Source organism: Nyctereutes procyonoides, unplaced genomic scaffold (assembly GCF_905146905.1).
Source record: "Nyctereutes procyonoides isolate TBG_1078 unplaced genomic scaffold, NYPRO_anot_genome, whole genome shotgun sequence".
Classification (NCBI taxonomy): Eukaryota; Metazoa; Chordata; class Mammalia; order Carnivora; family Canidae; genus Nyctereutes; species Nyctereutes procyonoides.
In genome coordinates, this window is record NW_026575120.1 from 13,545,824 (window position 1) to 13,834,181 (window position 288,358).

The 288,358-nt window shown below is 46.4% G+C and overlaps 1 protein-coding gene and 1 long non-coding RNA gene across 3 annotated transcripts in view; one reads left to right on the forward strand and one right to left on the reverse strand.

The window, feature by feature from the left end:
- Positions 1 to 76,148: 76,148 nt before the first annotated feature.
- Positions 76,149 to 207,663, reverse strand: LOC129515641 (uncharacterized). Of its 2 annotated transcripts, none has more exons than XR_008665616.1 (3): positions 207,340 to 207,663; positions 198,418 to 198,627; positions 76,149 to 76,300 (listed from the first exon to the last, which is right to left on the reverse strand). It is a non-coding gene; the product is annotated as an uncharacterized LOC129515641 (long non-coding RNA). The 2 variants fall into 2 exon arrangements; XR_008665617.1 differs by lacking the exon at positions 76,149 to 76,300 and adding an exon at positions 188,190 to 188,442.
- Positions 207,664 to 285,184: 77,521 nt separating this feature from the next.
- The window catches only part of ZNF703 (zinc finger protein 703), a 4,500-nt gene continuing 1,326 nt past the window's right edge, over positions 285,185 to 288,358 (forward strand). The window contains exons 1-2 of the mRNA XM_055335558.1: positions 285,185 to 285,763; positions 286,774 to 288,358. The exon at positions 286,774 to 288,358 is cut by the window's right edge and continues 1,326 nt beyond it. Coding sequence (XP_055191533.1) covers positions 285,512 to 285,763; positions 286,774 to 288,312 — 1,791 coding nt within the window. The 5' untranslated portion in view covers positions 285,185 to 285,511 and the 3' untranslated portion in view covers positions 288,313 to 288,358. The remainder of the gene's footprint in view (positions 285,764 to 286,773) is intronic.

Genomic DNA, 288,358 nt, shown 5'->3' on the forward strand with positions numbered 1-288,358 from the left:
TTGATTGCCTGGTACAAAAAGGTTGCAAGTCCAGTTCAAGGTGTGTTGCAGGTAAATCTGCCATCCAGTCACTCTGCTGGGGTGGAGGGAGGGAGAAGATCCTTCCATCCGTCTGTTTATGTTTGTATTTATCTGGTTTTTGTTTTTGTTTTGCTGTATTTATCTGTTTTCTTAGAGGATCCTTAACCCTCTTTACCTGGGAGATTCTCTGCTTTATTTCCAGTGACAATCTACACCACAAAGGCAGGAATGCCAAGCCTCCATTCATAACTATTTCCTCACTGGGCCTAGCTGAAGTCCTCAATTCAAAGGCAACCTAGGGAAGGCTGATAGAATGAGGTGAGATCTCCCGCGGAGCCTACTGCCATAGCTCTCTTATTTTGTGGACTTTCTCTTTCTGGGTTCCAACCAAGTGGTATTAAATGTCAAAAAAAAAAATCATGCTCTTGTGAGTGATATCAAATACAATCAATAAACCTGAAGAAGGGAGCCCAAGGCATTCACAAGACACTTTTAAGATTTAATTGTTCCACAGAATTTTAAGCAAGTAGCAGAAAGGAACTAAATTGCATGAAACCAAATATTTTGCTCTAGGCTTCTAATTCATCTCACTTGCTGGTTCCCAGGGGCGAGAGCCAGCACCGCACAGACAGGGATTCTACTTCCTGCAAGCTAAAGAACCTCCCTGTGTCTTTGAAATAGGGCAGTTCATCAAAGTCCTCTTTACATGAAAATGCTTGGGTTCAAGGACATACCATGCTGAGAAGGGCTGCAAAATAAACGCAGGGCATGACTTCTTGCTTCTTTCTCCAAAAGGGCAAGCCCTGATAGAGAAGATCCTGAGATAGATCCTGAGATAGAGAAGATCCTGAGACCCCAGACTCAGTGCTGCGTGAAGGGGCCAGCAGACACCCAGAAGCAGCCTCAAGGGCTCCTGGGAGATGCAGACCAGAGTCCTGGGAGCTACAGGGTCTAGAAACCTCAGAATGTTTCATGGCTTCTTGAAGGCCAAGGGAACCTGTTAATGAGTCCTATATGTTGGAATAGAAGGCATCCCTCCATTTCCTGGGGAAAGCCTGCCATGAACACTCCACAGACACCGAGGCCAAGCATGGCCTCGAGCCCCTCCTGTCCTATCATAATGCAATGATTCTTTTTCTGTTCACACCCGACACTGGGTCAGAAAAGAAGAGGATACTACAGCAAAAGCAGCATGGGGGCTGAGTTCCATACTCATTGCTTTTGGAAATGTGTCACTGCAAATGTGTGGGGTTTAGGCCAGAGCACTGGGAATGGGAGAGAGTACTGGGAAGGAAGCTGGAGACCTGAGAAGAGGAGGCAGTTGAGTTTGGTAGAATTTGCAGAGGCTGTAGGTTTGGGTAGACCCTTAAGTCCAACCTTGAGAAAGTTATTTATACTTTCAAAACCTTAGTTTATCTGAAAGCAGAGATAACAAGGGTTTCTACAGGGTAGTGTCATGCGATGATTACTGAAAGAGCATGTGTAAAGTAGCTTGGGCTGTCCCTGGCACTGACTAGGTGCTCAATAAATAATAGATATTACTTTAATCATAATAATTAATAATTACAGGCTGGAACACCATAGCATATGGAGGGAGGCCATCTGGGCCTGGGTTCAGTGGCCTTGACTGCATTAAAGGGAAGCGAGGGTCCATGGGCCTGCCAAAAGGCAGCTCCAAGACTGATGAGCCTCCAGCTCCCCACGCAACTCTTTCCAACCAGGCCTTTGCTGTGTCCAAACTCGGTCCTGGCACCTCTCCAGAGGCTCAATTCAAGAGCCCATTATAGCAATAATATAGCTCCTATTATCCACCAGCACTTAGATAAGGAAGAAAAATGGGCCTGTGGGTCTGAACCTAAGCATATTTCAAAAAATCCCTGCCACTGGGTGCCCGAGATCCTGCCATAAAAACAAACATACCGATTTCTGACCAATGCACCAAACATATGGCAATTTCATGACATCAACGTGGCCGTGGACTGCCCACAGAGTGGTGGCCCAGCCCGGTGCCTTAGAGTCCACAGGCGGCCAGGCTCCACACCCCAACACCCTGTGTGGCCTTGGGTGGAACGGGGGCTTTGTCACGGAGTAAGAGGTGTTGGCAGAGCCTCAGGAGAGTGCTCAGCACAAGGCAAGTGCTCAAAGAAGTGATAACTCCGCCAACTTTGTTACCCATTATTCTTGCTGTCTCACTTGGAGAATGTTGAAGTATAAGCAAGTCTGTACAAATAAACCAAACGTGCCACTCCCGAGAAAGAAAAAGTAGAACATCAAAGCGGAGCGAGTGACCAGAAGGCCCAGGTGTCCCTCTGACTCCTTGCCCAAGGAGGGGAGCCTGGCAAGTTTGGTGTCATTGCCCAGATAAGTACTTTGCCGTGTGTGCCTCTGTGTAGCACGTTTCCATACACTGAGGATTTATTATGGTGTGAAAGGCCAGGAGGGCCTAGAGAGGGTCTGAAGTTTATAAGAACCTGGCCAAGCACTCTTACACACTCACACACACACACCCAACAATTTGATAAGTGCTGCTAGGACAGGATTTCAGAGTTCTCATGGAGAGATAATCTGCCCCGGAGTCCATGCTCACCCCCATCCCACCTCACTGTCCCTGCACCAAGGATCCCGGTGACAAAGCTCTTGGTACCCCGGGACGAGGGCCGTGAGTGCAGACAGGGTCCCCGGTGCTGCCCAGCCCAGCCGCACACAGGGGACGGCCACTCCCACACTCGGGCCATCTACTAGGGGTTGTAGGAGATACAAAGGTGGGGAAGACGAGGTCCCTGCTCTTGGGTGGTCCACGGCCGAGGCCCCTTGAATAGCGAAGAGGGAGGACAGCAGGTGAAAGCAGCCCCAGGGGCCAAGCCCCGGAAAGTTCGTCTGCTCTGCTCAGTGCCTGGTGGTAGTAACACTAATGGATTAGAGTAGATGTTGAAGCATATTTTCAATTATCCAGGAGGCTCACTTGTACTGGGCCTGCGTTTCTTACACATCTGGGGAGTGTAACTGTGCTTGGCTAGTTTAACACGGAGTGTCACAGGGAGCCCGGTGGACACAGGGCCCCCGCACGGCCGCCCGTTAGGCTGCTGCCCACAGCTGCCCCCCGCCGGCCCTCCGCACGTCCTGAGCGCGCCGCTTGGCCTGTGCCCACCTCCCCTGCACCCTGGCCCCCACGTGCCACCGGCAATTTTCCAGATCGCTGAGGAGCTGATGACTTGTTTGTGTCACACGGCTGGGGCTTTCAGCTCCTAGTTTCACTTAGTCTTGATGGTCCGGGACAGCTAGGAAGGAAAAGGAGAGCACAGCTTGTGGGGGCCCTCTCAGCACTGCCCTCCCTTGGGATCTCAAGGTGAATCAGTGAATGACTCTGAAGCTGGCCCTGGCGGGGCGGCCTCTCTTCATTCCTTTGAGGATGAGAGAGTGAGAGCCCGAGGCTGTGATTGTTGTCTCAGCTGTGGGGAGAAAAGAGGAGAGCCCTGCCAGCACCTGGATACACTGGCCTTGCCATTCCAGAGCAGCCTGCATGGGTCACTAGGGACCTGCCCCTCTTTCCCACCTACATGTTATTCCAGCCATAAATCCAAGTGACAAGCTTGAACTTTCCTCAATTGACATGTTTACAAGGGAAGTCCACATTTGACAGGAAAATTAAGCCTATCAATCACTTAACGAGCTCGTTAATGAATGGTTCTCTGATCTCCTCTGGTAGCTGGGTTTATTGATTAAGGAGGGGGTGGCCCCGGCCCCCAGCCCTTCCCCCCTGTGCCATCACCCAGCTCCCCACCCACTCCTCCTTCTGCCAGATGTTGCTGCCCTCTGACCTCTCCCACCACTCCCAGCCCCCTCTTCTCCCTGCAGCTCGGCAGAGGGTTCTGGTTCAGGGTTTATCGGGAGGTCAGACCCCCTCCTGGCTCTGTTCTCTGACAGAACAAAGGGAACAGATGCAGGCTTGGCCTCCGAGCACCCACTCGGCATATGGAAGCTATCTCCTCTGTCCCAATAATCACCCAGGAGTTCGCTTGTTCAATGGCTTTGGTTTTTATTGCACAGAAACCAACCTATTCCCCAACATAAAACACTTTAACGGTGTCTCCCTCCGGGGTTTCTGGGAGAGGTCCTGTCAGGTATAAAATGTGCAGAACCCCTCTGACAGCCCTCAGGAGCATGGCCTCCACAATTAGAAAGGGGGACAGGGCAGGGAGGAGGAAGGAATGCAGGATGGAAGGGGCTGGCTTGCTGGTGGCAAAAGGAGTCGGAGACAGGGTCCGTGGCGTCTGGAGGATTGTGAAGAACTTTCTGGAGCTTGTGGCCCTGGTGTTAAGGACAGGTGGAGAAGCTAGGATCAGTTAGAAACACCAATCTACACCTATTCCCAACACACAGGAGGGTGAGGCCTAGAGTCCAAGTCAGGCAGCCAACATTTGTTGAATGACTATTTGACCTAAGAATAAGTGGTAACATAGACCAAGAAGGCCTGGAACCGAGTGTATGCTCAATTCACATAAATAATATAGTTCTGCTCATGGAGATACCACCAGGATGAAGGGAGTAACCTCTGACCTATGACCTGAACACTGGCTAAAATAGATGGATCTTAAGCCTAACAAAACCCCTAAGCTCCTGTCTCAAGGGTAAGAAACAGGGGGACCTTCCTGGGCTTCCTCTGGGAGCTTTCTCTGGGCCCCCTGGAAGAGGTAGCAGAGCCCTGAGCCATCTGAGAGGCTGTGTTAGCTTCCTAGCACCACAGTAACAAAGGACCACAAACTGTGTGACTTCAAACAATGGAAATGCATTCTCTCAGTCCTGGAGGCTAGAAGTCCAAAACAGAGGGCTCCCTCTGAGGGCTGTAGGGATTTTTTTTTCTTGTTTTTATGGCTCCTGGTGGCTCCCAGCGAGCTTGGCATTCTGCCAAAGCTTTCTGCCTTCACCTTCACATGGGCACCTTCCCTGTGTGCCTGTGTCCTGTCTTCTTCCTGTAAGAATACCAGTCATTGAACTGATGGGCCCCCGCTAATCCAGGATGGCCTCATCTGAGGTCATCACCTACAAAGACCTTATTTCCAAATCAGGTCATATTCTGGCATTCCAGGTTTTCAGGGGAACACTATTCTGCCTAGAAGAAAGAAAGAAAGAAAGAAAGAAAGAAAGAAAGAAAGAAAGAAAGAAAGAAAGAAAAGAAAGAAGAAAGAAAGAAAAAAAGAAAGAAAGAAAGAAAGAAAGAAAGAAAGAAAGAAAAGAAAGAAAGAAAGAAAGAAAGAAAGAAAAAGAGGTTGAACACTAATCAATCCAGAATAAAGAGGGTCAAAGAGCTGGGGAGAGAATGGGTGAACCACTTGCCAATCTCCTGTGAGCTGGGGAAATGTTGAAGCCTGGAGCCTTTCCAGAGGGCAAGAGGAAAGACGGAGGTGTGCCGGACGCGGTGGGGGAGACGGGAGAAGAATTGTATTAAGGTAAATTGCAAATACTAAAAAATATGAAGATGGCAATTGAAGTGGTTAAAATGTGCTCTGGGTAATTCCAAACAAATTTTAAAGCCATTTTCAGACCATAAAATCCTCTGGTCTAAATCACCAGCTCCCAGGCAGGTCCCGGTGCTCAGGCTGCAGAACCTCCCCCAGATGGAGGCTGGCAGGTTTGGGAGTCTCCAGCTAATCTGGCAAACGAGTGATGATCCTTTCTGGTGATTGGAGAGGGGCCTCTCTCGATTTCTCTAGACACCTGCTCTATTTCCAGACTGATTTGCTGGTGCTTTCTCCGGGGCTCATTCCCTGAAGGGTGGCTCTGTCACAAGCAACATAAAAACAAGCCTCACTGATGACATGTCCAGCTTGACTTCGTTAGCCCAAATCCTCTTCTGTGGGTCTGTACTTTCCAATCTCCTTCCAGTCAAGACAGCAAAGACCTCTGTGTAAACTCGTTCTAAGTATAGTGGGGCCGGCATTGTGGATCCCCTCCGATATGCCAGCGTTAAACTCCGAGATCATGGCACGTTGCAAAACTCATGGACTTCATGCTTTTAAGAGCCACTTCAAACAGCATCTTTTTGTGTGTGTGCTGGAGGGTATGAGGAGGTGGGTAGGGGTGGGGCAGGCTCTTACTGGAGCTTGAGGAGAAATGTACACTCTATCTGACTATAAGCTAGTCTTGATCAAGAAATTCACCGTTTAACAAGTTCCCATATAATGAAAAGAGTTCTTAGAGGTGAAGAGAAAAAGCACAGTTTTTATATCAGACATATCTGGCTTTTTTACACCTGTCTCTGCCTGCCACTACATAAACTTGGGCTTCTCTTTTGCATTTCTGAGCCTTCGTGTCCTCAGCAGTAAAGCAAAAACTATGGTAAATAGTGTGAGTAAGGCCCTGGTCATAGTAGGCCCTCCATGAACAGAAATTCCTTCTTTCCCTGTGGCTACTTGTGTTGGGTACTGTATTTCCTATCTGCAAATTGTTTGTAATTTTTGGCAGGATGAGGGGATGCAGTGCGGGAAGGTGAGAGAGTTGATGACCATCCAAAGAATAGTTTACCAAGGTCTAGAGACTCTCCCATGGTTAAACAATAGATTTCCAAGAACCATCATCCATAAACTGAGTTTGTGTGGACTGAACGATACTCAACAATCTTGTCATCCAAGGGAGCCTTCTGCTGCACCATTTCTCAAAGAGAAGTAGGCAGCAGTTCCTGTATCTTCGAGGTAAACCCTTCTTTTCATGTACCAGAGGATGCTCACCACCTGAGGAAAGTTCAACAGTGATAAATGAGTTGGCTCTGCTCAGAAATTTCCTCCAGGAATCCTCCTGCCCTAGCTCTGAGCTAAACAGAAGCTTGAAAGGGCAGCTGCTCAAGCAGTGTTGCATTGCCACACTGAGAATGATCCATCCGTGTTCATGCGCACGACACCTGCTGCTGTCCAGGTCGCACCCACCCTCCCCTGGACATCCAAGGTGACGTCCTCCCTGACCTCAAGCTTCCAGTGATTCCCACACCTCTCCATCTTCAACCTAACACCACAGCTCCACCTTCAACATGCTCTCCTTAAGCTCAGCTCTTATTATGACCATCCGGACTCAAAAAGAAACAAAAATAAAAAACCCAATAATGCCCCATACTTGCAGAAGGCATCTGAACTCCTTAGGGGACAATGAAGACTCTCCACCATGTGTCCACAGATAACTGTCCAGCTCTGTCTCCCGTCCCCGCCCCCCCAACCACGCATCCACACTGCCCTATCTCCATCATTTTCCCCTTACTGCTGTCTCTGCCTGCAAAGAGAGAACCCTTCCCTGCACCACCACGGGATCATAGCCTCCTTTTCTGCAGGCGTCCTGTGTCCTGGACAGAGGTGATCTCCCTTCTTCTGGATTCCCTCAGGCTCTTTTATGCTTCTTCTGGGTCGCCCATCACCATTAGTTACTCACACATGTGTCTTTCTCTAGTCTTTAATCTCCTGAAAGCCAAGACCCAAGTTAGATTCATTTCTGTTCTCTTCTCATGCCCAGCACAGTGCTTTACAGCCAATAGGTGCTCAATAAATACAGGTTGGGTGGGTGGGAGAAGTGAATGCAGATTAAAATGAAGGTGTTATGGGCTGGGTCCCAGCAAGGAGGTCTGGGTACCACAGCTGGCTGCGGGGAGATGAAGCATGTGTGAGTCTGTGTACCATGGCAGTGCCTGGTTGGGGGGGGGGGGCGGGGCAGGCAGGTGAACAGGAGTCTTGGTCCCTTGAGGCCCAAGAGGCTTCAAAACCAAGAAAGGACCACAGAGGCAGGTAGGAGAAGGCACAGTCCCAAAGCGAGCAGTAGAGCAGAAGATGCCCTGCCCAGTGCCAAGAAGGGAGTCAAACTCAGGAGCAGGAAATCATTTTGGGAGCTGAAGGGCTAAGAAAATGAGCCAGCATTTGATTCACCCCAGATACATTGGTCTGTACAGACCAGTGTCTGGGAAAGCCGGGCCAGGGTGGAGCCCCCCCAGGCCCAGGGCCCAATCACGGGCTTCCCAGAGACGGGAAGTCCCTGAGCCGGTGGGTTCGCCTGCCTGCCTCCACCTCTCCCTCATTCCCCAAATCTCTTCTGTTTCTAGGCAACTGAGCTCCAGCCTGGTCCTTTTGCAAAAAGTCTAATACACCGCGGTGCTGGGCTGGGTGCATCCGCTTCGCCAGCACCTTCCCGCGCAACTGCAATGGAAAGCGCCCCCGACGCCCAGGAGACTTCTCCCGGGCTGCGGAATCTCGGGGACTCGGGCCCGGTGCTGGGGACACCATCTCTCACTTCTTTTCTCTTCTGCTTGAGCCCTTCTTTTTTCCTCCCCACCCTTTCCCCCCTTTCACCAAACAGATGTAACTATTTATTCCTTATGTCCTAGCTTTCCTGTAATTTCATAAAGTGCAAATTTGCTGTCCTGCTCCCAAATGCCGAGTCGGTGGTTTGTCATAACAGTCATCAGTAACTGTCGCTTTCTGCCGCGGGCTTAATTAACCCACTCTCTCATTAGCATGTCCGTGCACTTGTAAGGAATGAAAGCCTGATTATTTTCTACAACAGTCGCAGCCAATTACTGCATCCAAATGGAACCACATTAATCAAATCTTTAGTACGGTGGCAAATTCAGAGATATCAGATTGCAAAAGACTGCAAAACTAATATGTCACTGTCAGCGGGGCTGCGCAGGCATTTAGCGAATTGCATTAAATAGATGGCTTCGCTGAAGCCGCATGAATTTAATATGTGATGGGATCTGGAAGCTATTAGTGTGACATGGCAAAGTAGTGGGAGCTTTGGCAGCTCTGGACTTTATCCATGAACTCAGGAAACTAATATGAAAACTTCTGTGTGTGCGCACTGGAGCTTCAGTGCACGCATGCGCTTCCCAGAGTGTGTGCAACCGCCAAGAAGTCTTGTGGGTTGCGTTGCGGGGTAGCAACCGTTGTTTTATCTGCACCCATTCACATTTAAACACAAACCCAGGGACTGCTACAGCAAACTCGGCCCTGGTGAGGTGCTTTCGGCTGGAGGGGTAGAGACCACAGGCTGCTGCGTCCAGGGGCCAGAGCGCGGGCTGGACGCCAGAACTCCTCCCTCTGTGCTCTGTGCTGCTAGTACAGGGCCTTCTGACCCTGACACACCACTGACCAGGTCTCAGTTTGTCAATCTGCAAAGCCGAAGAAAGGTCATTAAGTATTCAGTACAGAGCTGCTGCCTGAAGGCAATATTATTCTCAGGAAGCAGGAACTTTCTCAAGTGCAACTTTCTGGGTCCCTTCATTCCCACCCTACCCCCCACCCCTACTCCCCCGGCAGCTCAGTCCCTCCCCAGACTTGCTGGCCACAGAACTAATTGAAGTGTTTGCTCACCAGCATAATGACACAAACTGCTGGGGAAACTTTTTCTGCTCTGATGTCTAACTGCAGAGATTGGGACATGCCAAGAGACAGAGTATACCTCCTCCCCAATAAAACTGGAAATAGCAAACTAAGGTCAGCCTTTTAAAAGGTCCTGCCCTAAACACACAGCATAGCACAGGGGTGTCTTTGTACAGCTATTGAACTTGGTGGAGTTCATCCGGACGGTGACTCTGCTGCAAAAATAAATTAGCTTATTTAGCAAGTAACCCTGAACACTGGAAAGGTTACATCCACCTCAAAGAGCTGAGTCCCTCCTAAGGACCGTGAAGTCGTAGGACCAAACCCATGGCTGTGAAGTGCCCGTGGACTTCCTAGGTGGCAGGGCTCCCGCTGCCCAGGTCAGAGGATACAGGCAAATCCCACACCAGACTCAGCACGGGCCCAACTTTATAGTGTATTTGTGCATCTTATTAGTATTTATAATTACATACAATACAGTATAAGAGGTGGATTCACCTACTTTATCTCCAAGAGGGTTTGGACACATCAGTTGTTGCTTTTAATGGGAGGGAGGAGAGGTGGGGGTGTGTAGAATGAGATTGGTTGTGTACTTGCACGTATGTGTATGTGCGCATGTGTGTATGCATGTGTGTATGTGCATGTGCGTGTGCAAGCATGTGTGTGCATGTGTGTGCACATGTGTGTGCATGTGTGTGTGTACACATGTGTGTAGACAAAGTTCAAGAGGAGTAAAACCAAAGAATTGAGTAGCGCACTGGAGGGGAGGATTCAGGAGTAGCAAAGAATGACTTCGGCCTCCTGAGTTTGCCAGCTCTGGAGGGCAGGGGGAAGACCACGATTCCTGGGGGGCGGGGGGGACTTTTGGGTACAATGTTGGCCCCGGATGAATAGTGTGACCAGGAAGTTCCCCTGGCCACTCTTGCGACAGCCTGCCCTGAGGAAGGCTCTGGGGCCTCTGAAGACCATGAAGAACACTATGGGAAGGTGATGCCCCGGCCACGGCGCAAACAGAAAGCCCCCAATTTCATCAGCTCCTTTCTACTCCCCTGCACCGGGAAGCCCATGCCTCTGGGGCCCAGTGAGGCAGGATTCATGTGGAGGGTGGGAGGAAGAGGAAGGAAGAAGACACAGGGAGCCCAGGGCCGCGTGCCTGCCTCACAGGCAGCCAGGGAGAAAATGACAGCAGAGACAGATGGGCCCCGGCAGCTAGGGCCTGCTCTTACACAAACTGCCTTCATCAGCAACTCGCTGCTACCACCAGTTCATCTTCTTGGGAAGGTACATTTGTACATTTCCTCTCCCAGTAACCTAATCTACCATCTTCTTTATGCATCCGTGCTCTGAGGTTTTCTAGGGGATGGCACCGGGGGTGGTGGACTCACCAGGAACCAATCTACCCAGCTAGGAACTACAACTGAATTTAAATATGGGGAGGATTCATTGCATTAGAGCGAGCCAAAGAACATCAGCCAATCCTTCTTCCCCATCCCCCACCTGTTAAAAAAAAAAAAAAAGACGGGCCATGCAAAGTATTGAAGAGATTGAACATTACACGTAGATGGATGTGTAGATGAATAGGGAGAGCCTACTATTAGCAATAATATGTAATCAATTAGATGTCGTTTTTCTACAACTGCATTCTTTTATAAGAGAACTTACCAAATTCATTTTAGTAGTAGCATGAATAGTAGTAGCATAAACCTGAGAGGTTGTGGGGTGAAAGCCCTCCCTCTCTGGACACCCTACCCCCAACACACAGCACACACACACACACATTCCTCTTAAGTGGATTTGGAAGGAGTCTGATCCTCTTCACTCATGTTTTTAAAAGATTTTTAAAAACTATTTGGTGATAATATTGTCTAATAACGAAAACCTCTCTTCCTGTTCCCAGCCTAGGAAGACAGATTTTTGAGCGTGACTGAGACAGGCATATTGGCAAAAACATGAACACAACGCACATGCATACAAACACAGACCTCAACACTCCCACTCGCCGCCCACCCACCCTCACGGGTCCCATGTGCCCAAACAGAAACAAAAAGAGACAAACATTCTGACATCATGGAGAAGCCGAGGGTGTGTTTCCTACAGAGTTAACTGCCGTTTGCTGAATGGTTCCAACCTAGGAATTCTCTAGCCACCTAAAATGATGGAATGTCTCTTGGGGCAGATGTACAATTTCTGTAGCTCTCTCCTAACACAGGCAAAATAAGAGCGGGTAGGGATGAAGGATGGGATGGGAAGGGCAGGGTGACGGCAGCTCACCCCATCTCTTGTGGCCCACCTTCCCCTGCAAAATGCCTCCACCCTGGGCCCCATCCACTCAGAATCCCTTTGTCTGCTAACCGCCAATGCTGCTGGAGGGTTTAAGGGGTAATGTGTACAGGGCCTGACTCTAGCAAGGCCTATGCTGACGATATTTGAATGCAAAGGAGCGATCTTAATAACCTTAATAGGACTTTAAGCCACGTCAAAGGTCTTTGGGGGGAGATACTGGGAGGAGATATAGTAGATTGTTTTTTTGGCTCTGATTCCGCATCCTTTTACTGTCCCAGTGGTCTTGGCCCAGGAATTGTGCGGGGCCCTCCCCCTTTTTCCCAACCTCCTGGCTTCGGTTCGGCCACATGATTCACTTTGCCCAATAAACCTCAAGCATTTCTACTTACACTCTTGCACTTTGGGCATTGCCCTGTAAGGAACACATCCCGGCCAGTCCGCTGGTCCCCTGAGGAAGAGGAGAGACACGTGGAGCGGAGCCAAGGAGGCCCGCGAAAGTCCAGCTCAGATCCACCCAACCCCAGTGAACTCCAGCTGACCTGCAGAGTCCTGAGAATAAATGATTATTACTTTAAGCCACTGACTTTTGGGCAGTTGTTATGCAATGTTTTGGTGTCATTGACTAACTGTTACTAGAGCCTTCTGGTATGTCTCAAAACATTCCCCAAAGGTGGAGTTCTCTTTCCTACAAATGGGATCAGCCTGAAAAAGCCTACCTCCTGGGTGGAGTCCTGCCAGGAGGAGAGACAAAGGCAGCATACAGGCCCTGGGCATCCAGAGAAAGGGGGATCTGGGGCAGGGAGAAGGTAACAAAAGGCAATCTTCCCTTTCTTATTTTCTGCTACAACCATCTGCCCCCTGACCTCCATGTAGCCATTGATGTGCATGGCTCTTGAATACACCGAAGGGGGCCAAGGGATGGGGGGGATCTTTCCCACACCAGGTTAGCTGCACCCCTGAGTCTATACCAAGGGCCTAGATCTTTCCTCACTGGGTCCTGTGGCATCAGACCACACGTGCCTGTCTGCCAGCACTGTCCACCTTGGAGCAAAGGCAACAGTGTGGCCCAGAAGAAAGAGAATCTCCAGTTACAAAATCAAACTGACCTGAGGTCAATCCCCCCCCCCAGCCCTCCCTTGGTTGGTGAGGGAGTGGGGAGTTGCAGAAGGAAATTCGAGCTCCCATCCTTATGAAAGGCATAGATTGGGTTTCCTATGGAGGTAACAGAATGGGGACAGCAGGCCCCTGTGGCACTCCTTCCACCTGTGGCCCATGAATTACAGGTCATGCAGGAGAGGAGGAGTCATGCAGGTAAGTTTCCTGGGCTGCTTGCCTGAGCAGCAGAGCAGCCCTCCCCATGTCCCAGCAAGCCAGCCCCATTCTGCAGGATCAGGACTTTTAAGGGTGCATCTGGGCTCCTAGGCTCTTCCCTCCACACTTTGGGCCCAGTGCACTCAAACCAGCAGGAGAGGAACAAGTCTTTACCAGGAACACCAGAGGCCAAGAGGGTTTGACTTCTCTGCTCTTTTAATTTAAGCAAAGAAGAATGAAGGGTGAGTGTGGGGTGTGGGGGTTGATAATGAGACAGCAACCCCACTACTCTGGAAACCAGACTTCAGTTCATACTGAATTCTAGAGCAAATGCCAACCATTGGGCTAAGCCAGAGAGGGGAAGAAGAAAGGAAGAGCCCTGGGAGCACTTCAGAGGGACTCCGCCCCCCCCCCCCAAATTCCAAGTTTTGCTTTTTCTTTGAGCTATCTCCAGACCTGGATACTTCAGCAACTGGGGCTCCTTGTTTGACGGCAGGGAGGTGCTACTCCTCCCCCAGAAACTACTTATGACTTTCAGAGATGACATCTTTCCAGTCTCAATTCAAAAAAGGTAGAAGAAAAGCCTGAAAATGAGAATGAGGCACTTAATGAGAAGACAAAGTGTTTGATACGAAAGGGAGATATTGTAAATCAATCTAAAGATTGTCCAGATAATATTATCTAGAGTCATGAGCACAGCAGTCAGAATGCTCCTGTTGAGCAAACACTTGGAGGCAAACAGTCAGCATTCCCAAACATCATCCAAAATCTCTCTTCAAAATGAATATTACATGATATTTTAACTAACTAGAAAACTTGAAACATAAAAAAAAATGAAAGAAGAAAAAAGAAAATTCATTTTCAATCCATCTTCATGGAAAGCGTCATCTTCAATAGAATATGACTTTTGCTCCAGATTGTAACCATTTTCAGAGGACTTATTGTTTTCCAAAATGTAGGTGATTATTTAAATGCTTAATAAGAGATACATCTTGTGTTTTGATTTGCACTCTAGGTTTCCTAAGAAGTACATAATAAAATTTCATAAACCAAACCAAGCAACTATGACCCACAGGTCAACCCAGCCCCTTGTGAATTGTGCAACCTGTAAGCTAAAATAGTTTTTATATTTTTTATGGTTGGAAAAATCAAAAGAAGAAGAACTGGGGTGCCTGGGTGGCTCAGCGGTCTGGCACCTGCCTTCGGCTCGGGTTGTGATCCCAGGATCCAGGATCTAGTCCCGCATCAGGTTCTCTGCAAGGAGCCTGCTTCTCCCTCTGCCTATGTCTCTGCCTCTCTCTCTCTCTCTCTCAGTCTGTGTCTCTCATGAATAAATAAATAAATCTTTAAAAAAAAAAGAAGAATATTTCATGACATGAGAAAAATTATGTGAAATTCACATTCCAGTGTCCACAAATTAGGGTTTATTGGAACACAGCCATGCTGATTCATTTAGGTACTGTCTATGGCTGCTTTTGCACCAGTGTGTAAAACTGACTACTTGTGACAGAGACTATACATCCTGCAAAGCCCCAAATATTTGCTACCTGGCTGTTTACAGAATTTTTGCTGACCCTTCCTCTAAACACTCTATAGGAGTTGCCTCCTTCATGGGAGTAGATGAATAGTCCTTCTCTAAGGTGAACAACCCTAATTCACTTTGGCTCTTCAGTTTTTTTAAAACAAGTTACTCCTGCATACTGGCATACCTTGTTTTATTGTCCTTTGTTTTATTGTGCTTCACAGACATTGGATTTCTTACAGATGAAAGGATTGTGGCAACCCTGCTACAAGCAAGTTTATGGGTGCCACTTTCCCAACAGTGTTTGTTCACTCTATGTCTTTGATAATTCTCACAATGTTGCAAACCTTTTCATTGTTATTATATTTGTTATGGTGAGCTGGGATCAGCGATTACAACTCGCTGAAAGTTCAGATGGTGGTTAGCATTTTTGAGCAATAAAGTATTTTTAATTAAGGTGTGTACATTGTTTTCTTCGATGTAATGCTGTTGCACACCTAATAGACTACAGGGCAGTGTGAACATAGCTTTTATATGCAGCAGGAAACTAAAAAATTCATCCAACTTGCTTTATTGCAATATTCACATCATTGTGGTGGTCTGCAACCAAACTCACAGTCCCTCTGAGGTGTGTCCATATATAATTCATCTTCCACCCACAGTAAATGCAGAGTTTGCCTCCACCCTATTGGGAAAGAGGCTAGAGAGGGAAGAGGGCACAAAATCCCCTGTGTCTAAAATATACCATCTTAGCAGTAAAGATCGGCCTTGCATTCCAAGCACAGATTGGAAAGGGGGCTCCTGGGTGCTCATAAGGAAAGCAGTTGTTCAGTGAAATCCACTGCCAGTGCTTAGCCTCCTTAAGTGGCAGGACAAGGAACAGCATCTGCTGAGGTTCTTCCTTGGAAATTCAGCATGGTAGAGCAGAAAGGACATTAGCTTTGAGGTCAGGTACGTCCAGTTTAAATGCCACCTTAATCAGTTACTGGCTGTTTGATAAGAAGTTACTTAATCTTCCTGAGCCTCAGTTTTCCCATCTGTAACATGAAGGTTATACCTGTCTCACAGAACTGTCATTGCTGATGATATCATGAGATGATGTACACGAATGAAGCACCCAGCTCAGCAAATGTGCCATAGTGGTCTCACTGTCTTAGGTGGATATAAGAAGTTGCTTAAGAGTACAAAGATGCTCTGCTATTTTAGTTGTGTGACCTTGGGCAAGTCCCCCCACCTGTGTGTGTTCCAGTCTTTTTCTTGGTAAAATGGTAAAAGACCTACTCTCTTGGTTCATTGTGAGGATTCAGTGAAGGGCTTAGAATAGTGTTGGACTCAGGGAGAGTGTTCAGCAAATGTCAGTTGTAATTGTGACCTTCCCCTGGGGATACTAGATGATGCTTCAACAAGGTGTTTTGCTCTGGTTAGCAGGAACACACTGGCCAGGAATGGTGACTTTCAGCCCTCCCCAGGTACATCAAAACAAACTCTTCCTTGTCCAAAGGGACACTGCCAAGCCTGGCCACCAACCCTCGCGGTCTTCTTCAGGTCAGATGACATTTACAAGTCTCTTCTGGAGCTAGTGCTTGTACCAATAGGCAGAACCCAACAGACCTTTCCATTATCTTTGCACGTTGGACCCTGGGATTTGAAGAATAAGATCTAGACAACAGAGCAGCTAGAGATTTACTGGTTCTTCGACTCACCTCCTGCTTACCTGTGACCTTACCTGGCAGCAAATTACAGACTATTTATTGTGGTCACGAAGCTATCAAGAGCAGTTTGACTTTGCCATACACTAGTCACTCCCCTGAACCTTTGCTTGTGCTGTGCCCTCCACCAGAAACATCATTCCTCCCACGTCTACAACTGAGACAAATACTACTCATCATTCTATCCTCAGCTCAGATGATACCCTTGGGAGTCTTCCCCTTTCCTCTATATGGCGTCTCCCCATCTTGTGCAGAACTGTGCTCAGATTTTGATCAGTAGTGGTTTTCACACTACATTATAGTTAAGGAGTTTGTGTCTATGTCTTCTCTGTTCACTGTGTCTTGAGGGCAGGATCAATCTGTTCCTTCTTATCATCTTCAGCACCTGCCACCAGGCTTGGTACACAGTGATGATGCACCCAGTGTCTGATGCCTAAGTAAATAAATGAACGAACAAAACATACATTAGCAACTGGGAAGAAGAGGGAGATAATTTTTTTTTTTAATTCAGTGTGGCTCAGCATCCCTTGAGAGCCACAACAGGGACCAGTGTGGTTTTAAGATGTTTCCTTGAAACCTCACTCTCTCCAAATGGGGGTGTTGGCTGTTAGGGCTTCTCCTCAGGTCCTTGCTCTTGGCTGCCCAAGTCACCGGGTGCTAATGCACTTCCAGCTTAGACCTGGAGTGTTCCCGCATAATCTGTTAATGTAAATGATCTGTCATCTTGACCAGCAAGGTTAAAGCAAGGTACCTCTTAAAAGAAGAATATGAAGAGCCGCTGAGCAGCATGGAGAGTTCAAGTACAACTGTTTTATAGGAAAGGTCAAGTTCACCTTGTGTCGGGCACTTAGGCTAACAGTTACCGATTAAAGGAGACAATACCATAAATTTTGCAGGCTTTTTAACTCCTGGCTTACTCCCTGCTCTCCAAACCCCTTGCCTGGAAAGTCTCTCTCCTAGGCTTCTGAGAACGTGGACCCCCTCACGATGTCTTCTTTTGCCACAGAGCCCACACAGAGCTCAGTGTTTTTTTTTTTTTTTGTTTTTGTTTTTGCCCACTGCTTCCCTAGTTAGGTTCATTTCCAGAAATCAGCTTGTATCCACTTGATACCATTTTTTTTTTTTTAATACAGTTCCTATTTCAAAGGTAACAACAACAAAAAAAGTGACAGGGCTGCAGTCTGCAGCTGGACCAGAAGGGGGAGGCTGAAGGAAGTGGATTTCTGCAAGGCAAGCCTATAAAAAAAAGTACTTTATGGGGTGGTGGGAGGGTGAGGGGAGTGGGGGTGCTTAGAAATGCGGAGAGGAAGAGAAGGAGGGGTAGCGAAATCAAAATAATAATAATAAAATAATAATTGCAGCCATCATTTTAGTGTGCTCGATGCTTTACATATGTGGGCGCATTTAATCCTCCCGACAACCCCAGGAGGTAGATATTAATATCCCCATTTTTCAGATGAGGAAATCAAAATGCCAAAAAAGAAACCCTTCAAACTTTCAATTTGTACACTAATTTTAAGGCAGTTGGATTGCCGGGCTATAACCACGTCATTTCGTAAGTAAATACTGGCGGTTTGATTTTCCCCCCCTTTTTTTAATTTTTAATGTTCACCATTCCAGGCCCCAGGTCAGTAACTGAATATGTGGGAAGTCTTTTAAAATACCAATGAAAACGTTTGAAATAGCACAGCTGAAAACCACTACTTTTCACACTGGGCTTCATTCAGAGTTCAAGGTTGTACATTTTTCTCCCACACAAATTCAACAGAACAAGAAACCACAAGAATTGAGTGTTTTCCAAGTCTAAATAGGGGAATATGAACTTCAGGAAAAAGCATGAGGAGAAATTTATTTGAAAGCACTTCTCTGAAAAACATTGCCCCTCCGTTTCCTGGCTTCAAGGCCCTGACTCTGTCTAGATGGTTAACAGATACCAAATCACCAGTAGCGCTCAATAAATATTCGGCAGTACACATATTGTGGTCAGTTTCCTGATGGGTCTAATACTTGTTAGAGTTTTCCAGATGAATCACCTCTGTCTTATCCAGCGTCCATACCAGGACCAGCGCCACACCTGCCCTCTCTGTGAACTCCACCGAGATCGCCCACCAGGTTAAACTTTCTCAAAATGTACTAAACGGCAGTCATTTTTCTGTCCAATGCATCTCTGCGACCAGACTGCATTTGCCCTCAAAGTGTGTCCTATAGAGATTTCCACAGAGTAAGGATTTAGTGACTGTTGCTGAAGGAATAAATAAATGAACTTCAGCAGACTGTATATCTGTACATTGAGGTTTTCTTTTAGCATCAGGGCTTGGGATTTGGGAACAGGAAATCTGGTGTGGGAGGGGCTTTGGTGGTTTTTTTTTTTTTTTTTTAATCTTCTTATTCCCCTGTTCTATTTCAATTGAATTTGTCAAGAGGCTTGGGGTTTTATTTTCCCAACATGAATCACTGATGATCTAACAAATTAATTACCCATCCATCCTGCCCTACTGAGTGAGGTCATGGGAGAATGGATGGGTTCAGCTGACCTCTTCTGGACAGTAGTGTCACAGGCCCCATTTAAGAACTTGAGTTCAATGCCAAAATTGCCAGTTTAGGTTAGAATCAGACTTAAATGTATCTTATTATACACAGAGGCACACAAATGCAATATGTCATCTTTAATGGTTCAGAACAAAGCCTAAAAAAATAGTGTCCTAGCACAGATGAATTTTATAACCTTTGATATATGGCTTTCATTATTAACAATAATTTCTGTAACTGCATCCAAATTCGGGAAGACACCCGATGAATATTAATTTTATTTTTGATTTATTTTCTGCGCCCGGTGGCTCCCTCTAGGGCAGACCTGCATTCCCAGCGTCCCTTTTGCCCTGAGATCTTACATCCTCCAGAGTGAAATCCTCGTGGTCGTGGGGACAGCCTGGTTCCAGGAACACAGCACTTCGGGTTTTGCCTTTCTGCTGGAAACGGAGGGCTTTTTTTTTCCCCTTCCCACTGCATTTTCTTACCTCTTTATATTTTACAAAGATTTCCCCCTCATCCACCCTTTGTCATTATATTAAAATCTCATTGCAAGACAACTCTCCTCACCTAAGTCATCAACAAAGCCCAATTATTTCTAATGCATGCAGAAGGGGGAAAAAGTGCCAAACAATAAAAAGGCATGCAGTAACCTAAGCCTTTTTCACAGTCAGGCTTCAAGTTCACATGTGAATTTATGCCAGTTTTGACATTAGCCGAAAAAATTAACAGTTCTCAAAAATGAAACTCTCACAAAAGGGGTTTTGTGTTTCAAGCAGAATAAATTATAGTGTGATGTTATTAAAACACTTAGTTGTTAAGTTGCCAAGAAAATCCAGTATATTCACACAGACTCGAGGACCTGTCTCCATGCAAAGTAATTAAATTAGATTTATGGGCTGCATTACATCAGTGTTTGATAGTTCATTTTTCCTTTCTTCATATTTTGCCCTGCTTTATTAGAGCATGTGACAGATGGTAAAAATAGTGTGAAGTTTCTTGGCCCCGTGCTAAATCCCCTTTCGGTAGTATATCTCTCTTCTGTCAGTTCTCCCCAGCGATGATAAATTAACCTCTCTCTTTGTATCCCAAGTGTGGCAGTAAAGCTCTCTTTGACACAGCACTATCACTTTATCTTAATCTGTGCTGTTTCGAGGAGAGAGGGAGATGATGCAATCGCCACCATGAGTTTAAAGAGAAGATTTATTGTGTCAGAAAAAGGGAGGATGATTAATATAATATGCATCATTATATTTTTCATTTTGTCTCATTTGTCGCCTTCTCCTCAGCCAAGGCAGCGAGTTCGCCAGGGTGGGCCGGGCTCTGGACAGCCCTTCCCTGGGGCTGGTTTGTGGGCGAGCCCGGGGAGCGGCAGGTGGAGGGTGGCCCGTCCTCCTGCTGGCTCCCCAGCCTCCGCCAGGCCTCCTTGAAGGGGGCCAGGGCTTCCTCTCTGGGCCCTTCACTGGCTTTCTGCCTCTGCCCCGAGGGAGGCAGAGGCACCTGGGGCTCCCTCGTGGGAAGGGAGTGTATGATTTGCGGTAGATCAAATCATCAGAGTGTGTCCTGAGACTAAACAGGAGTTGAGGTGACCCAGCCCCTAGGAGACACTGCTGGCGGGACCAGAAGAGGCAGTGCCATATTTACATGTGTTTCTGCAGAAAGGGACATAATATTATTATTCCCCTTACTTACAACAAAGCTATAGTCTCCTTAAGCTACTCCTTGGCTACGAATTGCTTTTATCTGGAAACTGGCTTTGTGCATTCAGCTCCCTAAGCATTTACTAGTGTGGCCACAAGACAGACACAATGTCGGACTCCGGATGGATGCAAAGGTGTGCAGAGGGCCTATCCTGCCCTCAGGAAGCTCACGTTCTAGCCAATGGGCAGCCAGCGGCCAAATGCAATGCAGGGTCACCTCCCTCCCAGGTCCTCCCTGCACAGAGGGTGCCCAGGGGAGAGGCCCTGGCTCCCACTGAAGGAAAGTCCCAAGATCAAGGGAAGTGGATTCATGGCACAGAAGACGAGCATAATTCGACTATAAAGGGAAAGTACCACCTAGAGTTGAAAGGAATCCTAGTACTTCTCCCCAAAAGTGAATAATCTTTTTTATGAAGTGAGTGATCACAATTCCATTTCTCTGCTTTAAAAAAATCTGGATTTTTCAATATGTGCTGGAAGCAAAGTAACCCTCTAGAATCCCAGCCAACTGAAATATTTTCACCTGGTTTTCCTCAAAGGCTCTGAAAGAACCACATGACTGGAGGCCTGTCTTTGCTAATCTTACCTAGCGAATCAGCACTTTCCCTCTCTAGGGCAGCCCTCCCCACCCCTCACCCCAGCAGGGGCACCAGCAGCCATGTTTTCACTTGCACCGTGTGACACGCACCACCCCCATCATAATCGATTGGACCAGACCTAGACCGGTTGGGTTCTCTCTCTTCCAGGGGTTTGGAATTTGGGCAGAATAACAGCCAGAGGGCTGCAAAGGGAAGGAGAGAGGCCAAGTTACTGGAGGCAGCTATCATCGGCCATAAGAACCATAAACCCATACGCCAGAGCAGATACATTTGCAGAGAGGCACAGATGAGAGACTCAGTAGAAGCCTCCTGGGTCCTGATTATGATTTTCTATGAGCCTCTTGGGTCCTTGAGTCCCAGGAGACTCCCTTGTATCCTTAAAATAAATACTCCTTTTCTTTTTTTTTTTTTTAAATGTAATACTTTATTTTTTTTTAATTTTTATTTATTTATGATAGTCACACACACACACACACACACACACACACAGAGAGGCAGAGACACAGGCAGAGGGAGAAGCAGGCTCCATGCACCGGGAGCCCGACGCGGGATTCGATCCCAGGTCTCCAGGATCACGCCCTGGGCCAAAGGCAGGCGCTAAACCGCTGCGCCACCCAGGGATCCCCAAATACTCCTTTTCTTTCCTTTCTTTCTTTTTTCCTTTATTTACAAGGTGTTGGAGCACCATGTGGGGAGTTGAACAAAAGAATGACAGAAGCAAAGCTCTCTGTTGATATGAAAATAAACAAGTGGGGACTCATGCAATTAAATCATTTTGATTTTAGAATGAACTCCCCAACAGGTTAAAGCTAAAATGAGATGGGATGCCTTGCAAAGCCATGAGCTCCCCATTATTCAAACAAAAGCTGAATTTCAAGTCCATGTGAAGGAAGTCTTGCCTTCATTAAAAGATAAGACACTTGGGGTATTTGTCTAATGTACTAAAAGAGGGGAAATGCCAAAGTTAGTCAACAGAAGGACAAAGAAAATATAAAGAAAGAAAATGCGTTATCCAAATGAGCCTCTTTCTTTTCTTTCTTTTTAACATATTTAAACATTTTATTTTCCCTTAGAACAGATGAATGGCCATTAATTCACCACTCAATTAGTGTGGGGCACAAGACCTCCAGGAGTGAGGATCCACTGACTGAAATTAAGCATGGATCTCTTTCTTAAGGAGAAAAAAATGTAAGGAAAGACATGGAAAAAAAAAGTTAGGAACTGTGGAGGAGAAGTAAAAAGGTAAGAAGCCATCAGAAGATACTTTAATATGTACAAGTTCCAAGTGTGGTGAGCTGGACTCAATCTCATGTCCCGTGAGACTCCCTTGTACCCTTAAAAAGATAATAATAAATTCCCTTTTTTTCCCTTAAGCTAGACCAGATTGTTTTCTATTCCTTGTACCTAAGAGTCCTGAAACACCTATATTTCCCACCACTCCCTCCCCTGGTGCTTCTGGTCCAGTCGGGCTGGCTTCTTTCACCATCCTATAACTGCCTTGCTTGTGTTTGCATTCTCCAATTGGCTCAGGTTGATTCTTTCACCAGAAATGCCCTCCTTTCCCCCTGACCGATCCTACCCGTACCTCGGACACACCATCCATCATGAAAATAACTCCAACCTCATGGATGATCAGCCCCTTGGGTTTCTCCTTATAGTCTCTGCCACAAAATGTTAGCAATTAATTTGATTTTGTAATGTGTGCTATGTGAATTTTGTCTCCCAAAGAGACTGGGAGCTCCTTGAAGGCAGCAACATGTCTTCAAAGTCTTAATTGTATCTGTTGCAGTGCCAGTGCCTGGCTCCCCAGCTGAACTGACTCTCTGGCCAGGCTGGGGACAGGAGGCTGAAGAATGGGAAGGCTTCATTTAGATGGAGCTCCCCCATCTCTTCTCTCGTCCTCCCCCCCAGCTCTGAAGATCCTCTTCTCCATCATCTCAAACAGGGCTTGTAACCTCACTTTCAGCAGGATCAGGAGTAAAATTCTTGCCAGGGGACATGGAAAAGGTGACGCCATTTACAGGAGAACCGACATCGTTGTCAGAAAAAGTAGGGTTAGCCTGCAGAGATATGGGGTGATGTGCATAAACCCAAACTTTGGATGAACTAAGCATCATTTCAACTTAATTTTGGAAATCTAAATATATGGAATGCATTAGCTGATTTTATTTTTGGCAGCAGACTTAACCATTCTAATCATGTTTTGCTCCAGCGAATTTTAAAATTAGTTTGCATTTCCTAAGCACACATCAGCTGGGTGAGGGCTGAGGGAGGGGGGAGGAAGGAGAGGGGAGAGAGGGATGCTAGGATTAAAACTTTCCTAGCAGATGCTTCATTAAGTGGATAATCCACATGCAGATCCATGAAGCTGATTAGACTTGAGTTCTTGGTCAAGGAGAATCTGGTTACTCCCCTGCAAATAGGTACCTGACCACCTGCCCAAGATAATTAAAAAGTACCAAGGTAAAGAAGGAGAGGAAGGGCAATTTACTGCCTGTGTACCTTCTGGAAAAAGGGGAAATGGCAAAAACAAAATTTCATTCATTCATTTTTTTAATTTCATTTTTTAAAAGATTTTATTTATTTATTTATTTATTTGAGAGAGAGAGAAAATATGGGGGAAGGGCAGAGGGAGAAGCAGACATCCCATTGAGCAGGGAGCCTGACCCAGGGGCTCCATCCCAAGACCCCAGCGTCATGACCTGCGCCAAAGGCAGATACTTAACTGACTGAGCTACCTGGGTGCCTCCCCAAAACAAAATTTCTGGGTGATGATAAACTTTCTCTCCTTATTTGTAAGGTTGAATAATCTATTATTGTCTGCTAACATGGTACTGATTTTGAATGACAGAAAAATCCATGTTTCTTTCGAGGGTTCAGTGTGCTTTTTGCAAGCGTGGTTTCTTTAGTCACAGTCAGATCTGAGAGGTGGGGGTGGGCCCAGATTCCTATTTCTGAGGTGGCTGACATGTGTCAGAAGTCTTTTCCAAAATCTGCCCTCATCTTCGAGTATATTATGGTAACAGTCACTGCCATGTGTGGGACTGCTGCTGTGTGCTAGGAAATGTATGTATGATATCTGACATCTTCACTACAAACCTGCAGCTTTGCCTGCAGCTTTGCCTGAACAACCATTTACAGATGAGGAAACTGAGTCACGGAGTGGTTATGTTAACTTGGGTGTAGTCACACAGCCAGAAAGTAGTCAAGCCTGTCCCCTACATTCTCCAGCCCCCTGCTAGGCAGAGAGGAGATGGAGGAGTTCCAAAGGTGGCACGCAAACCAGTGCTTGGGACTTCTGTGCTCCACGTCACCTAAGGGACGATCCTTAATGGCCAGCTGTGCCTCGATGAGCTGCTTTGGCCTGGAGACTGAACCCCCGGCACTGCTCACTAGCCAGTGTAGAGGGGAAAAAGAAAACGTGTGAGCTAACACATCTGGCCTTCATCTTCAGTAGATTCTGTGGTCCCTGTGGGCTAATTGTAGGGAGACGTTGTTAGAAGGTTGAGGAAAGATCGTCAAAGAGTAGCCTGGTTAGAGTTAGGGCAGAAAACGCCAGCAAAATTTGTAGGATTGAGCCAACATTAACCTGAGGACTGTTTAAAAGAGAAAAGTTTAGTAGTGTAGCAGTCAGGGTCTTCGAGAAACAGAGCCAATAGGAGATACGTGTCTGCGCATGTTTATATATAATATATATGTGCATATACATATATGAAATAAAGAGGTATATTTTAAGGAACTGGCTCACATAACCATGGAGATTAGCAAGTCCGAAATCTGTAAGGCAGACTAGAAGGCTGGAAATTCAGATATGAGTTAACTGCTGCTGTCTTGAAGCAGAACTTCTCAGGGAAAACTCAGTTTGGGATCTTAAGGCCTTCAACTGATTGGATGTGGCCCGCCCACCTCATCAACAGTATGCTCCTTTACATAGGTCAAACTGTAGAAGCTAACCACATCTTTAAAATACCTCCACAGCAACACCTAGATTAGTGCTGGACTAAATTACTGGGTACTCTCATCAAGTGGATGCAGACAACCCTCACAGTAGGATTACTCTAACACAACTCTTCTCACTCTTTTGTGTTCTCTCCCAATAATTATATATATATATATATATATATATATATATATTTTACATGGTTGTAAAAAACTGTATTACAAGAATTTACTAGTTTTATTATATATATAAGACATGTTCATTATGGAAAATTTGTATACATAAAAATTTGCCATTCTAATTTCTTATGTAATTTGTAAACTCTTTTTCATATTTATAAGGCTGTCTCCTTCATGGGGCTATGGGTACCATAAGAACGGGAGACCATGTCCCATTGTCTTTTTATGCCTATCATTAATTATGGCACATACTAAGTGCTCAATATATATTGGTCAGAAGAATGGGCTTTGTTGCATAAAGCCCACACTTACTATTTGTACTAGCTACATAATAATCGAAATAATGTACTTAGCTTATCACCCATTATTAAACATTTAGATTGTTTTCAAGTGTTTTTCTTTTCCTACGATAAGTTTTATGATCTTCTTTGGACACATACATTTTTCTTTCATTTGAATAATACAAAAAAGCTTGTTTATACATGTTTTCCTTTAGAGTACTGTGTCCATAAACTATCACGCTGATTAGTCAAACTACTGATTAATTTAAAGGGAAGTATGGGTCAAAGTGATTATTTGAAAGACTCATTGAGACTAGAACAATAGCCATCTAATAAAAGCTGGTGATTGTGAAGCTCCCTACAAAACTGTCCCAGATAACATCGAGCTTGGTTAAGTATGGCAGGTTTTTGTCTGTTATCTCTCTGTCCTACAACTGCCCGCTACGATAATGGGGTTGGAAGTCTCCAAACTACTTTTTCCAGCTTCCTCTGGCACTTGGCTTCCTGTTAGGTTTTGTCAAACTGGCAGGAAAATCAAGATCTGAGAGGAGAGGAATCATCATTGTTTCTCTCTCTTTTTCCTCCCCTCTCCCTATGTCTCAGTCTACTCATTCCCTGCCTTCCTCTGACGGTGTTTCTTACATTATCCAATCTTCTGAGACTGATCCACCCAATGACCCACCTTAGGATCTGGAAACCCCATCCACACCCTGTCGTCCTCCAGCCTTAGATTATCTCTGAATTACTTTAATCTCTCACACTCTCTCTTTCACTCTACGATTTTCCAAATTCTTTGTAATCTATACCCTGTATTAAGTATCCTCTTTTTGAAATACCTAGGTTGGCTTCTGTTTGCCTCATGAGACTCTGAGGAATACAGTAAAGATAATTCTTTATGAGTAACTGCTGATTTGCCCACTTTGGTCTCCAAAATCTTGACTTTAAGGGCCAATCCAGGTACACTCTTCCCAAATGTCTCCATGTACTATATTAGTCAAGTTTCTTATTGTCTGTATTTTATGATGTTTTCTTTTTTTTTTAAGATTCTACTTTAAGATTCTACTTATTTATTTTTGAGAGAAAGAAGGAGAGGGCACACACAGATACTCATGAGCAGGGGGCGGGGTAGGAGGCAGAGGGAGAGGGACAAGCAGACTCCACCCTGAGCACAGAGCCCAATGTGAGGCTCAATCCCATGACCCTGAGATCATGACCTGAGCCAAAATCAAGTGTCAGATGCTTAACCAACTGAGCCACGCAGGTGCCCCTGTTTTATAATGTTTTCACATCTTAAAAAGCTTGCTGGCCAGAGAGAGCCTGCCTCCTCCCCCAGGACCAGCCCTTAGAGCTGGCAAAGGGCTCACCCAGAGCACATCTGTCACATCAAACCAGCCACGCCTTCTTTAACTCAATCCTCTCCTGCTCTAATGCACCCCAGTGCCACGTACCAGGCAACTAGGGACCATCCCTATGACCAAAACCCACCAGGTATTCAAGCTAGCCCAGCCTGCACTGTACGCTCTGTGCTGCCTTGCCTTTCCTACAGAAACCCCAATAGGCTCTGATTCAGGCTGCCTTTCACCTCTTTCTTCTGCCGGCTGACCCAACCTGCCGTTTCTCCTGTGCCCGTGTGGCATGTGGTGACCCCTCTCTGGGACCTGTGTCTTTCCTGCAAGCCTCATGCCCATTTCCTCCTGTAGCCCCATTGATTCTCCCATGCCACAGCCAACACCTCCATTCTTGGAATGGAAACCACATTTCCTAAACTCTACTCCTCACATCACTTGTGTCCAGGAGGATTTTGACAGGTGCTCATTAAAGAAAGATTTCAGGGGCACCTGAGTGGCTGAGTCAGTTAAGCATCTGCCTTCAGCTCAGGTCATGATCTCGGGGTCCTTGGATCATGTCCCGTGTTCAGCAAGGAGTTTGCTTCTTCCTCTCTCTCTGCCCCTCCCCCAATTCATGCTCACACTCTCTCAAATAAATAAATGAAATCTTAAAAAAAAGGTTTCAGAATCAAATGAATTTGGGAGATGCTGAGTCTAATACATTTCAATAAATCTCCCTACTATATATTGATATACTAGTGTGTTTTGAATCTCTATGAGTGTTTCCTAATTTTTTAACCAGCCTTTATCCACACGTTGTCTAGTTGTATGCATGTATAATCTACTTGAAAATATCTTAAGTTATATACATATATCTTCAGTGTCATATATACATATACATCTGAATGATACTTATCTGCATACGTACATAGACATCTTAGAAAGCTTGCTGGCTGGAGAGAAACTGTCCCTCACAGGGCTGGCCTTCTCTTAGAAATAGCAATGGAATCTCCCAGAGCACAACCCTTATATACAAATCGACCAATCCTGAGCAACAACCGATCCTTCTATCACTGTCATTTCAAAGACTTCCTGCTTTCCAAGCCTCCTTCTGGTTTGCTCCATGTATGGATATATAGAAATGCTTATCTACAGTAATTCTTTAAAAAGTTGTTTTGGGGGATGCCTGGGTGGCTCAGCAGTTGAGCACTTGCCTTCAGCCCACGGTGTGAACGTGAGGTCCTGGGATCGAGTCCTGCATCGGGCTCCCTGCATAGGGCCTGCTTCTCTCTCTGCCTATTTCTGCATCTCTCTGTGTGTGTCTCTCATGAATAAATAAATCTTTTTTAAAAATTTAAAAATAAAAAATAAAATAAATAAAAAGTTTTTTGTGTATCTTCATGAAGATGTGGAAAGGTTGTTGTAAAGACTGGAACTAACGCTTTGCGGTGAAAATCAAACAGAACACAGAGTACCAAACATATTGACACCTAACTGACTATCAAGATGACAGCATTATCAGATTTTGGTTCCTCTTCTTTCCCTAAAGATGATGCTTCACCATTGAAGGGCCAAGTTTCTGCTCCTGTCCCCTTGCTTTCGGCAAAACTGCCAAACCTCTTCTTTGAAAGCCCTTATTACAAATCTCAGACCTGACTTATCCCCTGCAAGAAGGGCAGGCTTTAAGTATGAAACAGTCACCATTCCTATTATTTTTCTTTCTTCCCTCAGGAGGTGAGAAAGGGGTTCATTGTAAATCTACAAGCATTCCCCCATAAAAGGAATTTCATGGAAAACCAAGGACAGAAGAACATGAGCTTGGCAAGGCCTCACAGAACCCCCCCCCCCTATCTATCTCACCCTACTCACACCAGGTCTGCATCTTAAGGAGGTTGCTTCACTGCCCTCCCTCCAGTGCTGGGCTCTAACTTTGGCATGCCCATGATTTCCGGTGGCCATCAGCCTCAGTCTGGTCCAACTTCACCTGCCATCCCTGGCTGCCCAGTCTCTGGGCGTTTCCATCCCTGGAATTCTGTGGGGGTTTCACATCCCCTTGTGCTTTGTGAGACCCAGATTGTGAGCTGGGTGATAATCAAACTCTTCCTCAAACCTGAAGTCTGACTTTTTCTCCTGAGCAACAGTATTTCGCACACCGGGTTATGGAAGGAGGGTTTGAAAGCCCTTTTTGGCCGAAGAGATTTTTTTTTTCCTACCTTCCCAACTGAAGTTTGCTTGAAGCCCAAACTTAAAATGGCTCCTCACTGGCATAACCAGCTCCACACTGCCTGCTCCAGGCCCTACCTCACTTCTCCACAGCTGGTGCTCTCCCTTGGCCCTGCCCACCCAGCCAGTCTTCCTTCTATTCTACTCCTACATCTACATAGGCTGCTCCCTGGGCCAGCAATTCTCACCCTCTCTTTTTGGCTGGTTATCCCAACTCATGCTTGAGACCTCAAAGCCTCTGTCCCTTCTCTGGGGTTGCTCTCTCTGCTCTCCCTGCTGAGGTAAACCAGCTCCCCACCCCCACCACAGGCACTGGTGACATCACATTCCATTTTAGATTTGTTGGAATGGTTAGTTTACAAATGACTTTCTCCCTCCTATTCTCTTTTGCTCATCACTGTATCCCCAGCCCCCAGCACCTGGTGTTCTCTTAATGAAAATCTGGCTGCATCCATTCTGTCTTCAGCAATTGTACTATTCATTTCTAAGTGTCCTAATTGGTCTTTTGTAAAAAAAAAAAAAAATTGTCCTTGTTTCATAATTTCCTGTTCTTGTTTCATGGATATAATGTCCTCTTTTATCTCCTGAAGATTATTAAATATAATTATTTTAAAAGCCTGGGCTCAGGGGATCCCTGGGTGGCTCAGCGGTTTAGTGCCTGGCTTTGGCCCAGGGCGTGATCCTGGAGCCCCGGGATCGAGTCCCACGTCAGACTCCCAGCATGGAGCCTGCTTCTCCTTCCATCTGTATCTCTGCCCCCCTCTCTCTCTCTTTCTATGTCTATCATGAATAAATAAATAAAATATTAAAAAAAAAAATAAAAGCCTGGACTCAGTCAGTTGAATGTCTGACTCTTCATTTCATCCCAGGTCATGAGCTCAGGGTCATGAGATCAAGCCCCATGTTGGGCTCTGTGCTGAGCATGGAGTCTCTCTCTCTCTCTCTCTCTCTCTCTCTCTCTCTCTCCCTCTGCCCCTCCCCCACTTGAGCTCTCTTGCTGTCTCTAAAAAAATTAAAAATCAATAAAATCAATAAATACAAGCCTGTGCTGCTGGCTCTATTGCTTGTTTCCTTTTGTGTAGAAACTTGTTTTATCATCTCTTGTTCATTTTGAAGGCTTTCCTCAAATGTTTCATAGTTTTTCACTGAGCGGCGGTCTTCTGTGGCAGAAGTTGCTCACAAGTAGCCGGAGTGACCGTACCCCTCTGCAGTCTTTAATCACTTCCTGCTTAGGATTCTACAACATTTCCCTCTCACCTATCTTACCTCAGTTTCTCTTCAGAAGAACTCTAGGTGGTAGAAAGAACATGTATTAATGTTATCTACATTTTAGAACTTAATAACATAAAATAAAATAATATTCTCAGAAATCATCTTTTCCAAAATCAAGTAGTTAATGAACTATCAGGTCCAAACTCAGAGCAGACCACCCAGTTGCATATTCCATGTTCTTCACACCACACTACTGCTTCCTTTCATGTGGATCTACTCAGCAGTCAGCATGTTGGTCAGGGTTTCCAGCTGCAAGGGACAGAAACCTGGTCCAAACTAACATACCAAAGAGACAATTTCAACAACCCAAGTAAGGTAGCACATGACCACAACAATGGCTGGACCCAGGGACCACAGAGCTTTCAGGATTCTTTCTCTATCTTGTGCCTCTGCTCCACTGGGTGTTGGCTTCATTCTCTCCTTTTGCAGATTCTTTTCTCCACATGGGAAGGTGCATGGCCTCCAGGGTCCCAGATACGCATCCCAGCAGCCCTGCGGCCCCAATCCAGAGGAAAAAGAGAATTTCTCTTTTCCAGCTTCAGTTTTTAAAATTCTCAAGAAGGGCTCTAGTTGGTCCAGTTTGTGTCACATGCTCACGCCCTGAACCAATCACTGTAGTTATGGAGATAGGATATTATCATTGGCCTGATCTAAGTTAGGGACCCACTCCTATAGCTGGAGGGCAGGGTCTAATTGTCAGCTGATCACTAAAATCACATGAGTGGCTCTTCAAAAGGAGAGTGATATTTCCCCCTTGTTATGTGGCTCACCTAATAGGGTTTGCATTGACTGGCTGTCCAGTAAGTTTTGCACACATAGGAAAAATGATTAACAAATGGGTCCAGAGACATAACTATATATTATGAAAACCAGTCACACTTCAGCCCAGTGTAGTGGACAGAAGCTGAACTTGGGTTTCAGACTCCAGGTTCAAATCCCAATGCTGTTGTTCAAGAACTGTGTGACCTTAGACAATAAGTTTAACAAGGATACTTGAGTATTTGTTATTCTCTTGAGCAATCTATTTAACTTAGCAGATAATAAGCCCTCAACAGTTACAAATATACCTCTCCTAACATCTGTACTATCTATTGCGTTCCTCACTGTCCAGGAAGCAATGATTTCTAGCCAGGATTTTGCAGCATTCCCAGAAATATCTTTGCCGTTTCAAAATTTGCCATGAAAGTCTCAAAAATGTTTTAATAGAAGTTGCTTTTGGTGCTTTCACTTAAAAACATTATATTTGTTTCTACTTTGTAGGTAAAGGAAGGCATGGACCCAAATAATCAGAATTAAAAAAAACAAAAGGGGTTGTTGTGGGTTGAACTGTGTTGCTCTCAAAATTCATATGCTAAAGTCCTAATTGCCAGTACCTCAGATGATGACTGTTGCTGGAGATAGGGCCTTTAAAGAAGTAAAATTAAATAAATATGATCATATCGGTAGGCCCTAATCCAATACAACTGGTGTCATATTAGTGCCTGGTGTTCTTATAAGAAGAGGAAGAAATATCAGGGGTGTGCCAATGGGCAAGAGGGAAAACCACGTGGAATGGCAGAAGAAGATAGTTATCTACAAGCCAAGGAGAGAGGCCTCAGAGGAAACCAATCCTGTCAACAGGATTGGTCTTGATCCTATTGATCTTAGACCTCTAGCTTCCAGAATGATGAGAAAATAAATTTTTGTTGTTTAAGCCCCCATCTGTGGTAGTCAGCCTAAATAAACGAATATGGGGATATGGGGGTGTCACAACTCTTAAAAATGTGGGAGTCACTGTCTTTGATCAAGAAGTCCATTTCTATGCAAATTCTGTCATGTAGAGATCAGACCCTACTCTCTTTCCCCCCAAATTTATTTCAACCCCATTAGTTACAGGAAAAAATTACAATAGCAGATTACGTAAGCTGTAATTGGCTATTTCCATTAACCAACAAATCGTTTCTAAACATTTCTTTCTACCATCTTATCCTAGCCTCATCTTCCCACACCCACTGGAGCCATCTCTTCCTATGCCGTTCCCTACAATGCCACGTGCAAGGGATTGCCCTTCATGGACCAGACATGAGTTGCTTTGTTAAACCAGCCTGGGCATTGCTGTGCCAGTGGGAGCACATTCTCTTGTTCAGAAAAATGTAAATAATTATATTTAAGGACAGCTCCCTTTCTTCTGTTTGCAGATAACATTCTCCAAGAACTTGGTCATGTAAAAAGAATTTATTTGGGTTTTCTTATAGGTTAGATGAGCAGAATCAACAGCTCCGCCAAGGACATAAATGAAGCCTGGAGTAGGGGCAGAGCAGATTTTTTTCCTTCTCAGAGCCTACTTTTATTAGGACAGAACTCAGAAGCTGGAGCATCTCTTTTCAAATCTGTAAAACGAGATCATATTTACTGTAAACAGTTGTTATAAGGACTAAATAAATATGGAGGGGGCCTATCAAACACAAGTGTTCAATACCAACTAGTTCACTGCCCATTTGTTTCTTCATCTGAGGAAAAGAGAGCGAGAGAATGAAAGAAGGAGAAAAAGGAAGGGAGGGAGGGAGGGAGGGAGGGAGGGAGGGAGGGAGGGAGGGAGGTGGAAAGAAATCAGAAAGAAAGATTTGAAAAAAACAATACACTCTGCACCATACAGAGTTAGGATCCAATAGCATCATATGTGTACAGACTGTATATACCATCCACAGGGAAGGTGTAATGGGGATCATTTTTACTTATTTGACAAATAGATGACACTTAGAACATAGGGCTTCCCACATGCCAGTCTATATGTTAAGTACTTTATAAATATTCACTTCTTTACTTTCCACAACAACCCTGAGGTAAGTTCTTTTCCTTAGGGCCCTTTTCACAGGTGGGGAATCAGGCACAGAGAGCTCAAGTATTTGCCCAGGTCCACAGGGCCAGCAAAAGGCAAAGCTGTGTGGAAACCCAGGGAGCCAGGCTCGCAGAGTCTGTGCTCCTCCCCAAATTCCGTGCTGCCCTTGACCATGTGGCTGATAGCCCTGAGGACCCAGAGTCTCTTCAGTTCCCAGCATTTTCTCCCTCCACCTCCACCAGCACCAGTGAAGGGACTACTTGATCCAGTTACTGGAGTCCCAGTAGGAGGTTTGGAAAGGAAGGTTCCTTCTTCGAAGAAGACCTCCTCCTCACCCCTACCCTCTCTTCCAGGCACCAAAGAGCAATCTGCAAGGAGAACGCTCTGCCCCCTACCCGGAGGTGGGCTACTGGGACCCCATAGCCAGATGGGCTGCCCAGGGGATGGGGGGGTACACCAAGAGGGGGACAGGGGGGTGCCAGCCTGCCAGTCGTGCCTCTTCTCTTCTCAGCCAGAGCTCGGCTTTGACAGATTGAGGCCCACCAACACACGAACTAGAACTGAAAAAGTGTATTTGTCACAAGCAGGAAGACCTTTGCTTCTCACTGCCGCCCAATACGGTAGCCCCAGGATTCTGCAGGTTACCCTCCTCCGTGGAGACTCGATCACCGCCCCACACACGGAGGGCTCTGGGGCTGCAAGAAGAGGAGCTAATTTGAAAAGAGGACCTGGGAGGCACAGGTGAAAATGGACGGGGAGACAGAACTGGGTTTCTCTCATTCATTTATTCACTCCATCTACAAAGAATTATTGAGTCTCTACTCTGTGCCAGGCCCTCATCCAACACGGCAGTTAATGGAGCACAGGCCTGGGGTACCTGGGTGGCTCCAGGGGTTAAGCCTGGGACTCTGGATTTCTGCTCCGGTCATGGTCTCAGGGTCCTGAGATCAAGCCCCAGGTGGGGCACAGCGCTCAATGGAGGGTCGGCTCGAGGATTTCCCCCCTCTGCCCCTACCCCTGCTCACTGTCTCTGTCTCTCTCTCAAATAAGCAAATAAACCTTAAAAAAAAAAAACACTGTCCTTGCCTTCTTGAAGTTTAAACTCTTAAATAAGGGAATTTCAGAGAGTCGTTAAGTACCATGAAGAAAATGAAGCAGAGCATTGAGACAGTAACAAGAAAGGTGCTAGGTGCTTCTATACTGAGGGCAGTGGCTAGCAAGGCCTGGGGAAGAGCATGCCAGGCAAGGGGAAGTGCAAGTACAAATGCCCCAAAGTGGAAGGGCCAGGTGTGGCCAACTAGATATTGGGAAGAGTTAGGAGAAGCACTGTGCTCAGCCTATAACCCTAGGTCAGTGAAGGAGGGGAAAGTCATAGGCCACAAGAGCAAACCTCCACTTACAAAAGCCATCAAAGGCCTTTTGGTGGGAAGAGGCTTGCCAATTAGTACATTTTTTTTCTTTTTCAAGTCACTTATTTATAATTTTCTTATAATGTTATTATAATTTCTTACAATCCATATTTATTAAAAGTAATCAGGAGAACAAACAGGAGACAAGAAAATCATTTGCCAGTTGGTAAATTATTGATACTGAAAAATAAGAGGAGCACCTGGGTGGCTCCGTTGGTTGAGCTGCCGACTCTTGGTTTCGGCTCAGGTCATAGTCTCACCTGTGGTGAGATGGACCACCCCCCCTCGGAGGTGGGGGGATCCGCGCTCAGCGGGGCATCTGCTGAAAGATTCTCTCCCTCTGCCCCTTTCCCCACTCATGTGTGGGCACTGTCTCTCTCTAAAATAAATAAATAAATCTTTTCTAAAAAAAAGAAAGAAAGAAGAAAACACTAAAATACAGAGATCCAAATTAGAAAGCAAATGACCTCGAGTTACCTTATCAGATCACTTCACTTCTTTGAGTCTTCTTTTCCTCATCAGTAAAGTGGAAAAACAATACTTACTTTTTAAATATATATTATGTCTTTTATGAAGGTATAATTAACATACAACTTCATGTTAATTTCAGGTGTGTACAACACAGTGATTTGACATTTGTGTACATTGTGAAGTGCTCACAAGGAGTCTGCTTACCAGCTGTCACCATATAAAGTTCTATAATATTATTGACTCTCTCTCAAAAAAACAAATAAACTCTAAGTTTTCCCCATGCAGTATTCCCCGTGCTGTCCATCACATCCCCAACACTTATTCAATTTTTTTGACTTATTCATTTGATTACTGGAAGTTTGTACCTCTTAATCCCTTCACCCATTTCACCCCCTCCAACTCCCTTCTCCTTTTGCAACCACCCATCTGTTCTCTGTGTCTATGAGTCTTAGTTTTGTTTTGGTTTGTTTGTTTTGGTTTTTTTTTTAGGTTCCATATATGAATGAAATCATGCAGTATTTGTCATTCTCTGTCTCACTTATTTCACTTAGTATAACACTCACAAGTTATATCTATATTGTCACAAATGGCAAGATTTCATTCATTTTTATGGTTAAATAATATTCCAGTGGGGTGTGTGTATGTGTGTGTGTATGCCACATCTTCTTTACCCCTTCGTTTATCAATGGACACTAAGGTTGTTTCCATATCTTGGCTACTGTAAATAATACTGCAGTGAACATAAGGGTACATAAGTCTTTTGCAATTAGTCTTTCCTTTTCTTCAGGTAGATACCAGTTGCTCATATCATATGGCAGATTTATTTTTAATTTTTTTACATGACCTACTTTTGATTTTTTGAGGAACCTCCCAACTATTTTCTTTCCATAGTAGCTATACCAGCTTACATTCCCCAATAGTGCACAAGGGTTCCCTTTTCTCCACACCCTCGCCAACACTTGTTATCTCTTGTCTTTTTTGATAATAGCCATTCTGACAGGTGTAAAGTGACATCTCATTGTGGTTTTGATCCGCATTGCCCTGATGATGAGTGATGAGCATCTTTTCATCTGCCTGTTGGCCATCTGGATGTCTTCTTTAGAAAAATGTCTGTTCAGGTCCACTGCCCCTTTCTTAAATCATATTATTTGAAGGTCTTGTTGGGGTTTTTTGTTCTTGTTGTTGTTGTTACTCACCCGTATGAGTTCTTGGTAGACTTTAGATATTAGCTCCTTATCAGATATATGACTTGCAAATATCTTCTCTCATTCAGTAAGTTTCCTTTTCATTTGTTGATGGTTTCCTTCACTGTGCAGAAGCTTTTTGGTTTGATATAATCCCACTTGTTTATTTTTTGTTTTGTTTCCCTTTCCCTTGGAGTCAGATCTCTAAAAAATATCACTATGACTGATGTCAATAGGACATGCCTATGTTTTCTTCTAGGAGTTTTATGGGTTCAGGTCACACATTTAGGTCTTTTATCCATTTTGAGTTTATTCTTGTGTGTGGTGTAAGAAAGTGGTCCACTTTCATTTTTTGTATGCAGCTGTCCATTATTCCCAACCATTTGTTAAAGAGACTTTTTTTCCCATTGGGTATTCTTGCCTCCTTAAAGATGACACTTCCTTTAAGGGTTTTGGGGAGAATTAAATGTGGCAGTGTGCATAAAAGTACCAGCATGTTGTTTGGCACATTGGATGTTCAAAAACTGAGAGCTACAAGATATACTACATACCTGTGAGAATGGCCAAGATTCAAAAAGCTGACAACACCAAATGCTGAAGCAAGAGGATCCCTCATCCATTGCGGGGCGGGGGGGAATGCAAAATGTTATGGCCTCTTTGGAAAAGAGTTTGGTGGTTTCTTACAAAACCAAACATACTCTTACCGTGTGATCCACCAATCACATACCTTGATATTCCCAAAGGAGTTGAAACAGTTTCCACATAAAAACCCACACACAGGAGCACTTGGGTGGCTCAGTGGTTGAGTGATCCCAGGGTCCTGGGATCGAGCCCCACATCAGGTTCCCCGCAGGGAGCCTGCTGCTCCCTCTGCCTATGTCTCTGCCTTTCTCTCTGTGTCTCTCAAGAATAAATATATAAAATCTTAAAAAAAAAAACTTACACAGATATTTATACCAGTTTTATCTCTAAAACCTGGAAGCAGCCAAGTTGTTCTTCAGTAGGTGAGGGATAAAAAAACAGTGGTATACCCAAACAATGGAATACTATTCAGTATGAAAAGAAATGAGCTACAAGCCATGAAAAAACATGGAGGAACTTTAAATGCATATTACTAAGTGAAAGAAGCCAATCTCAAAAGGTTATACACTATATGATTCCAACCATGTGACATTCTGGAAATGGCAAAACTATGGAGACAGTAAAAAAAAAAAAAATCAGTGGTCACCAGAGTTGGAGAGAGAATTTTTAGGGCAGTGAAAATACTCTGTGTGATACTATGATAATTGAAACGTATCTTTATACATTTGTCTAAATGCACAGACTGTGCAACCCCACGAGTGAACTCTAATGCGAATCTTTGTGTGATGATGTGCCAAAGCAGGTTCATCAGTTGTAACAAATGTACCATGCTGTGGGGATTGTTGATGATGGGGAAAGCTATGCATATGTAGGGGAACGGGGCATCTGAAAAATATTGGTGCCTTCCTCTCAGCTTGGCTATGAACCTAACACTGCTTTTAAAAAATAAAAGTCTGAAAAGAAAAAAAAAACAAGAAAACAAAACACTGGTGCTAGCAGTATTTCTAACCTGGACATTACAGAACCTTGGGCAAGTTACTTAAGGAAAAGTGACACCTATTATTTATTATCTACATGGGACTGGCCCTGCTCTGAGCGCTGTTCATGAGTTATGTCTGCGTCCCCATTTGTGCAGCAAGGGGGCAGGATCAGGTGATAGATATCCAAGACCCAGCTTGGGCGTCTGCCATTAAGAGGGGCTGTGCTCAGATCGCCAAGCCAGGGGAGACTCAGAACAAGGAAGCCTCAGGGAGGGCCTGAGCTGGGGGCCCTACAAGAACTTCCCAGAAACCCACAGGGCCCTTCAGAATCTCCCAGAAATTCCTGAAGTCCAGCCCTGTGTCAGTGCAATAGCCACATTTTCAGCTGGGACCTGCCTTATCCAATAATATGGTGCTCCAGGAATTTACTTTCCCATTTTCCTGAGCAAAGTTTCTACTTCACACCCTCACCTTCTACCCAGAATGCCCCACCTGATTCCCTGATCGAACTACCACTTCTTGTCCTCAGAATTTACATCAGCCACCTTGGCACTGTGTCTGATCTCTGCATTGTGACTGGATGGCAAAGACCAGGGGGATTGGTGCCATGAGTGCTCCCTACTCCCTGCACAGTCACCCCCATTCTACACCCATGGACTTTTACATCAGCGATGTAAAAGACAGTTTACAACCTGAGAGCTGAGGATGGAAGAGGTCTTACTTGGCTCCAGGTTCCACATAGTTCCAACCTCTTGATATAAAAAAATGAGTCTTGGGCGCCTGAGTGGCTCAGTTGGTTAAGCATCTGACTCTTGATTTTGGCGCAGGTCATGATCTCAGGATGGTGGAATCAAGTCCAGGGTCGGGTTCCATGCTCAGCTTGGAGTCTGCTGGAGATTCTCATTCTCCCTCTCCGCCTTCCCCTGCTTGTGCATGCTCCCTCTGAATGAATGAATGAATGAATGAATGAATGAATGAATAAAATCTTTTTCTTTTTTAAATGAGTCTTTCATGGACTTCCTACATGTATGGAATATAGGAAGACCGTGCCATGGCTGGGAAATGGTACTATTGTTGATCTGAGTATTCAGAGCACTTGGGACTATCATTTAAGTTCTTATAAAGTCATTTCTCTGATTTTCCTGTGGGTTTGTGGGCATGTGCTAATTTCCAGGCCTTCCTCCAGACAAGAAGCTTTCCTCATATTTACAACGGTAGTTGTGGGAGTGGCCATGGTTATTTTCTGAGCACCTAGAATGTCTCAAAACCCTCCACATATATAATTCTCACTTGCATCATTAATATTGAAGATTCACAACACTCCCAATCTCCAGATGAATAACTTGAGACTGAGAAGTGAAATATCCTGTCCAAGGTCATGTGGCTAATAATCGTCGGGACAAAAACTAGAATCCAGGCCTGTCTGGTTCCAAAATCCAAATTCTTTCTGCTGTCCTATACTCTCTCTCATAGTGAAATGAACAGTCCTGGGGTGCCTAGGTGGCTCCGTCGGTTAAGCACCTGCCTTCGGCTCAGGTCATGATCCCAGGGTCCTGGGATAGAGCCCCATATCCGGCTCCCCGCTCAATGGGGAGTCTGCTTCTACCACTCCCTCTGCCACTCCCCCTGCTTGTGCTCTCAAGCGCTTTGCTCTTTCTGATAAATAAAGAAAATCTTTTAAAAGAGAAAAGAAATCTTAAAAAAGAAAGAAATGGACAGACCTCACAGCTCTACCAAACGGAGGCAGACCCACTCCCAAAGTGCCCAGAGAGGCGACCAACCACAAAGGCAGAGCCAGGAGAAGCGGGCAGGGGCTCAGCTGGGCCTGTTGGGAGGGCTTTCGCTGAGTCCCTCCGGGGAACACACCTCAGGTCCAGAGGTGCCCTCTGCACTTAGAAACAGAGGACACCTTTACCTTCCTCCCCTAGCAAAATATTTCCTTGTCTGTGGGAAATGGGATCAATACAGCCCAAGTCCAGTTACCCTTCAGGCAGACTTGGCCTTTGCCAGCTCAAGGCGAGGCTCTGCTGGGGGCCCTTGCTTCTTTCTCACCAGGGAACCCTGCCTTCCTGCCTTCCTCCTCCTCGGGTCCCCTTCCCTATCTTCCCACTGAAAATCTCCTGGTTTCATTTCCACTGGAAATCTGGGGAGGACAGGAGGGAAATCCCTTCCTCGTTCTGCCCTCCCCACACCCAGGAAAAGCGATTTTTCTCCTCAGCCCCGGGGCTCCTCTCCTGCTGCTCAGTGCTTCCCCAGCCTTCACAAAAAGAGGCTGCGGGTGAAGGTTTTTCCATTTAATTTCATTTTTCATCATTTTTACCCTTTTTGGATGGTTCGCATCTGAGAGTCTCGGTGGATTAACTGGCCAATCAGATTTCATTATGAGTCCAAGTAGTTCTTATCATTAAACCTGTAATTTATTTCTTCTGTGTTTCATAAAATGTGAAATATTACCATTCTCCAGGAGCTTGAAGAGAGCAGAGATGCTCCATTAAGTCCAACACTGCTCCTCCATAAGAGACCGTAATTATATGCGGATTTTTTTCTAGCAGCTAAGTTACTACTTGCAGATGCTAACAAAAGAAATAAGCTTTTAATCCAAACATAATTAATATGAATTACCTCCCCAGTACACCCTGGCTTTGCACCATTAAACTTAATTTTTGTTTTGCATGATAATTGTGTTATCATTACCGTTTATAGGAGAACTCAGGGACCCTCACTTTGTTTTCAGTCAAGACCAAAGGGACTGGAAATGACTTCCCTCCCCTCTGCCAGCCCAAAGCCCGTTGGCCAGCCTCCCTGACCTGGCCCTTGCGGCCCCTGCGGCCCAAGGAGCCCCGGGGGCCAGGCGCCACCTCGGTGGCCACAGACCTCTCTCCACCAGTAGGGGGAAATGGATTCTTCCTCCCAGGGTGGCGGTTTAGCCAGGGCTGCTGCTGGATCATCAGCGTCACCATCCCCATCACCATCGCCATCATCATTATTATCATAATTGTTATTATTGTTCCATACTGTAACGAGCACTGTGCAATTTCTTTGCAGCATGCTCCAGCTACCCTGCTACTGGTTAGCTCTCCTAACTATCTGGGGAGTCCAGACTCTGAATTATTCAAGCAAAGCCCCAGAACATCTTAGATGGAGCACCAAAGCTCTGGGTTTTATTCAAGTTTCTGTTCAAGACTCTGCGTGAGGCCGCTTTCCTGTTTCTCGCCCCTGTGTGCCTCATTCATCTGCTTTCTCTCCCATTCTACTTTATATGAAAGACTCTTTCTTTCTTTCTTTTTAAAATAAATCTGAGAAGGGAACCAAATACCTTTGGAGCTTGGCACTACGTTTATATATTGGCATTCTTTCATTGATCAAAGCTTTATTGCATGGGTTACTGTGGTCTACTACAGACTAGATGCTGTGAGGCACTTTACATATATATATATATATATATATATATATATATATATATATAATGTCTCCCCATGACTCCTATCATCAAGGAATTTACATCTAGTTGAGGGAGGAACACAGATGCCCAAATGTTCAAAAAAGGAGAGGAATTAAATACCAACCCAAAACGACAACACCAAGGATGAGAAATGGAGTGCCTGCTGGTGTGAGCATGGTGGAAGAACAGAGGCAGACGTGGTCAGGGAAGATAGTGTGGGGACAAGAGCTTGGGCTGGACTTGAAGGGTGTGTAGAGGTGACATCAAGAGCAGATGTGGGTGGAGAAGCAGGAGCACGGGCAGGGAGGAAGGAGGAACACAGGCATGGTCTAGGACAGTAAGGGACTCAAACAAGCTATGGCTAAGTAGCACGGGAGAGGAGCAGTGGGAAATAGGAAAGGTCGTTTGTCAGAATACAGAGACTCCTGAACACCAGGCCAGGGACAGGGAAACATGGAATAACTGTAAATGGGAAGTGGTTGGGGGCAGTTAGATGGGAAGGATTTCTTTAACTGGCCAGTGTAGAAGCACCTGCAGCGAGTTAGACAGGGAAAGGCAGAGGCCATTGAACCATCACAGCAGTGAGTGGAGTTGAGGGGCTTCAATCAGATGGGACAGAAGGAATTGAAAGGAAGGATACCGCAAAGAGAATCCACGGAACTTGGTAAGGAAAAGGAGTGAGAGAGTAGCAGACGGGATACACGGTAATTCACATTACTTCATAGACATGATCACTCTGGATCTACCTCAGAGTTACTCAAAACATAGCTCATGGTGCTGGGCACAGGGCAAGCACTCGTGACTATTAGCTTTTGTTACTATTATTGGAATTAGTATTTTGTCCCAATTCATCCTCTTAGTGTCACTGTGGGATACTAAGGATAGCTCTGTTACGCATTCTCCATAGCTGTGGGCAAGGAAAGCCACTGAGGAACTAAGGAAAGACTGATGTGTAATTTTTTTTAAATGACCAAAGCAACAATAATTGGTTTTCAGACTCTTTCCTCAACAATATTGTTTTTAAAAATCAGGGTGACAATAACAAGCAACATCCAGGCCAGACTCTGAGATGATGACTCCTGTCTTCAAGGAATGGGCGAGATTCCTCACATGTTTTCAGGTGCAGAAGCCATGCCACCAAATGGTACCCTCTGATATCAACACACTTTCTTTTCTCTAGGGTGGTGGAGTGTGGAGTTGACATCCTCATTGTTCTTCAAGCACACGGCATTGTAAGGGGCTGGAGGATGTTGTTGATGTCATTTTACCATGATATTGGCACCATTTTTCTTGTCAATCTGGCCACCAACAATTTGTACAATGCATTCCTCACAGAGAAATTTTGCTCCAGGAAAGACCCTTCTATGAAAGCAAGACTCATCATCAATGGCCCAGGAACTGTAAATAGGAAATACAGTTTTAAGTGAATACAAAGGTTAATTTGACACACTGGGTACCTGGTCCAAAACAGACTCAGTAAAGTTAAGTGGTAATCAGTGCAACATTTTAAATCTATTAGAAGGGGGAGGGAGTGATACCATTAAATAAATAGGTAAGAATTTTTAAAAAGTGGAAATGGTAGGAAAGAATAAAATCTAACCAGAAGAGACCAGCAGATGTGGAGTGCATAACAAGGCAAGTGTGAATCAGCAGACAAGTCTAATGCTTTGTGGAGTTCTGGGATCGGGCCTGCTGCATGGTACAGATGTGCTGAGAACAGTAAGCATGAACATAGGATGAGTCAATATTTGATAGAACAACCCAGGTCCAGCTAGCAACCATCCCATGAGAATCTGGAGTCGACACCAACTGGCTTTTCATCCCTTTGGAGCTGAGCAGCTGAAGGGAAATGGTCAAAAGACAGGGGTTTCAAGGGGAAGAGAGTAGGGCCTTGAATTCTGGAATCCAGAGTGGAAAGTGTAGGATGAAGCAGGTAAGTGGCACTGAGCTAATTTCACAATAGGTCCAAGCCAATGAGAGGCTCTTTCTGGCAGACATGGTACCCAGTCTGTCCTCCCCATTCTTCCGAGGGAGAAAGAGCAAGGAATGGCTTTGATTAACTCCATCCAAGACTCCCAAGCTCATATTCATCTCCTTGGGATGCCTGGCTTTTAAACCTGTGTAGAATGGGTTTCTTTCTCCTGTTTCCTTATCTAACCTCCCTCAGTCTCTCCCATCCAGGATGTCACTGGACTGTAGATGGCAGCTTATATCAGCCACACTCCTCAGGTACCTGATGGCCAAGATACCTTCTTCACGTGGCCACACCTCCCCCACCTTCACATAGAGGAGGATATAACCAGAGGAAGTGAAGAGCCTGTGTGATTCCAGCTTCTACACCCAATGGGGTAGGGTAGGGCCATTCCTCAAGCAGGAATGGTTTCATGTCTAAGATAAATCAGCAGCTGTGAAATCCTGTCCATCAAAACCATGTCTTCACTGGTCTCTTGGCAGGAGGCAGCTCTAGGCATTGAGGAAGAGTCTGGTCTCTGGAGACAGAAGGCTTGGAACCGCAGGCAAGTTACCTAACCTGTCTGTGGCTTAGTTTACTTATTTTTAAAATGGGGAGAATAGTAGTACCTACCTGTGGGGTCACCATGAAGATTAAGTAAATAATATGTATAAAATGCTCTGCATCAAGCATGGCACACCTTCAACTACTAGAGAGATGTCCACCAGTTGTTTAAAGATTGTTTCTTTTTCACTGTGATGAACTAGGTCGATCTCAAATCCGAAATTCACACCCTGGAATTGTCATCATGCTATCATAAATACCAGCCATAGGACTCTTTATTTATCAAATATCCTATCCTACTGGCTTATATGGACATTTTATTCATTAGGCAGAAAACACAAATGCTCAATCTGCAGTTAAAAACTGTAGGAAGACACAATCTTACTTAGAGAGAGGTCTTTATAAAAAATTTTAATAGAATAATATATGCACATTAAAGAATTTTTGGCAAATGCACACACAAAAAAAGATTTTTAAAAAATTATTTTCCCATTCACTGCTACCCATGGTCCCTACTTGCATTTTATCCCTTTTTTCTTCCAGTCCTTCCTCTGTATTCCAATGGACATTTTAATGCAACTATAACCATTCAGTGTGTCATCATGTCCCAAAACCCCATTCTGCAGAACTCTCATACTTGGGGATGATAGTAGATGTTGGTTGGATAAAGGCCTATGGAGTGAATTAAGTCCAGAAGCAATAGATTAAACCACAGAACCTTTTAGAACCTTCATTGTTGATGGGCATTGATAAGTCCCAAGTAGAGTATCTGATACTGAGCATTCCCCAAATACATTTGACTCAGGAGTAGGATTCCAAAAGAGTAGTGGAAAACCACTACTCTACAATTTTATACCCTGCTTGTCATAAGCATTTCCACATTTTTCATAAATGTTCTTCACATCTTTTTAAAGCACTGCATAATAATCTACTAAGAAGATATGCCATAGATTACTTAACCATTTTGCTAAAGTGAGACATTTAGATTAATTTCAAATTAATTTTCAATTTTGCTAATATAAATAAAACTGGGGGTGTTTTTTTTATTTCTTCTTTTTTTTTATTTTTTTGCATCACAGGTTTGAAAAAAAAAAAAAAAACAAGAATGTGTTTAGGATTAATTTCTTAGGACAGATTCCCAGAAGGAGAATTACTGGGTCAGAGGGTATTTCATGTTTTAAGTTCATGGTACACAGTGCCAATTTGTTTTTCAACAGGTCTGTATCCATTTTCACTACCCAGCACAGTGTAATAGTGCCCATACACCTCACCCAGAGCCAGGCGATTGGTCAAAGGCTAAAAAAAGTGGGGCTGCTGATGGTTACTTTCATCAGCCTTCATTAGCACCCCCTCTGGTGACAACTTTTGCAGCTGTCAGATCTGGTGCCAGCCCCTCTACCCTTTCCCCTGCTTCTCTCTCTCCCAGCTCCTCAAACACAGGCTCCCTGAGTGCCTCCAGTCTGTGCAGATTCTGAGCTCATTGCAGAAGAAAGACCACACCAATAGCCCCACCCCTAACACTAGGGAGGCTCAAAAAAGGTTCTGGTCCCAGTAGGGTGCTGGTAAATATTTAACACAAGCTCTCCAGGGGAGAAAAGGCCCTAATTGGTGGCATTTGCCACTCTGCAGGATTGACACTCTCCCGGTGGCTGATTTCAAGCTAACAACCTATAAACCTAATGTCACTGGGCTTGAACTCAGACCAGGTGTACATCAGAGGTTCCTGTGAGTTGGTACAGCAGGCTCTAGACCCCACTGCCCAGCTACAGCTGCTAGCCCCCTGAACTTCCTTCTTCTCTCCTCCCTACATGGTCCCCCACCCCGTCTGCATTCCCCTCCATGTGCAAGCACACTCAGGATCCACCCGATCCCCTGGTGCTCGCACAGCTCCTGAGCTGCAATCCTATCTACACACATCCCAGCTAGAGTTCAACTCGATTCACTACACATGTCTATGGGGTTCAGCTGCCAAGCGCCCTAGCCCATACATACCTACACTCTGTGCAACCACTCGGGCTGACAGGACTGTGCAGCTGTCCCCTACCCCATCACTCTGCTCTGGCCAAGCAGTCTTGGCCTATCTTGCCTCACACACATCCCCTGCTGGTTCCTCGCCTCTCACTCTACTTCTATATTAACCATACTCCTGACCCTCTTTGCCTCATTTTCTACCCAGGATTTACGCCATGGATCTGGTGGCAAATTCAGTTTCTACCTTCATAAACACTTAGATGATACTTATAAATCCTTTTCTTTGGCTGTTGCAGAAACTCTATTCACCAACCCCTCTCCCTCTGCCCCTTGAACACTTACACACCCACTGAGGATTAAACAGTCCCTCCACCTGATGAGGAGGCCCTGGTATTTTTCCAACCCTCCACTCCCAGGACCAGGTGCCATCCACTGTGTCCTCCACTCGGTACGGTCAGGGATGCTTAACTTCCAGGCTTGAGGCCATCAGACTTCCAAACTAAACTCTTAATTGGAACATCTTGCTCTGTGCCCCATCCATCTGACTAGAAAACCCATAACTGTCCAGCCCAAAATAACCACTGGAAATCACTGAGTCGCTTTGAGAAACCCCGGGTGCTGCCCAAGCCATGCCATCAGAGACGAGTGGACCCTGCCGTTCCTAATGTCATGAGTCCCAGTGAGAAAGCACTCTCCCCACCACTGCATGCATTGTCCTAAATAAGGCTTCCCTGGCCCTACTGCTTGCTTTCACTCCCATGGTGCATTCAGACAACCTCATAGTTCTCATGTGTCAGCCTCAGCCAGGATGAGTAGGCTGAGATTGCAAAGGAAGAAGGAAAAAGTGAAAAACATAAAAGGACAAAGAAAAGGAAAAAAGAAAAAATAATAATATGGAAAGGAACAGTAGGGTACCAAGGGTAACAGAACAAATTATATTCTCCAACATTCCACTGGGATTTCCAGACCCTAGAAAACATAAATAATGGCTTCTACATAAAAACAAAACAAAACAAAATGGATGAATTACTTTTAAGATCCTAAACAGGATCCAGATTCCAACTATGTGTGTTGTCACCCCATCCAAACATGTGTATGAAATAGTTAACAGTAATATTCCTGAGTTGAAGCAGGGAGGGTGCTTAACAGTGTTACAAGGAAGCATATGGATTCCCATATTTTTTACCAAAGGCAATCTATTCTGAGCTCGGACTCAATCTGGAAGTTACTCTTCCCCCAAAATGAGTCAAGCTCAAACCCCTTCACCCTATCACAGTGCAGGGCACTGTGCTGAATACAGGAGCAGCAGGCAGGAGGAGGCAGCGAGAAGCAGAAAGCTAAGATCATTCAAATAGAAATCCCATATAAAGTAGCTAGTAGTTGGCATTTGGTTGATTATATTGGAGAATAGGCTGGTAGGGATCCTTGACTTCAGTGAGCCTGGAGGTTCCTCTATGGAGGAATCACATAGAGACAGATGATTTTCTGGGGTTAGTAATGAGGACCTTGATAGAAGAAACACAATATCCCAACCCAAACCACTAGGGCAATAGGCATAACCCAAGAAACGGGAGTCGGGGGAACAGTACAATCTAAAAGAGGGAAAATTGAGAGTAAATCATAGTAAAAACTATCTCCTCCTCCCTGCCCCCAGCCACGCATGGTTTGGTTAATTCCTTAATGAGGATAGATTGTAATTAATATCAGAACTACACAGTATAATTATTGCATATAATTATGCTTGAGTTAACTGTAGAGTAAAATCATATATAGCTCAATTCTATAGTGCGAGTTTCCAATTAATCTTTTTGCGGGTGGGGAGGATGCTTCATAGGTCCTTCGATAAAGAACATCTCCAGGAATATACATATGTCGGGTGGATCTTTGGATATTACATTCGAGACTGTGATGCTCAGAATTGCCAGAGCCAGCAGCTGCATCTCCTCCAGATTTCTGCCTTAATTAGACGTATTCCTACCTGATAGGCCAGCCCAGAAAAAGGGACAGCTACTAGCTGATCTGGAACCTGCCTCAAAATTAAGGTTACCTCTTGGTCATCAGGTTGCTCTGGCCTCATGTGGGCTATGTGGGCTGTTTCTGTGGGTCCCTGGCCCCTCACCTGCAGAGGCCACATATCCTAAATGTGTGCCTCTCTCATCCCACTTTCCCCCCCACACCCTCTGGGACCCGAAAGCTCTTTCCACTCCCTTCCTGGTTCTCAAAGTGCAATCCATGGATTCCTGATGGTATAAAGTTCAACCAAGGAAGAACAGCATGCATGGTTAATGAAACCTCGACCTCTCCATGATACAGTCTGTTGGGGGAAGTAGTGTATGGGGAAGAGGGGAGGCTAAATGGGGGAGGATGGAGAGGGAGAGGGAGAGAGAGGTCTGGTCAGTGGTCTCCAGATGAACCCCAGAGGATTTGGGGCTGGTTGGGGGGAGGGGCAGTTAAATTGCCTGGGCCATTCCTCTTCCTCTCACTTCCCACCAGCAATGAGGAGCTGTTTCTGGCCACAAAACCTCTGCCACTGTCTTCAGATAGCTTCTCATCCCCCCCCCCCCCCCCAGGCACTGTTTTCATACCCAGCACCACTCTCTCTCTTCAACTCCCTCCAGACCCCCCTCACAACCCTATTCCCCAGAGTGGCTGAGAGGCTCCTTTCCAGGGGCATAGGCATCATCTCGGGCAAAAAGACTTCTTTAGAATTAAATCAATTAATTAATTTGGAAAACACTTCTAACCCTCCTTTTTCAGCTCAGTTTCCCTGGACACACTGTGCCTTTGCTCTCCAAAATCCTTCACTCCTCCCCAACGCTCAAGCCTCTCCATCAGTTGACCTTCTGGCCACCAGATCCCTCCTTCCCCTCCCAGCCTTCCTGCCAGCGCAGGGTCTGGGGTGGCTGAAGTTCCTGGGCCCAGGCTGTCTGCTGCTCCATGGCCACTAAACAGCAAGCCCCTGACCCGGTCCCTTCCAGCTTCATCACCCTCTAGAACAGGCTCAAGTCGAAACCCCTAACCTCCTTCAGGAACCAGCCCCGGCAAGCAGCACCCCCACCTCAGGAGGGGTGAAGAAGGCAGAGCCCTGCTCCCTGGCCGGTGCACATCCAGGGCTTCCCTTGGCCCTTCCAGCAGCCTGGAGTTCCACCCGCAGGAACCTGCCAGACACCAGGGACAGACAGAACCACCCCTTTCTGCCCCCACCCCCAGCCTCCTGTCCCCTCAGCCAGCTCGCGAAGGCCACCCCGTAGACAGAATGACACTAAAAACACCAATTCTCCCCACACACACACACTCCACCCCCTCCTGCCCACTGATAATAATGGGCCGAGACACTTTTATTATCATTATTAATTAGCACTTTCAAGCAATGGAATTAAATCAATATGGTGGACTGAAACTAATTTTAACAAGCCATTGAGATCAATCATTGGGACTTTTATCTACATAAATGCCACTAAACTCAGCTCGTTAGTGTAACATTAGCTGGAAAGAAAAAGAAGCGAGACTGGCGGGGTTTTAATTAGGAAGACATAAACCGAGCCACAATTTTTCTTCTTTGATTTGCTTTTAATCTCGTCTGCAAAGCTCTTCTGGTGCTGCCCGGCCTGATTTTCAGTCCCAGGCCACTTGGGCAGGAAGGGGAGGGACGATGGAGTGAGGAAAAGCAAAGGGCAAGCGGCGGCGAGGAGCACAGAGATGGGGGCCCTCCCCAAGACAGACCCAGTTATCACCCTATAGCCCCTAAATCTGAAATCTCAGACTCCCATTGTCAGAGCTGACCACTGTTCCCTTTTTGTTCACCATTGGTTAACATTTATTCATTTCTGTGCAGCATGAAAATTATTTATGTCCATTGATTCATTCGGTGAACAATAGATGAACACTTAATACATGCCAGGCACCCTCCTCACTGCCCTGAGAGAAGGAAATAAAAGGAACCAGATGTGGTGCTCCTCCCCCCAAGGAGGCCACATCTGGTCTTCTGTTTCTCTCAGATTGATGGTCCCCGGGGAGCAAGGACTACCACTTCTTTAGCTGCATGCCCCCACCCCATCTAGCCCTGTGCTCTGCACTATGAAAGCCCACTCAGTGTTGGGGTGAGCGATCAAGAACCCCTCTTCTCTGCCCTCACATCTCCCCTCTCTGTGCCCAGGCCCTCGAGCCTGTCACATCCCACCTTCCCCATTGCATGGGTGCGTAGCCCCTTTCTGAACTCTGCACCTCTGCTCTTGTTGTCATTCGCTCTAATAACATGCTTCCAGGCTCGTTCCCTGAAAGTGTGGCTTCTTATATTTCAAGCCCCGGGTTTCAGTTTGCCATGTGAACAGCACCTACACTAGGGCTGTCAGGACTCCCCCAGCTACCCAGTTCTCGCTCCATGACCATCATTGCCCTGGATTACTGTTCTCTTTCAAATGGGTCCTGCCCCCTGTGCTACTAAACTATAAGCTCCTTGTAGGTAGGGCCTGGACCCCAGCAACCTTTCCTTCCCCTACAGTTCGCACAATGCTTGGCAGGAGCTGGCGCTCAGTGCAGAATGTAAGCAAGCATGGAGTCATCTGCATTGACCAAGATCAGGATGAAAGCCCACATCAGCCTTCTTCAACCCACAGCCTCTCCCAGTGAACACATCTAGTATTTTCTCCCATTGCTCCCCAACACAACGCTTCCACTCCAGATGGGCTTTGCACATCCCATTGTCCACATTCTTGCTCACTCTACTTGCTCTTTTCCTGTGAATCTTGTCCTCCTGCTCACCTTTCCAGGCCAGTGTCAAGCCCCACCTACCACCACCACCACCACCACCCCACCCCATGACCACTGCTCCACGCAGCCTTTCCTGATCACAGGAGACTCCCTGCTCTCTGCTTGTTGAGCCTCCCATGTGGACCTTATCACCAATGACCTTCCACTAATAGATATACCTTGCACCCTGGCTTTCCTTCAGGGCATGGAATAGAAATCTTTCCATGTGGCACTATTTCTAGGGAGCAAATCACTCCTCAGTGCAGCAGAGTGTCTGGCTGGTGTCAAATCCCAACTCTTTCACCTACTACATATGTGGATTCAGGTAAGCTCCTTAATCTTTCTATATCTTAGCTTCCTCACCTGTAGAATGGGAACCAAATAGTATAGACCTGAGTTTCTTATAAAACTTAAATTCAGTAAATCGTACAAAGCACTGAGCATTGTACCTGACATGTAGTAGGTCATCAGTATGTTTGTTATTAGTGCTGTCATTGCTATAATTATTATTATTAGTAGCAATTTGTTGTGCTCTGATTTCATCCCTACCCAGCAACCTGTTGATTATATCATTATAATTTGGCTTCCCTATAAGAAAAGCCTCACTGATCGGTTGGCTGACATGAGAATTAGTCTGTGTATTAGATATGTTGCTCTTTGCAAATTAATGAGTTTACCTCCTAAATGTTATCTATCAATCTTTTATGAGTCAGGCTAGATTAGTCCAGGTTAGTCCTGAATATACTAGCAATCAAATTTCTGAGGCTCGCCTGCCTTTGGCCCAGGGCGCGATCCTGGAGACCCGGGATCAAATCCCACGTCGGGCTCCCAGTGCATGGAGCCTGCTTCTCCCTCTGCCTGTGTCTCTGCCTCTCTCTCTCTCTCTCTCTCTCTGTGACTATCAAATAAATTTAAAAAAAATTTAAAAAAAAATTTCTGAGGCTGAGGTCCTGCATCTTAGCAATCATACCATGGAACCACCAACTTGAAGCTCTGTCTGTGCAGCCAGCAAGGCTTCATGGGCCATATCATATTTTAGGCTCATTTTACTTCTTTCAGCAAGCTGCTTAAAATCTCCAAGCTTAAGTTTTTATCTGTAAAAGAGGGACAATGTAGTAGAACCAGCATCACATGGGTGACCATGAGGACTGGATGCAGTAATGAATGAAAAGACCTAGACCACAGCCTTGCATTGTAGCTGTTACCTCTAAGAGCAGTTAATCATTATTTTACCTTGCCATACTTGCTCATTCTTGCACCAGTTTGAACAATATTTTATATTTACAAAACCCTTTCATTCGCATTATCAACTTCTCGCTGATGACCAGTCCCACCTACCAGAGAAGGAAAGTGGGAAGGAGCAAAGCCACTCTCTCAAGGTCACACAGTTTGCAAACTCCAAAGATGGGGCTCAAAACCCAGGTCTTCCTCATGTTGTATCCTTTCTCTGTAAAATATCTGCTCTTCTGATAAATATCAAGCAAACAAGTAAGAACTCTAGTGTTTGTTTAATTAAACTTTAAAACTATTTTTGAAATATTTTGGCAGCATTCTAGTGTCCCTTCCATGTCCTGCCCGTGTGCCCTTCACTAGTCATACTAATAAAATGCCCTGGTGTTCAATGGAATAGACTAATAAGATGCCCTGGATCAGAACACTAACCCACTTGCTCTGTGGTGATTGTCAAATATGGGCCAAGAAGCTGAGAGCTGATCAAATTTTCTACATCCCTTAGGCTTTTTCACAGGGCACCTTGCCATCTCCACGCATCTCCTAGGTTGTATTAGGACAGGCTTCAGACACAACAAAGGCCTCCCTTCACGCTGATGGCTTACTGTGTGTTCTCATGTGGTGTGACAAGTTCTCAAGTCACAGAAGCTTGGAAAAAAACAAGTTTACTTGAGAGTCACAAATGTGGTTGCTGTTACGCTGTCTAGCTAAAACTAGAGTTTCCTCTCTGGGGCTCCCCACATTCAGATTCCCCCAAACACAGCTAGTGGATGGCTATAGGCCTTGAGGGTGAGCCCCTGAAACAGTTGGACTGTGTTGCCTCCCAGTGCTCTGGTGAGCTCTCCGTATGCTTAGGTCCCTGGGTGGCCCCGTCATTGTCCCACTTTCAACTCACTGCTATATTTTGACTTCAAAACTGGACATTTCAATTGCCCTTATGACTTCTTCTTGAACTGAATTCATCACCATCCCCTCTCCTCACCGTCTCTCTGCCCCTACCAAAAATTTCTTAACTTCCTCACGTCTAACAATGATCCCACCGTTCTCGGGGTCTCCCAGACTCAAGACCCTGTGGGTATTCTTAAAATTCTTTCACTCTAATTCTCCAAATTCAAAGAGTACTGAGTATGGGTGTAGACTAGGCACTAGGTGGGAACTTTACTCGTGGCTCTTCTCACTTCAGGTTTGAAATCTACAGGAGTTCCCAAATTTGTCTCCCTAACAATGGAGTTCTTCCTAGTCAATCCTTCTAGATTAGAGACACCAAACCTCTTCCATGAAGGGCATGATAATAAATATGTTAGGCTTCACAGGCCATACTATCTGTACTCCACTTGGCTGTTGTACTGTAAGAGTGGCCATCAACAAATATGAATGAATGGGAGTAGCTGTGTTCTAATAACACTTTATTTTTTTTAAAAGATTTTATTTATTTATTCATGAAAGACACAGAGAGAGAGAGAGACAGAGAGAGACAGAGACAGAGAGAGACACAGGCAGAGGGAGAAGGAGGCTACATGCAGGGAGCCCGACATGGGACTCGATTCTGGGTCTCCAGAATCCTGGGCCAAAGGTGGCACTAAACCACTGAGCCACCCAGGCTGCCCCTAATAACACTTTATTTACAAAACAGTACCAGGCTAGATTTGGCCTATGGGCTGTGATTCGCCAATCTTTGTCTTATATTATTGTTGTATTAATCTTTCTTAAACACTTAGGTCTCAGTATTGGGCAAAAGTATAAGTAGGTCTAGAAATAAAACTACAGTTCTAGTCTTCTGTAACAGCCACTGTCAATGGCCTGCCTCATATTTCCTTAGCCCACCTGTGAGTACCTGCAGCCTCAGATGACAAATCCCAGGAACACTGATAGCTTCCCACATGAGTTCACCTCTCTCTGCTTCATGGCCCAAGGGTGTTCTGTAGGGTGAGCTTGCTCAGCTGGTGTGCAAAGAAGAAGGGATACTGGGCCTTTAACACCCCCAAAGAGCAATCTCACCAATGGGATGCAAATTGATATCAAAATATTAGACTTTCTCATTCCTTGGGAAGACAATTCTGAGTTGTATTCTGTATGGATCCACAGAGGGTCCTATTGAGAGCCAATTATGACAGCAGTAACCTGTCAATCAACAGATCTTCATTGGCTTTTCTCCCACTGCTGTCACATTTCCTCCACCCCCTTGATTGCTGCCTAAGATCTTTGCTCTGGGACTAAACTAAGATGTCTTCTAACTCCTAATCCAGGAATTTTCTTCTCATTTTATTCCGTCTACAATGGCACTTTTACTTCTGACAACATGACAAAGTGTTCTAAAAATACCTTCTGTATTACTCAGCCATAAAAAAGGATGAGATCTTGCCATTTATGACAACATGGTTGGACCTAGGAGGTGTGTTATGCTGAGTGAAATAAGTCAGACAGAGAAATATAAAAACTATATGATTTCACTTATATTTGGAATCTAAAAACAAAATAAATAAATAAAGTAATAAAAAGCAGAATTGGACCTATAACTACAGAGAACAAACTGTTGGTTGCCAGAGGTGAAGGGGAGGAGGGATGGGCAAAAATGGGTAAAAGAGAGTGAGAGGTACACGCTTCCAGTTCTGGAATGAGAAAGTCACAGGAATACAGTCAGTGGTATCATAATAGCTTTAGATGGTAACAAAGGGCAGCTACACTTGAGGTGAGCATAGCATCACATACAAAGATGCTGAATCATTATGTTGTACCCTGAAACTAATATAACATTGTGTGTCAACTAAACTTAAATAAAAAATAAAATAAAAATATCTCTGACCCTTGATTAACTAATTAACTAATGTGGCTTTGTTGTGCAAGGAAATGGGAGATTAGACCTCAGCTTTATTCAAGGTTTAGGAGCTAAACCCAAGACCTCCACATAAAGCTATATCCTCAATAAAAGGACAAACTAAAGAAAAAGTATAGCCTTCTAACAAAGGAAAAATGTCTCTGTGATGGCTTTACATATATTTTATATGTATATAAAATAATATTCCTTTGGAATTCATAACCTAGATCTGTTTTCACAGGGGTCAGGAGTTTGGATTTGAACTACCCACATGTAAAAAGAAACCTCAAGCTGATAAATTAAATTAAAATTGTCCAAGTTTGGTAGTGACCCAATTCCAAACAGAAGCAAATACAAACCTTTCTGAGAAAAAGTCCTCCACCCAGAATCCATAGATCTTGTTCAAGCAAATAAGAGCTCAAGCAAAAAATTATCAAACACAAGGAGAAACAAGCTACCCCAAGCCTGCATCAGCAAATGAAAAATAACAAATGTATGCCCCTCAAAATTTGAATATTGGGCTATCAGAGAATGAATATAATACAACTAATTATGTAGTATTTAAAGAGAATAGATAAAATTGGGAAAATGAACAAAGGCAAGAAAGTATCAAAAATGACAAGGAAAAACATTTTAATTGATTTCAAAATATAATAATTAAAAACTCAAAACAAGGATTTAACATCAGATTAGACATCCCTGAAGAATAAATTAGTGAAGTGGAAGAGAGCTGATGATTTTTTGCAGAACCTAGCATACAGAGTTAGGAGATGGAAAATATGAATGAAGAAGAGGTCAAGAAACATAAAGGATGGAATTAGAAGGCATAGCACATGTGCAATTGAAGTTATAGAAACAGAAATTGAAAGAGAGGCAATATCCAAGAAATAATGAATAAGAATTTTCCAGAATTTGTGAGAAACAAATTCCTATATAAAGGAAACACAACTATTCAAACAGTATAAATGAAATGAAATGCATACCTATGCACCTTGTAGTGAAACTACAGAACAGCATAGCCAATTAAAACATCTTTCTACTCCCTTCCCTTATAGAAGAAATGTGTGGGAGATATCAGAAAGGGACACAGAACATAAAGACTTCTAACTCTGGGAAATGAACTAGGGGTGGTGGAAGGGGAGGAGGGCGGGGGGTGGGGGTGAATGGGTGACGGGCACGGAGGGGGACACTTGACGGGATGAGCACTGGGTGTTATTCTGTATGTTGGTAAATTGAACACCAATAAAAATTAATTTATAAAAAAAATAAAAAAAAATAAAACATCTTTCTAAACATCCAAAAGACTGATTATCAAAAATAAAAACACAGGGACGCCTGGGTGGCTCAGTGGTTGAGCGTCTGCCTTTGGCTCAGGGCGTGATCCTGGATTCCTGGGATTGAGTCCCATATGGGGCTCCTTGCATGGAGCCTGCTTCTCCCTCTCTACCTTTGCCTGTGTTTCTGCCTCTCTCTCTGTGTGTGTCTCATGAATAAATAAATAAAATCTTTAAAAAAAAATAAAAAAATAAAAACACAAAAAAGAAATCAATTATTAGACTAGCAACAGACTCCTCACTTAGGACAATGGAAGTTAGAGTATAATGGAATAATATCTTCAATATGCTGAGGGGGGAGGAAATAACTGTTGACCTTGAAAAGTGTATCCAGAAGATTCGTATTTCAAGTTCCTTTCAGATTCAAAAAAATAGTTTACTGCCAAGATATCCTCACTGAAGGATTTAATATAGGAAGTAAAATAATCCCAGAAAAGAATGCAATGCAAGAAGGAACTGTGAGCAACGCAAATAACATGTATATTTTAAATACAAATATAGTTTAAAATATATGCATATTATATATAGTATTATATAATACAAATATATATAGGTATATGTAAGTATACAGTATAAAATATATAAATTTAATATTATATAAAGTTAAATATGTAACAAAATTAAACCCAAAAGCAAGGCAAAATGAATATAAAATTCAAAATAATGGTCACCTTTGGAGAACAAGGAAGATAACTATAGGGAAGGAGAGCACAAGGGCTTCAGGGGTATTGACTTTGCTCTAATTTTTAAGTGGAATAGAGGATTTACAGATTTTATTTTGCTCTTTATACCTTATGTTCACACACACGTGTATGTATAACTGAAATATTTCATTAAAAGTTTTAAAATTTTTAAAGGGATCTAAAGTAGCCACCTTCTAAAATTTTTAATTGCTCCATTAAGTTTAAATATTGCTAATTAAATTAAATATTGCTAATTAAATTAAATATTGCTCCATTAAGTTTAAGCTCATCAGCCTGGCATTTTATGCCTTTCCCCAGCTGGGTACAACTTCTCTCTCACTCCTGCCCAATATAGGTTCCTTCCTCTAGAGGGAATTCCCTATTGCCATCCTTCTGTTCTTCATTGACACTACCAGATTAATTCACATCTCCAAGACTTCTCATTTTGTCTTATTTGTCCTTTCTTCTATCTACAATGCAAACTCTATAGTTCCTGGAAGAAAAAACATAAAACCTTTCCCCCACGTAAAGCTTTCCTGAATTTACCCCAAGACACAGGGATCTCGTAATAACATGAAATACTTCTGGGACGAATGAACTTTGTCTGCCACACTCTTGGTGTTCAATGTGGGTGGAAGTTTTATCTCCTAAATAGGCAGTGAACTTCTTGAGAGCAAAGAGACTGTGATGTTTCCTTTTACATCTCACTACCTCTAGCCAGCACTGGAGTCATAAAATGCACTCAATCAATACCCACTGAAGAAAGGATAGCATGGGATCCTTTCTTAATTCCTAATTCTCATGGAACAGATTCTGTTTGAGAATCTGAAACACCTTTATGTCTTTGCTTCTCAAGTCTTCCTGAGGTCCAGTTATATCCTGCCCTACCTCTGTTTTCTACTTACACCACTTTTCTATTGTTGCCTGTTCAAATTTATTTCTGTTACTTTTTAGCTGAACAGTTCTCATTAAGAAATGTCTGCCCAAGACTCAGGCCAACTCCAGTTCATGCCTCAACAAAAATTGCAAATCATCACCACCATTGATCTTCAAGATCGTTCACAAACAATAAATCTATCAATGACAAGGGTGCACTGAGTTGAATTGGGTCTTCAAGTTCCATAGCTAGTTCTTTACACTGTCAGAATCCAAACCAAAGTCTCTTGACACTCATTCCATTGCTCATCTCATTTCCCAATGTGTTCATTTATGTTATTTTAGAAGTTATAAGGTTCTTTTCTCTTCTGAAACCTCACAAAGAGGTTTGTGATAAAATAGCAATTAACTAATATCTTTGCCAATAGATACCTGAGAACTGAGGGATGTTCGTTCATTATCCATTTATTCATTCAGCAAATATTTATTGCATGCTTATGTGGCAGGCATTGTCCTTGGTGCTAGGGACATTCTAGTTAAGGGAGTCTTGACAGTAAAGTAAATGGGTCAAATATATGCCATGTCACATATAGATGCATACTATGGGCAAGAATATAGAGGGAAGGGCATTAGCAATGTCAGGAGGTCAAGATGGACATCTCAGGATGGACAAAAACAATTTCCCTGAGAAGACATTTAAACACAAGCACCCTGAGAATGGAATAGAAGCAAGAATAAAGGAAGAATGAAATGAGGTATAAAGAAAGAATGAATGCAAAGTGAATTGCCAGGGATGCCTGGGTGGCTCAGTGGTTGAACATCTGCCTTTGGCTCAGGGCATGATCCTGGGGTCCTGACGTTGAGTCCCACATCAGGCCTCCTCAGGGGAGCCTGCTTCTCTCTCTCTCTCTCTCTCTCTCTGTCTCTCATTAATAAATAAAATCCTTAAAAAAAAATGAAAACAAGTGAATTTCCAGTAGCTCTTGGGTAGCCTCCTAGGCCTTATTTCTTGGTCTTTTCCTGGACCCAAAAAGGTAACAAGGATAGAGAGCCAGCAAGGGTCTTCTGCAAGGCAAAGAAGTCACAGGACCAGCAGAACTGATCAGCAAACTGAGATAGCAATCCTGCCTCCCGAGGAGTAAACAACAGAAATAGAAGCTTTCAGAACCAGGGCTTCCCACTTCCAGAGCAGAGCTTTAAATTCCTTGGATTCTTTCTCTCTCATATAGATTTCACACACAACACACACACGCACACACACATGCACACACACACACACACACACACACAGGGGTGCATGCAACACATCAGTTCCTAACAGAAAACCTGACAAAACATCTCCTCACTGCTTTTGGAAGCTTTGAGGCAAACTCCTAAGACTTCTCTGATTTCACCAGGTTACTTATATGGGGAATCTAGCAAGACCAAGATACTATTTGAATACACACAATATGAAATCCTACCACTAAAACAATCAAAAAAGCTATGAAAAATAATTCCACCAAATTAGGTAGCAATTCCCAGAAATTAATCTGTCTCTGCAACTCAGCAGGGTCCCCCTGATGTCATCTAGGAAGGTTCAAAACCCTGATATCACCATGATATCCTGCCTTTCATCCATCCTCTGAATCAACATGGGCCTCCTCCTGTATTTTCTATGGAAAGCATGGGTTTTGGAGTCAGAAAGACTTGGGTTCAAATCCCAGTTCTGTGTTTTACAGAAACTTGTTTTTAGGCTTAATTTTTTACCTGTTGTTGTTTTTTTAATCACTGCACAATCTTTCCCACCTATTGTATATTCCCAGAGGCAGACCTTGTTTTCCTGACTATATTTCTCAATAAGCTACTTCATGAGTCCTCCTAGGGGCATTTTGGAGTAACAATGGATGGTCTTAAGCTGTTTCCTAGGAGCTTTCTGTTTCCCTGTCTCATACAACCTTTTAAAACCCCATCATCCCAAGAAATTCAGCTCTGGCTTAGCTTGCAGATCATGTTCAGCAAAACAGAAGTTTCAATCTCTCTACTTCACTCTCCCAGCTAATGACTTCCATCCTCAAGGCTCACTCAGGTTTTGAGATGGCTATGGAGTTCTAGCCATCCTAGACATCTGTATTACAAGTCAGAAGGAGGAAAAGCAGAAAGACAGCAAGGGGTTCCTCCAAGCTGAGTCACTCTCCTTCAAGACCCCCTTCCAGAAGTGCCACCTACATCTCATTGGCTAGCACTTTATTACACAGCCACACATCACTGCAGGAAAGGTAGCGACATCTCCTCCACTAAAAATGAAGAGCTGTCACGAGGGAGGAAGAGAATAAATGAGTGGGCCCCCAGTGGTCTCTGCCAAAAGTACTGGAAGCTACTATTCAGACACATAGAGATGGAGGCCACCCACGCATGGATCCCACATTAAATGAGGATCTCATGCCCTCATGCCTTTGCACCTTTGCGCGGGCTCATCACCAAGCTGTAGGCTTTTCTACCCTTTCTAGCTAACTCTAGTCTTTCTTTGAGACATCACTGCTATGGTACCTCCAGAAAATTTTCCTTAGCCACCATGTAGTTCCTTCCACCTCACTCTCTGTTCTTGATTATTGCAGTGCTTTTCACATTCCTTGTAACTCTATCTTTACTGAGCTTACCAGAGTAATAACCAGAATAAGAATACAGCTCTGTCCTATACTAAGTGCCAGTCATTTATATATTCCTATTATTTCCTTCCCCACCCCTTTTTCTTTCTTGCTGCCCACTTTTCTTTCCATATTTTTCTTTCTGTCATTCCTTTCCCTGTCAGGGGCACTGAAGGTAGGTCACCATGGAGTTCCACTGATGGTCTATAAGGTCAAAGAGTATCCTGATCCTGAATCCATTATATCAAAGCTTCAAAGACAGAAATGGGTCACTAATGGGGCTAAAAAGTCAGTATAGCTCCCAATCTGCCTTAACTTACTCTTAGGAAAGAATTTATGTTCCAGGAAAAGGTGGTCCAAACTATGCCATTTCAATGTCCTTGACCTTGAGAAATTACTGTTTCCCTTGTAGGACAGACACCATGACAAAAACTGTGGCAAGGTAAAAAAAAAAAAAAAAAAAAAAAAAAAAAAAAAGCTGCATCTTCTACAGAGTGCATGTAGATTTTACATGAACTGTGATCATTCTTGTGTCACCTCAAGTACCTTCTCCCAACTGGACCTTCAGGCCATACCTCTATGGTTGCGACAGATCACCAAAGAACTGGGAAAACTTCAGTTAGGAAAAAGCAATTGGTACACAGTCCTTCTTTCCTTAAGCCCTTGTGGACCAGAAGGTCCCTACTTGTTCAGAAGTGTCACATCTTAGAGTTGGCCTATAACAGGGGTGGGGCAGAGGTGATAGATGGGTTAATGAGCTTCCTAGGTAATGAGGGCTTGCTGCAAACATCCTATGAAGAAAGGCCCAAAAGTATGAAGGAAAAATTCTCTGACAGCACAACCCGAAGCAATGAAGGGCAAACCACATCTGGAGAGGCACATTATCAGATTTAGTATCAATTTCTAGGTTTATTTCCTTTTTATTTATTATACTCAATCCTTCTGTAAAGTCATGTTTAAATGCTCCTTACTTATCTTTGTGGGCTCTACAGCATAAAGAAAGAGGTCTCAGGTCAATATATGGCTCAGGAGTGAAAGTAGAGATAGTTTCTTCTTCCCATCCCCCCAGGTCAAGGAAGTAGCTGAAATTATAATTCCTGAGGAGACAAGAAGTATTTACTTTTCCTAAGAAAGGTTATAATCTATAGCATAAGAAAAATAAGACAAAATTGTCTGCTAAAGAACTAACTAGGGCACAATGGAAAACACCTAATATTTTTTTTTAAAGATTTTATTTATTTATTCATGAGAATACACAGAGAGGAGAGAGAGAGAGGCAGAGACACAGGCAGAGGGAGAAGCAGGCTCCATGCACCGGGAGCCCGACGTGGGACTCGATCCTGGGTCTCCAGGATCCCGCCCCGGGCCAAAGGCAGGCGCCAAACCGCTGCGCCACCCAGGGATCCCAACACCTAATATTTTGATCAAAAAATCTGGGTTTGGACCTCTGTCCAGCCACTGACTGCTTCAGAACCAGCTATTTAACCTTCCTAAGAACCAATTTCTTCCACTATAAAAGATGGATTATAAACTCTACTTCAGAGTGATGTGATAAAGATTGAATGAGATTTTAAACCAAAATATAAATAACATGTCTCATATTAGGATAGGCATCCTTAAATGCACTTTTGAACCTAATTCTGACCCTGGAAGAGCAAATACTAGAGCCTGGACTCATACTCTTTTCCTAAAGCTAGTTATTTTCCCCTCTATCTGGAACATGAGTCTCTCTTCCACCTACCCCATCAGTTGGTTGACTCCTCCTAAATACCTCAAGACACTGACATGATTTCATATAACTATTATCAACAAATTCATATTGAGCACCTAATACTAAAGTACTCTCCTAAGCATTGACAGGGAATTGGGTGGCATGGCAGGATACAGGGTCAGCTAAGGGAGATTTACTATATTCAGGACCTTACAGTTTATGTGGAAGACAAGACTAAACTACTAGGGAGCATCAGCAAACTATAGCCCTCATTCCAAAGTTTGGGGAACCAAATTGGTATTTCTGCCAAGTTGCTCAGTATGTCTATTCTTTTTATACATTCAGGAACAAGGAGGAAAAGTACAGAGAGGATCCATGGGTGCACTGAGAGTTGTGCCCATGTGAGATAGATTTATGCCAGAACTTCATTTATCATCTGATCACAAGAAGTTCCCATTTTGACTAGTGGATCACAGAGACATTTGGGAACCCAGGTATCAGTGTCAATTCAGAGCCAGTTCTGTGTGGAGTAAATCCCTGAAAGGTCTGAAGATTTCCATTTACCTAATGCACACTAACTCTAGTAAATGGCCAAAGGCCCCTTTGGGGAAGGCATGGAAGAATATTTACAGAACATGGTTATAACAGGGTTGCATGTTCATCCTCAAGGGAGGCCAGCTTCCCCCTCATTCAAGAGACTCAGGCTCTGAGATCTGTCTTACGCCTGAACAGAAGAAGCTAAGGCTCTATTGAGACCAGTCAGATTAAGTTCCTGGACATCAGATCTACAGTGTTTCTGTTATATAGGGGAAGTAATATTTTAGTAGGCTGCCCATCTATTTCATTCGTAGGGACACAGCAATCAATTATTCATGGTCAAAAAGCCCAGCAGGTTATTCAGTTTACTTCTTTGTCCTTCCTGACCATTACAGTGATTGTGTCTACCTTGTCTCCAGCAGTTAAGAGCTACTTCTTAGCCATAAATTTTCCAGGATCCCCATGGAAATCAGGGAGCATATCTAGGAGTTACATCTCCTCTTATGTACAGAAGAAGACACCATAATGCTTTTCAAAGATGCTCATGTTCTTGTCACTAACATGTTTCCCAATTTCTCCTCTTAACAAAAGGAAGAAATAAAGAGAATGTCCAGGGGCTCTTTGGGCCTATAACAGGAGTGAAGGGGATGCAATTTACATATGAGAAATTCATTCTCGTATTCCTATTTCATCCAACATTTGGAGTCAATCTTCTACTTTATGCTCCAATATCACTCAATATAGGCCCTTTTTAAGTCAAAATTTTGGCCAACCAATCAGGTAAACTAATTTCCAGAGAGACTTCTTTTAAAAAAAGATTTTATTTATTTATTCTTGAGAGACACAGAGAGAGAGGTAAGACATGGGCAGAGGGAGAAGCAGGCTCCCTGCAGGGAGCCTGAAGTGGGACTCGATCCCAGGACCCCAGGATCACAACTTGAGCCAAAGGCAAACACTCAACCACTGAGCCACCTAGATGCTTCTCCAAAGCCACTTCTAACATTAGATCCATCATCTCTGTTACATGCACCTATATAATGAATTTGGTTTGATCCAGTTTTATTTTCTGTCCTCCTTATGCTAACACCCTTAGAATTTATTCTCACATGTGTTTCATGCACTTTTATGCTGGTATAAATTAGCAACATCTCACATTTATAAGGGAGGATAAACAGGAACAGGGGCTGGGAGACTTGAGGAGAATAGGCACCTTGACAAGGCACCTGTTCTAGGTGAGGTTATTACTGGATCTTCAACAAAGAAAGAGCTGATTTCATCAGCCCTAGAAGAGCAGGCTGCTTCCTCTAACAGGGAAGGCTTAAAAAGACTTGGGAGTTCAGACCTCAGTTTCTAACAAGTCAACCCAACCAGAAACTTGGTTTGTCTATGACTTCAACCTACATTATGGTTCTACAACACGACTAAATTTCAAGTGTAATATTTACCGTGATTTGCCTTGTACGTGGAAAGAGATCCTTTTTGGCTCACTATAAAAGCACCCTGGTTGTATTAATGTCTCAGTTACAAATTCAAACTTATCATCATTTATATGTGAGGTCTGTAGTACAGTTAGAAGCATCTATTCCATATTACAGTTCTTATAGTCATTATTATTGCCATATTAGTCAAATCCAGTAGCTACCTGGTCCTCAAGACACTTGGTAAAATAAGCACTTTTTCACAATCAATCATAGGTGGAAATCTTATCATATTATCATTGCACGCTATATATTAGTAGTAACCCATTTTCCATTGGCAAGTTCAATATTGTATTCAAAGCTAGTGAAAAAAAGCAAACCAGGTCCAGACATTTTTGAGTGTCTTTTCTTCTAAACACTTCCATTACCAACATTCTACCAGCCAGTGTCCAATCAGGAAAGTAGATAATAGTAGTAATAGCAACAGAAAAAAATTTAATTAGCTACACAAGTATTGGAGGGCTGAGAAAGCAAAAAGAAAACATTGAGCTATCATGTTGCTATTAACTAAAAGAAGCAGCTACCACAGCTAGGGCTGGGAGACAAAAGGAAGAGGCTGAGGTTATCAGAACAGAAGCCTGAAGGAGGACCCTCAAGAAGCTGGGCTCATACCACTGAGGAGAGGGCATAATTGAATGCTGCTAACCCCTAGGAATTCATAACAAAAACCCAGGTTGCTGGGACTCAGATCTCAGAAGAGTTTTGCAGCTGCTGACCCTGCCCAGCTACTGGTGATATCTCTGAAAGGTCACTCTAAGGCTGGGTCCAGTGGTACTGAAAGGAGCTGAAGGACAGAACTAACTCTTGCATACAAAGTGAAATGTTCCTGCTGAGCATTGCTGATAGGTACAGAAGTAATTTAGAAAGCAAAATTACCTTCCAATCTCCTTCTAGAATTCCCTACTGCAGAACCAAACAGGGACACAGATGACAAAGAAATATGTCTTTCCAAAACTGACACAAGAAAAATAGAAAAACTTTAAGTTCAGACCATTAAATAAATTTGAGCAGAAGTTTAAAGTCTTCCTATACAGCAACTGAGAAATCCGATGGATTCACTGGCAGGTGCTACCAATTAGTCAAGGAAAAAATAATTCCAATTATACACAATCTTTCCCCAACTCATTATATGAAGCTAACATAACTTTTATATCAAACTCAACAAGGATAGTACAGAGAAAATTATATTTCTGTTTCATTCATGAACATAGATACAAAAATCCTAATCAAAATACTACTAAGATGAATTCAGCAACAAATAAAAATGAATAATAAATCTTACCAAATTGGATTTATTCCAAAAGTGCAAAGTTGATTACATGTTAGAAAATCAATTAGTATAACCAAACACAATGACATGCTAAAGAAAATATAATACAAAAATCTTATCAGATGAATTAAAAAAAGGTACTTGATAAAATTCAATGTCCATTCATATGTTTTTTAAATATTTAGAGTTCTTAGGAATAGAAGTAATTTGCCTGCCATGATAAAGTTTATCTATTTAAAAAATTATAGACAATACAGTACTTAATGGCTAAACTCTGAAAGTTTTCCTTTTGAGATATGGACCAAAGGAAAGATTTTTCTATCATTATTTAAGTACAATACTGTATTAGAGATGCCAGCCCATGCAGTGAAGCAAAATAGGGAAATAAAAAGGATACTGAAGAAAAAGAAGAAACAATACCATCATTATACACAGATGATGTGATGGTGTACATTTAAAAATCTGGAAGAATCTACAGATTAATTATTTGTATTAATAAGAAAATGTCAAGGTTCCTATATATGTCATCAAGGTATAAAAATCATGGTACAAACCACTCTGAGATAAGACAGTAGTTTCTTTTGGACCAATACTCCCACAGATAACATTTATAAAATACTTAAAAACCAACTATTTAAGGGCATATTGGGCAACCAAAAGCAGTCAGAAACTGGTAAAGAGTCAAACTTTAAAGTAGGGAAATTGTGCTCAGTCTGTTTTTGCCTGAGGATACTCCATAGTCTACATAACATGAGACCTCTAGATTAAAACAGAAAGCTTCTGGCTTACTGGCTTAAGGAGTCAGGAAATGGGCTTCCATAGCAGCTGAGTAGTAAAATGAAACGTCTGGAAAAGACTGAGGCATGACAAGAGCCTCCAAATCTACACTTAATTCCATATAAATCCTTGATCAACCCCTGAACTTCATATAAATGGGAGAGAATCTCAGGAGACCAATGGGGAAACAACAGCTGCATGCCTGAAAGAACTGAGCCAGAGCAAGGATTTCAATTATTGCCTACTCTAGAAGAAAGAGTTTGGAGTTTCAGACCAGCCAATTTAACTACTTGCTAGAATAGAAATAAACATTCTTCAAAGGAAGTTAAAGAATACACAGTCTGTACAACTTATCATTAACAATGTCTAGTGTACAATAAAAAATTACTAGACATTGAGGGGGGTGGGGGAATAAACAGAAGAATGTGACTTAAGAAAGAAAACATTGTCTGTATAAGCCAAACTCTACATGTCGCAGATGTTAGTATTAACAGAAAAAAACTAAAAGTAATTACTATAAATATGATCAAAGACTTTAAGGAACAAATTTCACAATAAATAAGCAGATAGGAATGCCACCAGAGAAATGGAAACTATTGAAAAGGACCAAATGAAAATTTAGAATTAAAATTACAGTATCTAAAATGAAAAGATGACTAGATAGTGTTAACAGCATATTAGACACAGTAGAAGATAGGGCCAGCAAGTATATTGATAAATCATTAGAGAGTACAAAATCTGAAGGGAAAAAAAAAAGAAGAAAATATTTTTGAGAAAGGAATAAAATCTCAATACCAGCAGGAAAATATCAAGGAGTCAAACATTCATGTAATGAGAGTCCCTGACTGGGAGGAGAGAAGGACTGGAGAAGAATAAATATTTAAAGAAATATGGGGCAGGGAAGCCTGGATAGCTCAGCTGTTGAGCGCCTGCTTCTGACTAAGACCATGATCCTGGGGTCCCAGAATCGAGTCCTACATCAGGCCCCCTGCATGGAGCCTGTTTCTCCCTCTGCCTATATCTCTGCCTCTCTCTGTGTGTCTCTCATGAATAAATTTTAAAAAATATTTTTAAAAAAATATGGGGTAAACTTTCCAAATTTATTTGAAAAACATAAATCTACACACCTACTAGGGAGGTCAGCAAATCCTATGAAGGATAATTCCTATGAAAACCACATGTAGGTGAATTATAGTAAAAATGTTGAAAACTAATGATAAATTGATAATTTTGAAAGCAAAGGGAAATGATATATTGCATACAGAGAACAAACAATAGGAATTATGGCTGAGTCCCTCATAAAAAAAAAAAAAAAGAAAGAAAGAAATACAATGGAAGCCAAAAGACCATGTAAAGAAATCTTTCAATGTTCAAAAGGAAAAAAAAATAATAATCTATCATCCCAGAACTCTGCATCAAATGAAAATACCTTTCAAAACTAATGCTGAAATTTTCAGGACAATGAAAACTGAAAGAATAAACCAGCAATGAACCTGAACTATAAGAAATGCAAAAAGAACTTATTTAGATTGGAGGGAAATAATGCCATATGAAAACTAGGATTTACAGGAGAGAATAAAAGTACAAAAAATGGTTAACAGTAGATTAACATAACAGAATATATTTTTGTTTCTTTCTTTTAAAATCCTTGTAAAAGTGTATAACTGTTTAAAAAAAAAAAACAATGGCAGTGTATTGTGGGATTCTTAACATATGCAGATGTAATGCATCAATAGCACAAAGGACTCCAGAGCAGGAATTAACATATACTCTTGCAAGACTCAAATTTCATGTGAAGGGATAAAATATTAACTCTAAAAATGCTCTGATAAGTTAAGGATGCATATTTTAATACTTATAGGAACCACTAAGGATACAAAAGAAAGAAAGGCCGAAATAGGAAGAGGGGAGGAGGAGGGGGGAAGAAGAGAAAGGAAGGAAGGAAGGCATGAATGAAGGGAGGAAAAAAGGAAGCAAGGAAGAAAGAAAAAGAAGAGAGTCTTGGCTTTGATTTTCCCAAAAGAAGACAGGAAAGGAAAAGCAAAAAAAGCAAACCAGGTGGGGTAATAGACAACAAATGGCAAATGGTGGGGCGAAATAAACCATATCAATAATTATGTTAAATGTTAATTGACTAAAAACTCCAATTAAAAGACAGAGATTGACAGACTGGATTTCAAAAGTAAATTTCAACTATCTGCTGCGCATGAGAGATGTGCTTTAAATCAAAAGACACAGGTTGAAAGTAAGATGACAGAAAAAGATATACCATGTAGACACTAATCATAAGAAAGCTAGAGAGTCTATATTAATAACAGACAAAATGGATTTCAAAAGAAGTATTACCAGAAATAAAAAGTGACACTTCATAATGATTAAAAGTTTAATTAATCAGAAGGAGATGACAATAATAAATCCCTATGCACTTAATAACAGAATTTTAAAACACATGAAGCAAAAACTGACAAAATAAAGAAATAGATATATCCGTGAAAATTGAAGGTTAACACCATTCTCTAAGCAACCACAGGATAACTAAACAAAATAATAAAAATTAGGAGATCTGAATACTATCAGCCACCTTCATCTCATTATCATTTACAGAACACTCCACCAATGACAGAAAAATATATACTTCTTCAAGGCCACATGGAACATTCACCAAGATAAACCATAAATCAAGGCTCAATATATTTCAAAAACTTGAAGGGGAATTCATGCAGCAGCATACCTTCAGGTCTAGCACAGGAATGTGAATACATCATCACTGGATTATAATTTAAGGTAATAATTTTGGAGTCTATACATATATGTACACATACAAACATGCATATTTATAAATATGCATATATTATGTGATAAACCAAATGGGGCAGAATGTAAATAACTGATGAATCTGGTAAAAAGATATACGGGAGTTCCTTGTACCATCCTTACAACTTGTCTGTAATTTTAAAATTATAACAAAAGGTTTTCAAAATATCCCTATATACCAACAACAGGAAATGAAATATTTTAAAAGATATCATTTATAACAAAATATCTAAGAATAAGTCTATATGGGGAGAATTATAAAATTTTGTTGAAAGATTTCAAAGAAGATCTAAATAGAGAATTATACTGTATTCATTGACTGTAAAAGTCAGTATTATAAAGGCTTAAATAATCCCAAATTGTTTTGTAGACTTAGTAGTATTTAAATTAAACTTTCAACAAGATTTTTTTAGACCTTGACAAGTTGATTCTAAAATTTATACAAAAATGCAAAAAGATAAGATTAAGCAAAACACTCTAGACAAGGAAGAAAAGGTAGGAGGACCTGCTCTACCAGATATTAAGACATCATAAATCCATAGTAATTAAGGTTGTATAATAGCAATGCAGGGATAGACCTCTACATATGGACATTTGATATATGACAGAGATGTCATTGTAGATCAAAGAGAAATGAATGAATTTGCCAACACGTGCCCAATAAGTATATGAAAATATGCACAACATTATTAGCTACCAGGGAAATATATATTAAAATACAGATATCACAACATACACTAGAATAGTTAGTATTAAAAAGACAGAACATACCAGGCACTTATGAGCATATGAAGCAGCCAGAACTATCTATAATTAAACATATATGCAATTGTATATTTCATGTCACCTCACAGGCTGATGGCATGAAAAGTATAAAACAGTAGAACCACTTTAGAAAGCTGTTTGGTGGTTTCTTTAATCCATCCTGAATTCTTCCTGTGGTTCCTCTGGTTTTTGTGTGTAAAGCTGGTTGGTGGTTTGACTATAATGTCAAAATTATACCTACTGTCCAACCCAGCAATGCCACTCCTCCATAACTTATCATTTGTCTTGGGAGCTTCGTTAATAATTGCCATGGGGCACCTGGGTGGCTTAGTCAGTTGAGTGGCTGACTCTTGAACTTGGCTCAGGTCATGATCTCGGGGTCCTGGGATGGAACCCCACATCTTACTCCACACTCAGAAAGGAGTCTGCTTGAGTATTCTTTCTCTCCCTCTCCCTCTGCCCCTTCCCCCACTCATGCTCACTCACTCTCTCTCTCCCTCTAAAATAAATAAATAAATAAATATTTTTAAAAAATACTTGCCAAAAACTGGGAACATTCAAAATGCCCATCAATGTAAGAATGGATAAACTGTGATCCATTTATACACAGAATACTCCTCAGCAGTAAAAAGGAACAAACTACGGTTATATCCAACAACATGAATGAATCGCAAAAGCGTTCTGCTAAGTAACTAAAAGAACATAGCCACAAAAGAGTATTTTTTGGATCATTCCATTTACCAAATATCTGGAAGAGACAAACCTATGGCGATAGAAAAAAGATCAGTGATGGGAGAGGGAACTGACTCTGCAAAGGGGCAACAGAGAACTTTTGGGGGTGATGAAAATGTTCTATGTCTTGATGGCGGTGGTAAATACATGATGGTATACACTTTGTCAAAAGTCATCAAACTGCACTCCAAAAGAATGAATTCTATTGTGTGCAACTTAAATCTCAGTAAATTTGATTTTTGAAATTTTAGCTAAAGGAAAAACCACAATGAGATCTCCTTAAATACAGACCAGACTAGCAATATAGTAAATTGGTTGATATCAAATTTTGGCAAGGATGAAACACTGCAGGAGCAGTTGCAGACCAGGTTGTCAGAAAGCAGGCTCTGAGGTGGAGACTGGTGTGGGAGAAGTTCATAATAAAGGGATGGTGGAAAGAACAGGAAAAGAAAAGTTGCTAAGGCATGGGCCTGACCAAGCCCTGATCTGGAGCTCTGGAGTGAGTGTGGCTCATCAGAGTGGCACCCTGGGGATCCAGAATGGCCCCACTTTTATTCTTCCCCCAACGCCCCATCCCCCAGCCATCAGATCCATGCTGTCCCAGGAAGGGCAGGTCCCAGGGCAAAGGCAGCTCTGAGGTGGAGACAGGCCCTTGAAAGAGCCGAGCTGGGCAGCAAGTCTCCCTGGAAGTAGGGTCTACCACGGTAGCAAACACGCTGTATTGATGGTGTTGTGACTTAACACAACCATTTTGGGCATCAGTCTGATGAAGCTGAGATGTGCCTGCCCTATGATCCAGTATTCCATCCTTGGTACATACCCTAGGGAAAGGTATTCTCCCAGGGTCTTGAGATAAATGCTCATGATAGCACCATTCATAATAGTCCCACGCTGGGCAACAACTCAAAAACTCATTTTGTAAATTACAGTATATTAATATAATGAAATTATGAATAATTTTTTTATCAATATATATACAATGTATGCAATGTAGATACTGACAAAAATGAACAAGATATAGCAACAAGATTCACAAAGGTGACTCTCATCGACGTCATGTTGACCAAAAAAGAAGGCACAGAAGAATACATACAGTATGATTTCCTTCATACAAAGATTACACATTGGCAGAGCTAAACCCTATGGTTTGGGAATGAATATATAAATTATAGATTCTAGGAAGTGAAGAAGTGAAATGAGTTTCAAAGAAGTCATGATAATGGTTACTCTGGAGGGTGGGAGGGGGTGCTTTGTTGAGAATAGCACAATAGGAAAAGTGACCAAGGTTTTATCACCCATGGGTGTCCACTTTACAATTATTAATCAAGCTGTACGTATATCTTGGAGGTACTTTTCTTTGTGTGTGTTATATTTCACAACAGAAACAAGGGGGAAATGGCAGATATGTGATGGTTAAAGGAAATAAGCAAGTTTGGGGCCTGAAAAGAAAGAGCGGCTTTAGGGGGTCATATAATGGTTATTGATCATCTAAAGAGCCGCCCTACAGAGCCCAGCTAGGACTTTTGAGACAAAGAATCTTCTAATGATTCAAACACATGAAATGGGCCTCCGGGCTCAGCTTCTCCTGAGTCTGTGCAATCCGAAGCCGGGATGACTGGCCTGGGACGGAGGGCAGGCCAGGTGATCTCAACCTGTCTTCCAGCTCTGAAGTCTCAGGGACAAAGGAAGGAGAGAGTGCAAAGGCTGATGGTAGCCAGGAATAAAAGAACAAAGAATGAAAGAACACGTGTTTATTTTTAAAACAAACATCAGGGCAGCCCCGGTGGCTCAGCGGTTTAGCACCGCCTTCAGCCTAGGCATGATCCTGGAGACCCAGGGATCGAGTCCCATGTCGGGCTCCCTACATGGAGCCTGTTTCTCCCTCTGCCTGTGTCTCTGCCTCTCTCTCTCTGTGTGTGTCTCTCATGAATGAATAAATAAATAAAATTTATTTAAAAAAAAAACAAACATCAGTTAATAGATCCTTGCCATGCGAGCTCATTTACCCTGCCATTTCTCCTTGGAAGTGCCTGCTGTTTGCACATAGGCAGAGCGTGTTTTTTAGCTGGACCCGTTCTGCTGGTGGCCCTCTGTGCTCTCGGTCTCGGCCCTCCAGTGTTTCCCAGGGGAACTCCTCCGGCTGCCCCGAGTCCATCTGAGACTGCGCATGAGGGCTTGTCTTCCAGACCCACTCCCAGATTGATCACCACCCAGAAAAATGAAGAGCAGAGGGATGCAAGGCGAGGAATACCAATAATGCCACTTTTGGTGATGACGACGAGCTCTGGCCATGTGTTCAGCATACATTTCTTCATTTAAATAATCAAGCTCTGTTTATGTCTTCCACCCAGACTCCCATAAGATGAATCCACCCCTGCGTGCCCCAGCAATCAGGAACGGTCTGGCCGAAGGTGAGCACACTTGGGTTCAGACAACATTTAGGGTGCGGGTGGGGAGAAGGGCATCTGGACCTTATTGCGAGAGGAGCAGGCCGAGATTCTCAGTGCCTAGTCTTCTTGTTTCCTTGGGTGCTGCCCCCTTGCTGGTTGGTTATGAACCTTCCCACTGCCCCCGGCGTAGTAACTAACATTAATACAGCACATCCTGTGGGCGAGATACAGAGCCAGAAGTTTATCATATGTATTTCATGTACTCATCCTAACACTGTTTTACTGAGGTGCAAACCTAAGCTCAAGGTAGTTAAGTAACCTCCACGAGGTCACCCAGCTTGTAAGACAAGGGGAGATTTCAAAAGACTTCACATCCGTACCCAGTGTTTTATTACAACCTGACTTCTGCTCCAACCTCTCACTTCTGTCCAGTGGCCGTCCTAATGGGCAACCTGACCTCCTGTTTTTCTCAAGCAAAGGCCCACCTGACCTTCCAGGTCAAGTTCTTTCATATCTTTTCTATTAATGGCATCACCCTTCCTGACTTCCTTAGTAAAACCCAGGCATGTTCTCCATCCTGCCCTGTAACAAATGCTTCTTACCAGTTGCAAAATGTAAATTCTTGCCGTTTTTCCCTACGCCCTTTACTCCTTAATTTTTGTGAAACCCTAGACAGATCATGAGTCTCTTTTCCACAAAGGCTCATTCCGTATTTGCATAGGGAGCAGCTGACAGAGCATGAGGACTACAGGTGTTCTGAGCCCATACTGGTCACAGTGAGTGAGACCTATAAAAAACTCAACAAGTCCAATAGCGTGGGAGAAAACGATTTTCGAGAGTGCGCCTGTGCAGGTGTGTGAGTTTAGAGCTGCTAGGGACCTGCTGGGTGTGTGAGGAAGGGTCCTGGGTCAGCTGGGCAAACTCTCAGCTCTGCTCAGCAGCCGAGGAACCTAGCTCTCCAGCGGGGAACCTAGCCTGCACCACTCCCCAGGTCCGCCACTCAAAGCACAGGTTCGCCTTCACAGAGATTGCCACAACCTCAATCGGGCCCTGAATCACGCGTGACTCACTTGTCAGCCGATTTCTCTGCAGAAAGCTCTTAGCAGTTAATTTCTGGCTAATTTATTATCCTTCAGCTTAGCCCTACAGCGCCATTAGCCAGGAGCCTGACACGACTGAGTGAAATATTGTCTAATTTATTATCTTATTACTCCTCTGGAACAGGATCAATTAATTACCCATTAAAGTATTTCAGCTGCGGAGATTTATTAGGGGCCCTCTGCATTTTAACAGATGATTAGTTATACATGTTTGTTTGCTTGAAGAGCAGAGACTAGCAAATGAATAGAGGCGATGGAGGAGAGAGAGGAGAGAGGGAGCCGGTGCAGCAGGAGGCAGCTAATGGATCTCCTCTGACTCCGTGAAAATGGAGCAGTCAATGACAAGAATTATCGACTCATTCACTTGCGGTTTTGAGATAACCATATGTACAGCGGAAGGGGAGGAGGGGGAGAAAAACCCTCACTCAACTGCTTTTTCCATTCAATAAATTCGCTTCAGAATATATTGGATTGGGGTTTGATGGCTATTTCGTGTTTTGCAGAGTGCTGACACTGGTATGATTCAGTAATTATTGTTTCTTTTAAGTTATTGCTGTAATTTTGCTCTCTAAGATCCCAATCAATTTCTGCCTCTCAAGGGCACGCTTGAAAAGCGATATTTGAAAACAGCCCTCTGATAGATTGTGCTGCTAGACAGTGGCTGAGACAAATAGCCTAATCTGGCACAAATTAGCTTGGCTTCCACAGATAGTTTTATACAGCGATGTAAATTATATTGTCAGGCCCAGTCACTTTCCTGCTTAGAGTGCAGCTAACAAGGAACCATGGAGACATTACTGGTGCTGCCATGCACTCCCAGGGCCGCTGCAAAGCCATTTGTAAGGGGAGAGAGAGGGGGGAAGGAGGAGAGAGAGAGGGAGAGACTTGGGGTAACAAAAGCAAGGTAGTCAAGCAGAAGTGAGCTAGAACAAGGAGGCGTGGACCAAGCCCTGAGTCCTCTTGATCGGAAGGAACTAACCACTGGAAGGGGAGGCTCCTAGTGTGAGCTGGGCGGGTCCACTCCGTGGGAGAGACAGGGAGGGAGGGAAAACCTCTGTCTGGAGGGCTGGAAGCAAGAGAGGCAGGGCTCTGCTGGGAAGCAGCACAGAGAGGAGGACATCGGAACCCCATCCTCCTCTCCGCCTGGAGAAATGGTTTGTGCTGCCTGGCTGGGAGCTGAGCGGAGCTGGAGAGGGGAGAGCTGAGCAGAAAAGCAGGCTGCGCAGGCCACTCTGGGAGGGCACGGTGGGACGAGGGCACTGGCTCCCCCCACGGAGGGGCAGGCCCCGGACCCCATGAGCCCTACGGGGCCCCATCCTCCACATCCTGGAGGAGGAGGGAGTTTGCTCAAGGGAAAGAAGCCTACCTCAAAGGTGCCCTTCATGTGCCCACCTGCGAAACATCCTGACCCCATCTCCTCTGCCTGCCTTTCAGAATCCTCCAGAATGGGGCTCTACATGCCTTGGCCACCACAACCCCATGCTCCTCATCACCTCCCCTCACCCCAGTCAGATCCATCCCCTTCACCATCCTCCTCCTTCCCTGACACTCCTCCTTCCCTTTTTTTCTCTCTCCCCTCCAGTGCCCTGTCTTCTTGCACTAGGAGTATCCCCACTTCTCCAGGCCTTCCCCACAGCCCCTCCAAATTCTACCACCGAGGCTGCTCCTGGCCTGGCAGTGGAATGCCACCTGCCTGCTATTTGGCATCTGTGGAATCAAATTCCAAGTTTTCCAAGACTCACCTGGTGTTGCGGGGATAGAGGCAGGCCCAGCCCCCAACCACCACTAATCTAACTAACCCAGGGAGGTCCCCAGGTCCAGGGGCCCTGGGACCCACTCTGGAGCAGGCTATGGGTAGCCTCCTTAGCTTAGGGAGAGGAAGGCTCCATTGTGGGGCAGGGGTGCTGACCAGGGTGCTGATCAGGGTGCTGCCAGAGCCGAGGCAGACAGTGGTGAGAGTAGAAACACGGCGCAGGCCGCAGGCCGCAGCCTAGCTAGACTCCAGGGGAGCCCCCTGACCGAGGCCATCAGCGGCTTTGGGTGTTTGGAGCCCGCTGTGCAGTCCTCCATCCTCCCAGCTCCGACCGTGCTGACATCATGGTCAAAGGCCGTCCTTCCTTGGCAAGTGACTGAACATACGTTTCTCAGAGACAGCAATGAGAAGGCCACCTAACTGAAAGTCTTCTGAGAGAAAACAGCTTCTCCACACATGTCCTGGGCCTCTTTGTCTGATAATGGCCTGGGAACATTTGCTGCCTTAACAAAAGTGTTTGCTTTGCATTTCATTTAACCTGAACTGCCCATCCCATTGCCACCTGATATCTCTGAACCGCTGTCATGTTCTCCCATTCCTGCTTAGAATTCACTTAGCCCTTGGTCCCTCCAGGAGAGAGGCTGCTATTACTGTTTGGTTTATTTGCAAAATGAGAGTCACATGCATAGATGACAAAATGCAACATAAGCAAGAATGATGTTGACTCTTTATCCAATCTGGTAAGAACACTGTTGTCAGGCAGAAGGGCATTTTTATTTGTTTAACCCCACCATGTGACAGATAACGCTTTCTGTAGCTCGCAGTGTCTAAATTAATTTGTAAAAATAAACTCCAAAATGTATGATAGCTCCAACACAATAGAAGTTTATTTCCTACTTATACTAGACTCGAATAGCATCCCTACAAGTGGGGTAGTTCCTCTCCAAGCAGGGCCTGGGAGTCTAGCATCCTTCCATCTTGTGGCTTTCATCTTCAACATGTGGCTTCCAAGCAATTTATGCTGGTCTGCATCAAGTCTGAAAGGGAAAAGACACGGAGGTTTGTCCGTGGGAGGTTTCTTATGGGCCAGGCCTGGAAGCACTACTCACATTGGATCTGTAAGAACTACTTATAGTGGTATTTATAGATGAATTTTTTTTAAGTAAGCTCTAGCCCAACATGGGACTTGAACTCATGACTCTGAGGTCTAGAGTCACATGCTCTACCGATTGAGTCAGCCAGGTGCCCCTCTGGATGAACTATTAGATACAACTGCTTGCCCCTATCTGGGCAGCTCCCAGCAACAAATCCTCTGTGCTTAGGAAGAATCTTTGATGGACAGCTGATCATCTCTGCCACACCATCTAAGCAGTATTATCCCCATTTCACACACAAGGAAACTGAGTATGATATCCAAGATCACAAAGCTAGTAATTGCAGAGCTAGAATTTAAATCCAGGTGTGTCTTACGCCAAAGCCTCTGCTAATTCCACTCCACCAATTAAACCACACAGGAAAAGAAAATCGAATCAGCACATAAACTTCCAAGAAAATAAGACTCAAGTTGGAGAACTGGTCTTAGAACACTTAGTTCTAAGTGCTCTTAAAGTCTGCTATGCTGACCCTGAACCATACTGGACCCAGATTTCAGGAAGCAGAAGCTAGATTTATCTCCTTTAAGAGCAATGACAGATTACTACCCAATTTGCAAATGATGACACTGAGGCTCAGAAAAGTTAAATTGTTTACTTAAAGTCACACAGCTACATGGGCTGCTGGCAGGACTACAACCTAGTCTTCTCACTCCAAGTCAAGGGCATAATCCTCAGCTTTCCACCCTTCCCACCTCATTGGAGGTTTCCACACCCAAGATGGAAATGAAATCGGAGATCAAGATACTCTCCATGCTGGAAAACTTCTTAGAGCAACTATTACCTATTATCTGAATCTAGAAATATGGGTCCCTATTCCTAAATTTGAAAAAGTTGAAGACCCTGCCAATATGGAGGTTGAAAGAGTCTCCATCAATTCACAGGGGAAAAGGACAAAACTCCTCAAAGACAAAGACTGTGTACTATTTTTTTTGGTACCCTTGAGGCCTCGTATACTACCTGGAAATCTGAGGGCTGTGCAATAAACACCTATTAGATGCAAGTATGAATGAGTAAATGAATGCATTCCCCACTTTCCCAGCAAGAACTAGACACCAAGATGCGTTTCGGGCAAAAAGGAGAAAAAGGAAAAATAAGTCTCTTCTATTTATCTCTCAGTTCTTGGACCATAACTTATTGTATTATCTTTTTTTGTGTTTTCTCTAGTGATTAGAATGCATATTCTTAACTTTTCACAATCTGTTTAGAATTAACCTTGTATCTTTTTATGCAAAATGTAAAAATTTTACCACTGGATAGGTCAGCGTACCATCTCTCCCCATCTTTTATACCATGGTTAATGGCTCTATTTATTACATCTGCATGTGTTGTAAAGTCCACAAGACAATGTTAGAACATGCGCTTTAAATGTCATGTGTATTTTAGATAAATTAAGAAATGAAAAGTAGTATCTTTGCTTACTCTAGATATTTACCATTTTTTATGTTCTTCACTCGTTCTTGAAGATCTGCTTTTCCATTTGGTATCATTTCTTTTCAATCTAAAGAACTTCCTACAGCATTTATTACAGTGCAGGTCAGCTGGCAACGAACTCACTTGGCTCTTTTGGCTATAAATGTCTTTATTTTGCATTCGTTCTTGAAAGACATTTTCCCTGGATATACATTTGGGGTGGACAGGGTTTTTTTTTTAATCACTTCAAAGATGGCCTTCCATTGTTTTCTTGCCTCCTTAATTCATTGTCTTTCTGTATGTAAAGCGTCCTCTTGAGGCTCCTGGGTGGCTCATTTGGCTAAGCAACTGACTCTAACTTAATTTTGGCTTAGGTCATGATCTCAGGGTCATGAGATTGAGCCCCAAGTCGAGCCCCACATCAGGCTCTGCACTTAGCTGAGTCTGCTTCTCCCTCTCTCCCACTGCTTCTCCCTGAGTGCATCTCTCTCTTATTATAAATAAATAAATAAATAAATAAATAAATAAATAAATAAATAAATCATCCTTTTGCTCTGACTGCCCTCAAGATTTTCTCTTTCTCCTCTGGTTTTTCATAATTTGCCTATGATGTGCCAAGGCATTCTTTTCCCCACATTTGTCCTTTTGTGGTTTGCTGAGATTTGTGGGTTTTTTTCTTTTTTATTAAGCAGGTTCACAACTCTGAGATCAAGATCTGAACCAAAATCAAGAGTTGGTTGCTTAACCGAAGGAGCCACCCCACCCAGATGCCCTTGCTGATATTCTTGAATGTGTAAATTTGTCTTTCATCCCATTTGGGAAACATTTTTTCATTATTTCTTTGCATTATTTATTTCTATTCATTTTGCTTATGTTTTCCCTTTCCATTCTTTATTAAGAGTAGATAATTTATACTGATCTATCTTCAAGTTTACAGACTTTTTCTTGATCACATCTGTTCTGCTTTTAAGTCCATTCAGTAAACTTTTGCTTCAAAATTTTATTTTCAACTTCTGTGGTCCTTTTTAACAGTTTCTATTTCTTCATTAAGGTTATATATTTTTTTCATTATTTCAGGCATATTTTCTCATATGTTAATGAGTAAAGTAATAAGAACTAATTTAAAATCCTTTTCCTGGGGATCCCTGGGTGGCTCAGCGGTTTAGTGCCTGACCTGGACCCAGGGCATGATCCTGGGGTCCTGGGATCGAGTGCTACATCGGGCTCCCTGCATGGAGCCTGCTTCCCCCTCTGCCTGTATCTCTGCCTCTCTCTCTCTCTCTCTCTCTCAGTCTGTCTCTCGTTAATAAATAAATAAAATATTTTAAATAAATAAATAAATAAATGAAATCCTTTTCCTACTAATTCCAACATTTGGGTCACATAGGGATCAATCTTCACTGATTGTGCTTTCTCTTGAAAACGAATCACATTTTTCTAGCTCTTTCTGGACTGGATAGCTGTGGATTATATTCTGGACATGATGAATGTTGTGTTGTGGGTACTCTGAATTCTGTTACATTCTGCTGAAGAGTGTGAAGTTGCTACTGCTGCAGTTGTTGTTGTTATAACAACAATTAAAGCGATTAGATTGGTTGAGCTGAAATTGTCAGTTCTGTTTCTTGGATGGCAGCTCAAATCTCAGTCCAAATCTTTTATTTTTAGCTGAGCTGCTTGGATTCTACCCCATGCATGCTGGAACCTGAGATTTGGGTACAGCTTATATTTAGCAGCCACTGTTGCCCAAAACTCTGTCATCTGGTTCTTTAGGCCAGGAAAGTTGCAGGTTTCCTGAAGGAGTTTTAGCTGCCCCACGTGGGATGGATTACAGCTAAAGGCCATAATAAGTGGGAAACTTATCCCACACTGTCCCCTTCCTCCAGGTGTCAACTGTGCCTTCAGGTAGCTACCTCTTGAATTTTGTCTAGAGCTTACAGTTATTATCTGTTTGGAGGGGGTTCATCTGATAGGTGCTTACTTGATTATGCTGGAAGTAAAACCCTCTCAGTGTATTTTGAGAGGGGAAAAGACCAGCTGTTCTAATAAGATTACCCCTCATAGTTCCTTGTCCTGCCACAGTTCATAAAACTTTCCAAACTTTCAAAGGTGAAAGAGGAGTGCTTGCGGTGGAGATGTGGGAGGAACAGAATTTCGAGCAGAACTAAAAATTCAGACATGACTAGATCTTTTACATGCATTATTACACATGTCTTTAACATGTCAAGAAGCATTTAATGGGCATCCACCATATGCCAAACAGGAAAATTTCAACCAGGGCTCCTAATGAATGGATAGGGCATATCAAAGCTCTTCCAACCCTGATTAATATGAATATAAAGATTGTCCTCTACTACATGTGATATAATTAACAATAATAATCACTATTCTGAGTGTCAAATGTGTGTCATGCACAGGCTCTAACCATCACAAGAATCCTGCATTTTTATCATCTCTATTTTATATGAGCAGTGCTGTGAAGTGGAAAACAATCAAGTGTCAGATAAGCCTAGGTTTCGATCATAACTTTGACTCTAACTAATGGCCACAGCCTAAGGCCAATTGCTTAACATCAGCAAGCCCCAGTTAACTTACCTATAAACTGAGCATTCAGAGTTGTTGTAATGGTAAAAAATAGCAGAGATAGAACACCTTATACAGAACCTGGTTTATCTAGCTACCATTCTTTTCACAGACAAGAATACTTAAGATTAGGAAGTTTAAATAACTTGTTCACAAATAAGAAGTTATCTTGCCATCTAACAAGTGTCGTAACTGGGCTTCAACCTCATGTCTGTGCACTTCCTTTATAGCTGGCTGCATTATCTCCATGATAACCACCAATTATTGAGGACCTATTATGTCTAAGAACTATACTAGGTGTATAGCACTGAAACTAACCAAAAGATTTAAAAAAAAAAAAGACCCTCTGATCAGTCATTTTTCCACTTATGTAATCATCAGAATTATAGGTCTTTAAGATATCTTTTACTAACCCAGGGTTAGGGTCTTCCCTTCCTTAAGGGAAGCACCTTCACTTGATAGGGTTGCTGTCTACCCCAAAATGCAAGAGAAAGACACAGTGGCTATTTTCCTAGAGGGCAGAGGTCTTATAAATGGCCACCTGGTACTTCCTTTATTCAAGAATATATTTAAATGACCCAGAGGAGTATGGAGAGAATGAAGTTTGGACAGAATATTTAAGGTTCCCTCAAGCCAATGACACAGTCAACAGCCCTCTGCTCCTTTCTTTGCATGGGAGAGTCAACCTGGGTATTATTTACTCATTTAGATCACTCATTTCAATCAAATTCTGAACTACAATAAAATTTCCTTTGTCAAGCCATCATTAGCAGGTTCAAGATTCTGGACGAGTATATACAGACCTTCCATACCCACATAGTTATTTAAAGTTATCACTAAATTCAGTTTAAAGCAATTATCTAGTGGATTGGCCTGATTCCACCTCTCTCTTATATAGCATAATGTGTTGTATCCTTTCTGTTCGTTATCCAACATTGTTGACTTACAGGTTGGTGTTAAATCTTAGTCACATTGCCAGACCTACTGGTATATCTATTCACACATTTATATGTTCAATAAATAACTCTCAAATGCCTGCCTATGTCAGACACAGAAACTAGAGATAATGCACAGTTGTGTTTCACGGTCTCTGTCACAATCTGATACAGTGAACAGCACACTGGGTCTGAAGTCAGAGGTCTGTCATCTTTATTCACTAAATGAAAGACCTCAGTTAAGTCCTTTAACTTCATGGAATTTCAGTTTGCACAACTATAAAGTGAGAATAATTTGCCTGCAATCTTTAACTAACAGGGTCTTGCAAGTTTCAAATAAAATGATATAAACAAAAACATTAAAATTGTAAAATAGTATATAAATAGAAGCTATCATTCTAATTAAATATTACATATCATTTATATTTATTGTCTATTTCCTTCACTATACACTCCTAATAGTTTTCATGAGCAGAGCTATTACTGTTATTATAATAGGTAAATGCTGCATCATTAGACAAAGATAGGCTCTACATAGAGCAGTAGAGGGTGAGGGAATTTTTCTAAGATAGTATATTTTTGACAAATGTTTTCATTTGTTTTCTTTATCAAATAAAGAAAGCAGCCCAGCCTTCTTGGAGCTTATAAGATAGTCACAAGTACAGATACTGGCCATTTAATTATTGGTTTTATTGGTGTTAGTAGAAAAGAATTAAGAGGTGCCATAGAAGCACAAAATAAGAATAAGTCCCTAGCAGAAGGGAGGAGAGCCCCAGTGAGAAAATAATCCCAAAGCTGAGCTCTGGAGGATAAGTAGTAGTTAACCACGCAGGGAGGGAAGTAGAAGAAGTGCTCCAACAAAGAGAGTAGAATGTTTGAAAGACCAGAATCAAGGGTAGCAATAGTTGATTTTAAAAGGTGTCAAAACTGTGGTGTCTGGGTGGTTCAGTTGGTTAGGTGCCCAACTCTTAGTTTCTCCTTGGATCATGATCTTGGGGTTGCAGGATTGGGTGCCACAATCAGTGGGTGACGGCTCGGGATTCTCTCCCTCTCCCCTCCCCCCACTCACACACTTTCTCTCTCTCTAAGATAAATAAATCTTTAAAAAAAAAAAAAGGTGTCGAAATAAACCTGATATGTCAGGCCTGGAGAGAACCAAGATCAGAGAGGCATGAGATCAGCCTGGTGACTCACGCAGAGGTCACATCATGCAGAGTCTTCTAGAGCACATTGCAAAGTTGGGTTCATGAAAAGCCATTGGAGGATTTTAAGCAGGAATAATATTATCTTATTTTCCTTTTTATAATGTAACTTTGACAATGGAATGGGAAATAGATCTCAAGGGGCAGGAGTAAGTGTAAGAAGGCCAGTTAAGAGCCTATTGCGATGATCCAGGGAAGAGATAATAATGGTGCCTTGTACTAAGTTGGTGGCAGTGAGATAAAGAAGTGTCTAGATCTAAAATTACATAAGAAATATAAATGGCTAGACTAGAGTTCTAGAAATACTGACATGAAGCAGTGAGAGAAAGAGAGAACTCAAGATATTTCAAGTTTCTAGTTTGAGTAACTGGGTATGACAATGATACTCGCACAGAGAGGTAACTGTAGAAGGACCAGGGTGGGAGGGAAATATAGTAAAGGGGTTTGGGAAATATTATGTTCAAGGTGCCTGGGGCAGAAAATACTAATTGTCCTCCCAGCCTTCATTCTGGGGATCTACGGGGTGAAGAGAAGGTACAAAGAACTTGATCTGTCTGGTCAGTTAGATAAAATTTGTCCTTGGACCTCAGGTCATTTGCTTAATTTCTGATTATTCTATGGGGGTTGATAAAGTCCAGGATCTTCTACTTTTAATTTTTTTTTAATTTTTTTATTTATTTCTGATAGTCACAGAGAGAGAGAGAGAGAGAGAGGCAGAGACATAGGCAGAGGGAGAAGCAGTCTCCATGCACCAGGAGCCCGACGTGGGATTCGATCCTGGGTCTCCAGGATCGCGCCCTGGGCCAAAGGCAGGCGCCAAACCGCTGCGCCACCCAAGGGTCCCATCTTCTACTTTTAATTCTCACAACAGTGTCCAGGATCTTAACTGATACAAGGCTGCCCAGGTGGTACCACATTCCCTAGCTTAGCTTGCAATGAAGTATGGCCCTGTGGATTGGGCATATAAGCATCACATATGATGCTCGGTTTCTGGAAAGAGAGTTCATTGTCCTCAGCTTCCTCTTCCCGCTTCACGCATGCTGGAACACAATGCCATTGAGACATTTTTCACCCTGTAGAAGAGTGGACAGTGCTCTAGATGGTGGAGTAACAAGATAGAAAAGAAAGTCAAAAAGTCCTAGACAACAGCATGAAGCAGAGCCACTTGCCCTCCCTGGAATGCCCAGAAACTCTGGACTATGGTGTGAAACAGAAATAAACTGCAGTCTGATTTGAGCCACTGTAATTTTATACTCTGTTTTAGCAGTGTAGCCAAGTGGAACTGCCTGGTGAAAAGGTAGAGAGAGGGTCTCAGGAGAGGTAGAGAGTCTTCAGAACATAAAAGGCTATTGAAGCCATGGCAAAGACATAAATAGTCTTGGCAAGAGACGAAAGAGGGTGAGAAAGCAGAGAGTTGGTCAAAACCCTCAGGACGCCAACAAAAGAGTCAGGTGCTAAAACCCCAGCTGATGAAGCAACCTGACAATGCCCAGAAAAGTGAGCAGACTCCAGGAGAATGCAGTGCTCCAGAAGCAGGTGGGCGGTGCTGGCAGGGAGCACGCAACATTAGCATCTATTTAGTGGCTTGGAGTTAGTGGCTTGGAGCTCACTGGTGACCTCGGGGAGACACTCCAAGGGCATGGAAGGAAGCAGAAGCCATGCCCAAGTAAACTGAGAGGCAACAGCAGTGATAAGTACAGCATGGAGGTTCAGAGAGTATGGCTGGAAAGAGCAGGGAAGAGGTAGCTAATCTAGAGATTACGGCAGGGTTGGCATTTTTTAAGATGGAGGAGATTTGGATATGCGTAGGTGGTAAAGATAGAGGGAAGCATGAATATAAGTCGTAGTTTGAGATCACAAGGAGGCGAGAAAAAATGGGATGATTTATTTTTATTTTTTTTTTTAATTTATTTATGATAGTCACACAGGGAGAGAGAGAGAGGCAGAGACATAGGCAGAGGGAGAAGCAGGCTCCATGCACCCGGAGCCTGACGTGGGATTCGATCCCGGGTCTCCAGGATCGCGCCCTGGGCCAAAGGCAGGCGCCAAACCGCTGCGCCACCCAGGGTTCCCAAAATGGGATGATTTAGAGCCAAGTAGTGAAACTGGCCACAAAGAGAAGAAAAAGATACGGCTTCTATTTTACCAAAAGGGAAGCATTTTGCAACCACACATCTGCTCCACCAACCTGAGTCCAGGTTCGCAACCCCTTTCTGTCATCACATTAGACAAGCAATTACCAAATCAGTCAAGTGGGACTAATAAAGATTTTTGAATAAACATTTATAATAATGGTCTAGCTTTTGCAGAGTTTTGAAGCCAGCCTAATTAGTGGATGCTGGATGCCGAAATTGTCCACATTTCATTATGTGCTCTGATATGTGTATACAAAATACAGGCAAACCCCAATTAAAAAGTTAGAATAAGGGCTTCTTGAAGGCAGGACTTAGATACAATTTTTGTTTGAGTCCCCAGCATTTAATGGGTGCTCGATAAATTAAAACTAGGTTTCACAAAACAATTATATTTCTTTACCAAAGAATTGACCACCAGTTAACTTCATGTTAGCCAGTAATCCTGATGTATTTAAACTTCAAATAAAAATTTACTTTTGAATTCTGGCTATAAATACCCTTTTTTTTAAAGACTTTATTTATTGAGAGAGAGTGAGTGAGCAAGAGAGAGAGCACAAGCAGGGGGAAGAAGCAGAAGGAAAGGGAGATACAGGCTCCCCACTGAGAGCCTGATGTGGGACTTGATCCCAGGACCCTGGGATCATGACCTGAGCTGAAGGTAGATGCTTAACCAACCAAGCCACCCAGGTGCCCTTATAAATACCTTTAGCATTTTGAATTATTACTGTCGAATCTAGCCACTCTAGTACTTTAGGGACATAGCTATTAAGTAAAATCAAGAACCCCAAACCTTTTAAATCAGTAAGAAGAGGTGATAGCACTGGAGAAGACATCAGTGGTGGAAAAGATTATGAAATTTCAAAAGCTGGGAGGTGGGGAGTGGGGAGACGAGAATACAGAGGACCCTCACCTGACTAGCCAGGTGGATAAACTTTGTGCCTCGGGTCATTTTAATAGATTTATTTAATTTCTTATTCTATCGTAGGTTGACAATGTCCAGGGCCTACCTATCTATCTTGCCCTCGAGGTGAGTTTCTCCTTGAGGCCAAAAAGTGATTATAGGAAGGAAATACATAGCTATACATGCTCTGGCTCCAGTTTTTACTAAAGCTCTAAAACTCACCCTACCATGTCCTTGGTTTCTGAATTATTAGTCTATTCACCCTCTTTGCCCCCTGTCACAAGATGTAACTAAGACACATTGACAGTTCCCAGAAAGCTGTGTTTCTCTCTTCCGGGTCACTGCAAGTAACCCTCAAGAACACAGCTCAGATGATTTGGTTGATGAGAACCCCCGCCTTTGGTCTTTATCTGCCTGAAGTGACTGGGGCATGGAAACGCCGCTCCAGAGAGAAGCGAGCCAGTGCCATCCCTTCATTTGTAGGTGAGAAGCCTGCCTAAGGCGGGAAGCAATTTGCCCGAGGTCGTGTGGCCACGGTGAGCAGCAGGTGCAGGCTCCGACTGGGATCTGATCTCCTGGCTCCTGGCCCATGGTTTCCCTGAGAGACCCCCAAATGAAGACATTCTCCCTTTTGCAAACATTTACTCCTGGCCATTGCTATCTTTTTTTATACAGGGCAGGAAGGAGAAGAACATAGGCATTTCTGGCCATATGCTCTATTTTTTCTAAGCTAAGAAATCACTGCAGGCCAGATCTGTCCCTGAGTGACATATGCTTTCCATTCTCCAGCCTATTGTTTTATGCAAAAGCCTCCATGAGATCATGGAGACTTGAAAACCCACCTGAATGTGCCACCTTACTTCTGAGTATCTTCATACCACCTTCACTCCCCCATCCTAAAAATATTCCCAATATCTGATCTGCCTGGGCTCCCTATTCCATTTCATAAATTTGTCCTCTCAAAGAAAGGCATCCAGGCCTTCAAGGGCCACCTAGTCCATAGCCATGACTTGGAGATGGCCAGGGAGCAAAGATAATCCTCAGAAGAAAGAGTCACACCTCTGGGGTCCTTTTATGTCTTCCAGGCATTTGCACGCATATATTTATACACCCATAAACATGCATACACACACAAACACACACACACACACACACACACATGTGGCTGCCACACAAGCCAAAATGCAAAAAGAAAGGCCTGCGCAGAAGAGGAGAAAATGTCCCCTTTATATCTGCAGGCTGCCTCCAGCAAAAGCATTCCTAAATACGATAGGTTAAATATATTGCTGCCATTACACTCTACAAGAAACACATTCCATAAAAACGAAGGTGCTGTAAATTATACAAATATGATGCTAACAAGCCAGGAAATGCACCGCTAATGAGGTCAGCTACAGAACTCCCGCAGCGCTGCAAATCAGGTGCCAATCCTGCATGTGAGGTACAAGAACGGCATTGGGTCAGCATTTTCCAAGTGCGTCTGTAACCTGCTGTTTGGTGTATGGTTACACAGGTAGATAAAAAGCCTCCGCTTCTCCCCCCATGGCACCCCCCCCAACTTTGTTTATGTGTCAAATATCCAAGCCACCAGACGAGCATGCTCTGCATTAATGTACCTGACTATTATGCCTATTGTTCTCCTGCTCAGAGTAGAGAATTAGTCACTCAGATGTGTAAATATTGGTTACAGTTTTGAAGCATGCAAGCTTTGTGTTTCTATCAGCCCCATTCCTGGAGGAATTATGCATGCTGTTGGCACCGGGTTTTGTACACACTGTATTTGCTAAAGCTCTAAAAATCAAATAAACATGTTCTCGGCTCCTGAATTATTAGACCATTCACCATCTTTCCCCGTTAGGGGGGAAACAATAAACACGCCGAAATGTGGCATTTAGGAACTGCAACAAGATTTCTGCTTGGCATTTACAAGTTGGAGAACAATCAAAACACCCTTCCTATGCCTTTGTCACAAGGCCTTCAGCAAAGAGAGCCAAGAAGTCTCTGCAATAGCTCCTGACCTCTAGATAAATGTGACCTTCACCTCGGGTCTGCATGCAGCCTCCACCCACGGACATGTATCGGGCGCAGGGATTGGTACTGCTCCCAGAGATAAGGGCGGAGAGGGACTTCGAGACTGTGGGCATTGGGGAAATCCATCTCACCCAAATTCTGAGGCCAGAGCTGCACCTGCTAAGAGCAGCCTGGCCTTCCCCTCTGAGAGTTCCATCCAGCCTCTACTTCCTGCCCATGGCTGGGATTACTGAGCTGAAGAAGTTAGATGTACCCAGTACACGAAAGAGCCTCTCAGACCGGCAGCGATTTGGAAGCAGAGAGGGCAGCCAATTTGATAGGCCAATCCCATGGTATTTCTTGGCACATTCTTTTTGCCCTACCAGGATCCAGCGTAATTAAGCTTTAAAGCCATTGAGGGTGAGCGAATAGAAAAGTGAGAAGTTTCATGTGAGATGCACAAAAAGAATGTAGAGCGAACGTTTAGCAGATAAATAGGATCACAAAAATATCTCCTACATCCCCCGATGCTAAGCAAGGTATTTATGGTACAGCTTCAATTTCGAGCCAACAGCAGGGGTGGGAGGTCGTTTTGTTCTGAACCGCCTGGCCTAGCCCTAGTCTCAGACACCTGTTTATACTCTCTCGCGAAGGCTCTGTTGAGCCTGCTCCCCCCAGTCCAGGGGCCCTGCCGCAGATCTATTTGTATACACATATCCTCGGTTTTGGAAATAACTTCGGCACATAAATGCCATTATTTCCAACAGAGTTGGTGTAAACCATATTTACTACTCAAATACTCAGCTAAAAATCGAGCTGTAAGGGAACTGTAGCAGCAGCACAACAGCGACAAAGAAATCGGTGACAGCTACAAACCACAACCACAAATCAAACAAATTCGTAAAGTGGCCTTGAGGTGGGAAGCACAAAGCAAAGACATAGCGAGGTGGCAGGCTGTGGCAGCGCTCCACACATAGGAAAGAAAACTGAATTAGTAATTCCTTGCTCTAAATTAAATACAGACTACATGTGGGGAGCACACAGGGATATAAAGAGGCAAGAGGAAGGCTCGGAAGGGAGGGGGACCCAGTGAGATGCACTAGTTGTTCTCACTCCCACAAAAATCTCCACGGTCTGTGTGATCGTAGACAAGGGGATCTCAGGGTCTACACAGAGAGTGCTGAGCTGTGCTGATGCTCCACAGAGGCCTCTCCAGACCAGAGGAAATATCAGAGGGGCAGCACACCCGCAAGCCAAGACTCTCTTCCCTTGGAGGCATGAACTGTCCAATCAAGAAAGATAAAGCCACAACCCCAGAGCCCCACTCACACCCCACGTGGGAATTCTCATTCATTCATTTTTCCGACAAGCATTTTACTAAGCACTCAACCTGCGGTGTGTCTGGCACTGGAGAGGACAAATGTATGTGAGACGCTATAGTCTAACAGGAGAATAAGAAATGTTCAATAAGAAAATCATGGTTACATAAGCAAATGACAATGCTTTTCAGGAAAAAAAAAAATCCAAAGAGCATTGTGCGATTGATAACCGGGGGTAGAGAGTGATACAGGCTGTACATGCTGACCACGACCCAAGTGAAGAGAGAGCACTGTGGGCTGGGTGAGCCAGGAGGGCTTCAAGGAGGAGGTGGGCTCTGAAGGTAGACAGGACTCAGAGAAGCAGAACAGAGGCAGGAGAATTGTGTGGGGTCAAGGCCAGGAGGTGGGGACAAACATGGCCTGGTTGGGAAGCCAACAGTGACCATTTTGACAGATGCACAGATTTGCCTCTATAGGAGATTTCTTGACAGGAGAACAGAGGCAGGTAAAAGTCTGTTTCTATTGAACACCAACCAGGCTGATGTTAGACATTGGGTCATGTTTTAAAATTACCTGTAATGAACACAAGGCCCCTTTCAATAGAAGGAAAAACCCATATTCGTGTATTTTACATACATTTATATCTAGGGTAGGTGCCAGAACAGACACAGGGCTGGGTGTGGAAGAGGGTGGGTGCATCTGCCCACAGCCTGCGTGTGTGTACACTCGGAAACAGCGTGCACTGGGGTCTCTCACACCCCCTTCCTCCTGGAAAGCACGGAAGCAGCACAGTGAGCTTGCAGACAGCCGGGCTTCCTCTCAGGCAAAATGTGTGTGTTTGGGGAAAGAGGGGGCGACTGCGAGGGAGGGACAGAGAGCTAAGGTTCTTCAGGCCACAGAAGGTACTTGAGCTCTGGGAAGGTCGGCTGTTTGTAATGAGGACGAGTTGAGAATCACCATAACCCAGAGCAGACTAAGTGTGAAATATGCATTTTTCTCTTTCATTTCACACTATTTTTACGAGACCTCTGTGGAGATGCAGCAAGCGAAGCCCTTGGCTTGAGCCCTGCAGGGTTGGCAGATTTATTACTGAATTAAAAAAGAAGAAGAAGGAGAAGGAAAGAAAACAGTTCAGCTGTCTGTCCAGGTAGAAAGGATTATCTCTACTTGAAAGAAACCAGACCAAAAATGCCTTGCTTGGGCCGAGAGAGGCACCCCTGCTCTGCCCAAAGCTGTGCCTTCTGCTGCAGCCAAAATTGCTACTAATTTTTAAAATGGTTCTTAATCCCATCTCCAGCCTGGCTGCAGGAACCAGACTATCTGTCCCCTGCCCTTTCTGCGGCAAACTCTCAATGGCTGTCCCACCATGGCGACACTGCCCGCCTGTCGCATACTGACAATGGGCCCATACCTAAAATCAGCCCGCCCCCCCAGGTCACACAGGGGACCGTGTCTGGAAAAGCAAAGTACTGCCAGAGTTCCAGGCTCCCAGAGTCAGGAACACCTGTCCTCGGACCTCTGCCCGACACTTCTCCACCCAGGGCTCAACCCAGAACCAGCCTAGCCTTGAGGCAAATACCTAATCCCATTTGCACAAATAGGAAGGCCAGTTGAGAGTACCACAGACGGTTTAGTAGAATTTACGAAATGCTCTTCCACTCGCATCATCGCATTTGACCGATTTTCCATTTTAAGCTATTGTACTGTACTCTTGCTACGTGCCAGGCACCGGGCTAGGCACCGGGCATACGAAGGGTATGAAGAAAGAGCCCCTGACCTTGGGACCATGCTCACAGCTCAACGGGCTGCTTCTCCCAGACCCCACTCGGGGAGGGATTACTTTTATACCCAGGGAATAGGTTGAGAAAACTAGAACTCCAAGAAACTAAATAGGAGCCCAAGGCCACAGAGCCCGTAAAGGCAAACTCCACACCTGGGAGCCAGCTCATCAAATCCATATTCTACAGGCCCTACACCCTCCTAAGGGGTTCACCAGAGGCTCTGCTTTCTGGGTCTGTGTTTCTCCTTCAATCCTTAGAACACACGGCCCTCGTCCTTCTCTTCGGTAGGGAGTTGTGTTGCTTCTTGCCTTTATCGAAGGCCACACTCACCCTGGAGAGGAGCTCATTTTCAGATCAGCAACCCTCCTGCTCCCCAGTAGCTGAGCCTGTTGTCATGTTCCTGCTTCTTGCTGCTTGCTTGCCTTGGCCATGGACAACTGCTTGGCTCTTCCCACCTCTCTAAATCTTCTACTCCCCAAACTTTGCCTGCCCCCCTCCCAGAAACCAAGGTCCCAGATGTCCTGGCTGGAGCTTCTTTGTCAAACCCACCAGGAATAAAGGAGCCATGCCCCCAGCACTTAGCCCCCAGCGTCTCCCCTGAGTGGCCCTGCCATCCTTTGGGAGCATCCCTCTTGGCCTCAGCTTTCAGTTCCCTGTCACCCCTCCCCTCACTCCAGTCCCCAAGGAATTGTGTGTATGGGGGTGGGGGGGGGATTCGTGTTTGCAAAGTGCTGTGAGGAAGAAAAGAGCCAAGCACTTCCCATCCACAGGAAGAAAGCAATTTTAATTGAAAAATGAAATCACAGATTACATGCAAATCTTTGTTGGCAAATTTCAATTACCATCAAATTAAATGCATAGCTAAGCTAAGCATCTTCGGGACACTCCATTTAATGTTTTTCCAGGATATGTCCACAGCAATCAGAGGAGGCATGCTAGGTGTCCTCCTGCATGCCTCCTTCCCCAGAACGAGACCCTGGGGAAGAATTCAGGGAGCTCAAGCTCTAGCTGCCTAGGGTCCCCCACATTCAGACTTTAAACAAACTTATCTTGGCTGTGAAGTGGGAAAAGAGGACAGGAGAAGGCAGGAGTTCCCACCGGCTTTACCCATTTGGCTTCCTATCTTTCAAACAAGCAGGCATCAGCAAAGGAAAAATTAGAAAATATTCTTCAAGCCGCAAAATTAAAATTCGTGTCCCCCAATTACCTCATCTTTTCCTATGATTTAATAGAGGAGAACACTGGAGCTCAACGAACCCCTTGATCAAGCTGAGGCGGCCAGCTGCAGAAGCAGAGGCATCAACATACGTTGCATCATGCCCAGGACAGGATTTTATTCCTGGTCTAGTGGACTCTAAGGAATGGGGTTCACACTCTGTGGAAAGCTGGGGATGGTAAAGCTGCTTCTATACTGCTATTTATCATTTTATTTTCATATCCTACTTTGTCTTGTTGGCTGTGTCAGGCACTCTGCTCACTGCCACGTTTCACTCAGTATGTTCAACACACGTGGCCCAAGGGCTCACCTTGCACCGGGCACCACGCTGGTCCCAGACACTGCAAAACCAGAGAGGTGAACCCCCTTGTGCTCCTCATCGCCAGGATCCCATCGTGCAGGTGCCATGTCTCCCGACGTGAACACTGCCACGACTGTGCCTGAGACTGGTTTTAGAACAGTCTCTCCAACTAGACTGTAAGCACGTTGGGGAAAGAGCCACAATCGGGAATCTGTGCATTGATCTACGCCCAACACACTTGAGTACTTCCCCCAACATATATTAATGGAAAGTAATCCACGTTTGAAAGAAAACACTAACATCATGGTAGTTGTCGCTCAGAGAAAGTGGGGATGTCCATACGAAGCTTTGCCCTGAACTACAAAGAGGTTCTCCTAGATGTCTTTCATCCAAGCAGGAAGTTTCTTATCACTAGATGATAATTTCCATGTTGCCCAACACCCAAGTGGCTGAAGACCCCAAGGAGGATTCACTTAAGCCATAGTCGTGCCCATCACAGCATGTGCCTGGCCCTGGGACACCCCTGCTTTTGCCTGCTGTCAGACCTCCAGACCTTCTGTACACCTGCAGACAGAGGGGATGGGGGAGGAATGGGAGAAGGATGTGATTGTCGGGCCTGTTCCCAGAGTGGAAGGAACAGTTCTGTGAGTTGGAAAGGCCGCCAAAGCCAGGGCCCCCATCCTGAGTCTGGTGAGAAAAGCCAGAAGGAGTGTGACAGGCCCAGGCTGCTGGGGAGAAAGTCCCCCTCCTCAGGGCCCGGGGCCCCAGCCAGGGCGGCTCTCGCTCCGACTCCGCCTCTGCAGAGCATGTGGGTTCTCGAGGCCTTATCTGCCAGATGGCTCCCGGAGGGGATGATTTATTAGGTGCAGAAAGCTCGCTGATAAATTTTACTGCAAGTCCCCGGCAGAAGACTGGGGGTAGCAACAGCCCAGCACAGGCAGCTCTAATGGAAAGTGCCGTCACCAAAGAGCAAAGCATTATTTATGACTGTCTGTAATGCCGTTCGGGGGAAATTCATCATCGCCTCCCTGCTCCGTGCGCGGGGACAGCCACGCTGCGGGGCGGGGGAGCCGGGACAGGTGGGGAACAGTTCGAGCATCTCTGGGAATCTGCCGGGGGAGAGCCGGGCCGTATTTTCCCTCTGTGACCCCGCTCCCCTTGTCAAGCGCTGACCTACAAGTCCCCTGGCCATCGCCATCCGCCATCCGTCTCCTCGTCCTCCCCGCCCCACCTCCACCCTCTTCCTTTCTGCAAAACAGAGAAGAGAGAGAAAGGATGGCATTTCCTTGTTCGCTGTGTGGAGTGCAGATGCTGGGGTGACGGCAGGCCTTTCCAAAAACAGACGTCTAGACCCACGAACACTCCAGTCCCCACGAGTGCAGAGCAAGAAAGGGCCTGGTCTCGAATTTTGCAAAACTGCTGAAGAAACAGGCTTGGAATAGGACGATGGCCCAGCTCTGGTCACTGGGTTTTGGTGCCAAGGAGCTCAGAGGCTGGAGTCCCTGGTGGGCCCTCCGGCACTATTCCTTCTGGCACACAGCAGGGCCCTGGGGTGGAGCCCCTCCATCCAGGTGTCCTGTGCACTCACCTGGAGGGAGACATTGGGGGGCAGCCCTATCCTAGCCCACCTCCCTCTCCCACCATGTCAACAAGTGAGGCCCCAATCCCTATGCTTCCTTTTGGTCTATCTAGACTAGAGTAGTCATGGATTACCATCTGCCTCACATCTGAATTATTTATGTCTCAGTCTGTCTCTCTTATCAAATTAAGTGCTCCTTGAGGGCAGGGTCTGTATCCTATTCATTTTTATATTCATCTCAGCAGTAAGCAGAGCTCCTGGCACATAGTAGCCTTGATAAATGCCTGATAATAAAATTACACTGGCAGACTTAAGATACACTGGGATTGTGGCCCCATGGGTTCTTACGCATCTGTCACCATGCTGGGATTCATAGCATTTCAAAGTAGTTTGTCCCCACCCACACACCCATGGCTTGGTGTAATGGAAAGAGCACTGGATTAAGAGTCAGGAGAGATGAGTTCTAGTGGGCAGCAACCCCATTCTTTGAGTAGGTAACAGGAGCCAAGTCAGATTTCACCCCTAAGGCAATAATAAAGCATGGGCAGCTCAGTTTACTTCTGCATGCCTTAGTGTGCTGGGGAGTAACGGAGTAATTAAGCCTGCCCATCCTAATTTATAGGACTTCTCTGAGAACGTGAGTACAATGAGGAGCAGGAGATCTAAGTTTTAGGAAGGGAGGGAACAGCTTGTGTCTACTGGTCACCCTTGCTAAGAATGGCACTCAAGTGCTTTGTAGGCATTATCTTATTTACATGCTTTCTCGCAGCAGGTCCCTGGGGTCAGTTTCATTATTATACTCACAGTAAGAATTTGAAAACATGGTGTCAATTCCTTCGCTAACTGGTAGGTGGCTTTCAGCTGGCTCATTTTCCCTCTTGGGGTCTTTTATTCCCAAATGGGAAATGAAGGAATGGGAGTAGATGCTTGAGAAAGCCCCTTCGGCTTCAAGTCCCCATGAAACAGGGAGGTCTGTGGTCATGCCAGCAGCCCAGGCAGCCCTAGTTTACTGCCAGGCTGGGGGTGTAGATGGGTGATCAGCATTTCCAAGAAAAATAAGCTATGCATGAAGGGACTACTCCAATTTTTGCTTGAAGAGCTGGGATTTCAATTCATTCCAACAGGAAGTATCAAAGAGAATGGCAGTAGAGCCCGCTGTGACCGTCTCCTGAGGAGAGAAGAGTGTGACAACTCTAGGCCCCAAGGGGGACAGGAGAAACCTCAAAAGGCTGGTCTGCAGAGTTGCCCATGCTCTGCCCATCCTGAACGGGTGAGGACAGTGACAATGATGCCACTCATGAGCCCCATCAATCTCTTTGCTGGCTCCACAGCTGATGTTTTCTCTAGAATCATGACATTTTCAATCCAGAAGAGAACTTTATGGCCTTTACTTCAACAGATTTACATGGAAACCAAGGACCTGAGTAGTAAAATGAGTTGCCCAAGATAAAAGACTCCCTGGAAACCAAGCCTCTTGACCAGTGCATAGTGCTCTTCCATATACTGGGTGATCAGTCTAGTGGCCACTGGGTGAGTCCTCCCCAAATGCACTTTCCAGGACATATGGGAGGAGCATCCAGGTTTTTCCATGAAAAGTCACATATGTAAGGATCACCTTGGTGTTTCTTTTTCTTTTAACGATGATAAAGCCTGTAGACTTTGATCTTCTCAAAAATATGAGTTCAGGGCATAAGAACAATCCTAATATAGTGCTACAAATTTTATTCATGAAAAAGTAGACAAATAAAAGACCCAGCAATAAACAAAGAATTGTGATCAAGCTGATGGGAACTCCAGAGTCTTACAGACCACTTTAGCAGGAGCCCTTCTTAGTTCTGACTTGAGGTTTGCATCATTAATGATGGTTTGGGCTCCAGTAATCTCAGAGAACAGAATATTTCTTGGAAACAGCAGGTGGGGTATAGTAAATAAGAATAAAAGATGTGGAGTTAGCCTGTGTCACCCAAGGCAAATGACTTACCTTTTCTGAGCCTCAGTTTCCTTTTCTAGGGACAATGACTTCTTCATAGGATTATTTGAAGGACTACATCAGGCAATGGATATATGGTCCTTGTGAAGTGCCCAGTACAAATAGATGCACAATACATAGTATTTGTTCATTTGACTACAACATTCAGAAAATCAGACTTGAACATTGAACATAGAACCATAAATTTCAGGACAATCTGTCTTCTTGGTCAACATGAACTGGCTTTCTTCTCTCTCCAGTCCTCTTAAACCCAAGCCCAGATGATATAGATGCATGATAATTCAGATACATCCCTAAGATCGATCTCCAGAAAGCATGACTCAAGCTCATCCAAATGACCAATCCCTTTGGAAATTGAGACGATATTTCCATGTTCCAAATGAACTGCAGTCTTTTAGTACCTGGAATAAACATGGACCGTAAGGTATCTCAGCCATGGCCAATGAATATGGTACTTTTTGCCAGTCATCTAATGACACAGACAAGAGCAAAATTTTCATTTGAATCTCCAGCTTCCAAACATAGGCTTGTGAACTGGTCTTGGAGATAATGCAGAATTCCTGAGTGTTTTGTAGACATGCTGATTTACTCCAAAACGAGTGAGGCCCAGGAATCAGCATTATAAATAAGCAAGAGACTCAGATATATATCCAGATTGCAAACCACTGATCTGAGGCAATGGTTATTCTTCTGTGTATACTTTATTATACTTTCTCACATATGTTCTGTCTCCTTGAACTTCATATTTACACTAGGGAGTCACAGGGAGATTGGGAGAAAGGATTGAGAATACCTTTATCCCCGTCTCATGGACTCATCAGCCACTTCCTTTTATATTTTGAGATTCTCACTGCGTCGGATGTTATAAAAATGTCTCCCTGCTTTCAGACCGTCTTTGGGTTTCATAAAAATGCGCTTAGTATTTAAGTTAGCAGTGACACATTCATACTTTAAAACAGAAAATGGCAAATAGGATTCATCTGGTGTAATACCACTAACTGATTAGCAGGGGTCGTCTGGAACACCAGGGCACCCTGAGGACAAGCCCAGCTCAAGGGAGAGTTAGTGATTCTACTAGTGATGACTGGCGTGAGCACAGTCCTGGGAGAGTCAAAGAGATGTCACTTCCTTCCTGCTCCACTTAACATATTCTACCTCCAAAGGAGAAAGAGTACTCAAAATTGATTGGCAAGTGATATTTAACATGTCAGGTTTTCATTCATACTTCCATTGAGAGCTTGTTTTCCATTTTTGTTATTTCCCTAACTCGACTGAAGGCACATTCAAGAATCTGTGTGCTCCTGGTCCAGATAAAGGAGAAAACCATCGGAAATCAGATCAGAAACTTCTGAGGCTCTGGACCCTGTGGAAGAGTACACCACCAAGGAGCGTTTCCCTTCTCCCACCCTGGAATGCAAGAAGCTGGTTTTACTGGTTTCTTCCTGTCCATGCACCATCAAGAACACACTGGAAGTTAAATGAAGGAATCGCTCTTGGCTTTCCTTCTCTGATCCAGCCTGCCTTCCTTGGAACTATCCCTTCCATCCTAAATGCCCCTCCCCACCCTCTGCTGTGTTTTTACCGCAACCCTACCAATTACTTAAGGTCCAAATCAAGAACTACCTAACAGAAGACTTAAGACTTGACATTCCCGGTTGGAATTATTCTTCCACAATATTTAGTGACCTTATAAAAGCACTCCTGACTGTCTGCCTTGTTATCCTAGTTAATTGTGTGTGTTTGTCTACTTCTCCCTCTAGTTGTGAGCCCTTGGAGAGTAGAGACAGAATCATATTCACCATGAGAGCCTCACAACCCAGCATACCGAGCTGCCCTCATAAGTACTCAATTGAATTAAACTGGAGATGCAGCTCAGCTTTGTTCCATAAAAGAAAGAAAATAAGATACAGAGTGAATCCTGTAAAGGAAAGTCTTCTCTGTGTTTTGTGCTCTTCCGGATGCATTTGTGTGCAGGGAAGCCTACAAGAAAAAATGAGTGGGAAATACCAGAAAGGGAGACAGAACATGAGAGACTCCTAACTCTGGGAGACAAACTAGGGGTGGTAGAAAGGGAGGTGGGCAGGGGGTGGGGGTGACTGGGTGATGGGCACTGAGGGGGGCACTTGATGGGATGAGCACTGGGTGTTATTCTATATGTTGGCAAATTGAACACCAAGAAAAAATAAATTTATTTTAAAAAAAAAGAAAAAATGCCCCAAACCATTCATCCTCCAAGACTCTCCTGCTGCTTCTTTAGATGATGCAGAAGGAGGCCTAGAGTCAGGGGACCTCTAACTGAGGCATGCTCAAGGGTGTTGGTTTCTGGGAAGATTCTTAGCACCCTGTGGAGTATGCGGGCTTTGCTGAGAACATTACCAGTGGAGATTAGCTCAGCAGCTAACGCCACACCTTCCAAAGACAGCACCTGCCAGGAGATGCAGTCAGTGGAGCATCCAGGGACCCAGAATCCAGCCCCTCACCAGCCTTCCTAAGCCCTGAGAGATCAGAGCAGCTGGGCTTCAGTGCACAGCTACCCTCCATGCCATCAGTGTAGACCTAGGACTCTTGGAGAAGGTGAGGGAGACAGGAGGGAGGAGGGAGGCTAGGGCTGACCAATGAACAGATGCCAAGTCTGAGATGTCAGCAGCCCCTGTCGAGTCTGGGTTTGCTACCTGGCCTTCCAAAGGCTGTTCATTTTCTCCTGGACAATGAGCCCACAACACAGTATGGCCCCCAAATCAGCTGGGGTTCCTTTTTGTTGCTGTTGTTTTTAACTTTGTATTCATATTTCATTTTTTATGTTTTATTTAAATTCAACTTGCCAACATATAGTATAATACCCAGTGCTCATCCCATCAAGTGCCCTCCTCAGTGCTCATATCCCAGTTACCCCATCCCTCAGCCCTTCCCCTTCTGCAACCCTTTGTTTCCCAGAGTTAGGAGTCTCTCATGGATTGTCTTCCTCTCTAATTTTTCCCCACTCAGTTTCCCTCTTTCCCTTATGGTCCCCCTTCCATTATTTCTTATATTCACATATGAGTGAAACAATATGATAATTGTTCTTCTCTGATTGACTTATTTCACTCAGCATAATACCCTCCAGTTCCACCCATATCAACATAAATGGTAGGTATTCATCCTTTCTGATGGCTGAGTAATATTCCACTATATATAAATACCACATCTTTATCCATTCATCTGTCAGTGGACACCGAGGCTCCTTCCACAGTTTGGCTACTGTGGACATTGCTGCTATGAACATTGGGATGCAGGTGTCCCATCGTTTCACTACATCTGTATATTTGGGGTATATACCCACAGCTGGGGTTCCTTGATAATGATCCTGGGACCAACCAGTAGGGTTTCCTATGGTGCAGGTAACCCAGGAAATGGAAGAAGGAAAGGTCTTACATATCATTTGGCTTTTTCCCTAAAAACTAGTCCTTATAAAATGATAGAAGTGTGAGGCTCATGAGTAACTATATGATCCTATACTCCAAGCTCTTCGTTTTACAGGTCAGGAAACTGAGACCCAGACATGCCAAGTGATTTGCTCAAGGGCCTCCATCTGGTCAGTGATGGAGAAGAGGGGAAGAAGCCCAGGCTATCCGCTCTCTAGTTCAGCATTATTTCTGACAGGCTTTAAAATACACGAATTACTGATTACTAGCTCTCACTCAACATAGGTAAGAAGATATGTGATTTTTGACAAGGCACTGATTAAAATGATAAAATGTTATCATATGTTAACATATCCAAATGTTGTTCTCTATGTTCCCTTTCAGCTTTCAAAATCGTACTGGACAAACAGTCTAGGTTTTGCCAGAAGAGAAGGTTAAAGGAAGAATAGAACTAACATTTACTGCATGTATATGTCCCCGACATCATGCTAGGCACCTCTATATCAGCTACCATATTAAATCCTCACAAATATCCAGAAAGGAGGCATTAATTCCCCTTCTTTTATAAATGAGGAAATGAAGGCTTATAAATGTTAAGGGATTGGCCCAAGAAACAAAGCTACACAATGGCAGAATCAGGATTCAAACTCAGATCTGGGTTCTAGACCAGGGTCTTTCCACTGTTCCATGGCACTGCACTCATGGGCTTTGGGGGCCATATGATAGATACTGCCCCACACACCAGATGAGGGCCAAGGCAAGGCAAGAGGGCAAGTTAGGGCCAGACAGTCATCGTGATTGCCGAGGGTCTTGCCCCCATCTCACAGCCTCTCAAGGTGAGCACCCTCCGCCCCACACTGAGCCAAGTCCTCTAAAGCATCCAGCCTCTGTGTGGCTGTAAATTATCCTGGAGCAATCTCCCCCAGCTTGAGGTTGGGGTAAAGGACTATACCCCCAAAGGGGTTTCTCCTGGCCACATCCCAAACAGGAGTGTCCCCAGAGAAGCACAGAGAGGGGAGGGCTGTCCTCAGTGTTTATTCTAATGGGTCCCTTTCCTTCCTTACAAACATGCTGCGAGGACAAATGAAGCAATATACCTGAAGTGTTTGAGAGCTTTCTAAGTGCGACATAAATATAACAATGGAGCTGCTGATGCTGATAACAATAATAACAATGAGGATGATGGGGCTATATCCCTGGTCATAATTTAAGGGAATATTTAAAATGAGAAGACCCAACCAAAATCAATTCACTGAACTTTATTTAGAAGAGAGGCTGCTAATAAAAATATTATGGGAATGTGAACTCTTGGGAAATAATGATGATTTTCTTCTATTAAAAGGCTCATCAGATCCATTTCCGATGTACAGCTCAGTTATTTGTGGGCTCTTTGCCACTCAGTGCAACAAGTTTGAGAGAGAGAGAGAGAGAGAGAGAGAGAGAAGAAGAAGAAGAAGAAGAAGAAGCAGGAGGAGGAGGAGGACAAGGAGGGGGAGGAGGAGGGGAAGAGGAAGAGAAAGAAAAAAGTGAAGGGGAATCCACAATCCCTGCTGCACACTGAAGCCCTGGGTTTTGGAGATACAACTGGCCTCTATTTTCAGACCCATTGCCAGTTATTTCCATTTACTGAGGGGGCTGGCATGGGTGAAGCATCTGTCTGATTTTCTTCCTTCTCTCATCCCCCACTCTCATCAGCAGCTTGAATTTAGAGTCAATAATAGTGGAATAATAGTGGACTGATCCTGTCTTTCTCAGGGTTGGTAAGGTCACATTCCAAATATAAATCTACCCAAGTGTGAGATCCCAACATGGAATGTCCATGGAGTACCCACTGCAGCAGCTAACAGAACGCTCCCATGTAATATGGCTCTGATCCCTCTTTGTTCAGATTACACTGTCTGGGGAAGTAGGGGTGGAGAGATTAAGACCTAGGGGAACAGCAGGGTTAGAAAGAGATATATTAAGCAGAAACCAAATGCTGAGGAGAATGTGACAATGAGGAACTAGGCTAAAAGGTAGGATAGAATCCTGTCCCAGATCCAAGCAGCAAATGGACCCCCATCATGTCATTCTTCAGTTCCGTCCAGAAAATGGTGATAGAGAAATGACTACTCCAATGCCGTTTCTAGGCTGGAATGTTCCCTTACGCATCATCAGAAGACAAACAGATAATCATCAACAGCATTTGAGAACTTGCTGAAGCATCTTAATTCTTGGAAACATCTCCAAAAGCAGCATGATGAAGCAGACTGCAAGGGCAGTCAAGGACTGAGATTGGTTGTGGAATGAAATTCACCACCATGATTTTGCTTAAGAGATGGGAGGCATCACTGAAAGAGGCTGGACAAGGAGGCCACATGGAGTAATGCTGGACTCCTTGTATGGAGTGCCCATGCTCTTGTGTGTACCCAGCTGCGGGCTAGTCACCCTGCTCGGTCCTGGGGTGAACATAGGGCAGTTTCCTGTGCAGACGGGAGGCCAAACCACCACAGGAAAACTTGAGGACTCCCATCCAGGCACTGGTACACCATGAATGTGCCATCTCCAGGTATTCTCAGTGAGAGAGAGAGAGAGAGTTTTCAGCACATCTCAACTTAGCTACCACCTGAATCGCCTCGAAAATGCACCATTTTTATCAGTTCTCAGAAAGCAGAAATGATCTGTCCATTGGCAGTGATGGGCTACTTCCTGCCCTTCTCATGCAGAGCTCCAAATACTGAATTCAAAAGTGCCTCTGCCTTTAATTGAAAGAACTGAGAAACTTGCATGTTCCTTTGTGTTGTTCCTAATGGTAACTTAAAGCATTGTTTTTATATTAAAAGACAAGTGTATTGTGACCAAATATACAAAACATGGATGGATTGTTAACATTAAACACTCACTCAGAGAAATTTCAGGCCATGACCCCCCTGGGAGCCTTGTCCACCCCCACTCCACCTTTATTTGGGCTAAAAGGTCGAAGAAACTCCACTCTAAGCTGGGCCTCCTCCTGGCTGGCCCACTCTCTAGACAAGGGATTCAGTTTAGTCATCTGCAGAGTGAAGTTTTAAAAGCATTTGAGTCTGGACATAGTCTATAGACATGTGGTTCTAGAACTTTTTCTTCAGAAGTCTTAAGGACAGAAGAGTCTCGCATCATTTAGGATGATTGAACCAGAATCTCCATGCTGCAGAAGAATAAAATCCATGACTTCCAAAAGGCCGTTGCTAATTTACAGTGTTTCCCTGGCCCCATGCCAGATTTTCTCTACCTCACAGTGCACAATGATCAGTAGCTCCTATCTCATCCCTCTTTACTGTTTCCTTCACCTAAATAAATAATGCTTCTCGCTCCCATTCTTGCCTCATCCCAGCAAGATACTAGGACTTGCATTCCAAAGGAAATGAGACATTCCCTCGCCAGCTTCATCATCACAGGAACCAAACTCTTCAAAGATATCCACAATGCAGACATTACCACCCCAGTTCCTGCCAGCGGGGACCCCACCACCTTATTCTATACGCCACCCTCCACTTACCAGTAAATCCAGTGTGTCTGGATCTAGCACAGCATAGGAGAGACAAGGAATCATTGGCCGTGCCAGCTTCTAATAGGTTTTGGACCTAATCATCACAGAGATCACTTCTATCTTCCAACTACGCAGAGTGAAAGATGCACTTTGCAAATACTGCTCATCCTCACAATAATTCGGCATGATAGTGGGCAATGCCTTGTGTTTCCTTAGCATTTGGCACTGTCCTAAATGTGGTCTCTCATCTAAAAACATGTCAACAAAATCCAAGGCCACTTCATCTTCATTTATTCAGGTCTACACCAGAGTGGTAATTTGGTCCTTGGCTAAACAATTGACTCCCAGGCAGTATGGATTTGCAGATTAGAACATGACCTAAGAACCATCCTTGGCTGATGTTCAGACCATTCTAAACTTCCCTGGATTTTGACCTCATTCTGAACTGTCTAGCCCATCCTCGAGGTGAATGGGGACTGTTGGGTCAAACAGTCCTGGAGTCAGAAACATTTTCTAATAAGAGAGGGAACGTTTCAAAAGAATGTTCAATGATGTTTGGATTCACTACAAACTGCTTTGTAGATGGCATGTGCAAAGGGACTCTGATCTCATTTCCAGTGCTTTCAGATTAACGTGGCTGTGATTTCTTCCTGAGACCTAATGTTATATGTGTAAGATGCTAAAGCATTCCTGTTGGGTGTCACATCTTATCTCCAGAGAGCTTTTTTATTTTAAAGAATTTATTTATTTATTTATTTATTTATTTATTTATTTATTTATTTATGAGAGACAGAGAGAGAGAGAAGCAGAGACATAGGCAGAGGGAGAAGCAGGCTCCCTGCAGGGAGCCAGATGCGAGACCTGATCCCAGGACTCTGGGATCATGACCTGAGCCAAAGGTAGATGCTCAACCACTGAGCCACCCAGGTCCCCTTAATTATTTTCAATCTAGTTCTGGAACTACAGGCACCACCACGTTCAACCACATCCACAAAGCAGGTAACTATATAACTCCATTGTCCATGATACGGAGTGATAGCACAACGACAAAAATTTTTGAAGACCTTTTTTATTCACTCATTTATCCTAAAACATTCTCAATGAGCTCTTATCTGCAGACACTTTGATCTACGACTTTCCTGCCTGGCTTTACTGGCACAACAGAGTGAGCAGCGAAATACACATGCTCGGTATACCTGATGTCAGCAGGATATATACTCTATTAACTCCATCATGCTCACCGTCTCCATTCAAACTAGACCCTCTACCTAGTTCCAGGAAAAAAAGATGGCCAGTAGGAAGGAGAAGGAGGAGAAGAAGAAGGGGAAGATGAAGAAAATGTTCTTAACTTCTGAGTTTTCAGGAGAAATCTCTATAATATAAGGACTTTGAGAAATAATTCTGACTTTACTGGACTCACCATTCCCACTGACTTGAGAATCCAACACCCACCTGAGATATGCCCCCTCTATCTCTAGAATCCATTACTCTCCATAAACTACCTCAGGCTGACTACCTACGTGCAGCACCTCCACCTCCCCACCACTGCTCAGTGCCCTTCCCCTCCCAAATGGGAGCTAGAAGACCATGTGGGAGCTTCTCAAGTCACCTCCTTAAATGTAAACAGTAGGAATCATTTTAAATATTTAGTACCTAATACTAGGCATGTCTGTAGTCAGGATGATTACTGCCTTTAGATACAGATCAGTCTCTATACGAAGCAAATTTGTACCATTTCTGTGTGGCCCCTCTCTCACTGAAAGAATCTTCTACCCTTTCTTCCTGAAGTGGCCCAAATTCATGCCTTTTAACCCCCTTCCAGAATGCCATTATCCACAAATCTAAGAAACACGTTAGTGCCCAAGAAGCTCCTACTTCTAGGTGGCAGATCTATCGCTTTTCAGCTGAAAGTCAAGTCACTCCCACATCCTCCATTACCTTCTGTGGGGATAGCCTCTGCCTCAGTCTTCCCTTCTATCAAATGGGCCACACCACTTGAATGGCCTCCTTAAGGAGACCCAGGATCAAGAATCATAGCATCAAGGAAATGATCAAACACCAAAGGTGAAGATGTGCCGTAGTGATCATTAAATAGAGGGGAACAGTGAGATCCAGAGGGGGGAAAGAACTCAGCCAAGCCACAGAGCTGTCGGGGCAGAGCACTGTGTCCCCACTCTGAGTCCCCTGTTTCCAGAGCAATGTTCCCACACAGGAACCCTCTTCCCTAGAGATAAATGCCCTCACCTGGGGCTGAGGTTCCTGGAGCAGGCAAAGCCCTACCCCTTGTGGGGAGAGGGGTGGCACTCTTGATCGACTGCCAGGGGACATCCAGGCACCTGGAACCCCTGGCTCCAGCCTGCTCCCCTCAATCCCCTTGTCTGTGTAAAGGCTTCCACTCAGCATGTGTGTAACTCAGAGCCACATGACACTGAAATGCTAAGTGAAGAGCAATTAACTTTTGCTTCTGAAAACCCACTTTAGCTTTCCATAACTCTTTGGGGGCCATTTCAACTAAGCCAAACCTCCCGCACATTCTCCCTCAGCAATAAATTACCTTCCTGGCTTTAATTAGCTGCCGGAGTGCAAAACGGGGCTGGGTGCTGACGTGGCTGCTTTGCCCACAGGTCCCATTCTGTCACACAGACTCCAGGAGAATGGCAGCTGCATGGAGGGATGTGGCCTGCATGGACTCCTTACCTGCCCATGGAGGGGAGGGGGGGGTGGCACACAGGTGTAAGCCTGGATGGAGCTAAATTCTGCAGTGGATGAAGTTAGCTGGAGGGGCCTCAGACTCCCCCTTGAGCTCTCCTAGCCCCTAGGTGATGCGTCCCCAGATCCATTTTCCATCTTGCCAGTGCCCCCCCCCAAACAGTCCCCAAACATACACACACCAGCCCCCAGGTAGCCAGTACCTTCATCTCCCTTATCATTTTTACTAAGGGAAAAATTATTGACAGAGCTTAATGTATTAGCCCTACCAAGAGAATCTGCTGTATAATTGTGAGCTTAGCTTGAATCCCAAGGAATAAGTCCCGAAGTACGTGATTTTAGTGACATCCGTGGGCTGAAAGGGCATTGTCTGCGAAAGAAGTACAAAGGCACCCTCGGAATCCCCATCATTATTCTAAGCCCAAGACAAGGATTCGAGGTCCAGTTAACCCTGCCTCTAACTGCAGGTGTGACACCCCCCCCCCCCGCCCCCGCATGTCCCTGGCCCGGCCCCACCCCCCACCCTCCTTTTCCCTTCTGCTACCCAGTTGCTCATGAGAAAGCTGTGACAGGTGAGCCAGAGTCCCCCTGGGCCCTGAAAGTCCTAAGTCCTGAGGGGTGTGTGTGTGTGTGTGTGTGTGTGTGTGTGTGTGTAGAGGTGGGTGAGCACGACCCATCTAACCCAGCCACAGTGCACCCTTGTCTCCTCTCCCCCCTCCTGCTTTCCTCTAGAATCTTCCATCTGGTCAGGGGAGCATCTGCATGAGGAGGCAGCTGGCCCTGGGCTGCACCCACACCCTCCACCCCGGGAGCTGTCGCCCTGCCCAGAGGGCCCTGGGGAAGGCTTCAGCAACACACTTATGCTAATAGCTGCTTCTGGAGGCTTGCACCTCCTCTGACAAGCGAGAACCTTCCAAAGCCCAATTACAGCCTGCCTCCTTCCTCCCTTCCTTTCCTGGGGGGGAGGGGAGGTTAGAGGAAGATGTGCCACCAGGAAGCCCCCAGCGGGTGCCCCTCCCGCGCTGCCGAGCGAGGGGAGCAGCAGCCCCGCCGCCGCCTCCGGCCCCAGTTAGCGGCGGCCCCGCGGGCAGGTGACCGGCCTGTCACAGCCGCCGCTCAGCTCGACCCTGACCCTCCAGGGGGGCGGGGGGGCCTGGGAGACCACGTGCGCGTGGGTCCCAGGAAATGGGCGAAGACGCCCGCTCCGACGGAGAAAGGGGAGCCGCCTGAGTCGGATCACCCTTAAACCCCGTGGCCCAACTAACCCCAGGCCGCCACCGCGGGCCTGGCGCTTTCCAAAGGGCACCAGGCCGAGATCTAGGGCGCCTCACTATTTCCTGGCGCAGTGATCCCGTGTAATGAGATGTCTGGCTCCAGCTCCCACACATAAAGCCCTTGACCTCCTCCCTCTGGACACAGGCACCAAGCCGGCGTGGCCAGACCACATGCTAAAGCCCAAGCCCCCAGTCAAGTGCATCTTCATAACCACTAGCTAAATAGATACAGAAGTCTTTACTCTTGCCAGTTTTCCTGGGGGGCGTCCCACCCCTCTGAAGCTAACTCCTTGCCTGCCTGAAGAGCTGAGTGGTACTGGCCTTGAGCCCTCCCATGGGTGCAGAAAGCCCACCCATCCACCCTCTTCCTAAACCGAGGGTTCCCTCCACACAGACAATATTATGAATTGCGCTCCTGGAGTCCAGCACTGTGGTAGCCCTGACTCCTCTGCATCACCTGAAATCAATCCTCATATTGACTTGGTACCCTCAGGAATGATATCTGCCCTTTGTCTTCTCCTTACATTTGTGTCGTGGTCCTTTCAGGCTGCTATAACGGAATACTGTAGTTTTGAACAACAGAAACATTTCTCACAATTTTGGAGGCTGAAAAGTCCAATATCAAGGTGCTGGCAGTTTCAGTATATGGTAAGGGCTTGCTTCCTGGTTCACGGACAGACTGCTGTCTTCTCTGTGTGTCCTTACATGGTAGAAAGCGTCCCTTTTATGAGGGCACTAATCTCTATCGTGAAGGCTCTGCTCTCATGTCCCAATCACCTCCCAAAGACCCGTCTCCTAATATCATCACCTTGGTGATTAAGATTTCAACATGTGTATTTTGAGGGGATATAGACATTCAGTCCATAGCAACCTGTCTAGAAAGAAATCTACTCTCCCTGGCACAGATTCATGGCTTTGGCTATATCCAAAGAAGGCAGGGTAGGGGCATATGTGCCATCCTGGAAATGAGCAAATCATTTTGGATGCCTCAGAGTCAGAGGGAGGTAGAAAGAAGAGGAAGTGGTCCACAATGGCAAAAGATGGGATAAGGATAAAGAATAAGTGAGGCCAGGTGCAAAAACTCCCAAAGGGAGGGTGCCTGGGTGGCTCAGTCGATTAAGCATCTGCCTTCAGCTCAGATCATGATCCCAGTGTCTTGGGATCAAGCCCCTCCTTGGGCTCCCTGCTCAGCGGAGAGTCTGCTTCTCCCTCTGCCTCTATGGCTCTCCCTGCTTGTACACCCTCTCACTCTCTCTAATAAATAAGTAAAATCTTAAAAAAAAAAAAATACACACAAAGTTTAAAAAAAAATACACCCAAGAGGCAGGACTGTATTTTACCAGTCTTCCTATTCCCGGTGTCAAGGGTATACCTGGGTTTTGGTAAACACCCAATTAACATACGTTTGCTGAATGAAAGCAGGATGGGGGCAAATCATCCGGTGATGCTCCTGGCTCCTTCAGCACCAAGAAGATTTAGTATACAGCCACAATGACTGCTTTTAGCAGCAGTTCAACTACCACCACCCCAGTGGACAGCCCCATAAGGAAAGAAGGAGACAAGAAAGACACTGAAAGGAGAGAATGGTAAAAGCACACTTGGACCAAGCCAGGCAACATGTTCCTCCTCTCCACACTGTACAAGGACCTCTGGCAATTAGAGCAGTTTAAGCAGCTCTAGGAAGCTAGCGTATGGTTCAGAATTTGCAAAATGGTACTAGAAGTGGAGAGAGAGGAAGGAAAGGAGAGTAGGAGAGAGAGAGACATGAGCTGCTCCAAACTGGTCGCTAAGCTACAGAAGTACTTACAAATATATAACCTTTCATTTGCATGTGGCAACATACCCCCCCAGCTTGGAGAGGGGAATATAAAGTTATAGAGATGTAGATAAATAGAAACCAAACTCCAGCACTCCCATCTATGGCAAGGAATAACATATATCAAAATCATTAATTATGATCCAATTTGTGCTTGCACTGTGAAGGATAATCATTTGCCATCAAAGAGATGCCCTTCCCTTTATTAAAGCCATTGAGACTCTCAGGAAGTGCTCAAGGGTTTGAAATTCTGTATTTGAATTTCACACATGCTTTTTACTACTGGGACCGAAACTCAATCAACACTTAATAGAGCTGACACCAACATTCAAGCCACAGGGGTCTTCACTTCTTCACGACAGACCTACAGATAGGACCTGGGTAGTAAACTTGCTCATTTTTTTCCCCTTTGGATTCCTGTGTGTGCCTGTGTGTGTGTGTGTGTGTGTGTGTGTGTGTGTGTGTCTGGGTATGTGTGTATGAGTGTGTCTGGGTGTGTGTGTATGAGTATTTGTGTGTATGAGTGTGTGTGTGTAATATGTGTATAAGTTTTGATCTTTTTTGTAATGGAATTGCAGTGGGAATAAGAAGACCCATGCCAAGCTGAAGAAGGGAACAATTAACCTCATCTCTCTCTCAAATGTCCAGGGCCCAGCTGCCCTTCCTCACTTTCATCTCAAAGCCAAACCAACATGAACAGGTTGCTTGGAGACCAGGCTTCTCTTTCAACTCTGGACCGATGCCTTTGGTCCATGCCCAGATAGGGGCTGAGCTAGAAGCCGGAGCTCAGAGGTCAGTACTCTTTTCATCTGGAGCTCTATCTCAGAGCCTTGATTCTGGTTTGTCTTTTCTGTTTCTGTTTCTTGCTCTAGGATTCAGGCTGAGCCAACAACAAAAGCCATTGGATTTCCTGACTCAGTCCACTGTGTCTCAGTGAAAGCGAATTGAATGGTATCATTGCCATAGATTGGAATGCAATGGACTAGGACAGATGGAATATAGTTTGGAAAAACCCCGGAGCCATCCAAAGAGATCTTTCCTTTCCTAAAGCTTCCCCCCTGGAAACAGAGGGCTTGAGTAGAGTCAGCAGCATACTACAGCAGATGGCATAGTCTACAGCCTACTATAGTCTATAGCCTACTTGACTGAAGGCCAAGTATTACCTATCTGTCTTGAAATGGGATTTGCATGTGCGGCCAAAGGTAATAATAACATTGAATCATGTCACAACCTAATGAGGTGCTAATGTCCATTTTATATATGAAGCAACTCTGACCCAGAGAGGTTAAGTAACTTGTTCGAGATCATACAGCTAGTAAGGGTGGAGAAGGAATTTAGACTGAGCCCTCTGTGAATAAACTAGGCACAGGCAGGTGCGGGAGGAGGGGGGGGAGGGCAGGGGTTGGGGAGAGGCTCCAACCTCTGTGTGGAATATTATTAGTTTGGCACATTCCTGTCCTGAAGGACTCAGGAGAGACATGAACGCAACACCACCTTCTTGAATTACTGACAGAGGAATTTCCTCCGTGACTTCTCGTGCTTCGGTATCAGGCATCTGAGCTGTCCTTGGAGCTCGCTCACCAGGAGCCAAGGGAAGATAGAACCGCATTTGACAGAAGGGAAGTGTGGGGCACAGAGATGTGATACAGTGAGCAGTCGGTGGTCAAACCCAAATTCTAACTCCAGTCATCTGGCGCCTGTCCTGAATGTACTCCCATGCCCCAGGGCACAGTCCTGCTTCCTCCCTGCCCCCTATGTGTGCCTCTGGCCAGCGTGGACAGACCCAGACCCAGGGACTGAGCCTTTCAAATAGAGTTCTTGACACCAGATGCCTCTGGAGCGAGCAGGTGGTGTTGGGAGGGTGACTGATGGGGGAAAGAAGGACAAGGCGCTTTCCAAAAATAGAGCAAGAAAAGACCAGAAGAGTAGGTGGAAAGTCCCTGGGAGAGTAAGGCAGTAGGTCGCAGGGCACCAGCCTGGTGGGAGACAGGGTCTCCAAATAGTGCTTCCAGAGGGGCCAGGGCACCACTCAGAGGTCAAAAGCCCCCCCCCACTTTGCCCCACATGTAAATTATCCACAAGGCTTCCCAGACGGCATCGAACCTGCCTCCTACACAACCAAGTCCCAGGCAGTTTCTCAAAGGATATTTCTTTCTTTAAAAAAAAAAAAAGGTTTTATTTATTTATTCACGAGAGACACACAGAGAGGCAGACAAGGCAGAGGGAGAAGGACCCTGGGATCATGCCCTGAGCCAAAGGCAGACACTCAACCACTGAGCCTCCCAGGTGACCCTCAAAGGGGATTTCTGGGCCTCGACTGGTTTTTACCCTTCCCCCAACTTCCACTGAGGCTTCTTTCTGAAATTCTCTAAAAGGAAAAAGCAATAAGTCTAAGTTATGTCTCCTAGTGAATACAGATACTAAAAGTGGCACTCTGCCTCCACAGGGTCTCCCGATCCTCAGGGTCCCTGGTCAAAACCCTGGCTCACCTTTCACCCCAGATAGCCAACTGCAGCTGCCGTGTCCCAGACACCAGCTCAGTGGTCTGACAGCACAGAGTAGAAAACAAAGTCACTGCCCTGAAGAGACTTGCCGTCTACTAAATTAAGGGTTTTTACTCTGCCACTATGAATTTAGACCGTTAACAACCAGTGCCTCGGTCACCCCCTGAGTCCTTTGGCAAACTGTGCGATCCTCTCTCCTCAGGGCCAGATGGCAGGAGCTGACCGCCCTTGTAGGGGAGAAAGATCGAATGCGGTGATCAAGCACCTACTCTGTGTCAGGCACTGGGCAAGATGCTTGGCAAATATTTACAACGTCCCTTACTCTCTTCTTCAAGAGAGGTATTGTTAACCCCACAAGGGAATCACGGCTCAGAAAAGTCAAGCAAACTTCCCACAATCCTCTAGCCAGTAAAGGCAGAGACAGGATTTAAATCACACACCCAGAATGTGATGGAATCACCCCTGAGTAGAGTGGATAGTTGAATCACAACAATAATTGAATAAACTGCCAGGACCAATTTCCACAGCATTTACTGAACACATGCAAAAAACAATGTTTAGATTGATGGTGTAAATGGGGACAACCTCTTTGGAGAGCAATGTGGCAATATCGATCAAAATCTTAAATGCTCAAATCCTGCATGCCAGAAATTTCATTTATATGAATTTATCCAACTGAATGAGGATGCTCAGTGAAGCACTGTTTGTAATAGAAAAAAGCTGGAATCAACCTAAGTGTCCATCAATAGACAATAGGTTAAATAAACTGGTTCATCCATAAAATGAAATATTAATACTATGCATGCATTACAAAGGGTGAGATAGGACTGTGGGCACTAATACGAATGTGTGTCCGTAAAAGATTCTCCAGCGAAAAAGCAAGTTGCTGCATTATGTACAGAGTAGGATGCTGCTTATGCTTAAAAGCATTTTATATATAACACACACAGACATATACAGTGTATCTATGCTTAAAATGTCTGGAAAATGTCTGGAATATGGAACTTACTCACCATAGCTACCCCTAAGAGGGGCTGGGAAATGAGGACCTTCTAAATGATTTGGTCTGCTTTGATAGACTCCATATTAAAGGTTTTATTAATACTCATGCAGAACACAGTGTTGACACCTGCTGGAAAGCAAACCTCCAGAGGAAGTAACTGAGAATTTGAAACTGAAAGCTTCAGCAGAAACCTATCCCCGGGATCCCTGGGTGGCGCAGCGGTTTAGCGCCTGCCTTTGGCCCAGGGCGCGATCCTGGAGACCCGGGATCGAATCCCACGTCGGGCTCCTGGTGCATGGAGCCTGCTTCTCCCTCTGCCTGTGTCTCTGCCTCTCTCTCTCTCACTGTGTGCCTATCATAAATAAATAAAAAATTTAAAAAAAAAGAAACCTATCCCCAAGGAGGCAAGAGTCTCAGAATCCAAATTTGAGGTCCCCTGTAAAGAGTCCATGACAATACATAACTGCTCGCATTCATGCTCACCTCGCCCTTGATTCAAGAGCTGAAGCACCAGAGGAAAGTAGAGAGATCATAGTGGGCTCTGACACCAAAGACCTGGAGCCAAACCTGGATTCATTATGCTGGACAGGTCATGGGTGCTCTTGAAACCCAACTTTTGTAACCTATGAAACAGGGGTAATGCTAGAACCTACTATCTGGGATTGCCAGAATGGTTCACTGGAGCAAAGAATGTCATAGCACTTTTTAAAGACCAGGTTGAGTTGGAACAAATAGTCTTAAGATTTGTATGGAACCAGAAAAGACCCTGAACAGCTGAATAATATTGAAAAAGAAAACCAAAGCTGGGGGCATCACAATGCCTGACTTCGAGCTGTATTACAAAGCTGTGGTCATCAAGACAGTGTGGTACTGGCACAAAAATAGACACATAGATCAATGGAACAGAATAGAACCCAGAAATGGGCACTCTACTCTATGGTCAACTTATCTTCAACAAAGCAGGAAAGAATATCCAATGGAAAGAAGACAGTCTCTTCAATAAGTGGTGCTGGGAAAATTGGACAGCCACATGCAGAAGAATGAAACTGGACCATTCTCTTATACCATACACAAAGATAAACTCAAAATGGTTGAAAGATCTAAATGTGAGACAAGACCAGGTTGAAAACTGACCAAGGGAAGTGAAATACCCCTTAACAAGTACCTCCCACTGGGGAGGCTGAGTCGCCAGAGAAGATGGTCCTGCCCCCACACTGACTCCAACCTCTCCCCTCTGCAGTGACAGGACACAGTGATGAAGACCACCAAGTGCTCATAAACCTTCCAAAGAACATCACTCTCTTCAGTTCCAAACTCCAGAGCTGGCGGTCTGGGATCATATGGCCATGGAAAATGACCCCAGTGCAAAGTGCCCTCTGACAATAAGTCTTCTGCATCCACCTCGAAATCCCCAAGTAAATATTGGTTCATTGGTTTGTTGATTAAAATCACTGATGGAGTGTCTGATGGCCGCCCAGAGATCCAAGAAGCTGAAACAGCAGAGAAGTGACCCAGGAATCCCTCCACGACCAGCCTCATGTGGTTCCTAAACTTAGCCCTTTCACTCATACCCTCTCCCTTCCTTTCTTCTCACTCATTTTCCTACCACTGCCTCCCAGGCCTGCGCTGAGCTGACCCTCCGCATCGACAGAAATGCACTCCCTTAAGAGTCCCCCTGGACTGGAAAAAATAATAATTAGCTTAATAGGCTGATAGAATTACATTAAATAATGATGATAATAACAAGAATATAGACTTTGGAAAAAGAAAACAGAGTTGAATTCTAACTCCACCGCTTGTTAGCTAAGTAATCTGGGACCGCCAACCCGCAGTTCCTCGATAAGTCGAGGTTAGTGGTAAAACCATTCACGGGGTTGTTAAAAGACTAGGGGAAAGTAGGGGAAGGTGCTGCTATGTAAACGCACATTACAGATGTAGGTGTTACACCACCATGCCGTTAAAGTTTCAACGTGTTTGGTAACGTGCTCATCTCAATAAGCCCAGGAGGTGTCAAATGAAGTGAAATGAAGTTCTACGAGCCTAAGCTGGTTCCCCAAAGTCCCTCATCTGGGGAAGGGGACTCCTGAGGCAAGGTTTTCAGACCCTGAGCCCGGTGTTCTCCCCACACAATGGGGAGAGGGTAGGGCAGTTGGTATTGGGGGCTCTCTTTTGTCTGGCTCGGAGGGCAGGCAAGGCCAAGTTTATGGGTCTTGTCAGACCCTCCACCATCCCAGTGAGCATCTCTGAGCAAAAAGCAACAGGAATGAAATCCCAGAAGGACCTGACGCTGGAAAGCAAGGCTGTTGGCAGAGAAATGTGACGAGACAAGGAACAGCCAAGAAAGGGGGTTCCAAGAGCATGCTTGGGGAACCATCAAATGCCAACCCCACCAAGAGGCCTTTTAAACCAACAGTGCTTAGTACTGTGTTTAGTACGTTCAACTCGCCAGGAAATTCCTAAGTGCCTCTGAGATTCTCCACCAATTCTTCAATCTAGAAACTCTTACTTAACGCCTGCTCTGGAAAAGGCACAGGGCTGGGCCTCCAGGGTGCTAGGAAATGCTCTCAGTGAGCTCTTACTACCTTCTGTGTGTTTTTGGGCATCCCAGGCATGTGTCTCTGCAAGGAATCTGTACCCCTTCAGATTGGGGGAGAGAAGATGCAAATGCATAAAAATATAATGAAACTCATGCTAGGAGGGGCTGAGATCTCAGGGCAGGTGCCAGCAGGATGAGCTTCAGGGATCCAGAGGCAGAGAGTTCCCTAGGCTCACAGAGCTGAAGGTAGACCCTCCTTCCACAGGGGCTTTGAGTGCAAAAGCATTCTTCCTGTCTAGTAGTTGCGGCAGAACAGAGTTAAAGCAGCTTTTCAGTCGAGGGCAGGCCTCAATTTGGTGTATCATTATCTGAATTTTTAATTACACAATAGAGTATAAGAGAAAACATCAGACTGCATCTACTTACCTATACTTTATAGGTAAGTAACACAAAAACACAAGTGTGTGCACACACGCACACACATATTGTCCGTACTGGGCCACACCAGAAAATATATTTTCTGCCATAGATTGTGATCCATACAGTTTGAAAAACACTTTCAAACTGATCTAGAATTGGAGGGAGATGGCTATGGGGAACAGGTATCTTATTTAAAAGGAAAAGAGTGAGCAAAGGTGAGTGCTAAGGAGGAGAGTGTCTGGGAGAGATCCCTGTCTCTCACACCCCCTCCTGATGGAAGCAGACCCACCTCGCTGACGGCAGAGCACCCCTTCTCAGCCTTCCTCCCCACTCTTCCCCCCAGTCTGAACCCTTGCCCCTTTCCAAGTCAACTATGACCAGTCAGTGGCCCTGACCAGTGTGGCCTCTGCTTCTCTGACCTCCTATGGCAACTAGCACCCCACACCTAGTGCACCATTCTTTAAGTGTTTCATGGTCAAGGCTATGTACAGAGGACCCAAATCCTGGAGTAGCTGTGTGACTTTGGGCAAATCATCCCAGCCTCCATTTCTTCATCTGACTGTGGCATATGGGCACGGAATGTATCTCTTGTCTCTTTTATAATTTTGTAAATATCTCTCAAGGGAGAACCCTACCTTCTACTGATTTTATAAAAACCACCCCCAGGGTGTTCTAAATAGTACTGGACACATGATAGATACTTAATATTGTTACCTAGCTTGGAAACTGTGCCCAGCAAGAAGAACAAACTGACACCATCACCGTCTATGTCAGCATGACAGCAGCAACAGCCAACATGCACACAGCAGAGCAGCTTCATAAGCATGCAGCCCCCTGCATGGCCACACCGACCCCAACCACTGCCTCCCAACTACCCCTACACTCAGAAAGACCCATGTTTAGATTAGTGCTCTGCTTGAAAGTCTTTTAATAATTTTTGAACAAGGGGCTCCCATTTCACACATAGGCCTGGCAAATCACGCAGCAGGTCGTGACCACATCTACAAAATCCCACTAACAAAAGCCTTTTCGGAATGTTTTGGCTTTTAAAATTCCCTCTTCCAGGAGTTACCAGAAGTGCTGTTGGCCAGGAAAGTGTGTATATAAAGATCCCTCTTCTGGTCAAGAGTGAGGCTCCATGTCAAGCAACTGACCACCCCCAACGTGGGACTTGTTCACTATTGTGAGTTAGCAGGGCTTTGGTATGCCAGCATATGTTCTTTGGGGGCAGCAAGTGCTGAACCCCTTTCCGGTCACTCATGGTGCTTCCTAGAACCAAGGGAAAGCCAGCCTCAGAGATCAATACAAACCAAACTGCTCACAAGAGGATTCTAGAAGGAAAGGCTAAGGCAGTCTAATTATTCTTCTCTCCTACAAATGGTGCCTATGCGCCCACTATGAGCAAAGTCTAAAAGGCAAAGCTTGATGGTATTAAAAAAGAAAGTGAGAGGGCTAAGTCATGGTTCAATCCCTCATCCTCCAGAAAAGCCACACGCAGATGGCCAAGCAACACTATTCCACGGAGACAAAGATCCTAAGAGCTCACATAAGGAAAAAAGGCCTGTGGGAAAGGCCTTGAAAGGGAGTGGAAGTCAACTGTCATGGGGGGGTTGGTGGGGGTGGAGGGACAAGCCAGCATTTCAGGAAGGGAGCAGCATAAGCAAAAGCTCCAAAGTGCCCCCTGTACCTCATCTGCAGGGAACGCTAAGGAGAGTGGCCATCAGAGCAGAGAGAGGGGCTTAGTAGGAAGCCCCAGGAAAAATAACTAGATCATAGAGCGGAACCTGCTGGGGAAGCCTTGCATGCCAGCCACAGAGGCTGGACTTGATCTTACAGATGATGGGAATACACATCAACTCCGGCCTGGCTCTACCTGGGGAGAGAGTCAGGATGAATCAAACTGCAAGGCTGGGCTCCCAAGGCAAGGCCGCCTGCCCCAGTGTGTGCGCTGCGCCTGGTGCATCCACACTTGCTGTGTGGAGCCACACCAAGAAGTACACATCCCACAAGAGGAGGGAGCCTCGGGGCAGAGACAGCCCAGGTCTGCCTGCAAGAAACCCTCTCCCTCACCTGGGGCCTCAGTCTCCTCTGCCTTTCTCTGAGATTCCAGCTGTCCTGCGTGGGAGGCTTAGCCAGCTCTGGCCAGATGAGTCCCATCGGCCCTGACGCCATACCACAATGTGTATGGTACATTACAGTTTGCAAAGTACTTGTCACAGAGATTGTCTCATTTAATCCCCCAGAGCTTTGGCTAGCTGGCTGGGGAGTCCAAGGCTGATTCCCAATGCATGCCCCATCCTTAAGTCCAGCTCGAAGGATCCCAGTCATTTAACTCTCTGTGTGCCTACGTCCTCATCTGTAAAATGGGCATAATAATGCTACCTATCACATAGGATTAAATAGGATAATAAACACAAAGCTCTTAGAATAATGTCCGACACACACTCAGTAGAGTTCAGCTCCCTGAACCTCAGCATCCTCATCGTTATTAGTGCTGTTACTATGGTTACGTGATGGTAGGACCAGTGGAAGCAGACAAGCTGTGTTTTATAGGAAGCAACTTTGGCTTCAGATCCCACAACATGGGATCCTTTGTGAAGGAAGCACCGTGGCCCTGGGAAATGGAAAATGCAGGAAAGAAAGTATGTTTTATGGTAGGACACTTCCAAATGTCCCAGAGCGCAACTATGAGAAGGGGATCCTCTCTGGCCCCTATCTATCTTCAGGAATACTCAGCCCCCTACCTACTTCTCGTCTGGGCTGAGAATCCAGGAAAGAAGAAAGGTATTTTCTTTTTTTTTTTTTTTTTTTTTTTTTTTTTTTTTTGCTTTATTTTTTTTTTTATAAATTAATTTTTATTGGTGTTCAATTTACCAAAATACAGAATAACACCCAGTGCTCATCCCGTCAAGTGTCCCCCTCCGTGCCCGTCACCCATTCACCCCCACCCCCCGCCCTCCTCCCCTTCCACCACCCCTAGTTCATTTCCCAGAGTTAGAAGTCTTTATGTTCTGTGTCCCTTTCTGATATCTCCCACACATTTCTTCTCCCTTCCCTTATATTCCCCTTCACTATTATTCATATTCCCCAAATAAGTGAGAACATACACTGTTTGTCCTTCTCCGATTGACTTACTTCACTCAGCATAATACCCTCCAGTTCCATCCACGTTGAAGCAAATCGTGGGTATTTGTTGTTTCTAATGGCTGAGTAATATTCCATTGTATACATAAACCACATCAAGAAAGGTATTTTCTTATGCTGCTACCCAAAATAAAAATTAAAATGCAAAAGTTTAGACCTGGAAAGGACTGTGAGATAAACTGGCTCAATCCTCTTGTTTTAAGAATGCAGAATCTGAAGCCTGGACAGGAAAGCAACTCAAGTCAAGTGAGAGGAACAGCAAGGAGTAGCAGGACCTGAGCCAAATCCTTGCCTCCTGGTCCGCACCTTTCTAGTCTGGGTTCGCTGTTGTCATTGGGGTTTGTTTTATTTTGCTCTTCCTCCACTTTGTTAATATTTCTCTATTTTCCAGTTTCAAAAAAACTTCAATGAATTCTCTTTTTAAATCTGGAGATCAGAAAGACAGAAACTCATAAGAAGGTTGTAGAGGATGTCAAGGGTGGTGAGGCACAAATATGTGCTTTTTATTCATTTTCCTCCTTACGATGGTGCCATTGTTTGGTGGGGCTGCCCCTTCGCAATCGATCAGCTTAAACCTGTAGCAGCAAAGGTTCAAGATGCGGCCCCTGCCTGCGGTGGTGAGTGGAGATTGCAGGGTGGCCAGCAGAGCCCAGGAAGCCACTCTGTCAGACATCCCGCCAGGGAGGTCTCCCCCAGAGCAGTGGGATTCCCTGCTTCCCTGTGAAGTCGCAGGGAGGAGTGTTCTAACTCCAAGCCCAGCTGACCCATCAGACCTAACATTTCTCTTCTGGAGACTACGAGCCAGCTCTCTGTGGGGAAGGTCAAAACACAAGGGCATTATAATCAGAAAGACCTAGGATCTGCCAATCCCCAGCCCACCCCAATCTCTCTCTCTCTCTCTCTCTCTCTCTCCACACACACACACACACACGCACACACACACACACACACACACTAATTATACCTAAATTTTACAGTGGTTTCCCTTTATTTCAAAGTTCATTGTCTTTGGTGCAGCCCACAAGGCTCTCCTTTGACCCTGCTCCCTGTCCCTACTCCTCTCCTCACTCTTAATGCTCTAGTGACAGCAAACTATTGCTAGTACCCAAGTACACCACACAGTGTAATGTCTCTGTGCTTTACCCCTGCTGTGGTCCCTGCCAGCAACTCCTCTTCCAATAATTCCTGGGGAATTCTCAGCCATCCATCGCAGATCTTCCCCACCATCACCTCTACTGACTGGAAGGATTCTCTTCCCCTCCTTCTCTGCCTGAAAAATTTCCAGTGTCCTTGAACAACCAGCCCAGATGCCTACCCTCTGTGAGAATGACCCTCCTCCAGCTATGGAGCTTACTATGTGCCTTACTATGTGCCTTATTACAGCTCAGGGGACCACGTCCTCCACACCAATGTTGAGAGAACAATGTTTCATGCACACAAATGTTTTCATGGACAGACAGAATATTTTTGAATGGTGGTATCCTTAGAAAATGCAAGCCTAACATCACCATAGTGAGAGTATTGCTCATATACCATCACATTATTCCCCCACATTTACCTTCTCCACCAGTGAGCTCTCCTGAGGTATCTGTCTCGGGATGCCCAGCACACACCACAAGGACCAACATGTTTGAATGAGAGATGGCCTGATGGGTTGGTTTGAACCTTACCACCACGGCTAGTGGATTCAGAGAAGTACCGGGAGGAGGAGGAGAAAGGAACAAAACAAGAAGGACACTCCACCTTCTCTTTCTTTGTCCCTTTACCCCATCCCAGGACAAAGTGGTCCTTCAGACTTCCACGTACACTATGAAGGCCACAAAACGTGTCCTACACACTTGACAGGATTATGGGGAGAAAGATGCAGGAAAGACTAGTACAATAAAGCATCGTGCCACATAAAGAGATGTACGCAAATGAGGACAATCCGTTAGCACGTGGTGGCCACCATTTCTGAGCTATGGCCCACATTACATTAGTATCAAGAATTGAAAGGGTGAAGGGGGTGTGAAGAGAGGCAAACCCCCAGAGAACCACTGGACCTCTCCTGGCTTAAGGGAACCCTGTAAAACCCAGAGACACCCCTCCGGATACCAACATTCCCCATCCCACCACCCCCAGGTCCCCCATTTCAAGTGTGAAATGAAAAGTATTAGAAAAGCTCCTGCTTAGGCTCCTTTTAATTAAGCACACACACACACACAAAGAACCACCCCTGGATTTTGTCTGTTGTACTTTTGTTCGCAGGTCTGTTTGTACTTATTCTGAAATTACATAATTAAAAAAAATAATATTAGGTAAATGTGCACATCAGCCTGTCAAGCCTGCCTGGGCCAACCTTCACTTGGGAGCCACGGTGACAGCCCCTTTATTTCTCTTACTTGTTTTTAAGCACAAAATATGTCACACCTGGAAGTAATTAGCATAATTTTTACTAATTTATAGCTAATTACACAATTACTTTTCTATGAAAGGTTCTGGAAAGACACTTGAAGTAAGTTTCACCAAATCTAGTGGCAAGAAATTGCTTGAAAACATTTTGTTAGCTTCAAACATTTAGGAGGAGGGAGGGGGAACACCTAATAAAGTAATTCTTTCCTATTTCAGAGTGTTCAAATATGACAGGGATATAATTTCTCCAGTAATTTGCAAAGCAGAATGCCTAAATGTCTCTGCTAATCCAACCCAACCAGAGGCTGCTCTAAGAAAGGGCCCCCAAAAGAAGCGTGGTTGAGAGCACCAAGGACAGAATCTAGAAAGCACTGCTTTGCAGCTATACTTGGTTTCAAAACGGAAGTTAAATGTGGTGGCTTTCCCTCCTGGAGTAAACTCACCTTGTGACAGGATGTGATCCCTGGCAGGTGTCCTGTTCAGCTTCTGAGATCCTGGGGTTCAAGCCTTGGATGCCACCTGACCCTCAGAGTGAAGCTCCAGGATGCCAGGAAGTTAGGGCATCACACTGTCTAAATGGTGCAAACACTCTCCAATCTCCTCCATTCGACATTTTCTTAAGCGCCTACTCTGTGCCCTGTAGTCGGTGGGAAGATTTATAAAAAGAACAATTCCTACTTTCTCTCATCGTGCCAAGGAGGGAAACATTACGCCTCTCCACCAAGAAGTGTTTACTGAACACGGCTTTAGGCAGAGGGAGGAACAGAAAAGCAGCAACAGAGGCAGCCCCGCCCTCAGGAGGCTGACAGTCTAGAGGCCAGAGCACACGGGGAAGCAAGGCCTAGAGCCTGGCAGTCCGGGAGAGGCCAGCGCCCATGTGGGCTGCATGGGTTGCAAGTGCCTGCAGAAATGGAAAGATGAGCCAAGGAAGAGACAATGATGTCCTGACCATCTCTGACGTGCTAGGTGGGGGTGGCAGTGGGGACACAGAGAGGAGAGCCACATCTGTTTGCTAAAAGTAGGAGTGTGCAGTCAGGCCCATGCAGAAAGATGCCTGGGGAGACAGCAACGGTGAGAGTGGTAAAGCTCCCCAAATTCCCTAGCAGGAAAAGAGGTGAGGGAGCCAGGAGAACCCTGAAAACCTAGACGCAGCCACCAAGGTCCCACGAAGGGCCCCTGAGACTGAGCGTTGGCCTGTGCCTGTCCTAAGGCTGTATATGTGGTGACGGTCCATAGAAGGGACAAACACAGAGCCATGAGGATACATGGGAGGCGTCGTCTGAGGTCAGCAGAACTGGCAGAGAGTGCAGAAAGGCATGCCATCACCTGTATGCACAAGCAAGGGTAACATCACCCCACAGTCGCAAACTGCTTCTTGCAGAGGCAAAAATCTAAAAGAATGCAATGGTCTGTGGCCTCCAAAGAGCCACAGTACGTAAGCAGATATACACTGTATATCTGTGGCATTAACACTTGGTGTTGGGAGTGACAGGGAAAGACTGTCTGAAATGTCGGGGGCAGGGGGAAGGTGGTGAAAGATCAAGGGAAGTTGAGAAACTTAGCCACGTGAGAAACTTGTTCACCAAGGTATGAGCTCTTAGAAATGGGACCTCACCCTCCAAGTGGCTCTGTGGTCATCCCGGTCTTCTGAGAATTGCTCATTCCTTCCAACATCGTGAGTAACTAAACTTGCCTATGCTACTGCACTGGTCGCAGTATGGAAACCTACGGGTTTACAAGTTGGGCCCACCCCCCAGATGGGAGTTTCCTGAGGACGGAGGCTGAATTATGCTCTTGGGCACCCCTGCCTCCTAGCACCCAAAGCAGCAGAGCAGCGGGCACTCAACCAATCGGAGTAAATGTGAGTTAGGTTGTTTTGTGATCCAAGGTCTCGCTTTAAGGACCCCTGGGAAGGTGGGAGTGAGCACCTGGAAGATGTCCAGTTTCTTCCAGGCTCACATCAAGGCTACTAAGAGATTATGGAAAAGGAACGTCCTCTGCCTCCCCGAGGAGAGCAATGTAAATGGCTTGCACTTAGCATATTTCTCTTCGCTTTTTGAAATTATTTTCACAGCTACTGTCATGTGACCCTTCCAAAAACCCTTAGGAGGCAAGTAGAGGAAGTCCCCCAAAGGGTCAGCAGGGATGCCTGAGCACCTGTGCCCTCAGCGGCACCAGGTCCTAGCGCTAGAAGACAAAGGCAAACAGGCTGGCCAAGGCCCTGCCAGCTTCTCCCCTACAGTCCCCAGAGAGGACACAAACAAGACAGGCCCCCTTCTGATGGATGCTAAGAAAACAAAGAGCAGAGTAGTGACAGAGGTATTTTAGACCACGTGCTCCAGGAAGCTTCCCACGGACGTTCAACATTCCGAAGCAGCACGAGCTGGTCAAGTGAAGAGCTTGTCAAGAGACAGAAATCAAGACCCAAAGAGGCTGCAAAATGACCCTATCTCCCACAGCCAGAGAACAGCAGGTGTCTAGGTCCTATCTGCACCAGACCTCCCCCCCCTTTTTTTTTAACTATTCCAACTGTGAATCCCCTCTGCTCCCATTTCAGAGGAGACCTGAATTACATGAAAGGCAAAGGCAAATGCACACATACACACACACACACACACACACACACACACACACACACACAATCTGTTACCTCCAGAGGAAGCAGCAGACAGGCAGACAGGCCGTCAGAACATACAATCAAAGAGCCCACAGGCCCCAGCCCAGGCCCCACTCTCTGGCAGACATGGCAGGCACCTCTTGGAGTAATGGGCCATCCCCCTCCTGTGGCCAAGTGGTCGCCCCGGAACAGTGTTTATGATTCATCAGCCGTGATGAGACTGTTCAGAGATTTCAAAGTCAGCTGGGGGTTCCATTAGCCGATCAAGAAAGCTTTGGACAGTCCATGGGAAGGCTTTGACAAAGAGAAAGTATAGCAGCCTGGTAGCTCTCCCCAGCACCCAAGTCAGAACCCAACTTCCCGTTCCATCCCTCCCTCCACACCCCCACACCAGCGCAGAAACTTGAATATTCATTCTTTCCCCTAAACATCAACACCTCTGGTGACTCAAGGATCAATCTGGTCTCTCCCTCCACTCAACAGATGCTTTATTCAGGCTCCAAATCCCTCCGCCTGGGAAATTGTCCTTGACCCCAGGAATAGAACACTTCCTCCGGCAGGCCAGCATCCTTTCATGGACACATTCAGAACTACATGCTTGGTCATCACTTGGAACTCTGAGCTTGACAGTGGCTAGGAATGAATTCAAAAGATGGCCAAGGTAGGCATCTGCACCACCCGGGCCATGCCAGGAGGAAGAGGCAGACTTGCCCTGTGCCTAGAATACATTTTCTCTACTCTCCATGGCAAACCTGCGAGCAAACTCTTAGGAATCCCCACTTGACAGGTAGAGAAACTAACTGAGACTGATCTTACTACATCAAGGAAGGTCACAGACATGAAGTAGCGGAACTAAGATTCAAACTCTAGTACGTCTGACCGGAAATCAGGTACCAGTACACAATGGGGTGGTGCTTCTGGCCTCTCTCAGCCTCCACACCTCAAGGCACCAGCTGCACAAGTGAACTCTTCCAGCAGGAGTGAATCCTGGCCACCCCAGCAAATGCACAAGGGCAAGGTGAAGGTCTCTTAGAGCTGCAGCCAAGGAATAGGGCCCGGAGGCAGGCAGGAGCATCTCACCTGGCATAGGACAGACTATTTATGGCCAGAGCTTCTGTCCTGGACAGCTGGTGACCAAGGCCGGGGCCAGAAGCCACATCCACCCCACTGCCGGCCTGGATTCACTCAGGAGAGTATTCGCTTTCTTGATTCTAGAGCAGAGACCCTGAGACTGAGACGTCGCAGCTGGTAGGATGACTCACCTCGGCAAACCACCTGGTTTGAGGGCTCATCCCGATGGTGCTCAGAAAGGCCCTATTGAGTTGGTGAAGGAGACTCTCTCCTCCCTGTGACCTGATTATCTCACCACAATGACTTTTCCTATATGCAGGAAAGTTGGTTTCTGAGACTGACCAATTTCTTCATATGACACTGTTCATCACATAGTAGAAGGTACCACGGATTGGAAATCACGAAACCAGAGTCTGGGGCCTGACCTTCACTGACTATGATAAACGGACAGCTGCCTTGGGCAAGTCATTTCTCCTGTCTGCACCTCGGGTTCTCCATCTGACAGATAAGAGGGTGGGAGCAATGACAGCGTGGGGCTTCCGGCCCTGAAACTCTATCACCGCAGGTGCGCCGGGACGGGGTTTCCCTCCAACGCCGACATCGTACTAAGTTATCAGAGCAGGGGCAGGTGGCAGAGAGAGAAACATAGGAAGGTAGAAACAAAGGCCCAGCAAGATAGACAGAGATAGATCAGAGCAGGGGAAGCTACCCAGCCAGAGAAAGGAGGAACAGTCTGGTGGTGTGGAGAGAAAATTAGAGCCCCTGATGTAAGCAGACTCTTGCCAGTATTGCTGGAAACAAATAGTGACAGATTGCTAACATGTTACAGTGAAAATTACCAACATGATGAGACTTTTGCACCATAACCAGCACCTCTTGTTATCCCATTAACAAAACTGATGAGATCAAATTGCTAATAGGAGAAAACGTTCATGTTGGATTATATCGCTCCTGTCCTGTCTGGGGAACAGAACCAAAGGGCAAACCAGAGGCACGCTGACATCTCCCAAGAGCCATTTTATCTTGGACAGGGTTGGAGAAAGCCCTGGAATGCCCCCCTCTTCCATTGCATCTAGAAACAGACACATATGCCACTAGCACCTCTACGATCGCCACTGCAGGTGTCTGTTCCCACTGCTGAGCCCGGCTGGGACGGGCTGTCTGTCATTATAAAAAACAAGAACCGGTGACCTTTACAGAGTACACAGGGTATACTGGCGGGGCCAGGGAGGGCGGGGAGGGACAAGTGGAGGTGTCGTGTCTGAGTTTGTAGAGTGTTGGATTCCAGCGCACTTCCATCTGCTCCAAGAACAAACCAACACATCCGAGCTCACAATTATTTACATTTTTACCACCCCCCTCTGGCCGCTGCCCACTAGAGCTAGAGAGCCCCGATTCTTAATTCCATTAGTCACAGAGTTCAAACTGTCATCTCAGCCCTGGGAGGTGTAAGGAACAGGACACATCTGGTTCTTAGAAGTATTTGCCCAGGCATCTAAAGAGGATTTTTCCTCTTTGAGCTGGGGAGAGATTTCCTGCTCAAACTCAAGTCATCCAGAGAAAGCCAGATTACAAATTCACTTTCTGCTTGCTCCTCTCTCACAAAAACTCTCCAGTTACCCAAACTTCTTAATGTCTAAGGGTTGTTTTTTTTCTTTTTTCTTTTTTTTCCTTCTACTGGGATGATCACTGACCAGGCCAAGCTCCCTGCTGCCACCACCCCAGAGAGTGGGGCCAGGCCACAGGCCTTCCTCCCCAGTAGTCGCTCAGAAAAGCAATTGGCCAAAGATTATTCCGAGCAATTTGATGGCAAGGGTTTTTGTATACCAAACAGGGACCTGTCTTTGTCAAAAAGTCTTTTACAAAGTACCCAAGTGCTAGGTGTCAGACAGGACAAGTTTTTTAATCATGTTAAAATGATTTATTTAAACGTCAAGCCATGTCACCTCACTTCCTTTCATTTTTCAAACTGTTTGTGTTTTTTCTGGATGATAAATTTATCTTCAGACAGCCTCAATATGACTAATTAACTTTGAAATATAAGAACCAGATGTGTGAGTTGGAGAGCTTTCTGAACTGATGCCAGACGGGCTGGTGGGTTTTTTTCTTCGTCTTTTTCTTCCTTGCCTTCCAAGCCCTTCCCGCCACCCCGCCCCCCGCACCCCGCATTCCCTCTCCCTGCTGGCTGCCCTGAAATTACTAAGCAGAGACACATTTAGTAAATGGAATCACAGGACTCCAGCTAGCAGCGAGCACCCACTGCTCGTTCTCTGCTCTCTGCTGCTTAGCCTCTGAAGACCCCACACTCTCCCTTTGAAAGTGACCCCGGGCTGCCTCCCTGGGACTGGGGGAGCTGTCCTCGGAGGGGAGGCTGGGAAATTCACCGGGCCCACCCCTTCTTTCATGATCTATGGCATGTGGAGCAGGGAGCTGCCACAATGCATTTGCCACATGAAAGTAAGTCACCCTGCGCTGTGACACAGAGTGATTTCTTCTAAAGAGTCTTCCCCTGTGAAGCGCTCCTCAGATCGGCCTCCTCCCTGCGCTGTTTGATGAGCAACCCCGTGCACAGCACAGGAGGAGCGAGCAGGGGTGGAAGCTGGCGATCCAGTCTCTCAACTCCCTAAGCCGCAGTGCTTTTCAGTAATGGCACATTTGGGGGTTGGAAGCCGCGGATGTGTGTGTGTGTGTGTGTGTGTGTGTGTGTGTGTGTGTGTCTGTGCCTGTGGGTTTCACTCGCGGGGACAGGGAAGGCATGAGCAGAGTACCTCAGTTTCCCCATGTAGCCATGACGGCCTGCCCCACCCCGTCTTTCTACCAGAAGTAGGTTAAGGTTATGTGTGATCACGAATGGGAAAGTGCTCTGAGTACTTGGAAAGACATGCATACATCCTAAGGGATTATTAGGATAATTACCACTATTATTATATCATCATGACCAGTATCATTATCATGCCTCTTAATGTCTGAGATTTTTCACCTGAGATAATCTCGTTCACTCACAAGGTCAGTGGAGTTCCTCACAATGCCAGGCTCCAAACAGTGGACTTGGTTCTTTTCTGTCTCAGGAAGGATGTCAAGAGAACCCATTCCTGGGCCCCCAGAAAGGAAGATGCTCCGCTTGACACCTCAGACTCCCTGCTGCTGCCAGAAAAGGACTCAGCCCCCAACAAACACCAGCACTTGTGTGGTAAGTAGCCAGAAGGGCCAAGTGGCAGTCCCTTCCCTTCTCCAGAGAGCAAGGCAGATAGGAGGACTGTGTGTGTTTGGGGGGGGGGGGGGACAGGTCCCTGTGGCCCCTCCCTCACCCAGCCTTCCTGGATCTCTTTAAAAAGCATTGCTCCCCAGAATAGCTGGGTTGCTCAGTGGTTGAGCATCTGTCTTTGGCTCAGGTCATGATCCCAGGGTCCTGGGAACCTGCTTCTCCCTCCGCCTATGTCTCTGCCTCTCTCTCTCTCTCTCTCAAGAATAAATAAATAAAACCTTTAAAAAAAAAAAAGCCTTGCTTCCCACTCTGGGGACAGAGTAAAGATGCATCAAGCAGGTTGGACTCTGAAAAATATAACAAGGTGAAGCTAGTCCCATTGGATCCCCATGCTGCCCCTCCCCTGATTCTGGCCCCACTTCCTTTCCACAAAAATACTTCCTTGCTTTCAGCAGTGCGTAATCCCCACTGAGGGGGAGTGTCACCCCTCAAGGAGGTGTTCGCATTTTAGCAGGAGTTTCTGGGAACTTAGGAAGAGAAAGGCCTTCAATCATTCCCCACAGAAAGCCATGAAAAGGAGGGGAAATGCACGGATGGGGCAGAGAGAGCATGCTTCACACTTCTCAAAGCAAATCGTGCCTGCTCCTGATGCCCAGGAGACATCTCAGAGGCAGACAGATGGACCAGAGCGGGTGGGGGTGGTTGGGAAGGCACCACTGCGGAAGCCAGCCTGGTAGCCCCCCAGCCCCGGCCTGAGGCGGCAGGAGGGGGGTGAGTCTCGGCGCCCCCCACCTCCTAGAGCCCTGGCCCCGCCTCTCCAAAGGCGACAGCAGTGAGCCTGCCAGGACTCCTTGGGGAGTGGGAGAGAAAGGCGGCAGAAATGCAGAGAACTACAGCTTTGTTTGGTATCTTCCAACTTCCCAGGACAAACAGATGAGCAAGCAGAGCAGTAATCCAGAGACAGAGAGCATGCGCGTGCATGCACACATACACGTGCACACACACAGAACAGCGCCCTGGCCCACTCCTCCCCAAGAGGGCACCTCCACAGAGCCCTGAATGCCCCACCCACCCGCCCATGACCCCCACCAGGACCCCACCACCACCCCGCAGGCTGCCTTTGGAGAAAGCTGGCTGGCTGGGTTCTTTCTCCAGCACGGCCCCCTTTCCCCAGGGGGAAAAAATTTCAGATAATTTTCTGACTATGAATAACATTTCCTGCTCTGTCAAACGAAGATAATTACGGAGCTTACCAAAATCGCAGGATCCCTGATTAACCGACCCAGGACTGGCAAGTCTGGGAAGTCTGGGAACCCCGCAGGCGGGGAAGGTGAGGCCCGGGGCTCCTGGGACGGGCGGGGGACCACGCCTCCTGCCCCCCTGCAGCTCCGCCACTCCTCCAGGGGGGAGCAGACCTGTTTCCGGGGCCCACACCTCAGAGTCTCCCTCTCCCTCGGGCTTCCCTCTCTCCCCACTGGAGCGAGAATTCGCACTGGCGACCCAGGAGGCGCCCCGGTCCTTAGGGCCAAGGGAGCCCGCCCTGGAAGGCCCATCCGGCTGCGCAGACCCACCCAAGCGTTTTTTGAAACCAAAAGACCTGGGTTTGCTCTCCCTCCCCACCCCGTGCAAGCACCCCGTGCCTTCTCCCACTAAGTGCACATAACAAGCAAAGAAACTTGACACTGGAACCGACAGGAGCCATCGTTTGGGAGCTGTCAGACGTGATGTCTCCGAGACCTGGGATCCGAGGGCCCTTCCCCCTGTATTTAATAAAGTAAAGCCCTGAGGATCAAGAGGCTGCAAGCCCTCCCGTTCCTTCCTACGGCTCGCGCTGGAGTTCTTTAAAGCCTGCCTCGCGTCTGTCTCTCTCTCCAGAAAGCCTTTCATGCCGCCTTGCCAGACTGACATTTTGACAAGTTGCCACGAGTGACATCTGATTTGTACAAATTTCAAGACTAATAAATCTACCTGTCAAAGCGGAAACTTTAAAAGGAGCTAAGCCCAGCGGGTATAGTTTAACAGAACTCAAGTTGATGAAACTGTAGGATGGAGAAATTATATCTGTCACAATCCACCCACATTAGTTCTGCAGAAATGTTGGCATGAAACAAACGTCTTTCACGGGCGTTACCGAAAAAAAAAATTTTTTTAATAAAAAAAAATTTTTAATTGAAATAGGAGATTAATACCAGGAGTAACAAGTAACAGTTCTATTTGTAAACTAACAAATTTTATTTATTTAATTTTTAATTTTGTTGCAGATGTGAGAAGTGTCTCTCCTCCTCCTACCTCTTAAGCTGTCTCCTTGGAATCTGGACTTTCCATTCAGGCTGGGGCCAATCAATCATGCAGCAGCTCCCCAGCTCGCTGGCTCTGGGGGTAAACGGGGGCCTAGCGAGGTGTGCAGGGCCGAGGTGGGCCCCGCCGCCCACAGCCCTGCATCCCAGTCCTGGCGGGGCCTCCTGGGACTCTGCTTCTCCGTCCTGGCGCCGCGGGCCACTGAATCACTGCCCCCCACTGCTCTCTAGCCTTGACCTGGAGCCCGAAGCCTGGCCCCCAGTCTGGGCTTTGCTGTGGGATTTTTGTTTTAAGGATGTGAATGTGCGGGGCAGGCGGCAGGGGGCGAGGGTGGAAAAAGTAATGATGTCTGGCTAATTTTTATTTTATTTTGTTTTATTTTTATCTTATCTTTCCTTCCTGTTTCTGACAAGTCTGCTTTTGCCCCAAATCGTCACATCACAAATAGAAGAGCCACAATCCACAAATCAGAGAGGAAGGAACCAGAGGGAGCACGGAGGCCTTCTCAGGGTTCCCATACTTCGAGAAGCCAAGAACGTAAATGCATCTAAAGCAGACTCCTTTCCTTCTGGCCTGCCCTCGCCCTGGCTCACCCTCAGCCAGAGGGGAGGAGACACTGCTCCTGCTCCTATAAGTGGTCTCCAGCTGCCCCGAGGAGTGAGCTGTTTTCTGTTTGAAGGCAGCCAGTAACCTCCAGTTAATTGTTACTATTACTGCTGCCTTTCCTCCTGGGAGCTCCAAATGGGATCTCATTTGCCCTCTCACTCATATGGTTAAGAAGCAAGTAGGCGGGACAGAGAGGATCTTTGTTCTCAGTTCGGCCAGGAGCAGTCCGCTGAGGTCACCCCGCTGGGCAGGATGGAACCCCACACTTCAGGGCAGGCCAGGCCCCTGCGACCACGTGGTCCTTCTGCCTTCCTCCCCACCTGGGCTGCCTCCCTCCAATTCCAGAGCTTCTGCTTGGTATTTATTGGGCTGAGACCATATCTAGAAGCGAACACCTTCTCTCACATATCTCGGCCCACTCTAGGAACTCGGCGAGTGACGATGGTGATGATCAGGTTAATGGTGTTGCAGCTGAGGACTATGAGACTGCCTCAAGGCTGCGGATGGGGTGGCGGCGGGTCAGGTGGCGATCGGGGGTGATCCCAGAGAGCCAGAGGAGCAACACCCCTCTGTCTGCCCACCCTGGACTGGGGGTGCCCCCAGTTCTACCCAATTCCGTCTTTTTCCCTGTGTTAGATACTTGTTAAGCGGATTCCCCATACAAGGCAGCTCTGCTGTACACCATGTGAGTTACAGAGAAGTACAAAACATGATCCTTGTCCCAAAGGCGTTTGCAGCCCATATGGGGTGATGTAACAAGACAACACAACAAAATAGATCCCCATCAGGAACAAAGGGATTTCGAGTACAAAAGGGAAGCCTGGTGTGTGAAAGCACTGGACCCAGCCCTGCCACCCGCTGGCTGTGGGATTGTGCTAAGAACTTCTCCTCTCTGAAGTAAGGGTGACAAGATAATATGAAGGCCCCAGCATTTTCCTTGGGTTTTTGAGAAGAGCATTGCGCGATCTAAGATGGGAAAGCTTTGGGGAACAGTGAACAGTTTAGGGGCTGGGGCGACCCAGCCTGCCTTTACCAAGGGATCAGTTTAGGATGCAGCACAAACACAGCTGATGAAGGAATCAATGAACAAGCAAATGAAGAAACAGGCTGGGTCTCCGAGGAGGGATAGGTTTCTGCCGTGCTCGGCACCCACTCTGCCTGTGGCACCCACAGCCTGAGCTGGGCCCCCAGCCTCTGAACACCTCACGCTGCAGGGCCTGACCTGTCCCATTAGAAGCAGGCCAGGCTCGCAGACAGCCGTCCAGGGAGGTAAGAGCACAAGAGCAGCCCACGAGGAAACAGCAAGACCACTTTTTCCAGACTGTGCTGTGGCAAAGACATAGATGAGGACAGCACTTCTTGAAATGAGGAGGCCCTGGAGCAGGGACTAGAAATCCTGTGGTGGGTGGGACCCCAGGTCACTAAGCACTCCCTCCTGGCCAGCCTCCCACCCCCTACCCCTGTAAGCTTAGAAAGCACAAGATACGGAGAGCATGCAGGTATGCCAGGCCTCACAGGTAGGTACTTGTGTCAGAAACGCCTGTGACAACTCATGCTCTGTAACATTAGGATTGCTTCTAACACGAATTAGCCCAACTTCTTTGATTCATATATTTGCCTGTGATCAGAGGTGGCTATGAGAAAACCAAAGCACAGAGAGGTTTGGTTCTCATGCACAAAAACAGAGCCAGCCAGCAATGAATTTCAGAACTGCTGGGTTGAGTTTTCTTCTGAAACAGTTGCTTTCTCTCTTTTCCCTTGGAAAGATGGTCTCTCCAGGGAAAGGTTCAAGGATGCCAAATGTGACTAATAAAAAAATTGTTTAAAGGGTTTTTTTTTTCTAGAATAAACACTTCACTTTCTATTTTATTGGATTAGTGTTTGCTAACCTCCGAAGTTTCTCGCCTAGCAAATTGGAGACCATTTCCCTTATATAATGAGCTTCCTCATTTGGACGAGGTGAGTCAAGTCTTATGAAAGGCAGGAGGCACACTGCAGGGCAGAGGTAGCTGCCCCAAGCAGGCCCAGGGGACTGAGGCCCCCTCTGGGAGCTACAGGCCCATTGGGCTGCCTTTCCCTACAAGGGAAGGCAACGTGCTTTGCCCCTGGACTCAACCAGTCCCTGGGGCAATTGTATAGCCCATTGACTCCTGTCTGGGGCCCATTACTCACACGGCAGGAGGAATCTGAGTTAAGAGGAGAACAAGGCCCATCTCTTCTATTTCCTCCAGGCAGCATTTTGGGTTTTACAACCAAAGAGGAAAGAAAAAGAAAGAGAAAGAGAAAAAGAAAAAAAAAAATCCTGAACTGTTTTTCAAATGTTCTGGGTCTTGGCAAACCCCAAAATGCCTTTTGCCAAATGCTTTTTCCCTTAATTTTCAAACCTCGGGTGTATTTCCAGAACAATCCAATCCATCTGCTTCTGATTCATTTACACTTAACTCATTAGGAGGCTGTTGCGTAAGGAGCGGTTTGACGTCCCCAAGATCCCCGGGTGAGGGATTCTTCTTCCCCTTTGAATCAGAGGGAGGCATCCTGCCAGCTGGGTATGGAGCACAAACCCAAAAAAATTGAAAGCCTGGCTTGAAACCCCAAGTCCCCAGGATGAGAATAAGGTTCTCTTGTGTCCCACCCATCACTCATTCTGCCCTGTTCTTCCTATCAGATTATCACCATTATTGCTGTGATTGTCATCAGGATACAACAAATGGCCACATATTATTGTTAAAGGCCTGGCATTGCATTCCACTGTGTGCTATTCCTCATTCATGTGCTCTTGACTCATCTGTTGAGACATTAAATAAACCCTTCCAACCAATGGTGAACCACCAGCAGGGCCACGGCCTGGGACTGGTTACAAGACGTCCCACCAAGCACCAATCCCAGCGCGGCTTACCTTCTGAGAGGGCTGCGAACTCTACCAGGAAGCCCAAGAGAAGGGATGTGGGCGAAGAACAGCTTCTAAGGGCAGAAAGCAAGGCTGGAGAAGGGGGGTGGATGGCCCAGAGGGAAGCACAGAGAGAGAGGCTGCTGGTTTCCAGGGACATGAATGACTGGCCTACCGGAGCCACAAGCTTCTGCTGCACTGCGGAATCACCCCTTCTTTACTGGGAGAGAGGCCCTTCTCCCCCACCTTCCATTCTTCGTTATCATGATTATCATTTCCACCTTTACTCAACAAACTTAATTTTTTTTTAAATGTATTGAGTGCCTTCTATATATTTCACCCCTGCTCTAGTCTGGGAACCCCGGGGGACGGAAGAGGTGCATAGAGTTTAGCCTTCTCTTGAGAATTTGCAGCCCACCTGGGACAGGGAGCACTTTTTTGTTCTTCACAACAGTAGACTGCTAGCAAGACAGCACTCGGCCAAATGGAGTGGCTCAGGGAGAGTCTGAGACCTGTCCACGGAAGAGAGAGAGCTCATGAGCTGGACCAGTCCGGCTACACAGAGGAGGTGGGTTTCGGATGAGCCAGCCTGGGAGATTAGTGTTTGGCCAGATGGAGAGGAAGAGTAGGTTCCTGGAGGAGGAGATCGGGCTGAAGGCTCACGAATGGCAAAGAACATAGCATGTTCGTGGAGCAATAAGAGCAGCCATGTTGAGAAACAGAAGCAGATGAGAAAGTAAGATGTAGGTGATTCAGCTAAACAGTCTGGATTTAATCTCAAAGGCGAGAGTGAGTCACTGGAAGGTTTTGAGCAAGGAAGTAAGATGGAGGGGGCAGTGTTTAGGGGGAAATAATCCAGTGTTAACGTATGAGGTAGACTGATGTGGAAAAAGAGTGCAGGCAGGAGACCAGTAGGAGTCTGTTGCAATAATTCAGGCATGTCATGACAGTGCTCTAGAACAGTGTGGTGGCAGTGAGCAAGGACAAGAAAGAACAAATAGAATGAAGATAAAATCAATTGGACTTGATGACTCAGTGGCTGGAGGACCCCAGAGAAGAGGAAAGAGTTGAAAAAACACAAAAACCCAGGGGTAAAAAACAAAAACAAAACAACAACAACAACAACATCAGGGGTTTATCAAGTGAGGAGAGAACATTTTTTCACACAGATGGCATGTCTGTGGCATGTGCCAGGCACCGTGCTAAGCACCTCCCATGAAGTACCTCACGATCCTCATCACAGAACAGTAAAGCAGGTTCTATCATTATCCCTGTTGTACTGATAAGGAGCTGGGGCTTAGAAACGTTCATTCGTTCATTCGTTTGCCCAAAGTCACAGAGAATGGGTGGGGACTCTAACATGTAACCACACCAATCTGCTGCGTCTTCTTCCGTAAACCAAGCCTCCATCCTGTCTTACTCAGCTCCTCACTGACCCTCACACACCTCATGCTCACTCTTGCACCTAAATCCTTCCTGAGATGTCTTCCCTACGCCCCTTTACTTACATAAATCCAGCTCAAGCCCCAACTCCTTCCAGAAACTTCTGTCACCACCTGAGCTTCTACAGATCTTCTCTCTTTACCACCTCCTCTAAGATTTATTGGCAGAACCACAGCCCTGAGCATCTAATCTCACACCTTTTTCTGTTGACTTAGTCAATTCCTCTGTTCACATAGTTCCTGGTCTGGGGGATTGGCACTGGAGCCGAGCCTGAGTCTTAGCCTTGCCTCTTAACTAGTTCTATAGCCATGGGCAAGTTACTCAACCTCTTTAAAGCTGTTTCTCCTTAGTAAAAGGGTTACTGTCAGGATTAAATGTCAGAATGCCTGGCGCATAAAAGACACTCAAGGAATGGTATCTGTCAATATTATTACTGTTGTTTTCGTTAATGATCTCATGATGGGCAATGTCATGTCCAAAGCTGTGGATGTAGTCAATGCTCTATGAATATCCTTCCCTCCACTCGATTTCTCCATCATTTCAACAGCTATGTATAGCACGTCAGAGTTCACTGCTTACAGTCTTAAAATTATTACCTGTATCTCACCATATTTAGAACAAATGTATGGGATGAAGAATCCTGTCATGACACGCTTCCGACGGAGCATCTCCAAACCAGGGTCAGGACTTCCAAAAGCAGGCCAGACAACCACAGTGTCAAGTAAGATGTGCTAAGCCTCCCTTTCTTCTCCCAATGAGGGGATACAGGACTCGGCCCTGCTGACGACTCAGCTAATCCGGGGTAGAATCGGGGCCCTGCCCCAAACACTGCCTTCTGACCCCTGTCACCCTGGCCCAAGGCCACTCTGTGAGAAGAGGAGTCTCCTCCTCCTCAGTCCCACTAGGTCCTTCCTGGTTTCCTCTTGTCACCTGGAAGGCCTTTATTGGGGTCCCACGGGCTGCTCAGAGCACCCACCCAAGATGACTCCCCAGGTTGTCCTCTCTCCTCTCCCAACAGCCCCATCAAACTGCTCTAAGATGACAATTCACCCTGAGTGCTAATGCCCAACAGCTTATAAGCACTCAGAGCAAAAGAGCCTACAGCCCTAACCCTCCCCCCAAAAATGACCAATGTGGAAAATAGGTGAAGAGATGAATTTGAGGGCCACTGGGACTTCAGTGGAAGATATCTAAACACCCTACCCTTGCTTTTCATTCATTCGTTTTTATTCATTCATTCTCTCTCTCTCTCTCTCTCTCTCTCTCTCTCTCTCACACACACACACACACACACACACACACACACACCCTCTGACAAATCACAATGAGGAACTACTGCACAGGACAGAGATGGAGATTTAAAGACCAACGCAAGGGCACCCAAGACTGAAGGGCCCAGTCCAGCAGTGAGGAGAGGAGCTAGCTGCAAGGAGCACACTCAGGACGCATGCTGAAGTGGCCCAGGACCCTTCCTGCAGCTGGCGCAGTGCTTCGGACCCTCAGGAGCAAGTACCAGGGTGGGTAGCCGGTCGCAGTCATGGGCACCCCCACACACACAGAGACCCCAGGGGGCCTGGCTGCTGGGAGAGGGAGGGACTGAAGAGGAAGACACCAGAATGGGATGGCACCTAGGACATGCTTCCCATGGCTCTCTGGGGAGATGCCACCCAGGGGGAAGGGAGGGGTGGCCCGGGGCCCTGTCTTTCCCCAAGCAGGGGAATGTGCAGGAGAAGCTCCCCACAGCTCCCTGACTTCTCAGAAGGAGAGAGACCTGCTGGTGGATCTGCCTCCATCAAAGTGCTGCCTGCCTTGGGGACAACAGGGCAGTTCGTTAGGCCCGGTGAATTGCCTCTTGATCCTTGGTCCCAACAGTCTTCTCTTTTTCTTTTTAATGGGGACTCAAGGGCAAAAATACATTCTCTCTCTCTCTCTCTCTCTTTCTCTCTCTCTCTCAAAGGGAGGGTGGCAGGAGGAGTCAAACCCTAAAGCGCATCTCAGGCTTTAAACATGCACAGGCTGTGCTTAGGGAAAATGTCACCGCTTGGCTGAGAGCATGGGTGGCACTGGCAGGCAGGGAGAGGGAGAGAATGGGGAACCGAATTTAGGAGTGACTGGAAGGTCGACAAGAAAGAAAAGCCAACACACAGCATATATACATAGAAACGAGAAGCGCTGCTGAGTGCGTCTGTGGTGCTTTCGAGGCAGCCCCAGTGGCCTCTGGGCATAAAGAACCTACCCGTGGTCTCCTCCCTGGACATGACACGTAGTGGACACCTCCTTGCTCCAGAGACCCCCTCCACCCATTCCTGCTGAGGCCAATCCCTGGAATGTCGCTCTGTCACCTCCGCAGCCCTCACCTGCGCATCCAGCCTCCCAGACTTGCTCCAGTATCCACCTGAGCTCACACACTGATCTGTCCTCTCTCCATCGCCCATGCCCTGGAATGTTTGATAACTTGAGCCAAGCCTGATGAAGCCTTTGGCCTTCATCTGCCCTTGTGATGTTTTCTAGAGGTGCAAGTACATAGTGGCATGCTCTCCAAGTTCAGACACCGTGCCATTTGCTTCTCTTGTCTTCTGGCCACTGTGGCCCTCACGATGTAGTATAGGGCCAACGTAGAGACATGGATACAGGGGCTGACTCAGTTTGGACCTCATGTTACTGACTGGCCACCAAAGGCTTGCGTGACTACAGGGAGGCCCCAGGCCCTGCAAAACACCTGCACACACCCCTCTTTCTTCTCACAAGCAAATGAGCTCTTCCATGTACATTGTTCTGCCCAAAGCACTTTGGCTGAGGGTCTCTTCTTTTCCAGTTGAGTCCAATTGAAACCTCTTTGCTTGGTGCCTAATCACATCCAGTGCCCCAGAGTTCCCATATTATATCAAAAGATGTCGAAAGCTTCATACTCAAAAAAACACAGCACATGGGGGATTAAACCAGGATAATTTAACTTACTTAGCTGCGATAAAGTCTGGTTAGGGAGATTACAGCTGTTTACCCGAGAAGTAAATATCTCTGGGCTCTGACTAGGCTGAGAGGAAGGGAGGGCTTGTCTGGTAATTTTATCATCTTGCAAGAAGAAAAAAGAGAGGAGAAAAGAGGGAATAAAAGATGAGAGGTGATAATCTCTGAAGTTGAGCTCACTCTTGTGCTGCAGCACATGGCAGAAATAAAAGATAACCACTCTGGCAATCTTGCTGAGAGATGGTCTGCTCGCTCAGGAGGGTCCACCTGCCTGCTGCTTCAGAGCCAGGGAGAGCCACAGGCCGCCTATGGGGGGCACAGAGAGAGAACTGGTCCCAGCAGAGAAAAATGAGGTGATGGGGGGTCCCAGGAAGAGAGAAGTGCAATACAGAAAGGCTGCCTCATCTCCTCTCTTCCAGAAGATATACACACTTAGACTCCAGGAGCAAAATTCCAAACCATCAAACAGAGTGATTCTCAACTGTAGGCAGGATGGCAGGATAGAGGGAGGAGCACTTTGCCCAGAAAAGGGGTAGAGGGAAAGAGGAATGTGTGATTTTAAAAGCATGATTTATGACTTACCTTAAAATTTAAAAACATAATGATAATAGGTTGCTTTTATAATATAAATGGGAGCAATAATGCTCAACAAACTCTCCCTAGCTGAGATGGCATAATTTTTAAAAAGAAATAGTTAGAAAACACTGATTCTAACCCATCCTCACCATTTCACAGGCCAGGAAACTGAGGCCCAGACAAATGGAGACTTACCCACGACCACACAACTGGCTCCCAGGAGAGCCAGAAAAAGAAACAAAATCACAGATATTTGTATTCTAGAAGAATTATTCTTATTTCACCAATGGGCTCCTGGCATACCAAAAAGCTTCACCCCAAAAGCATCATTCCTAGACTCAGCCTGTGGCTGTGGCCACCTGGATTGTGTCCTCAGTATAATCCAGGGCCAGGGTCCTTCTAAGAAGGCAGGGAAGGAGGAGGAGGAGGGGGAAGGAAAGAAGGAAAAGGAAGAAGGAAGAAGGAAGAGGGAGGGAAGGGGAGATGGAGGGGGAGAGAGAGGAAGGGGTGGGGGGAGGGGGAGAAAGATTGTATGCATTTCCTTTTGCTGCTGTAACAAAATGCCACAGATCGAGTGGTACAAAATAACACAAATTTGTGATCTTATACTTTTGGACGCCACAAGTCCAAAAAGTTTCTCCCAGGGCTAAAGGCAAGGGGTTGGCAGAACTGTGTTCCTTTCTGGAGCCTCCAGGGGAGAATCTTTTTCCATGCCTTTTCTAGTTCCTAGAGGTTGCCTGCATTTGTGGGCTTGTGGGTCTCTTCCATCTTCAAAGCCAGTGCTATCCACTGGGCCTTCTCACATCATATCACTGACTCTGAGTCCCCCATCCCCTTTCACTTATTAGGACCCTTGGAATTTCTTTGCACTCACCCAGATATGATACGACCCATCAGGGTCATCTTCTCAAGTCTGCTGTCTGCAGTCTTAACTCCCCTTGGCCATGTAACATAATCCGTACACTGGCTGCAGAGATTAGCATGTGGACCTAATCTTGAGGGGACCATTACTCTGCCTCCCACAACACTCGAACCTCCTCCCCACTGGAGTGACAGAAGACATGGCCGGCTAATCACAACACCTGCCTCCAAAACCCTTCTCAACAATGCTTCTGGCAGTCGGGTGTGAATCAACTGGACTTGGCCGAGTAACAAAATCTACTTGCTAACCCCATCTACAGAGGTAAACCCTAGAGAAAGGGCAAGATTGTGGATGAAATGTTGACATTTGCAGGCCATCTCAGAGTTTTGGTGCAATCCCAACAAAAGACAGACATTCGCAGACTGCTATTCTTTCATCCCATTTCTGACACCCAGGCAAGTCTGCTGGTTGCATGGACCTCTCTCTCTGCCTGCCACTGGGGGCCTCAGCTGATGGCAGGACATATCCTGGGTCAGGTTTTCTTGGGGATTTTCTGTCTGAGGACTAAGAAGTTGCCCATTTGTCCCATGTGAAGAGCTTTGAGAAATGCCTGCTGCGGCTGCCCCCATCAAACCGGTTTGCACAGTGAAAAACTCTATCTGTTTCCCTTTCTCCTAGAGGGTAAAAACCAAGTGTGGTTCACAACTGGAAGACAAACCTCTGCTGTCCTGGCCAAGAGAAGGTGCGTTTGAGGAGGTGTGCCCAGTCCCCGGCTCAGGCCTGACCCATTGGGGGAAGTCTTCGTTGAAACAGAGAGTAAAGTATATTTCTGTAACTTGGGGGCAGTCTTTGCTCTTCTGACTGGGAACACAGAGTTGGGGCAAGTCACTTCACATCTTTGTGAGCCTTCATTTCAAAAAATGAATGTCAGGCCATATTCATTCGATGATTTCTTAGAATTCTTAGAGCAAACAGTTTGGGTTCTCACAGCCTGGAGTGGTTCAGAAAAGAGAAATGAGAATAGTGGGTGACCTCAGAACCATGGGTCCGAAAAGTGACCAGAGGAGAGTGGGGTGTTCAACCAGGAAAAGAGAAGCTGCTGGTCAGAGCCCATGGCGTACTAGGCCTACCTGTATACAATCGTGTTAGCAACAATGACATAACTTTTTTTTAATATTTTATTTATTTATTTATTTATTTATTTATTTATTTGACAGAGAGAGAGAGAGAGAGAGAGAGCATAAGCTGGCAGAGCAGCAGGCAGAGGGAGAGGGAGAAGCAGGTTCCCCACTGAGCAGGGAGCCCAATGTGGGGCTCAATCCCAGGACCCTGAGACCATGACCTGAGCGAAAAGCAGACACTTACCCAACTAAGCCACCCAGGTGCCCTACAATGATTTAACTTTTACTGGCTCACTCAGGGTGTCAGCCTTTCCACATTTACCTCCCCCCACATGTCTAGGTCCTGAGGAATTGCTTCGTATATGATCAAGACACACAGTTTTCTGACCAGCCACCATTTTGTTCTCATTGGCCTGCTCTAGGTCCTCTACCAGGACCCCAGCCACTGCCACCTCCTGCTGGGTGCTGCTGTCACTGCCATCACAGAGATTCTAAGGCCCCATGAGGCCAAAGAACTGCTGGGTTCAGCGATGCAGTGAAGGAGAGTGCCTCTCCAGCCTCTGTGTGTTTTCCTCTGAAGGCAGTCCCAAAGCTGGCTCCCCAGTGACTAGCACGCACTCATCTACACCATGCTTCCCATTTGTATGTATAGCCTTTTTGCTCTCCGGAGGCTTTGAAAAGAAGCCCAATGGGGGCTGAGTTGTGAGCCAAACCCAGTTGTGAGCCATTCTCCAGGCCAGGCTCAGAATTATGCCCACCCTGCTGCAATCAAAGCCCGGTTACCAGGTCAGCTGTTTGTACTGGTTCTTTCTTGCACCCCAGATGAGCTCCTTCCCAGGAGGCTCCACGGCCTCTCATGCAAATAGGCTTCGAACAGACCCACCCCAGCAGTTCACTGGGCCTGCTCAGACATGCCTGACCAGGCCTGGGCTCAGACTGGGACTCCCTGCACACTTCGTGTGTGCCAGCCTGCCACATGGGAGAGGCACTGCCCTTATTCTTCTCAGCCACAAGAAGGCTAATACTGGAAGCTATGTAGAGCCAGATATTGTTTTCCTTATGTGTTGACCCAAAAATCTCAGTAGATGTAATGAAATTCCTCAGGTGGTCATGAGTGCCCTGTAATACGAACTGTTTAAGTTGGATGGTACCCTAATAGGGATGTCATGAAGAAGATGCCCCAAGTGTCAGTCACTTCCTGGAAATCTGTACATCCATCATCTCTCACTATATAATTCTTGCTAGGAAAGCACCTCTTGAATTGCCCTGGAGAAAGATACCAGGCTTAGCAACTGGCTTCATTGGGCAGGGAGGATAACCACCCCAAATCCCCCCTTCAGAATCTAGTTTCCAAAGTTGAGACCCTCCTATTTGCAGATGGAAAAGTGTCGTACAGTAGCCACACCCTTCTGCAAATTGCAAGGGCATTGCCATGTGATTGCATTCAAGGCAGACCAGTTCAGGGGGGATCAAGTTTATCCCATGAAAGAGAGAATCCAGGGAGTACATTAGCATCCCTCAAATGTACGAGGGGTTGCATGAAGCAAAAATACATTGATATTTTCAGCCTGGGGTAGTAAAAGTGAACACTGAGCAGCAGTCAAAAGATGAGACTGAGCTGTGGCTCCCTCACGTGCAAACTATAGGATTTTAAGCAAGTTGTACAAACTCGAAGCCTCCATTTCTCCAACATGCATGTCATAGGGCTGTTGCGATGAGCTAAGATAATGATGTGATAGCACATCACGAACTGCACTGCTGTTCCCCGGCTGAGCTTCCCATGTGTCTGACTCAGCTCTCTACACCCGGTGCCTGGGTCTCTCCCTGGTACAGCGTGCCAGTGTTCAATAAATGTCCACTGAATTCTCCTCTGGAGAAACATCTCAGAAGGCAATCAATAAAGGTTCTAAGGAAGCTAAATCCATCTTTAACTTGGGCAAGATCTATGGAATAGCCAAAGCAGTCCACCAGGCTGATTCAGAGGCTGAGGGCTCTTCTCCACAGAGGCATTCAACCCCAGGAGGCTTAATAGCCGTCAGAGGTACTCGAGAATGATTCCTCCCACAGAACACGGGTAACGGCGGGTGGCAGAGCCATGCCAAGGTATAGGTATTTCACTGGAAATCCACCTCGCTCTCCAGCCCATGAACCTGCCTTATGCACCAGCACCTTAGCGCCCACAAGTCAAACTCTGGCCTCACCACATCACAGATCACTGTGTGCCAGGGACCTCTGAGGCACTCACAAAATGACCAGGATTGTGAAAACTGGGCATGCCAAGGCTTTGTCGAAAACCATGCTCTCTCCCCAGACCTCCAAATCCAATGTACTACAACATAGTGACACTTCACTGACGCATTTGCACCTGACAAGCACAAGATAGGTGCTATCTCTAGGGTGGGCAGGCGGTGGTGGTGGCCAAGGGGGAGGATGACAGCAGGCAGAGGGTACAGTATGCACCACCACGGATTTTCTCTGCCTCAGGGGGTGTCCTTAACTGTCTGGTAACACATAGACGTATTACCTATTACATAACCAAGCAGATACACATACACCTGCAAACTGTGATCTGCCATGAAGGAAATGTAAAGGGGCCATTGAGGGACTGTAAGGGTGCCACAGTGAGAAAAGACTTCTCTGGAAAAAAGCGACATTGAACTCGGCCTGGAGGCTCAGACCAGGAAAGCCAGCTGAAGAGGGGTAAGAGGTGGAGGTGTTCGTGAAGGCCTGGGGCAGGGACATGAGTGAGACCATCCGAGAGCGGAGAAGAGGTGTGACCAGCTGCAAACGGGGTGCCAGTGGGCCGGAGGGACACAGCAAAGGCTTTGTCTGTCTTCCCCTAAACACAAAGGATGACCAGTAAAGGATGTTCAGTGAGGACTGAGGACTTCAGATTCATGGCTTTGAAAAGATCACTCCCACCCACACCCCAAAGAAGGGAGTGAAACGGACTCAAGGGGAAGCTGTTGAAAAGCTGTTGGGGGGCTGGGGGGGTGTCTGACATGCACAAAAGTAGGTAGCAGCACAGGGGTGCTAGCAAGCATTGATTCTATTTGAGCTGCCCCTGCAGGAAAAAGTAAAAGAGCGGGAGAAAAACAACGAGGCACACTCCGGGGAAAAAATATGGGCATAAATTTAAAGCAACCCTAAAGTCTTAGAGAGTCCAACTACACATAATTAAAGTCAAAAGATAGATCTTAAGCCCAGATCGTTCACATGGCCTTGGGCTACTACTTAAAGAAAAAAAGGATAGAAGGAAATACACCAATATGTTAACAGCCGTTAACTTGGATTATGGGAGCTTTTTATAGCCATCTTTGTGTGTTCCTGTTTTCCAAGTTTTCTATGGGTCATTTGTGTGGTTTCTTTGTAATTAGAAAAAAAAATCCATATATTAAGAAATAATAACGTCATCTTCTCACTTGCTGGGGGTGTCTCCAGGAAAGAATGAAAGGTGTCTGCTGGGATTCCATCCTCCCATTGGGATGGTTCTCCTTCCCACAGAATAAAGAGCGAGAAGCATTCAGAAATGGCAGTATCAAATTCTCCCAGAAAGTCCTGGATCCTTAGGACAAAAGCATGCACCTGTAATTACTTTCTTCAACTGCTCTGGTCCAACACACATGGCTCCAACACACATGGCTCCTTTCTGGGGCTGACCCCCTAAAATTGCCTCCCGGCCCAGCCTCTCCACCAGGTCCCTGGAACCATACCACCCAGGCCCTAGCTCCCAAGCTGCTGCCCACCAGACCAAAGATAGACATCTGACTCAAGTTATGCCAACTGGATTCACTCTCTCAGGAATTTGGAGCAGACACAATGAGACTAAGTGGAGAAAGATGATGGTATTTGAACAAAAATGTGGTCGTGTAGCATGGGGCACAGCTGATACAAGCCAAGGCCATGAGGAAGTAAAAATGACGAACCTCCTTTCTCTTTTCAAGGGTTTCCTTGGGAACAAAAACAAGAGAGAGGAGGCTCACAGGAAGCACGGCTCCATGGAAGGTAAAGGAAAATGCTCCAGTCCTGGCTACCCACCCCATTCTCCAGATAGCCGGTCTCTTCCTAGATGTCCATGAGGACAGCTGTGTCCTTTCAATGCATCCTGATCACTTGAATTTGTTCGAGGGGTTTCTCTTCCTTATAGCCAAAGAGTTTCCACTAAAAAATTCTCTTCCTGTTGAGCTAATAGCCCAATTTCTCATTGTTTTCAGATTATCTACCCTGCTGGTCATCCAGCTTCTGCCCAAGTTACCTGCACAAGGCCATGTGGTAGGGTTTCTTCCCTTCCATGAAGTCCTCTCCAATCAAAGGCCCCACCACCCAACCAAGTCAGGCCATGCTCCAGCTCCAAGCTGGGTATAGCATCTGTACTCGGACCAGCTGAACAAACCCAGAGCAGACTGCAGCCCCCTCGAGGCCATCCCACCTCTCTATCTAGAAGCGCTCAGTACCCTGTGACCTCATGAACTTCCCCAAGGCAGAGGTTTGCCCCTTGGGGTGAAGCCCCTGCAGGAGGGGCCATGGGCCCGGCAGCCACTGCCTTGAGCCAGAGGAAAGAGGGAGTTTGACAGCGCCAAGGTAAAGCCTCTTTTTATTAAGACAACACAGCAAACTCTTTTTAACCACAGCTGACATCACTCTAATAAATCACCATCATGTCTTGTAGGATAGAAAAAGCCAAAACACTGTCACATTTGATTTTGCTGGCTACTCGCGTCTCGAGAACAAACCATGTGTTTTTAATCAACAACACTTTGTTTTGCATTTCTCAGACCCCAATACTCTTTAAATAGTTGCTTTTTACCAGAGGGTTATTTTAAAACCAGGGCCAGCTTCTTTGCAGAGGACATTAAGAAACAGAACACCACCTTACCGGGTCACAGGCTGATCCCGGGCACTTTCTCTGCTGGGACGAGCATGTCTTATGTGCTTCTATCTGTTTCAGAGGGGGCTTTCCTCTACCCTCTTTGGGAATTTAATTAGATGTCTTCCCAGAAAGTTGGAGTTTTTTGGTTTCTCTAACAGGCAACCCGTCTGGGTTATGGGAAAACAGCAAATTCCCAGCCAAAGGAAACAGAGAAGTCACATCTGGGACTGGGATCCAGAGGAGTGAAAGAGGAGGTGACAGAGGAGGGGGGCTGTCAGAAGGGAAAGGAGCAGTAAAATAAGATTTCCGGAATGGTACATGTCGATTTCTGTGTGCAAGAGGGCCCCAGATGTCTTGGAGGCCGATATGCTCGGGCAAGCCCACTGAAGCTTGCCTGGGGCTCATCCTTTGTATTTCCGGGAATTAGTGTCACCTCGAGGCAAGAGTAAACTGTGCAGGAACCTTCCCCTAAAAGAGGCTCCTTACCTGACTGCCCAATGCTCCAGGATCTCAACAGTGATAGGCGCCTGAGTTTATCTTGTCCTGACAAACGTCGCCAACAACACCTAGCTTTAGAAAGACAATCAAAGGAACGGAGAGAAGGCCCTGACCTAAACTACAGAAACACTCTATGCTATTTGCTCAACAATGAACTTGAGCCAATTGAATGATCCAACCAAAAATATAGGGGTGGCTACCATGTGGTTCTGGCATCAACTACCATCCCCCAGCCACACAGCAGAATGTTTGTCCTTCGTGATCAGTGAAATCCTCCAACACAGGTCAGGTCAGGGCTTCCTTTGTCCCTGCAGTCCTAATGGCTCAACCTGTGCTGACCAGATCATGCGTGCCACACAGGGTGGTCCCAGGCTGATACACCCAGCCTCATGCCACTGTGTGCATGTCGGACTCTTCACTTCCTGGGTCTGAGCTGATAATCTAGCTGGAGAGGACTTTCAATTGTCCAAAGTTCATTCTTTCATGAAGGGTCTTCTTCAACCACGTAACTCTGGTTATGCCTCTCTCTATTATTCCATAAACTCCTGAAATATGGGATAAGCGTAACACCCCCACGGAAAACCCATTCTTTCGGAGTCCTTTGCAATAGTGCCTGCCCCTAAACACCCCAATTTTCTTCAACTATGTTGGGAGAAGGCAGTAGTTTATATACATGCCTTTCATTAGGGGGAAAAAAATCTTCTAGGCTGAGTGCAATCTGGAAGACCCTTTCCCACTACTCAGAAGCCCTTTGTTCTAGCCAGTTCTATCTTTCCCACCAATTCATCCCCTGTTTCATGGGCCAGCATTAGTACCTGTTTACTTGCAGTCTCACTGGAATCTGCTCTATGATTATACTCACCTATGGGGATTTCTTTAGGTCGTTTAAGGGTCTGGGATGACTATTTACAAGTCCAGTTTAGGGATTACTTTTCCATTTGGGTATTTCAAATGGGTATTTAAACTCATGTCCTGGGCCCTTAATATTCCATAGAAAATGGCTCCATCCATTTGGCTATCTTCATGGAATAAACTAGGAAACCTGAAAAGATACTGAAACATTGGAAAATATCGTCTGGTTGCTACTTACATGGGTGTTCAAGACTGGATTCAGAAGGAGGTGTGGGTGTGTAGGTGTGTGTGCATGTGTGTGTGTGTGTTGGGGAGGACTACAGATTTCAGGACAGTACCTGGTGAGAACACCCTTCAGCAAGCCTCCAGACCTGTGTCTCAGATGTCTTCCTGTGTTCACTTCCACCTGCTTCCCAGGTCTCCCATCCATGGCCTTGGCCACATGCACAGAGCTATGAGGATTAGGGAAGGATAGAGCCTTGCCATCCAAAGTGTGGTCCCTACACAGGCATTGACACACCTATCAGCAATGCACAGGTTCTACAGCCCCACATATACTGACTCAGAATCTTCATTTTTATAAGATTCCCCAGGTGATTTTTTTGTATTACATTTGAGAAGCACTACTATTTCTGAACCCTGGCAACACATGAGAATCCCCTGGGTTTTAATGCTAAGGCTTAACTCGATGCAATTAGAATTTCTAGAGGTGGAGCCCAGGCTTTGGAATTATCCCTTGTCATTTCAATGTACAGCCAGGGTTGAGACCACTGGTCTAAAAGAATAATCATTAATTGAGCGTCAGCTAGGTGCCAGATGTTGATTAGGAGTTTACACAGGCAGTCTTTATCCTCACTACAACCATCGAAGAGTAAGCATGGCCCTCCCCATCTTGTCCTACGTCCCATAGGTCTCACATTTGAACTAGAGCCTGGTTCCAGGCGCCACACACCCAGCCTGTCAACGGTAGCCATGTCCCCACAAACAGAGAAACAGCCATGAAGCTCCAGGAAGCCCAGGCTCAAGGAATACAATGGTCCTCTCACAAGCAAAACAGGCTGAAGCAGGACAAGCAAGATTTGACAGATGACACCACACCATGGAGATGTACAGGTCAAACTGGCCAGGTCTTCCCTAGAAAGGCCAGGGACAGCAATTCACAGACCAAGAGCCCCACCACGGAGGGTACTTCCAGCAGTTCCTGCCCTAGTCCTACCCAAAAAAGCTAGGCCAGTCAGGGAAAGGATTTCAGCTGGATTTTATGGGACATTTATGAACAAAACATACTTATTAGTAAATAATAATTATAGAAGAGCAGGTGCCCCGGGGAGAGCAGGTAACATGGGATCTCATTTTCTAATGCCCTCCGTGAGCAAACCTTGTTTGAAATTAAAACATCCTTGCTGTCAACACGAGTGTTTAAAGAGACCTGGGCTTCTGTAATGTAAGCAGCAATTCTAATGCCTGCTGTTAATTGAAGGCTTCATCATTTACAGGGTGCTTTCACATATACTAATGTGTTTAATCCTCACAACAAGCCTGTGAGGCAAGTATTTTTTTTTTTTATCCCATGTTATAGATGAGGAAGCTAAGGCCCTAGGGATACAAAGTGGCAGGCTCAAGGTCCAGAGCTAGTCACTGAGCATAGTGCTGGGTGTTCATTCATATGCAAGGTCAGTGCCTTCCAAACCATACCAATGTTGTACGGTCAAAACTCTAATCCCACCAGAAAAATCGTCTTCCTTCACTTCTGGAATTCCCTTTGCAGCTCGTCTTCAGAACCTTTGGGGTCCTAACTGTCTCTGTTCCAGGCTGAACTCTAGGGAGACATTCTTGCTGTCCTCATTCTTGTGTCTCTCTGAGACTTAAGGCAGCTATGAGCAGGAGTTTTGTGCCCAAGAAGAGAGCTGGGACATGTAAAGCTGAAAAAGCTCACACACAGGCACACGTTCACATTCACAGACACACACACACACGGTATTTCCATAGCAGGACATGTTCAGGGTAATGTTTTAAGTCACCCAAAAATTCAGTGTGGAAGTTGTGAGCAAAAGAAATCATGAACACTTCCAATATGGCTACCAAGTTATAAACGTCATCACCAACTTGCAAAAGATTAAGGAATCTGGGAACAAATTAGCCTGGTGTAGACAGTGACTTACAGAGAAGTATCAGAGAGGAGTCAGAAAAGCCAACAACTTTAAATCCTGTAAAGTTTCTTAATCAAGTTACACTATTATTTGAAATTGGCAGAACACCAATGGATTTAGTCCAAAGACATAATATATGACTTTTTTTTTTTTTTTTTTTGGTTTTCTTTTTTAAGGGCATTAGGGTTTTAGTTCCTTTTTTCCTTCTTCTTGAGGGTTGGTTTTTTTTTTTTTTTTTTTTTTTTTGGCAATATGTCGCTTTCTTTTCTCAAATCTGTTTCCATCCAACATGCATAAAATGGAGCCAGTTCCAGGGAGCCCTACAGCTCCCTTCTCCTTGTGCCCCTTGTAGAGCTCACTCCTTGATTAAACTGGCTAGCCCCATAGCCAGAAGCAACAGAACACAATTCTGGCCCAGTGGCTCTCTGTCTGCCTGGTCCTCCCTCACAGTTCAGATATCTCTACTCAATGGGGTGAGAAAGAGGGGGAAGGAACCCTCACCACAGAATCACCCGGAGATTATGGGTGAAGCTTCTCCCCCACCCCCAAAGGCTGTCTCTCTTCCACATTCCCTCAGCTGACCTTCCTCTCAGGGACTTTGTTCACAGCTCCAGGCTGGCCTGCCCTTTGTACAGCCTTCCCGTCTCCCCCACCCCTACCCCGACCCCCACCCTCACCCCCACCACCACCACTGCCCTGACTCTCCCAGCCTCTCCAGGGCCCCCTGGCTTCCTACTCAGGGAGCCCCCAGCCAGGCGAGCAACTCCCCTCCCACAGGCCCTGAGAAACCCCGAGATCAAAGAGCTCAGCAGCAGGGCCAGGTGTCCATCCTCCTCCACAGGCCACAATTAATCAAGCCGCCTGACTCACAAGGAGATCAAACCGGGCCCCCGCCAGCTGTTGGTTAAAGCTGGCCTTCAAGTTGCCCTCATTAAATTTGCTCTCCCTCTCTCTCCCTGCTGACTCCTGTCCCGTGATCATCTATCTCTTGGATCTCTCTCAGCGCTCTTCCTGTCCCTTCCTCTCTCCTTCCACCACCCATCAGTTTGTGTTTTCCTTTATTTCCTTGCTGCACCAGCCCCAAGCCTGCACCACCCCCACCATCGCCTGCTGGCCGTCCCACTCTACTCTCTCTGTTCCACCCGCTCGGAAATCCAGAGTCCCCAAACAACCTCACCTGGACACCCTCTCCTGGATCCCCTCCTGAGCCCCTGAAGTCCCAAGAGGAAGTCTGGGCCAGGCCATGGGGCTGTCTGAGAGCAGTTTCCCCAGTCCTCAAGGCCAAGGATGGATCCCCCAACACTGAACTCAGTTCACCTGCCACTCTTTGCAGCGGATGCAGGCCTCTTCCACACCATTGCCACAGCTAGGCTACTCTTCACTCCCTGTTTCCAGAACACCTCTGTGTCTTGGGAGGGAGCTTCCCAAGGCAGCTGTCCATGAGCCAGCTAGCTGGCCAGTCCACACCTTAGCAAGCCTAATGGTTTGCAAGCCTCTGCTGCAAGAACTATTTCACCCGTGAACAAGAGGCAGGGAACACCACCCAGAAGTTGGAAAACAGGCAGAGAGCCTTTCTTTTCCTCCCAGCTCTGCCCGGAATGAGGAAGGATGGAAACATTGGATCCTGACTTCTCCTCGGCTGATGTGTTGAGAATATTTACTCCAGTTGTCTAGGGTTTGTTTTTATACATTTTTTCCTACAACAAACACTGGCAAAAAAAATAAAATAAAAAAGAACAAGAACAAGAAAAAGAAGAAAAAAGAAAGAGAAAAAAAAGCGAGTACAGGCTGCAGAGTACTGCCCTCTCTCCGTCTCACTATATATACATCCATGTATTTTTTAACTTGTTTTCCATTTCAGTGGTTCTTAAAGCGCACAGGCGTGAGAAAACACAGATGGAGTGGAACAGGCAATGTTGTAGCTGTACGCAGAAGACATCACACCATGCTGGAGATTTTTAGAAGTCTTGGAAGACCTCAGGATACGGAGAGGTTTTTTGGTTTGGTTCCCCCCACCACCACCCCTTTCCTTATATAGTTGGAATTTTGCTTCCTCTCTCAGCTCTATTTCTCTATCCCTGGCATCACCTGCTGCCTCTGGGAATACAAAGTCCCTTGGCCTGGGTGACTGGGTCACTGTGGCTGCCCCGGGTTTGACCTCCGCTACCTGCCCGCGCTCCCCCAGCCGTGGCGAGGCCAGCCCCGGGGGAGGAGAGGCCATCCATCACCCGGGCAGCAGCACAGGCCTGAATGAGGGCACGAAGGGTCAGCGCCGGTGCGCGCACTTGGGCAGGTCAGAGGGGGTGGGGGCATTACAAATTGTGGGGATCTCGGTGCCGGGCTTGATTGATGGTGCCGAATGAGGGGCAAGATGCTGGCACCAGGACAGGCCGCACTCCAGTCCTCCACCGGCTTCCTCCCGGCCCACCCCCTGGCAGCCCTTTCTCCCCGCTTCCTTTTGCTTGCCTACTCACAGCCCATCCGTCAAGCCATGCCCCAAAGCTGACCTTTTGCAGAGAACAGCCAGCCTAAGAGAACCATTTCTTTCTGAAAAACCTCACCAAGGGATTTTATTAATGCTGGCAGGCCCACAGTCAACAGCGTGCCACCCCTGCTTCCTGTCCCCGCTGCCTGCCACCTCCTCCCCTGTGAGTGTCAGTAGCTCTGAGCCAGGAGGGAAAGGGAAGTGTGTGAAAACATTTCTTGAGCAGCACCCTAATTTCTCTCTAGACCCCCAAACCCGCTTCTGCCACGGGCTTGATGGCCACCCGTGGAGCCGTGGGGTGCTTGTCTTACTCCGCCCGGCCTGGCCTCTGGAGAGCATCATGGGTGTTGCAGGGAAGGCATTTCCACCACCTCTGGGAGAAAAGCAAGAATGGGCTGGAGAGTACAGCTAGAACGGGAGGGCACGTGCTAGGAGGCCGGGAGGGTAGGGGTGCAGGAGTGGGCAGTTTCTAGCTGGCAGGAGGACCTGTCCATCTCTTTGGAGACCACACAGGTTGGCAGTCACACCACTGCAGCGGCACAATAGAACAGAGTGGGGACGTGTTGGGGCAAATGGTGATGGGAGATGTTTAATAGAATTACTATTAGGCTTCGAGTTAATGAATCACAACTGCAAGAAATCATGATAATCCAGCAGGCATTAATGACAGATTAGCTTCAAAGCTGCCATAAAAGTGCCATAATGCTTACCTAACGGCATGATTAATTCTCCCAGTACATAATGGCTTTATGGGGGAACCAGGCACCAACAGAGGCTTGACAGAAAGCCACACGGAGATCCCGAGGGCGCCGGGGGCACCTCCACCCTGCCTGGACCATGTGGCTTCCGCTCTGCCTGGAGGCAACTACCCCCACTGGATTGTGGGTAGACAGGGCAGCTGCTCAGGCTCACCCCAGAGCCACCCTGGGAGGGAGGCAAGGAGCAGGCCCCTGGAGTCCCTGCAGGGCTTTGCCCCTTACCAGGCAGCAGCTGTTCAGGGGAACCAGGGAGTCCTATCACCCAGCCTCCAAGATAGGCAGCTCCTATGACCAGCTCTGGTGCTCAGAGAGCCCCATCCAGCTGCCCAGATCAAAGGATCAAGCACAGAGAACTCTGGAAAGAGTACAGACATACCTCAGTTTATTGCACTCTCAGATATTGCATTTTTCACAAATTGCAGGTCTATGGCAACTCTGCGTCAAACAAGTCTTTCAGCACCATTTCTCCAACGGCATTTGTGTGTTTTGTGTTTTGTGTCACATTTCGGAGATTCTCGTCCTATTTCATATTTTTACACCATTGTTATATTTGTTATGGTGGTAGGTGATCACTGATCACAACTCACTGAAAGCTCAGGTGATGATCAACATTTTTTAGCAATGAAGCTCTGTACTTGCTTTAGACACAATGCTATTACACATTTATTAGACTACCATAGAGTGTAAACATAACTTTCATATGCACTGGGAGACCAAAAAATCCATCTAACCTGCTGTATTGGATCACTTGCTTTACTGTTGTGGTCTGGAACCACACCCGGAACATCCAGAGGTATGCCTGTATGGAACTAGGGAGCTCAGTACGGCTGCACCCCTCACCGGCTGTGTGACCTGGCAAGCCACTCTTAACCTCTCTCTGCTCAGGTTGTCAGGCCCTGAGTCTGCATCTTTAACCCCTAGACCACCTCCCTGTAATAGCACCGAATAGCTAGCAAGCATCCACTTGTATTCCTGGCACAATGCAAATCTCCTTAGATGTATTATTTTATTTTCGCCCGCCCCGACAATCCCACTATTATCTTCACTTCACAGACAAGGAAAACTGATGCTACACAGTTAAACTGGCAGTAAATGTGGAGGCACGCACAGCAAGACTCCCTGGTTTCTTGTTTCTCTATCAGCTGTCTCTGGCCCTAATACCACCAGTTTAACTCAGGAAAAAAGCAGCTTGCGGGACACTGAACATCATCTTTCATGAGACTTAGCAATCCTGGATTGCCTCCTCCTGTCCCCCCACTCCCCACTCCCCTTCCCACCACCCATGCACCCATAGCAGGGGAAAGTCTGTGAACTGGGAGGCGACCAATCCTGACCCTACATCCCCTGTTTACCTCAACTCTGTGGCCCCTGTTCTGACAGCGTTACTCTGGGCATGTAACCACCCTTGGTTTCTGTTTCTGTTTCTCTTTGGTACAAAGGAACAGTGATCATAATAATAGTAGCTTACCCACCTGACCACAGGAGCGACTTAACCCCATAAGGCTCAAGTCTACCTTTTCACAACTCCACGAGAGCCCGGCCACTCTCCTGAGCACACCCAAAGACTCCACTCACAAGGTTCTCACCATGGTCTGCCCATCGTCCCATAAATATGGAGGCAATTAGCATGAAGCCCAGGTCCACAGGGAATTCTTAGAGCCATGTTCATCTTCATAACGTTGAAGAAAACCCCCCAGGAGGCCTGAGTCACTGCTGTGGCAGGCAGACTGCTTCTGGTCTGATTAACTGAGCTCCATGAGAAGCACGCACCCTCCCTCCAGACTTGCTCTCAGCGCACACCACTCCAGAGTTCTCTCAAATGGAGACTTTCACCACTGATGCTCCGCAATACAGGAGAAAACTGGCCCTTTCCTACCAAAGCATCAGCAGGCCCCAAGCTTCCCCCAGCGTCTATGCTTCTTTTATTTTTTTTTATGCTTCTTTTAAATTCAAAAAAAAAAAAAATCAAATGGCAAACCATCGCTCAATCAACTAATATTTACTTTTATAAGGCACCATGGGAAAAGCCAAGAAAATTCACCCCATTCCTTTGCAGCCCTGAATCCCAAAACAGATATAAGGCTTGCAGGCTTGTGCTGCCAGTATTGGGTGGGATTCCTGAAGGTGACTGCCTTCTTGCAGCCCATTCTCTTCTCTGAGCTGGCTGCCCAATGTGTGTCAAGTGGATCCTATCACTTTGGTTAAAAAGTCATAAAATCACAAGGTTGAAAGAAACCTCAATGATTGTTTCTCCTATCCCTCCCCAAATCTACCCCCATCTGCTATTGACTCCTCTTGAGTCAAATATATAGTTCTTATTTCAACATGCTGTGCGCAGTGAAAGCTCAATAAATATTTATTAATGGTGGTGCCCATGATGAATTAACAGCCAAAGCTATAAAATTAAAGTTTCACACAAGCAGAGACCCTGGTGAGAAAGAAACTGCCACATAAAGTTTGAAATTTTTCAAAATGACAAGCATTCACACACACACACACTCACACAAATACACTCACAAACATCCACACACTCACACATCCACACGCTCTCACACAGGCGCATGCAGGTGCACATACACTGTCACACGTACACACACACAAACACACACACTCTCACTCACACACTCACACACACATACTGTTTGACAGACACAAGACCACAGTCCTCTTTCTCACCTACCCAGAGAATCACACTAGAAACCAGGAAGTGTCCTTAGAGAATATTCACGTCTTGGTAAAGGGCATGTTCAGCTTCTCAGAGGCCAATCAGCCCAGCCTGCTAGGATGCACCCAGCCCCAGACCCAGAGTCTCTCTTTGCCTCCTTGCTGGAATCAAGGGCCAGTGCAATTCTTGAGAAACAAAACGGTGCCACTGAGGGTTTTATCAGGTGTCCTCGCTGAGCTAAAGTGCAGGAAACATATACATATGCAGTTCTAAGGATGCTGAAACTTTAAGGGAAAGACAGGAGCCTAAACGAGAATTTTTCACATGATAGCATATACCTAAAAGGAAATGCTAGGCTAGGGCGTATTGCCATAAAGAAGTCAGGTAGTGGGTAAAGACCAATCATCGCCAATGGATCAGATGGAGCAGCCCCTGACCACCCCCATCCCCCCTCCCAGTGAGTTCATATGCATGAATACAAAAACTGAGGTCTACAAGCCTCCTGTGGTTCCCTTTGAGATCTAAGTGACACAGCTAACTGTGCCCCTCCTCTGGAATGCCAGAACTCCTGGAACTGTGAGCACCGAGGCACCAAGACTCACAGTGGCCCCTTTCCATCTCCGTCCCATTTGACCCTGAGAGTGAGGTCCAGGGGCTAGCTATATGTGGGGGTGAGGGCGGGGCCGCACACCCAGCCATGGGGTTCCCTGGAGGTCAGGCAGAAAGGAGCCCCTGCCCCTCCTGACACCACACAGGAGAGAAGCATTTGCAGGCTGGTAAAGGACGTGGGCTAAAGAAAATTTCAGCCAGCTCGAAAGAAGAAATCAGAGATAACCTTGAAGAAATGAATTTGAGTCTGCACTAACCTCCCAGTGAGATGGATGTGTGACCCACTTCCTCTTAGATGGTCTGTACCCCAAGGTTCCCTCACGCTGGAGGACACTGGCTCTGATTTGGCGTGTGGCAGGGTGCGGGAACAGGACAGAGAAGGACAAGAAGAAAGGGAAAGGCCAGAAAAACTGAAGACAAGTCTTAGAAGGACTCTTCCACCTTTTCCCCATTCAGCCCCCATGGGCAGTATAGCAAAAGATCCCCCAAGAGAGGTATGAAGAGAAGTGGTGCTGGCAGCTCTCAGGGAACCCCGCTTCTTCTGCTTTTCCCCAGGACTTCATACTGTTCTCCCTCTTCCAGGTCTTGTTCCCTGCCCAGTCCCCAGGAGTTCCCTATTTGGACCCTATGCTGCTGACTGACCAGGCATCCCGGGAGAAGACAGAGTGGGAACCTACTGGTGACCACCAGCATTTAGTGGCACCACCCCGTGCCACACCGCTGGGCAAATTCCTCCAGCAGGAACATCATGGTACGTCCGTGGACAGAGAGAACACCCACAGTCCAGCTGGCAGGGCTCCTTGGCCCCCTCCCAGCACAGGCCTGTCTTTCCCTGGCTGCTGAATCCTGCCTCATGATTCTGCTCTAGATGCTGGTGTTTGTTCCTGCCCAGATGGGGTGTGTGATCTTGCCATGGCCAGTGTTTTCTGCAAAAGGGGACCTGGTACACTTTTATAGGAACCCAGTGGTTCCCTGGGGCCAGGCTCTAATGCTGTCCAGATGCAGAAAAACAGAAGGGCCATTCAAAAACAACCGAAATATCAACACGCTTTGAAAGCGGTCTGTTAGCACTTGTCATAAGCACAATAAACAAAACAATGAAACCATCAGAAAGTACCGTGAGACAGTCAGGCTTTAGGAACTTGGCTTTGATGACTTAGAAAAGCAAAGAGAAGGGGCAGAGCCAGTTCCCACTTGGGCTGAGGCTTGTTTGTTCTGCTTATCTGAAGTCAGAGCTAGCAATCCCCATCATGATGAAAGGATCTACAAGTTTCCCCTTTGCAACTGGCCCCTCTGCAGAGAGGTTGAGGGTGGGGGCCCGGGAGCTTGTCGCTTTGGGCAAGCGGTCAGTTTCCACACGTGACCCATGAGACACCCATCTGTGTAACACCGCTCCCATCTGCTGAAAGACCTCGTTCCCTCCGCGTTCACTCAACAAACAAGTGAGCTCAACAAATGAGATCGTTTGCTGGTGTTCTTACCCCGTGGGTTCTAGAAGATGAGACGTGGGCTTTAGGGACACAGTTGTACCCATTCCCTCCTCGACACTGTTAGAGACCCTAACTAATGCCAGGTGAGTCAGTGAGGACCAGGGTCTGTTGATCCTGCGTTTTGGAGGAAGAGGCTGAGACAGATATGGCAACCGTCCACCTGGCACACAGAAGCCTTCCAACTTGAGCTGTGAGGCTGGGGCTGGGGCTGTCCCTGGGTGAAATGAGGCCACCCGCTTACCAGTCCCTCAAGCTTGTTTCCCACTGTCTCCACAGCTCGGGCTTTGCTTAATTCCCACAGTGGGCGCCAGCCAACTCATCTATCAAATTACCTGCCAGTGATTTAAGTGAGCTTAGTTCTTTTGGGTGCAGTCCTGCATTTTGACTCTTAGTCAAGCAAACTAGGGGAATCATCAAAGGGGGGTTGGGGGGGGGGGACCTGAGGCAGTTTCCTGCTATGGGAGACAAGGACCTGTAAGGGAACGAGGTTGATGGCATGAGCGAGAAGGTGGGAGGCCTGAGTGCAGGCTCTGGGCTCCTGTCCAGCTGGGTGACCCAGAGTCCATCCCTTGCACCCCCTCTCCCCACACATACACCCAGCTGGCCATTCCACAAAGCCCTATGATGTGGGCAGGTGAGTCAGAAGATTTGATTCTCCTCTCCTAAATGGAAAAGCAAAAAGAAAAACAACAAAACCAGATGTCAGAATAAAGGAACCAAACATACATAAAGCAGGAACACTCCCATGTCTGCTCCAGGCCCAACGACAGAAATCCGCTCTGCCATAATCCTCCACCCTCTATAGCAAAACGCTTACAGTATCTGCCACTTTAGTCTGCATCTGGCTGTTTCTCTGGAACAGATAACAATTCTGCAAAAATTGGTAAAAATTCATTGAACACCTTCGATGTGTCTCATCACTCTCTTTACCACTTCGAACATCTTAACAGGCAGGACTCATCTTGGAACCAAAGGCTCAACTTCACCAGCTGCCTTTCAGCCTGTCATGGAGGCAGCCCCTAGCACCGCAGGCCCACCCTTCCTCATCCTCCTGTGGCACAGAGGAAAGGGTCCCATCTCCAGCACGTGATGGCTGCCAGCCTCAGGGTAGTGACAGCTCATTCACCTGACCCCTATAAGGACAAGAGGAGCTCATGCTCAGCAAGGACCAAGGCACAGCCCAGTATAGGGTATGTGCAATAAATATTCGCTGCTTTATTCTCACCCTCACCCACATACACCTGTCAATCAATCAATAGACAAGCATTTGTTGGAAGCCAATTAAGTACCCAACACAATGGGAGTTCAAAAGACAGGTAAAGCCAAGGTTGCTGCCTTGGGGGAGCTCCCAGGATAATGGAGAAGATGAACAGATCACTTAAACAGGGAAAGACTGCTTCACTACAAAAACACAGAGTACTCTTATCATAGGGAGGCAATATGATCCTTCACAGGCTTTGAGCCATCCTTCTTGGCACCTGTTTACTGGCTAGATGACCTTGGGCCGATTGCTTAACCTTCTGTCTTGGTTTCCTCATCTGCAAAATGAGGAAAATAACATCTATCTCATAGAGCTGCTGTAAGGATTAAATTAAATTAAACTAAATTAAATTAAATTAAATCAAATTAAATATGCTCCTTATCACCTATGCAACCTCATATGTAAAATGTAGCTAGTAATTGACCTAATCATAGGGATGGTCTGAGGATTAAATTTGTTAACACATGTAAAGCACTTAAAATAGGGTTATACAATGGTTCTCTATCATTGCCACCTAGAATATAAATTCCCTGAGGGAAGATTTGGGTCTGTTTTATGCACTGATGCATTACGAATACAACAGGACCTGGTATATACCACACAAATAGTAGTTGATTGAACGAGTCATTAAATTCTACTGGAGAACAGAGCCATGGAGCAGATTCCATTCCCAGAAGGCTTCCTGGAGGAGGTGATTCAGAAGGCTGAACAGGTTATTAACCAGGCTGACAAGTTAGGGAAGGACATGCTTGCAGAGAAACTGGAGGGGTACAGGAGGGGTACCAGGGTGGGTACCAGGCCCAAAAGAGCCTGGTGTGAACAGGAAACCTCAAGCAATCTAGTATTTGTAGAATAAAAAGTACATCAGGGAAAGGCAGGAGATGAAAACTCCTCTCCCCCTTCATGGGACTAAATCTACCCTGGAAAACAAACCAAAAAGTGAGCATTTGAAAAAGACAGCTTCTATCAGCCCCTCCCAAAGGCCTCCAGACCTAATCCAGGAAAGCCCCAGAAACAACATTTCCCATGAGCCTTCCACCCCTGGGGAAAGTCCTATCCACATGGGACCCTAACCCATCTGTCTGCAAGATTTCCAGCCCACTTGGAGAAGCAGGCAGCCGTGCCTGTGAACCCTGACCCCATCAATCCCAACAGGGCCTGGGGAAACATTTACATCTTCAAAGGTCCTGGTAAATGTTAGCCAACAGCCTCCTTCCAGGCCCCAAGCCTCCCCTCCTCCCCCTCCAAGCCACCAGAGGTCAGGGAACCGGGTCACACCTGGCCAGGCCTCGCCCAGACCCGGTCCAGCCCAGCACCTCATCCTCAGAGCTGTCCTGCTCTGTCCCCACTGCATCCCTTTCCTTCCCTGCAAGCACTGAGTCCCAGGGCAGGGAAGCTGTAAGCCAACAGAGAGGGGGCCCTAAGGAAAGCCCAGGACACCTTCCAAGGGGTCTTCAGACAAAAGAGGGGTCAGTTCAGTCACTCTGGGAGGAGCCCCGGGTTCTGGATCAGAGGAGGGGACAGGACAGGCTCATAGACCAGCATCAGCCCCAGTGACTACTTGATCAAGCAGGTTTCAATGACCTCTCCCTGACCCCAGTAAGCTCCAGTTGTCCCTCTGATCTCCCGGAGGCAGGGAGGCCTGTTAACTTTTACCAGACTCCTTTGACATGGAGCAGCGCTAATAAGAACCTAGGAGGGAGGTTCATTCAAGTGTCAGGGGCTCAGCCAGCCCTCCATGGCCTCACCACCTGCACCCAGTCCTACAGCTTCAGGCTGGAATACCTGCCCCTCCACTCACCCCAGGACGTTCAAGGAACAGGGCTCAGGGCCCAGAGAAGCACAGAAGGAGCCCTGGCCCTGGGAGTCTGCCTCCATACTTGGCCACTGGCTTTGGCCCCACCTCAGACTTCAATTTCCCCTACCCATGGCTCTCGTCACATGATGGCCTCAGCTCACAGCCCAGAGCAGGGACAGTCCTGGCCACTTTACAGATGGGCATGGAACAGTGTGCCTAAAGAGTCAGGCCCTGCCATGGCAGAGCCAGGACTAGAACCAGAGATCAGTAGCTCTATGGAGCTAGAGCTAGGCTCCTTTAGGGACAGTCACCCAGCCAATGCTGATAATACAAGCTGGTGAGGCAGGTGGAGAGTATGCAGGCTGGGCCTCCCGCTACCCCTTCCGTCCCTGATCCAAGCCAAGTTTCCCCACAGCTCCTACCTGAAGGGGAACAGGTACCAGCAGGTTAGCAGACTAAGGATCAGAGGCTACATTGTCACCTCAGCTCTACAATAGTGATCTGTGTGGCTTAAGAAAACCACCTACCCTTTCTTTGCCCCTGTTTCCCCATTTGTAAAACGTGAATGGAGGGGATCCCAGATCCCTTCTAGCTCTTCTCTAAATCCAAGTTTTCACTGCTTCCAGGTTCTTCCAGAAACTCCCCCCGCCCCCCAGCCGCCCAGAATCTTCCTCAAAAACCCTATCAGAGTCTTGATTTTACTGCTTAATTTGTTGCCAGAAGGGTTCACCTAGCCTCATCCTTTTATTTAAAAAATGAAGCTAGTTGGAATCCAGAGAGATGAGTGGCTGAGTCACCTAGAGCAAGACACCTGAAGGCAGAGCCAGGCCTGGAATTCAGGTCTTCATGCTGTCCCAGCTCAAGTCTCCAAATCCCCCAGAACCCCCAGGACTCCCCAGGATCCCCCAGGACCCTCCTGCTCACATTGCTCTGCCCTCCTTCCCCGACCTCCCGCAAGCCTCACCCCACTCTTGAAGGCACCCCCTCTCCACCTTCTCCACACCACCTGCACTTGAAGGCTGGCTCTACCACTCACCAGCCACACGGGCAAGTTACTTTGCCTCCTTGTGCCTCAGTTTCTTTCTATGAGAAGTGGGGATAATAGGAGCTTCCACCTAAGCCAGTCTGGTTAGTGTCCCTCTAACACATGCATATCCTTAAAGCAGCGCTTGGCACATAAGATGCATAGGTATATGCAGGCTACTATTACACCTTATGCTTCATGTATGTATTTTTCCCAATGGTAAGTGTCTCTGAATGCAAACATCGTTGTGTATTTCCTGATAACTTCCAGATCTGTGATGATGTGGGTCAAGGAAGCATTCAAAACTGGATGGATAGATACATTTAAAATATACATCTAGTCTTTTGAGGGTGGCTCAACATCGGAATAAGCTAGATAGTTCTGGGACCTAGAAACAGCATATCCTCTCCTACCAGAGTATCCCCCAAACCATGGAGATTCACCCTAAAATTGGTAATGCTCCTTCCCATCTCCTGCCACCAGCAGAGTCCCTTCAATTCTGTTGGTTCACCCTCTTTGCTTGGTACCCAACCAGCCCCCTTCCCACTCACCCCCACAAACCAAAGGCTTGTGGTGATTGATGGTGACAGTGACCTGCCACTGACCCTTCCAATCTGGGCTTGCTGTTGTCCATGAGGCACTCAGCAGCCTCCACGACTTTTGAAATGCAGACCCACCTGATGAGGCTTCTGGTGTTCTTCCCCTTGTGAAGTGGAATGTTTGATTTGGAGCCTACAAGGTTCTCTCCAAATGTCTGAGCCCTGGAATGACTGCCCGTCATAGCCTGCCCACCAGACTGCCTTTGTGGGTTCAGGGCACGATGCTAGACAGACCTGGGTTCAAATCTTTACTCTGCCACTTTCAAGCTTTGTGTTCTTCTGGACTCTGAATCTCAGATTCTCATTGTGCAGAAGGCAAATAAGGCATGTTCCATGGAGCTGCTGGAAAGATTACATCAGATAAAGCATAAAGCTGCCAGCACCATGCTGGCACATTGTCATGACTCAATAAACAATAGCCGTAGTGAGGAGGAGGAGGATTATAACAATGTGAAGGCAGATGATTGTACATGAAGACCAACTTTGACTCAGTTACAATGACCTTCTTGATCTCCCTCCCTAGAATGGTGACATCTGAAGCATCTCCTTCTTTTGTTTATGCACACATGCACACGCACACAAGCGCACGCACATGCGCACACATGCATGCACACACAGAGAGAGATAGATGCATGCATGCCGCACATGTGTGCACACACACATACACACTCGGCACATCCTATCCACGGCATTTTTTTTCTCCCTGCCCAGAATGCCTCTAGCTGCTCTTTGAGGCAACCTAACCCCATGGAGCTGTCTCTTCCTCGTCCCTTCATCACTCCTCATTCGGGGCAGAGCAGAGCTGAGGGAGACCTACTCTCCTTACCAAAGAGTCTGTTTCCATGAAACCACTGAGCATTTCACATGTCATCATTTTAAAGCCATTTATTTACTCATTTTCTTTAGTTTATTTGCTTAATCCTCAAGAAAATATTTATTTGATTGGAGTGACATCTTAGAACCAAATTTGGGTGCCCAACCGAAAGGTATCGGGCTATCTGCACTGAGAGCTTAGGCCGCCACTTAGGCCAACCACTATTTTGCAACAAACTACAGACCAGAAGAATGCTCATTGGGGCCTACCCCCACAACTGTAAACAGATTTCAGGGCAGCAGGCCCCATGGATGGTTATCACAAGAGGTGAAGCCCTGGAAGCCCCTCAATGCCAGTGAAGGCCCTGGTTCCCGTGCAGGGGTGGGGAATAGAGGGCACACAGGAAAGGGAACCAGAAATGCACCCACATTCCTGCTCCCCTGAGGCTACTCACAGGGTGTAAAACTTGAAGCAGGAAAATAGGATAGGTGTTTGCATTTGACAGGAAAGGAGATTTGGCTTACCTCAGAGTTCCAGCTGCTTTCTCTCTCACTCTTTCTCTGTCTCTCTCTGTCTCCCTCTCTCGGAGCCTCACTCCTAGCACCTTTAAGGGCCTTCAAAACCAGACTTTGATACTCTTAATTGTGTGGGAATGCAGTGGGCCAGTGGCTCTCCAGGCCAGAGAGCCCAGGAATAAAGGAAAACTGGGGACGCCTGGGTGGTTCAGTGTTTGAGCATCTGCCTTTGGCTCAGGGTGTGATCCTGGAGTCCTGGGATCGAGTCCTGCTTGGGCTCTGCTCAGGATCGAGTCCCTGCTCAGTGGGAAGCCCCCTTCTCCCTCTGCCTGTGTCTCTCCTTCTCTCTGTGTGTCTCTCAGGAATAAATAAATAAAATCTTTAAAAAAAAAAAAAAAAGGAAAACTGTAAGCCTGGAATGAGATAAGCCTGTTTAAAGAATGTGAGTAAATACCTCTGAACCACACGAGGGAAGAGACTTCCAGGCCTCGGTTCCAGGCAGCTCCTGGGCCCAGGTGGTCTCCCAGGAAGCACCCCGCGGCCAGGACTGCGGCCCTCCCTGGGTTCTCCCGGCCTGGCCTGGGGTGTTCGGAGCAGGGGGGCAGCCGTCATCGGGGGAGCGGCCGTCTTGTGGGTGCAGGTGAGGAGTTTTAACAACCGAAACATGGGGATGGGCACCAGGGGGGCTCATCTCTTGCCCCCTGAGCCAAATCAACTGAGGGAGAAGGAAGACAGGGGTGGGGGGGGGCTTCCACGTCGACTGAGTCGCTGAGTTAAATTACAGGGGCCGGGGAGGGATGATTAACAGCCCTCATGGTTTTCTGCTTCACAGCCATTACTCACCCCAAACCTGGGGCTTCTCGGTTACATAGCCCCGCGCAGGCCGACCATTTTTTCCATTGACTGAAAACACATTCTGACTGAAAACAAACTTTGGCTCCCCGAGGCTTGGCAGGCCCCGGGTCCTTCTCCATATTTAATCAACGGGAAGCTAAACACTTTCAATCTGTGATGGCTCATTTGGACGGGGTCTCGGGGCTTTTGCTTGGTGCCAGATATAATAACTCTCCTCTCTCTTTTCTAAGGCCTATTTTATAATTTTGCTGTTTTTCAATGTCAAGCCCATCTTTTGAAGAATTTTTATTGGATTTCCTGCTAGACTTCAATGAGGATTTTTCTTGCTTTGGCAGAAATATCAAGCAGAACCGGGGAAAAACTCAATCATCGTCTTGGAAAGTCGTGATGGTGCATGGTTTTTTTTTTTTTTTTTTGGAGGGGGGGTCCTTTGTCTGTTAGCACACAAACAGCTTTCTAGAAGGATGGAGGCCCAGTGGCCTGCTTTGGGAAGTTCTCTGACTTTGATTCATGGGGTGACAATTGACAGGCAAGGCAAATGGATGTAGGAAGAGGGGACGTGGGGACAGGATCAGGGGAAGAGAGGCCTGAGTGTGGGAGGGCCCGAGAGTGGGTGAGTGGATTCCAGTCAACGGCTTCGGCACAAGGCCTGGCACCACTGCACACGCCAGTCTGTGCCTATTTGCAAGAGTTGCTGGGACACTGAGGAACAGGGACCCAGCACCCAGTCAGGCAAACGCTTAACCAACAGCACGACTCCCTCAGAGCTGCTGTTACCCTGAGAATAGGCAGGAAGTCTCCATCCTGGAGGCTCCTGGTTTACCAGCCACTGCCGTGGTCTCTGCGCCTGCTCCCAGGCAACGTTCAAATCTTCAGTTTTTCCTCACAGAGATTATTCCCCAGAGGAAGCAGCTTGCCAGTGAGTGACAGCTTTTGTTTGCTCATGTTTTCCTCTCTTCTCAGAGTCAACTTTCAGAATATACCAGGATGTTCCCTCTTACTCCTGGACTTTTTTTTTTTTTCCTTTTCGTTTCTTTCTTCCTTTTTATTTTTATTTTTTATTTTTGGCAGGGCGGGAGGGGAGGGAGTCTCTACAGAGTATTATCCAGAGAAGAGAAGTGGTTCTTTTGTCCAATAGTGAAAGAGGGAAGGAGAGAGCCCTTTGACTCTCTTTTAATGTTTTGTTTTCATGTTTTACTTTTTTGACTCTTCATGTTGAGGTGTTAGTAACCGCACTTTATACCGACCCCTATTAGCTCCATAACTTACAGGACATTTCCCCACGGCTCACCTTTTTATTCCCACAGCAACCCATCAAGAGAGACACAGGGCAGGTATCACAATTGCCATTTCAGAGGTAAGCCAACACAACTCACACAGGCCACGTGACTTGCCCAAGTCCTGTGGGTAGTAAGTGGCCAAACCAAGGTATGAACCAAGATGAGCACTATTTTCTACTTTACCACAAAATGTATATGCCACGGGGGCAGAGGACGTGCGCCTTGGCCCCCTTTCATAAGACATCTCCCTATGCTTGGCACAGCTCCCCAGGGTCCACTCCTTGCAACAGAATACATTGAGAGTTGAGACACCATGACAATTTTTACCATATCCATCGACTGCAGAAAAATTTCCCTTTAGGCCAGACTACAAGACTAGGCTTCCAGTTCCAGTAGGAAAAAGTATACAAAAAGGTCAGGTAAACAAAAGTTCCTATTGAATACCCACTCAGGGCCCAGCAGTGGGCTAAGTCAATGGGAGGAAAAGACAGTGTCCTGCTTTTGAGGAGTTTACAGCCCAGAAGATGAAAGGAGACAAACAGACACAGTATGCTAGGACATAATAACTGCAAAGGGCCTTAGAGGTCATCGACCTAAATCTCTTGTTTACCAGCAAGGAGATGGGACAGTCCAGAGAAACAACAGATCAACATGGTCAATTTGGAACAGTATTTCAGTTCACGCTAAAGAGAGCAGTGGGGATTGGAAGCCAGTCAGAGGAAGCAAAGTGGCCAGGGGCATATTCTAGGAGAAAACAAAGGCTTGACCTCAGCCTCAGAGCATGGGTAGAACTGGATGGATGGACAGGAAGAGAAGGGCCACACAAACTGAAGAGACAAGGCGAATGTGAGTCCTCTGTGTTTTGGGAAACCACGCGGGGGCCAGAGTTTGGTGCTGCAGGAGCAGGTAAAAATCAAGGCAGAAAACCTGGCCCGCGCCAGCTAGTGGGGGACATGCAGTAGTCACGAAAAGCGTGCACACGACACTAGTGAGAAGTCTGGGGAAGGTCAGGGCTGAGGCTCTTGCTGAGCAGCCAAGCCCGCTCCTGTAACCTTCTAAACTCCATACCCACACCTAACAACTCATCTGAATTGAGCCCACAGACAGAGATCCCAATTGGTGCTATGGTTTGAGTCTGGAGAGAGTGGGGACTCACCTGCTACTCAGGTCATCCTGCCTCCCCGCCGACCCTCCTCATTCCTGCAGCCAGCATGTCCATGGTCCCTGGGAGGTCCCCGGCTCCCAGTACCTGGTCCACATGTTAGGAGTGAGTTGGATAGTTAGGTGGTCAGGACCAGAGTCCCGAACAAGAAGGTAAGGAGTCAGGACAGCTAAAAGAAAATAGCACTGACATCCTGTTTTACAGCTTAGACAGGACCACACTGGCATTCTGCTTTGCAGGGCTTTACAGAAATGACTTCTGCAAAATATCCTAAAATAAGCCAATTAACTGCAAAAGGATTTGTCAATATCACGGGCAAAGGGGAGTGAAGACCTAAGCCCCCAGATATCAGCAAAAAAAGATCATCAGCACATGGACCTACCTAACAGGTGGATAGATACTCGTCCAAAGCCCTGATTGGCACAACTCAGCACCCACCCCCCGACTGCTTAAGAAAGTTCCACAAAAGACCTTATAAAAACCCATACACTTAGAAACTTCAAGGGTAACCCATTCGGGTCCCCCTCCCTCTCCGAGAGCTTTGTCCTCTTGCCCAATAAACTTCGCTTTGCTGCCCACCATTCTTCGGCTGGTCTTACCTCTTCCTTCTTCGAAGCAGTGGGCCCAAGAACCTTGGGCACTGGAGGGACACCGATCCTGTAACACATGGCTACCCAGTAGGTCCCAGGCAAGGACAGATGTGCAGAGGCTAAAGAAGCAAAGAATAAAGAAGCAAAGAAGGGACACCTGGGTGGCTCAGCGATTGAGCATCTGCCTTTGGCTCAGGGCATGATCCCAGGACTGGGCATTGAGTCCCACATTGGGCTCCCTGCATGGAGCCTGCTTCTCCCTCTGTCTGTGTCTCTGCCTCTCTCTGTGTGTCTCTCATGAATAAATAAAATCTTGAAGAAGAAGAAGAAGAAGAAGAAGAAGAAGAAGAAGAAGAAGAAAGAGAAGAAGGAGAAGAAGAAGAAGAAGAAGAAGAAGAAGAAGAAGAAGAAGAAGAAGAAGAAGAAGAAAAGAAGAGGGAAACTATCTCAGAACAGTAAGAGCTCGTATCAGATGATGGGAAATTAGAAAGAAAAACCTCTCCAAGGCATCAGAGAAACTCCAAGGAAAATGGCAATGGGTGCAGAATTTTCTCTGGCCCTTGGGGATCGTAAAGGTGTGAAAGCTAGAAGGGACCTCCCCTGTGTCCCTGGCCCCCTGCTGCACCCCATTGCTTGGACACCTCCTTCGACCTTTGTTCCTTTTTGCATTCCAACTTTGTGCCTCACTCTACGCCTGTTAGCCCAAAAACAAGAATGCCAGCCGTCTTCCTCCTCACCTGAGCCTGGAGATGAAGTCGAGTCAGAAGGGGAAGAACCAAAATGCTGCAGGGGGTGGGTGTGGTTGCTGTTGCAGTAATACAATAATGTCCTTGTTACTCTGCCTCCAAACACAAAGCCTGTCTGCCCTCGTGAACAAACCTTTGTTCTTCCAGCAGCTCCCATCTGAAGGGGAAGCACATCTTCCCAGAGGTTAGTTGCAGTAGCAGCCAGCCTTCCATCTTCCTGTCCTAAAGAATCACCGCTACCACTTGGAACCTCAGGGCCCCAGGTTCCTGAAGTCCTTAAAAAAACCTCCTCCTGACTGACTTCCTTCAGAGAGGAAGGGCCAGCCCCATCTGCCCTCATTTCCTGCTCGAGGGCACCACGGAATGAAACTTGCCCACCCAACCGCGCAGACCGCCTCGGCCCCTGAAGACCCACCCAGCAGATCTGGTCTGTTCTAAGAAATTCAGATTCCACGTTCAAGGCCTCATCCCTTGATTCTGAACCATCAACTCCTTCAAGTTGTCCTCAGGCCAGGCCACCTGCAAGCATGATGCCCACAGCCCCAGGAGCCCACGGTGCTGCCCGGGGGAAATGGTGCTCCAGGCCGGCAGATGCAGGGGCTGTGCCCAGGAACGAGAGGCGGCACGCCTGGGCCGGCTCCTTGCCTCTCTGTGCCTGTCCCACTCTGGACCACTCTTCCACGCACCTCTTGTCACCAAGGTCTTCCAGGGCTGCTCCTTCCCGGATTTTCAAGTTCACTGTCTTTCTTTGTTCCTGCCTGGGCCCCCATCTTCACCTCCCTCTGCTGTTTGAGGCTTAGAAGCATGCTCTGGTATTCCATAAATTACTCGGCAAGAGTAGATGACAAAAACAAAATGTAATTCAGATTAAAGTCACCCTCCAGCTGAAATGATAGTTTATTAAATAAACGGTGATGCTGCCAATCAAACTTGCTGGCAACCGGGCCCCTTATATTAATCTTTCTGGGGGTGATTTAGGATCCACCTGGGCCCTCCGAGAAGATTCTCCCATCATTTCCTTCCCATCTCTCTGGATCAGGCTGCTGGGCTTGGCGCAGTTGACAAATTCCCCAAGTAATCCCTCAAAAGATTGGAGAAATGCTCCGAACGCTCCATTAAATTTATTTTCCATGCTTTAAGAGACCCAAAACTATGTCCAATAAATAAGTCTTCCCTGTGATTTACTGAAATGCTCCTCTGATTTAAAGTTATAGGGGGAAAAATATGGAGCCCCTGGGAGCCCAGGACCAGCCTTGCAAGTGAGACCAGATGTGAGATTTCTGCCCGGGGAGGGGGAGGAGGGGGAAAAAACAGCCCAACTGGTGGAGGTTTGAAAGTGACAATGTCTGAACCCCGGTTCTCGGCTTTAACATAAAAGGTCCCCAGTTGAGCATTCTTTCTCACAAAATTTATTGTGGTTGTAGTTAGAGGGGGAACCATCAAAAGAGTAATTCTGGCCCTTGTTTTGCAGAGCTCTTTTGATAAATATGATACTTAGAAATATGCCTCCCACTAGACAGAAAAGCCATATAGTTAAAATGAAGTAATCTGTCAGTAAACTCGCTAGAATCAAAGCCAAAATGAAACCTGTAAAAGGAGAAGGGAAAAAACTCCACTTAGAAACGCTTGAGTCAAGCAGGGGAGAAGGTGGAGATTAAGAATTGTCCTTTATTCAGATATTTTTATCTACAGAGTTAAAAGCGGAGATTTATTTTTAAAGGGGGCTATTTATGTTCCAATCTCCAACAGATGGGCCTGTGTTCCTGCCTCTCCCAAGCAGCCCAGGCTCAGCGAAAACAGCTTCTCTTGTGAGCTGAAACTTACCCAAACGAACCAGGAATAAAAACTTTTGGAAGCAAATGTAACCTTTGGAGCTGCTTGGTAAATATTGGTCTATCTACTACAGAGGCCCAGATGTGCCAACACCAAGAAACAAACAGGAAGGAGGGAAAAGAGCCAATGTTAAGACTAAACTGTATGTCACTATGTGTCATACATATACTGCGTGTGTGTGTGTGTGTGTGTGTGTGTGTGTGTGTATACATGGTGATTCCCAGAGGCTAAGAAATGTTCCCGTGGGAAGTGACGTTGTCAATGGATTGTCCCAAGTTGTCCTATCTTCAGAATCTACGCTGCTAAGAGTGCCCCTCCACCTGATAAATCACCTGTCTGGACAATGCCTTTTGCGTGGCTAGTGCTGAAAAATATTTGGTGTAATTGCCCTGGCGAAATGAGCCCCAATGTGTTTCTAACTCTTCTTTATCCCCGAACTCAAGGAAACTCAACTCCATGGCTCCATAGGCTTCTGGGTGAGCCACTTAGGCAACCTTCCAAGGTGATCAGGCCATTGCAGGAAAGAGCTCTCCCGCCTCCTGAGCAGTGGGGCGCTGGGCCGGGTGGCTCCCCCAAGGCCTCATCCCAGGAAAAGCCTCCTTTTGTTCTGTCGGCTTCCCACAGACTTCCCCATTCCAGTCCCCAGAACAATGCCCTAGGCAGTCAGCCTAAAAGAATAGGAAGTCCCCACCACTCCTGTGCCAGAATGGGAGGCACCAAGGCCCCTACCTGTCCTTTGTCCTGCGCTCAGCATTAAGATCCCTGGTGTATCTCCAATTGACTCAATCGGAGAAGGACAAACATTATATGTCCTCATTCATTTGGGGAATATAAATAATAGTGAAAGGGAATATAAGGGAAGGGAGAAGAAGTGTGTGGGAAATATCAGAAAGGGAGACAGAACATAAAGACTCCTAACTCTGGGAAACGAACTAGGGGTGGTGGAAGGGGAGGAGGGCTGGGGGTGGGGATGAATGGGTGACAGGCACTGAGGGGGGCACTTGACGGGATGAGCACTGGGTGTTATGCTGTATGTTTGCAAATAGAACACCAATAAAAAATAAATTTATTATAAAAAAAAGAGATCCCTGGTGTATACACAGCCTGGGACAAATTGCAAGATTCAAATTCACCGTTCCCTCCACTAGCATTTGTACGATGGTGACATGTGTCTAACATGAATGTGGCAGGAGAGGAGAGAAGAGAGGTGTCACAGAAGGGATTTTAGGCATCAGACGACCCCAGGTCTGAGCCCCACTCTGCCATTAGGCATCAGTTTGACCTGAGACCAAGGCTTCCCCTTCGAGACCTCCATTCCTTCATCTCCCTGGTGAAGCGTTGAACCAAATGACCTCCCATCCTCCTACTCCCAGAGGGCTCCCTCTCTCCATGGCACCCATGCTGGTCTGGACAGAGCTGGAGGGGTAGAGTTTGAGCAGCACCTGTGTTTACACTGTACAATCTGCAGTTTACTGTAATAAAATCATTTAATACAGTCATAATTTTTTTGGCAAGGGGTTGTGTTTATGGTGAGCAAGACGGAGAGGGAATGATTGACTACCACTGATTAAAACGATAAATCAAAAACAAAGGAGGGAGGACTCGAAGAGCACAAAGCCACAGGCAAATCCAATTTAAGTCTCAAGTTCTGTGCCTTTGTGGGAACAATTGTGTCTGATGATGAGCCAGCCCTGGAGGTGGGGGCCCGAGGCGGGGGCTTGGGGTAGGCGAGGTGGAGGCAGAGACTCCAACAGCTCCTCTCACCAGGGCTTATCCTCTTTGGGTAGAAAAATAAGGAAATGGTTTTACAAGAACCAGTTTTACAAGAACTAGTTTCCTTGGGCCTCCATCTTCATAAAGGATTTGGAGGGAGGGCTCAGGAATAAAGGAGTGTGCGTGCACGCGTGCATGTGTGTGTCTGCATGTATGCATCTGTGCACGTGAGTGTGTCTAAGCAGAATACGTGGAACAAGACTCAGAAGGACTTCTCACATTCAGAACTATCCCTCAAATACAGTATGTGAAACTCTACCACGAAGCAAGGATTACTTAAGATGGCAAACACTTCTGACCTTGCAAACACTGTCCTTCAACAGCAGAGTGCCCGCGACAGGCCAGGCAATGCCCCGGGGCAGGAAGTTTACAGCAGATTGTTCATTCACCAAATGCAGAGTGCCTCCTGTGGTGCCAGCTCAGTCCGAGGCCCCCAGGGTGACGGGTGTGACAGGGCCGTGGAGAAGACTCCCTAACCCCATGGAGCGGCTGTTCTCCTGGCATTCGCATCCTCATGAATAAGCCCCGCGTTGACCCCCAGAAAAGAAGACTCACGGGCAAAGAGTACTTCACACTGGAGTGTGATTAAGGCTGTAATCCAAACCTGTGCAAGGGGTCGGGAACACTGTCGAGGTGACTTCTGAGCTGGCTCCTAAAGGAGAAGAGTCATCCCCTCCCAGCCACCTGGTCATGGTGCTCCAGGCAGGGGTCACTGCAGTGGCAAAGGCAGGGGGTCATGCAAGAACCTGCTGAAGTGGTGAGGGAAGAGAATTCAAACTCCAGGAAGGGCTGGGCGGTGAGCCGATTGTCTGGCCTTCAGCTGATAAGTTAGGTAGTCATTTAACTGCTCTCTGAAAGCACTTCTTCAAAGAATAGTCAGAGGCCAGTCAGTGCCTGGAAGGGAAGAGTCACAGCTTCGAGAGGCTGAATGAAGTCAAGACCGACCCCCCATCTTCCACAACGCTGCTCAGGACGGATGCGGTAGAGACAATGACTGCCCTAAAGGTTCAAGCCCCCTTTGACAGATAAACATAGGGTAGTGTTTCTGGGGAGTGGCCTTTGAGGTTCAAGTCCCACCCCCCACCCCTCCCCGCCCTGAGCATCCAGGTCAGTTCACGTGGCTTACCAACAGAACAGGAGCAAAGGGGCTGCAGTTATGTCCAGGCCCCTGTAGTTAAAGGCCCTGTGTGCTCCCTGGATAGAGACCCCTTCCCAGAGACAGTGGAGGCCAGGCTGTGAGGACGGGGCCCACCGTCTTCAAGGACTCAGGGGAACCAAACCACCCAAAGCAACCTCATCAGGGTTTGCATTAGTGATAAAGACACTCATCAGAATTCTCACTGGTGTTAAGCCACCGAGATTTGGGCATTGTTTCTTACAATAGTTAGTCTGCCTTTATACAGTGAGCACGGTTCCCAGGGGAAAATCAGCCTATAGACATTCTTATCGTGGACCAGGGTCCCCAGGAAACATCTGAGACTGCGAATGAGGTGCAAGGATTATTGAGGAGTGGCCTTGACACTGAGAGCCGTGATGCAGTGAGGGAAGCAGGACAGCGCAGAGGGAAGAGCTGAAGTCTGATGCCATCACTGCAGACGCCTGAGCCAAAGCCCCAGGAGCTCCTGGAGCCAGAGCCAAAGCCCCAGGAGCCTTCGGTGATGCCCTGAATTCAAGTAAGGGATCCAGGCTTCATAACCCCGCCTTGATGGATGCAGGCCACCACTGACGAGAGGGTGTAACCTTGGGTGAAGCAGGACCACTCAGCAGAGGGCAATCTCTGGAGCGTGAGACCCAGCTAGGAGGTGGCAGCCATGATCAAACCAGCAGGAGTGCAGAGTGCACACCAGAGCATCCACTAGGGTCCACCCATTCTGCTGCCAGCTTTCACATGCTTAGTAAAAGTTGACCCCTCCAGGGGTTCTGGTTGGTCTCCTTTCCCAGGGAAACCAAACTATAGCTCCTATCACTACACCTGGTCTTAGGGCTGCAACTGATACTCATCATCTCCCTCTGCTACTACCCATTCACAGATTCCCTCACCCCCCATTAGCACTTCTATTGGTTTAGGAGGCTTTTGGTGGGGTGACCCAAACCTTCACCTTTGAAGAGTCTAAGCCCCTGATCACCAAGCCCTTCTCAGGACATGACTGCTATACCTGTCCACTTGCCATCAAAACTGGACAGGGAAATACTGAGAGATACCCAAGTGACAATCATGTCCTTCCTTGTCTTCATTGTGTAATCAGCAACCCTGCCCCTGCTGGTGATCAGGGTCAACCACACCTGACAGGGTGGTGAATTCTATCCTGGCCTCTTGTCTCTTTTTTGTTTTGTTTTGTTTTTTGTTTTTTTGTTTTTAGTTTCAGAGGTAGAATTTAGTGATTCATCAGTTGCATACAACGCCCAGTGTTCATTCTGTCATGTGCCCTCCTGAATGCCCATCACCAGTTACCCCATCCCCCCATCCACCTCCCTTCCTGTAATTCTCAATTTGTTTCCTAGAGTTCAGCATCTCTTATGGTTTGTCTCCTTCTCAATTTTCATCTTTATTTTTTTAAGATTTTATTTATTTATTCATGAGAAACACAGAGAGAAGGCAAAGACATAGGCAGAGGGAGAATCAGCCTCCCTGAGGGGATCCTGATGTAAAACTTGATCCCAGAACTTCGAGATCACGCTCTGAGCCAAAGGCAGACCCTCAACCACTGAGCCACTCAGGCATCCCTTCATCTTATTTTATTTTTCCTTCCCTTCCCCTATGTTCATCTGTTTCTTAAATTCCACATATGAGTGAAATCATAAGGTATTTGTCTTTTTCTGACTGACTTATTTCACTTAGCACCATACCCTCTATTTCCATCCATGTCATTGCAAATAGTGAGATTTCATTCTTTTGGATGGCTGAGTAATTCTGTTGTATATATAATATATCACTTCTTCTTTATCCATGCTTGTCTCTTGGTATAAGGAGTAGGAAGTACCCAGGTAGTAGCCATTAGTGGAGCTCAATGAGACTTTTGCTTTGTTTCCCAGCAGAAGCACTTCTGCTCTAAAGAGCGCTACCTTGAGCCCCACATAGCCCAAAGTTGTAGGGATGTGAAGCAGATTCCCCAAATGGGTCACTAAGAATGATGGCAAGCAGGGTCACTTCTATGTCGCCTCAGTTCCTAGCCCAATATATTCTACCTATTGGAGACATGTACCACCTAATGTCATTAATTTAGGGTACATACTGCATCCTAGAGAATGTACCTTATCCCCACCGGGTATTGGCCCCATGGCACCTCAGCTATGCCTTCAGAAGGTTTTTTCCATTTCTTTATCAGGTCAACAATTTCTGGATTGTGTGACCTGTAATAGGAGCAGTTGGTATCATGGCCATGTGCCCACTGTCATCCCCTAGAAGTGGGTCTAGGCCCAATGCCATATTGTATAGGATACCATATGACTCAGACTTTGCAAGCCCTCAGATACTCATAAGGTGACATCTCATGGGCAAAAAAGTCAAACTTATGGCCAGAATACATGTCAAAGCCTATCAAGATGAATCACTGCCCCTTTCAAAGATAGAAGAGCCCCAATATAATCAACTTGCCACCAACTTCCCAAGACATCTAATATAATCAACTTGCTAGTTGGTCTTCTGGAAGGACAGGGGCTCAGTACTGGAATCCTCTGCTGTCAGTGTAGACATTCAGCAGCAGAAGTACCAGGTTCAATCTCAGTGAGTGGCAACCCATGCTGTTGGGCCATGCATAGCCTCCACCTCGGCCACTGTGGCTACTCTGTGCATGTCCTCATTGTGCTAGCATAGAAAATGAGGTCAAGGAAGGTAACTGATAAGAAAGAACAACTGGCTGAGTGGTTCTGTCAACCTGGTTAAGTGCTTCTTCCATGATGGGCACTCCCTAATGGGCTTTAATATGTGATACAAAGATCACACTTCATGCCTGCTTCCCAGGTCTGCCCACACATCTCTTCCCTAGAACTGCTTGTCCCTCATCTCCAATATTTCTCCTGCCAGGTGCATGACCAACCAGCCAAGCTATTCGCCATTCCCTACAAATCATAGATATTCTTACTTCAGGCCACTCCTCTTTCCACACAGAGTAAGTCGCCAGGTGGCCTACCCAGAGGCCCACGCACTGGGAGAATTGTTCTTGACTGCTGTCTCTCAGGCCTCCCCCTGAGTGGCACTGCAATTCAGTTGCCATCCAGGTCTGGCTGACACACACCTAACAGGTTAACCCATTCATGAACCAAGCTCAGCTTTTTCTTCCTCTGTCACTGTCATAAGGGAACCGTCTGGCCCCATGTAGCCACGAATATGAGAAGGGAGAGATCACTAGTGCAACAACAGCAGACATGAGAGTCTGGGCCACCTGCTCAAGCAGCCTGCTTGTGTCCTGCAGCCCTACCCATGCCCACCCGCAGATGTCCCATTACCATCTCATCTTGGATTGCTGGTGACCTCTCCAACCTTTGTCTTGATGTGTCTGACAGAACCCAACTCCTGATGGCCAGGCTCTGTGTCTTTCTTTAGCACACTAAGAGCTACTTTTTAAATGGTGAAGATGGCATGGCCTGCTCCAGAACCCTAGAGATCTATATTATGACTCTCCTATTAAAAGAATGACATCTGTTCCCTTCATAAATACCTCTAACATCATAAAAACTCTCAGGTCATATGGCCCAGAAAACAGGGATCTTGCTCCTTGGATCTTCTGCAGAGTTGTCTCCTGTCTGGGCCTACTGACAGCCTAAAGCCTTCTAGGTCATTAGGTAAATGGACCAGAGCTATATTCCCAAGTATGAAACATACTGCCTCCGGAACCCAGAGAGGCCTAGTAGGTGTTGTGCTTATTTCTCAGGGATAGAGAGTGAGAGATGTAGTAATCAGTCCCTTACTTTGAAGAGAATCTCCCAGCATATGCCAGACCACTGGACCCCTAAACATGTCTCAGATATGATGGGTCTTAAATATTTTCAGGATTTATCTCCCACTGGCTATAGTATATGTGTCTTACCAATGCTTCCAATATACTTGCCACTTCTCGTTAATCCCCTGTAAGATTATCAAAATAGTGTTAATATAAAGTATCATGATGATATTCTATGGAATGTCCAGATGGCCCAGGTCCCTTTAGACTTTATTATGACAGAGAGAAGAAGAGGTCATGTAGCACTGGGCCAAGACATAAAAGACATATTATGACAGAGAGAAGAAGAGGTCATGTAGCTTGGCCCAAATGCTGAGCCAAGCAAGACATGCTACCTCTATCTCATGTGAATGTGAACTGTTTTCCTCTTCCCCGACAGCTATGAAAAATTTGCATTCATCGAATCATTGGCTACATACCCTGTACCTGAGGCCATTCTAATCTGTCTAGTACTAATACCACTTCTGGCAAAATAGTTGCAATTGGGACTCCCATTTGGTTGGGTTTTCAGTTCACTGTCATCCACCAGGACTCACTAGATTTTGTAGAGGCCAAATTGGTGGGTTAAATGAGGATGTGACCTCATTGGACCACTTGGACAATCTTCACACAAATCTTTAAAAATAGAAGAGGAGGAAATACCTCCCAACTCATTATATTAAACCAATATTAGACCCTGATACCAAAACCAGAAAAAGACATCACAAGAAAACTACAAGCCAATATCCCTTGTAAATATTGCAAAAAAAATCTTGAACAGAATACTAATAATACATATCTAGCAAAATACATAAAGAATTATACACCATGACCAAGTAGGGTTTATTTCTGGAATATAAGATTGGTTGAATATATGAAAAATCAGCCAATGTAATATGTCAGATTAATGTAATTAAAGACAAAACCACATGATATTTCAATAGATGCAGAAAAAAAATTTTAAAAACAAACCCAACTGTTATTCCTGATAAAAATAATCAATAAACTAGGACCAGAAAGGAACAACCTCAACTTCATAAAGATCCATCTATAAAAATTCTACAGCTAACATCATGATCAATGGTGAAGGATTGAAATCTTTCTTTTCTTTTCTTTTCTTTTTTTTTTTTTGGAGTTCAATTTGCCAACATAGAGCATATCACCCAGTGAAGACTATTTTAATGTGGGCTTCCCTGAACCCCTTCCCATACCAAGTGTTGGAGGTCTGTGTGCCCCCACCCCAACCCCAAAACAGACTTTGAGGTGGAGAGTTGCCAGCAGGTGATTTACTGAGGAGAGTCCTTGAGAGGCATGAGGAAGGAAGATGGCGCAGAAGCCGAAGTTCATTCAGTTGCAAGGCAGCCTGCATCAGAGGCTCAGCATGTCCCAGGAACACCCCTGAAGTGGGGATGGCCTCAGAGATGTCCCACATTAAGGCGAGAGGACCAGATCTCTATATACCACACTGCCCAGTCAGGGATGTGGGCTGCCCATGGAGAAGGGACACAATCTCAGGGTGGGACACGCAGAAGCATCATCAGTAGCAAGGTTTCCAGCAACTAGGGAAATGAATGCTTTCGTCCATAAGGGGAATTTGAGCACTTGACTGTGCTCAAATTATGAGCATTTATGGAACTTCTACCTAAAAGTTGGGCCTGCACTCCCAAGCTTGAGTGTATGACAGTTGGGCAAGGAGAGGTCCGGTCACTGACTGTCCTCACTCCTGCAGCCAACACCTTTGTGGCTAGGATAATCAGAGGAAAGAGGGCAGTGGGGTAGAGGGGGCAGGGGGAGCAGAGGGTGTGTTTCTCTTCCATCCTTTCATGCCAAGAGCATCTGTCCTTGGAAATGATGCCATACTACTGGTTCTCAACCTCAAATCACAACCTAAAGTGGAATGGTCAAATATTTATCAAAAACTGGCAAAGCATTCTTAGACTACGCCCATTTGCCCAACTGCCCACCTGGGCACGGAGCAGGGCAGGCAATGAACAGAAGAGTTGTTGAGTGAGAAAGGCACCCCCTCAGACATGCACGCACACATTCACTCACATATCCACACACACATACACACACGCATTCACTCACACACCCACACACACATACCACTCTACACTCAAACCCAACAACAGGAGAGGAGAGGATCCACTGGAAATAGAAAGGGAAACTACATTTGTTGGGTATCTTTTATATAACACCACCACACTACGAAGCACTTTACACTATTTCAGTTTAACGTCACAACTCTGTAACGAAGGCATTACCTTTCAGAGGCAGAGAACACTGGGGCTCAGAGTGGTTAATGACCTGTCCAAGGTAACACAGCTGGTAAGTGGAAGAGCCTACATTTGAGGCAGGTCCATCTTACTCTGAAGCCCATGCTCTGTCTTAAGGCAAAAGTCCCCCAAAGATGTCCACCCTGCAGAGATAACCACCACTGCCTTCATCTTGTCTCCTGTCTGGTGCCCAAAAAGCCACACTGGGCCACGTGTGATGTGCTGCTGTCCACAGCAGCTAACACATCACTTGTAGTTTCTGTTTTTGCTTTAAAGGTGAAAATTTTCTCCTTTGTTATACACTTGTCCTTGCAATAAGAAAAGACTGAGAGTGCCACAGAAGCCCCAAAATAGCCACTACAATAATGGAAGCATAATATCCAACGTTTTCTAGTCTTATAAACTAGAACACAGAAGTACTCAGAATTGGAAGTATCCTCACTCTGGTCTAGAATGGTTTTCCAGATAACAGAGGAGTCTATTTCTTTAAGAAACATAATTTTTTGGGGTGCCTGGATGGCTCAGCAGTTGAGCATCGGCCTTCGGTTCAGGTCGTGATCTCGAAGTCCTGGGATCAAGTCCCATATGGGGCTCCCTTCAGGAAGCCTGCTTCTCCCTCTGCCTGTCTCTGCCTCTCTCTCTGTGCCTCTCATGAATAAATAAAATCTTAAAAAAAAAAAGAAAAAGAAAAGAAATATAATTTTTCTATTAAGCTTTATACAGTTTCCACACATACTTTCCTACATCCTTAAGAAGCAGTGATAAATGATGGAACATTAATTAATGTTCATTATACAATAATGACTCCCAGGGTTCCTGAGCTAAGTGCCCCAGACTGTTGTGCTTTTGGAGCTCATGTGTCAGCTTCTTACGGTTTTTCCATCTCCCTGACCTTGATGGTGGTCATCCCCGACTGCTGTGGGTGTGATTATTCTAGGTCAGCCTTTATCTCACCATTTCTAAATAGAGTGGGCTTGGAAACTAAATAATTAGGTTTGGATTCTAGGCGAGCAACTGAGGGCCTGTTCTCTGAAACATCTCTGAAACTTTAGTGCATCGATTCATTGAATGGTGATGTAGCCAAGCGCTGACTATGAGCCACTATGGCCTGGGACACTGAGGGAAGCAAAAGAAACAAAAATCGCTTCCTTCGTGATGTTTACATTCCCTTGGGATCAAGAAAACTGGCTTCATCTATTCTAAATACGCACAAGCCATTTGGCTCCCTTCTGGTTCCACCCTGTGTCCCACATGGGTGAGAGTGATGGCCACGTACCCCACAGGTGAGTTCTCGCTGTCCCATCGGCAGCATATACACAAGGCCTGTGGCACCATTAGGGGCATAAAGCTAATAGAGAACCGTTAGTTCTAGAATCCCAACACACTGTGGATTAAATAGGCTTTTGTGGGCTGGTCTGGGAACCTAGCCACCACCCATACCTCTGTGTCTATAGGAAAATACATTCCAAGTTCCAGACAACTGACTTTCAGATGAACTTTTGGAACAGAACTCATTTGTAAGTTTAGGACTGCCTGTACTTCTCCATAAATGCTCCAAATAACCAGGGCATATTTGACCCAAGGGTTAGAAATGAGAATGTCTGGATACCACCCAGCATCCCCATTAACTAGCTCAGATGCCTCGGGCAAGTATGAAATCTCTCTGAATTTCAGTACAGACCCTTATATATTGAGTTTCATGAAGATTTTATTAAAGAGGCAGGGGTTCCACTTAAAAAAAAGTTTGAAAAGCATTACATAAAAGAATCAATAAATATTCTTGCAGTGAATGAATAAATAAGCAAATGAAGTAAGTCACTGAGAAAAGTTCATTTACATTCCTGATACACCTTTTTTTTAAAAAAAAGATTTTTTTAAATTTATTTATTCATGAGAAACACAGAGAGAGAGGCAGAGACACAGGCAGAGGGAGAAGCAGGGTCCATGCAGGGAGCCCGATGCGGGACTCGTTCCCAGGACCCTGGGATCATGCCCTGAGCCAAAGGCAGACACTCAACCACTGAGCCCCCCAGAGACCCCTACATTCCTGATACACCTTGAGCAGTGCCCGCAAATGAAGAACATTTCATGAAGAATTGTTCTCTCTCTTTGTCCTTTCTATGACGGCTTCTGATCCGAAGTCCAAACATTTGTGAGAGAAATAGAATGGTTGTCCTCACTCCTGGGGATCTCAACTAAGAATCTGAGCTTGGCAGGACCCAAATGAGAGAGGTTTTGCTCGAGGCCACCGGATGCATTATTAGGGCCCAGAATGGTTGGCAATCACCAAGCAGTGTGTACTTGTTTGGCAAAAGAGGAAGAAATGTGGGCCTTAAGGAGAAAATCAAACCAAGACCTCGCAGATAACCATTCACCTCCTCCCCCACCCACCCACCACCAGGGCTGGGATGGTCCCATTTTCCACCTGCCCTCCCCCTGACTGCCGGGCAGGGTGGAGCTGGTCCAGGGCAAGCCTTGCTGGGAGACCTCCGGCCTGTGCATTTCTCGGCCAGGCTGCTGTTAAAACCCCCAACCCGGGATCTCAAGGTCATGCTCTGCCCAGGATTGTCTTTCCCCCACCTCCTTCTTCAGACCTCCACCCCTCACCCTTACCTGCTATTCCCCAAAGAAGGATGACTTCGGGAAAGACAGGCACACCAGGCCTTTCTTCCTGTAGGCAACATTAATAGGAAACTCAGTGAAGAAAGTCCAGGAGACCAGGGGAGCTGTCACCACATGCACCAGTAGGGAAGATTTATACTGAGGACCAGGATGTGGACATACCAATGAATTATCCTTTTGTGCCAAGGTAAATTGAACCAGGGGAAAAATGTGTGTCAAAGAGGCCAAGCCTGGGCTTGGCTGGAATCCTCACAGCACCTGGGGAAGAGGTCCTCCCCTACATTCTCGTAACTACAAAATATCCAGAGCCAGTCATTCTTCCAGTTCTCTGACTCAAGAATAACTCACATGTGGTGAGTACTGTGTAAATCCAGCATCGTACTTGTGTTAACTCATTTACCCCTCTAAAACCCTATGAGGTCATAGTATGATTCTGCCCCCTTCAGAGGTGAGTAAACTGAGGCATGAGGAGGTTAAGTAACTTGTCCAAGTTCACACAGCTGGGAAGTGACTATGTAAAGACATGAGCCTAAGCAACTGGACTCGAGAGCACACACCCTTCCCTGCCAAACCACATTGTACCATAGCCACAGAAAGTGCGCAGGAAACCTGGAAGTGGGGGACGGTGATACATGCCCTCCTCTCATTAAAGAAAGACACTTCCAAGCTCCCCCACATGACACAAGCCAGCATTCAAGCACAAAGACAGCAAGGACTTCTACAAACAAGACATGTGCGCTGCTGGGTCACACAAGAGAAACTCAATATCTTCTATAAGTTCTTTTTTTTTTTTAGGTTTATTTATTTGGGAGAGGGTGACAGAGTGAGAGGGAGAGAGAGAGGATTGCTCAGACTCCCTGCTGAGCATGGAGGCCGATGTGGGGCTCGATCCCATGACCCTGAGATGATGACTGGAGCCAAAATCAACAGTCAGACACTTGGGGACACCTGGGTGGCTCAGTAGTTGAGCCTCTGCCTTCAGCTCAGGGAATGATCCCAGGTCCCGGGATCGAGTCCCACATCATGTTCCCCGCAGGGAGCCTACTTCTCCCTCTGCCTGTGTCTCTACCCCTCTCTCTGTGTATCTCATAAATAAATAAATAAAATCTTGAAAAAAAAGTTTTAACTGATTGAGCCACCCAGGTGATCCTCTTCTATAAGTTATTTGTAGCCTGTAGGGAAGGACCAGAAACAGAAGAACCCAGGAATTCTGCATGCTTTTTATTTTTAATATGTTCAGGGGTAACCACTATAAAAATTGTGGTATATTTTCTTCCATCTTTCTCTGTACATTTACAAAGGTACCCAGAGATTCATAGAGATATGTTTTTCTTTTTTGCCTGATTATATCAAAACTATTTTCCTTCTTTCTGGGAGGTGGTCAGGTCTACAGAAACTTAGGTTCAAATCTTAGTTCTAACACTCTGTGATCTATCCATTCTCTGGACTTCAGCACTTTGATTGGTGTAGTGTCATAAAATATTTCTTTGAAACTTGATAAATAAGGGGGAAGAATCAAGCATTCACCACTGCCTTTCCTGTATGAACTCGATGTCAAGTTAACCAAATAGTTGTAAGGAAAAGCACTTCTTTCTAGAAGTCCTGCTAATAAGGACAGAAGGAATAAAATTTTAAAATCATCAACAGAGGGTTCTCCTGGTATCAGCTTCTCTCACACTATCCCTTTGATGCCTTTTTCTACCATCAGCTGGAGAAAATTCTCTGCCTTTAAAAGGTCAGCACAACTGGGTTTGGCCCACCTGGAAAGCCTCCCAATTTTAAGGTCATCTGATTAGTAACCTTAACTACATCTGCAAAATCTCTTTTGCTATCACAGGTAACATAGTCACAATAGTGATACCAGGGGGCAGAGGCCATTGAGGCCATTCTGTCTACCACCTCCTCCAGCCAGAAGTGTGACCTGGCCTCTTGCCCACTGCCTCCTTCCCTTCTTCCTGGACCAGGAGGTTCCCACCTTCAGTTTGGGATGGTTGGTTGGTTGTTTGGTTGTTTTGTTTGCAGGAAGAGGAAAAGGGATTTAACAATATGGAGGAACTGTTTATTTTTCTCTAAATTTTACATCTCTCTTAGTTTCCTTATTATGGTGTTCAAAGAAATGGAGCAGGTGATGCCTGATGCTGGGCAGTGGTATAGCCTGAGACATCCAGTGCAGAGGCTAAGAGCCACTCTGGAGTGCAGCTATGCGGGTGAACCCAATTCTGCAAGTGGCTAGTATGACTCAGGGCAAGTTATTTCTCTTCCTCATGCTCATTCTGCTAGTCTGTAATGTGGGGGTGATAATAGTATCTATTATACAGGGTTTCCACCAGCAATAAGTTGGCTGATTTATGTCAAGTCCTGAGAACACGCCTGGCACATCGTTAGTGCTCAGGGTCAGCTGTCATGTGAATACTAATAGTAGGTATTTTATTGGATTGTTATGGAGATCGAATGAGTTCCTCGGTGCTAAATACTCACTTTAGCCCAGATCTGGGCACATCGTCCACGCTCAATGAGGGAGCTATCAGGAAGCTAACCCAAGGGCTTCAGGGGTGTTGGACCCCCAGGAGAGCTTCCTTGGCACAATCTGGAGGCCAGAATAACTTGCCGAAAACTCATCAATGGCTCCCTGTTCATCTCAAGATAAAGTCTGAACACCTTAGGGAGTTTTAGAAGGCCCTAGAGAATCTAGCCCAGATCCCTTGTTTTATTTTTTTACATTTTCTGCTCACTCCCCATATGGGTCTTTGGTGATCATACAAAGGTCTTCTTTTTTAATTATTTATTTATTTATTTATTCATGACAGAGGCAGAGACATAGGCAGAGGGAGCAGCAGGCTCCCTGCAGGGAGCCCGATGCAGGACTCGATCCCAGGACTCCAGGATCACAACCTGAGCTGAGGGCAGACACTCAACTACTGAGCCACCCAGGTGCCTCCAAAAGTCTTCTTAATGCCACAAATATTCCAATGTCCCCTTATCCTTTGGACTCGCTGCTAGGAGCCCACCTCCCTCCCCCTGCACCTGATGTATAGTCATCACTCAGACCTCAGATCTGACGGCCCATCCTTGACTGCACACACACATACACACACACACAGAGCCTTCCAGGTGTGTTGTCTGTCCCCTCTTCAGTCTTCTTAGAGCCTCCTCTCTTCCCCTGTCACAAAGCCCTGAACTGTGATGTGATTCAGGCTGTTGACCCCATCCCGTCCCCACCTCTGTAAGGACTGACTGGTAACAATGTCCAGCACGTGTTTCAGCTCTTCTTCAAGTGAAGGACACAAGAAGGGGCATCGGAAGCCAGGGCTCTGGTCCCAGAGTTGACTGTAACTACTGTGCTCTGCGGACAAGCCAGCTCCCTGCAAACTTCCCTGTGGGCCCAGGAGACAGAAAGCCTTCCTGGCATCTCCACTGCCTCATGGGTTCTTAGGTGCCCCCACTGCTGGGACTCCATCATGTCCCTCCAAGGCCAGGCTCTGGTGTGAAGAGTAGTCTTTTTTTCCCTCTGTTTTAACAGCTTTATTGAGATATAATTCGTATACCTAATACTTTCATCCCTTTTTAAAATTCAATGGATTTTGGTATATTCACAGGTAATATATCCTACAGTCCATTTTAGAACATTTTCACCATCTTTACAAGAAACCCTGTATCCTTTAGCTAAAACCCCAAACCCTCCTGCCTCTCCCTCCCACCCCACTTTCTCTCCATCATTTGTTTTGACTTGTACCTTGCAGGTGAGGGAAATCCTGACCTGGAGAAGAAATGCACTTCTTCATGTGAATCTCAGCATCTTTTTCCACCCAAAGAGAGGAAGTGACTAAAAAGTCATCCATCATAATAGACCCAAGAAGCTGCTCAGATGAGAAGACAGAGAAGCAGTTGCCACATCTCTGTGCGGACCGTCCAGCCAAGCAGACAAGCCCTGCTTTGGGGAGGGGACCGGGAGAAGATGGGGCCCGATAATCCCTACCCCCCCACTCTCCTGCTATTCAAACCATCAGGGCCCCCGAAAGCAAGCAAGGCCTTCCTTACTTCTCATACAAAACTCAAGCAAGACTTTAGCTTTTCTTCCTTAAAACTCTGTGTCCTTTGCACAGCACAAAATGTCATGTGAAGGAAAAATCTTGAGTACTTAAAAATGGTTCTCCACTGGTTGAGGGAGGAGCAGAGCGTGGCTGGAGGGAAGAGGCGGCCATCCAGCAAGCCGAATGAGAGCAGGGGAGGCCAGGCTGCCAAGGAGCTGTGGGGTCAGCTCCTGTGTCCTGGAGGGAGCCCTCCCCGCTGCCCAGCCCTCTCCTTCTCCCCTGTGTACCCCTCACCTCCCACCCACCCCTTCTTTTTCCATCACCAGAGGGCCCAGCAGTACAGGGACTGGCCCCAGGCAGCATAAGCCTTGGAACAGCACAAACAAATCTGAAAGCCCCTCTCACCTCTTCCCCAGGGGACCTCAGCATCTTGCAAGTCACACCAACTTCTGTTGGCACACGTGTGTGCTCATGGGTTAATACAAAGATACCGTCCACCTGTCAAGATCACTGAATCTCTGCTGCGCCCAATTTTATAAGTATGAATTGTTTCTGTTGGATAAGAAATAACTCTTCCTGTACAGGACAGAGATCACCAACCCCGTCACAGCTCAGTGGTACCCAGGGGCTCCCAGGAATGGAGCTTCGATGTCTGGGCCACGATGTTATATGTTCCCATGTTTTCATGACAACGTGGTATAAGAAGCATGGACATTTCTGGCCTTTCCTGGGTCTACCCTGCTTTCCATATGGAACCCGACAGGATGGCGTCCCTGAGAACATGGTGTGAACCCAGCATGCCCATGACCCTCACGGACCTGACACACCACGTGCCCGTGCAGGTTGACTTACAAACATCAGCATCCAGATCTCAGTAAGGGACGGTATAGGGTCTTGAGTGGATGGTGGGGTTATCCAAAGCAGTCCGAAAGGAAATGAGGGTCAGGAGCATGAGGCTTGAGGGGAATGAGGAGAACTGGAAAGACGTGGGAGGGGTCCTAGGCGGGAGGTGTGTGGTGTGTGATCCTGGGGAGAGGCAGAATTTATGGTGATTTCCTGCCAGAAGCCCGACTCCAGCCATAGATGGTTCACATGCTAGATATCAAAGAGTTCTCAGTAACAAACGTACTTCCTGCCGAGGCTCAGAGAGGCCTCCTCTGCCAGCAAGGGAGCTTTGGAACTCAAATGGTGTGGGGCAAGGAAAGAAACAGAGTGGGTGTTTGTGTAAAGTTTACTCACAGGGTGGCAGGGCCCTCGTCGCCTTGATGCATCCAGCACCCCCGTGGAGAAGGCTCCAGTCTTCCCGCCCCCCCCCCCCGCCTCCCCAGGAATGGAGGGCACACTTGGTCACAGGCTGGCGGCATTGATTCTACGGGAATCTGTGAAATGTTAGTTTGACATAGGGGGTATTTCTCCCCCTTTTTTGTCTTTTCCCACTCTTTTTCAGAAACAGGACCTAGGCCTCCACGCCTCTGTTACACATATTGGTTCTGACAGCTCAAATTAATATGTCAGATGCTATGATCCTCGCTGGCGACAGGCCTTTTGACCCTATCAGCGCAATCTGCCTCCCTGATTGAAAATCTCTGTGCCTCAAATTGATTCAGAGTTTTATAAACATCCTGCAGCCACGATCCAAGGAAGCCACCGATGAAAAACCTGAGAGAGCTTAATTTGCCCCCCTCCCACCCAGCCCCTCAAACCAGCAGGGTGGGACAAGCAACAAGGTTAAAAGGAAGGCCTTAGACCAGGCAACCTTGTAGGATAAGAATTCCAGGGATCCCCCCCAACCAAACTACCCCACCCTTGCCCTGTCTGCATTGGAAAATACAGTTGGAATGATCCAGTAAGAGGGAACTTGATTTGTTCTAAGAAGGACTGGGTTGTCTGGCTCTGCTCTCACTAGCTGTGTGACCTTGGAAAACGTCCTAAACTTCTCTGAGCTTTGGTTTTCTCTTTCTAAAATGAATAATAACCAGTCTGCTGTAAGGATGTATAATAACAGGACTACTGTAAGGATGGGGTGAGATGATGCTTTCTAAAGCACTGAAGAAAAGCAGGGAATCGTGACTAGTTTTTATAATACCCTGGGGAGAAGGAGGAAACGAAACTGGTAAAACGTTGGTAATTGCAGATGCTGGAAGATAAATACTACAGAGGGATTCACTCTGCTTTTCTCTCTAATCTTGTGTATGTTTGAAAATTTCCAAACTCAATTCTTTTAAACAATATACACGGAGTCATAAAGTATATACGTTTTAGAAGTGTGTGTGTGTGTGTGTGTGTGTGTGTGTGTGCATGTGTGCACACACAGACAAGAAATCATTCCCCTGCGAACCCTTCCCTTCTCACACATTTAGGAATCTTAAGAACTGTCCATCAGAGTGGATGTCAACTAAAAATGGTGATGAGATGAATTTAGATCTACATAGACAGAAGAAGATGCTTGTGGTACATGTTGATTTAAAAAAAAATAGGCTGTAAAACATACGGGGAAACGGACGGTTCCCTATAAAGGATCCCAGTGGGCAGGCACAGAGTTCCTGGCACAGGATTCCCCGTCTGTGATGATGCTTCCATGCAGAGCCCACCTGACTCCCTCTGGGTCTCCAGCAGTCACTAAGCGCTCCCGATGATCATCTGTCTGCTTCCCGCCTGCTCCTGCACAGCACCTGAGCCCTCAGAGCCTGGGCACTGGAGTATGTGGTGGTGACCCTGGTACCTGTCACATCACATGGCACATTGCTGACTATATCTGCAAATCCACTCCTCATAACCACCCAGACACTCTGCTGGTATCTCCCACAGCTTCCAGCACCTTCTATCCTGTTCCTGGGAGCAGTGAACACGCCCTCTCCCCCCCCCCACTCCCCGCCGAGGCATCAGTCCCGTTACAGGTGCTCACAAAGGGTGCTCAGAGGCCGGGGGGGTTTCAGGTCCCTGCTTTTGCCCAGTGGGCCCAGCCGGTTTCGACAGGCACTCACTCTGAGCAGCCCTGACCACCTTCAGCAGGAGCACCCCCTTTACTTGTCGGCCTCTCAGACTGGCTCTTACAGCAGCAACAGAATGCCCCCCACACACACAATGGCTGCTCCATTGTCAGTTGATACCACAAGGGAAGAAATGCAAAATTCTCTCCAACTTCTCCCCAGGCCCCCTTTGGGCGTCTTCCATCACCCCCAAAGCAAGGTGACTCTCCACCCACACCTCCTGTGGCTGTCCCGCCATTTCGTGCTTCAGAGGGAGACAGCGTAGGCAGAAGAGGAGAAGGGAAGTCCGTCACTAGGGACACCAAGCAAAGGCACACCCACTGCAGGGCCCCAACCTTCACCCCAGAACCCATCTTAAACCACGGGGATGTTCTCACCAACCTTAGCTCCTTGTGGTGGAGGCTGGTAGCCAAGAATGTCATGACTCAGCAGCCAGCGGACACCTCCCTCCCACTGGTCACCTCCCTGGGGCCCTGAGACATAATGAAGACAGGCACCTCCCTCACTTCCTGACCCTCTGCTTCCCAAGCTGTCACAGACCAAAATGCCTTCCAGCTGGTCTCCTTGTGCAGGCATGAAACAACTCACAGCAAGTTGTCTCCAAAGAGACGACGAATAGATTCAGCATTTGTGTCTTCAATTCCATCTGGCTGGAGTGCTCTCGTTCTCCAGCCCCGCCTACCTGGTCCCAGGTGTGTTCAGTCTAGGGAGACGCGGGACCTGGAGCTCAGATGCTGGCCTAGGGAGACGCGGGACCTGGAGCTCAGATGCTGGCTCCCCTCCTCACCAGCTGTGTGACCTGCAGCAAGTCACTTAATCTCTCTGTGCCTCGGTGTCCTCATCTATGAAACAGGAATAATGATAGTATTTACCTCCTAGGGATGTTCAGAGGATCCTACCAGTATCTGACACACAACATACGTTCTGCGTGTCAGCCCTCATCACCATCATCACCATTAACTCTTGGTTGGGAACCCTTGCTTCTGGCTTCCTGAAAGTGAATCATTTTTTTCTCTACTTCCTAATCAAGCTTCCCCATCTCTTCATTTACCAAGAAGTCGGTTCTCAAAGTCATTTCTCAAAACTAAAATATGACTTTTCTTTCTCAAGCCCTCTTCCTTCCCACAGGCCAGACTCACTCATTCATGGTGTTTTATGACTCCTGAACACTGGATTTTTCTCCTACAAAGGCAACAAGATAGCCTTTGTTCATCCATGAGTGTGTATTAATAATCACTGCCAGTTTACAAAGCTCTCTCACTTACACCAGGCCATTAATCCTCTGAGGGGGCCTGGAAATGAGAAGCGGTTGCCTTGGGGCCCTTTTTTTCCTGGTTTACAGCAGGGAAGTGGCAGGGCTACAGGTGGACTCCTGCCCTATGGACTCGAATTTCCGTGTTCTCCAAGCCCCACCTGCTCCACAGAGACACAGGGGTCCACAGGCCTGAGAACAAACGCTGGGCAGAAAGGAGTCATTTCCCAGGGGGCATTTAGGGGTGCTGCAAACTGCCTGTTGGAAAAGTCCTAACTAAAAATGATGCTGAGGATGAATCTGGATCAACGCGAAAAGAGGTCTGGGACATGTTGCTGTTGTACAAAATAGGTTCGAAAACATGATGCATGACAGGACCTCACTTTCAGGAAGAAGCAAACACACCAGGAAGCTGGAAGGAGATAGGCATTCAGCGTTGACAATGGTAGAAATGGCAGAAAGTAGGATCATTTACCAATTTTTCTACAAAATGTGTGACTGCATTTGTAATTTAGAAAAATTGAGACTCAGGGAAATGGACCGAGTTGCATGAATGCTTCATTGTCCACCTGAAATACCCTGGGGTTGAAGCTTTCTCCTCGCTGAGGAGAGATGGCCCCCCAAGAGGAGCCTCAGGCCTCCACAGGCTCTCCGCCGGTCCCGCGCAGCAACAACATCCCCCCGACCCCCCACCATTTCTAGGAAAGCCTTGGTTGCTCTTCCCCAGCAGAGTGACACCAGGGATGGATGGGCAGCAATATCCCCAGAGGGGAGAGAGACACATTACCTTCATCGCCACCACCAACTCAGACAAAGCACTACACATTTTCTCACGTAATCTGCCCCATAGCATGTGAAGTAAATTGGCATCATCCTCTCCACGCCACAGATGAGGAAACTGAGACCCAGGAATTTGCATAAGACCCCAGAACGGGAAGGACTGGGCATCCCCAGAGCCCAGGATTCCTGGCTCTAAGTCCACCTCATGCATACCAGGTCCCCCCCACACATTGGAGGGCCCAGGCTCTTGTGGCAGGGATTCGAGAAGCCATACTAGACCTCCTGTTACCCACAAACCATTCCCTTGGGGTCTGCCCGGAAGCTTCTCAGCCCCTACCTGACCTCAGAACTTCCTGCCTCGAGCCACTCCTGAGCCTGGGCCAAGTGACCGGGGAAGGGCCTGGGTATATTTGTTGGCTAGGGCTGCCATAACAACCACCGTAGACTGGGTGCTGATACAATGGGAGGGTATTGTCTCACCGGTCTGGAGGCTACAAGTCCAAGATCAAAATGCTGGCAAGGTTGTTTCTTCTGAGGCCTCTGTCCTTGGCTTCATCGTCTCCCCGTGTCTTCACATGGGGAGTCACATGTGAAGTCCTTCTGCATCACATGTGTGTCCTTCTGTGATGCAATTTCCACTTCTTTAAGGATACCAGTCATATTGGATTCAGCCCCTCCCCCTTAAAGACTCATTTTATTTTATTTTTTTAAAGATTTTATTTATTTGTTCATGAGAGACAGACAGAGAGAGAGAGAGAGGCAGAGACACAGGCAGAGGGAGAAGCAGGCTCCATGCAGGGAGCCTGACGTGGGACTTGATCCCAGGTCTCCAGGATCATGCCCTGGGCTGAAGGCGGCGCTAAACCACTGAGCCACCCAGGCTGCCCTAAAGACCCATTTTAATGACCTCATTCAAAACCCTAACTCCAAACAGTCATATTTTGAGGTACCAAGGGTTAGGATTTCAACCTATGAATTGGGTGGGGGACACAGTTCATCCCATAATAAACCCCCCTTACCTGGAAGGCTTCCCCAAACCTCTCCTGTTGGCACCACAGCAGGGATTGGATAACCACTTATGCTAGTAGCCCCTTGAGGGCTGAGAGGGATGAGGTCCCAAGAGGCATCAAGGATGAAAACTGGCCATGACAAGTCCCAGGATTTGGGGCAGGAGATGCAACACGAGGGAGCTGGGAAGATGGGTGCAAGGCAGGTCCCCACAGGATGGTGTGAAATGAGGAAGCAGAAAAGGGGCCTCTGATGGTCCATGAGGCCATGCAGAGAGTCATCCCAAGTGAGGCAGGTATATCATAAAACACTTTAGTTTATAAAAGATGATTATTAATAGGACAATTGCTTTCCTAGAAAGAAAAACTATTTCAAAGCTCGGGGACTCTGGGCATGTCCTTCCTTATCAGTAAGAGATGGAGAGTAGACCACATGGTTTCTAGCTTCCCTCCCAGCCTGAATGCTTTCAGATTCTAAGACAATGATTCTCCCTCATGATTTTACTGGAACTAATGACATTTTGCCTGGAACTGGCACCTAGTAGGTGCTCAAATGATTTCAGCTTCCTTCCTCCATCTACTCCCTTCCATCCCCATGGCTGTCTTCAGTGGTCAGTTCCTCATCCTGGATTAAACAACAGAAGACAGGGAAAGAGCAGGGGCTTTCGGGAAAGCCCCAACAGTCTGTACCAGAAAAGACAAACCTAAACAGAAAAGAGAATAATATCCACACACCCTGACCAGGTGGAGATGCCTGTCTGCTTCCAGAGAACCTGGGACAGACTCTTCCAAAGGCAGCAGGGTAGCCATAAGGGGTACCAGAAAGTAAATGTGTTCCCGGCCCCAAGGACCAGGCAAGCACTTCCCTTTGCTCCCCCAAGTCCAGGGTGAAGGCTCTGGACTCTCTGCAGAGCCTGACAAAGCTCCAGCCCTCAGCTCACGAGGGCTGGGGCAGAGAGAGGCAGGGCAGGATCAAAGGCCTAGCAGCTCACAAAGGTGATCCTGACAGAGTCGATCTCATGCCCATGCTCACCAGCCGATTAGTCTCCCCAGATGCGCATGTGGGCACCTCTCATACTTCTGCAGAAGCCTTCCCAGTGCCGAGGGGCATGGGGGGGGGACAGCTCACAACTCGCCCAGTGAGTCAGAGCTTCTGTCCCCGCACCTGGCTGAGCCCTCAACACACAACCTCATAGCTGGGGACCAAAGGGCTGGAGGAGGAGGTGGTGCCCAGTAGGACAAGGAGGAGAGGGGTCTCGGCTACCCCCTGCTGCCTGCACAAGCCGGGCGTGGGGCATGATGAGGAGGGAGGCAGACCCCCTAGGATCAAACCCAGATTCTCACTCCAGGTGAACGTGGTACATCTTTCTGAGAACTTGACGACAGGGCACTTTCATCTTCAAAGCATTTTTCTTACATCATCTAATTTGAGTCTCGCTATGATCCTGAGATACTCAAGGCAATTATCATTCCCATTTTACAGATTTGGAAATCAAGATAGGGGCCCTGTGCAGGACCACACAACTCACACAGAGCAGAGCTGGCACCAGAGCCCACGGCTTCTGGGGCCCAGAGTACCTTTCCCACTCCTTTAAGGGGCACTGCTCTGAACTCTCTGGCCCTGGGAAGTTAAAATTAATAGGCAGTCAAAAGCCTGTAATAAATGAGTGCCCCACGCATGTTCTCAGAGGCACCCTGGAACTATTTCAGGATCCCTATCCCACCCCATTCCTTTAGAAGCCAGGTAAGATATGACAGAAAAAGCAGTGGAGGGAAGGTCACCCGGACCCAGGCTCCAATGCCACCACTCACTAGCAGGTGACCTTGGACAAGTCAGTGACCCCCCTCTGAGCTTCGGTTTCCCTGGAGACTGTGTGAGAGGCAGTGTGATTCCGGGGCGTCGTAGTGTCAAACTAAAGGCTGCCCGCGCGAGCTGGGTGATGAGGACAGAGGCAGACCCCCAGGGATCAAACCCAGATTCTCACTCCAGGTGAACGTGGTATGTCTTTCTGAGAACTTGATGACACGGCGCTTTCATCTTCAAAGCATTTTTCAGAGTTTGGGTTTGAATCAGAGCTGTCACTTCTTAGATGTGCGACCTTGGGCAAATCACTTAACCTCTCTGAACTTTAGATTCTTCAAGTATATGATATGAACCACGGTCAGCACCTAGGCACACATGGCTGTGTCCAGAGCTTTATAGAAATAAGCTCACTTAATCCTCATCACAACTCTGGGGAGAGAATGTTTGCCCTGTCTTACAGATGAGGGGTGAAGAGCTTGCCCAGGGTCACACAGCCTGTAAGTGGCAGTTTGGAGAATTCAAACCCAACTCAGTAGGACTCCCAGACCCCTGCCCCGTGCCTTTACTGATACTGCAAGACTGTTCCATGCATTACAGACACAGAGCAGAACTTCGCTGAACGGTGGCTAGCTGTTGCCATGAGGAATGTTACAGTGTTTAACTCATAAACCACTTGGCTGGCTAGTTCCTGGAATGACCATCCAGGTGACTCCAGGTGAGGCAGATGGGTTGCTCCTGACTACATGCTGCTCCCCCTGGGCATACGAACTGTGCCTTGTGCCATCTCTGCACCTCCCACCATGGCTAGCACCTGTATCACCTTGCCCTCCTGGTTCTTGTCAACCACTGTCCTGCAGGCATTCACACCCTGTGCTCTATCCCATAGAGTCTTGGGCTCCAGTTCCAGTGTCTCTCCACCCAAAGTGCTGCCATCATCCACAGTGACTTCCATCTCTGCCTCAGATGACCCATCCCCCAACCTGCCCCTCAGTTCCTTGACTCCACTGCAGTGACCTTTACGCCTACTCTTTAGCCACTCCTTTCCAAGACAATATCCCTGAAGTCACAAATTCACAGCCCATCCTCCTGACCACTCTCACCCATCCTTCCCAAAGCCTCTGGATCATTGATCACCCCCCACCCCACCCCTCACTCCCAGCTCATCAGTCTGTAATCACAACCACTCTGCTTTCTCGTGTGAGCCGCTTCCATCTTCACTTTCTTCCCTTTCCAGGCCAGATCCAATGGCCACCGCTTCACCCTCTCTTGCCAACACGCTTCACTGGCTAATCCAACATGCTTAACTGGCACATCTTGGCTTTATCCAAGGTCCTTGCATACACACCTGTCCAAACCCTAAACCAGAGAACCCAAGTGCCCGGCCCCACCGGCACTGCATGGCTGCAGTGGAGTCACCAATACAGATAGAGGAAATCCTGCGGGGATATAGACTTGGCTTCCCATATTGCCCTTCAGACAAAATCAAAAACCTTACCGTGGCCTTCAAGGCCTTGCACAAGTTGATACCCACCTCTCCAGCCACATCTCATTAATCCATTCAACAGACAATTACTGAGCACCTACCTGTACCTACCGGCACTGTGCCCCTACTCTTGCAATCTATCTCCAGCCATGAGAACCCTCTTCCAATTCCTGAAATGTAGTCCTTCTCACCCTAGGCTCTCTCTGTTTATAGGATTCTTTCAGGATTCTCCTGACCAACATCCTCTAATTCCCTCTGAGGTCTCTGCTTAAATGCGGCCTCCTCTGAAGGCATATGGCAGCATATCCAGCCTACACTGGACTTGCCAGTGTGCACACACAGCACTGTCCATTCCTCATCACAGCACTTTTTTTCTTTTTCTTAAAGTTTTTATTTAAATTCAATTTAGTTAATATATAGTGTATTATTAAATCCAGGATTAGAATTTAGTGATTCATCAGTTATGTATAACACCCAGGGCTCATCACATCATATGCCCTCCCTCATGCCCATCACCCAGTGAACCCATTTCCCCACCCCCCAGAAATCTTCAGTTTGTTTCCTAGAGTTAAGAGTCTCATATGGTTTGACTCCCTCTCTGTTTCATCTTATTTTATTTTTCCTTCCCTTTCCCTATGTCCATCTGTTTTGTTTCTTAAATTCCACATATGTGTGAAATCATATGGTATTTATCTTTCTCTGACTGACTTATTTCACTTAACATAATACCCTGTAGTTCCATCCATGTCTTTGCAAATGGCAAGATCTCATTCTTTTTGATGACCGGGTAATATTCCATGGTGTGTGTGTGTGTGCATGCGTGCGTGTGTGTGTGTGTGTACACCACATCTTTATGCATTCCTCTGTTGATGGGCATCTATGTTCTTTCCATAGTTTGGCTATTTTGGACATTACTGCTATAAACACTGGGGTGCAGATGGCCCTTTGAATCACTGTGTTTGCGTCCTTTGGATAAATACCTAGCAGTGCAATCGCTGGATCATAGGGTAGCTCTATTTTTCACTTTTTAAGGAGCCTCCATACTGTCTTCCAGAGTGGCTGCTCCAATTTGCATTCTCACCAACAGTCCTCATTACAACACTTTCTGATAAGATATATTCAATTGTATGATCTGAATTACTCACTGTTATATCTCCAAGTCTCAGGAAATGTTTTTTTTTCTTTCCAAAGAAAGGAGGGACATGTCACAGATTTTAATGAATATCTGCAGAAATGAAGACTTTGCTGTGAAATCACTATGCATACATCTTGGACCACCCATTTGTCTCTGGGGTTGGCTTGCCAAATCTAACGAGGCTGCTTTCTAATGCTACCCCAGGGTGTCCCTTCATCTGTACCCTTTACAAAGGAGGACCACTTCTCTGCTCCCTAAAAGAAGTCCAAAATCTTTCAAGGCCATCTGAGAAGAGTACATAGAAGATCTATTCCCACTTCTGCTTGGGTCCCTATTGGGTCTTAATTTGGAGATCCGCCTCCCTCCCCCCGCAGAAAAAAGGACAAAAGACCAGAGCATCCCTACTTTGACCTTCTCTCTCAAGAAAGTTAAAGCTAAAGAGAAGTCCCATGGGGCCCACCTGCCCCATCTCAATCTTTCTCCCACTCTCCCTGTCCATGAACTTCTGCTCAGCAGTCTGGTTTCCATACTGTCTCCTTGTTCTCCATCATTCACATCTGCTCATGCTTGTCCTTTCATCCCATTTTGTAATGACTAAAGTGCTAGACTAAGAGTCAGGAACCCTGACATGGTAAAGTGCCAGCTTGGGACTTATTGTGAGATTTGGGGCCAGTCCCTTAGCCATTAAGGGTTCTGCTATTCTCCTCCATGAGAATGAAAGTAATAACACCTACCTCATACTGCTGGGTTGGGGGGGAGCTGGAGTGAGATATGTGAGACTCTTAGTGGAGTATCCTGTAGATGCTAGACAGTACAAGCCACATTCTTCATCATCCTTCCCCATCCTTCCCAGCCCGTTCTTAGTGACATCTTCCCAGATCACGGTGGCCCATGTTCTCCCTCATTATCACTGTTCTAGGGGTCTTTTCTTATCCATTGAGATTAGGAGGATGTAAATAAATGTTTCAAATGGAAAATACAGAGTAAAGGTGTTTAATCATATGTTATATGCTCTGAGAAGTGGGAATGATAACGGTACCTACTTTAGGAGCTGTTGTTTGGGGATTAAATAAATTAATATGTTATATATAGGAACAGGAATTAATCCATATGTATATGAATTAAATGAATTAGTGTGGACACTTAAAACCATGCTGGGCACCTGGTGAGTCTAAGTGAGGATTAGTGATTTTTCTCACTGTCATCATCATCATCCTTGTACACAGTACCCCAGACTCTGAGACAAAGGAACAGAGTACTCAGAGGCCAGGGCAGGCAGTAATTTTTCTTTTCCTTTTCCATGCATATTTCTTTATACCTTTTAATTTTTAAGCCACTTAGATGTATATCACCTATTAAATATTTTTAAATTTTTAAAAATTGTAAAAAAAAACAGGATAACCAGCATACATGGAGCCCAAGTTAATGACAGGTGGCTGTTGGTCACCTCCAGGCTGGCTCCGTCTGTAGGTTCCAGCTCCCCATCATCATCGCCACATGTGCGATACTGTCCTACTGAGCTACTGACCCAGCACGGCACTGGCCTCACACACCAGATCATTCACCTTCCAAGAATCCAAGCCGGGAACCCCCAGGGAGTAAGTGACAGAGCAAGGATTGTGCCAGGTGCACCCGGCTCCTGCTGCTCTAGTCTGGACCCTCAGCCATGGCTGTCCCCACCCCTCCTGCCCCCACCCCACTCCCACCAGCCAATGTTGGTGTGTCAAGCACCTCAAGCAGCTAGAGAAAAGGTCCTTGTCACCTGGGTGGCTCAGTGGTTGAGCATCTGCCATGGGCTCAGGTCATGATCCCGGGGTCCTGGGATCGAGTCCCACATCAGGCTCCCCACAGGGAACCTGCTTCTCCCTCTGCCATGTCTCTGACTCTCTCTCTCTCTCATCTCTCAAGAATAAATAAATAAGGGATCCCTGGGTGGCTCAGCGGTTTGGCGCCTGCCTTTGGCCCGGGGCGCGATCCTGGAGACCCAGGATCGAATCCCACATCGGGCTCCCGGTGCATGGAGCCTGCTTCTCCCTCTGCCTATGTCTTTGCAACTCTCTCTCTCTCTCTCTCTCTCTCTCTCTGTGACTATCATAAATAAATAAAAATTAAAAAAAAAGAATAAATAAATAAAATCTTTAAAAAAAAAAAAAAAAAGCTCCTGTCATCTCTCTTCACCTTCTCAAGGCCTTTCCCTCCTTCCCCCCTGCTAAATAACAATAATAGCTTTCCTAGCCCTCGGCAAGAATGGGCACTATTTACATATTTGCTGAACTAAACTAAATTAAACTTGTCCAGGCCACAGTCTTCCTCATCACTCCCATCCCTGGGGTGTCTACATAGTGCTAGGTTCAGGAGAAGATCCACGACATGTAAGTCCTGACAGATCTAGAAAGAGCTTTCAGACAACACTTCGGGGAAGGGAGGGGGCAGGAATTTCCTGAGCACCCCCGGAAACTGTCTCCAGACAGTCTGTTCTCCCTCCCCATCCCACACACACCCAGGTACACTCAGATGAAATATGCTCAGTTCAGATAAGGCATTTTGGCCATAAATCTATCCTGGGCGGTGGGGGGAGTTTTATTGAGCAATTACAGAGCTGCTATCGCACAGCAGTTACCAGTACAAGGAGGAAAGGCGCTCAACCTGCCCATCATCCTTATCACCAGCCTCTGGAGATGCCTGTCAGAACTGGAACCAGCAGAGCCAGAGAGCTGCCTTTCAGGTTTGACATCTGTTGTGGCCCTGCTACACGGGGCTGGGCTGACCCTTGGGCCAGGCACAGAGCTTGCATGCAGAGCAAGGACCTAGCAACCTCCTCAAGTGGAGGGGAGTGTGGCGTGGCTTTTGGCAGACCACACCGAAGCAGGGGACTCTTCTTCACCCCCTTGATCCTTAGACAAAAGAGGCCCACCTGGCCCTATGACCCGGGGATCTGGTCCTTCCAGGCAGAGGTCAGGAGCATTTGCCCCTGGAGCTTCCTCAGAGAAGGGGGCTACTCTAAAAGAGCTTCTAAAAGAACTTGGAAAGTGAGCCCGATAACGGAGTAGGAGTCCTCATCGTGGGAACTGACTTGCTCCTATCACCCTAAGGTTTACAAAACGCCTGCCATCCATTATCCGATTAGCCCTTACTACCCAAGCACCTGACCAGTGAGCAGGTTCCCAACCACCCGACAAGGTTATGTGTGATACCCGCATCCTTCACGTGAGTCACAATGAGGTGAAATGAGCTGCCAAGATCACATAATTTGTTAGTGACATCTATTAGCTCAGGCCATCTGAACTTGCCTGTAAAGGTGGGGGACCACAGGCCTTCCCCTCCCTCTGAATTCGGGGGGCAAAGGTAGACCTCACCTTGGCATAGCCCCATGGGAGTGGGAGCCAGTCAGTGTGTGGCAGGACCACACGCAGCCAGCAAAGCCAGAGGTCCCAGTGGGCTCAGGGGAGGGGGACAGCAGCGTCTCCACTACAGTCCTTGTGCATCCTCCACTCCTCTCGGTGCTCCAGGACTGACGGCCAGCTGGTCAGCAGCGGCGAACTCTCCAATGACCACCCAGCGTGGACCTGAGGGAAGAGACCAAGGCCACTCATCCTCCCAGCTCCCCAGTAGCTGCCCACCTCTCCTCCCCACGGAGATAACCTCTCTTCTCATGGCTTCAGGCACCACCTGTCATCTCCAGGCTGTGGCCCTGCATGTCCATCTCCGTCCCAACCCCAGGCTCCAGGACCTTTCTCTAAGGCCAGCAGGACATTCGCATGTAGCTGATTCATCTCACTGCAATCTACACGCCTAAAACCAGAGTCATTCTATTCCCCTTCAGGTCCTAGCCTGTCTCTGCTTTCTCTTGCTCTCATTCTCTCTCCTCGAGCTCAGTACCCGGGATCATCTCCAAACCCTCTCTGCCCCCTTGGCCCAACCAGCAAAGAGCCCATCAATCATTTACCAGTGTTAAATCTCATCTCGTTCTACTAGAGGTTCAGGGTGACCTACAGAGAGAGCACTATTGTTCACCTCATGGGCAAAAGTGGGGAGGCCCAGCATATCTGCCACAGGGAAAGTCTCCCTCTCCCTTACCTCTGGCCCTGACTCTAAATCTGAGCTCTGCAGGCTTAAAGGGGGTCTCTTTTCCTCACCACCCTGCACACAGACCAGTGTCTGGCACAGAGTAGGGGCTCAGAAACTCTCCTTGCACCTGAAACTTGGAACTTAGAGTTCTTGACACCAGCCTGCTTGCTGGTAGTCTCCCAACCATGGAAAAGAAAGCAGAAAACAAACAGAAGGGGCAGGTGTTGTGTTTAGGGACCACATTCACTCTGTCTGGCTTCTTCCCATTTTTAAATCTGTCTGCTGGTTTTCCATTTTTAAACCTGCCTGACTCCATTCATCTATGCAACCCTACTCCCTGACAGGTCCTGAAAAACACACTCTGAAATATGAACACATAGATCTTGGTCCAGAGCAGTGCAGTTCAGGAAGCAGTGCCCAGCCCTTGCTGCCCTGCAGAGTAGGCAACTGGTGTAATTTCAGGGGATGAGAATCATGAGTCCTTGCCTCAAAAATGCATTACCTCTCTTCTCTTCTGTGCCAGAAACTTTATTGACAGGGAACAAAGCCAGCTCAATGTGACCAGGGATGAGGTTACAAAAGCAAATACATCTGAGAGAACTAAATATTGCCTTCAATTCACACTAGCATGTAAATGACTGCTAGCAGACCCTTTCCTGAAAGGTAATTGATGAGGGGAGAGGTGAAGTCTCCTTACAAAGGAAGAGAAAGAGCAACCAGAGTCAAAGCTGTCGAGGTGCTTCTCCCAGTGGAGAAAGCACTAGAACAGAGTCAGAAACAAGAATCCTACTCCCAGCTCTGCCTATTGTTCACCCAGTGACTTTGGAATGTTGCTCTACCTCTTAGAGCCTCGATTTACAAATCTATAAAATGGTATAATTAAACTGGCCAATCTCTAAAGTCCTTTAAGGATTTGGCAAATTGCGATTTCATTATTTCAAGTTTGCCTCCAGCCTATCCCGTTCTGTATCCTTAACATAGCAGCGTACGTATAACAACTGTGTGTCATGAACATGCATGAAGATTTCCCATTGTTCAGATCAAAAAGTCGAACAATGCCTTCCAGGTAGATTTAGAAATGAAGGTCATCATGACCTTGAGAAGGACAACGCGGAACAGGAGACTGAATCTCAACATACTTACAACCCTTTGCAGTAACAGGAGTTGAGGCTCCTTCAGCCGTGAATTCAGACCCTGCCATGGCCCATATGAAATGACAATCTCCTCAAACATGCGGAATGATTTACTATCAACCATCTTCTCTCGGGCCCGTTATCTAATATGATCCTCCCCAGAACCGCATGAAGTGGACAGGGCGAGAATCATCACTCCATTCTATGAATGTAGAAACCCAGCCAGTAAGGGGTCAGCCAGAACTCAGATGACCTATTCCTCCCCTTCTGCTCTGCTCCCCCTCCCACCATCCACCATCCCACTGCTTCCTGCCTTTTCTGTTCTTCACCTCTAGTTCCAGATCCAAAAGTGAGCTCATAAAAGGCCAAGGGAGGTCAACTCTGCAGAGAGACCCAGGCAAGCTCTAAAGGCAGTGGAAGCTCTGGTAGGCCGGCAAGTTTGTCTTCTCTTTGCTCACTCCACTCAGGCCTGGGGAGCCAGAAACCACCCCCACCCCAGCTCCTGCTTTGCGTTGCCTGGCCTGGATCAGTTCATCAGGCCCATGAGCCGGGCTAGCTGGCTGCAGCAAGAGCAGCAAGGTGCTCCACTCGCCCCCTGTCTGCTCTCCCCTGAGCTCGGCCTAGCCAAGGCCAGCTTTACTCGGGCACGATTGCCACGCAGGAGGCTCCTGCCCGTGACTAATCAAGCAAGTGAGACCGAGGTAAGAACAGACCCGACCAGGAAAAAGAATGGGGCGGGGGTGGGGGGGAGAGAAAGAAAAATAAAGAGAGAGAAAAGAGAAAGAAAGAAAGAAAGCCGTTTTAATAATAGGGTAATTGCCGTGTTTAGGATTACAATCTGCCAGCATTTCACTAAACTTTATGACACATGATGACAAGTTAATAAGCCAGATACCTCACTGTGTGCGTTAAACAGATGCTCCAGCCTCCTTAGGCAGGGAGATAACCCCCACAGCACAACCCTCCCCCCCCACACGCAACAACAGCAAGGTGTGGGGGGAGGGGGCCGAGAAGGTGGGGAAACTGGTTATTTCTGTTGTCAAAATGGCCCCAGCAATAAATCACCATTAATAATACTGTCATCTATCAAAGAGGAGCTCTGGTTGCCAAGGCCTTTGAAGTGGCAGCACCTATAATTTCCCACCTATAAAAGGTACCTTTGTGCATATGTCATGCTGGAAGCTGACAGGAGCAAGATGCCGAGGAGTTCAGGGCTCCCCCACGCCCATCCCCGCAGCGAGCCCAGGACGCTCGCCCAGGACGCTCGCTCCTTACTCCTGCTCCGCCGCAGCCTGGGGCCCAGGCCCGTCCCCACTCACCCCGCCACAGGCTTGAACGGCAGACGGGCTGCCAGGCCTCCAGCTGCCAGCAGGACGGGCCTGCGGGGAGCGCAGGCGGGGAGAGCAGCGTCTCACGTCCAGGCAGATCCGGGAGCTTCCAGCCCCGCCAACCTTCGAGCCTCCTCAGACTGGGGAGTCGCGTCCCCCAGCTTCCTCCTGGTAGCAACCCCCAAGACAGAAGCCCTGGGTGGGCCTAAGGGCTAAGGCAGCGCCCCTCAAGGGGGTGGCCCCTGTCCTCAGAGTCACCAGGGAAATGCCCCCCACACACACTTCCCCGGATGTAACTGGATAAGCCTCCACGTGGGGAGTCTGGTCAGGGAATCAGCATCTTTTTTTTTTTGCATTTTTCCATAGCTTTCCTTTTTTTTTTTTTTTTTTGTATATTTTTTTAATTGGAGTTCGATTTGCCAACATATAGCATAACACCCAGGGCTCATCCCGTCAAGTGCCCCCTCAGTGCCCGTCACCCAGTCTTTAACAGGCTTCCCTAGAAGAGATTTTCAAACACACGAAGGGCTGAGGACCACTGGCCCATGGTCCCCTCCCCTCTGCCAGGCCGGAATCTGGGAGCTGCACAAGGGCAGCCAGGGGGGCTACTCCAGGTCTCAGGAGGAAGACCGCGCAACCCGAGTTACTCATAGTGGGCTCTGGCTGCCCGAACCACATACACAGGCAGAGAGGCTTGAACAACTGAAGCGTATTGACTTCCGGAGTCCAGACCTCCAGGATCAAAGGGCCAGCAGGGTTGTTTCTTCTGAGACTCTGAGCTTGGTTTATCGATGGCCGTCTTTTCCCTGTGTCTTCACAGGGTCTTCCCTGGGTGCCTGTCTGTGCCCAAATTTCCTCTTCCTATAAGGACACCAATCAAACTGGGTTAGGGCCCACCCTGGTGACCTCCTTTTAGCTTTAGTATCATTAAAGATACTATCTCCAAATACAGTCTCCTGAGGCACTGGGGGTTAGGACTTGGATGGATAAATTGGAGGGGGGCATAATCTAGCCCATAACAGAGCCCTAAACTTCAGTGTAGGGATGAGCCCCCCCAGATTGGGACAAAGACCCTAAAAGCCACCAATCCACCAGCAACATCTGAAACTGGGATGAATCTTCTGAACTGATTGAACCCAGCTTTCTCATGTCATCCACCTTGTAGGTAATTTTTCCCTAGATTTCAACAGACCTACTGTGTCCATATCTTATACAAGGGGGGAGAATCCAGAGTGAGATCCTTTACAATGTGACTTAGATCAAGACCCCAAGGTGCCTCTAAAGATGAACATTTAGAGGCGCATGGGTGGCTCAGTCAGTTGAGCACCTGACTCTTGATTTTAGCTCAGGTCATGATCTTGGGATTGTGAGATGGAGCCCTGAAGTGGGCTCAGGTCTGAGGGTGGAGCCTGCTTAAGATTCTCTCTCTCTGGGACAGCCCGGGTGGCTCAGTGGTTTAGTGCTGCCTTCAGCCCAGGGCCTGATCCTGGAGACCCAGGATCGAGTCCCATGTCAGGCTCCATGCGTGGAGCCTGCTTCTCCTTCTACCTGTGTCTTTGCCTCTGTGTGTGTGTGTGTGTGTGTGTGTGTGTGTGTGTGTGTGTCTCATGAATAAATAAATAAAATCTTAAAAAAAAAAAGATTCTCTCTCTCCCTCTGCTCCTCCCCACCCTCTCTCTCCCTCTCTAATAAACAAATTAGTTGATTAATTAATTTAATAGAAAAATAAAAGTGGGCATTTTTTGGGAGCACATACTATGAGCTCAGAGCTGCTGTAAAAACTGACATCATTTCATTACTATGACTACCTATGAGGTAAGTACAAATGAGAAACTTTGAGCTAATTTGGCCAAAGTCAACAGTTAGCAAGAGCCCTGCCTGGCCTGGCCCCCAAGTCTTTGTGACTCCAAATCCCATTCTTCACTTCTTTTGCTCTTCTGTATCCTCTTTCCACAAGTAGATCCTGGACTGTTGATGTGCCACTGCCACATTTGAGGACCTGCTGAGCAGCTAGGAGTTAAGTACTGTATTTTAACATTTTATAGGGGATTTAAAGCTACTTTTATCTGCAGGACATTTTTCTGAAATCGTGGCCATATATGTTTATGTGTCTTATATAAGCACAGATGTAGTTTATCGACCCTGAGGCTTATTGCGTGCACTTGTTCTGCGAAGCCGCTCAGGCTTGGGTTCCTAGAGCCTCACCCTCGACCAGGGCCTTCCTTTCTCTGGGCCTCATTTTCCACATGAATAAATGAAAGTCTTAAGCTAAGTTACTTCTATAACCCCTTTCTTCACCAGCACTTTTGAGTCTTGGGCAAGCCCTAAAGAAGAGAGAGAATGGTGATGGTTGGCCCAAGCAGTCCTTCTAATCTTTCCTGAAGAGCTAAAATAATTAGCTCCAAATTCTCCACATGTCCAGAGGCAAATAGAGACGCTTCCAAGCCTCCTGAGTATCAGTACAAGAAACTCCTAGAGGCTGTCATGCCCAGGATGAGAAAGGCTGTCCAGGGAGAGGCACACTTGCTGTTGCTCTAGCCCCTTGCCATTCAGCTATTTCTGAGACCCTACGGCTTCATCTGTCTTCTGCACCAGCCTTGAATTTCTTGAGTCACATGATCTCTGATGTGTGAAAACCCACAAGCACTGGCTTCCAGTGAGCCTTGGTTGTGGCTCTGCGAGCAAGCCCATCATCCTTCTGGGCCTCAGTTTCTTCTTTAAAATGAGAGGTTTGGGTCCAAAAGCTTGTAGGGGGCTTTTGGTTCTGTCTCCCTCCCCCATCCATCTGCTTACAAAGGAACCCATAAGGCATTTCACGCACGCACAGGTGATGGCACACTGTGCTCCCCACAGCACACACACATGCACAGGGCCTCCCTCCGTCCCCCTTCCCCTGCCTCTCTGTCCTCTGCTCTGCCCTTTCTCCTCCACCACAGACCAGCCCTTCTTGGCCTCCAGGAGCCTCTCCCAGGAACTGAACTGCCGGCAGTGGCTCCTGAGAGGACAGCTTCTTGGCAAACCTGGGGGTGGGTGGAGTAAAGCAAATTTTTTCCTTTGAGGCCCAAAGGGCTGTCAACCCTCTTCAGCTGCCCTGGGGCCTGACAGCCACAGAGAGAGATTTATGACCTGGGCAGCTTTGATCCAGGCCTCTGATAAACATCAGGCAGCACCGAGGGGAAGGCAGCCTCCCAAAGAAGGAGAGCCCAGGAGGGGGTGCCCGGGGATAGGTTGGGCCTCAAAGTCCTGTCACAGAGCAGAGCCTCGAGCATGAGCCACCCCACCCCACCCCTATCCCCCCACCCCCCCCAAGGAGAAGGATGTAGCCAGTATGTGATCCGAGGCCTCTACAACCACAAGCAAACTGCTCAGAGATGCAAAGAGCCAGTGTGAGGTTCAACCAGGAAGGGGTGGAGGTGCTGGCTGGGGCCTCAAAATTCCCTCACACTTGCTCACCTGTTCTTCCAAACATGTTACCTGTGTTTCTCCAAACATACAGAGGCCAGGGAGAGAGAAAGAACCAGATAAGATTTGAACTGAGAACAACACGTTTCGCCCAGCAGGCCCTGTGGGTTTTGTTGTTCCTGTTCTTGTCCATGCTGTTGTTCTGAGCAATGACAGGGGTGGCAAATTGCTAGATTGTATTTCAGCCCTGCCTCCTTCCAGGAAGGACACAAGGCCAGGACAACTTCCGCATGGTCTCAGAAACCCTTGGACTTGCCCCCACAGCAGGGCAGAGAATCCACACACCCTCATGGAACATTCCCAGCTTTGCCCATCAAAGCGATGTTCTTGAAACAGAGCTATCTCCAAATCCCTGGAGGAGCCAGATAGTTTCATCTGGACCCTTCTGAGACGGTTTGCCTCAAGCTTACAGTGTCAGCCACCTGCACCAAACTGTTCCCATCCAGACAGCGGCCTCTGCCACGGAGCACTGTAGAGGAGTGCTCACAAAGCAAGCCAACCAGGCCGGGTCTCCACCCTCCGGGCTCCTCCTGTGACACAGGAGACAGGTCTCTAAAGAGACACCCGGAGAGACTTGCTGCTGTTCCTCATGCCCAACAAGCCAGTCCGCAGCCTCGCATGCAGGAATAAATACATATTTGCTGAGCACCAAATTGGGTCTAATGACCCTGGCCTGTCTCACAGGGTCATCTTGAGAAATAGCTGATGTCAGACGATGAGTGTGAGCAGCTGTTCTCCATTTGCACTCAACAAGAGGAACGGGCCTTAAATTACAGCAGGAGGGATTAAGGTTAAACATTAAGAACAGCTTCCTGGCGAGGAGGGTCGTGAAACTCTGTAATGTGTTACCCAGGGACCGCCAGAGACATTCCTTTTTCAATGAGACTTTAAAACAGGAGGCTGGTGATCTGCCCAGGCAGTTTTATTAGGGACTTTATTAGGTCATCTGGCCCATCCTCCTGAAGACAAGGGCCTGGATTAAACACCCACCACTCAAGACCTTTCTGGACACAGGATGACCTCAAGGGCTCTAACAACCCAGAGTGTTGTGGTTCTGAAAATCTCCCCCACACCCCATGAGGTGAAAAGAGGTTCCAGAGGCATCCGTGAGGCCACCTTCTGGGGGTTACTTCCAATGCTGACCTTGTGAGCAGTGATCAAGGTTAACAATGAAGGGGAAATAGGGTGACTTCTGAACCCTCCAGAAACCAAGACATATATTTGGGGCACCAAGAGAAGCCTCCCCCATCCCACCCCCAGGAACAGAGAAGTCAAAAAATCATAACATTTTACTGCCAAAGGGGCAATCCAACCATTTTACAGATGGGGAGACTGGGACCTAGAAATGGGCAGTGCCTTCATGCAGTTACATTGAACCAGAGCTGGGGTTGGAAAACCCTGATTGGGAGCCTGGCTTTGTCACCAACCGGCTTTGTGAGTGCAAACCCTCAGGAGCCTCATCTACAAGATGGGAATGTGTAAATATTAAACATAATACACAGGACACCATCGTCAATTCTAGAACACTCTAGATCTAAGGTTACTGCTCTTACTATCATTATTCCCAATTTGTGATCCTTTCTGATACTCCAGCTGCCTTACCTGTAGACATCTAACTTGTAGGTGACTCTCCTAAGTTTCCAGAGTAATAGAAAAATAAAATGTTTGATCTTTAAGACCAGGGAAGGTATATAATTAGGCTTAGTCATCCTGTTATCCAGGTCTGCTCGTTTTACAGATGAGGAGATGGAGGGTGCCTGCAGACCCTCAGAGAAACACAGGAGAGAACATGCCAGAAGGGGTCAGGTGGGGAAGGGAATGTGAGTGTAAGCTTGTGGACCTTTTGGTGCTTGCAGAGAATGCCTGCTCCCTGGCCATGGGTTTGATTTTCAATTTGGAATCCCAGGTAGCTACTTAGTAGCCTCACTGCGTAGCCCCCAGTTACCTGATCCAGGGGTCAGCACCCAGACGGTCCTGGAAAGCCACTGGCTAACCTGACAAACCAGTGTGGGGGTCCAGCTGGCACCAGGGTGAGCAGGAGGCATCCCAAGGTGGAGCCTTCTCAGCCCTTTCCTCTGTAGCCCTCCTGCCTCTGACCTGTCCCCCCCACTCATTCCCCTTCCCCTCTCAGACCCACTCCAAGATCTATCTCCATCCAAGGCAAGAGCAGCTACCAGACACACAGGACACCTGGTGAGCCCCTCTTATTTGTAAATCTCCATGTGAGCAAATATTATGCGATTTGATCACCCGCAAACCCTCATGCAAGATAGTTATCATCACCCACCTTTTAAGATACGAAACCAAAGGTCAGAGAGGTTAACTGAGTCTGCTGTGATCACACAAGGAGCAAAGGCAGCAAATCCAGGGATTAAGGCCCAGACTCTGGGTTCTGAAGTCAGCCCTCCTTTCCTGAGGCAGCTGTTCCCAGCCCAGACCTGGAGCTTCACATCATGTCCTTCTTTCTGAATGCTTCTGGCATGGCCTCCCTCTTCTGATGCCACAGCCTTCACTTGCTCTGGGACAGAGAGTCCCCTTCTCTGAAACTCCATGCCCCCTCTTGCCCAGGTCCTGGAGTTCCATGATGAATCACCACCATCCCGACATCACTTGCCTGTCCGGACGTTCAGGTTTCCAGAGCCTCACTCTCACTGTAAGCCTCCTGCCTCTCTGGAGGGACTGTCCCCTCCCCTTGTTACCTGGGTGTTACCGTGCCTGCCATCAACGACACCCTTCGGGTTATTCTCTGGGCCTGCACAACAGGACCCCTCTTGAAACCCACCCGCCCCAGAGCGCTTGTCTTGCCTGCTCTGGACTCTGCCAGAAGAGCCCCAGCCATGCCCGGACTAAGCTAGCAGCTGGCCTCCTGGAAACGCCGCAGAGAGAACTGGAGTAGCAGAGCAGTTCGGAGGACAGGACCTGGAGGTGACTAGCTGGGAGTTCTCGGCTAAGTCCCTTCTCTCGGCCTTGGGCTTCTTGTCCACAAAACAGAAACGTGAGTGTCCAGGTCAGAGGCTTACCATGAGAAGCAAAGGTGCAGGTGTTTGTGAGCAGTTAGAGCCTGGCACTCGGTTAGAACAACATGAATGTTAGAATAAATGCCTACAGCCTCCATGTGTAGAATCACAGACCAGGAGGCCAGCCCCAGGCTTGAGGAATCCCAAGGCGGCGAGGAGCCATCTCCCTCCCGATACAAGGGTCCTCACGACTGTGGCACCCAAGGGTGAACATCAACCTTTGGAATAACTGTAAAGACAGGGAGCTCACTACCTTACAGCAGAGCCTCCCAGCGTTGAACAATCTTAACTCGGTGTTTTATTTTGTTTTGTTTTGACCCTGAGCTAACAGCAGCCTGCCTAGGGCTTCCACCCAGTGGCCTGAGCCCTGAGCCTGCTCCCTGCCACATGACAGCCTGGCCCCACATTCCCTTCTCACACACATGCCCCCACCCCCGCTCTGGCACCTTCCACCGTGCACCTTGATTTACGGGCCGTTCCCAGGCTGGCAGGTAATGCAAACCAGCCTGGCGCAGTCCTGCCTGCCTCCCGCACCTTTCGTCTCTGAAGCCCCCAGGTGGCATACCAGCACGCACACCCGTGTTGACAGCTCCGGGGGCAGCTCAGCCAGGCACGGCCTGGCCTGCAGCCAAGTGGATGGTGCCCAGGGACAAAGTAGAGAGTGTGGGTTCTGAGAAAAGCCTCCAAACACGTGACCAAAGACAGGGAAAGGAGAGGTCTTTCCAGAATCTGCCTTAACGTAGGCAGAATAGACAGTTGGGGGCATCTAGGAGGCACCAGAAAATCTCCTGCTTCTTTTTCAAGTCTCACGCTTTGGGGTGCTTCTAGTCCTTTATTCAACGTACCAATTGACAGGAGGGTTCATGCATGAGGTCCATGGTACTTTGGTGCAGATGAAACTGACGTTGCAGGAGGGGACATGACAGGACAGGGTACCCGGGGAGAGAGAATACTTTGGAAAATGAAGGAAAGGTCAAACTCCCTCTACCTCTCAGCCTGCGTAGAATGAAAGGAGGAGATAAATAATATTTATTTTAGGACCTACCATGTGCTGGGTGCTGCCCTTCACCACTGACCTAAATGAATATATATAATCTCTATAACAACACCAGCACTTAGTACCTCACCTTTTACAAATATGGAAATTCAGACTCAGAGTAGTCAAGCAGTGTGCATTAAGTCACACAGCTAATAAGAGGCAGAGCCAGAAACCAAACTCAGATCTGACTCAGCGCTAAGCCCTTTCCACTTCCCTCTTCGGTGTGACCCGAGCACGGAGAGTCTCTGCATCAGGCTGGACAGATTCTCTCAATCCCTCTCTCTCTCTCATTCTCTCTCTCTGTCACACATACACACACACACCACACACTCATACACACATATGCACACCCACATGCACACACATAGGCTCACAGAGCCCAGCCTGAAGCCTGGAAGCCAGGGCTCGGACCAGAATGGGGTTTAGTTCCTAGCTCTGCTTCTCCAGAGCTGGTGACCTCTCTGAGCTTCAGCTTCCCCATCTGTATAATGAGGATAATAGCACCTACCTCATAGGATTTGTGAGATGATAAAATGAGTTACCATTTGAAACACACTTTGAACGGTGACTGAGCATGTGTCACACACGCACGCAAGCAAGCGCAGCAAGGAGCCCAGATAGGCCACGAGAGGTCGAGCTGGGGCTAATCCATGTCTCTGAGTTCCCATCTCAAAATAGGAAGGTTGTTCCAGATGAAGACTTCACGGCTTTTCCAAATCAAATATTCCAGGCCACGGCCCTGAGTGCTTCTCTCTGGGGTAGAGGGGACCGCTGAGCAGGCTGCAAGCAGGTCACTGGGGAGCATGGGGACTTCTCAGCTTTTTGAGAAAGTGGAGCCAATGGTATCCCCCATACAACAAGGCAGTCCAAGTAGGCCACCTCTGCAGAGGAGCGCCTAGCCTCTGCGAGCCCACCGGCTCCTGCAGCAGAGCACTGGCCCCAGGTATGAGCAGGAGAACAGGATGCCCCCATTGAAGCCAGTAAGGAGAACCAGCTGCTCTGGGTCTCACCAGAGGCAGGACACAGGAGGGGCAAAGGGAAGACACTGCAAAGGGGGCGTCAAGCAAGGTCCTGGGTGGGAGCACCTCCCCCTCCAGAGGAAACAGCAGGGCTAGGGGGTGTGCAGAGCTTGGGGGTCATCATGCCCAGGGCCCATCTGAGCTACTGCTCCTTCAGACCTCTCATTCCTCCACTCTGAAATAGGAAATGCAATTTTTTAAGAAAAGATTTTATTTATTTATTTGAGAGAGAAAAAGAGAGAGAAAGAGAACACAAGGTCAGGGGGTGGGCTGGGGGAAGTGGAGGGAGAAGCAGGCTCCCTGCTGAGCAGGGAGCCCATCATGGGGCTCCATCCCAGGACAACTCTTAAATTGGGTTTTATTTTGTTTTGTTTTGTTTTTAGTTTTATTTATTTATTCATGAGAGACGCAGAGAGTCAAAGACACAGGCAGAGGGAGAAGCAGGCTCCCTACGGGGAGCCTGATGAGACTCAATCCCAGGACCCTGGGATCATGCCCTGACCTGAAGGCAGATACTCAACCACTGAGCCACCCAGGTGCCCTTAAATTGGGTTTTTCTATCCCTCAACCATTAGGCTGAAAAGAGAGAGTGAGAGAGCACGAGGGAGGTTCAAAGCGAGAGTGAGGGAGAGGGGAAGAGATGCTGCCAGTATGCAGCAAATGTTGGGTTTTCCCTCAGTTTCAGACATTTGGGGACCCATTGATTTATTTCCAAACATCTGGGTTCTTGAGTTTCAAGCCAGAAAGGGACTGATATGGACCCATAGGTTCAGTCCAGTCCAACTCAGCAAATGCTGGCCAGGCACGTACCATGGACCAGGTCACTAGGGAGAAAAGAAGCTCTAACAAGATGCAGTCCCTACCCTCCAGTAGTGTATAGTCCAGTTAACGAGGCTGAGTGTAAAGAAACAATGCTAATTCAAGGAGATACGATCATTGCAAGATTAGAGGTTCAAACAAAAGGGCCACCAAAGCCCAGGGAAGGGATGTATGGGAAGAAGACGAAGGAGGTGTTTGCTTTCTGGAGATGGGTTTGGTGATATTCATCAAAAGCCTTGCAAATGTCTATAATCTTTGAACTAGTGGTGTTACTTCTGAGGATCTACTTTGAGGGCATAACCAGAGGCCTGTGTGAGATGTCTGCTCTCACCCTAAGGGCCACAGGAAGGAAGCCTTTGGCATATTTCACACAGAGGGGTAGCATGATGGGATCTGTGTTTCTAAAGAGGCTCTTGTTGTTGTGGAGAATGTGTGCCATGAGCAAGTGTCAGCACAAGAGCTTTATGTGTATTCCTTTTATCTAGTTCTGACCACTTCATGAGATGGGGAAGCTGAGACTCAAAGCAGTGAAGTCACTTGCCTAAGGATGCACAGCTCATAAGAGGTGGAGTCAGGCAGTCTGCACACCGAAGAACTCAGTGACTGTGCTAGGACTGAGGGGAGGGGCTCATGTGATGTGGGAGGACCTGTTAGGAGCCACTGCAGGAGCTCAAGTGGGAGATGAAAGTGGCTAAGAGTGGACTGTGGGGGGCAGCCCGGGTGGCTCCGTGGTTTAGTGCTGCTTTCGGCCCAGGCTGTGATCCTGGAGACCCAGGATCAAGTCCCATGTCAGGCTCCCTGCAAGGAGCCTGCTTCTCCCTCTGCCTGTGTCTCTGCACCTCTCTCTCTCTCTCTCTCTCTCTCTCTCTCTCTCTCTCTCTCATGAATAAATAGATAAATTTAAAAAAAAAAAGAGTGGACTTTGGGGCAAGGAGAGAAGCATAATTAGTAGGACTTGGTGATGGGCTGGGGAAGGAGTGGGAGGGGGAGGCAGTGGGGAGGGAAGGGTCAAGAGTAACCCTGAGGCCTCTGGGATGCACTTTTCTGATATGGGGAAGAAAAATGTTAAATACATGGGCAGCTGACCCTTGAACAACATGGGGTTTGTGGCTCTGACCTCCCCTGCAGTCAATAATCTATGCATACAGAGGAGCACCTGCACCCCAATGTTTATAGCAGCAACATCCACAATAGCCAAACTATGGGAAGACCCCAGATGTCCATTAACAGTTGAATGGATGAAGAAGATGTGGCATATATACAACGGAATACTACTCAGCCATCAGAAAGAATGAAATCTTGCCACTTGTACTGACATGGTTGGAACTAGAGGTATTAGGCTAAGCAAAATGAGTCAGTCAGAGAAAGACAATTATTGGATGATTTCACTCATATGTGGTATTTAAGAAACAAAACAGATGAACATTGGGGAAGGGAAAGAAAAATGAGAAAAAAACAGAGAGGGAGACAAACCATAAGAGACTCTTAACTCTAGGAAACAAACTGAGGTTTGCTGGATGGGATAACTGAGTGACGGGCATAAAGGAGGGCACATGATGGAATGAGCTCTGGATGTTATATGCAACAGATGAATGACCAAATTTTACCCCTGAAGCTAACAATACCGTGTACATTAATTAAATTGCATTTAAATTTAAAGAAAAAAATCTGTGCATGACTTTTGACTCTCCCAAAACTTAACTGTGAATAGCCTGCTGTTGACTGGAAGTCTTACCGATGACATAATAGTTGATTAACATATATTTTGTCTGTTATATGTATTCTATATTGTATACTTACAATAACCAGCTAGGGGGAAAATCTTCATTAAGAAAATCATAAGGGAGATGGCTGGGTCGCTCAGTGGTTGAGTGTCTCCCTTTGGCTCAGGTTGTGGTCCTGGGGTCCTGGGACTGAGTCTCACATCAGGCTCCGCACAGGGAGCCTGCTTCTCCCTCTGCCTGTGTCGCTGCCTCTCTCTGTGTCTCTCATGAATAAATAAATCAAATCTTAAAAAAAAAAAAAAAGAAAAGAAAATCATAAGGAAGAAAAAATATATTTACCCTACCACACTGTATAATTGAAAAAAATATGCATATAGGTGACTTACACAATTCAAACCCATTCTGTTCAAAGGCCTACTATACACATACATATATACACACGTGGGCATATCAGAGAACATCAGGAAATGTAACAAAATGACAACAGTGGCTATCATTCAGTAGAAGGCTAAAAGGTTATTTTTATTTCTTCCTGACATATGTGTATTTTAAAAAAAAATTTATAATAGATATATATCATTTCCATCATCAAAGCAAAACTAGTTAGACCTCCAAGCTATGCACCAGTATATGTACATCTCTGAGATGCCATATCTGTGCGTAGACTACCAGGCATTATCTGGAAGCACATCCATCAGTGTGAATGAAGTGAGTGACCATTGCAGTGTCAATCTCAGGAAATGACAATCAGCCTTCGGCCAGCTCATAGCTCTCCCTGGGGTCCTCAAGGGTGGACCACAGCCTGAGGCCAACCAAGCTCCATTCTGAGCCTGAGGGCAGACATTCCAAGCAGAATTCTCACCAGCAATTTCAGACCTCTCCTTGCAGAGGAGGGTGTGACCAAAGTCCTGCAGGACCTAGAACCAAGCACCCATGGCTGAGTGAGGAATGAATTCCCTTGCAGTCCCCACCATCTTCAATGGCAGTAGTCTCCCACTAGGCCTCTAAGTGTCCTGCCAAACCCCCGTTGGGCTTCCTCTCCAGATGGACCACCAGGCTGCCTTAGGATAGCTTCCCTGTCACCTAGATGTAGGCCAGAGGGTAAGTTCTGGAGAAAATGGTTGGGAAGAGAGAAGCAAACCATCACTCTAACTCCATCTCCTTGAGAACGGGGTCAGGGTATAGAGAACAAAGTGTGTAAGAGACTTAAAAAGGCAGGAGATGCCTGGTCAAAGAGTCAGGAGCCTGGGTGGGCTCCACTGAGGGTGTGAGCCAGGAGGTTCACATAGTAGCCCAGGGGAAGCAGAGTGATCTCCCTGTGAAACTGGCCAGTGGGAAGGTGCTGAGATTGGGGCTTGGAGTAACTGTAGGAAGAGGGTGTCTGTCTGCCTAGCCAGGGCTTCTCCAGGACACCAAGGTCCCTTCTGGTTTCTTGAAAGAGCAGCAGTTGCTTTAGAGTCAGCATGCCTCAATTCAAATCCAGACTCTGTTACAAGTTAAAAATGATTATTATCATGGCAGTGGACTTCCAGAGTTACAGGGAGGCCATAAGAGTGGTGGGAGGGTGGGAGCCACTATGCCCAACTTGTAGATTCACACAGTAAAGGGTGGTCTCTACCAGGGTCTAATGCTGGGTGATGCCTCCCAGGTGCTATTCTTGAGACCAAAAGATAAACACACACACCACCTAATATGCATAAGTGTCAATATTCATGTTTAGAGTTAAAGACATAACCCTAATTATAACCACTTAAATACACATAAACATGCACAACCTGTTTACTCACACTCACATTTAATTAATAATCATAAGTTAGGCCAATTTGCTGCTTACAAAGTACTTTTCACCTGAGCCTATCTCATTTGATTATCAAAAATTACATTGTGAGGTAGATAAGCTAATTGTCATTATCCAGCTTTTAAAGACAATAAAACTGAACTCCGCGTGGCCCAGAATCTCCCAAAGACATACAGTTAGTAACAGACAGCTTTAGACTTAAATCCAGTTCTAAACCATGTGCTTTTCCCTCTGCCACGCAGGTACTAACACTCCTATTTCCTCAATGACAAACGGATGTTTCTTGGCTGCCCAAAAGAATGCTCGGAATCAACTCACCAGGTGAGGGTAGCTATGGGTAAAGAAGCCAAGAGTGAAATAAAGAAGGGTCCCTCCACCATCAAGCAGGCACACACAGCCTCTCAATGTACCCTTCTGAGTTCCCAGCCTTTATCTGGGACGTTCTTTCCACCCAGGGCTCCATCCCAGACTCTCCCGAGGCCCATCAAAACAAACACCGAGCTCAACCCCAGTTCCTCAGAATGCCCCCCTTCCCCACCTATCTCTTCTCTCATCTTTCACCGATGCCCCATCATACATTGCATCCTCAAAGCCTAGCCCCTATGGTTCTGTGTCTGAAGAATGAGTCCAAGGGTTCTGCAGTCAGCCAGACATGAGCTTGAGTCACATCTCCCCCATCCTAGCTGTGTGGCCCTGGATAAGCTGCTTAACATCTCTGGTTCCCCCTCTTCATTCTATAAAAGGGAGAGAATGCCAGAACATATGTCAGAGTTGTGAGAGCCAGATGTAAAACTCATGCCTGACACAGAGTTGAAGCCCAATAAATGTTACCTAGGAATGCAGTAAGTGATAGTTCATGAAGTATGGGACATGTTCTCTTTGGAACCCCCTCAAGGGGCTCGGTACAAGCAAGTCATTCATCGACTAGGCAAGGACAAGTGCCAGCTCAGTCACAAGCTAGCTGTGTGACTTCAGGTGAGCTGATGTGCCTCTCTGGGCCTCGGCTGTCTGATCTGCTGGAAGTCAGCAGTGTCTCCCGACCCAGGGCCCAGAGTGGATTAACTCACCACACTCTCAACGGTGGTACCAAAGGGGAGTGACCAAGTGCACCAGTGGCAACCACTTGGACTTGGGTTCGAACCCTGGCATCGCCTTGAGTAGGTCACACATCCATTCTGGGTGTAAGTTTCCTTATCAGTAAAGTGAGGTGACCACACCGACCTCACAGTGCTGTCAGAATCATTTAGTTGCCTACCAGCTGCAAAGTCCCTGGCATGTGATGAACCTGTAAGAAATGCCAGTGGGGGCAGAGTCTGTCATTGTTTGGGTTATTGTTGTTCCCATGAATCCTAAGAGTGACGGACAAAGAAGGTACAGAGAATTCAAGCCACAACTGCTATGACACAAATGACATAGGATAAGGACCAGGTAATAAAAACTTGAGAAATGGTAAATAAAATGAACCCCGTAATCTCTTTTATTTCTAATACTCAGGTCAATGCATTGAGCCTCTCCCAGAATCCTTCCCCCAAGATATAGGAAAAAAAAAAAAAAAGCAGCTTTTCCCCTGCGTGTTGTTGCCCTGAAGACCCCCGGTGCTATCTGGGCCTTCCCCGGGGCTCGTCCAGCCAAGATCTCCAAGGCACAGTCCTGGGGCAGTACCACTGAGGCACAGTCCCTGTCAGGGCTGAAGTCACTGCCACCCTGTCCAGGAGAGCTCCCTGCACACACCAGGCCCGTCCCTGAAGAGCAGAAGTGCCAGGCAGGAGATAAACAACTGGGACTGAGGCTGGCAGCCAGAGCGTGTCCCCCAGCCAGGAGGCCCAGGTCACCTCAGTGACCCTCCAGGGGACAGCCTAGGTGGGGACGGAGGGAGAGGAAAGACTCCCTCTCAGGCCTGAGCAGCGGAGCCAGGCCTTAAACCCTTCCCCCTGCCCTGAGCTCCTCCAAGGCCAGCCAGATCCCACCCCACCCGGCCCTCCCCTGACGCCCTGCGGCAGCCAACTTGAGCCTGGCCCTCTGCCAACCCTCAAGCGTTGCCTTTAGGCTGGGGAAGTCAGCAGCTCCCCACTGCTCACCATCCTGCCAGGGCCACCACAGGCACCTGTCACAGGCCTGAGTGCTAATGACAGGCCCAAGTGAGTGGCATTAAGGTTAACACCTGCATTAGTAACAGGCCTTGCGAAGGTCAATGGTGCTAGTTTAGGGGAAGGGGGAGGGGAGGTAGTCACCCTTCAGCCCGAGCAGGTGGCTCTATTACTTGTGCTAAAGCTCTCCTCAGTCATCCATGTAATTGAAGGAACTCTGGGGATTTTGTCCCCTCAGCCCTGCAGCCCTGCAGCCCTGCAGCCCTGCAGCGGGAGGAAGAGGAGGAGAGGAGGACACATCTGTCTTAAGTAGATCCTGCTGCCTGGCTGCTGGGAAGGTGCTCTCCATGTCTGCGGGTGGGGAAGGGCAGGACTTGCGGCCAATACCATCGCTCTGGAAACGTCCTCCTTCCCTTAACTGTGAACTAAGCCCAGGAGCACTGCGTGAGGTCAAATCCACCATCCTCTTGCTTGCCCCCCAGGACCGGCCTGCCCCCCAACCTGCTTACTCGGGCAAACCGTCTCCCCTTGGGCTCTCCTTGGTCAAGGAGGGGATCTCCATGCCATCCTCCCCTTGCACACACGAGGAGCCCACCTGTCTCCAAGCCCACTTGGGACTTGGAGGTAGCTCATCACTTTCGGAGAACAGGAGGGATTTATTTATTTATTTTTAAAAATTTTATTTATTTATTCATGGGAGACACAGAGAGAGAGAGGCAGAGACACAGGCAGCTGGAGAAGCAGGCTCCACACAGGGAGCCCGATGTGGGACTCCATCCCAGGACCCTGGGATCACGACCTGAGCCAAAGGCAGATGCTCAGTCACTGAGCCACCGAGGTGCCCCAAACAGGAACTATTTAAACCAAAAGCTCCCCCTGCAGCAGAAATCATCACTCTGAGGCAGGTCTGAGACTTCTAAGTGGGAGGAAGTGCTGGCAGCAGCAGGTGATGCTCAGAAATGCCAGGCTCCGCAGGGTTCTCCACAAACAAGATGTGATCACGTTCCTTCTAATCACTGAACAGATGAGAAAACTGTGGGATGGGTCTGTTCTGTGCCAGACATGAAGCTAGACTGAGGGGCAAAAGACACAGCACCCCCAAAGGGAACCAAACTATAGTTGGGCCCATAAGGCGGTATTTAAGGACCCTTGCTGCAAAAGAAAAAGTGAAAGATGCCAAAATGGAGGTGCAGGTAAAGTGTTGTGGGAGCAAAGGAAGAGAGACCTGTAACCTACACAGAGAATGAGGGAGGGCTTCTTGGAGGGGGTGGCATCTGAATCATAAAAGACGAAAAGATTGAGATGTGAGGCAATGGGGACAGCATATTTCCCCTGGAAGGAAGAAAGAACACAGTTCTATGTAGCAGGGAGAAGTGACACAGTGCTCTTGTTGACTGCATGCCCTGGATGGGCCAAGCATTGACCTAAAAGTCGGGCGGCATTTATCCAAAGATAGCTGCTCCATTTCAAGAAAATGGAACAGGTGTCCCAGGGGGAAAAAAAAAATCCCAACACTGATTTTTTAGGGGTCTGTGCATGTGATACATGGTGGGTGGTGTTATTATTGCAAAAAGATGTCAGGAATAAACCACAGGCCTCCCCACAGATGCCACGGCCAGATGGGAAGACTGGCAGCATTTTGACCTCACTTGCACCCAGCGTCCCTGGATTCTCCCGAAGCCTGCCCCAAAGGGCCCAGACACATGTGCTTCTGTCAGCAGGACAGAGAAGTAGAAACAGTAGGGTGGCAACCCCCAGAGTTTAAATAGACCCTTTGTCTCTGGCAGGGGCAGTTTACTCTACATATGACATCCCCATCTTCTCGCAGGCCTCCGACTTGCCGCATGAGGCCATTTCCCAGTCGGGAAAAACTAAGACCCCAGTCACACAGCTTAGCTCCAGGCAGAAACCAGGGGTTGTGCTAATGGTAATAGGTAGTGTTTGTGGTTTCCTGGCTATGTGCTGGGTATGTGCTAGGCCGTTAGCTCGTGGAATCCTTCCCTTCTTAGAACCTCAGTTTTATCAGTGAGAAAACAGAGAGATGGAGGGCATTGCCCAAAGTCACACAAAAGTGAAGTGACAGGGACAACTGTCAAACCAGTCCATTCTAACCCCCAACCACCTAAGTGCAAAGGGGCTCAAAGGCCTGGTTCAGGCCTGGGGCTGGGGGGAGGGGGATTCACCACCAGGGAGGGCTACAGGATGGGGTGCAGAGTCCAACACTTGCTTCATAGGTTTTTCTTCCGTCTTCTTCGCAGGAAAGAGAAGCTCCCCAGGGCCGGCAGGGAGGAAAGCCCTGGGCTTTAACCCTGGGTTGGTCTGAGGACAGCTTCCAATGAGGGGAGGGCAGGGAGAGGAGAAGAGAAATCAGAGCAATAAAAAAAACTCCCTGCCAGCGTGAGCAGGTAACCAGAGAGGAAGCACAGGCGGCAGCCGTGTGTCCCTCGATCCATATTTCATAGGAGAGGCGATAACAATTGGACATGTCACTCCTGAAAACCAGAAACTCAAAGCAATTTCAGATGAACTTTCAGAATGATAAAACAAATGGCCATGTTCATGTTATACACCAAATAAATCACGCCAAAATGATAGTTGTAATTCCCAAAAGTACACAGAGAATTGATTTTCCTATGACACTTATCATGATGAACGGATGCACCCCCGGATGGGCCCATCCTAAGTGGCTCCTGCTTAACCCCTGCCCTCCCGGGTCTAGCTCGGTTCCTCGCAGAGCACCCCCCCCTTGCCCCCCACCGCTCCCTGAGCCCTGGTGCACAAGGCTGAGCAGCCTGGCCCTGGCCAGTGGGTCCCACCCAGAGGGATCACCAGCAGCTTCCAAAGGGCCAGGTACACCCAGGGGCAGCCTGGGAAGACTCAGAAGCTGACCAAGTTCCTGTCTGAAGTGGATCGGGGCCTTGCTGGCTATGTGTGAGAGGAAGGGAGAAAACACCTGTTGTCACTGGCCACCTTCATCCTCACAGGTACCTGTGTGCTGGATGTCATTACTTGCTCCCGTTTTTTCAGTGAATTAATTGAGCCTTGGTGAGGTGGACTTACCCCCAGCTGTGAATAAAGGCCTTAGTGACTTCAAACTCGATTCTCTTCCAACACGTTCTGCTGGTGCTTGATGTTCTGGGCTCCTCCCTATGGGCTCCAGGCCAGAGTATCACCCACTCGTTCATTCAGGGTTCAGCAATTATTTCTCTCTCTCTCTTTTTAAAGATTTTATTTATTTATTCGTGAGAGACACAGAGAGGGTCAGAGACATAGGCAGAGGGAGAAGCAGGCTCCCCACAGAGAGCCTGATGCAGGACTCGATCCCAGAACCCTGGGATCACAAGCTGAGCCCAAGGCAGACACCAACCACTAAGCCACCCAGGTGCCCTTCAGCAACTATTTCTTGAGCATCTGTTAGGTGCCAGGCACCGGGCTGGGGATACAGTGGAGATTAAGACACTATTTCTGCCTCATGGAGCTCATGGTCAAGTGCAGGGTGGGTCACGAACGAATGGAAGATTGCAATAGAGGTATGAGGCTTCTTGGGGACATGCATGCCACCTTGGGGGAAAGCTGCCTACATCAGGAAGGGTGGAGGAGGAGGCTTCCCAGAGGAAGTGACAACTAATCCAGCACTCAAGGATGAGATGGTGCCAACCAGGGGAAAAGGACAACTGAGCAATGGGGACCAGGGCCTGGAGGCTGCATTGGGGGTGTGGGGGGGAGAGAAGCAAGTGTCGTCTGAGGAGGCTAGAGAAACAGGAGAGCTGCCCACTGCCCAGAAGTGGTGTCATGAAGCTCTGGAAAGCCATTGCAAGGCCTAAGCACCAGGGTGGGGGGTGGGGGGTTGATCAGATCCATGTTTTATTTTTTTTTCCCCAGCAATTTCATTTTATCTAAATTCAATTTGCCAGCATATAGTATAACACCCAGTGCTCATCCCATGATGTGCTCTCTCCTCAGTGCCCGTCACCCAGTCACCCCATTCCCCCGCTCAACCCCCTTCCATAACTCTTTGTTTCCCAGAGTCAGGAGTTTGTCTTCTTCTCCATAATTTTTCTCCACTCAGTTTCCCATCCTTCCCTTATGGTCCCTTTCCCTCTTTCTTATATTCCACATATGAGTGAAACCATACAATGATTGTCTTTCTCTGCTCCGCGTTTTAAAAGCTCGCTCTAGGGATCCCTGGGTGGCGCAGCGGTTTGGCGCCTGCCTTTGGCCCAGGGCGCGATCCTGGAGACCCGGGATCGAATCCCACGTCGGGCTCCCAGTGCATGGAGCCTGCTTCTCCCTCTGCCTATGTCTCTGCCTCTCTCTCTTTCTCTCTCTGTGACTATCATAAATAAATAAAAATTAAAAAAAAATAAAAGCTCGCTCTAGTCCCAAGCCAGGGACTGTTGGGAGCACGGAGGCCGCGCTTGCCTTCAGCTGGCAGGCCTTGTATCCTTACAGGAATATTTGCATTCTACAAACCAGAGGTCAGAATTCTATCGCTCACCATCAAAGGCTGCTATAAGATTTTGGAGAACAAAGAGTAGATAGAACGTGTTCTATAAAATAAGCCATAAAAATCAACTCAGGCCAAAATCAAAGACAGTTGCTCAAAATAAAAATAGATGGCGTTTCAGAGTCAACATCATAAACAAAATCTCCAGCTCGCTAGTGCTGTGTGTCCTTACACTTGTAACATCAGGGCTAAGATAACTAGCTGCTCCCTTGTCAAGGTGGTTTTTCGGGTTGGTTTTGTTTTGTTGTTTTCTGTCTTTTATTTCCTTAATGCAGCTGGTACAATCTCAGTTCTGCCTCTCGCTGGCTTCGTGAACTTTGGCAAAAGCCTTGGCTTCTTTGAACTTCAATCTTTCCACCAACTCTAAAATATTATGCTCCCATGGCATACAGAGTTTCTATAAGTGACATGCATTTACATCAGACAGTGAACGCTTGTCAAAGTCAAGCTCTGGGAATTTACAGTCGGTCCAACCCCAGAAAACAACTAACAGGCCCCACATTGCCAGAGATGAGGAGAAATGGGGTCGTGATCAGAATCCAGTCATCCCCATATTATAAAAGGGAGGAAAAAAAGTAGTCTCATAATAATCCTCCCGATAAGTTTCTTCTCTCTCAAATTCCCCAAGTTATAAGACAAACACTTAATGAATCACACTGGAAAGAAAAGAATTTCTAGAAATGTCACTCCCCTGCCCCAAACAAGTTTAAAGGAGGACAATTAACAGTGACCATAGCATAAATTAGCAAAACCTAGACACAAGCTCCTACCAGATGCTTTAAACCAAGAATTTTCAAACTGAAGTAAGTGAAGGATGAGAACACATGGAAAGAGGGAAAAAAACTATCTCACAATCCCCATGGAGTAGACCTAAGTAATTTTACAATAAAGTTGATACATACAAGCAAACACCAACCTAGATACAAATCCTTATGCTTCTAACTCTTATGCGAATATGAAAGAAAAACAAATTTATAAAATAAATACAATGAAAACTACCAAACCAATAAAATTCAAATTAATTTACTGTGATGAAAATGATGTTTTGCAGAAGTTAAATGTCGGTGTTGGGCTTCCCAGAAGAAAGATACCATTGCTCTACCAGTCACTTTATTGTCAGCCCAATTCTTTGAACTTTAACATGATGGACCATCGTTTAATCCAGAGGGCAAACATTTTCTGCAAAAGGCCAAATGGTAAATATTTTCGGCCTTGTGGACCATATGGGCTCTGTCATAGACTACTCAACTCTATCACTGTAGCATGAAATCAGCCATAGACAGTGGTAAATGGATGAGCCTGGCTGTGTTCCAATAAAACTTTATTTACGAAAACAGGTGCCAGGCAGGATTTGGCCCAAGGGCCATAGTTTGCTGACTCCTGATTTCATCCATCATCTTTATTATGTCATCATCTGGCCTTTTGCCTTTTAACAACAAATTTCACTCTTAACTATTGATTTATTATTTTTATGAGCCAGGCAATTCAATAATTCACTCCAAAATTTCAACCCCGAAAAAAAATTAACAGAAAATATTTCTTGCCTGTTTACTACTCAATCATTGCTAAAGAATTGATAGGAAAAAAGGCAGGGTCTGAGCAATACATCATTTTCTCAACGTGGGCATGGGTGGGTACCTTTGGGTTCTGTGTTCCTATAAGTCCCTTGGACCATGTGGCAGCTCTTTGTCTCACTTCTTTTCTTTATTTGAACCACTGATTAGGCATCAAAAGGTGACATCCTCCCGCTTTCAATGGACATGAACGTATTATTTAAGATAATTAGCCTCTGCTATTTCCTCTTTATTTTACCAGCCAATCATCAAACAAATAACAATTGTTGAGCACTTACATCAGGTGCTGTTTTGAGCACTTGGGATCTTAAGTGGAAAATACAGACCCAAAGAATCCTGTCTTGAGAAGATAATTGCAAATGATATATCCGATATGCAGTTGACATCCAAAATATATAAAGAAGTCATATAATCTATCGTGATGAGCCCAAAGTAATATATAGAATTGTTGAATCACTGTATTGTATACCTGACACGAATATCACACTGTATATGAATTATACTTGGATAATAAATAATAAAACATGAAAAAAATCAATACCAAAAAAAAACCAATCTGATTAAAAATGGGCAGAGGACCTGAATAAATATTTTTCCAAAGAAAACATTCAGACAGCCAACAGAAACATGAAAAGATGCTCAACATCATCACTCATCAGGGAAATACAAATCAAAACCACAATGAGATACCACCTCACACCTGTCAGAGTGACTAGTATCAAAAACACAAGAAATAACAAGTGTTGGCGAGGGTGTGGAGAAACGGAAACCCTCTTACCCCGTTAGTGGGAATGTACATTGGCGTGGCCACTGTGGAAAACAGAACGGAGGTTCCTCAAAACATCTAAAATAGAACAACCCTACAATCCTGCAACTCCACCTCTGGGTATTTACCCAAGGAAAAAGAAATGACTAATTCAAAAAAATACATGCACCGCTATGTTAATTGCAGCATTATTTACAATATCCAAGATAGGGGAACAACCCAAGTGTCCAACCATAGATAAATGGATAAAGAAGGTGTGATATATATATATATATATATATATATATATATATAATGGAATATTACTCAGCAATAAAAAATAATGAAATCTTGACATTTGTGACAACATGGATGGACTTAGAGGGTAATCGTGCTAAGTGAAATAAGACAGAGAAATACAAATACCATATGATTTCACTGACATGTGGAATCTAGAAAACAAAACAAAACAGCAACAAAAAAGAGAAACAGAGTCATAAAAATAGAGAAGAAACTAGTGGTTGCTGGATGGGACGGGGGTGGGAGGGGTAAAATAAGTGAAGAGGATTATGAGATTACAAACTTCCAGTTATAAAATAGGTCCCGGGGATGAAAAGTACAGCATAGGGAATACAGTTAATAACACTGTAATAACTCTGTGTGGTGACAGATGGTAACTGTACTTATCGTGGTGAGCATATCCTAATGTATGTAATTATCAAATCACTATGTTGTACACTATGTTGAAACTAATATAATATGTTAACTATACTTCAATTAAGAAGAGAAAAAAAAAACCTGCCTTCACAGATCTTGCATTCAGACTGAAGAGTGGGCAGTAGAGACAGATGATAAAAATTCAAATAGCACATTGATACGTAAATTGTGGTGTTGTAAGGAAATAAAATGAAGGTCTATATTAAATAACTTAAGAAGCCAGCATCTTCATCTCAGAAGATGACCTCTGATTGCGAAGGAGCATCCTGAAGAGAGGTGCTATGTGTTCCCCTGTACGAATCCAACAACAGAACAACAGACACGGGGCTGCTTATTTTTGTTTAGCTACAAGGACGGGTCAACCTCACGGGAGCCAGGCTTGCTCCCCAGCCCATCAGGAACCCTGTGCTGTCACACTTTGGGCTCCTTAGGTGCCAACGCGGCCAAGGCGTCTATGCTCCAGAACTGAAAATGGTCATGACGATGGGGTACACACAGATGACCTAGCGTGGGCTGGCATTATGGTTTTGACATTTATGTCCTTCACAGCCCCTGACTGTGTGGCCTGAAGAAGCCGGAAGTTGGCCTTGCAAGGCCTTAGTGGGGTCCTGGCCCTGCCCCTAGCCCTGGGGCTGTGGGTGAGCCAACCGCCCAAGACAGGATAGCCTTTCCTATCTCCCCCCATAGAACTCCTAAGAGAAACAAATAAGACAAATGATGAGATGATTTTTTTTTTTTAATTAACCTGCTGAGAGCTGGTCTGGTCCCAGGAGGAAAAAATGGGGAGCCGCAAGAAAGGGTAGATTTTTATTGCTATGCAACAGAGCCCCTGGCCCCTCCAGCTCCCTGGGCCCCGGTCATTGCACTGGGTTCTCACCTTCCATCAGGACTGTATACAGGTGGTCTCTAATGTACGGTAGCTATGTTGCTATTATTAGTACTAGTGTTATTACATCAGCGTGTTGGAAAAACTACTGAAGCCCAGATTTCTAGGATGTTCACAGGGTGTTGAATCCTCCTTACAAAGGGGAAACTCTTACCACCATTCACAATCATCTTAACTTCATGTACATAATTAGTTACCAAGCTGACAGATGTTCTCTCTCTCTCAATCTCTCTCTCTCTCTCTCTCTCTCTTTTTTTTTTTTTTTTTTGGTCTGGCAACACCTTTCACAGACTGACAATATATATCATTCCTATTATCTTTTGCTTTAATATGTTTCAAAAAACTAACCCCCAAGCCCTATTTCTATTATATTTTCCTCGGGTCTTTGAAGAAGAGAAAAGCAAAGCGAAGCAAAATTCCAGATGATCCTTCTGTAGGGTCATGAAATCAAATATGAATGAATACTCACATTTATTGAAAATGAATGGGCAGGAGGACTTCTTGTCTATCAGCTCTCAAGCTCAGCTTCAATCCCTACTGTGTGAAAGCTCTGAATCAGAACAGACACAGAAGAAATCATTTATTTGAAGCCTGATTATATGGATCATGCTGTCCGACACACATCAGTGTCAACCAGGACAGTTTCCTGAACTTCTGCTAAAGGAAGAGCCCTCTGCTATACACACCTATGTAAATACCAGCATGTCTGCTTCTCTCGCTCTTTCTCTCTCTCCACTGTCTCTTTCTGTCCTGTGTCTTCCCACCACAGACCACTGGTCCCCAGTGAAGGCTGCTGGATCATATCTCATAAGCACCCGGGGCGACTGTCTGAGGTTCCCAAAGTCTAAGAATACGTGGTTTCCCAAGAAGAATAAAACAGCATCCTCCACCCTCCCTGCCTCCCAGCCACCAGGCACCCCACTCCCAGGGGTGGCAAACAAGCCAGACTGCCCCCAAGAAAACAACTCCCCAAAGATGACAACATTTTCAATTTGCAACCTGATTTTTTTTTCTTTAATATGTGTGTTGTGTGCTTTTCCCTTTGTCAAAAGAGCACAAGCCTTTCATTTTGCCTTTTATTTGTCTTGCTGTCGGTACAGTGAAAATGTATTGGCTTTTCAGTTAGTGATTACACATCATCACATACCCAATTTATAACACCATGCCCCAAAGAACAGATGTAATAAAGCAAGGGCAGGAAGTAGCAACCTTATAAAACAGAGCTGCCGACTCAAAGGTCTTTGCATGTGTGCAGGAAAGAAAACAGTGCCGCCTCCAGGCCTGGGAACTTGTATTTTGCAAATGATTGCAGATGTTAGGCACACAGGTCCAGTGAGTGGGTGGGACAGGAAGCGAAGGAATCAGGACATCCAGTTTCCTGGCCCGAGGACAGAATATCTATAGCCCCAGTGCTCTGCAGGGAAGAACAAGGTTCTCTGTAGCTGTATCCATCCCAATCAAACCAAAATATCCAGGACCAGCATCCTGAAGCTAAGGAATTCTTGGCTGGGAGGTCAGTCCACCTCTCTGATGGTTTGGAGACCCCATTAGGAACGCCTGAGTAGCTCAGTGGTTGAGCATCTGCCTTCATCTCAGGGCGTGATCCCAGGGTCCCGGGATTGAGTCCCACGTTAGGCTCCCCACAGGGAGCCTGCTTGTCCCTCTGTCTATGTCTCTGCCTCTCTCGCTGCGTCTCTCATGAATAAATAAAATATTGGAAAAAAAAAAAAAGACCCCAGTAAATACATGGGCCTTGGTTCCATGGCCATACGAACTAATTTAATTCTTTTCTGATAAAGACCATTAATGAAATAGATAGCTATATTTCATTATATAGGTCTGGAGTAAATCAGAAAGTTGTATCAAAAGAAGGGCCCTCATTTTGGGCCCCTCCACCCAGGGCTAAGGAGGCTCACCTTGGAGCCAGTCCATCAAGGGGGCCTCTTCCCTTAGCTCAGGGTGGCCTCAGATTTCACCTGCAGAGGAAGCATCTGATCAGAATAAAGCATCTGATCTTCCTCTAGGCCCAGACTTGTCTGATGAAGGCAATTAGCCCTCAGGCCCAGAAGTCTGGTTCCCTACTGGAAACTGGGCACCAGCCTCCCTGGACACAAAGTCAGAGGAAACCACAGATGCAAACACCCTCCACACCTACACACACTCAGTTCTTCTCCTTCCTTGTCACCTCTGGAGTGAGCACCCCCATCTTTTATCTCAGCCAGAGTCTGAGCCATTTCTCAACCCCTTTGCTGCTCTAAGCTTTGGGCTCCCTGGGCACCTCTCTCTCTCTTCATTCCTCGTCCCTCCTCCTTCCTCTTTTCTCAGGAGACCAGGGAGGTCTTCATGCTCCTCTCTGACACAGGACCCCTACACTTAGTCGCAAACTGTCACACACACCCAGATGCTTGCACATGCACACCCATACACACTCACTTACACATTCTCCCCCATGCCCACACCCACATACATGCACACTCATGCTCTCAGACTCACTCACATAGACACACTTGCTTCCCACCTTCATGCTTACATACACTCACACACACACACTCACTCACACACATACATACACACATAGAGCATTCTTTTCCACCTGCTCCATGCACACTGATCTCAGAATTTAAACTCTGTATCACACTGTCTACTTCATTATCATATAAATATTTTCTGAGTGGCTGTCGACACATACCTCCCTGAACTCTACCCTGAAACTCCATGAGGGCAAGCCAAAGGCATATGCTTCCTCCATCCCTCTCTTGCCTCACAATTTTTAGCAAAGATCTGGACTTAAGACAAAAGGTCAGCAAATTTCTAAAATCACTGATCTGAGAGAGGTCTTGGAGATCACCAAGTCTACCATTTCCCCACTCCACATTAGATACAGGTTTGGATGGATGCATGGATGCATGGGTGAGTGCATGGATGGATGCATGGATACATGGGTGGGTGCATGGATGGATGGATGCATGGGTGGGTACATGGGTACATGGGTACATGGATTCATGGGTGGGTGCATGCATGCATTGACTAATGCATTCAGTGGCTGGCAGGATCGGAACAACAGTTACAGACTCCAGGGTCATGCTGGGGTTGTTACCCTGTACTTGGCATTTGGTTAGGGCCAGAATAGGGTAGGGTACCCCCCATCCAGAGGAAACCACTGCAGTCACAGTAAGAATTCTGACCTGGCCTCAGACCAACCTGGGTTCCATAGCTATCTCTGTCACTCCCTTTGTGACCATTAGCAAGTTCCTCTAAACCTCAATTCTTCAGCATGAACTAGGAATATTAATAGGATCTATTTCATTGCACTGCTGTGAGCCTTAAAAGAAATAAAGCAGGAAAAGCATTCCATACAAGGCCTGGCACATGGGAAAGACCCAATATGCACCAATACCCAATTATTACCATCAGAGTTCAAAGTAAAAAGGTGGGGGTGGTTGTGAATTCTGGACCTGCCATCAGTTACCGGTCAATAGCTCTTTACCCCCTCTAAGCTGACTGCCTTGCTTTGTTTGGGGGCTGGCAAAATGAAGATTATAAAATCTGCTTCACTGGGTTGTTGCGAAAGGTAAATAAAATTTCCACTGTGCCACACCTCTTCACTGTGTACACATCGAGTGTGTGTGGGGGTACTCAAGTCAAGGTAGTAGCTGGCATTATCTGTAAAGCAGTGGTGCTTGCCCACATGGTTTCTGAAGGCTGGCTGTTGCAACTCTGTCCCTGTGTTCTCTCTCCTGCCCCATGTCCCACTGAATCCCAGCCAGGCCATTCATTCGACCAAATCCTCAAAAATGCCCTCCCTGGCCAGAGTGCCTGGAGACAAGCTTCCTCTCTTTGAGATCTCAAAGCACTTCTAAAGTTTGTTACCACTCACTTCTCCCACAGTTTAGATCTCAACTTGGCCCTATAATTACAGAGCTGAAGTTCCCTCCTCTTCCACGATACACTCATCCACTAAGGGCAGGGGCTTAGGATTTGAGAACCAAGAATAAAGGTTTGAAGAAAATTCCAGAACAGACTCATGTCACACTTTGAGAATCTAAGTAAAGAGCTTATTCATTTGTATTTTAACTTTAAACTTCTTTTCTGATTATAAAAGTAATCATAGAAAATACCAAAAAGCAAAGGCAAATATATGTGTAACTAGTATATGTATGTGTGTGTGTGACTACTGTTCACAGTTTTCACTTGTTTATTTTAACATGGTTGAGACCAAACTGTATAAAACATTTTACATCTGTTTTTCAGTTTATGTTACATATTATTATGCAATTAATTTCCCATATCATTAAAAGCTTCTTTAATGACATCACCTTTAATGACTCCATAAATACTCCCTTATTTGGAGACCACTAATTTATTTAATGATTCTACTCTTGGCCATTTAGGTCGTAACTGCTTTTAAACACCAACATCCTCTGAAGCACCATGAGGTACACTGCCCCAGCCCAGAGGTGAGGAATGTGAAGTGGAGGGGCTTCGGCAGTCCTCTGTCCCCTCCCCACCTTCACAGTAGGGCCATGCTGTAATTACAGAATGGAGAACAGGCAGGTCCTTGCTCCATGCCATCTCCTTGCCCACTTTTCCAGGATTAACATTTTAATGGCTAAAGAGCAGCACTGTGATTCTCACAGACATAATTCTAGTCAATAAGATAGGCGATCTAAACTGTAGGGGAATCAATTTTTAGTACAATTCTGTAAAGTTCATTGAATGAAATACAAGCCATAAATCTTTTCTTTTCTTTTTGTCTTACTTTTGATCTGGAGTATCTTTGTCCCAAACTCTTTTGATTGCAAGGATCAGAAACCACTCAAACGAGCTCAAATGAAAGGTTGAGGTTATTGCAAGGGTACACAGAGGCCCTGAGGGAAACCAGGAAGCATTGAATCAGGCCTCCAGAAAGACAGGAACCAGGGATTTGCTCTCCAGCTCTCTTTACTCATGCATGATTTCTCTACTCTTCTCTGGGCCCTTCCGATCCCCTCTCCCTCCAGACTGGCTTCTCTGAATCCCAGTTCCTTATACACTTAGCAAGCACATAGTCCCAAAAGCACTCCCCTCACTTCATCTCTACATGGCCTTTCAGCACACATGTCCCAGCATCAGCCTACAGCATCCTTCTGGTCCCTGGTTCATATGCCCCAAAAAGAGAATCTTAATGACTGAGAAGAACATTTTGTTTCAATCCACATAAGCCATTAATAGTTCTTTGGCCAGCCCATAGTCAGGATACTCCTAGCTCCCATGTCAACATCTGGCCCAATCAGTGGTGACAAGGGAAGCAGGGTCACATGGGCCTTACTCACTCAGCAAAGCTTTGGGAGGACAGTAGATCCCCTGACAGGGAATCTGGGCCAATAAGAAGCTCCTGGGTCTAATTCCTAGACCAAGGACCATAAACCAAGCCAGAAATTTTATTTCCACAGAGGTTCTAAAAACACAGTCTTCATTGGAAAGCGCCAACTAATGCTATCTCTTCCCATAATCAAGTGAACAAATAACAAGGTCCCTGAAAATCATAAGCCCTGGGTACCCATAACTGAGCCCCTGACTCCAGTCAGGAGCCTTGATCGGCCAGCAGTTTCTTCAAACCAGCCAGAACCTGTCTTACCTGCAAGCTCAGTGGAGCTCCACAAGCATCTTGGGATCAGATGGAAGGTGTCCTGACGGGCATGCTGCTGCCTCACATCTTCCCCAGGATGCTTGTCTCACACCCCAAAGACTTCATAAGGACAACACAAAAAAGAAAAACTAACAATAAGAGAAAGGATTGGTATATTAAACTATGTTAAAATTAGAAACTTCTGTTCATGAAATAGATAGTGAAAATGCAAGCCACAGAGCAGGAGAAGGCTATGTGCAATTAATATATCCAGCAATGTATTACAGTTAAATATAAGAACTCTTACAAAAATTTTTTAATGCAACAAAAAAATGACCCAAAAGACTTAAACAAGCACTTCACAAAAGAGGATTTTTAAATGGCTTACGAATGTACAGAAATGGGCCTAACCTCAACAGCCATGGGGGAAATGCGACCAAAAAAACACCATGAGATAGCAGGACACAATGAAAGACATGGAGAGGTGGAAGCTCAGGCACTGCTGGGTGGGGGACAGGAAGTTAAGACACCCATTGTGTAAACCTCCATGACGATACCTATTAAAGCGGAGCCACATACTCTCTATAGGACTTGGCAATTCCACCCTTAAGTACATGCCAGACAGAGATACAGGCAACAGAACACCAAGAAGAAGAGCCACAAACTAGAAATGACCCAAATCTCCACCAGCAGCAGGTGGATACAGTGGGCTGTAATAATAGCAATAATAGCAATGCGAACAGATACATAACGGCTACCTATGGCAACGTGGATGAATCTCAAAAGCAAAGCAAGCCAGACACCAAAAATGTACACATTGTATGATTTCATTTTGTAAAGTGCAACGACAATGGCCAAAACTAATCTATGGTGTTAGGAGATGGGATCATACTCGTTTTGGAGGAGGAGGCTGGGGAGTGGCAGGGAGAGGGCGAAGAGGGGATTCCAGGCGTCTGATGATACAATAGTTCTTCATCGGGCTGGTGGTTACATGAGTGGATTTAGGTTGGGATAGTTCATCAAGCTCTGTGCTGGTGATGTGGGCAGTTTTCTGAATGTATATTACACATCAATTTTTGAAATATTCATTGTTTACAAAGGCAATTACTGTACAACGTGATACACATAACTATTCCCAAATGTTATTATACTCCATATATATATAAAACTCCTGTGGACCAGAGAGGTTAAGTGATTTCCACTGAGTCACACAGGCAGTTAGTGATGTGCAAGTCCACCCAGGTTTGAAGGCTCCAAGGCCAGTAGTCTTTCTACTACACTCTGATGCTTCCCTCTATATATCGAAGCCTCAACCCTACCCTCTTTCCCGACAAGACTGATAAAATATGTCTCCCCCTCACAGAAGGAAGAAACAATTGATATTCAAGACATCCTTTGAGTCATGAACTAACCTTGATGTAATGACAGCTCTCTAGTGGGCATTAGCCAAACTCAACACTCAATTCTTTCGCCTAGCATACATAAGTCATTCCTGGAGAAACACCTCATCAAGAAGCACCAAACCCAGGTGGCCCCCCTTCCAGCAGCCTGCCCAGACAGCTGCTCTGCTGCTGACCTCATGTCTGATACCACAGCTTGGGCCAGAGCCCTGTATGGCTCTTCCCAGAGCCACTGTTACTTTAAGGATCTGTTCGGTTCAACTTAAAACAAAAACAAAGGGAAGAAAGAGAGAGGGAAAATGTAAAATTGCACTGAATCAAACAAAAAAAGAGCGTCAACTCACTGGGTTGCACCTGGACTCCACGCACCTCTTGAGTTTGTAGTGTCTCGTGGGGAAAAAAAGAACAGAGAGCTTTGTCCCAGGAAGAGTTTAACATCACAGAATTCATCACAGTTGAAAGAGACTTTTAAAGTTCATCTTCTAAGAGCAGAAATAATAAAGACGACACGTGGAGAGCATTTTACAGGTTCCAAAGGCTTTTCACATGTCTCTCTTGATTCTCCAGGCAATCATTTCAGGGAAGGTATTATTATCTCCCCTCTGAGAGACAAGGAAATCAAAACCCAGGCCATTTGCTGAGTGACTAAGTGGTGGCCTCCTGTGATTGGTCTCGGGTTGGTTGATTCCAAACCCTAAACTCTTTCCACCACACCACACTCCGCATCATAAACCCCACCCTGCTCAGTGGGAACACCTGAAATTTGTCATCACTGCTTCTTGAGAAGCCTTGGAGCCAGAGAGTAATCGGGTTCCAAGACAGCTAACTAAGGGACGTCTTAGTCCAAGTCTGGCTTCTTCCATGCTCAGCATCTATGGATTTTTACAGAGATGCCCATGCATCCGTAACATGCTGCACTTCTACAGAGTACCCCTCAACAGCCCCAGAGCATATCAGTTGGAAGGCATGTCCCAGAAGATGGGCAGTGAGCACACATGACACACAGGTCCAGGATGAAGGCCGGCCCAGAAAGGGGATGGGAAGATCCCACAAATTCCCCCACTCCTCCCCAGAGCACCTTAGAGTCCTGCCAAGGAGAAGCCCCTTAAGAAGTGCTTCAGCCCAGAAAACTTTCTCTGCCCAGATTTCTCCCAGCAGCAGAAGCAAAACCACCAGAAGCCCATTAAGAATTTCCTCACCTCCTGGGATGCCTGGGTGGCTCAGCGGTTGAGCGTCTGCCTTCGGCTCAGCTCAGGGTGTAATCCTGGGGTCGCAGGATGAAGTCCCATATCGGGCTCCCTGAGGGGAGCCTCCTTCTCCCTCTGCCTGTGTCTCTGCCTCTCTCTCTGTGTGTGTGTCTCTTGTGAATAAGTAAATAAATCTTTTAAAGAAAGAAAGAAAGAATTCCCTCACTTACCATCCCCATCCACCCCCCAGGGGCAGGAGCCTGCCCTGGGGATGAAGGAGGCCTGTCATGTATTTATGATATGTGGTGGGAGGATCATTGCACAAACCACTTGCTTTCCTGCTCACAGCCTAGCCCTAAACAACAACAAAGGTGAGAGAGACTGCTGTTCACACGGATGAGGAAGGGGAACTCAGGACACTCTCCCTTGTGTTACTAATCCAGCTATTATCAAGAACATCCTGTTTTCAGAATTACCTTTTGTGGCACACGTGTTCGTTCCTACTGCCCGTCACGAACTCTCCTTCCTGGGCAAACTGGAGACAAGCAATGTTTTAAATTGTGCTGCTGTGCTGCCCCCGTGACTTTGAAAGTCGGGCCGCAGAGCCAGTTCACTGGGCACAGTCAGCTGGCTGGAGGCAGGTCAGGCCAGGAGCCAAACCCTAAGAAGCCACTCATGGCCTTTCCCTCCTCGAGTTTCCTGAAGTTCTGCTGATTGCGCCCCAGAGGCCCCAGCGCTTCCTGGCTGCAGCATGAACCCACACAGCAGCCCCGGGCATGCCACGGCCTTGGCAGAAGGGCCCCATGGAGCTAGTGGGCCCGCTCCCATGGCCAGGAGAATAGGGCTGGGCTGCCTTTCAAAGGAGCCCAGCCCACAGAGCTTGGGTTCCAACCGTTTGAAAGTCTTCCCTATAGCAAGGTGACTGTGGGCTGGTGGTTCCCCTGCCCACCTCGGCCCCTGCAATCAAAAAGGAAGAAAAATCTGGGCCTGCAAAAGCAGTCGCCGTGGGCTAGAGCCCAGCACAGAACGGCAGACACCCAGACATCTGTCCAGAGCGAGTATCGACGTTTATTGACTGTCTGCAGACAGAGGCTGCGTCAGGAGCTCCAGAGGTGACCGACGATCAGCCTCAAAGGAAGGCCCAGAAATACCACATTACCTGTGCAGAACATTCCTCAGACCCTACCTGGTGCCGGGGACTTGGCCTAAAGCTCCCCATTCTTACCAGACACCACACGAACCCATCAGCCGATAGAAACACGTACCACCGTCAAGCAAGGGTCCCCTGGCCCAGTGTTCTCGACCAGAGCACTGCCACCCCCTCATGGACCATTTGGAAATTCAGGGAGTGGAGTCTGGGTTGTCAGAGTCCCTGGGGGACGCGACTGGCCTTTAGAGAGTAAACACCAGGGACGCCAAGCCTCCGGCGACGCAGGAGATAATACCATGCTAAGAATCTTCCAGAATGCTAACACCTCCCAGCCCTCAGCCCTAATTCACAGCCTGATTTGTCTTGTGTCCCTCGAATAAACATCACAGCCTCACATGGTGCCCTGCATTTTGGGGAACTCGCTAGCAGCTGTGGAAAGGCTGTTTCTTCAGGAGTGGTGCCAGGGGGCATGAGGGGCTCTGTGGTATAACCGCATAAGCGGGGGCCCCAGGGAGCCCTTGGGGTTAGGTCCTGCTCGGTGTGACCATGGTCAGCATCCCGTCTGAACCTGTGCGTGAGCACCTGCTCTTCCTTGGTATGCGGGTTCAGTGAGATTATGTGTTTACAGGGCTGTCCTCAGTAAGGATGGTGATGTTTGCTATTCAGGATCTATTAGCTGGGTGGTTCAGTGGTTGAGCATCTGCCTTTGGCTCAGGTCATGTTCCAGAGTCCTGGGATTGAGTCCTACATCAAGCTCCTTGCTGCTTCTCCCTCCACCACTCCTCCTTGCTTATGATCTCTCTGCCTCTCTCTATCTCCTGCACAAAGAAGTAAATAAGATCTTCATTTTAAAAAAGAAGAACTGTTAGCCCAAGAATCTAGATCTGAATTTGTCAGTAGCAAACACAGTGAGGTCAAGAGGAACGAAGATTGATTGAACTTTAGAAAATCTATCAAACCCCAGATCTACTCTTTTTTTTTTAATTTTTATTTATTTATGATAGGCACACAGTGAGAAAGAGAGAGAGACAGAGACACAGGCAGAGGGAGAAGCAGGCTCCATGCACCGGGAGCCCGACGTGGGATTCGATCCCGGGTCTCCAGGATCGCGCCCTGGGCCAAAGGCAGGCGCCAAACCGCTGCACCACCCAGGGATCCCAGATCTACTCTTTTACTCATAATGTGTTAGGCCAGTCAGTTGACCCCTTCAGAGCTCCATCTTTTCACACCTGGGAATGTTCATATAACCATAAATACTTCACACGGTGATTGTGAGGATAAATTGAAATTAGGACCCAAAAGTGATTTGCCCGCTGTAAAGAGCAATACAGAGTATTCAGCACACATTTCATCTATGGAGAAGCATCTAGGGCTAGACTATCACACCTCTAGGTTGGTGTTTTCTCCTTCAGTTAGGATGACATCATTTCCTCCATGATTAAAAGTAATCAATGCAAAAACATGCAGAAAGATGTTCAAGTTCGCTAATAAGAAAAGATGCATATTAAAATATCAAGAGACCATTTTTCACCTACCATGTTGGCAAAGATTCAAAAGGCAGATGATGCTCAGTGTTGGTGAGGGAAACAGGCTTCTTAAATATAAACACTGTGGGTGGAAATATTAATTGATACAATATTTCTAGAAGACAATATGGCAAGACATACCAAAAACTATATATATGTATGCATATATATATACACACATACACACACATATATATAAAAGGAAATAATTAGTACTTACTAAAGACTACAAAAATGTTTATTGCAGCATTCCTTACAATGGATAAAAATTGAGAATAGCCTGAATGTTCTTTAATTGGAGATTAGTTAAATAAATAATGCCACATCCATTTATTGGAATATGGGCAGTCATCACAAAACATAAAATAGAGTGACATGCAATCTCATGGAGAGATGTTTAGATTAAATTACTAAATGGAAATAAATAAATAAATAAATTACTAAATGGTAAGTAGCCAATTATTGGACACTAGTAACTATGATACATTTCCATTGTGGCAAAAAATAGATAAACAAAAAGATTTTATAGCTACATTTCACAAGTCTGAAAGAAAACACACTAGATTCATTGGTCAGCTATGAGAAAGAGACTAGGTGTTGGGGACAAAAAAAAAGATTTTCAATTTTTTTTTAAGATTTTATTTATTTTTTTTAAGATTTTATTTATTTATTCATGAAAGGACAGAGAGCAAAGACACAGGCAGAGGGAGAAGCAGGTTCCATGCAGGGAGCCCGATGTGGGACTTGATCCCTGGTCTCCAGGATCACACCCTGGGCCGAAGGGAGGCACTAAACCACTGAGCCACCCAGGGATCCCCAAGATTTTATTTATTTATTCATGAGAGTCACAGGCAGAGGGAGAAGCAGGCTCACAGGGAGCCCCATGAGGGACTTGATCCCAAGCGGGATCATGCCCTGAGCTGAAGGCAAAAACACGCAACTGCTGAGTCACCCAGGTGTCCCAGATTTTCAACTTATATCTCAAGGTGCATTATATTGAGAGGTACATTCTACCTGAATGCCAAGTGGTCTAGGGTTAAGATTCAGCCCAGACTGGGAACCTGGGTGGCTCAGTGGTTGTCTGTCTGCCTTTGGCTCACGGTGTGATCCCAGGGTCCTGGGATCGAGTCCGACATCAGGTCCCCACAGGAAGCCTACTTCTCCCTCTGCCTGTGTCTCTGCCTCTATGTGTCTCTCATGAGTAAATAAATAATATCTTTAAAGGAAAAAAAGATTCAGGCCAAACCCTACACATAATTTTATATTAAAACTTTCCACGATTTTGAAGACTACCATGAAATTTCGAGGGCCCACATGGAATACAGAAACCCTGTTACCAGATCATGAGTTTAGAGAGATGTCCACCACCCCTTCCCTGCACATCCATGTCCCTGAGGAGATGGTCACTTTCAGCCAAGGTAGAGAAGAAGCAACATACTTTGAAGGGAGCGTCTCATTTTTCCCTTTTTCTTCCTTCTTCTCATATTCTCTATTACATCTGAATCAAGGATCATTTATCATAGACGCTGTATGTGATTTTGGCATGTTTCTTCCTTTTGAAACGTTAAGGTAGTAAAGCTGCCGTCCTGCCTCTTATTCATCCTCACAAGATGTGAAGCCTTCTCAGATAAGGCTTTTCATTGAAAAACTCACGGCCTAAAGAGACATAAACATTTCAAAGTTAAAACAGTTCTGAAAGGTTGCTTTGTTTAATGTCATGAATGTTATTACAATAAATAATTCTTAAAAATGAGACTTAATGACAATCTAATTACCTTCATCAACTGCTAGCACCAAGTACCAGAGACTTAAACAACAAACATTTCTTTCTCATGGTTTTCAAGGCTGGAAGTCCAAGAGCAAGGGCCCTCATCCTGGTTGGCAGACAGCACCTCCTTACTGTGTCCTCACTCAGCAGAAAGAGCTGGGCCCCTGGTCTCTTATAAGGGCTCTCATCCCAAGTTCCACCCTCATGACCTAAGGACGTCCCACAGGCCTAACCTCTAAATACCATCACATTAGGGGTTGAGGTCTCAACGTATGAATCTGTGAGGGAATACAAACACTCAAGTCAACACTAATCTACTTTCTTGTCTTGTTATTTTTTAGATTTTCATAAAATTATTGGTTCCCGAAATGGTTATCAGGATATGTTTTTTCCCAAAGTCGTCTAGCTAACATATTGTCTCCTACCATGCATATTAGGCATCAGCTATTCCCCTATTTATTTAACTATTCAAAAGTTCATAAATTTGTGCATAAAATTAACAACTTTCATTCTCATGGTTACTGTAGCACTTCGCTCTTACCATAATAAATGCACATTTGTACTTCAACTGATTGATAATGTTTCAACATATAAAGCTCAAAAGGGATTCCCACTACAAGTTATATCTAGAGGGCTTGCCTCTGTTTCAAAACAAATGTTTAGCTATTAATAAACCTGAATGCCACACCTTGTTCGTATCACCACTGTTGTGATTAGATACGATGCAATCCCACAAACCTTGATCACATGCAGGTTCAGGGATGCCAGAAATGATGTTGGAGTTGGCATCAACTACCCAGCCCTCCAAAGGCCAAGACCAAAACTGAAGCCAAATATCAGATTTGGGCCAAATACCAAGGCCAAAGTTGGCCTGGAGCGCATCTCAAACTTATTTCTTATCTACATCGTCTGGTTTTCTTACAAGAAGCAAGCATTTGTTTTATGATTGAACAGATATTTCTATTAAAATCACACACCAAGTAAACTAGCTCCCATCCCTGAAAAAAAAAGTGTGGGTAAGTAGGGATATTGGATTGGACCTCTCAAGTTTTTCCAACCTTTTTGAATAGTGGTTGTTGTTTGATTATTATTTGGTTGTGGATATGATCTTAGGGCTTGCAGTCTCCTCTGAGATCACCACCACTCAACGTGCCTCTCCCACCCAGAAGTTTCTCACAGGGGCAGCTCTTTGCCCTTCACTCCCATATGCTGCAGAGGCCAGATCTGACAAAGTCTAGCCTCTGTGCAAAACTTTCTAGAACTTTTTTCGCTAACAGGTGAGCCTAATCCTTAGGGTGACAGCATGTCCCAAAAGATGCCCTCACCCTACCTTTCTCAGGCCACCCTTCCCTCACAAACCATGCTGCCAGCACCCTGGACTCTTGTTCCTCTTTTTCCCTGCCCCTCAGTGCTGCCCCTGGGGAATTTGTACTCATCCTTCAAGATCTAGTATCAGCATCACCCTGTCCATGAAGCCCTCTTCTGCTATGTCCCAGCAGATTTCGTCTGTCCTTGCTGCCAGAACAGAGTGGCCACCCTACCAATCAGCCAATTCCTGAAAACAAGGACCACATCATGGCCGCCTTCAGGATTCAGCCTCCTGCACAGCTGTAGCAAATACGTCCTTCCAGCACATAGAAGGATCTCAGCAAAGGTGGAAAGAAAGAAAGAATGAGCATATATAGTTAATCCCAAATCTTTGTGTCAATTTTATACTTACCCTTTCATATCAATATAAATGTTCCAAATAGATTGCCAAAGCCAGAGTTGGAAATAACTGGACCATTGGTTTTCAAACCTCATTCTCTGGAGACCTCATGTCCATAGTGGAGATGGAGGCCCCTGTGGGTGCTGGGAGAAGCAGGGTGCCCTACTCACCCATTGTGCATGAGCAGAGCCTCTGGGTTGCTCATATCTGGGTTCCCGGTGATGGTGTGTTAGTGAGCAAGAGGGGAAATCTGCTGCTGCCAGGAAGAGGCTGAGAACCACTCTTTGGTAAACAGGCCCAATCTGAGAAGTTCACCTATAACATGAGAAAGTAAGCACCCTTCTGACTTCTTTCCCCACAGATCAGTTTTCCCCATTTTTAAACTTTATACACGTTGAATCCTACCGCATGTATTCTTTTGTGTCTTTCTTTTTACACATAATATCTGGAGTTTGGTCCATGCACTTACACATTTTCTTCAGTTTACTGAAACAGCCAAATAGAATATCAAAGAAGAAAAGGACTTAGGAAGCATAAAACACAAAACTATGCAAGGTGTGGTCTTATTAGTGGAGTCTCCAGCAGCCTGGAGACTGTAAGCTCTCTGAGAGTGAAAAAGATGTCTTCCCCTCCCCGCATTTATTTATTTATTTATTTATTTATTTATTTATTTATTTATTTTTGTATTTCCAGCCCTTGAAATTAGGCCTTGCTCATAATCCGTCCCAGACAAATGTTGCTTGAATTGAAAATTGTTACTATTGCATAAGCCATCTGGCCTTTTAGTTGCTGTGGGGTTTTTCCCCCCACAGCCCAGTTGCACGCACACGCCCCCTTCCTCCCCCAACACAATCCCACCCCGCTGAACACTGCCCCTTGTCTTTCCTCCCGTGGGCTGTGCACGGAGCACGTCCCTGGTTTCGGCTCCCCTGCTTCCCTCTCCAGACACCAGTGTGACTCACCAGGCGGAGACGGGGAGCGAGGATGGAGTGGGGGTGAGAGGTACAAAGTCCTAGACAGAAAGCTGTGGGGAGAGGCTCCCTGGCCAGGCCAGGGAAAGAGCTGGAAGTAGCAAGCATGCTTGCGTGCAGGAGACAGAGGCAGACCCAGAGGGGGCCCCAGCCTGGACTCTGGACCCAGGAGCCACGGAGTCCCCCTGGTCTCCCTCTGAGACCCACGACCTTTCCCCCCCTCCCGAGTGCACCACGGCCAAGTTTAGAGCTCACCCCAGCTGCCGGGGCACACTGTCACTCCAGCTGTTACTGAGCAATGGATTCCTGTTGCCAAGATATGGATTTGGTTTTAATAACAGTTAGTGCAAACACTGTAAATTTACTGCTGCGAGAGAGAGTTTTTGAAAACGTCCACTCTGGCTATAATTTTTCAGCCGCGCCAGCTGTTTGTGCTCAGCTCATACCTGACATGGTGCTTTGAAATAGCAATCACTGTATTTATAAGAAGGCAAGGACTCATAAATATGTCACAAGTGGAATATACAACGCCATATTTCACCATTCTCTATTTTAAAATTGTGAGTTATGGCTGCAGAAATGCACACCCATTAAAGGTGATATGATGTATTTTCTGCCCTGTTCAGGAGTCCATCCATCATCGAGACAATAAAGAAAACCGCACTTACTTTTTTCCTGTCGTCTGTAATTTACGATCCCCAAAAAGCTGTAACCTTTTGGCAGGCTTTGCAGAAACCACTGCACTGTTAGCAACTAAATAACCTTTTATAAGGTTTTAAATGTGTTGCTACAGTCTCAATGCACTTGCTGTATTGATCCAGAAGATCTTGGGGGGGAAAAAAAAAGAAAGAAAGAAAGGTAGGGGAGGAATGGAAGATGATCTATAACAAGATCGATAACGGCATATAGATTGTTGAAAGATGCTTCTAATGATTTTTGCCAGCCATCATCCTTCAGCACGCCACGCCCTATCTCTTAGACTTTGGTCTTGGCTAGAATTGATTGACCTTGCTTTGCTGCTCCCTCCTCCCCCCCTCCTCCCTCCCGTGGAGCAGCCAGACGGAGAGAAACTGGATGTATTGGCCACCACAGGCTATTTGCAGGAAAGCTTTGAGAATCATAAGCTGGAAGGTGCAGGCAAGACTACCTCGGGGCCTGGATAAGGAAACCGAGGCCCAGCAAGTATCTGCAACTTGCCCAAGGTCAAAAGGCAATTTAGGAGCAAGAGCTCAGACTCGGATTCCTGGTTTTCGGTGCACACTTTTCCCTCGGCTACCACTCCCCATCTCATGTTGGCCCCGCAGGACGAGGGCCAGCACCGAGCAGGTGGATGCATTTCTGATGAGTTTTGCAGACCCAATAAATCTGCCTTGTTGTGAGGCATCGTGGGAAGATGACAAGCTTGGGAATCAGATGGAGTCCGGCTTAATCTGGATTCCCCACCCCTCCCACGCCCGTGGGCAGTAACTAACCTGTCTGGGTCTCTGCTACTCCACCTGTAAGATGGCAATCACAACCTACCTTGTAAGATGGCAGAGATTAGATCTGGTGTCTGGGTGACACTGAGCTCAAAGTAATTGGCTGCCATTCTATCCCATTATTAGCATTTTCTGGGTTCTTCTTCCTTGCCCTTTGCTCCTCCCTTATCCTCCAGGACAATAGCAATGGAAACTTCCAGGCAAGAGCCAGCTATGGAGCAAAATAGGCCAATCTTTCCAACCAAAAAATCTTTGGCGTGTGGGCATTTCCTTGCTTATCACAGATGAAGGCAGCTAAGGTGAATATGATTATTTCCCTCTTTCTGTGCAGAAGCTGAGCCAAGCTCTGGGAAGTGTAGAGACCAGGTCTGTGCAATTCCCTTTGGAGGAGCCCACACAAGGCCATGGGTAATTGAGCTTTTAACACTGTATTCTTGGTAGGGAAAATGTGCAGGTGAAAAAAGTGCTCTTGTGAAGCAACCAGACTACAGTACAGCGCGTGTGTCTCGGGGGACTTTCCTTCCAGACAGCCCTGCATTCTTGAATTCAGTGCTCCTAGCCCTGGGAACATGCTGCTTTGGAGCAGGAGTTGACAAGCTATGACCTACATAGCCTGTGTTTGTAAATAAAGTTCTTTTAACACATAGCCACACCCATTCAATTACATATTGTCAAACGCTGCTTTCAACTACACCTGCAAAGGTGAATCTTTCTGCAGAGACTGTGAGGCATGCCAAGCCTAAAATCATTACTAACTAGCCCTTTCTTAAAAAAAAAAAAATATTTATTTATTTATTTATTTATTTATTTATTTATTCATTCATTCATTCATTCATTCATGAGAGACACAAAGAGAGAGGCAGAGACAAAGGCAGAGGGAGAAGCAGGCTCCCTGAAGGGGGAGCCTGATGGGGGACTCGATCCCAGGACCCCGGAATCATACTCTGAGCCAAAGGCAGATGCTCAACCACTAAGCCACCGGGCATCCCTTACTAGCCCTTTCTGAAAAAAGTTACAAACCCCTTCTCTAGAGTCTGTCCAACAACGCCATGTGCCAGAGGAGGCTTCTCAGTAGAAGGCAATCCATAATGATGATATGCATGGCAGCTTGTAGTTTACAGAATCTTTCACAAACATGATCTTGGGTAAATCACCAATCCTGTAAAATGGAGATTCTTATTTTCCCAGTGGTACAGCAGAGCATCCTGAGACTCAGAGAAGCAAAATAATTTGCCCAAGGTCAAACAAACATTCAGAGGCAGAGCTGGGAACTGAACCCAGGCTGGGCAGATTTAAGAGGCCAAGCTTCCCCACCATCCCACCCTGAAATGGGAAACCCGTGCCTTTCCGGTGCCCCACATCCAACCCACTACAGCTCACTAGCTGGCCACCTGGGAAGGTCACTTAGCCCCTCTCTGGACCTTCTTTTTCTCATATCCAGAATAAACAATCACTAAAATACTCATTTGGAAAGATGCTAAGAGATTTTCCAATAACAGGCACCATATGAAACATTTCCTAGAGCAAAACCCTATTTCCTTCAGCCAATCTGGCACCTGTTCCACCCATGGACAGACCATAGGAGAAGCTAGCAGGGCAGGTCTGAGGTGAGAGGGAGCCCACTACATGGACTGGCTCTCCTAAAGCTTGCTGAGCACCCCTGGATCCCATGAGCCACATCAGGGCAGGGAGACAGTAACAGCAGGCCAAGAGAGGCTGCCGAACACAATCAGGACTCCTCCCTGGCTCCTAACCATTCAGCCTCCAGAGAAAGAACAGTATGGAAAGCTCCCAAAGCCCCAGGTGCCTGGGGTGGGGGGGTAGGGAGAGTTGGGGGGCAGGTGTTGCCCCTCACACCTGTTGGGAGTGTGCGGATCAGGAGCAGGATAACAGAGCTAAGAGCAGTCATCCCTCTGCCACGTGTCCTGCCATCTCTGTGTCAAAGTCTCCCTCTCCCTGCACTCTCCGAGAGCACCCCCCAAATCATTATTAACATTATAAATAAAAACGAGAAGCAAGTTATTAAATGTAAAATATGCAAAGTTCCTCCCAGAACTCTCTGGGCAGTTCATAAACGTGATGGCTTAATTTTGCTGCCGATTCAGGCAGCTGATGAAGCATCTCCAGCTCATGGGCTAATTGAAGCTGTTAACGAAGTAGAGGAGAGAGACTGCAGGCGGGGATCAGAAGGGTGGCCCTGGGCCGAGATGGAACCCACAGTCTCCACCACATCACTGCAGCCGTCCATACCAGGGACCTAGGAATTCCCTAAAACGGGAGCCCTTCAGTGCCTTGACACCTCTGCTCCTCAGCTGAGCTCTCAGAATGTCCCCCTGGAGCCAAGAGGGCTCTTACCCTTAAGTCTTTTTACCTAGAGAAAAAGTATTTTCAAACAGAGATTGGGATAGGATCTAGAAAAGGTTGATTTTTAGGGCAACCTAGTGATTCTGGCTCTAGGGGATCTTGTCCTTCAAAACCCAGGCTGAGTGGAAACCACCCAACTGTCCATCAACAGATAAATGGGTGAATAAGTTGTGGCATATCCATACAATGGAATATTATTCAGGCATAGAAAGGGAAAAAGGAACGACCCATGCTACAAGGTGGATAATCCTCGAAAATCTTATGCCAAATAAGAGAAGCCAAACACAAAGTCACATATTGTGTGATTCCATGTATATGAAATCTCCAGAACAGGTAATATCCCTAGAGACAGAAAGGAAGTTAGTGGTGCCAGGGGCTGGAGAAGTGGAGAACAGAGTGGTTGTTTAATGCAGGTTTTATAACTGTGAAATTGGCTCCTCATCATGGGTTCCAGATTTTTCGATCCAGAAACCCAGTCGAGACCCTAGCTCCATGATCCTGGCTCCCTATATGGAAAGAGGTTAACAGTAGGCCTCTGGCTTCCACCTCTTCAGCCCATCTGTCTTTTGTCCCATTTAGGGCAGGAGCAAGGGAGCCTATGGGAGAGAGAACTTAGTATAGCAGAGAGAACTATGAGTCCCCCATCAAAAGAGATTTACTGCAGTCCTGGTTCTGCCATGGTCCAGCTGTAAGATCTTGAACAAGTCCCTTAAATTCTCTGATCTTCAACTTCCTCCTCTATAAAACAGGGTTGGTGATGTTGGCCTTGCCTTCTTCACAGATTTGTTGTGAGCATCGAATGAGATGCTATGCATTATTATTGGTTACTCTTTAAAAGCCAGTGTACTGGGACACCTGGGTGGTGCAGTCCACTAAGCAGTGGACTCTTAGTTTCAACTTAGGTCATAATCTCAGGATCATAAGATCAAGCCATGCATCGGGCTTGTACTCAGCATGGAGTCTGCTTCAGATTCTCTCTCCCTCTCTCTCTGCCCCTCCTGCTCATATTCTCTCTCTCTCAAACAAATAAGTAAAATATTTTTTTTAAGATTTTATGCATTTATTCATGATAGACACACAGAGAGAGAGAGAGAGGCAGAGACACAGGCAGAGGGAGAAGCAGGCTTCATGCAGGGAGTCCAACACGTGACTCGATTCCAGGGCTCCGGGATCACACCCCGAGCCAAAGGCAGACGCTCAACTGCTGAGCCACCCAGGTATCCCTAAAATATTTTTTTTAAAAAAGACCAATGTAAGGACTCCTGGTGGCTTAGCAGTTAAGTGTCTGCCTCTGGCTCAGGTAGTGATCCTAGTCCAAGGATCAAGTCCTGCATCAAGCTTCCTGAAGGGAGCCTCCTTCTCCCTCTGCCTGTGTCTCTGCCTCTCTCTGTGTCTATCATGGATAAATAAGTAAAATCTTTAAAAAAATAAAAATAAAAATCCCAGGGTACTATAACAAATAAGTATACTTAAATAATCGCCAAACTGTTAGCAACATGCTAAGTAATGTGCAGGAAACAGGGGAAGCGGTTGGGTGGGAACCAGAGGGCGTAGAGAACAGATGTAGGAAACAACCCCTGCCCTCCATATAGGAAGGCAAAACCAACACAAATGACGCCATTGGAAAGCAAAGAACAGTGATATATGGTCAGTACTGGTGCATTCCGGAAGAATATGTCAAAAGCCCAGAACCAAGGGTTCTAGGCATGCTCTGCTCCCAACCCTATGAGCCATTTGGGAATCACTTAAATATGTTGGCTTTAGTTTCCTCACTTTTCAGATGAGAGAGGTAAAGTCCTCAAAGATCTGGCTTTCAAATTCTGATACTAAGCAAAATTAATAGACAAACAGGAAATATATTTTAATACCTATGTCAGAAGACAGATGCTCCTAATATGTAAAAAGGCTTTAAAAAATCAATAGGAAAAAGATGAATAGCCCAAAAGGAAAAAAATAAGCCCATAAATAACACACAACTTTGTACAAACATTTTCCTGCTAATTAAAATAAAGAAAAATTGAAAACAGTCTAAAGCCAAAGTAATAAGAATAGTTTTCATGTTAGTCATGGCACAGTCACATCGCGTAGTTACTGATAATCATATTTTTCATAATATTTCATAATAAAGTATTCATAATAAAAGAGGAAAAAAGAATGAAATTTTCAGGATGCCAGCTTTGTGTTTTATTTTCCCCAAAAAAATAAAAAATAAAAAAGACAGTTATAGAGAGATAATAAATAGGCTGTAAGAACACACACCAAAAGGTTAACAGTAGTTATCTCTGAGTGTAGGTTAATAATTTTATTTCCCCTTTATATTTTTATGTTTTTCTGAATTTCTATAATGAGCACATTATTTTCTAATTTAGAAAAAATATGTTTAATCTATGATGCAACAGAATAGCAAATTCAGGGTTTTACATTCAGCTCCATTAAAATTTTATTCTAGCACCAAAGTGATAAAACCTTTACTAAAATAAATTTTCAAAGGTTATTAAGAACGGCCTTTATTATTCTGTGACTGTTTCTCTGTAACAGTATCTATCTCACTTAACTACTGATTAACCTACCTCTATTCTCAACTACTCATAAAATTTCTTGAGGACAGAAATCTAGTCAAATTTATTCATAGTACCAAATACTACTAGGTGCTCAACAAATGTTTATTGAATAAATGGTAAGAATGGAGTGATCATTGGTCTGGAAGAAATCTGCAGAGGCAATAGAAAGTGAGATGGGCCATGGGGCACCTAGGTGGCTCAATTGGGTTAGCATGGACTCTTGGTTTCGGCTCAGGTCACAATCTCAGGGTTGTGAGATCAAGCCCCACATCAAACTCCACACTCAGCATGGAGTCTGCTCGAGATTATCTCTCCCCTTCACCCTCTGCCCCTCCCCTCATCACACACTCTCTCTTTCTCTAAAATAAATACATGAATCTTTTTTTATTTTTTTAATGAATTTTTTTAAAAAAGTGAAATGGGCCTTGAAGAATGGAAGCAGTGACATATTTATAAATCCATCCACCTTTTCAGTGAGTGTGCTGGGCCCCAAGCACTGTGCTAACACTGGGTCTGCTGAGTTACATAGGACCCAGAGCCTCACTGGAAGGAACTCACAGCTCAAAGATAGAGGCGGACACATGAAAAAAATGATGAGAATAAAAATCATAAAGCTAGACCAGGAGGTACAAAGGAAGGAGCTATCCATGCTGCTGGCGCTCAGAGCAGGAAGAAAAGCTAGGGAAGAAGAGATGAGACCATGAGGACAACATTTGAGGGACGGGAAAGAGGGCAAATAGTGATCAAAACCAAGGCTGGGATGCTGGAGAGAGGGGCAGGCATGGGCGACAGCGTACCTCCTAACCCCACCGCATCCTTCCTTGTCACCCATGTCCACCCAAAGCTCACAGGTGAGGAGCCAAGGCCCTAGAAACATGCATACCTTCTCAGGAGGGCTCTTCCACCTGGACCTGGGTGGGTGTCACAGTGACTAAGCCCTGTGAGCTTTCCCTGTGACCAACTTGGCAGGAATCCTGTGCCCCCACATTCTAGTCTGGACACATTTGTCCAATTCCCCATGGAAAAGGATTTTAACTTTGAGAAAGGGCAGTCCTTAAACTGGGGAGCCCATAACCATGCTGTCTGCATCACAATGCCATCACCTCATGGTGAGAGAAAGGCAGGTGGAAGGAGGATCTTCTTCCCATGGTTGGCTCTCTGGTTCTAAGTGGGTTTACCCTACCAGGTGAGCTTGTGAAACTTCTCCCAGAGAGCTCTGAAAGCACACCCAGCTCCTGCATACCAGGAAGGGGGTCTCCTCCATCCAGGAAATGCCAACCTCAGTGTCTGCCCTGAGGCTGTGAGCTGGAATGCATGGTTGGAACACAGGCAAATGTAAATTAATGTAGTCTTCAAGCTGGGCTTCTCAGCAAGGTAACAAAATGTTGACATCAGCCTGAAAGTCAAATTAGGCTTTGCATTATGTGGTGTGACCTGAGGTGTTGACACCCTGGCGGTCTGCCTTCCGTGCTTCAGGAAAGCATGTGATTGGGAACAGAGCTCATGACTTCAACTGCTTCCCAGAACACCCCTAGACAGCAAAGAATCCTTGGTGAGCAAATCTGTGATGTTGCTTCAGCCTCTTCCAGGAAATGTGTGTGATGCATCTAGTAGTCCTTCCCACCATTACTGAATATCTACTATGTGTCTGATACTGTGATAGGTACTGGGGGTAGCAGGTGACCTCCAGAGGTGGAGCAGATACAGATCCTGTGTAGGAAATCTTCCCAGGCACGGCGGTCTCTAGCTAACACCCCCATAGCTCTCCTCCCTTTCTTGGTCAAGTTTTACCAAGCTGGTTCCCCCCCACACACCTGCCCTCCAATCCCCCCTCAGCCCACTGCAGACTGTCTCTGCCCCCACCTGTCCATGGGAACAGCTCCCCTGGAGGACACCAGAAAGCTCCTCACTGTCACACCCACTGATAGGACTCATTCCTCAGGTAACCTAACCTCCTTCAAATGTTTGCTATTGCCATACCACTCCTTTTTAAGATTCTTCCCTCTCTTGTCTTGTGTGTCACTACTCCCTTACGGAATTGCTACAACCTTCCTGACATAATTTTCCTTAAGCCCTCAAAGGCCTCCGCATGTCCTACAACTACAGGACCCACGCTTGTTGTTATAAAAACCTCCTGCGATCCAGCTGCTGCCAGCTACTCCAGACTCATCTCCACCTCACCCGCCCCTTCTCCCCATACCTGGTGCCACAGTGACCCCAAACCACACCTGATAAGCCTCCCAAACCCATGCTGCCTCATGCTGTGTGTGGTACTCAGCCTCCCCCCCTGGAATACCTTTCTCCGCCCCCCCCCCCCCCACCTGGCAATCCAACTGGTGAACCTGGGCCACTCTTCAGAACCTAACCATTTGCCACTTCCTTGATGAGGTCTTCCCTGACCAGGCCCCGCCCCCACTTACTCCAGAAAGAGTCAGCTACCCCTCTGGACCACCTCTGCTCGCCACTCTGATTTCCACTGTCATGCTTGTCACATTGTATTGTCACTGTTTCTGTGTCTGTCTCACCCACCAGGTTCCAGACTTCCTAAGGGTAAAGCTTATATCCCACTCCTCTCTGTATCTCCAGCTCCTGGCACATTGTCTGGCACTTCATTGAATTTTGAAAAAGTACTTATGAAGCAACTTTAAGGAGCTTTTGTGTACAGGAAAAGATGCCACTGGAGCTGATTCTTGAGGAAGGAAATGGGGGATCCAAGTGCTGTAGCAGGAGGGAGAAAGCAGGAGAAAAACCCAGAGGCCAGAGGTCCTGAGAAAAGATGGGAGTGTGGTCTGTTTGTCCCCAATGTGGAGGGAGCGAAGGAGCATGAGGGAAACCAGAGGAGAGCCCTTCCTTGTTTCGGGGCTCTTCAGCCCCTACCCAGCCGAGACTACACCTCATTCCTCAGGACGGCTGGCCCTTCCCTAGCCCTGACTCTCATCCCACAACCAGACTCTGATCTTCTCCCATGAATTCACTCCCTCCCAGCACTACGAGCCCCTGGATAGGGCTTGGCATTTATAGCCTGGCTGATCAGACAAGACTCACCCACAGGAAATAATTAGAGAACAAAATAAGACAACACACAGTATAAAAGCTCACTAGAATATCACCAAGTGCCAAATGTCTATGTTAAGCAATAACAATGGGAGACCAGTGAAAAGCATCGTTGTTGGCTGCTTTTTGGAGTTTATGGAGGAGGTGGGACTCCAGTTGTTCTCTGAAGGAGGGGAAAGCTTCAGAAATCAGCAGAAGGCACCCAGCCAGGGGTTCAGGTGGACCAAGGCACAGAGGAGGAAGAGGCTCAGCCAGTCAGGTGTGTGGTTGTGGAGTGTGGCTTCCTCAGCCAGGAAGGTTCCTCCCACAGCTCCCCCTTGTTGAAGGGGGGCTACTATCACTCTTCTGGCTTCTCCCTAGAAGGAATTGTGTGAGGTCTCCTGCTAAACCTGCTTAGAACTCTTGCTGTGGGCAATTTCTAGGGGTGATGAGGAAAATCTGAAATAAGAAAATTTACCTTCCATGGAGCCTCTTGGGCAAAATTAGGACGGTGAGATGACATCCCTTCTGAGCTGTGGGCAGCCACCTCTGAGATGCTAATCATTTGGAACATGCTGCTCTGTTTTAGTGCTGGAAGCACCACAGTCAGAAGGAGTCTAATCACCGGGCATTCAGGTGGCCCTTCCATTCACAATTTTGATGCCAAAATAGGAAACACAACAAAGGACTACCTCAGGGCACGTCTAAGAAGGACTCAGAGTTCCTTTGGTCCTGTTTCTCAGCCTATTTGGACAGGAAAAAGGGAGACCTTGAGATCCCAGAAAAAAATAGGATTACCCAGGAAGTGAGTTAGTTGGTGAGCAAGGAATCCATCCTAAGCCCTAAAATATTTAAGCAGGAGTGGGGAGTGTGGGTTACAGATTTCTTTGCCATGGCAGTCATAGGTCCATGCCCAAGACAGAAGGCTGAATGTTGGTCAAGTTACACGAAACAGCTCATGCTTTGTCTTCATTTCTGTTTTCTATCTTGATGAAAATTGTGTTTGTTCATTTGGTTTTTTTACCCTGCCACAAGATAAATAGAACCATGACTTATATTTTACAACTTGCAGTGATTTTATATGCATTTGAGAGTTGGGGCATGTGTCCTGCTGCTGTAATTTTTTTTCCATCTGGAAAGATGGAGGGGGGTTTTGTTCATGCTCCTCGCAACTGTGCCTCTCTAATGTCCTGTCTATGCCACGCTCACTCTCCCACCCACCTCCCAGCCCACTAAAGAGCATAAATCATAGAGGCTAAGAACCATTTTCACATCAGTCCCTGTCCATCCCCATGGGGCAGGAACTATTAAGAAGTAAAACCAGCTGTGCTCAGGAGCCCCAATGTCCGGAGGAATGGACCCTCTTGCCTTGGCCGCACTAACACGTCCTTTTTCAAACCTCTTTGAAAAGGTAAAACCCTGAGCTCTGACAAGAGGCCAGATGACCCAAGACATAAAGAAGGACTTTTCCAAAGTGGCATGGGAAGTAGGGGTGGGTGGAAGAGAAATGTAAGAGCCCAGTGCATAATGTTATGTTTTAAACCACATGCCTTTTTCCAGACTGGGTTATTAAATTAATTCAGAACTTATGCTCACACTTAAAAGATTTCTGTCATATTTTATGAACACGATGATCTCAGAGTAATTTGCACTGGAAATGTGTCATATTAAATCAGGGGCACTAATAAACTTTATTACTGAAACTCCACATGGATCAGACGTGGCAGATAAACCATCCTACTTTTGCACTCATATTCATGCCATTGAAATATGGCTCTTCCTATGGGAAAACATAAATAAGCTTGATAATATTCCCTCAGCCCTACCATAAATGTACCCATCCGAACTGGAGGTATCACCTGCCCGTCCTGCCCACCCACACGGGAGCTTGTTCTAGGAGCGGGACAGATTGACCTAGGCAGAGATATTTCTCTGGGATTTTAAAACAGTTTGACTTCCATGACTTTATCACCTTCCATTCACACTGGCACAGCCCTTATAATGGACTGTGTATAACTGCTAAGAATTGTTTTACAGGTATAAGTGTGGTATAAAAAGTACAGAGTGATGAGTTATGACACCTGAGTTCTTCTGGTTCTGCTACCAGCTGGCTCTGCGATCTGAGTACAAATCAGACAGAATGGTGTAATAGGGAGAGCATAGGCAATGGAATCAGAAGTTTATTTCTATTTAACAGGGGTTTTTTGAAAGCTTAACATGTTCCAGGCCCTTAAAAGGCACTAGAGGTGCTTGCTCGCTCTCTCTGTGTCAAATAAATACATAAAATCATTTTTTAAAAAATAGGAATTCAATTAGAATCCCAACAGGATTATTTGAGAAACTAAATTATCATAAAATATGTACAGATTTGTATAACTCCATAGAAATACTCAGTGATTTTTTAAAAATCTGTATTAAAAAATCAATGTCTGAGACTAGCCAAGTAAATTCAGATGGGTGGGAGAAGGCTTGCCCCACCAGATATTAAATACAAAGCCAAAATGTTCAAAATGATGTGGTATATGCAAACTTTCAGACAACAAGCCTGTGGATATTAGAACCAAGGTGGAAGGAAGGCAAGTAATTACAAGTCTGTATTAGGAGTGCATGGACTTCCCAGGAGTCCTCACCAGCACAAGCATATAGCTTCCCTATTACCCAAGGAAACTGGAAGTCTTTTCTCTGAAAAAAAAAAAAAAAAATTAACCAAAGACATCTGAATTCAGGCAGATGGGTTCATCAAAGGACAGGAGCTAGGAATAGAGTAAAAATAAGGGAATTCAGTGAAGGTCTACTCTTTACATAGTGAGGCATACGACCCTCCACCCTTTCCTGCACTGTTTATAAAATGTAAGCAGCCAAGCACACCCTCACACACACCAACAGGACTCAGAAGCAGGAGACTGGATGGGAAAAAAGACCCCCCACATACTGACACTGGAGATATGTAGTGCAAAGGGTCACTGCAACCTGATCTGGACTCTCCCCAGTGAAGTCCCTCTGCCTTCACACAAACAGCCTCCACTGAAGTGTGAACAGAGAGCCGAGGATCATTAGACTCTTAAGGAAATCCTTCTCATAGAAGATACAATCAAACACAAACTTGAGAAAAAGAATTCTGAAGAAAAGTAGACCAAACAATAATATCCTCAAGAGAGACAATGATTTTCAACCATAAAGCAAAAACTATAATGCTATTCAAAAGGCCCAACTTGAAAATAAGAAAGAACTCTTAAAAATTAAAATTGAGAACCAAAGTAACATTATTCAAAAGGGCTAAATTTAAAAGTTAAGGAAATTCCCTATAAATTAAAACTAAATGACAATAGAGTAGAAAATTGAGCTAGAGAACATTTAAAAACCTGATATAAACCCAAAGGGTGAAAATCCAAAGCATAAGAATTTAATAAAGATAGAAGAGAAACATTCACAGGAAGAAAATTATTAGTGGAAAAATCAAATAAAATCTCCCAGAACTAAAGGAATAAGGACACTCTGAGTGACTAGTATAATGAATGGTGCAGGGGATCTACATTGAGGAACATCATTATGAAATTTCAGAACATCCAAGATAAAGAGAATTATCCATAAAAATTCCATGGGTCAAGGTGGGAAGTGGAGGCAGCAAGTGCATATAAAGAAATGGGAATCAGAACGGGTGAAATTTTTCAAAAGAAATTCTAGATGTCAAATGATAGTAAATGAAGGTCTTAAAAGTTACAAGGGGAACAAAAAAAAACAGTTGCACCTCTATAAGCTAACAATTAACAATCCAAATAAGAAACTAAGAAAACAATTTTATTTACAATAACATTACAAGAGTAAAATCCTTAGGAATAAATTTAACCAAGCAGGCAAAGGACTTGTACACTGAAAGCTACAAAACATTCCTAAAAGAAATTAAAGAAGATACAGGGGTGCCTGGCTGGCTCAGTCAGTATAGCATGAAACTCTTGACATAAGTTCAAGCCCCACGTTGAGTGTAGAGATTACTTAAAAAAAAATAAAAATATTTAAAAGAAAAAATTTTAAAGATACAAAAATGGAAAGACATTCCTGCTCATGGACTAGAAGACATAATAATGGGAAGATGACAATACTGCTCAAAGTATTCGACAGATTCAGCAAAATCTATCAAATCTCTATCAAAATCCCAACACTGTTTTTGCAGAAATAGAAAAATCTATCCTAAAATTCATATGACATCTCAGGGAACCCCAAATAACCAAAGCAATTTTGAAAAAGAACAAGATTGGAGGAGGTTTCACACATTCTGATTTCAACACATACTACAAAGCTATGATAATCAGAACAGTGTGGCACCAACATAAAGACAGACATATAGACCAACAGAACAGAATGCAGAGTCCAGAAATAAACCCTAGTATATACGGTCAATGATTTTTGACAAAGATGCCAAAACCATTCAACAGTCCAACAAATGTTGTTGGGAAAACTGGATATCCACATGCAAATTAATGAGGTTGGACACTTACCTATGCCATATGCAAAAATTAACTCAGAGCAGATCAAAACAAAAGAGCTAAATCTATAAAACTCTTAGAAGAAAACAGAGGGAAATCTTCATGGCATTGGGTTTGGCAATGGCACCAAAAACCCAAGCCGCAAAAGAAAAAATAAATAAGCTTAATTCATCAGACTTAAAACTTTTGTGCATCAATAGACACTATCAACAGAGTGAAAAGAGACCTACAAAATGGGAGAAAATATTAATAAATCATGTATTTGGTCAAAGATTGATATTCAGAATACATATAAAGAGCTCTTACAACTCAACAACAACAAACCCAATTCAAAACTGGGCAAAGGATTTGAGTACGCATTTCTCAAAAGTTCCACAAACCATCAATAAGCACTAATCAGTAGAGAAATGCAAATCAAACACAATGAGATATCACTCTACACCCATTTGACAGCTATTATAAAATAAAGGTTTAAAAAAACAGAAAATAGCAAGTATTGGCAAGGACAGAGGAAAATTGGAACCTCTGTTCATTAATGGTAGGAAGTAAAATGGTGCACTGCTATAGAAAATAGTAGAATGATTCCTCAAAAAAATTAAACACATAATTACTGTGTGATCCAGCAATTCCACTTCTAGGTATATACCCAAAAGAAGTAAAAGCAGAGACTCACAACAGACACTTGCACACCCAGGTTCATAGAAACATTATTTGCTATAGTCAAATCTATTATTTCCTGTTGCATTTAGTTTCCACTCATAAACTGACATAGAAGACACATCTGCTAGGGTGACCAACTCATCCTAGTTTGCCCAGAACCTTTGTATTTGGGGCACGAAAACTCGTGTATCCCACAAAACCCCTTGGTCTCAGGCAAACCAGAACAGTTGGTCAATCCATAATGGTATCTAAGTGTCATCATCCTCTGCTGATATTTAGGTGTTTAGACCAAAAAGACGAAAAGCACTGAAAAAAATGTTAAAGTAGTGATTATAGTTCTGGAAAGTTCAAGTAGAGAGTCCAATGGTACAGCTCAGCAGGATGTGTGCAGGCAGCAATGTGGCCAAACCAGATGCCCTGGCTTTCATGACATCTTCAGTGTGGAAAAGAATGGTTGTGAGTCAGCTCCCTCTTTTCTGGGCTCCCTGGAACAGTCTCTTCTAGAAATATTTTAGATGAATTGCCAAAAGAGAAAAGGGATTTGGGCTGTGGTTCTCAAACCACAGTGCACTTAAGAATAACCTGAGGAAAGGATCCCTGGGTGGCTCAGTGGTTTAGCGCCTGCCTTCAGCCCAGGGCATGATCCTTGAGTCCCAGGATCGAGTCCCACGTCGGGCTCCCTGCATGAAGCCTGCTTATCCCTCTGCCTGTGTCTCCGCCTCTCTCTCTCTCTCTCTCTCTCTCTCTCTGTGTGTGTGTGTGTGTGTGTGTCTCATGAATAAATTTAAAAAACCTTTAAAAAAAAAGAATAACCTAAGGAACTTGTTAAAAGTATGCTTTTCTTAGCCCTATCCTAAGAAAGTTTAGCTTGGGAGAGCTCAAAAAGCAGTCTTGTTAACAAGAACCCCAGGCAGGGACAGCTGGGTGGCTCAATTGGTTAAACATCTGCCTTCAACTCAGGTCATGATCCCAGGGTCCTGTAATTGAGTCCCACATCTGGCTCCCTGCTCAGCAGGGAGTCTGCTTCTCTCTATCCCCTGCTTGTGCTCTCTCTTTCTCTCTCCCTCTCTCAGGCTCTCTCTTTCTCTCATGCTCTTTCTCTCTCTCTCTCAAATAAATAAATAAAATATCTTTTAAAAAATGAACCCTAGGCAATCCTGACACACATAGTTAGTGGGTGAACCACACTTTTTCAAACTCTGGAGTAGGGAGTAAGCCCTGAGAGCTGCTCCCCCTCTCAGCAAGTAAAGCAGAACTATGCACTCATGAAAAGGGAAGCACTTAGTGGTAGGACTTCTATGATCTAAAAAACGCATTCTTACAAATCTTGAGATTGTTGGAGTACCTAAAGCAAAGCATATCTCGTTCATCAAAATAATTATGCTCTACATACATACATGTGCTGTGTCATACATTTACCTATAACATTCACAGACAATGATAGGACAACAGTCACTAAAGTGGCAGTTTATAATAGGCACTCAATAAATATTTACTCATATATATGCCATGGTGATGTGCTTAACACATACATATATTATCAATTCCATAATCCCATTTTGACTTCGTTAAATCGAGATTATCATGGCCATAAGATAACCAAATAGAGTTGACAAATAAGCAGTTGGATATAGGAGCCTACAGCTCTGAAATTTGGTCAGGGGTCAGGTTATGGCTAAAGATACAGACTTAGAAAGTGATCCACCTACAGCTTCTAGCACTTCAATAAAGTACAAGCCATGGTGGCTGGGGTTTTAATGCCAAGTCAAGGTCAAAAGCCCTATGACCTCACTACATGACCTGGGCTGTCTACCTAAAACCAAGAACCAGGGATGTTTGAGTGGCTCAGTGGTTAAGCGTCTGCCTTTGACTCAAGGCATGATCCGGGGGTCTTGGGTGGAGTCTCACATCAGGCTCCCCATAGGGAGCCTGCTTCTTTCTCCCTCTGCCTATGTCTCTGCCTCTCTCTGTGTGTCTCTCATGAATAAATAAATAAAATCTCTAAAAATAAATAAAGTAAAATAAAATAAATAAATAAAACCAGGAACCAGAAAAGCTTAGGCTATCCATAACCAGAAATTAGAATGTTTATCAGCTCAGGATACAGTTCCAAGGCCACGTGTGAAAGTCTTTTGCCTCTTGAGGTAAAAACCTAATTCATTATAGCTCAGTATAGCAACTCATAGGGCTCCAGGCAGAGGCAAACAAAGAATTATCCCAAAACCCAAGATATCAACAAGAAAAAATTCCTCACCGACACATCCCCAAGAGGAGATGTACTCAGGCCAAAGTCACAAAATATAAGGCCAAACCCAGGGCAAGCAATCTACAAACCCCACACCGCCAAACCCATCCCAAAAGAGAGGGAAGAAATTACATCTGCAGAGCCAGAGATAATAGAACAATCTGAAAGGAACTTTGAAACTGGTTCAGTGGGAAACAGAAAATCATTTAAGGGTTTTGAAAAAGATCTGGCTAGGCCGAAAGTAGTGTTTTAGAATTACTAGGGTGGCAGTGACATGGAGAAGTTTGAGATTGGAGCAGCAGGAATAGCCAAGATGATTTACACCATCTACCTATAGGTAGTGTTCTCTTGCTCTTCTGAACACCCATGACATTAACTGGCACATCTCTTATGATCTTATAGCCTTACCACTTTATTCTGTGTTTTATAGCTACCTTCATATGTATAAATCATATAAAGGAACTCACCAAACTTAAAGGTCCTTTATAGCAGGATAGATAATAGATAGATATGTAGATAGATAAATAAATTATAAATAGACACCTTTCTATATCTCCCACAGCACCTAACATAGTGTTCTGGGCACATGGGAGATATTCATAAATAATGTTTTGTAAATAAACAATCCAACAAATGAACTACAGCTATGTTAGAAGTTGATTGATCAGACCTTGCTCTGTGGACTTCTAACTTCAACTGGAGCACAAAACCAAGCTGATGGCACATCATTAGTTCATCTCCCTAGGACCTGATAGGCTCCTAACCTTGTTCTCTTCTTAGCCTGTGTGTAGATCATCTGTCAGTGTATTTAAAAGTCAGCTGAATTCAGTGACAGCTTTAAGCCCTGTAGCACTGATGAAAATCTTTTGCTATGTGTGGATTTCCCCAGTGCAGATTGCTATGTAACCTGTCTTCCTCTTCAAATTGATTGTCAGTCCATAGGCATTTGGCTAATCATTACAGTAGGCCTTGCCCTAAATCTGACTACCCCATTCCTAATTAGTTAGAATCTTTCTCCTTCCCTCTTTGAAGAAAAGGTCCTCTGTAATGGCCAAACCCTGGAAAACAGCAATAAGTTAGGAACTTACATAGGAGCACAAACTTGACACACTGAAGAGCATAATAGCAAAGATTGTAGGGCCTCCTCTGAAGCCCAGAGCCATGTTCATGTCCAAAGCTTTCCTCATTGTGGTGGTGGTGATAATAATGATGATGACAGTGATGCCAATGACACAAAGCCATCTTGTGTTAAGCATCTGATATTGTCAGGCATTATACTAGGCATCTTTCATACAATTTGGCATGTAATGCTCACTAGAATCCAGTTAGGAAGGTATCAGCATGTCCAGCTTATAGATGAGAAAATTGAAAATGAAGAGGTCAAATAGATTTTTTTAATAAAAAATCTAGTAGATATCAAAGCCAGGATTCAAACCTAGGTCAATGTGAATGCAGTTTGCATTCTTTCCACTTCTTCACACTGCTTCCACTATATATGCCCATGCTCCAACATAACACTCAGGGGCATCCAGACATGTTGAATAATTATCTCAAGGACTTTAGATAATGTACATGTGTTTTGGAGCTGGAACAGTTTCCCATGAGACTGGAAGCGTGAACAGGCACCAGCTTCCCAAGGTTTTATTCCAATTACATTCATAGCTCCTTCAAGAGAATGACTAAATAAATCTGGTCTTATCATGCTCCCTTCATTTCACTCCACAGAGAATGAACTGACCCAGTCCAGCTCCTAATTTTTGTGTGTCCATTGTAAAGCCAACTGCCCACCCACATGGCCAAAGCAACTGCAAACAAATTGCTCTGAAATGTTAATGGGCTTCTTTGGGGATACAGAGTAAAGCCATAATAGAAAAATCATACTCACATTATTGAAATGGTCCATTGCCAGTGTGGTCCAAACACATTGTACTGGCTTGCTCTCTAGGCTCAAAGTAACTGCAGAATTAATTATTTTAAATGGTTTCAAGAAACTAAAAATGAGTGATATTTTAAATTACTCTACTAAACACATGACCATCAATAAGAAAATCAGAGAAATAAATTGTGGTCAATTCACACTAAAATATTATAAATTAGTAAAAATACATGAATTACAGCTACTTGCAACAACATGGATGAATCTTAGAAACATAATTACCAAGCATGCCAAGAAATAGGGTCAAATGACTCAAAATCCAAAGGGGAAAAAAAATAATAGAAAAAACAGTTATACTTATTAATTTGAGCTATCAAATAGTGACTTTAAAGTAACTATGACTAATATGCTCAAGAAAATAAAGGAAACGATAATTTTTCAAATAAAGAAATGGTATCTGTTAAGGGAAAAGTCAAAAGAAAAATCCTAGAACTAAAACAATAAAGTTATTGAAATTAAGAATTAACAGATAGGGGGCAGCCCTGGTGCCTCAGCGGTTTGGCACCGCCTTCAATCCAGAGCCTGATCCCGGAGTCCCAGGATTGAGTCCCACATCAGGCTCCCTGCATAGAGTCTGCTTCTCCCTCTACCTGTGTCTGTGCCTCTCTCTCTGTCTATGTCTCTCATGGATAAATAAATAAAATCTTTAAAAAAAATTAACAGATGGGTTCAAATCAGATCAGAGGTAGCCAAAGAGAGGATAATAAAGCATAGAGGAAAAAGAATGAAAAATAAGGGGTGAGGAGGAGAGCATAAGAGGTCTAGGGGCATGGTAAATACATCCAGAATATTTATTATTGGAGTCCGAGATGGTAAAGAGAGAGATAATGGGATAGAAGCAATTTTTAAAGAAATACTGATCAAGAATTTTCAAAAAAATGTTGAAAGACATCAAGTCACAGAATAAAGAACTTCTACAAACCCCAAGCAAGATTAATACAAGGGAGACCACATTTAGATAATCATACAAAAACTGCTAAAACCCAAAGCCAAAGAGAAAAATCTTAAGAGTAGTTGGCAGGCCAGGAAGGGGGGAGAGGAGGTGACACATTTAAAAAAAATAAATAAATAAATAAAACTAACAACTAAGCAACAGAAAAAATGGAAACCATAAGACAGTCAAAGGAAATGTTTAAAGTGCTGAAAGAAAGTAATTCTCCTAAAATTCTATACTCAGTGAAAATATCCTTCACTTGTGAAGACATAGTAAAGACATTTTTAGACAAACAGAAGAGAATTTATCATTAGCATATCTGCATTAAAATAAACACTAAAAGGATTTTTTCAAGCAGTAAATAAGTACTTCCAGATGGAAACACAGTAATTCAAGAAAGGAAAACAGCACCCTTTGGTAAAATTTATGGATAAATCTAAGTTAATATTACAGTATGAAACAATAATACTAATATTCTATGGAGTTCAAAGTATATAGGGAATTAAATATGTGCTAACAATAGCACAAAAGACAAGAGGAGAGTAAATGGAGTTAAAATGTTATAAGATTATTGCATTGTCCAGGATGTGATAGAACTATTCACTTAAGATAGGTTATAACAAAACAATGATACATGATGCAATCTCTGGAGTAATCACTAACGAATAATAAAAGAATGTATAAATACCAAGCTAACTGAGAGGGAAATGTAATAATTTTTAAATGCCTAATTAACCCAAAGGAAAAAAAGAAGAACAAAATTAATAAACACATGAAAAAAATACAAAGTAAATAGTAAGATGATAAGTTTAAACCTTACTATCAGTAGTTATTTTAAATATAAATGGACCAAATTCCCCAATTAAAAGACAAGGATTAAGGACTAAATAGATATCATGATGACACTAAACTCATATCTGTCAATAGTAACTCTGAACGTGAATGGGCTTAATGACCCCATCAAAAGGCGCAGGGTTTCAGACTGGATAAAAAAACAGGACCCATCTATTTGCTGTCTACAAGAGACTCATTTTAGACAGAAGGACACCTACAACCTGAAAATAAAAGGTTGGAGAACCATTTACCATTCAAATGGTTCTCAAAATATACCCTAAAAACTATAGAACACTTCTGAAAGAAATTGAGGAAGACACAAAGAGATGGAAAAATATTCCATGTTCATGGATTGGCAGAATTAATATTGTGAAAATGTCAATGTTACCCAGGGCAATTTACACGTTCATTGCAATCCCTATCAAAATACCATGGACTTTCTTCAGAGACTTAGAACAAATTATTTTAAGATTTGTGTGGAATCAGAAAAGACCCCGAACAGCCAGGGGAATTTTAAAAAAGAAAACCATATCTGGGGGCATCACAATGCCAGATTTCAGGTTGTACTATAAAGCTGTGGTCATCAAGACAGTGTGGTACTGGGACAAAAACAGACACATAGATCAATGGAACAGAATAGAGAACCCAGAAGTGGACCCTGAACTTTATGGTCAACTAATATTCGATAAAGGAGGAAAGACGATCCACTGGAAGAAAGACAGTCTCTTCAATAAATGGTGCTGGGAAAATTGGACATCCACATGCAGAAGAATGAAACTGGACCACTCTCTTGCACCATACACAAAGATAAACTCAAAATGGATGAAAGATCTAAATGTGAGACAAGATTCCATCAAAATCCTAGAGGAGAACTCAGGCAACACCCTTTTTGAACTTGGCCACAGTAACCGGAGAAGGACAAACAGTGTATGTTCTCATTCATTTGGGGAATATGAATAATAGTGAAAGGGAATATAAGGGAAGGGAGAAGAAATGTGTGAGAAATATCAGAAATGGAGACAGAACATAAAGACTTCTAACTCTGGGAAATGAACTAGGGGTGGTGGAGGGGGAGGAGGGCGGGGGGTGGGGGTGAATGGGTGACGGGCACTGAGGGGGACACTTGACGGGATGAGCACTGGGTGTTATTCTGTATGTTGGTAAATTGAACACCAATAAAAATTAATTTATAAAATAAAAAAAATAAAAAATAAATAAAAGACAAGGATTGTGAGACTGGATAAAAATAAATAAAACCCAACAATATGTTATAGGCATACCTCAGAGACATTGAGCATTTAGTTCCAGACCACCATAATAAAGCAAATATTTCAATAAGACAAGTCAAATGAATTTTTGGTTCCCAGTATATATGAAAGTTATGTCTAGACTAGACTGTAGACTATTAAGTATACAATAGAATTGCCTTAAAAAATGTACATACCTTAATTTAAAAAAATATTTTATTGCAAAAAAATGCTAACCATCATCTGAGCTTTCAGGGGTCATAGATTACCATAGCAAATATAATGATAACATTAAAGTTTAAAATATTGTGAGAATTACCAAAATGTGACACAACACAAAGTGAGCAAATGCTGTTGAAAAAAAAAAAATGTCACTAGTAGGCTTGCTCATCACAGGGTTGCCACAAACCTTCAATTTGGAAAAAAAAAATGTCACTAGTAGGCTTGGTCATCACAGGGTTGCCACAAACCTTCAATCTGTAAAAAATGCAATATCTGCAAAGTGTAATAAAGCAAAGAGTAATGAAATGAGGTATCCTATACAGCAATACATCTTAAACATAAGGGTATAGGGGGAAAAAAGCTATGTGGCAGGTTTAAAACATAGCCACAAATCCTTCAATTCTCCTTATAATTGTGGGAGTTTAATTCCCCACCCCAATTTAGACAGGTTTATGACTCTTCCAGCCAATAGTGTGTGGCAAAGTTAACACTGTGATTTTCAAGGCTAGGTCATAAGGCTATACAACTTATGCCTTGTTTGATGAAGCACTCATTCTTGGACCTCTGAGCCTCTTTGTAAGAAGTCTGACTACCCTGAGCCTTACATGCTATAAGAAAGCCCCAGCTACATAGAAAGGGCATGGGCAGGCACTCAGCAACAGTCCTTGCTGAGCACAGTCTCCAGTTATCCTGATCCAAGTACAAGACGTGTATGTGAAAAAAATCTCCAATGATTCAAGTTCCCAACCATTTAAGTCCTTCCAATCACAATTCCAGACATCATTGTAAAACAGAGATAAGGCATCTCTGCTAAGCTCTGTCCAAATTCTTGACCCACAAAACCACTGAGTTGTTGGTCTATGCCACTGTTTTGGGGTGCTTTATTATACAGCAACTGATAACTGGAAAAGGTTGAAACTAAAAGGATAGATGGAAAAAGATACAGCAAGAAGAGATTACTCAAAAGAAAAGTTCATGCATCTAAACAAGTATCAGACAAAGTAAACTTTAAGGCAAATAGTTTTATTACATTTCCTAATGATAAAGTGGTTGGTTCAAGAGAAAAAATATAGCAATATTAAACTTGTACACACAAAATAACACAGTTCAAAATATATAAAACAAAAACTGACAGAACTAAGGGAGAAAAATATAGATCTACAAGTATAGTTGGAGATTTTAACATATGTCTGTGAGTATATTTTGAAGGATTGACATCATACAGAGTATATTCTCTGATAACAGTGAAATTGAACAAGAGATTCAAAATAGAAACATAATTAGAAAATCCCTAGATGTTTAGAAATTAAGGAATATACTTTTCTAATTAACCCATAGGTCAATGTAAAAAAAAAAAACTATGTTAAAATATCAAGCTTCTAAACAAACAATAACAACAGAATACCACTAATAAAGAGAAAAGGCAAATCATAGAATGGGAGTAGATATGTGCAATATATATGGAGATAAGAAAATATTCTTAACTGAATGACAATAAAGATAACATCAAAATTATCAGATGCAACTAAATAGATATAAAGAGAACTCACTATATCCACCAGAATGACTAAAATAAATTTTTAACTAACAATACCAAGTGTTGTCAAGGATATGGAGGAACTAGAATTCTCACACACTGCTGGTGGATATGTAAATTGGTACAACCACTTTGGAAAATTCTTTAGAAGTGTTTATTATAACATGTAAATACCCTAAGATACAACTATTACACTCCTATTATACCCAACACAAATGTCCATTAGAAATAGAATGAATGGGGTCTCTGCTCCTCCCTGTTGGGCAGACAGCCACTTCCGGTGTGGTGCCAGTCACATCCCTCAAGACACAATGGTGAAGGTCGGAGTAAACAGATTTGGCCATATTAGGTGCCTGGTCACCAGAGCTGCTTCTAACTCTAGCAAAGTGAATATTGTCATCATCAATGACCCCTTCATTGACCTCAACTACATGATCTACATTTGTTGGTATGTTCCACTCATGGCAAATTCAATAGCACAATCAAGGCTGAGAACAGGAAATCTTTAATCGATGGAAAGCCCATCCCTATCTTCTAGGAGCAAGATCCCAACAACATAAAATTGGGTTATGATGGTGTTGAGTATGTTGTGGAGTCCACTGGGATATTCACCACCATGAAGAAGGCTGGCGTTCACTTGAAGGTGGGGCCAAGAGGTCATCATCTCTGCCCTTCTGCTGATACCCCATGTTTGTGATGGGCATGAACCATGAGAAGTGTGACAACTCCCTCACAAGATTCTCAGCAATGCCTCCTATACCATGAACTCCTTGACCCTCTGGCCAAGGTCATCCATGACAACTTTGGCATCGTGGAGGGTCTTGTGACCACAGTCCATGCCATCATTGCTACCCAGAAGACCATGAATTGTCCCTCTGGGAAGCTGTGGTATGATGGCCAAGGAGCTTCCCAGAACATCATCCCTCCTTCTTTGGTGCCACCAAGGCTATAGGTAAATTCATGCCAAGCTGAATGGGAAGCTCACCAGCATGACCTTCTGTTTCCCTCCCCCTCCCCCAGTGTCAGTTGTGGATCTGACCTGTCACCTGGAGAGAGTTGCCAAATATGATGACATCAAGAAGGTGAGGAAGCAGGCATCAGAGGGCAACCTCAAGGGCATCATGGGCCACACTGAGGACCTCTGACTATAACAGCGGCGCCTACTCTTCCACCTTCAATGCTGGGGCTGGCATTGCCCTCACTTTGCCAAGCTCATTTCCTAGTATGACAATGAATTTGGCTACAGCAACCTACACACGGCCTCCAGAGAATAAAAGCCACCCACCCCAGACCACCAGTCTTTGGGAATGGCAGTGGAAGATATGGTTGCAGCCAAACTAGTATACAATTCCTGGTCATCTGGTAAATAAAACGAAGGACCTTTGCATTGAAGTAGATATTACAGCTCAAGGAATGCTGTTACCAGCTGTCTCATGATTTCTAGATCAAATGAGGGAGTCCAGTGCCTAGTGAGCTATAGTTTTGATCTTATCATGTCTTACCTTAACTAATGAGATCCCCATTTGTGTGTGTAGTTGGAAAGCAAAACTAGGTGGCCATTTCTTCTGTGACACCAGATTATCGCAAACGTCCTTTCCCTATATTTCACTACATTTTTGTAATTCCTTGAAATAAAGCATTTTCTAATTCTGAAAAAAAAAAAAGGGCAAGAAGAAGAGAGAAGCCTTCAGCTGCTGGGAGTCCTTCCCCCAATTCATCGCCTAACACATTGAGAATCTCCCAACCTTTACAGTTTCCATTCCCAGACCCCCTGAAAAAGGGGAAGGGCTTAGGGAGCCCTACCTTGTCATTTACCATCAATAAAGTATACTGTACCCAGTGAGAAACAACACACACAGAAAGTAGAATGAATGAGCAAATTGTATGGTTTATTCATACAATGGAATACCACTCAACCATGAAAAATGAGCTACTAATGCATACAACATCATGGATGAATCTTGCAAATATCATGCTGACGGAAAGAAAGCAGACATGAGAATACATGCTTAACAATTCCCAAACTGCCTATAGTGATGTAAGTCAAAACAGTGGTTACTTTGCAGTGGGACTGGGGGAAAAATTAACAGGGAAGGGACATGAGGGGAGCTTCTAGAATACCAACCACACGCCACATCTTGATCTAGGTATGGTTACATAAGTGTATACTTTGTAAAAATCAAACTATGCACTTAAGACTTTACATTTTACTATTGTTTATGTTATACTTTAACTTTTTTATTTTTTAAAAAAGCAAAAGGATAATAAACACAAAATTCAGGAGACTGGCCACTTGTGAAGGAGAAGCTATGGAATGGGATAGCAAAGAAGTATACAGACACTTTAGGTTTACAGTCATGATGCATAAATACTTTTTGTATATTTCAAATACTACATTAAATGTGAATAAAAATTTTTTTTAGTAAAAACAAATTATTCAAATATTTAACCCCACATGCTGAACTCAGGAAGAATTTTTAAAGTAAAATTAATATAAATGACTTTCAGTGATATTTAAATACATTTAAAACAATACATTAATATAATAAGTGTCCTCCTAGCATTGTGCTGGTTGTACCTTCAAGAGATCACTCTGAATGAGGTAGAGCAATAAGAATGGCAGGCATTATTGAGTATATACTTTCTGTTGGGCACTGTTGTGAATGCTTTACATGCATCTAATTGTCACATAACCCTATGAAGCCAGTACCGTTATCACCCCAATTTAACAGATGGGGAAACACACATAGGGAGTTCAAGTGATTTGCCCATGGCCTCACAACAGGCAAGCCGGAGTGTCGGCATTTGAAGGCTGGTTTTGAATTGCCGTCTGGTTTCAGAGCCTATTCATTTAACCTCTGCACTGCTCTGCCTCTTGTAAGAGGCACGTCTCAGATTTCTGGAAGTTCTTAACCATACCCGACTCCTGACAAGGCCTGAAATCAAGTTCCAGAGTTTCCTAACATCTGCCTCAGAGAGAGGGGTGTTGTGATGTGTCCATAATTACAATGACAATGAATTACGCATTACCACCAATAACAATAACAATAAACATTAAACCCACACTGTACTACATTACAGAATAGATTTAAAAATTGCCATGATTGAACAGTAAATGTGTTTCTTAATTCCAGACCTTCACTAAGAAAGAAGTAACCAGGATAAATTATCTTTCCTCTCTGAAGTCTCTCCTGTCCTTTCCTGGCTTATGGCCCCTACCAATTTAAACAACGCATCCAATTTATTCATGATGTGTGTCTTACTTCTCTTCCAGGAAGATAGGATTTGTTTCTGATTTTTCTTTGCCTCTTTGTGATGCACATTACTTAGACATAGTAGGTGCTTAGCAAATAACCCTGTAATGAGTGCATGCATGACAAATAAATAAAAATTAGGTCAAACACCCAAGTTCTTTGTAAAAGCTTCCACAGGTCTCTTAACTGCCCATCATATTCACTGCTGTATCCCCAGGGCTTAGAGGAGAGCCTGTAAATTGTAAATACTAAATACCTGTAAACTGATAAATACCAAATTTTGGTTGAATGAGTGAAAATATGAAGGAGATAATTCTCCCACAGTCTAAGGTATCTCATCTCTGTGAAAGGTATCACTGACACTCTGGATGGGTCAACATGTCTATCAACTCAGAGGAATATGGAATATGCTGCTGCACTGCCAGGTCTTAATGATGGAATGAATGAGTGTGCAATGGAGTGATGGGTAGCTGGGTTGAGAAAAAACCCTGTACACTGGACCAACCATGTGGCAGTGGTGGTGGTGGCCTGTCCTCAGGAATTACAGCAAGCAGTTCTTATGCAATCCTGGGGAGGATGAGGATGAATATAAATGTCTTGAGTGTCTGAGAATTTTTTGTTTTCCAGTTTGAGATATAATTAACATAATACATTGCTTAAATTCAAGGTGATAGACTTATATATCATACGGTATTTTAACTGTATTAACAATAGTTAATTAACAGCATTTTCATATGCTATATATTAGACCCTTAGAATTTATAAGTGGAAATTTATACTCTTTAACCAGTATCTCCCCAATTCCCCTACTTCACTAGCCCCTGTAACCACCATTTTAGTCTCTGTTTTTTATGAATCCAGTTTTTTAGGTTCCATATATATAGGATATCATACATTATTTGTCTTATCATTTTTTTCACTTAGCATAATGCCCTAAAGGTGCATCCATGTTGTTCCAAATGGCAGGATTTCCTTCTTCTATCTTGTGGCTAAATCATATTCCATTGTCCATGTGTGTGTGCATGCATATAATTATATAATTAATAATCATAATTATATATATTATATATATAATATCACATCTTCTTTATCCATTGATGGTCACTTAAGTGGTTTCCACGTCTTGGCTACTGTGAATACTCCAATGAACATGAGAGTGCAGATATTTCTTGGAGATCCCGTTTTTATTTCCTTTGGACACATACCCAGAAGTGGCATTGCTGGATCATCTAGTAGTTCTATTTTTATTTTTGAGGAACCTTCCATAGTGCTTTCCATACAGGCTGCACCAATTTACATTCCCACTAAAAGTACACACAGCTTCCCATTTTCTACATCCTTGCCAACTCTTGCTATCTCTTGTCTTTTTGATGATGGCCATTCTAACAAGAGTGTGGTGATGATATCTCTCATTGTGGTTTTGATTTGCATTTCCCTGATGATTAGTGATGTTGAACATATTTTCACATACCTGTTGGCCATTTGTTTGTTTTCCTTGGAAAAATATCTATTCAGTTCCTCTGTCAATTTTTTAATTGGATAATTTGGGTTTATTTTTATTGTTGTTGGTTTGGTTAGGTTTGTTGTGTGTGTGTGGGAGGGGTTGTGATAGAGTTGTCTGAAATCTTTATATATTTTGGATATTAACCACTTATCAGATATATGACTGGCAAATATTTTCTCCCATCCAGTAGTGCATCCTTTCATTGGTGATTCCTTTTGCTGTGCAGAAGCTTTTTAGTTTGATGTAGTCCCATTTGCTTCTTTTAGCTTTTATTGCTTTGCTTTTGGTGTCAAATCCAAAAAATCCAGGTCATGGAGTTCACTTCCTATGTTTTCTTCTAGGAATTTCAAGGATTACAGGTCTTACATTCAAGTCTTTAATCCACTTAGTTGATTTTTGTGTATGGTGTCAGTTGAGGTCCTGTTTCATTCTTTAGAATTTTCTTTCTTCATCTAGTAAGAAATCACCTAGACTGGGAGTCAAGCTCCATGATAGGGTCAGAGGAAGTTCTCTTCTCCAGTCTGGCCTACTCCACTTCCATCTCTTGATTTCTTTGGTGTATTATTCTATCAATGGGGAAAGCATGTGACGGCCCTTTTAAAATGTGAAACCACCAGTCAGAGTGAGCTATATGCCTTGGGGCAGCTCTGTAACAGCCATTTGAGGAAAGATTGTTCTTTCCTTCCCTCAAAAGCAGGCCTTGTTCCTCTCTGCTGGAAGATCGACCTTCTTGCTGACTCCTCCCCTGCCCTTCACCTCCCACTCCTCCTTCCAGTCCAAACTACAGCTGTCTCAGCTCTTCTCCTTACAGGGCCTTTCTGGTCTGCAGTGAGGGGGTGGGGATGGTGTGCAGAGTTTGATCTCAGGAGCCTAACGAATCTACAAAACAACTCACAGAGCCTAGAAGGAATGCGCTGGAACAAAGTGTTTCTTGGGGACCCCGCTCGGCAGAATGATGAGAACCTGACACTCCGGTCCAGTTTGTTCATTCATATCCTTTTATTGCAGAAGACTGAGTTGTGACCCACCCAGGGCTTCGCTTAGCAGAGCCCTGAGCTTTTGCGCCCTCCCCACCGCCTTTCCCTTGGCTAAGGGATATTTGGGGGCCGCCGATAGGAATGAGAGGAGAGCTGGGGGGGACCACCGCCTGCTTGCTCACTGTCTGACTCTGCGGCGGAGAACCCAGTGTCTGAGCAATGCCATCCAGAACACCTCCTTGTCCTCTAGAAGCCTCCATCCGTTCCCGACATCCTGGGTGAGTCTTTATGGCACCTGTCTCCATCACTTCGGGCCTCTTCTTCTAGTGACTTCGTTCCTGGTCTGTTTTCTCGGGCTCTCTCTCCGCATTTCTCTGAGCACCCGGGCCCCTTCGGTCACTCCGCGTGTCACGTCTTGGCGCGTCCGTCCCGCCACAGACCCCGTCCCCGCCCTCCCCTCCCCCCCCCCGCCCGCTCCGCCCTCCCCGCCCCCTCCCCGGGTCCCCGGGCCGCGCCGGCGCTTTCATCCGGGTCCAGGTGGCGGCAATCCAGTACAGGATTTACGGTGCCCTGACCCTGAGCCGTCAAGAAGGAACAGCCAGATTAATGGGGTGGGCGGGCTGGGGTAATAATCGTTTGTTTGATGTGACAAGCCTGATAGGCGTTGATTTACTTACAGACTGATGGGCTTTTAATTGAGCACCTCCATCCCAGTCACTTCAAAGGCAGGGGAAGTTGACGGGCCCCTTCGCGGAGGGTTCCCGGTGAATGACAGCGCCCTCCGCCGCCGCCGCGCTCGGCCCACGATCGCGCCCCGCGGCCCCGGCCCGCGCCTCGGGAGCAGCACATTTTCGGAGTAACTCAGAAATGGCCTTTTGTCTGCAGCCGGGGGCGGGGAGGGGGGGGCGCGGCGGGGCCCCGGGACCCCCCGCGGCGGGGTCCGCGCGCCCCACCGCCTCCCTGTGCCCGCCCCGCCCCCGCGCCCCGCCGGCCCGCGCCCCGCGCCCCGCGCGCCCCCGCCGCGCGTCCGCCGCCCCTCCCCTCTCCTCCCACTTCCTCCTTCCCGCTCGCTCTCGGGAAAGGCCAGAAAAGGCGGAGTGGCGCCCCCCAGGCCTCCAGATCCCGCACCCTTGCCCGCACCCGGGCCCGGGCCTCCCGCGCAGGGGCAGGGCGGGGGCCTCAGACCCCGGGGACTGAGGCCCCCCCGGACTTGCAGCCCGTTCTCCTTTGGTCCAGAAGAGGCTTTCATAATATAGGCTTTATGCTGTTTGAAATATTAGGAAATGTCCTTTATCAGGGAAGTTCTGTCAGAACGGATTTGTTTTGGTTTTGTTTGTTTGCTTTGTGTTGTTAAGTTCTGATTTCCCGGCTGCTGAACTTTACTTGGGTGGGGAAGAAGACGTGCCCGGTGAGGTCTCCTCACCTGCTGCTGGGTGAGGTCCGCTCACCTGCTGCTGGCTGGGCTGGGGGGCAAGGGGGGGCAGGGACCCCACCCTCACCCAGGGGACAGAGTCCCAGAACTCCAAGCTTACTCACTAGGTGGAGGTTGGGGGCGGGGGGGGGGTCAGTGACACCCCAGCCAGGAGAAGCTTCAAGTCCTAAGACAAGCCTCTTTAGTGACTGCCCCAGACTGGGGGCAAGGCCCCTCCCGTGTGCTTTTCTCTTTTTCCCCTGTATTAAATAATTCACATGGCATAGTTATCTAGTTTGGAACGCACTTTCACGTATATTATCTTAATTGGTCTTTTAACTGTGTGAGGTAATAAGTGTGTTGTCCTTATGCCCTCCTAGACGGATGATAAAATTGAGATTCAAAGGGGAATGTGGTCCCAAGAGGCAAAATCACTTCTCAAATTCAGATACCCTTTCTCCAAGTCAGCTCCTTCCTTCACCACACCTCACTGCATCCCAGAGATGATTGTCCCATTCCTTTGGAAGCTACGTTTTCTTATTCCAAGCAGGTGGTTAATTCTTGTTGTCCTCTTCAGGTCCTCGCCTGGCCTTTTAGTCTCCTGTTATGAGTGTCCAAGGACAGAGCCTCTAGTCTTACTTTGAGAGCCAAACATCTCGCATAGTCTCCGCCCCAAAGGCCACTTCTAAACCTTCCTGAGAGCAAGATGCTCCCTTAAGATCTGCTGCCCCGCAGCTCTCCTCCAGTGTCCATATATTTAAAATGGCCACAGCTGAGACCCCTGTGCTTTTTGTTCTCCACTATTCCAACACGTTCACTGAAGTTGTCCAACACCTATCATTTGGAAGTCCACCCAAAAGATCCCTCTCAGAGCCAAGAAAACATGTGTTTCTCCTAACGTGCTAGAGGGGTAGCTGCTACTGTAAAGCCGAACCCTAGGACAGTGGCTTCAGAGCAGCTAATCATCCCTCCCCTCTCTGCCTCTATGCCTGCGGTCGATTTCCACTGATGCGCTGAGTAGTGCAAGATGTGGCCTGTTTACATGGACTAGTGGAGTCAGGTCCTCCAGGGCAAGTACACATCTTTTCAGCTTATGCTCCCAGTGCCCAACACTGAAATTTCATTAAAGCGCATGTTGCTGAAATGGTTGTCGAAAAACAGTATAGTGTCTCAGTGAAGTCAGATAGCCTGGGATCACATTCCCAACTCCACTGCCTGCCAGCTACAGCCTTTGGAGAAGTCATTTAAATTTTCTATGCCTCGGTTTCCTCATCTGTAAAATGGGACAAAAAGATCACCAACCTCGTAAAGTTAGTGTGAGGGCTGAATGGGTTAATAACATGTCTAATCCACCATGCACCTGGATTTTAGATCCAATAGGGAAAGAACACGCTGTGAAACAATATGTGACACAATGCCTTTATAACAATGTCAGAGGTGTTAAAAGATGTTTAAAATATCCACATAAAACACTTATAAAAATTGCCTGGGTGGCTCAGTCATTTAAGTGTTTCCTGCGCAGGTCGTGATCTCAGGGTCCTGAGATAGAGCCCCTGCATCAGGCTCCCCACACAGTGGGGAGTCTGCTTCTCCCCCTGCCTCTTCTCCTTGTTCACGCTTTCTCTCTCCCTCTCTCCCTCTCTCTCTCTCTCTCTCTCTAACAAATAAATAAAATAAAATAAACCACTTAGAAGAGTAGCTATCTAAGAGAGCTACTGCCATTGTTGAAATGCATTCTCATAAAAGCCCCATGATGAGTGAGTTAATCCTCACTTTACAGATGAGGAAACAGAGATTCTTTGGAGAGCTGAAGGAGCTTGACCAAGCTCATGGGGCCAGTGAACCCTCAGTGGGCATTTAAACTTGCCTTTGAGGTACAATAATCTACAGTTATTACAATAGCTGGCAGTCGCCCACCACGCTACCAGGGAGTTAGGAGCTGGGTTTTGTTCTCAATTGCATTAGCTTTCCTTAATCTAAATTTCTTCCCCCTCTGGTATAATAACTCTGCTTCTTCCTCCCGGTCCTCTTTTGTACTTGGCTCTGATCTTGTTACTTTTCTGTTAACGGCTTCAGGTTTTACTGTATCTGCTATTTGAATTGTAAGCGACCTCATATCTTTACAGAGGTAGGAGGGGTATAAATAAATATAAAGGTCAAAATTAGCTTTTAAAGATGACATGTAGCAAGAAAAAGAGGGAGAGAATCTGCCCACGATTGCACGTGGGGAAGTATATGTGGACACCCTGAGGGACTGGCCACAGTGCTCCCTCCGGCGCTGCCCTGAGACTCCAATCCTCAGCGTCCTGGTGCAGAGCAGAGCTCAGGGGGCCCCTTGAGTGGCTGGCCTATCTGTCATACCACACTCTGTTTTTTTCCCATAACCCAATGGGACACTACAGAGTGGGAAAGTAGAGGAGCTTGGGAGGTTATGGGGGCTGGAGGAAGTGAAATTTTCTAAGACCTTCTCTCGCTTTCCTTGGTACCCGCCCCCCCCCCATAAAAAAGAAGCATCTACTTACTGAACTGTGTTTTCTTTGGGGTTTTGCATTCTCCCCACAACCCTCGTGGCAGCCCAGGACCCACAGCTGTCACGGTCACAGAAAGATGCCACTTGCCTCTCCTGCCCATCACTTCCCCACGTGGGGATCCCCGGTATCCTACCTCTTCCACCCAGCTCATAATGCTCGTGCTAAAAGATAACGGATAGAATAGGGCACAGTATTGTGCTGGGGTTTCCAAGTAGGGAGGCCAGGGGCTGGCTAGAGAGTCCTATGTGTGAATTTGTTTGGGTTTTTCAGGATGGGGTCAGGGTGGAGAGGGTTTTTCCAAAACTTCTCTCAACTCTCCCACCTGCCCCAGACCTGTTTGAGCAGAGCAGAGCCGAAAGCTGGGTGAGCAAGGGAGTTTGAGAAGGATGATTGCACAGGGAGCTTTGCCACGGGAAGCAGGGAGAACACGCCATCCCTCAGTACCCCTGAATGGAGCCTACTGTTCTTCCTCCAAGACTGAATAAAATGTATTCTATGCTCAGATCCACCAGACAAAGAAGGAATATATCAACAAAGGCGGGGAAAGACGAAAATGGTTGTTCAGCGATTCATTCACGTACATGTAGTTCATCTCCAAGGCTTCCAAGGAAGCAGCTGCGCACCAAATCCCTTCCGACGCTGTCTGTATCTGAGCCTCCTGTGAGATAATCCTCTTAATGGAATATTTAAGAAATCGGATATAAATCACCAACCTTTTATCTCACCTGAAGATCCATACTCCATAGGACGGATGGTGTATGTGTCTATCTACATATGGACGGTTGCAGGTGCCTTTGTGAGCGGATGTTGCCATGTTTTTAGGCTCGTTGTGCTTTTCGGTATCTAAATCTATTTTTTTTTCTGAAGATAGGGGTGTAAAAATATAAATCTTAGAGATCAGAGCCCATAAAACAGCTGCACCTAAAGACAATTAAAACACACATCCCTCAGAAAAACCTTTTTTGTCATCTGCAACCCAACAAAAATGCCTATTATTATGACGCGCTCATAAATAACTAGAGTTTGGCATATGCTTTTGTACCAAACAGAAGATGAATAAATTAAATTTGATTTACAACCTTTTTTTCATTTTTATTAGCACTGCTCTGAAGAGTTTATGTAAGGGACGTGCCAGAGTGGTTATGCCAAATGTTTTAAGGCGTTGGTATTGATATTATATAAATTAAGGTGTTTTAATTTGCATTCTTTAATTAACTAAATACTGGCAGAAAAATAAAACACAAGGGCAGCCCTGACTTATTGCCTCTATTAAACTGCTGACGTCTCTGGAAAGATGCTTTAAGTAATCCAATTCATGCAGAGTGGGGGAGGAGGGGGTATTAACACTCTGATTTGGCAAAACACAGTGAGGTTTAAGAAACCAATATCCTGCTTTGCTTGCACAGTGGTTGAGGGGGCAGGGGTGTTCTAAGAAGGTCTGCATCCATGTCCCCAAGGAAGAAGTGGTCAATGTTTTAACTATGCATCCTGCCCAGGTCTGAGCTAAAGGGGCAAGGGGGAGCCCAGTCCTGCAACTGAGTATAAGCAGGCTCCTGGGTGCACAGCCCGCAGGCCTGGGCTGTATCACTGTCGGAATAAAAAGAGATGAGCTTGTTTAATTAACCCAGTAGATCCCATGTCAACATGATCATGTCCAGAAACCAAGGAAAGAAAGAGTCAAAGATCCCTCAACACAGTTGACTGCTTCTGATCAATGCTTCCCCATCACACGTAGTCCCCAAGCAAACAAACAAACAAAAGCTTTCTAAAAAGATGTCAGGAGTACTTCAATACCTTCCCATGCCCTGGGTCCCATTACCAGTTTCAGATACTTTCTTAAAATTCACTCTTACAGTCAGGACAGTAGCTTCTTTCTCATCCAAGTTAGAATGAACTTTTCCCTACTTTCCTTTCTTTGCTCTTAATTTTTGCAGTGTTTAATTTTGCTCTGTTTTTCTTCTCCTGTAGGGTCAGAGTCAAACCAGGTAAGGTTTCAGCATCTGTGATTCTCCCTCTAGACTCACAGGGAGGAACAACTATAAGAAGGAGATCACAGTTTCCCATGCTGGCCGTGAAAGAGTTTTCTCCTAAAACACGGGAGAGAACAGTTTATTTCTCTTCCCTTAACGCACAGGAAAAGAGCCATCTGTATAAAGCCAATACTGTTCTCTCGCCATTCTGAGAGTGTCCAACTTGCATCCTCCACCTGGACTGTGAACATCATGTCAAGGGCAGGTATCTTGGGGCCTCAGAGACACTTGTTGAGTTGCCTAGATCCATCGAACAGGGGGATGTGGGGCTGGAGAGCAGAGCTCCGCTCTTTCTGGCCCCCAAACTGCCTGTACACTTGCATATAGCATTGTGTCTTTGGAAAGCCCAATAAGAAGCAAGTCAAGGGCAAGCCCAAGCCCAACCATCCAGGCTTCCAAGTACTATCATTATGCAATATTCCTACCCTAGTTTTCTTCCTTGATGATTTTCTTGACTTGCTCCAGAAATAAAGGATGAATTCCAACTTTTAATAAGGAAAATACCATCCTCCTGTGCCAGCAGCCAATCCCCCCGCCCCACCCCCTCCAAAAAAAATCGCACTTTCTTGTCGTGTTCCATCTTGCAGCTCTGTCAGTTGTTTTAAAACAACTGTTTTAAAACATGTCTCCTGTCATAAATAAGATTGTCATTATGCATGTTGACTGCAGTGGTGAAAAATTCACCCAGCACCGAGATTGGGCAGGGACCTCTGAGAGCTCCTTCAGGCCTGACTTCGAACAGGAATGAACAAAAGGAAGAGGACACTGTCTACTTGTCTACTGGTGATTTTTGAACTTCTGTAGTTTTTCTGGCTTTGGCTGCTTGGGTTGTTTGTTGTTTTGTTCAGTCATTTGCTTAATGATTTCTCCATTTAAGGAAATTAATGAGAAAGACAGAGAGGGTGTGGCAGAAAGTGGTTGTGTTGAACTTATCCATGACAGGGCCCTGGGAGACATGCAAGAGGTTCCTCAGGATGCCTGAGAAAAGTTCTTCAAGATGTTAGAATTTTACCTTAGGCATCTTGGAATGCACATTTATCCGAATTTCAAAAGCTTATCAACACTTTGCCTGGTCCTGATGGTTCTTCCCATTGCTACCGGGTCAAGGTTACTAATAAAAAGTGAGCTTTGACTCAGCTATGCACCTGAAGAGGCCCAGGCCTAGGCCTGGAAGTGAGGGGACCAGGGTAGTGCTTCTGCTATGAGTCTTGGCAACAAAAAGCTACACCCTTGTTGAGAAATCATACATACATACCCTTTTGCACCTTGAAAAATAAAAAAAAAAAATGAAAATTAAAACTACCTACCTGCTTCGGTGAGCACTGGACTAACAGTAAATTGTTGATTTCATGATTTGACGTCTTGCCATGTTTCACAGGCCTTCTTCTGGAAATTCATGGTTAGGACTAGAGATAAACCTAACTGATGCTACCAAACCCATTTCCTGTATTGTCTTCAGCACAAATTTTTGCCTTTCGGTGAGCACTAACAAGGAAGGTCTAGAAGATACAGAGTTCTTATTGAGGCTTACTCTTTCAAAAGTTTGCTGTATTGGATTCTTTTAGGCCAGACTTGAATATTCTTCTCCTCCTTTTTCTTTTATGAAATGAAGGAGAAGGTGGGAAGGGAGAAGGCAGGGTCATGAGAAGCATGCATGTTTAGTTTTTTTTTTTTTAATCCAAAGATTGAGGGGCACCTGGGTGGCTTAGTGGTTGAGCCATCTGCCTTTGGCTCAGGTCGTGATCCCAGGGTGCTGGGATCAAGTCTGGCATCGGGCTTCTCACAAGGAGCCTGCTTCTTCCTCTGCCTATGTCTCTGCCCCCCCCCTCCTCTCTCTCTCTCTCTGTGTGTGTGTGTGTGTGTGTGTATGTGTCTCATGAATAAATAAATAAAGTCTTTAAAAAATATAAATAAATAAACAAATCCAAAGATGGAAATGGACCTTTCAGGTTCTCCAAATGAATGTGACCGGCAAGTCCCTGAGATGTCCTCCATGTTTCCTTGCCTGAGTCCCTCAGCTGAACTTCTAATTCACTCTAAGCCCCGCCTCCCAAGCATGTTAAAGGGAGCTTGTTTTGAACACATGTAGCTTTTGCCCTGGCAATTCTACTCCTAGGAATATCACCCTATAGTCATATTAGCACACATGGAAAATGATATATATTCTATATATACCCATATACTATGTATATACATGCAGTGGCAAGACTAGAAACCATCCAAATGTCCACCAGTAGAGGACCAATCACATAAACTGTGGCATGTCTGTGTAACAATGCCAGGAAACTAAAAAATAAATAGATATGAGGCAAATAAATAAATAAATAGATAGATAGATAGATATGAGGCAATCTCAAAAATATATCAAATTTAAAGAAAAAAAAAAAAGCAAGTGCAGGACCCCTGGGTGGCTCAGTGGTTGAGTGTCTGCCTTTGGTTAGGGGTGTGATCCCGGGGTCCTGGGATCAAGTCCTACGCCGGGCTCCCTGCAGAGAGCCCTCTTCTCCCTCTGCCTATGTCTCTGCCTCTCTCTCTGTGTCTCTCATGAATAAATAAAATCTTTAAGAAAAAAATAAAAATAAAAAATCAAGTGCAGAATAATTTTTTAAATATGTCACTGTTTGTGTATTAAAGAAGGAAAGAATATACACATATTTGCTAATATATGTACAAAAGATCTTTGGAAGGATAGCCCACAAATTCATAGCACTGATGCACTGGGGAGAGAAATGAGCTAGCAAGAGGGAGGTATTTTCACTGTACATTCTCACAGCTTTGGAATTTGGTGCCATGGGAATGCACTTCATCATAAATAAATAAATGCATTTTTCAATAAAATAAAAAAATAATTTAAATCACTTTCAGAGGGGGTTCATTATGTAAATCCCCACTCTGAATGGACCACTAGGGTTGGATATTTCTGGCCAAGGGCTCAGTGGGGACCCGGCCTCTTAGGTTTCCTTCTCTGAGCAGAGGCTGGCAGAGGGCCACCGAAATAAAGACTCCTTGAAATTGTTCTGACATCTTGGAATTTGGTTTCATCAAATACGACCAGTGATAATTGAGCCACTGCCTGAGCAGCTCTCCCCTTTTTCTCTAATTGTCTTTGCTGAAATGAGTTTGAAGCTGCACATCCTAGCCAGTGGCGAGTCCAGCCTAGAGGCATGCACGCTCTTGGCAAGTTTAAAGGCTTAACCCCCAGAAGTGGAGGATCATTGAAACATCATTCTCACAGTCTGCCACAGACCAAGGGAGATCTTCAGGAGGGCCTGTGGTGCCCACTGGTTCCAGCCAGTGGAAGCTCAGCACATAGGAGCAGGGTGTGCCGGCAGAGACATTCCTTGCTTCCCCTTCAGAGGCCTTCATTCTACTCTGGAACTCCCCTTATACCTAAATGAGACAGTGGATGAACACACCTAGGACAGTTTATACTGGCACCCCCAGGGTGCTCGGTAAATATTAGTGCATCTGAATTTAACTTTGAGTAAATGCACTTAAGAACAGTGGGTAACTAAACTATGGGGTACTAAGCTGGATTTAAGTTTAGCCCTCCTGACATTTTTTTTTTTTAATTTGCAAAAGAAGCACACAGATCCTTCCCCTCAAAAGAAAGGCCTGGGGCACCTGGGTGGTTCAGTCAGGCATCAGATAGCACTCCACACAAGTAAGGCACCTGTCTTCAGCTCAGGTCACGATCCCGAGTTCCTGGGATCGAGCCCCACGTTGGGCTCCCTGCTTAACAGAGAGTCTGCTTCTCCCTCTCCCTTTCAAATAAATTAATAAAATATTTTTTAAAAGAAAGGGCTGCCCTGCCTTTCAAAAGCTGTGGAATGTGCATGCAGCCTTGCTCTGGTCCTTATCCACCTTAGGATCACCGCAAACCTGTGCCAACCAAGTGGTCAATAAATAGTCATTGAATGAATTAATACAATCCAGTTTAATTAATTAAATGAATGTTCCCCTCACTTCTTTCTCTGCCTCTGTTTCCTGTCCACAATCTTGTCCTTCCTAGAGATGAAAGGGAAATCCTGATTGAGAAGACCAGGGCTCTGGGAAACAACTAAAGGCATTTGTTTTCAGTTTCTCCCCGCTATAGGGCCTCCTTCCCCTCAGCCCTGCACACAGTAGATTGGCTCCGGAAACAACTACTTGGGTTTGAATCCTGGTCTGAGCACATTCTAGCTGTGGAACTTGGACAAATTACCTCACCACTCTGGACCTCACTGCCTCGCCAATAAAACAGGCATAATAATAGTGCCCACCTAAATGAGTTCATGCAAGGAGCTCAGAACAGTGTCTGGCACTCAGTAAGTGCTCAGTAAATGTTATTTATTACCCTGGGTGGCATACTCACTGCCTGCTAATCATAACTGAGGCATTGGCTGACTATTAAAATAGGGTTCCTCCCTCCCCGAAGGATTTGCAATTTAAGAGAAATCTCTAAGAAATTTGGAGGCTCAAAGGAACAAAGTAGTCAAGGGTGAATGCCCAGGGCTGAGGTGGATGTATGGGGCGTAAGAGGCGGGGCAGAGGAAGCGAGAAGAGCTTCAAAAGCACACCTACTCCCACTGCTCTCCCAGGCCAGCCCTGCCTATCTCCCTGGGGGCTGATAGGAGATAAATGAAACCACTTCTTCAAAGCACCCTGCTCAAGGACCGGATCAAACACCAGGGCTTGATGATAAGCTCCAGCCTACATTTCCTTTTGTCCATTCCTTCCCACCACATCTCCAAAGGAAATTCTACGGGAGGAAAGTACTTAATTCCTCCCTCTTTTATCAAAAGGAGTTACCTCCCCATCTAGGCTGTAGTGGGCCCTGATAGGAGAACCAGGGGGCCTCTTCTCCAGCGCTCTGCCAGTGATTCCCTGTGTGACTTGAGACTTCCCCATAAAACCCTCAGTGTCCTGTTCTTCATCGGTCCAAAGAGATGAAAACACCTGCCCAAAATAACTCAGAAAATTGTTGGGGCCGGTGGGGGTGGAGGTGGGAATGATGAAACACGGATTTGGGAAAAGATACTAATGTAAAACAAATAGCCCTGCACAGGTAAAATTCTCGTGCATTCAGCAGCAAACATTCACGGGGCACTCAGGATACCCAGACTTCCCTAGATTCATATCTCACCCCACCCCCCTCTCATGCATTGAGACTTTGGGCAAGTGACTTAACCCCCAAGTCCTCTGCCATGAAATGGGATAGGAGAGGACCTATGCCTTCAGGCTTCTGTATGGATTAGATGAGATCCTGTGGGCAAAGGACCTGCGACAGTGCTTGGCTCCTGGAGCTGACCACTGTGATGCTATTGCTGGGCAGTAAGAACACAAGCAGGCGGCCGACAATTCAGAAGCAGTCACAGTCCGATGGGAGGACGGACAAGTAAACAAACGAGGGCCGATACTGAGTGATGAGTGTAACTCCAGGACACAGCACAACCGTGAGAGCACAGAAGAGGGAGCTGTTCTTGCCCCTCGGGCCCTCTCCTGCCCAGGGCTGTGTCTGAAGCTGGGGATGGGGCAGACGGTGGAAGTGCCTCCCAGGGCCCTAAATGCAGCCCTAAACCAGGGCTCCTGGCCAAGGCAGTAATTGCCAGCCGCTGAAAGATATTAAGCGCCAGGGAGGAAGACCAAGTCCTCTATGAGGCAGACTTTTTCAGAGTTCTTACGGCTTGTAAAAAAAAAAAAATGTAAATAGTTACCCAGTGAGATATTATTTCACGTTGTTGCCATTAGGGTTTGAGTGTTATGCAGAGAGAGGCGATTATTCAGGCAATTCTGGCTCTGCAAGGACTGAAAACTGAAAACTCCACATTAACCCCACACAACAAATCCACTACCTCCAGCTCTCAACCTGACTCAGGCATTTTCTCCTGGGTGACGAATTTTCTGTAAATCGAAGTAGTGGAAAAAAAAAAAACCTATAAATATTAAGAATTTCCTAAAGGATTTTCTTAATGGCTTGGGGGGGTGCATTTTTTTAAAAAGACACGTTTTGATTGGAGGCTGGGGGAGGGGCACTCCCACTCTGGTCAAATTCTGGGACAGCTGGGGTCTTGGGTGGCAATCCCCAGTGCTGAGAGGCTCCGGATCCAGTTGCTGCTATGACTGTTTTCTCTAGCAATAGCCCCCACGGATGCAGCTGATGTATCACCATCATCCCGGAACTCTCCTGTGCCAAGCACTGAACATGTGGCCACACAGTGTCCACTTCTGGCCTCCTGACTCCGACGAGGCCACTCTAACATTTTACACATGGGGAAGAGGGAAGGGAGGTTGCCTTGCCTCAGCCCACCACAGCATGGTTCAAAGGCCTGGCTCTGAGAGACCCAAATCCAAGTGACTGCTCTACCACTCACCAGTCAAGTGACTTTGGGTAAGAGACTAACCCCTCCAGCTTCGCTCTCTTCAGGTGGAAATAGGGATAACAGTACCTAATGCTTATGGAGTGCCCAACTCATGGAATGGCTATGCTTCAACACAATGGCATGGGGCATCCCCTCTCCTTCACCGCATCCTATCTTAATGGTGCTGCTCACTCCCAGGGCAATCTGAACAGGCCCTAGAGAGAGGGAGGCTCCTTAACCATACACCTGTCACTCTTCCACAAGGCAAGGACGAGTGCCAGATGCCCTGTACAACATCTTACATGGGCTTTTCAACCACTCCCCTATAGCACCATGCTCTGCCTACAGGTGACCCTCAATAAATATGGCCCAACTGAAGACTGAGCCTTATTCTCTCCCAAGTGACAAGCCATTCCTTTGAAAACTGCCCTTGCTGTAGGCCACTGGAGCCCCCATTTAGGACTCTATAGGTTAGCATTTCAGCTAAATGAATGTCAAATACTGATTATAGTAATCATCTAGTGGTGTTTTAATTAGGCCTCTGGCCTGGCTAAGGCAATTGGGTGGATTTAGCCAGAGGAGCCCCGCTGCTCTCACCAGCACCCTGAAAGGAAAGTTGTCCCTATTCCCTTGCTAGCACTTTCCAGGAGAGGGGAAAACAGGCCTGGTCTGACCTCAGCGCTGTCAGGCATCCACTGTTCCTATCGGTGATCATTGCTATGACCTAAGGGCATGGGTGTTTGGTTGTTTTGTTTTGTTTTGTTTTGTTTTGTTTGTTTTTTAATTTGAGAGAGAGAGGGAGGGAGAGAGAGCAGGAGTAGGGGCGGGGCAGAGGAGGAGAGGGAGAGAGAGGATCTCAAGCAGACTCTGTGCTGAGTGCAGAGCCTGATGCAGGGCTCGATCCTAGGACCCTAAGATCATGACCTGAGCCAAAACCAAGAGTTGGACTCTTAACTGAGCCACCCAGGTGCCCCAATTTGTTTTTTGTTTTGTTTTGTTTTGTTCTGTTTTGGGTTTTTTTTGGTAAGGACAGTATATCACTACCAAAGCAAATTGCTCACCTTCCACCCAGAACCTGATCATTCTATCCTCACCCCCTCCTTTCTCCTTTCAACTACTACCCTTTTTTTCTTTTCCTCTCCAAATAGATACTGTTGTCCTCTATTCTTCTACCCTCTCTCCTTTCTGCTGCCCCCTGCTCCTCTTTTCCTTCTAAATTCCTCTTCTCTCTCCCCTCCCCTTTGCTCCCAACTGATTTCCCATTAATCATCCCTAACACACATCTGCTTGGGTCCTGGAAGGATTTCTTGGCTGGCTTTCACAGCTGGGCTGGTTACAATAATCAAGAAGGAGTCTTTCATCTCTCTGCCTCCTGGGTCTCTCTCTTCCCAGCTAGTCCTCCTCTAGGGTGCCTATGGAGTCTCACCCTTTTCCAGTCCATAAGGCTTTCTTCTGTTCTGTCTGGGTAGCAATCTCCCCAAGGCCAAACAGCCTTGTAGGTTGCAGCAGCTCTGCAAAGGACCTGTAAATGTGGTGTTGGCAGTGGCAATGATGTCAGAAAGCACAGAGACTGGCATGAGAAAGGGCAGGGGAGACACAGAGAACACCACATAAATGGGATTCCCCCCCACACACACACACACTCCTTGTACCCTCTCTTGCTGCAAAATGAAAGATATCTCCTGGCCAGGGCATCCCTTAGCATTGGTGTCAACCTGACTCTACCAGGATTAAAACTGGGGTAGAAAGAGCCTGTGTAATCTCTAAGAGGCCTATGCATACTGCCCAAAAAAAACAGCAGGGATGCAGGGACTACATTTAGTTTAGTGTATGATTGATATGGCCTGGGAGTGGTGCCTGCTGTCTTCTTTACTGAGCATGATAAATGTACGGGATGCTTATTTGTTATTTCCGTGATAGTTATTTCTTTCTGTTCGAAGAACCCCTTTGAAATCACCTACCCCCACCTTGGGTTCTCATGTTGTTTCAAGGCGTAGATCCACGCGGCAGAGTCAGGGACGGGTAGTCCCAAAGCAATATGCCCCAAGTGACAGGCCTGACAATCAGAGTGATGGATTGGGTCTGGGAAAGTGGTACTCGAAGGGAGGCGGTGACACCAGCGCGCCTCCACTGGCCGCTGAGAGCACGGGAAAGTGGTCTCCCTAGAGGCCGGCGCACAAAGGACCAGCTTCACCTTCTGATGATCCGCCAACCGGGAACTTTAATGTCAGTGCTATGACTCTGTAAAATCTCTGCCAAGCGCTAAGCTGGCAATACACACTTCATCTAAAAGGCGGAGGGAGGGCGGTTGGAGGAGGGTATTGTTATTTTTAACAAAAAGTTTTTATTCCAAAAATTCCCTGGGAAAAGCTAGTGCATTTTCCCCCACGAGAAGAAAAGATGGGAATGGGAAGGCGCATCTCTGGAATCGGTATCGACGTGCAGCAGAGAGAGAGAGAGAGAGAGAGAGAGAGAGACTCCCCCCTCCAATGGGATACTGGCCCCTCCAGCGATCCTGGAGCCCCCCAAAACAGCAGTCAGGCGCGATGCAGTAAGGGAGTTGTGCGCCTCCAAACAGACACTATACGAAACCTGAAACACACCCAAGGCCGAGCCTATGAATCTGTGCAGGCAGCGCGCGCCGGGCGAGTCCGGGCTGCGGGCACAGCTGGGACACCGCGCGTGGTCGCGACCATCGCACCCCCGAAGGGAGTCCTCAGACTCGCAGGCTTCGGACCGGACGGGCTCAAAGTAGCTGGAGCGGCCACGCCGCGTCCCGAGAGCCGTGGACGCCTCCAGGGCTCGGGCGCTTCCAAGTCCTCACACCAGGGAGAAGCCCATTAGGGGAAGGGAGCCGGGCCGGAGCCGGGCCGGAGCCGAGCGGGAGCCGAGCGGGAGCCCAGCGGGAGCCGGGCCGGAGCCAGGCCGGAGCCAGGCTGGAGCTAGGCTGGAGCTCCCGAGGCGCGGCCCGCCCCCAGGCGGCCTCCGGGGGAGGCTGGGACTCGGCCGCGGCGGAGCCCCCTCACCCCACCCCACCCCGCCCCGCCCCACCCGGACCCAGCGAGCACCCCCCGCCCCCGGCTGTGAAGCGAGAGGGGAGAGGACTGGCAAGCCCGCGGAGGCTAGGGCGCGCAGTCCCGGGCCCCGGGGAAGTCTCGTCCTCTCTGGGACCCCGGGGCAGGGCGGCCCGGCCGGGGGGAGGGGAGGAGCGCGGCTGGCGGTGGGGGCCGAGGCGGCGGCGGCGGCGGCGGCGGCGGCGGCGGCGGCGGCGGCGGCGGGCGAGGCCCCTTTAAGGGTCTCCCCTCCCACCGGCGGCGCCGGCCTCCGCCCGCCGCTCTCCCCGCCCCGGGGTCCCGGCGAGAGCTGCGATTGGGCGGGCGCGGCGATCCCTTTGAAGTGTGGCTGCCGATCGCGGCTATTTGACGTGCGGCTCGGGGAAGGCGAAGGTTTTTGTGTGGCTCGCCGGGGCTGGCGGCGGCGGCGGCGGAGGAGGAGGAGGAGGGGTGGAGGCGCAGCGACTGCCGCACCGCGCTCGGCGCCGCGGAGCGAGCCCACCCGCCCCGGGAGCTCGCCTCCCCGGTGCTCCCCCTCCCTCCCCGCCCCCCCAGTGGCGCTGCCTCCTCCAAATGAGCGATTCGCCCGCTGGATCTAACCCAAGGACACCCGAAAGCAGCGGCAGCGGCAGCGGCGGCGGCGGCGGCGGCGGGAAGAGGCCGGCGGTGCCGGCGGCGGTGTCCTTCTTGCCCCCGGCGGACCCCCTGCGCCAGGCGAACCGGCTCCCGATCCGGGTCCTGAAGATGCTGAGCGCTCACACCGGCCACCTCCTGCACCCGGAGTACCTGCAGCCGCTGTCCTCCACTCCCGTCAGCCCCATTGAGGTCAGTCTCCCAGTCGCTGCCCGCCCAGCGCCGGCCCCATTCCGCCCACCGCTGCCGGGCCCGCGGCCCTACTCCCTGCGCCCCGGGGCTCCGTGCGACGCCCAGGTCCGGCCAGGCCGGCGGACGGGGTGAGGAGGGACCGCGGGAGCAGGGTCGGAGTCCACCCGGTTCTCCGCAGGCTCCTCCGTGGAAGGTTGCCCCTTCCACACTCGCCTTTCAGAGCTACGTGTTTCCTCTTGGATTGGGTTTGTTTTTGGAGTCTCCACTGGGTCCTTTACTTTTCGTCTGGCACCCAGCTTCCAGGCTAATGATGATCTCGCCTGGGCCTTTCCTGCCCGCCCCCAGCCCCCCAAACGCCCGTGTGGTCTCTTTGAAGCCGGCTCACCCCCGCCCCACTCCGCCTCGGTCCCAGCCGGTTGGAGCGCGCTACGCCCCGCACTCCCGAGCCCAGGTCTTTCTTCCTCCCACTTCCCTGGGTGCCCTCCCCGGGAGGGAGGGGCCACCGAGAGCGGCCAACGGCGGCCCCAGCTTTAGAAGGCGCCTGTCCCGGCCCCTGCCTCGCGGCGCCAGCGCCAGAACCCGTCCCAAGCGAAGTTGCCCAAACTGAAGGACTAAGTTTTCTCCTGGGCACAGGGGAGGGGGAGGTCGGAGGGTCGGGGGCGAGTCGCAGCCCCTCCCCCAGCCCCGGCTGCAGCCCAGCCACCTGCTCCCGCGGCGGCCCCTGGTGGGCCACGGCCCCCGCCCGGCTTCCCGGGCCTGCGCCGCGCTCTGGGGCGCAGTGGACCGACGGATCCCGTCCCGGGCCTGCGAGCCCAGCTCCACCCAGCCGCCCCGCCCCGCCGCGCCCGCCCGGCCCTCGCCCTCAGACTCCCTCCCCGAGGCCTTTACGCCCCGGCGCGCCGCCGCGGGGCTCCCCGCGCCCCGCGCCGCGGCTCCCCAGGCGCTCTGCCGGCCCCCGCGGCCTGCTGGTCTCACCTCCCCCTCCCTCCCCTTGCCGCTGTCTCCCACAGCTGGACGCCAAGAAGAGTCCGTTGGCGCTGCTGGCCCAGACTTGCTCGCAGATCGGCAAGCCGGACCCGCCGCCCTCCTCCAAGCTCAACTCGGTGGCCGCGGCGGCCAACGGGCTGGGAGCCGAGAAGGACCCCGGCCGCTCGGGCGCCGGCGCCGCGTCCGCGGCCCTCAAGCAGCTGGGGGACTCGCCGGCCGAGGACAAGTCCAGCTTCAAGCCCTACTCCAAGGGCTCCGGCGGCGGCGGCGGCGGCGACTCCCGCAAAGACAGCGGCTCCTCCTCCGTGTCGTCCACCTCCTCCGCATCCTCCTTGTCCCCGGGAGACAAGGCGGGCTTCAGGGTCCCCAGCGCCGCCTGCACGCCCTTTCCCCCGCATGGAGCGCCCGTCTCCGCGTCCTCGTCGTCGTCCTCGCCCGGCGGCTCCCGCGGCGGCTCCCCGCACCACCCTGACTGCAAGACCGGCGGCGGCGGCGGCGGCGGCGGGGAGCTGGACAAGAAAGACCAGGAGCCCAAGCCCAGCCCGGAGGCTGCGGCCGTGAGCCGCGGCAGCGGTGCGGAGCCCAGCGCGCACGGTGGTGGCGCCGAGGCTGGGGCCTCGGGGCGCAAGTCCGAGCCGCCCTCGGCGCTGGTGGGGGCCGGCCACGTGGCGCCCGTGTCCCCCTACAAGCCGGGCCACTCGGTGTTCCCGCTGCCACCCTCCAGCATCGGCTACCACGGCTCCATCGTGGGCGCCTACGCCGGCTACCCGTCTCAGTTTGTGCCTGGCCTGGATCCTAGCAAGTCTGGCCTCGTGGGAGGCCAGCTGTCAGGGGGCCTGGGCCTGCCCCCGGGCAAGCCCCCCAGCTCCAGCCCGCTCACCGGGGCCTCCCCGCCCTCCTTCCTGCAGGGATTATGCCGCGACCCCTACTGCCTGGGAGGTTACCACAGCGCCTCGCACCTTGGCGGCTCCAGCTGCTCCACCTGCAGCGCGCACGACCCCGCGGGGCCCAGCCTGAAGGCCGGGGGCTACCCGCTGGTGTACCCCGGGCACCCGCTGCAGCCCGCTGCGCTCTCGTCCAGCGCCGCCCAGGCCGCGCTCCCGGGCCACCCGCTCTACACCTACGGCTTTATGCTGCAGAACGAACCGCTGCCGCACAGCTGCAACTGGGTGGCGGCCAGCGGGCCCTGTGACAAGCGCTTCGCCACCTCAGAGGAGCTGCTCAGCCACCTACGGACTCACACGGCCCTGCCGGGCGCCGAGAAACTTCTGGCCGCCTACCCCGGGGCTTCGGGCCTGGGCAGCGCCGCCGCGGCCGCCGCGGCCGCCGCCTCCTGCCACCTGCACCTCCCCCCGCCCACCGCCCCGGGCAGCCCCGGGTCGCTGTCATTGCGGAGTCCACACACTTTGGGGCTGAGCCGATACCACCCCTATGGCAAGAGCCACTTATCCACAGCTGGGGGCCTGGCCGTGCCCTCCCTCCCCACAGCCGGACCCTACTACTCACCGTATGCGCTGTACGGACAGAGACTAGCCTCAGCCTCCGCACTGGGATACCAGTAACTACAGCTCTTGCTCCCCCCACCCTCCCCTCCTTTCCCCCTCCCTC